The sequence below is a fragment of the Glossina fuscipes genome, unplaced genomic scaffold (genome assembly GCF_014805625.2).
Source record: "Glossina fuscipes isolate IAEA_lab_2018 unplaced genomic scaffold, Yale_Gfus_2 60, whole genome shotgun sequence".
NCBI classification, from domain to species: Eukaryota; Metazoa; Arthropoda; class Insecta; order Diptera; family Glossinidae; genus Glossina; species Glossina fuscipes.
In genome coordinates this window covers 5,031,254-5,319,611 of record NW_023998432.1, presented here as the reverse complement: position 1 = coordinate 5,319,611, position 288,358 = coordinate 5,031,254, and the positions used below count along the sequence as shown (strand labels likewise).

Sequence of the window (288,358 nt, the reverse complement as noted above, 5' to 3'; positions counted from 1 at the left end):
CTTTGAAGATTTTCTGGATAAGATATCGACAAATATATCCGCCCACTTCCAATTTCGTCCAAATCCACAGACTGTATCACACACTGCATCTGAAATTTGGAACGATCTCGTAATACTTGTCTAATTTTCAGATTCATAAGATAGGATACGCATCATTTTTCTGCGAAGACTCAATATCTGTTGATTTTCTTTTTCACTGTCTTCATGTTTTGCAAAATTTTATTTCCTCTTCTAGACATATTTAGACGATAAAGAGAGGCTTTTTGTCAAAACAGTGTAAAATTAAGGTTCACAATAATATTACTGATTCAAAGTATATTCTAGTATTTTATTTTTCAATACTTGAGCCAACCAAATAAAACCTTCAAAATCCCTTCGCACTTTGGCTTCAATTGACATTCTGCGTTTCGATCTTTTTATCGTTCGCTTATTGCTTGTCTCATTCGACATAACGATTTCTGATAACGGAGATCACGCATCGAAGTATTGTCGGTACATTCTTATTTATTATTGTTGTAATGTTTGCGTGGATAGAACTAATTTAGTACAAATTTTGGCTACATTGCGTTCGCGTCAAATTGACGCATATCCGTAGAGATAGGTATACCATATAGAGAATTTCAATATTTCAACATTTTTGAAGAAACAGACTTCCATCGTTCAATGGATAAATTCAGTGCAAGAGATAAAATAAAAATGCAAACGGTTTTTGTAATTTTCCTTATAAAATTCGAAATGCGTCAAAATGACGCGTCTCGTAAACCTATTGTTAATAAAATGCTTGACGGTTTTTTGAGAAATGGTTCACGAAATTCGTCTTAAGGCATCCTATAGTTTTCTCTCTTTTTTTTCTTTTAATATTATTTGTATGTTTATATACGAAATTCTTTTGAAATATCTTTTCATGAATTTAAACGTCACATTTTATTCGAGCTCGTAATAATTGTACGTAATCAACCTGATGAGACAGTTTAGTTTACTTATGATTTATAAAATGGTGAAAAGTGTAAGAAACGCAAGGCTTACAACTTTGCAAATAAGGCTTTAAAAATATTTCACCTATTTAATTTACAAATCATAATAAATATTTTAAGTGTATATACGTGCATATGAAAATATACAAGAATACATGCTGAAATAGTCCAAAATGCATTTTTAGTAACGTGATATTTGAGTAATGAACTGCAAGTCTCATTGGGTTTTGATTATATAAATCAATACCATTTTCCTAAAATTTAATAAGTGGAATTAAGCACAATCAACAATTCATCGATGATATTCAATGAAACGTGAACAATTTCCGCGTTGGTTTTTATATTAAATTATCTCATAATATAGCGACGCATCCAGAAATTTAACTTGTAACATTTCCAGTGCCCCAGAGAATTCATATTAACAATAAATAATCTTCAGCTGTGTTAAAACGTAACGAAGGTGATCGCTTCATCGCCGTTTTTTCATTTAAACTTTCTTAGCCCTTGTTACGTTATTGTCACTATAAACGCTTGCGATTTGTTTAGATTAAAACCCTGAAAAGAAGACTTTGTGCTCTTCTCCGTCCACTGATTTATATCACTCAAACTGCTCACAAACAATTTTGTTTATAATCGCTTGATTTGACTTTGAAAATTCATAATCGATTAAACCCGTTTTTACTGATCATCGAAAGATTAGCGGTATATTCATTTTGTCGAAATGAAAAGAAGCATAAGAGGCCCTACAAACTGCATATATTCTTGATCATCAGCAAACTCTAAACTGATCTAAGCATATCCGTCTGCCTGCCTGCCGGTGTAAAGTCTGTTGTAAAGATTCTGCTGGCCTTGAGTTCGTATCGAGTCGAAACATTGAAAGTTCTTGTAGTTCTTCACGTGCACTGAGAACTTTATTTTGAAATTTAAAAAAATCAGTCTCCATGTTACAGAACATGAAAATCTTCTTGTTTTACTTTTCTTATAATTTGTAGGATAACGTTAATGGGTATAAAAGATTCGCAATAGATAAAAAAACGAAAAGAGAAAGAAAGAAAGTCATCACCGGAGGATTGTAAAGAAAATGCTATCGTTTTTCAACAAAAATTAAAGAAAAGATTTACCATTACGTGACTCCGTAAAACAGATATTAAACTCACGATCAAACAGATATTAAATAACGTACTGGATACACTTAAATGTCCTGAACTGACTAAATCTAACATAGTGAGATAATTGTAAAGTGTTAACGATACGAACACGAAACGAACTCACGACTTCAACGAGGTGACGCAGCAAGTCGAATTAAGCTTTAAAGAAATCAAACGGTGATCGCTTGAAAAATTTAATTGTCGTTTTTTCAGATAATCCGAGTTGTTCAGCCTTTCCCTTAAAGATAGAATGTAAGTCACTTATCACACTATTATACATAATAAGATATTCAAACAGCTCTCATGAATTTCATCATCATTTATATTCGTCGCTCAGTATTTGGCAAAGCAGTTTTATTTTCAAATTAATGTCGGAATTCTTATATGCGATTACTTTTACTTAAAATGCCGCTATTTGCAATTTGTTTTATGTTAATTTTTTTATTTTTAATGCTGTTTTCTCTCCGAAAAAACGCAGAAACTACCCAATAAGGTACCGACTTTAATCCGAAGACAACCTATCTATACGTATACGATAACAAGCAGAGCATCTCGTTTCCTTGTAAATTTGTAAAGATAGAAAGAAAAATAAATGATATACTTTTGAGTGGAAGCACTGCAATGATGAACAATCTGTTACGTATAAAAGCGACCCACTATCTAGTAGAAAACTTAAAGATCTTTATTATGCCATCATCAACGTTTAAAGACAAAGATGTAAAGAACATAAAGCAAAAAAACCGTTGCATCGAAGAGGCAATAAAAGCTGTAAAAAAAGCAAATATTTTTCTTCTGCTTCTACTTTACTTATATTTTTATTGGACAGAGTATGTTCACATGACAAAACAATTAATATTCCAAACGGATCATGATGGAACACATGTCCAAGGCCTTTTCATTACGTGAAATACAAATAAAGACCAAAAAAAAAAAAACTGCTGCTATTGATTAAGGAGAAAACCATTCAAAGACTCGCCTAAAAAGTATGAGAAAAAGAGAGATGAGAAGAGAGAGTAAAGGGTTATGATCACATCACAGGGTACCAGAGAACAAATGGGGTACCACTTGATAAACAAAAAAAAAATAAAAAAATAAAAAAAAAGTAACAGTCGTATGAATACTTGAAGAAACAAGATCTAACAAATTCTTTAGTAGAGAGAGTGTTGAAAGCTACATGATGTTTTAAGTTTATTTTTTATTTTTTTTTTTTTTGTCTTTTTGATCTGAAAAGAGCGGCCGCTCCGTTGCCGCTTTGAGCAGAAATACAAAAAAATTAGTTATAAGTATGTAAGTTGAAGCGCTAAAGATACTTGACGGATTTGAGCGCATTGCAAACGTGATTACTTGTGGCAGCCATCGCAATAACTAAGCAACAGGCATTGGAAATGACGGTCTTATACCGAGTGATCACATCATATTACCCGGGTACCTTTAACAGAAGTTTTAAATAACTATACCCGCACACACAAACACGTATCAATATAAGTATTCGGCTCGTTTTAAGAATTCTACGCACATAAGACTGAGAAAAAAGACGGAGACAAATAAGACAACAAAAATAAAATTCATGCAGACAGACATTCAATAAGACTGACAGTTTAGTTAGCAGGACTTTAATACATTATTATAATCAATATTATATCGATCAATAATTTCCAGGACTAGATAAGAAAAACCACCTTTCTTTGCAAATTTGGCTTTAATTCATTAACACGGTGTAATCCAAGAGCGGCGCAATCAATTCAACGTTTCCCTAACACGTTGGCGACTTTTTTGTAAAAGAACCCTAAAATATATTTCAGTTTTCGTGACGACCTCGACATTTGTTTCAAGCCTGGGGCATTGTTTTGAGATTTTCTAATTGGTAATGGTCGGTGTGGTCCATATGTAGAGAATACGTGGATGGAGCAGCAATTCGAACTTGACTTCCTGCAATATCGTCATTGCAGTCATCGAGTGGTGGCACTGGCAACTTGTTCCACAGTGAGTGCATGCAGTATACATTAGGAAAATAGAAAAAAAGCCCTAATTTCCATACAAAGTAGTAAATACATTGCATATTAATATTTTAATCATATAAATAAACATCATTTTTAGGATGTGAAAATGCTTTCTGAAGCTAACGGGGAGTGGAAACTTTCGTGGAGTCGGCTGTGGTGACCATCACGAGTTCGTTAGAAATCAATAAATGACATGAACCTTAGACTGTCGGCATTTGAGATTTGGCACTTTCTAAAAATAATGTGGAGTTTTTATTGGAGACGACATCGATTTGTTCGTCCTGAGAGTTCTTGACTGATCTGGTATAGAACGTGTACGTGCGCATATGTTGACTGGTATTTATATACGTGGAAACAGATAGGTGCCTAAATGGTCAATAGAGTTGCAGCAAGAATGATTCCAAATACCAAACGCATAGAATATAAAATGAAATGTCCATGATTGGTAATGACGATGATTCTTGATCACAGCAATGTTGACAATAAGGTCTACGATTTCTCTGCTGTCATAATTCAATAAAGTTTTCAACATTATAAACAACATACATGCATACATGTATATGCCTGTCCAAATGTAGCGTATATTAGATAAATTTGCAGAAATATTTTTAAATATTTAGCTTTCTCTTTTCTTTTTACAATGTCAAACATTCAGAACATTAATGAACAAGAAATCCATAAGTACTTTTAGTTTCATAAAACGGCTATAAGTAAAATTGGATAGGAAGTTGTATTCATTTTGAATATCCATCATCTCACTAATGACAAAGATCTTGACCTTGCATGAAGGAGATAATTGACTCAGATTGCTTTCAACCCAGACGGTTATGTGAAATATTTCTTTACGTTTTCTATCGACTCCTATAGAGCTTTCCCTTTAGTCTAGAGGCTTTTGTTCACACATCACTCCCGTTTAAAATAATGTAAGAATATTGCGTCAAAAAAGAATCCTGTAATGTTTTTAATCATTTTGCGTATATTTTAAAGATGCGCTTTAATAGCATTACTTGTTCAAAGTGAAAAAGTGGAGTCAACCCTTTGGCCAAGTCGGAGCAGCTAATGATGCAGATTTCGCTTACAACCACATAGCAACACAAAGCATTTACTTTGTATCACCCTGTCCAGGCTTTGCAGGATTCATCTATCTTGATCCTTGATCTTCTTCGCAGTTCGTTGTTGTCGTACATCGCCCATTATCAACATACTCAAAAATTATTCAATTTTGTTTCGTTTCAGCATGTCACCGCAGGTGGAAATTCTGTCCGTTAAGTGCTTTGCTTGAGCATACTTTTCCGCCTTTGTTGTACACGCTGTAATCACTATAAAAAATACTAAATATCTAAGGAAAAGAGAACAGAAAACAGTACAAAGGTTGTAATGAGTGCTTGTAACAAGCGTGACGTGATATAGTAGTTGGTTGGATTGTCTTCCTGTTTTTCCTTTGCTTTAAGAGAGAATATATAATGTTAAATAGCAGACACGTAATAGAGAATGCAAGAGTTAAAGGGAGGATTTGGAAATATTTTCAAAAGCTTGAAACAAATTTCTTAAATCCGCGCATTTTTTAGTCGTCCTTAAATGAAAGTAAAGGTAGTTTTTCATTTCGTTGATCCCATGCAGAAGTAACTATTGAGAAAACTTTGAAGAAGATTAATTCTAAACCTTTAAATAATCGTTCTAAGAAAAAGAAATTTCCATGTATTGTCTGTCGGTATTGTGTTTTGGCATACTATACGGTATTTGTATTTCTTGCGGAAAGCTCGTAATAAATATATTTAAACCGTTAACATTCTCATACATTTAGAAGTTAAACAAATGTTAACTCCCTCAACTCTATCCGCTATCCGCACCACTAGCTGAGTGGCTAAAGATCGCCACTACCAAATCAGAGTTCGCAAATTCAAACATCAAGTGCGGTAAATATCACTTAGGTCGTAGTTGTAGTGAGCACTAAATCGGTAAAGGCATAACATTCACTAATTGGGCGCTCGCCCAGCGGGCTGCGGCCATCTTCCTATCTATTTCGCTTTCGTCACTTCTTTGTCACCATCAACGCGTTACGCATATAGGGGGTATCGACTGAGTGATCAATGACATTAAAAGAAAAAAATGTTAATTTACTTTTTATTCATTTTGAACAACATTTTTGACGGACATTTTCGTTTAGTATATTTAATGTTTGTCAATTTTGAATTTTGTGTAAATTATTTTAATTAAGCAAGAAGAGCATTATTTTAATGATAAACTAATTTTACAAGCTTGCACTTTTATTCACCTGCAGGTCTAATTGGTCAAAAGCATTAAATTTTGCAAGTCTTGCATTTATTTCGTCTTTTGTCTTTCTAATTATTATTGTTATAGTATATAAGAGGTATTTTTTGTTTGTCATTGGCAAGAATAAGGACAAATTAAAACTCTTATTCATAAGAAAATTTCGGTTACGTATGCCCTATAGTTTAAATAATAAAAATAATAATAATGTTACGAATAGCATATGAAGTTTTTTTCGGACCTATGTGACACATAAAAGAAGCGCAAATAGATCCTACTCTTATTATGCCAATCAATTTAAAACCATTTTCTGAATCGAGTTACGTTTGTCGGTCTGTTTGTCTGGTGTTTGTCCATACCTTATTGTGTTCAATTGACAAATCTCAATATTCTTTTGACAGTATTTCATGCAATGGCATTGTTTGCCCTAAAGGCAAACGCTATTAACAATGGATTGGAATGGACTCATATAATACCGTATTGTGAAAAAGTCAAAAAATAATTGCAATTTCTAAAATTCCTCAATAAAGATCGCTGTTTAATGGACAGACGAGGTTGAATTGATTCAGGAAATGATTGTGAATTTTCCAGACCAAAAAAAGACGGGGATATTTCAAGCGAGTGTTGGATGTGTATGCATGAACTTAATAAATTTTATGCCACAAGTCGTGTAGAGTATTTCTTTCTTTCTTTGGTATATCTATTAAGCTTCATTTTTTTTTGAATTTTTACATTTTTGATATTTGTCGCCGGAGTCATTGTGTAAGTTGATGTAAAAAATTTGTGAACTTTTGAACCCCTGCTATATAATCATTCCAATGGAAGGTAAGCCTTTATATGCCAAAATGCTATAAGCTTTCAATTTTTATATATGAAAATTGGCCGTGACTTAACATAAATTTAGTCTATATAGCTTTACTTTTCTTTTTAACCCTCATAAAAGGACTCATGGAAAGAGTAGACTTTATATGGCAACAAAGCTTAACTGTTATTATGACGAACATAAGTCCAGAATAAGACAACTTTCGGAAAAAAAATATAATATTGTGTGTTTGCCTTTATATGGAAACACGGTGTAGTTTATAAGATTTTATAAAGTTAAGCAGCGTCAGATATTTAATTAGCGGCGCTGTCCATCTGTAACGTTTTAATTTGTTAATCATCAGTAAAAGCGGATTAAAAATAAATGTGCACAATGAGAACGCAGAAGTTGGCAAAGAAGATCCCACATTAACTAAAAATAAACAAACAGTAAACTGTATCGGTTATCCTCCGGAAGAGCACAACAACTTTCAATATTCCACGCTCAAATATGTGGAACTAAACGCAAAAAAACTACAAACGCAAGAAAACTAATAAGATTAAAAACGTTACCCGGATATGCTAAATTAGCCAACTAAAGGAATTACGTCCAGTAAAAAGAAAAAAAACAAAATAAAATAAAATTGGTGGTAACATGTGGAAAGATAGGCATGGAAACGGTGGCAGCATAGGAATGTTCACGCCTACGTTGTGCTTATATAATATATACCACTTTGCATTTACGAAATGTACTTATCGAAGCTTAACAACGGATTGTCGGCTTAAACCGCACAATATATATCATGCATTTAAATATTTATGCACTTTTGACATACTTAGAAATTCGGGCTGACGTATTTATTATTAATAACAAAAATTTCGTATAAAATAACTTTTACGGTTTGTTTTTGTTAATTTCTTTATAACTCCCTTACGTTCATCATTTAAAATTTTTGTAGTTTTCTGTATATGTTTTATCTGTTCCATTATCGAAAAAAAATTCTCATAATATATTTTTTCTTCTTTTAAGAATTGAGATCTTTTTAAACAGTTTTTGTGTTGTCGAATTGTGTTAGTCTCAGTTTTATTGTTTATGAATTTTATATTTCATATACATTCATACATATTTTTGTGCATTTTAATATTAATACTTTTTTTATATAAACCACAAAAAAATTTCCTTACTGCAGACATATTTTAAGGTCGCGGTGTTTGCTTTTCGTAAAAACGTTTTATTCACCTTTTAACTATTGAATACCCATTATCTGAAACAGTTCTTTCTCTTCTTATCTGAAGGCTTCCAATGTCAGTGGACACAGTAGCCGTGCAGCTTGAGCTTACATTAGTCAACCTTTTAGTGACTGATACTTTTTCAGAATAATTTTTAATGGAAGAACTGCTGCATTTCTGAGCTTAACTATGTAGGCCCTGAAAGTTTTGCGCAACAGGTAAAAATAACTGCGCATAGGCGGACAAACATCGGGTATATATTGCATGCTGCGAATATAAGATTACTCCTACCATTGGAGACATATTCTATAGCCACTTCTTGTCATTGATATGATCGTTACGATTTTATAAGTAAGTCCGAAAATAATCGTTAAAAACAGAAATTGAATAAATCAATCAATGATTTCGCCCTCAATTATCGGTAAATATAAGCGATGAGCGCTTTCGCAGCAATCGGAATGAGTTGAGCTTTCAGTTTTCATTAATTATCAATGCTATAAGTAATAAAATATGCATTGTACAAAAGACTTAAAAATAGAAAGGTTTATTATTATTATCATAATATATTTAGACCAAAGAAAGAAATAAGTAGCATGACCACGACAACTTAAACTATTGTCTCTTCTTGTTTTTTTAAAGATAGATTAGTTAGTTAGTTTGTTAGCTTTTATAAAGCCAAAAGGTTTGATATATTGATATTAAGTTCTGTAGGGATTTTTAAGATGTCCACACAGATTGGTGCTTCGAAAACTAATTTTCAAATATTAGAAAGGTATGAGTAATTTTCGAATATTGGAAATGTTTTGGTAATCTTCGAATATTAGAAAAGTCAAGTATATGCTTGTTCCGTAAAATTTTGTCAATAATTACATGTCGGGTGACTAGATTTATTAAGGATCCATCGATTTGTTGCCATGGTACGCCCAAATCAGATTTTTGGAAATATTTCGATCCGGATTTTTCCGACGTTGATTACATATAGAGGTGGAACGAGGTTACGATTAACATGATAGTAGTCTAGTAGATGGCAGTGCTGTTTCAAAAGTAATAATGAGAAATTGTATACGTATTAAGCTGAATTTTGAAAGTGAAAAAATAAGGAGGACGATGATTTAAGAATGTATTATTGTGCTTTCGCATATGTTAGCTATGTATAGTGCCTAGCCGAACTCACGGTCTTAGGAACTGCGACGTAACAATCTCAGCGAAATATTCCAAAGTGTTAAAAAATTAAAAAGCCATTTTGCTCTGTCGTGAGATAATTTGTATACAAAGTTATAGTTGATAGCAAAATTAAAAATAAAATAAAAATATATCATTGGATATATGCCGATATAGCATATTCTACTGCATAGCAGATCAGTAGCCAATCAGCACAGTTTGAGTCATGCACAATGAGTTATTGTTTTGATAACCCAATTACACATTTGTAAAATAATGCTGATGAATTAATTTATGCAACTAAAATTAATAATATTATTAATACGTGTACGCTCTACGGTACACTATAAGAGTTAATTATATTATATATGCCTTCATTTTATATCATGATATATAACTTTTTTGCGATTTCAAGTTGTAAAAACAACAAAGTAAATGATTGCAATCGATTACTGTTGATCAAGCTAAGACGGGCAATATGAATCCGTTTGATTTGATATAAATAGATTTTAACATTCAGGCACAGGTGTAAAAGTCTACACTAATATTAACTAATAAGCCATTCGACAAAAAGAATCGATACCCGTAACTTTTATATGCTAAATACCAGCAATTCGCATCAGATGTACTCTACATTATATCATAATGGGAGATTTGATCGATTGAACTATGTCCGCTATTGCAGTAATATTGTGATCAGGATTTCAAAATTGTTACGGTTGACCATTAAAAATTTATATACAGTTAAATCAATTGCAAATAGTTTTGATTCATCTATCTCGAAGAATAACAAAAATTTTCTAGTACGGACCTCAAATTTTAAATTTAATCTGAGAAATTAAACCAGAATAGTGAATACAGCGTCCAACGTTATTAATGGACAAAATGACACGATCAATTTAGCTTTACATTTTTTTATTAAAATTAAATATACGTAAATCGATATTAGATACGTATAGTTCAATATTACAAATCAATTCACAATCTCAGGCTGATTAAAATTATACAAATTATGCATAATAAGAAAAATTTGTGGGCCACAGTTAATTTGTTTGATGAAGCCTTTCATTACCATTTATTTCAACCATTGTATATTATTATTAATATTCATCGCGTAATTACCGATGTATGAACTTAACATAGCAGCTTTTCTAACAATCCAATCTTGTTATGTATCACTCCAACAAGCATGCAACTGTTCATAATCCGACGCAGCAATAGTCGAGTTACGTGATGACTTGTCCATTATCTACATTGCTTAAAAAATATTAAACATTACATTAAGTAAACAAATCGCAAGTGGCTTCAATGAATTTTTGTGAATATTGTCTTTCTCCCTACAAGTCGTCCAATGACGGTTTATGTGATGAAGAGTATAGGAGACTTACAACCTACTAAGTCTTGGTTTTTCCTGTGTTTTCAGTCTTCTCCTTTTGCGATCATAAAAATTAGATTACGTATAAAAAATTTACATGTAAACCAAGATAGGGATGTGATGTACGTACTTTATTTTTCTACAAACAAATCTATGTACCTAAATAAATATATATATAAATAAATAAATTTATATATATATATATATATATATATATATATATATATATATAATGTATAAGTATATGCATATATGTATATGTGTTTATATATGTATATATATGCTTATATATATGTATATATTCAATTTATTACATTAGTAAAGTAGCTGTAGACGTATAATTTACAACAAAAAATAAATATTAGCCGAGAATGGAGAACTGTCAAAAATTAACAACGCTAGTATTAATCGCAAGGAGAGAGTCAGAATTAACAAACCCTCATATATATCCCATACACATAGAGGTATAAGGCGCAAAAGAACGACAAAAGAGGGAAATGTAGTTGCTTTGATGAGATCAAATTGAAAACTCTACAAGATAACTAGAAAAGATAAAATACAACACAATGAATAAAGAAAATGGTGAGCTAAGTTCTATGGACAAACAACAAAGGCAGACAGACAGACGTATATAACCGTACAAGCTTATTTAGAAATGCATATGCGAATATATATTCGAGAAGAGAGTTGGGAAGCGAGAGACAGAGAGTGTGTGTGTGAGAGAGAGAGAGAGAGAGAGCGAGAGAGAGAGAGAGAGAGAGAGAGAGAGAGAGAGAGAGAGAAAGAGTGAGTGAGAGAGAGAGTGAGAGTGAGAGAGAGAAGGGGAGAGAAAGAGAAAATAGATGAAAGGCTACAACATAACATAAATGATGGCACACAAATTATGGATAAATGCATTTAACAAATTCGATTTAACGCAACAACTCAACTAAAAGAACTAAATGTGTGTATATATAGAATAATAAGCAAGAGAGAGAATAACGTAATAACAATACAAAGAAAAAGTAAAAACAAAAATGTATCTATGAGATACACATATAAAGCGTAAAAGCAAGGGTAGTTTAGATTAAAGCGAACGAAAGAATACGCGCGACTGACTGTAGTGTAGATTATCGCGTAGGGAGGAGCTTAATGTGCCTATGTATAGGCAAGTAAACGAAGAGAGATTTATATCTGAAAGATGGTGTACAGGAGATTCTTTTCGGTTAAATATTTACTACTTCAAAAGGATTCGCTTGAACAGAAAACCAAAAGTTTCCTGTGTGCTCGAATGTGCGTATGAAAGTGTGTGCGTAAAAGTATAAAAGAAGAAGAAAAATCAATATCTAGTAAGAGGCGTGAGTGTTTGTCTTCTATACAAACAAACATAATACAAACATAAGCGTACATAGACGCAGCCATATATATAAATATATAAACATAGATATATATTTGGTTTTGTTTATTTATGCAACCATATAAACACGCACACACGCACACATTCATAACAAGTCTTATTACACATTCATTCATAAATTCAATTAAAAGCAGCCAACAAGGAAAAATCATAACATAAAAACAAAAGAAACGAAATGCATGCAGCCAATGCAACCCAGGTACATCTGTTAGATGCAGATGCAAACCTTTGTATGCTCACACTTGCAAAATTCCCCTTTACGTCCTCGATGAAACACAGATTACTTTGGAACTTTAACACATTAAAACACACTCACACGCCTACAATAACGATTGCAAGCGAAGCGATGGTGGTTTCGAATGGTCTCTTGAAACGTATTAAATGTGTTTTATCTGCCGATAAAGCTGTAAATATCCGCAAGATTTACTACGCTTAGCTTGTATGTTTATTTGAAAATTTTTAACGCGAGTGTAGTATCCCATCCAGCTAGGCAGGCGGAATACTTTAATTTTGCATTTGTGGTGTAAATCAGTTTCTTCGCTGTATTGGTTTGAAACGATTGTCTTGGGTGTGCGTGTGTGTAGTGTTTTTTTTTTTTTTTTTTTTTTTTGTTTTTTATCTTTTTATTATGGTTTTTATTATTATATTGCGTATGATACTTGTGGCTTAATACTCATCACACATCGTCGTCGTCATCATCAAAAAAATCGTTGCAAATGCAGCTTAACTTACGTAGCAGCAGTCGCTATAGCTGTAATCGCAGTAGCACTAGTAGTAGTAATGTAGTAATAACAGTGTTTCTGTATTAGTTATTATCAGCATCGGTTAGCATATGTAGTTGTGTGAAAGAGTGCGGTTATTGCGTGCATTAAAATAAATAAGTTTATATCAGTGATTTTGTATCGTTTTCGCCGTACGCATTGGTATTTTGAAATTAAGTACAGGCAGCCATAACAGTCAGTCAATCAGTCAGTCGTGTATTGCAAATCCTCAAACGCTTTTAGGAAAGGCAAATAAAAAGGAAAACAGAGACGAAAAAAGAAAGAAAATCACAATCTCATATAAACTGGTTGGCGGCATTTTTTTTTTAACTGCCTTACACTAAAGGACAAAAGACGAAAAACTTACAATAATATTAATCGGGCGCAAATTTAACAATTGTTGTATTGTTTTAAGATATTAAAGAATCAAAAAAATCAAACAAAAGAAAAAAACCAGTTGCAACTGAACTCTAGCGCAACTTTTTACAATTGTTTGGCACGTTTTTATCCTCGGTTGTCAAACAATTGAACCGCATTGTTTTTCATATTTCGCTTCCCGTTTTTCTTATGCTTTTTGTTTTTTTTTTTTTTTTTTTTGGGTTACCATTGGCGTGGGCTTAAGAATATCAAAACATTTGTTTTCTTTTTGAAAATTTTTATTGTGTTGCTTATTTAAATATTTGATAGGGTTTAGGCGAAACTGCCGCCCGCAACATGTTAGTCCCTCCGGATATGATGGCTGCTCAAACACGTATGATCTATCAGATGAATCGTTATTGCGCTGACCGCGTTCAAACTCGCATGTTTAAAACTGCAACCGCCATACGAGAAATTTGCAAAATCGTTCAAGATATTTTAAAAGAAGTTGAATTGCAAGAACCACGGTTCATATCGAGTTTAGTGGAATGCAATGGCAGGTAAGTGATACAAAAAAAGTATTGAGTTCCATTAGTGTCAGGAGTTATATGAATATATTAGTTTTGTCCTTCTTAAGGGTTATTGCCCTTAAGCGAACTTAATGTAAACCAAATTTCTTACTAGCCGACGGTTAAATGAAAAGTTAAGGTCGCGCATACTATTTATGGCCATATAAATATATATTTGGTTGAGAAAGGTTGAAAAAGAGCAGAAACTTTTAGCCAGCATATGTTAAAAATTGGTAACTTTTGTTAAACCATTAAGAATTAAATTATAAAAAGCATATATTACCGAAAGAATAAAAGTGGTACTCCCTGTTCTTATTAAGACTACATCCTTTTATTATTACTGCGAAGAATTTGCGGTAAAGGCAACAACAGATCAGTGCAAAGAATAGTCAACAATCGTAATGATATGTTTGTTTAGAAGAGATTATTAATATTAAGGATTTTCAAAGCACAAACTTTGTAAAAGATTCCGCAGATCAATAGAGTATGACTTATTCTTCAGCGGCCATTACAAGCAATCTTGATCATTTTACAACCAAAATTCCGAACTCGACCGCGTACGTATGAAATTGTACTTTTTATAGCGTCATTCAGGCCGTTATAATTGCTTAGCGTGCACCTGGTTTCCCGAACGTTACTTCCGATTCCAAAATACTTTGGTTATGCAGACGTGTTAACAGATCGAACAAAGCTGCCTATGCATCAAAACTTAAGACGATTTAAAGCTTACGAAAGCCCCTGAGGCTGTCGAAGTTTATGTCGATGTTATTAAAGGCATAAGATGATCTTTGTTTTATAAATAAAATATTTTGAAATATATATTTGCTAAGTTTCAAATTTTCGTTACAAGTAGATAGAGTCTCATACTTGCGAATGGAATTTGTTGCAGACTTCAATAATCGATTAGAATATTTTTAAATGTTTTATTAAGCCTTTCTGTTTTTCGGCAATTAAAAATGTGTTTCTAAGCGAATTACATTCATTCTAAAACTCAAGAGGACGATCTAAGCGAAAAAGTAACGCAGAGTTTCTACATTTTCTATCCCTTACTTTGATAGAACTTTCAAAAACATTAAAGCAAGACTACATATGGACGCATATGGCTAAATCTATTTCGAATCTTAATTTATTCAAAGTTTTGATACATACATTAAGAGGTATAGCGGCTCATTTCTGTGCTACCTGCTATTGACTTGTATTGAAAATCTTACGGTAAATAAAAATGTGTGTAAACTAAGTTTGATCTTTAAAGGTATTTTATAATACTTTGGTATGCCTCTCCGTTGTTAATCGACATAATAGAGAACATTAAAAGTACTCGATTGGAAACGAAACTTGAATTGTTGGTATTTTTAATAAATATTTTAAAGGAACTTGTTACCTGTGAGTATGCCAAGCGCGTTCGTATATCAGTGCCCACAATAACTGGTAATAGAAAGAAAATTTTCCGAAATTTTGTGTTTTTAGGTGACCTGCTCTCAATAAATCTTATTTGTTTAGCTTGCTTTCGATTTCAATATTCAAAATGTAATAAAAAAAAGCATCTTTGACGAATCAAGATTATGTCATCATATAGCCTCGTTCTACTACCAAGTCCCGCATAGCTTACGCTGCTCGACAATTTCTTAGGGATATCATGTTCATCTATTTGCATACTCAGTGTCAATAAAAATAACGCCTATGAATTGCCAGCACTTCCATAAGTATTTATAAGTTGTTACTGTAATGTTTTACAGATTCCGCAGTATTCGATTTGATCAACAAATTTTATTATGAAGAACACTTACCTAGCAATTCACATTCCTTTTTGGTTTCCATATACCCATCGATTTCCTAAATAATGCTAATGATTATAATAGCAGCAGAACCACTTCTCAACAAAACAAATTCGACGCGTTCTTTTAAAAAGAGTTAGAGTGAGTGCTCATAGATATATAAATTGTCGAATTGTTTTGTGAAAAAGAAATAAAGCGAGATATGGTAAATGTAATAATATTTAAACTTTATTTGACCCATATGACATTGGAAAAGACACAAAACTTCTCATGAACCGAAAATGAGGTAAGCACACAAAGTCAACTACATAATCGTTAACTGCGGGTGTATTAGTAAATCGATCGGAACCACTTTTTGAAGCAAACTTGAAAAAAGTCCGGATCCGGAATAGAAAAATTGTCGGTGTTATTCCGGAGCTACCTCAGGTTTTTCTGCATTGTGAGCGTGCATATTGCCAGCTCACAACCATTTTTCTACCCTTAGGTTCTTATTCATTCAAGCACTGCCAAGCCTCAAGTTTCAGCTTCCTATCGTAGGTTTTGTCACTGCGGCAATTCCAAAAAATGTTTCCTTTTGGTAGAAATAGATTTACCTCATCGACATCTTGAAAACTGGAACAGATAACATAGATAAAAATTGGTCGTAGATATTTAAAGACCTTTGAAAGGCCGACATTAGAAAAAAAAAATGATAATAATCATAATAATAAAAAATAAATAAATGAGTTTCATACATCTTTCATATCATATATATTTGGCAGAAGGTATATACAAAAAACGTTCACTACACTGCTTGGGAATTATTTTCATACTCTTGTATTCCGAAAATTTGTGTAAATGTGACGAGTCTGTTAAGAAGATATTTTCCTTTAACTGATATATGTTAAATAACTAAATATTTTTTATGAAAAGGTCTAAAGCTATTACGACTTATTGATTATATCATCGAGCCACATACTTTTAAAACAGAAAGACTTTGCGGTACCTACACTTTTTTATTGTTTTAACAGATACTTTGGATCTTCTCGAATATGTGGGAGAAATATTATTACAATTTCATCATCATGCAAAATTTAACCACTTTTTCTTTGAGAATTTCGAGCTCCTTTTCACGCGCTACGGCAAGAATATCTGTGGCAAATGAACGTCTGCTAGGAGGTTGTAACCAAATTTCATACATATTGATTTGTGGCTTCACTAAAACACGAGCGAATGTCTTTGGAAAGTGTTTGTGTTCATTTAAAAGCATATCCAAAAAAACAAAGAATAGCTTCATCACTGTAACCGTTGAGTGGATATAGTATATAGTGCCGAAAGATGTTTCTAAGAAGAAATTAATAGTTTAGGACAAAGTTTTTGGGACACGTTATGAATTCGGTTATAGAATTAATCTATTTCTTGCTTTTTTTTCCATCCTTTCGTAACATGTAAAGTGTAGCGATTACGCCTTTGACAGATGCTGCAAAAGAGGCCCTTTCGAGCAAGAAATCGTCGCATGTGACCGTATTTTTATAGTGTTGTGACTGCAGATTAGTGAAATATATTTAAAAAAAAAATATCTATAGCGAACTCGAGTCCAGTATCCTCAAATATTTAAGAGAAATATTTTGGAACGGTTATAGAAGTTTTTTTTTTTTTTAATTTTTGCAACGTTCAACGTGTTTGCAGACGGATCAACTCAAGTATCAAATTCGAGCTGGGAATTTAGATTAAATACGCATTTGGTGCATTTCAATATCTCATTTTAGCAGCCAAGGATGTAAAAAACTGTCTGTAAAGATTGCCAGAGAAATTCTCGTACGTTTTTAACTGCATTAAAATCTGTCGAAAAACAATTAAGACCGATTCAAACCCAAACTGAAAAATAATAACATAAAAACAAGATTAAAAATCAAATAAAGTGCAGTATATTAAAGCGCAAAAGAGGTTAATATACAGAAACTTATCCGCGAAGACTAAGCATGTTATGACATTTAAAATAGTTAAGGTAAATAATAAGCTTTCGATAGATCTGCAATAATGAAGCGGAAGCAAAAAAAGAACATAAATTGCCGAAATCCCAGATTATATCATACTTTCAACAAAGCGAGCGTGTCAGGCCATACAAAATGTTGCTATACATTTTGTTTCCTTCATTTTCTGAAATTCTCTTAAATTAAACAAACTTAGCACACAAAACTGAAATGTAGATGCGCTTATTGAATGCAGGATTTGCTGCAGCCAACATCTCAATAGCTTCACTATGACGAGAAAGACGAAGATTAAGAGTTGCGAAAAGACGCTCGAGTAACTTATTACAAGTAAAAAAGACTCTAATGTGTGGTTTTTTAGTTTCTTTTTGCCTTTTTCTTTTCTGATCCATTTGTTCTAGTAAATACGCAGATATATGTACGGACTTGCCAACATATGCATATATGTTTGTTAGTTATATCATAAGATCTGGAAGATTGTAATGTTACATCTGCTACTTACTTGTCTGGAAAAAGGATCAATTTGTTGTGTCAAACTGCCTTTATACGGTAATGATGGTGATGACAATGTTTATATTGCAGAATGGACAAGATAAAAGTACACATATCACGCTTGCACTGATGTGCATTGCATTTTATTAATGATTGAATGTTTGTTTAGTTGTTTGCGTTACAAGCTGTCAGCTACTAGTATTGCTGGTGTTCACAGTGTGTGGTTTAAGTGAGCTATCGAAGAGGTTTTTTGCTTTTATGTCTTTGTAGGTCTGGCAGCAAAGAAGAAAGATAAAACAACTTCATTGTTTTGCTTGATATATCCCGACATGCATATTATAGCGCCTAACAAGTCTGCAAACGCTTGACGAGCGCAAAGGTATAACTTCTAACTTTTGATCATATCTATTTTTAATCGTACATACGTCTCCAAATGATGGCCACTTCTAAACGCACAATCATCATCTATTGCCAAAACGCATTGACATTTCCACGCACCTTAGTTTTATTTTAATTATTTACAATGCTTAGTTATAATAACTGTAAATTATTATTATTATTATTATTATTAATTTCGCCACAGAAATAAATTCTAAGACTAAACTCTTAAAAGCACTAGCATCTAAGGCTATCGGCTTTTATTAAAAACTCTACCGCACTTGAGATTCGAACCCACGACCATTGACTGTAAATTAAGTTTGTACGAATGTATGCAACAGACAAACTGATTTGAAACCAATTGACCTCTTATTATGCCAATGGGTTTAAAATTATTTTCCAAATCGATCTAAATTTGTCTGACTCTCTGTCTGTATATACAATGTTTATTCATTTATTTTTTTGTGCTGAAGTCACCAATCGTAATTTTCAACTGTGCGGCTAAAGACGAGCTTAAATGAAATTGGATTAAATCGAGCAACTTCTACCACATCCCTTCTTTGAAAAAGTGTCTATACGAAAACAATTTGCAATTTCGAACATTTCTCGAAAAAATGCAGTAAAAAACAAAGTTTATTCGATATAATCACTCTTCCAGAAAGTAATCCTCCATAAGCAAATGAGTTTAGCGTGGTAAGTTTGGACGAAACAAATAAAAATTATACTAAATGCTAACAAGGTCGATTCACATAATATACCCTCTTTCCTGCTAAACTTTACGGGTGAACTACTACTATTACTATCGATATGCGGAAGTGATAATAGCTCATTAGATTGAGTCCACATATGCGGGATTCATACATATGGAGAGTTGAACGTTAAGTGCAAGCCAAAATAATATAAAAGTCATCTAAATAGAGTTAAAAAATTTATTTACAAATTTTTTGCACTCATTTTTGCATTTCTCATTTTCGAAGAAGCGAAAACGCAATGTAAACTGATATAGAGATCTTTAGAGGCAAAAATATACGCCAAAAACGATTTACAGAATTTCGCTGCTGAGTTCACTCACAAATAATATTAATCAGTTCCCTATCAAGGTAAGAGGTATAACATCAACACAGAACAACTAACTCTTTCTACTCAAGATATTTACAATTGTCTCGAAATATAAATAAATTGTGCGCATGTTTCGCTGCACGCACAAACACACTTATCCATACATCGAATTTGGTTTACAACTATTATTATTACTATTATTAATTTAGCCAGAGAATAAAGTCTAGGACTAAATAAACTCTTAAAGCACTAGTATCTAAGGCTTTCGGCTCTCTTAAAAATTCTACCTCCTTGAGATTTAAACCCATGGCCACTGAGTTGCTAGTGGAGACTCTTGCCTATTCGGCCATTCAGGCGGATGATTTACAATTAAACCTCAAAGATTTCATGAAGTTTATACATTCTCTATCAAGTCAAGATTTTAATAGTCATGTCCATCCAGCTAATAGAGAATTGCTTGCATAATGAGAGTTGCATGCCGGGCGAAAAATAAAGAAGCTTCTTAATCTTATGGCGCTCTCCAAACATGATTCCATTAAATGAAGAAGTGAAAGAGTAGAAATTTCGACCGATTTTCATCAATTGCCATATTTTAATATTGATTTTTCATAAGTATTCATTTCATAAGTATTTCATATATCAAGGTATATCGTATAATTGTAAAAAATTACACTTTGAATATAACAATCAACCAGTTAAAAGTGTAGGACAAAAGAGCGTTTTATCTTAAATGTTTTCTTAGTCTGGGTGAGAGCATTAACGGTGGTTCCGCTCTATGTTAAGCGGTGTGATATACTTTTTAGAAAAAGGCTTAATAGATGCTTTGAACTTTCTAAAATATGGAAAAAAAAGTTAAATACCTGAAACGAATTTTTTCCTTGTAACTTTTGGCTTTTTTCGGAAAGGATCACCTGTCTACTACGAGCAGTGTTTAGAAAGCGTTTATGTCCGTTTAAAAGTTTCTCCAAGAAAAATATCTTGGTGTACCTTCATTAAGATCACATAGATTAAATGATTTAACTCGTTTCCTTTATTTCAAAATTGGATCGATTATACGAGATACCACTCACATAAAGGTATCTCGCGGCACCCGCATCGATGTTACGGGGTTTTAATATTTTTCATGAATTTTTTTTTTGATACGCAAGTATATGTGCCTGCTTAAATATTATTAATCTATTATTTTTCCCTCCAATTTAAAAATATGTTCAAAAAATATTTTGTTTTACAAAGGTATGATCGGTTAGAAGTCTGATTAGTATGAAATGTGGTCCGCCCTATTACTGCTGATAAGATATTGTATGGTCTCTGTTTGAAAGATCTAATGTTCAAGAAGGCACTGAAACCCTACGTGCGTTGTCAGAAAAATCTGATTAATGTGAAAAACCTCTCAAAATAAACGTTTTTTTAAAAATCTTATTTAAATTTCAAAGATCACAAAAGTTAGATGTTGGTAACCGGTTATGAAAGCCCATCGCTGATAATAGAATTGGAGGTATATATTTATAATTATAATGTAGTGCCTAAAACATAAAAATAAAATTGTATTGCAATCAACACATATACGAATATTCACATGATTAATTAAGGGAAGATATTATAGTTGATATTATAATGAGTGAATCATTAATATTTGATTCCGATAAATGGATCAGTGAAAGATAATAATAACGTAGTAATCGTTAGAATTTTTGCAAGCCGCATAAAAGAAGAAAATTGTACAATTTTAAGTCCTTTTTTCTTTTATATACAGATTTGAAGGTGTTGAAGTGATTTCACCAAATGAATTTGAAATTGTTTTATATCTCAATCAAATGGGTGTCTTCAACTTCGTAGACGATGGTACAATGCCGGGTTGTGCAGTGCTAAAGTTAAGTGATGGCCGTAAGCGTTCTATGTCGTTATGGGTCGAATTTATTACGGCTTCTGGATATCTATCTTCCCGTAAAATACGTGCACGCTTTCAAACGCTTGTTGCTCAAGCATGCGATAAAAGCATTTACAGAGATATGGTGAAAATGATTGGCGACACAACCGAAGTAAAGTTACGTATACGTGAAAGATTTGTAGTGCAAATAACACCGGCGTTTAAATGTTCGGGTATATGGCCGAGATCTGCTGCACACTGGCCGCTGCCTCACATACCGTGGCCGCATCCGAATATAGTGGCCGAGGTTAAAACTGAAGGCTTTGATTTATTGTCCAAGGAAAGCGTTATATTTCAAAATAAAAATAACAACAATGCGGCTAGTATGGAAGGGGATGCATGGGTGCTAAGTTTTTTTGAGGCAGAAAACCGTTTATTGCAAGGTGAGTAAGCTGAAGAAATATAAGAAAAGACAACATTTAAAAATTCCGCTTAATTTTTAAAGGAGGCTGCCGGAGACGTTGTTTAAGCATTTTGAAAACTTTACGTGATCGCCATTTAGAATTGCCGGGAAATCCTATAACAGCATACCATTTGAAAACGTTGCTCCTTTATGAATGTGAGAAACATCCCAGAGACTTTGAATGGGATGAGGGTTGCATAGCCGATCGTATAAATGGTATCTTTTTACAATTGATTTCCTGTCTCCAGTATCGAAGATGTCCACATTACTTCTTACCCACATTGGACCTTTTTAAAGGTAAATCTCCCAGCGCCTTGGAACAAGCGGCAAAACAGGTGTGGCGTTTAACCAGAGAAATGCTAACAAATGCTAACGCGTTTGAAAAATTGTAAAGAAAATATTACAGAAACTGAATAAATAGAGTTAGCAAGACAAAGTAAGAGCTCAACGTAGAAATTTATATTAAACTGTATAGCTAAACTACGATAAATTAATGAATAATTAACAAAAAGAGAAAGAAATGAAAGAGAATAATAAAGCTACACATGAGTAATCTCTTGATTATTCCAACATTAGAGATAAAGGTAATGGAAGAGAAACTGAATTCAGGTTAAACAGAAACTTAGATACCCATTTGCCCAAGGAATTGTGAAGTATAAATCTGCTCTACATTTTAGTCAGTTTGGGCGCTATTTCCCTAGTTAAAAATATGACTACACTTGAATTCATACGGGTTTTCTAAGGAAAGCGTTCGTCATCGAGTTTTTTCTCAAAAACTGGATTCTTTCAATTGTCTGTTGCATGTTGCGTTAGTTTCTGCAAAAGACTTCTAATGGGTAAATTCGGGCTATTACAAACATTTTAACGTACCTCCTCCATCAATATTCTTTTACTACTACTTTCTTAATCGTACATATCGTGACTTGCATAAGGTTTAATTATTTACCCACTACATCTATCATAAGAACTCGAAAATGGGGACTGCTGCATATCAAGACTTCATTAAAGGATTTAAATAATTTACAATACATTCCTTAGTATATAAAAAACTATAATCTATTCAAGCTTTTGAAGTAACCGATGTAAATACCTTGCAGGTGCCTATTATAAATTTTTTTTTTTTTTTTTTTTTTTTTTTTTTGTATAGACAATAGTAGATTAACGAAAACCTAGTGCTTTTATTCCAATCTACGCTCACATTAAATTTTTGGAATATCATTACATAGTTAACGCTTCACTTGAAGGTTGTTTTCGTTGCGTATGAATTGTGATTCGCTTATTCGTTGATTCAAACCAGATTTGTTAAAATTTAGTCCGTGTGACACGTTTTACGTTTCAAACTTAAATCATCTACGCATCTCGGTTATAGCAAATGTGATAGAAGTAAGGCATTTTCAAGCCGACGAGATGGGTGTAGAAGCAAAAACATACCAGTTTATGTGTATGTGGGTGTGCTAGTAATACTCATACAAGAATTACCCTTATACCGATGCAAATATATGAGTCGGCACACATGTACGAGTATTGTCTTGTGAACAAAAATCATTATGACGATAATATCTATAGTAAGCACTTTGTGTTGAAAAGATTTTTTATGTGAATTTGAAAACAATTCGCCAAAAAGAAAACAAGTGTTGATTGTACTTTGCATGCTCGACGGTCATTTTTAAGAAATTAAAACAAAAACTATTATACTATTCCCCTCATAGATCTTGATATAGCATTGAACCTCACTCACAAGTTCCGAAATTCAAAACATAAAACCGAACGTTTATTGTAAGCGACTGTCTTGCCTCTAGCACACCTGCATCGCCTTCATAATCATTACAATATGAAATATGATTTTTTTCTACCTTTTATTTGATATAAAAAAATTAGGACCCATTCTAAATAGATGAAACTGTTACACATTTTTGGGATCTCAAATTAACGATTCTTCGATATTTTTTACTAATTTTCCTACTTATTGTTTAACGCTTTAAGCCTTTAGTAAGAAACAAAAAACAATTTATTTTGTACACCTCCGAAGAGAAGCAAAGATAAATAATTGAAAAAGTTACGCTTCGTGATTCAAATAGCAACATGTGATGCGATTCGCAAATGTCAATATAAGTGACTTGATGAACAAATATGATAAAGTTGCATAAGTGATATAAAGAAGGATATTATAAATACATTTCCTTCTTTGCGTAATGGAAAAACATTTTAGTGATGTGGACCAATTACTCACTTTTCTAAACAGTACCATTAAAATACATGGTTGAGCTTCGTTTTCATCAAAAGCTACTTATACATTGACTTCTATACAGCGTTTTGTGTCGTCCTGTTAGAATCATATATGTGGGAACGTTGAATTCGTTCAAAAATAAGCCGCGCTCTTATTGTAGGAATATCCTCTTGCGAAGGCGGTACGTAAGTGATCAATTCGCGTCATTATCATAAACTAGAACGCATATGCAGCTGCAAAATTTTTTTCACTCTTCACATTCCTGCTGTTAGTTAATCGAACGAGTATAACCCCATATGAGATGCTGACGTTTATAGTACTTTCCTGACAAGCCGTGAATGAAAACAAAAAGAAGTAAGAAAATTAAATTCAGCCGGGACCAAATCTTTTATACCCATCGCCGGTATCCTAAAAAAAAGTAAAGTAAAAGAACAAAATTTTCACGCCCTATAATACAGAGTGGGCGCAGCTGAGTTTTTCTGTTTTCAAAATAAACGTTTTTGCCGTATAGGCGTGTAGGTGTTGTAAGCATGTTCTTTGAAAAATTTATTCCAAATGCTTTTCCAAATTTGTGGCCGATAACTTTATTTTCGCTAACAGAAGAATGTTTATCAAACACTACAAAGTTACACAAATAGACAGGTGGACAAACGAACAGGCAGACGTGTTTGTGTAGATTCCAAATTCGAAACTGGCCAAGACTTAATGGGGATTTTGAAGCTTGTTCCTGTGCGTCATAAAAGTATTGAAAAACTAATTAAATTTTAATACACTATAATATGGGGTAGGCCTGGTCAATTTTTTCCATGTCGTACATAAATGCTAGATCATCGCCCGTAGAATACGTGTTCAAACTTTTGTACATTTATTTGCTGTAGTTTATGAGTAATGAGCAAAAAAACTAGTTTCTCATTACCTTTGAAAAACAGAGGTATTCTCAGTTTGCGTGGTGCTGTGAGCGTATCCTTCGAACAATTTTGAGCATTTTCAATACCAACCTGCGTCCGAGAACTTCGAATATTTCTGCCAAATTTGAAGGCGATAGCTTCAATTTTGTAGCCACGATAATGTTTACAACAGACATTATACAGGCGAACAGATAGACATACTTAAATTGATTTACAATTCGAGGCTAATCAAGAATATATATACTTTGTGGGGCCTTTGATGCTTCCTCGTGGGCGCTGCAAACGTTTTGACAAAATGAATACACCCCTCATCCTTCGATAATGGGTATACAAATATTTTGACAATTTGTAAAAATTATTAAAGCAAGAAGTGTTGTAGGTTTTAATATGGACCCTTGAAAACTTAAATCGTTGATTATAAAAAATCGAATGAAGTAAACGAAAATCATCTTATGTAGCCATTACATATAAAAATTGGGTAAACCTTTTTAATTTTGGTTACTTGAGTTCCCAACTCATATAAGCTCGGTATTTATCAAATTCACGGATTTAAGTCAATTAATTCAGAATATACTCACGATCAAAATCATTATCCGATCTCCGATGCATATACATACCCGGATGTTAGAAACGAAATTACGACATTTGTACATCCTCATCGTGCAGTTTGATAGACTCAAAACTACAGAAGATAACTCTGAAGGTAATAGATATCTAAATATTCATTTTAAGCATGATATATTTTAACATAGAATTCTACGAATGGCAATCGTAATCTAATATTGTCATCATGATCCATATAAAAGTTATGTTTATTCAAACTATCGCATCGTGTACGTTCTAAACGCACAACTTCATATAAGTATAGAAACATATCTTTTCGACAAAAAAATGTTGCTGTCAAGATAACATCAATTGTGTGTCTTTGTTTATGTATATATATACACATATATATCCCCTCTCTACTGATTGCGTTTAATTTGAAGGAAGAATTTATAGATAGTTAAAGTCAACGTTGATATCTTTCAGTTTCAAAGAAACACAAATTCCCAATAACTTAAAAACTTTTTTTCTTTTTCCATAAATTTATTGTTTCCCTTATTCTATTTTAAGTTTTTGTTCATGTTTTTTTTTTTTTCTTTTTAAATTCTTTTTAATATCTAAGCGTCCATAGCTGTGTTCGTTCAGGGACTACGACGAATATATCTATGTGGTAGTTTCGTAAAGAAAAAGTTAAAACAATAAAGACAGGTATAGTATTTTTCTTCAAGGATTTGTATTTTGCGTGGCTGCCGGTCGCTTCGAAAATAAACCACCGATCGATCATAGAAATGTTCAGGTCTACAGTATTCTGTTTATTCCTTATACTTTCAAACCATCTTACAATAGTAACGTTATTTATTCTATACGCTGGCGCAAATTTTGTATAACTCCAACCGATTGTTCGTCAGTCGTCTGTCGTCTGTCGCATATGGCCCCAGTAAACTCGAACTCAGATTAGGATTCTGAAAACGAGTTCTTGTAAAAAAAGGAAATTGTATCATATGCGCCAGGAATAAACAAATAAAACATAAGATCATGAGAAGGTCTCAGAAATAAAGCTGAGATAATTGAGCACCGCTCTGAAAAGGTCCTTTTCATTCACCTGGTTACAGATATTGCAAATTCATCAGTACAAAAACGGTTTTTGTTCAACTTTGGCAATTCACTAATAGGGAGCATTTTCACTGCAAACTTACAAACGGTGCTTATATTCGGGGTCCATTGATGTTTGGTACATTTTGATATTTTCACTTTATTTTGATGATAGTTGCTCAAACTGTTTGGCCCATTGTAGGTATGTTTATTAAAAAACGTTTTCGACAAGAACAGAAAGCCATGAAACAAATTTTCAAGAAATACTATCGAGATGAAATATTACAAAAAAAAGAAAAGAAAAAAGAACACAAGAAAATCCTCAAATAAACATAACGTCGCGTATACAATGTTTATTACGATATAAGTTGTTTTAACGCATTTCTAAGCCTTGAATGCTCAAAAAATCGACGGTGCATTGGCTTTCACAACTGTTGAGTGTTTCACATTTACAGTCTGTTTGTCATTCTATCAAGTTTGTCCTACCGTTCTTTATCTCCAATCTGCATCTCAAATCATTTACTTTATGTGCATTTATCCGACATTTTTTTACCGAATCAAGAATTATGTTTATTAGCATTGTTTGTAGCATGAATTCGTTGAGTTATCGTCAATATTCGCAATATTTATTAGTGCCAACAACAGAAAAATGTTATACAACGGTAACTCAGCAATCTTGTGGTGTAAAATGAAGTGAAGTACTTCTAGCGTTAAGAAAATTTTTTATCCGCCTGAGTGGCCTAAGCTAAGAACCTCGACTAACATGTGAATGATCGTGGGTTTAAATGTTAAATGCGGTACGGTTTTCAACAGAAGCGATATCTGCAGATGCTAGTGTTTTAAGAACTTAATCTTTGAATTTATTTTTCTGGTTAAATTATTTGTAATAATAATACTAATATTCCCACCACCTAATGATGAGGGTGTATTCATTTTGCCCAAATATTTGCAACACCTGAAAGCACACTTCAGAAACATCGTAAGGTGAGTACAATCACGATGAACATCAAATTCTTAGTCGATTTAAAGATTTCGACGGACAACCTATCCTTTTGTCTGTCCCCTAATGTAATGTATGTAGTAAAGATTCTCCTGGTGGCAAAAATAAAAATGTGGCCTGCAAAGTTGCCAACAACATTGAAAATGGTTTTACGCAAGTTGAGATTGAAAATTCGCCAAAGCGCCCAAAGAACAATATAAATTAAGAACATTTGTTTTTCTTTGGTGTGTGGCTCGTTAGACATAAACTTTGACAGACACACGATTAAAATTTGCCTGCATATTCTATAAAGTGGCAAAGATATTATAGAGTACGGATATATAGCTTTTTCAGTTTTTCCTTTACTCTTTCTGAAGACGGACCTTGTGGGTATAAAAGATTCGGTCGCAGTCGAATATACTTTTCGTACTTGTTACAATTTTTATTGTTTATTATCTATACATTCCTTGTAAAAGATATCCAGGACTGTTAAAAAAAAATAAATAATATGTTCGAAAGTTACAAATTGAATAAAAAAATCTACGCAGGGATCAAAATATATTATTTTCTCGAAACTTCTTAATTCAAAACAAACAGGCTGTAACCGAATCTCTTATACCCGCCACTTCCATTATATAAAAAATTTAGAGAACAAACAAATTAAATCTCGGTCTCTATAGTGGGCATGGCCGGTTTTTTCCATTATACAACTATAATATTACGCGTATCATATATCCGGTTTTTATGTAAAGTCAATAAACCAAAAAAATTATTATGGGGCAATAAGTCCAGCCAAAACAAACATGGGCAAAACTACAACCCTTTCTATGGATTACCACTGGCAGCGGCACTGAACTAGATCTTAGTTCCCTCTTCACTGCGATGTTGACCTAATGATATGAAGCAGCGTTTCTATTTTTATGATGATACCCAAAGACATTCAGTTTATAAATGGTCCCGAAAGATCAGACATCCTTCCGCCACGGTGTTCATATATTATGTTAAATGGAAAAAAAACTGATAACGAATTATTTTTACACCTAATGTCTATCAAAAACATTTGAAATCTAAAATGAATGCAAATAAAAATTAATACGTCTTCTCCCATTACGAAGAAAATACTTTATTGCGATATATATGTTTCCTAAAAATGAATTGAAAATTTATCCTACAGAAAACGCAATCTTTTCAAATGATTGTGCTCACATTTGTGAATAAACAGATTTATTTTCAAACCAGATTTGATCTATTGGTGATGTATTTGCCGTTCATTATTAGCAGACGGAAGAAAACCGTGGAATACCCCTTCGCTATCATCCTTTTTATTCACCACGTGTATTCGGCTAAAAAAAGACTCAAAAAGCAAAAATTTAATCTCGGTACTTTATCTGTCTGAGGTCTGCGACTGGTTTCTGGAGTAACGAGAGAAAAAAAATTTTTTTACCTTTTAATCACAGAGATAATTACTTTTAACGCTAATCTGCGTACAAAAGCTTTCGAAGTTGTTTCCAAATTTTAAATCGATATCGCAATTTCTTACGATCGGAAAATTATTTCCGATAGACACTTACCGAAACGGATAGATGGACGTACCTAGAACGATTCAGAATTTGACACTGATGAAAAATATATGTATGGTTGCGATTTACTGAATGGAAAATTGAAGAAATAAAACTACCTACGTGTATGTCGTATGTAATTCCATCAATCTATCTATACGCGCGTATTATCAAATACAAAGAATAGTGATGCAATTCATGGGCATTTCCTGATACAAATATCTTAATAAAATATGTAATCGTTACCAGATATACATATCAGAATATGTTATTCATTAAATTCCTGAAGATTCCTTGAAAATGTTGCAAACGTTTCGACGAAATGAATATACTTCTATGGAGGCATAATTAATGTTCGCTTCCTTTTTTCAATTTTGCATATTTTCAAGATGTGCATATTTTCGACTTCATTTTTATTCCAGTCGGCATAATTTTTTGAATGTCACTTGGTACGATGGAGCCCCGCCGGCGGTTAAGCAAGAAGTAGTCATTCGAAAGTTGAATTTCGGTTATCATCAACAACAAATGATCTCGTGCTAATCTATACCAAAATCGACTAAACATCATCACTTCGTTGCTTCTTTTATCCACAAGACAAAAAATTGTGCATCTTTTATGCCAGCCTTCAGGTTTGGTGGAGGCATTTAGTTGTAAATAGCTGCATAAGAATACAAATGTATAAACAGGAAAGCTAGGCTTAATTCAAATTTCTACTAGGGGGCGCTGTATGCGCATTTATCATTTAACTTATATAACTGTGGAAATCGTAGAAATAAATGATTAACAATTTTAGAAGAAAAGACATACTCTCGGCTTTTTATACGTCTCAAATGGAATTTTAAACAATTGAAGCAACAGACTTTTATGCGCACTAAATTTCTTCGCACCAAATATGTGGATTAGAAAATTTTTTAGAAGCCTCAAGATACCTGAACCGAAAACGAAGGCTACTTTTATTAACACTCAAAAACAATATTCAAAAGATCGCATTAAGCTTAAAAAGCATTAATGTTTTTTTGAAGGTTTCATAAAAACTTCTCGGTATCATGATTACACTATACAATACCTAGGTAATAAAAAAATATATTAAAAATGATAGCCAAAGCAGTACGGATGTCGATCACAAAAAAACCTAGAGGATATTATTCGTCGCAGTAGTTGGAATTTCACACATCCTATACCGCTTACCAATTTCGAGAAAAGCTGTTACTTTATCTTCCGATAAAAGCGGGCGTTTCTTTAACGTTTAGCATCACTTAATGCTACATACTTTTTGATTATTGGCAACAACACGCAAAATATCAATTCACTATAAAAAAATAGAAAAAAGGGCTCCCCACTATGGACGTGAACGTCAACAACCAAAATAGTTAAGCAGTTCGCTTTAAAATTTTAAATGATCAAAAAAATCAGTATTTCGAATAATGTCGTGTAGTTCTATTAAAAGAACCTAAACTTAAAATCTCGTTTTTCTCACTACTAAGTTTTTCGACCTTGCCATATTTATGGCAGTTTAAAACTTTAACTGCAATTCTAAAATAAATTTCTCTAGTAACCAACTATAGTTTAATATTTTCCCATCTTTGTTGTTGTATACATCAAAAAAGAAAAAAAAATATTGACATTTTGCTAGAAGAAAAGATAGATATACATATAGATAAATAGATATATGCATACATTTACTTATTCAGGAAGCATTTCAAAGAGCGGATGAAATTGCTCAAGGGACACGCCCGCAGTGTGACGTAAATTAAAAATACCTTTGTTTTCAAATGCTGAAAATTTGAGTTTTTCCTTCATTGCTCACATTCTACAACAGATATGACGACAACAATTTTCAGGTGAACTCTTTGGGTGATACAATAACCGCACAAAAATTGAAAAATTCACCTGTCTTACCCAACATTACACAGAAATATTTTTTTTTTAATTTAATATCTTTACTTGTTTTTGTACCCATCACTAAAAGATGAGGGGGATATTCATTTTTTCAAAACGTTTACAACACCCAGGAAGAAACATTAGAGACCCACATAGTATATATATTCTTCATCAGCCTCACCCTGTAAATCGATTTAAGTATGTCTTTCTTTCCGCCTGTACAAAGTCAGTTCTAAACATTTTCCTACCTACAAAAATGAAGCTATCGCCTTCAAATTTGGCAGAAATATTCGAAGTTCTCGCTCACAGCACCACGTAAACTGAGAATACCTCTGTTTTTCAAAGGTAATGACAAACTAGTTTTTTGCTCAGTACTCATAAGTTATAACAAATAAATGTACAAAAATTTGAACGCATATTCTACGGGCGATGATCTAGCATTTGTGTACAAAATGGAAAAAATTATGCATCCAATTTTCAAAGCGCATATATACTAAATTTCGACTTGCAAGATTTCAAAAACGGTAATGACATGAAAGGCCGAGGGACCAACACACCGAAATATACTATAACGCAAAATGCCTTTTTGCGATTTTACGTTTTTATTTAACTCCTTTTGAAATTAAGTTCTAACCACTAAATTATGATGTCTATTCACAATTATTTACAGATATATATTTACAGATTTTTTTTACAGACTTGCCTTTCGGAAAATATACTCTTTTGCAATCAGCTTGCCAGTACCTAACTTCACGGTGACATTTTTGTGCTAATCTCTTTTTCCCGTTTCGACCTTTTCGACAATCGCCAGCTATATGGGGCAGGTAAACCGTCATGAATGTATTTGGCTTTAACCTTTTTGGAATTCGGTTTCTTAGAAGATCGGCTAATTTTCATGCAAACTCAAATCACCAAATATGAGATTTTCGTAACCATAATTATTTCAGTCTGATGTAGAAAAATGCGCAGTCTATGTTGAGATAGTTTTAGCAAAGCTGATAGATGCGATTTGAACTTTCCATCATAAAATATTGGAGGCAATGAGCCTATCGCAAAGAGGAGGTACAAAGAGCGATAAAAAACGTTTGCTTAAAAAGTGATCGAGTTTTCGGCAGCCATTTATTATCCATCGTCTCATATGCTTCATGCTGTCATTGCAGATAAGTATACGTTAGCAAACAAATAGTCATGAAGATGTGGATACCGCAACAAAATTTAGAAATTGTGGAGTTAAATTTCCAAGATCATCTGCAAATGGATCCATTTTTGAATGAAAAGAGTGTGTTTGGTGGCAGAGCTCATGGTTGACTAATTTTTTCTTCATCAAACATAAATGCCGTGTATGGGTTAAGAGCAATCCCAACAAGATTGATCGTGCTCCTTTAAAAGTACATAAATAAAACAATCGTTAAAATTCAATGACCATATATTTCCAAACTTGAATAACGACGGCCCGTCAGACCTTTAGTTAACACGCTAATGCCATTCTCCGTACGGCTACCGATATCAATATAAACTGTATTGTAAACGAAATGCATTCCCAATTGTTTGAAAAGTTAATTTAAAATTGGGCTGGTGAGATACTATTTATTAAGCACGCGTAAAATCCCAATTGCGTAGACGATCTGAAGCAAACGCGATTGAAGCTTTCAAAATCTAATCTTCGTTAAGTGAACAAAAGCTTATTAATTACCATAGAAAATATTTCGGAAGAAAAAAATGCAAAAGATATTTTTTGAAGATAAACATTTACACCTTCAAACGCTTACATCTACATCGTTTGTGGTAAAAACATATAAAATTTATGCGAATGCACATTTAGCAGAGTTTGAGATAGGTCTATCCCACATTAAACCATCCCATTCAGCAACATTTCTTGAACGAGTTTAAGCATGTCTGTCTATCTGATTATGTGACTGTATTTGTTAGGTATTCAGTTTACGGAACGGAATTTCCTACATAGTTTGGTACATTGACATGTTTTGTCCTAAGGAAGAACGTAATTAATTCAATTTTTTTTTATACCTCCCGCCATATAACGGTTCATTTTGATAAAAACATTATATCGAAATTATATACAACGTCTAGTGTTTCTCGATAAAAATCGGAGCCATATTGACATATTAAATGAAAAGTGAAATGTATTAAATGGAAAATTTATATTTTACGCAATAATTTTAACACGCTTCTCACTTATGGCATGGTTATCATTTTATAACGAAAATTCGCACAATATTTGGGTTTACTTTTTGGGATACTTCCATATATAAGGGTAGTATTGAAAAGTCAGCCTTTATATAGCAAAAAAACATCATTTTTGATATTTAATGACAAAGATGGATGAAACATTATATAAAGCAAAGCGTGCTATCTGGTAGTTGTCATTGCTGGTTGACTATGAGATTTTAACTCACTTGAATAATGGTTTGTTGTCAATTATTTAACTCCACAGTTTCTCTAGCACGTATACCTCAGTGTTAGAAATGAAACGATAGAACTACCAGTTGCAACGAAAAACTTTTCAATTTAAAACAAACTTTTGATTACAACCATGGTTATTGAAATTTTTTGGAAAAACCATATTTTTTTATTCTGATTCTATTAAAGTTCCAAAGCATACAATAAATAAACAAGCGCAAGTTTTGCAAACTCTTTGAGATTGATGAATTTTGCCAGCTTGTATAAGGAGTCACGCCGATAAGACCTTTGTATGAGTTTTTATAAACTAACATTCAATGGAAATGCTAACTCTTAGTTCTGTCTTTTTATCCAATATGCTTCAAAAAACCCTCATTACCGCAGAAAAAAGAAATTTTACTATATTTCTAATAAAACACATTAGAAAAGCCTTGGCAATTCTTGTAAATCGTGTTGTTCCTTAATACAGACGAAAAGATGTCAAGAAATGTGATATAAAATTAAAATATATATATTTTCATTCAAATTGTATAAAACGTACACTAAAAATATGTTTCTGCTGTTAATATGTGGTGGCCCAAAAATTTAAGTATCCTTATATTACAAAAAGACTCTACATTAGTTACAGGAATAATTCAGCATGCCTCTGTTACGTGATCTTCCCCGGAAAGGTTTATGTATGTTGAATCCATTCAAAAGCAATTCTTGCTGTTTGCCCTTAGGAATTTGGGTTAGAACTCGCTTGTCGCTCTATGTCCTTATGAAAATAGGTTGCTTTTGTTGTCCTTACCATCAGTTGAGAAAGTAGGTATATTCTTGGTGTTTCCTTCTTAACTAAGTTAATTGTTGATTCGCCCACATTACTTGGTGAGATACACTTTAATGTGTGCCCAACCACTTGTCTAGACAATTTATATTCATTAAGCTGGGTGAATGTAAACATTGTCAATTAGAGTTGCTTGCAGAAACCTAAATGATGTCTAGCACTCAATCTCAATATCGCATTCTTTTACGTCTATCAAAAGAACTTTGCTAATACGCGCGATTTGCCTATGCCGTATTTAAACTAACTTGCAATCTTATTATTATTATTATTATAAATTTAGCCAGAGAATAAATTCTAAGGCAGAAACTCTACCGCATTTGAGATTTGAACCCACGATCATTGTGTTGTTAATCGAGGCTCTTGGCTACTCGGCCACTCAGACGGATGCTTGCAATTCGAAAATTAACTGGTGTTGTTTGCTGCATCGGTTGCCAAGCTTTTGCATATTTGCGATGGCTTACAGGTTCACTTGCAATGTGGTTCTGCACTGGTTATGGGTGTGCCTCTATGCTAGTTATATACAAGCTTTTTTTTCATTCTTATTTATTTATACATGATTTACTATTTAATTTTTTTTTTTTTCTTTACTTCTCCTTATATACTTTATACTAGCTTTCAAGAATCAATTGAATATCATATGTAATCTCCTTATACAATCTGTTTTCATATTGCCAAAATCTTTTGATCTAATCTATATAAGAAGTACTTCATTGAGCGTGATACTCGTTAAGAGCTACACTTTTTCAAAATTTGACAGGAGAAACAATCTCAATGTGACCCATGTTAAAGTTTGGCCACTCTGGTTATGGTCTAAACAAAATATCATTGCTTGCCACGATGGCTTCAATTGTTCACCAGTCTCCAAATTCTCGAAAGCTTTTATGTAGCTTCTCACCATAAACCTGGGCTCTCAAGTAGACCCAAAGAAAAATATCCTTTAAATAGCACATCGCAACCTGAATAAAGAAAAGCTGATGGCGATTCAATCCTCTAGCAATGCAACGATGAGCACCCACAACTAAACTGCCACTTTGACGATGTTTTTTTAATCACAAAATGATGAAACTACAACTTTAATTGGATACTTTCACTCCCACAAAAAAATATATTTGAAACCAGAAGTTTAAAAAATACCACTCTTCATAAAGAAAGATAAAGGCGGCTTTTGTCAAATTCTTATTTTGTCGAACGCAAATTGAAGTTTGCCCACGAAATCGATACATTGCTTACTTCACCTGTAGAAAGAGGGAATAATCCCAAAAGCAGTTTAGTTTCAATAATCTATAGGATACCACTTTAAAGCATTATTTTAGCAAGTCGCTTACAGCGTATTTATTGCTAAACAACGACTGATTAAAAAGAAAGAACCTTTGATATCAGCCGCCTAATACGAACAATACTAACTTTTTAATTATAAGTGAACGTTTATTCAAACTTCAACTATTTAAGTATGATATTAAGCTTTCCATCATAACCAAAATTGGAATTCAATTACAGCAACAAAGGCGGTTTACAGTTGACGGTTATATATAATTTTTATAAAAAAATTGATTTAGAATGAGAAATAGAATAGAATATAAAAACAATAGCTGCCAAATATTTTATAAACCATAAAACAAAACAGAATAATTAATTATGCTCTAACACGGAAGGCAAACAATGATATCTGTGAAGAAACAGAATTCAGCGTAAATCGTCCTACGCATTACAGAAGAAAAAAAAAACACAAAACCAAAAACACAAAGGAATGCCAAAAAACAACACAAACTCGAACGTAGCCAAGCACAACAAATGGTGCTACAGTGGGCATACATTGAAAAACAAAACATATCACATTACTTAGACAACAAATAACAAAAACATGCAATGAATAAATGATTATAAACGTATATAAGGTATGTATGAAAAAAATTAACTGGAGTAAAAGAAGCGAAAATAATGAGTGTGAGAATTCTACAAGCTTAGAGTTAGTCTTGAGTACCCTATCAACTGCCAAATAATAAATAAAACAATTATATAAAAATTTATTATAACTATTTAAAGAAATTCGTTTAGAAGAAATTTATCCCTTCATCGAAAGGAACTATTTGTTTTTAAGCAATAAAATGCTTTTGTTTTTTTTCAAATATGTCATTTTAAGACAAAAGATAACCTAAAACTGTAAGGCGGACAAACAAGTTCGCTGGTTATAAATAAACTTAGGCTAGAGAGAGCATTGTTGGAAATATTTAGAAAAACATTTTATATTGCCCGAGAAAAGTTCTTTTAGTTTAATGATATGAGTAAATTTTCTAGAAATCAACTAATTAACTATATACTATTAAGTAAAAAAATACAAATTTTAACCCTTTCATGTACAGAAAGATTTTCAAAAATCGTACTATTTAAAGCGTAAGCTTTTAACTTTGATAAACTATTTTACACGCAGCGCTTCCAACAACACTGATAACTTGAGTGTTTTATACATGCTTGTAATTAATTTTATTGTACATTTTCGAAATAGTTTACATTTAAGTTAAGCTCTTGAATCTTGAAACATAGCTAAGTAGGTAAGTAGAATTTCCAGCAGGTTTTACGAAGCATTATTGCAAGTGGAAGAAGCAAGGGCAATTTAAAACTCATGTCTACAGAGAAATTTGCTCCAAAAATCAGTTAACTGATCTTCATATTTGATTATTTATTGATTAAATATACGTACATAGCCCAATTCACGTTTTTTTAAAATATCTTTCACTTATTGATACCGTCGGAATTACTAGAAGGAATAAGAAAAATTATCGTAATCATAAGATTTCAAATCCAGTTTTGGATGTTTGATCATCCATTTATTCTTTAATGCCATTGAAAGGTCTCACGGACGGTACATTTAACGGTCAAATTCGATGATTTTCACCTTTCTCTGCATAAAATAGCAGCTTTCCATTTAGTATTGTTGAGTTATTCAGTATGTACAGACGCTAATTATCGATCACTCAAAACTGCACTTTGGACATTCATTACTTTTGGTATTTGATTTGAAGAAATCTCATGCCGAAGCCCACAAAAAAATTTCAGAAGCTTGTCGTGATCGTGATGCTTCTCTATAATATCTCAATTACCGGTTTTGGTTCCAACGGTTTAAAAGTGACCATTTTGATGTTAATGACAAAGAACCGTCCAGAGAGCCGAAAAAATTCGAAGACAACGATTAGGAAAACCAAAATCCAGCTCAAACCTTCAAAAAACTTTCGAACAGGTTAACATTTGATGAATCACCTTTTCTAAACGTTTACATGCAATGGGGAACATCCAAAATTAGGGAAAATAAGTACCATATGAATTGACTGGAAAAGCCATTTCGAAATGTTTCAACGTCGTGGTTTCGTTGCTTGTGAGGCAAAACAAGGAGACATTTGTGTGGGGTGTTATAACTGGCGATGAAAAGTGAGTCCGCCACGACAATCCCAAGCGCAAAAACTATTGTACCTAATTTCATTATGGACCTCATAATAAATTGTTCAGTTGTATAAATCTCCGTTATAGCAACTGGAGTTTTATCAAAGACGTAAACAGATGGAACGCATAAAGGCTTAACCAGGAACTCGAACCCTTAAGATGGCTTAGAGAATTGTTATGCTTGCTGAAAGCGAATGGCGTTCATTCAATTTAGAGATAATGAAAACGTGCAGGAATGAATAGTAAATCTACCAGAAGAACAACAGTAGAATTTGTATAAAGCGGCTTGCGAATTACGATAAAAATAAAGTTAAAATAAGCCTTAAGTAAAACAAAGTGAATTCTAGGACGTTTGATCACAATGGTAATGCTTGTTCAAAGAAGATCATCACGATAGGAGTGATAAGTTTAGTAATCGGCCTAAATATATAAACGTACAAATTTTAAGGTTTTGCTTAATTAGATGTCCGCTGAGAATGAGCGCTCAATAAGCGGATGACATGCTCTTCTCGGCATCCTTAGGATTTAAATAACTCATATTAATAAAAAATCTTTTAATTTCTTGTATACAACAAAATGTTACAAACGATTTTGCGAATTTAATGTATTGCCTACATTTCTGATGGTGCTATAAAAATTACGATGGTATTTGAACTGATTGTGAGGGCGTACGATAACCACCCAAATGTGGTTGTTGTTCTGATGATGTAAAACAGCACTTAAAGCAACATCATCAACATCATCTTTATGCTTTTAAGGCAAGTGTGTCATTTCTCAGCCGCTTTTTATATAAAAACAAGTAAAGACATGGTAGTCGTGCAAGACCGTTTAGATACTCTACATCACTTCGCCTAATACAGTTATTTACTCATTTTGGTAAAAATACACCAAAACTTACGCATTATTTTCATACAAAGAGATACAAATTCCGAAAGGTTGATGTCTATGTCAATTTACTATTATAAGCAATTTACTAATTTTCTCTATGAAATATTAAATATTATGCCTTTTCACTATATAAAAATTCAGTTGTTTAGGAACATATGAGAGAGGGTTCAAACTATTGCCCCACTCAATCCAGTGTTTTGTCGAGAAATTTCGAAAATTGCAATTTTTTTCCATGTAACGACTTTTCAGAATAGGGCGTTATATGGTGAATGGTCTAAAAAGTGGACCGATCCAAACCATTTTCAACACCGTTCGTGTTTCGGTCAGAACATGTCAATCAAAACCAAAATATCTCAAAAATTGGGACCTGCAGCTTGAACCCAACTTTATATAGACAGATATCAGACGACAGGCAGGCATGACAATGATCCTGAATCGATCGATGTAAACAAAGGTAGGTGTATCTTAAGCCCTTCTGCGTTTCATACGTCCGCACAAACTTAATATAGTCTGCACCACAAGTGGTGTAGGGTAAAAAAAGGAATGAAAAATATAACAAAAAACAGCAACAATGTCTGTAATAATGCTTGGGAAATATCAGGTGATGTGCTTTAATGCAATATCAGAAGCACCAGTAAGTCGTGCGCTGCTGTTTGCCGTGAACTTACAACGTTATTGCTGCACGTGACCATGTGGCCATGTGACTGGTGCTACTTAAGTCTTGATATGGCACGTTTTTCAGCAAGGAAAAGTAGGAGGCACACATACTTATATATCCATATATAATATATGTTAAGCTGGGTGATTAAAGTGAAAAGCATTTGACAAATTATATAAACCCACTCCACAGCTTCCCCTGCTACCGCCTCACTTCAATTAATTTTTATTCTCTCTGTTTTAGCCTTTTTCGTCATTGTGTTCAAATTAGAGCTTTAAAATAAGAGAAAACTTGTCACCACATGTTTTACTTGTATTTTTTCTTGTTTTAAAACATCATAGTCGAAGAAATTTTGAAAAGTTGTTAATGCCATTGGCAAAATAAAAACCTCACTCCAAAATTTTTGTTGAGGTTTAATTCTTACCAAGAGAAAAATTTGGGATTTTTCTGACATTTATGCGCGCGTAATACCATTGAATGGGTTATGGATTCTTGAATGTTTATGTAAAATCTCAGCCTCGTTGTGATGTAAATGTCTTAAAAATTTCTATTGTTTCCACAGCTTTTATCGCTTTAATTAGCTGCATATAATTTCTGCAAATTCAGCAATTGTAGAACATTTTTTTAAACTCAATTTCATATGTCGTGAACAAAGAATTTACAAGAACATTAAAACGGATAGCCATGTAAGGTACAGGAAGGTATTACTTAATGTTTTTGTCTGTTTATTCTATTATATAGGAATATATAACACAAAGCTTATTAGTAGTTCAGACGAATCTTCAGAAAGCGAAAGAATGACAAAACGAATTGATCCCAAAAATGTTTAAACCAGAAAGCCTTTTAAGCAATTTAATTCATTCTCTTCGAAGTCGTGCTCTATATCCCTAATGTAAACTTTATTATGTATAATAATTCTTCATTATCGTGAAAAATGTCCTGACGATTTTGTCGCTTCAAACCTTCCTCGGTTTAGCTCTCTAAAATATAGTTGTGCGACTAGACTGATGGAATTCCATCATGTGTACTTAAATCCTGTGCTATCGAGCTATGCGGTGTTATCTCAAAAATTTTTAACAAGTCCTTGAATTTCGGTGCTTTCCCTTTGTGTTGGAAGACTAGTTTCCTTATTCCTATTCGCAAAAGTGGAAGTAGACAACTTGTAGAGACTTACAGAGGCATTGCCAAGTTAAGTGTCTTACCTAAACTGTTCGAGCGAATTATGACTTAGCGTTTGGCCTTGGCCATCAAATCGAATATTTTTCCTCTCCAACATGGCTTTCGAAAAGGTTACCAATCTGTTGGAGTTTACTTGTCATGTTTTCAAGGCTTTTTCTAGTGGCTCTCGCACTGATGTCATATGCACTGATTTTAGCAAAGAATTTAATTTGGTTAACCATAACTTATTTATTTTTAAACTCTAAACCTCTGGCTTCCCTTTCTGTTTAGTGAAATGGTTAAGCTCTTATCTACACAATAGATCCTTCAGGGTTTTGTTTAACTTCATTATCTCAGATGAATTCCCCGTGACGTCTAGCGTCAACGCATTCACTTAGGACCCACCTTTTTTAATTTATACATTAATGATTTGCCCTCGGTGATTAAATCCAGCGAGATCTTAATGTATGCTGATGATGTGAAACCGTTTTCTTCCTTTTCCGTAATATCGCAATCACATCATTTTCGAAGTGACTTGAATAATTTGGTTGCATGGTGCTCTTTGGATCTTTTGAAACTAAATCTAAATAAATGTAGGAAGCTTTCTTTCTCAAGAAGGAAGTCATTCGTTACTCAGTATTTCATTGATTCGCGCAAGCTGGACGACGTCGATTCGTTCACAGATTTACGTGTTCTATATGACCATAGGTTACGTTTTAACTTGCATATTGAGCTCTCGTTAAGCAAAGCTAGGTCCGCGCTTGATTTTGTAAAGAGGTAGTGCATAGAGTTTGATCTTCTTTATATTACGAAAAGGCTGTACATGTGTTTGGTTAAACTTATACTTGAGTATGCCTCTGTTGTGTGGTCTCCTTCGTATCAGTGCAACGTAAATTCAAAAGCAATTCTTCTTTGCCCTTAGGAATTTGGGTTGGGACCCGATGAAAATAGGTTCCTTCTATTATCCTTACCGTCACTTGAGAAACGTAGATTTGTTCTTAGGGTTTCTCTCTTAATCGAAGTAATAAATGGTACTATTGACTCGCCCGTATTACTTGCTTGAGATAAGCTTTAATGTCCCTAGCCGCTCCTCTTATCTTGATTAAGCTTAGTCAATGTAAACACAATCATAAGCTGTTTAACCCGCTCAAAGTTGTTTGCAGAAACCTAAATGATATCTATCACTTATTCTCATTATCAGACTCTTTGAAGTCTATTAAAGCAACCTTGTTTAATATGCACGATTTATACGCAGTTTTAAACTAAAATTTCATTCTTAATATCGAATTTTTTTATTTAAAATGATATTGTGTTGTTAACGTGTCGGTTGCCAAGCTTATGCATGTTTGCAATGATTCAGGGGTTCACTTGCAACCTGGGTCTGTTCTTGTTGCGGGTGTCTTTTCTCAGCTAGCTGTGTACATGCTTTTTTTTCTTTCATTTTACTTATTTATACATGAATTATGAATCTTAGCTTTTTAATTTATTTTTAAACTTACTTTGTTATTCTTCTTCTTCTTTTTATCTCCCTTTTTATTGTATACTAGTTTTTGAAACAATGAGTATAAGATTTCTCCTTAAGATACAATTCGACTGTAATTTTCTTTAGTTGAATTTCATGTATAAATGGGTAAAATAAAAATGAAATAAAATAAAAAATAAGTACTTATTTTTGTCGGCTTTTTAAAGTCTTATCTGTTAACGGACAAAACCCACACTTAAAGCTAACAAAGCAGCAACTTATAAAAGCTTATGCTCTATATCTGCACATTGTGGAAAATCATGAGAACTTATTTTGAATATACGGAAGATGAAGAGGAAAAGTTAAGAATCATATTCGGCTTGGGCTGAATCTATTGACACTTAGCTTCCCAATGTACTGCATTGCGCACATCGCATATTAAATAAAAATTTTACCAATAAAGAATGAAGACCAACTTCAAGCATTAAACTAAAAATACTAAAGTTGAAAATAAAAACAAAAACAAGGATGTGGTGGAGAAAATTTGGTAATTTGTTTGGAAACTTGCTGGGAATCTATAGCAAAAAAACTGCGAAAGTCTCCTATAAAAAGCTCACCAACGCTAGTGACTCTAGCGGAATACATTTGGCCCGCTTGATAAATAACCTACGCTCTGCATTAAATAATAGATTGAAGTTCTAAAAATTTGAGGTAATAACCAGCTCAATTTTATAAGAAATAATTTGTTTTGCTTTATTAAAATTCCTTCAGGTTCTTCTAATTTTTCATTAACTCACATCAAAACACTATTTAGGAACTTTTAAAATAACAACAACTAATCCTCCTATATAGAAAGGTTGACACTATATAGAAGGTTGACATATGTAAGAAGAAGGAAATAAACACTTATTTAACTTTGGAAATCAGAAGACTAATAATAACTTAAAACCGAACCGTTCTTCTCAATTAGTCAAAAATGAAACAATTAAATTTTGCATGACAAGTATGGAGCGTAAAAGTATAGAAAACATTTAGGATGGTAAAACACCTTAAATGGTTTTCCCTTTTTTCTATATATGTGTCTTTCTTTCTGTATATGTATATATATATATATATAACATTGCCACATGAAAGTGTCATAATTTTTAAATGCAACATTGCGCTGACATTAGTGACAATATGTCAATTTAACAGTCAGTCAAGTCATTGAAGTAAAACCGCGCACTGTTTGCGCGCAGAGCACGATCCGTTTGTCTTTAGCTTCTCTTGTTTTCGCTTTTAATTTAATGCATAACATGGTGCATTTAATTAGTTTAAATACCGCAGCAATAATAGCAAAAATATTTTTATATTTTTTTCCACTATAATTGAGTGTAGAACGAACACACACCCTTTCCTTCAATCGTCCTAATTATACTATATAGATATCTTTTATCTAAACATATATGCCTTCGAATGTATGCGCCTACAGATTTATACATACAGTAAGTCCCATTAATATTGGGTTTTTCGCTCAAAAAAAGGTAAACACTTATAAAACATTAAAATATAAAAAAAAAAAAGCAAGCAAAACATTACTCCAATAAACAAAAAAATTAAATAACCGCAACAACTCAAAAAACAAAGCGTCATCAATATGTATTTTCATATAATGAAGGAGACGAAGAAAAATTATTAAAAATTAATATTTGGTAACTTCCCATTACGTTCTTGGACCAGCTGCTTACAGCGAGCATGGCAATGGTTATATTATAGTTTGATATATATTGGGTCAATGGAGTTCTAAAATTGGTGTTTATGGACGGCATTGTCAACAATGACGGTTATTTAAGAATTTTAGAAGGAAAATTTTGAAGAAACTATAGATAAACTTGGACTTTTAAAAACATTCAAATTCAACAAAGGCAATGACCTCGAGCCTAAGTTTCGCTTAATTCAAGAATAGCTCTAATATATAACTGCTCCAAAGTGCTTCACCCTCTTCCTCAAACACCAGCCATGAACCCCATTAAAAACAGGGTGGATGAATGAGGCCGGCGTGTGCGAAAGCACTCAATCTCTTCCTTCCAAGATGTGAAAAATGTAGTACAAGACGAAGGAAGTAAGATCCCTGTTTCCTACACAAAAAAAAATTACATTAAATATTTTAAAACTTTTTAATGATGTTATTAAGCAAAAAGGATACCCCACCGAATATTAATTTTTAACAATACCCTTTTTTTTATTTTCGAATTATTCCTTATATGAAAAGAACCCGATATGACGCTATGTTTTTGTTGTTGAAGTTGTTTAATTTTCTTTTCTACTGGAATAATATTTTGTTCGTTTTTTTATATTTTAATATGTATTCCCTAGTAATACAAAATAGTAAAAAAATTTTATGTTTGAACAATGAATTGGGCTTAACAAGCGTTTATCTTTTTGTCGAGCGAGAAAATCCAATATTAATAAGACTCACTGTATGTTCGTCGTGCGGTAAAAATATAAAATTATGACATCTTCCTTTAAGACTGTTGATGCATAAATATAAATCATCGCAACAGTCAGTCGGAGTTTGGGAACACTTAAGACATTGCAGTCATTGCATGAAGAATAATTAAAGACAAATGTGAGTATTTTAGGGACGAATAGAATTAAAAAATACAAAAGCGAAACACTATTTTCCACTCAAATTATTCTAAATTGTCACACGTGTAAATCTTATTATGCCTTGTACCTCGTGTTGTCTTACCCCCTTACTTTATGGTTATGGTAGCATTGGGCTTATTCATATGGCGTTATGCTTAATCATCTTCGCCTTTGAGAAGTGGAAGAGTAGTTTTCAGATATTTTTCTTTCTTAATTTAGTGAAGCATATGGTTTTGATAATATTTAAATTATAAAAATGTTTATATAAAAATGTGCATATATATATATATATATATATATATATATTTATATTGCAAGCCCACAAAAATCCCAAAGAAGCTATTTTGTTACAAAATGGAGAAAGTTTATTTGCGATTTTCATTTAGAGCTCCAACTTTATTTATAAATAACAAGTAAACAGTTAAACACACTAACTCTACAAGAGCTGTACATACTTAGTTGAAATCATATTTATCCTGTTCATGTTTTGCCTTGCTTTGTTTGTTTATGTTTCTAGCAAACTATCTGCAACAGCTTTGAAGCCTTTTCCGTCATGAATGGTAAAAATGTCAAAAAACTTATCCATCAATTAAGATTCGAGATTTGCATCTAAAGAAATTCTAAACTCTCCTAATAATTACTTAGTGGGTGAATATTGTTGTACCACGCAAAACTAACTTTACTAATGTAATGTTGGACTCATTATCATCCTTTACTTGCAAAAAAATGAGTATACTGCTCATTGCTATACATATTTAAAACATTTTTTGTCACCTACCCTACCATTTCCCATTTGGCGCGCAAAAAGGGCGGAATTGCGGAAACAACAAAAAAAATCAGCCTTCCGAATTATACAAAAATTGAAGAGTCTGCAATCAAAATAAATGATATACGTAGGAAAATAGATGTGCTGGGGTCTGCCATTCAAGAAGTTGCAACATTTTCTTGAACGGTCTGGTCATAATTGTTGCCATACTTGAAAATGACTTAATAATAATCAATTTTACATATTTTTTTTTTAAACACTCAATCTAATGGCATTAGTAGTTCTTTAAATCACTTATCCCAGTTGGCAGCCGGCAAATCTATTTCAATCTGGAAGAATAATTCATATTCTGAGGCTGTTCAAAAATCGATTAATTTCTTCGACTTTGCAAAAGAATTGAAACGTAATCAAAGGATTGATCCTACATCGAAATAAGTGCTAGCCAATATGAACAAAGCCTGACGCACTAATTGTATAGAACGGGTCCTTGGCAGATTTGGTGACATTGTTTCGCTAAAAAGATAACAAGATTTATTTATTATCTTTTGCTTTGGTTCTTATTATAACAAACAGTGTTTACATTGTTCATTATTTCAAAACGTTTCAATTTTAGTGCGTAAGCATACAGGTTCTCAATGAGATGAAGATTTGATATCTGGTTGTAAATAAGGGGGCTAACACAATTAGGCAACACTTTCGTTTTCGGGTTAAAAACTCCCAAGTGATAAACACAACGGGCAGCAACGCTACCATATTGTTTTTCAGGATAATGTAAACGAAAACATATGGTTTTAGAACCAAAAACAAGGAAATCTACGCAAACGCAAAATTTATAAAAAATAACAATAAAAAAATTAATATAAAAGTAAACTAAATGTATATAGATTTATAGATTGGTGATAAAAAAGATTGATTATATCTAGATATGTGCTTAGTCCATTTCCATTCAACATACCAAAAAAAAAAAAAAAAGTCTAGATATGTAGATATATATTAGATACACTTTTGTGTATCAATTAATCCATAGTTTGGAAACTACCATTTATTACTTTCTAAAAAACCATTTGATGAATATATTTCAACTTAAAACTAAATTATCCCTATCGCTTGTTTTTCATTTCTTAAAAAACAATGCATGGTTTAATCGCAAATTGCAAATCACATAATATAAAAAAACGACGATTTTATAGCATCGAAACAAGTTTGGTCGGTGAGCCGTTGGTGGAATTGGTTGAACGTTCATTACCCTCTACTGACCAGTTTCCGGAAAGTAGCGTGGCTAGTTCTTGAAGGAGATCTGCAATTTTCCAAGCGAAGAGCTGAAGACATGTTCTTGAAAGTAATGTTGAAGTTTACCGATGTAGTCAAACAAACTTAGAAGGAAAGAAAAACGGAATTGCGACCAATTTAAAAATATGTGCATGTGCATGCAATACGAACTCCTACGCATAGAGTTTGTTTTGGTTTAATGAATACCTTGTTTTTATGTTTTTCTACACATAATTATCCATATCGTATTTCGCCTCCATGACACTAGTTTGTTTTCTCTAGCCCTCTCCTCATTTATTTTTACCAGAACTTCTCATTTTGCTTCTTACTTACAACTCTTCTTTTATTTCGTTACATAATGAATGGTACAAGCAATAATAGAACAAAAAGGAGCGAATGCTACGATAAACGGAAACAGTATTGACAATGGGAAACCACAGACAACTAAATGGCAAGACGCTCCAAAATATTTACAAAATGCAAACTAAGACATATTCACATAAACTCTTTGGGTTTCGCTATCAATAACAGTAGTAACGCTGTTACTTAGCATCAATTTCACTGCTTGCTCTTTCATTTTCATTATTTGCACAGACAAAGATGATGACAATACTTTCTCGAAGAAAAAGCGTATACAATTGAATATGAGCTTTGGTATACATATCCTTGTATACCTACGGAAAAAACTGAACACAAGGTACGTAGAAAGTATGATATATTTTCTTTTCATCGTTTATTCCAAATTTTCGGCAAATGTATTAAGTTTAGAATCCTTGTGCACCTAATTAAGAGCGTTCTTACTGTTATTGATAAAAGAATACATAAAATCTGAATAAATCTCCTAGTTTGGATTTTGAAAATATGTTGGAACATCTTGTAATTTAGTTTTCTCTGGGGAAACTTACTGCGAGAAAAATTCGGATAATCGAACGTGAACTTGAAATGCAAAAAAAAAAGAAGTGGATATAATTAAGAAAGAGAAAATTTTATTAAAAAACGACTTACTCTCTGATTTTTGTGAAAATAGGTGAAGTTTAAATATTTACACTTGATGAGGATTAAAGCAAGTTATAGGTATGACGGCAACACTGTGCGTGCATCTGTTTCAAATAAACTAAAAGACGGAGCATTAAAATGGTTGCATGCTCATCCAGATATAATAGTGATGCCGGTTGAAAAAATTTTAAATGGCCTGAAGCCACTTTTTGAAAATAGCTCAAGTGGCTGTAAACTGATTGGTGGTTGGATATATATTTGTCTGAAAAATTACGTTAACTAAAAAGGTTGGAACTGTCACGGAAATGGTGGAATATCTCAATGACTCTATTCCTGACTACACGTTGAGATCAGGTTCACACATGAAACGTTTTATAAACGTTTTAAAAGCAAAAATGTGACGTTTGTGATGTGTGAGGCATTACATGCTATTACCCCACCGAAAAACAAACAAGTTTAATACGTATCGATAGAAACGTCCAGGAGTTCGATGTAAAAGTGCAGGTCATACTGCTAACGGATGTCGTAAGTCGAAGCGGAAAGTACACAAAATGGCTATGTAGCGACTATGTACTGAAAAGATGTGTACGCGCAATCCCTCAGTAAGATAAAGATAAATGTGATATATTTATGTCGTGTATTTTATAAAGCAAGGTTATGAAATTCGCTCACAAATATTAATTAACACCGGCATTCCAATATGCTTTAAATTTGTTCCTTTTTTTTTGTTTTGCCGGGAATGCTATTCTAAGTTTTGGGTATTATGGAATAAGTGAAAGTCAATTGAATAATTTAGGTGAAGTAAAATCTAAGACGTTATATGAGAATTTGAAGGATATTATTTGAGAATTGTTTGGTTGAGAGTTATGTATGCCTTTTGCCACTCGGAATTTATTTCGGAAAAATAATAGAAGAATCAGGGGCAAATTCAAGGTTTGTTTTTTTACAATGATACAATGAATAACAAAATCATGCAAACATAAACAAAAACCAGAGTATGCAAAAATTTTCATAAAATGAAATAACTCCATATAAACAATATAATTTTATATATTCCTTTCTTAGAAACACATTGAATTGTGAACTTGGACTTTGAATTTTAATATGCTTTTTATTTTCATATAAATACAATAAAGGATGTATAATGTCTGAAAATTATGTTTTTAAAAAAATAAAAGCCAGCTTCTTAATTTTCAAAAAACATCTTAAATCGGATTTATTCTTGATGTCTTTCATCTCAACACAATTCAATTTGAAAGTGCAGAAGATATGCCGGTTCCTATTTCATCACTTATTCGCGTCAACTGGGAGGCCCCTAGCGGAACGTCGACACCGTCGTTAAGATGAGTTTGATGTAATCTAAGATTTTAAAGGGTTATTACTATAATTTTCACGTTGTCACCTTATGAATAAAATAGATATATATATGCATATAGGCAAAAACATGTGTGCTTGCCTTTTCGGTTTATGGAACGTTCTTCAGTCTGTGCGGGCGAAGTTGGGTTGCGTCTACGTATCCAATCACCTCAATATATACCAGTACTTCAATGATCTTTGATTGTACAACACACATGCACAAAAAAAAGACAGCAAGAAGTTGCTTACTATCGGGAATACCAAAATTTTTCTATAGAAATAATCTTTTTTATTGCGATTAAAATCCTCTGATTCCATTGCGTGCAGAGCTTGTTTTTCCATGGTGATCTATAGATCGTTTACCTAAAAATCGCCAGCCGCCAGCCATGGAAAATCCTCTTGTAGTTAAAATTTGGCTTCTTGGCATTTTGAATGGCTTTTTGGTGAAGATTATAATTAAGCCGGACAGTTCGCAATACACCTCTCCAAACGTATCAGCGCAGAAATATATAGGCGATCTCCATTTATATCCTAGTTACAAAAATTTGAATATATTTAAGTTGAAAGATAATTACCCGTTGTCTCTCATAGACAATCTTCTTGACAGATTGGCCAACGAATCTATATTCTCCTGGGTGGATTTGAAGAGTTCTTTTCATAATAAAGATTCTGTTAGATATACCTCATATCAGCCGTCAATTGAACAAGACCAGTATAGTATTTTTTCTGCTTTTCAACATTTTGTGAATCAGGCTTTCAGTGATCTGATCCGAGTTGAAAGAATAACACTATCTATACAAATAGTGAACTGTAAAAACTGCGTGGTCAGGGAAGTCGTCGCACGGGTAGCGGTTCGATACTAAAATAGATTTCCTCATAGCGCCATATAATCGTAATTGCAGTTATCAGTGCAGCGACAGTTTGGCGATTGTCCTGGAATCCAGCCACATGTATTAGATTTCGTGACACCAGTGCGTGTGTTGAAAGTAATCAATACGTGGGTAAGTATATCACATACACCACATTAATTCTGGGATTGAATGCTAAACCCATCTTCTCCTTATGGGTTTGTAAGATGCCAAAGTGTGTCTATGATTTTCGTAACCAATTAATATGGGAAGTGTTATCCGAGTGATGAAAATGAAGAAATCTTACAGTGAGTAGTTCACTTTCGATGGTCTTGTTGGAGTTTCTGACATTGATATCATTAATGCTAAAATGGCAGCGATGAGATTGTTTGAATTTATCTCGGAATTTGAATGTTCGCCCAAGTCGAAGTCCCAAGTTGAGATATTTCAACGATCATATTGAGAACATGGATGCAACGAGAGCTTTAAGAGAAAACCTTGTGTACATTCTTGACCGGAAAGGATGGAGTGAACCAACTTCTCATTAGAGTTATGCCCTGCCAACCTGCCGTGGAGGAAGATAAGTTGGGGAATGCGATTTTAAAAACCAGGTCGAAAAGATTACTCTGTTTCGGCGATATAAGCGGGAGGGAAAGATAACGAGTCCCACCTGGATGATTATATAAACTATTGTATATAAACTATTGTAAGAAAGCGTTTTGCTTCCTTACTATTAACAGATCCGTCCGTTTAAATGTCTACCCGAAGACCCTAGTAACCTTGAGTCCAGTTCCTCCGTCCGCACGAAAAAACCTCTGAGTAGGGCTCACGATCATCCGCCTCTGGCCCTAACGTAACGTGAGAAGCCGCATTAACTTCACACAAATGTAGGACAAACATATGTAACCCAAGCATTACACAAATATTGTGCAAACACATGTAGCATAAGTGACCTTCTAGATATATTGGGGAAAAAACACCACATACATAATTGTACAAAAATCGTATAAACGTACACGAGCATAGAAAAATGTATGAAAACGTATAAACGCCGTTAGGCCATGCAAACATATATAAACACTTATGCTTTAAAATATATAAGCTCATACGATCATGTAACAACGCATAAACTGTATAAACACAGGTAAAATTGTATTAAAATATATAAAAAGGCAAAGGCCATGCAAAATGTATAGAGATGTGGGATCGCACATGCAAAATATATAAACACACGTATAAATATGTATAAACACACATAATCAGAAAAATACACTAACTCTACATGAAATGTACAAAACTGCAGAAACGCATGCAAAGTATTCATAGGTAGGGAAACGCGTAATGTACACATAGGATAGAAACATAAAGGGAAAAAAACCGTGTCGAAGGGAAATATTGTAAGCATAGCGAGTCTAACACTCACATACCTAACAGTTAACAAATCAGGCGATTTGGTACTTAGAGCAGCAATGACAGTGAAACGAACAGAAGAATAGGAATACAAATAAGCACAGCGAGTCTAGCACTCACATACCTAACGGGCAACATATCACGCGATGTGGTACCTGGGTCAATACTACACAAATGCATGTTGAGCAGGGCAACAGAACAAGGAGAAAGTTAGGCATATAAACAAGTATAGCAATAAGATAGACATAAGTTGGCACGTAAGAGAGTATTAGTACTAAGTCATGTATAAGTAATTGCATGCAAGTCGTAACTAAGGTTGCGACCGAAGGTCGGACAAACACGTCGAAGCCAACCTAGATTAAGCATACGTATAAGTATAGTAACTCAATGCACATGTAAACGCATACAGTCTAGAACATGTTTGTAATGGAACAGCGAGCGAGACTTCCACTATAAAAGAGCGTCTAATCACACGGAATCTTTCAATTATGTCATAGCCGCCTAAGGTAAGTGTGCACAGAGAATTTGATCTTTTTTTATGACTCTACGGATAGGGGATGTACTGGCTAGCTGTTAGTCGTCATCCCTGAAGGACTTTTTAGGACTGCTGACTCTACGGATAGCGGATGTACTGGCTAGCTGTTAGTCGTCATCCCTGAAGGACTTTTTAGGACTACTGACCCTACGGACAGGGGATGCACTCGCTAGCTGTTCGTCGTCATCCCTGAAGGACTTTTTAGGACTACTGACTCTACGGATAGGGGACGCGCTGGCTAGCTGTTAGTCGCCATCGCTGAAGGACTGAGGAACATCTTTTTTTTGATTATTATTCTTACATACGAATAACCAACCAGAGACAAGCCGTTGGCCCAGAGAGCCAAAGCAGCTATGACACAGGCAACGTATCCGTTTTTTGTAGTACTCCGCGATAGTACAAGGGAAATCTCTAACCACGTGTGCGTCAAATCGGTCATAAAAGTTACACCAGAAAGTCGGGTCACCTCTCTGGTTTCCTCCTATCCCTCTACAAATCGCTTGTAATCTGTTATACAAATAAAAGCGACGTAAGGTAATACCCGAAGGTCCAAAACATTTTTTTTTCTTACAAATTGTCTTGGAAGGAGTCCTGGAGTGGCTGTAGTTACCCTGCCCAAGACGACTCGTTACACTATTATCAGTGTCTGTCGTAAAATTACTTTCTAACCCAATTCAAGGCGGCTGCTTTGTAGTTTTTTTGAAGCTGCCTCATGGGAAGAGAACGGTATTAAAGAAGCAACCAGTCGTCCGCGTCGTCGATCTCTTTTCAATGGTTGAAAAAGTGCGAGAAAGAGTGAGCACAAGAAGAGATTATCGTAACTTGAGCTTCTGTGAGGCATCCGTAAGAGACTTTGCACAGATGGTACTCGTGCACGCATGTGTCAAAGAAGGTAAGTATAAATAATTGATGGGCATGAGAAATCACAAAGCCGAAGTAGTGGGGAGTATCAATCGCTCTTCAAGGAACGTGTCCGTGCCTCGTGGAATCCCGCTTAAAAAAATAGTCAGAACAGTAGAGTGACATTTGAATTGATTGCGGTATTTTGTCTGCAAGCGATGGATCGGGTGTTCGGATCGAGGCTATGTAGGTTTTTCTAGGTCAGATAACATGGTTCCTGGATAGGAAAATAGGGCTTGTAAGTATGTTTCGTGGATATATCTTTTTTATTCTTAATTCGGAAATTTTTAGGGCAATGGAGATATGAAAAATCGAAAAAGATATTCATTGTAGTGTAGTTTTTGGCGACGGTAGTTAAGTGTGGTGCGTTTGTATCTCACATATTCGTCAGGCGACATACTAAGGGACGAAGTCTGAATATTTCTGTCTGATTCTCATGCGTGCTTGTCCATTTGCTCGTTCATAGTACTTGGTTGTCCGAAAGTGACTGAGTAGAACGGTAAGCTTGATGAATCCTTTTGAGTCTTGCAGGAGGCTTCGATTTTCTCCGGTACTCTTCGCGGCACGAAGCGAAACAAACCTTCTAAAGTTTGGCAACTCTTTGCGCGCGCTGTGGTCGTATTTTTTACTTTGTATATAAAATTTTGTAATTCCTTTTTTACTTTACTGCTTTATTGCGGTCTTAAAGCCTAATGCCTAAAAGTTTTTGAATTTATTGAAATATATGGAAAATTTTGTGGTGATATCATTTCGGTGTATTTTTTACTTTGTATATAAAATTTTGTAATTTCTTCTTTACTTTACTGCTTTATTGCGGTCTTAAAGCCTAATGCCTAAAAGTTTTTGAATTTATTGAAATATATGGAAAATTTTGTGGTGATATCATTTCGGCGTTTGCGATCAGCGCTTGGCGCTTTCGTCTAAAAGTGTTCTTCTTTTTTTTGGGTGTTGTTGCTTTCAAACATCTGCCTTGGTTTGCGGCATTTACAGTGTTTCTATGCGTTTTTAATAGTGACAAGTATGCGTGGTAATTTAAAATCTCGTTTTGTAATACGTGACAAACTTTTTGCTTTTTTTTTGTTTACAACACCTATTTTGCCTGTTTCTTTCTGATATGGAGTGTTTATTTACATCATATTGAACTAAAACCGGCCGTGATTCTGAGATATTTATTACTTCATGGCCGTCTTCGTCTAAATCCCATATGTCGATCCATGTTGGTTGCCACCGTTCCTCTAGATCTTCATCATCAACGATATAACTTGTGAGTCTGCCATTAGTGAATCCGGATAACATCATGTGTTGCCATGTAAGTGAGTCTGCCTTTATCTCTGAAGAATATTAACAAAAATAATAAATCGGCCTCTCCCTCTAGCTCCGTCGTACTTAAACTACCATTTCATTCTTAATATCTAATTTTTTATTTAAAATAATATTGGGTTGTTAACGTGTTAGTCGCTTCTGCCTGTTTGCATTCGTTTAGGGGTTCACTTGCAACCTGGATTTGTTCTTGTTGCGCCTGTGCTTCTGTGCTAGCTGCTTACACGCTTTTTTTTTTCTCTCATTTTATTTATTTATACATGAATTATTAATTTTAGCTTTTTAATTTATTTTTAAACTTACTTTGTTATTCTTCTTCTTCTTAGTATAGGATTTTCTATTAAGACGCACTGAATTCGATTGTACTTTTCTCAGTTGAATTTTATGTATAAATGGGTAAAATAAATAAATAAGCTGTCCGGACGTATCCGCTAGTTACCATGCTGACAATTCCCACAAGCTGCAAAAGTACGCGTAGTCAGTCCCCGAATTTTCTCTCCAACTCAAAAACCTTTGAATCTGTGAATCCTAGCGTTTCTAATACGGATGACGTCTGCTTGACGGCAGTACACCCCAGAAAGGCAATATTTGTGCCAAAAATGTTGCCTAACACCTCTGAAGATAGCATAAAAAATTATCTAGCTGCAAAAGTCACGCTCGTCAATTTGAAGTGTGTTAGCATTTTTCAATTGGCTCCGTCTCAGAGCTATCTCGTGTTTTAAGGTATTAGTTCCTACTGAAAACATGGAAATTTGGATAAACAAATCATCGTGGCTAATTGCTTCCTTAATTAAGGAATTCTTTCTTCGAGATCGTTCCCGTAATGCAAATTTGTTACTTCTTCCACTCTCAAGAAACTAAATGCTTCTTCAGGCCCAATAACTTTCATTTACCAAAATGTTAGGGGCCTAAACTCAAAAATTCGCGCCATTTCTCTAAATTCAGTGAGAATGCAGTTTTCCTGTTTGGCTTCCACTGAAATCTGGTTAATGCCTGATTTAAACTCATCTTAACTTTTTCACAATTGTTTCCAGGTTTCAGAAAAGATCGCATGATCGCACTGTTGGTGGTGTTTTAAATTCCATATTTACTGAAGTCCCATCCTATTCGTTTGAATTTTCTACTCTTCCTGAAGTCGAATTTATTCCGGTGAAAATTTCCTTTGAATAGTTGTATGTAACCTGCTCCTATATTCCCCCAAAATGCGGATATCGCTATTTAAAAGAAGCAAGAACAAATGCTGTCCTCATTTGTGACTTGGCCATAAACTCGAAACCTGATAATATAGTCATACCGTTGGGAGACTTAGATTTGCCACAAGTCACTTGCATTGATGGTGATAATTCTGGCTGTATGGTTTCCACTTCAATGTCTTCAATAAATTTTCTTACGGTAATTAACTTTAATGCAACCGTACTCCTAACTATAATGGCAGAATGCTAGATCTTTGCTTTGCCAATTTCTCGGATATAACAATAAATCGCTGAGGATCCGTACCATTAAATGATTTTCATTTCCTTTCATTAAAGACATAAGGGTCTGTTAAACCATATTAATGTGCCAAATCCAAATTAACACAAATAAACATGATTAAAACCATTATCTTACTGCTTAAATCTCATATATTACACATTATGCTCGATTTTTCTGCTGGAAGTATTCCGCTTCAAACATGCTTGAATAATTTGGTTACATGTGGCTCGTTAAATTTTATGAAATTAAATTTAAAAAAATGCAAGAAACTGTTTTACTCAAAAAGGAGTTCATTCAATATTGAGTATTACATCGCTGCACACAAATTATAAAACAAATTCGTTTATCGATTATACATTATAAAAAGGCTATACATGAGCTTAGCTAGACCAATATTAAGTATACTTCTCTTGTTTGGTCCTTTCTGTAGGTGTTATGTAGATTCAATTGAAACCTTTCAAAAGCAATTTTTGTTGTCTGCCCTTACGAATTTTTGTTAGGACCTTTTTGTCTCTGTATCCTTATGACAATAGGTTGCTTCTGTTGCCCTTACCATCTTTTGAGAAACGTAAGTTTATTCCTTGTGTTTTCTTTTTAACTAAGTTAATGAATGGTGCTATCGATTCGCCCACATTGCGTGGTGAGATATACTTTAATGTCCGTAACTGCGTCTCTAGACAGTTTACTTTCATTAAGCTGGGTGAATATAAATATAATTATGAGCTGTTTAACTCGTTCAGAGTTGTTTGCAGAAACCTAAATGATGCCTATCACTGAATCTCAATATCGGATTCTTTTAAGCCCATCAAGCCCATCGTGTTTAATACGCGCGGTTTGCCTATGTCATATTTAAGCTAATTTGCAATCTTAACAGCTCACTACGGCGTAGGGATGTACGAAAAGCAGTTACGTTCTCATCAAGGTTTTTGCTCCTACGAAGGCTCCCTGAAATTGTCTTCTCAAAACATTACGAAATTTTCGGCATTGGTAACTTGTCTATGACACTGAACAGTTCCCAAAATATCACGTAATTTGCTGCTACTGATAACAAAGAAAACCATTACAATTGGAGATTTTAGAAATATAGATCCTAGCCCAGACAAATTTTCTACGGAGCTAAGAAGCCCGACCACTTTAAAAATTTTGTAAGAAATATTGAAAATACAGTTTTCTTTTATTATCGTTAAAATTATTGGTCTTCAATCTTTAAACTGCATTAAAACAAAAAATTTTCACTAAAAAACGTTTGCAACAAGTGAAAACTAATATTATAATTCAAAGAACATTATTAGCAACTGTCAGGAAAAGGTGAGTAAGGATTCGCAATAAAAGGTCCCATCCTAATATATCTCATGAAAGGTTACGGTGGTGGGCCGAACCGTGTAGAACACAAAAAAAAAAAAGAAAAAAACAATTTGCAATACAGTAATTATCAAGTGAATAGTTTTTGAAATTGAGCGAAATATTGGAACACGAAAAGTTGAACGTCAATTTTGGTTTAATAATGGTCAGATCAGCGTGAACATTTTGATGATAAGCCGCACAAACTCGGTACGTTTAACGATACTCAGTCATATAAGAGCCGTCTGAGTTGGTCCAATAAACTTCGATTGAGTTGTTTATTAAAAAATATCTCCTGTATCATCATAACTGAAATAGTCTGCCATGTAGAATCAATCATTACTAAATCTGCAGTGGGTATTCATATACCCATAGAAACAGTTTATATTTAAATATATCCTTATATTATACTATATCGCTCCTCGCGGGATAACTGCCTGGCAAGCGATTTCGGTTATGATGATATAAATCCGCCGCAAAACACATAATTCTTTTAAGGGTCGAAAGCATCACCTGCGGTAAAGTTATATATGAGCCAAAAACTTAACCCGATGTCGTTTATCGACAGTAAGATCATTTGCGGCACGGAATTATTTAGAAAATTTGTCTTGCGTGCGTTTCCCTCTGGCAATTTTGACGGGATAACCTGTTCAAACGTTACATATATATAAATAATAATAAAAAGAAAATGAATAAAAATGTTATAATATAATATGATATAATATAATAGTATAAATATAATAATATAAAATGATATAATTATAAAAAATAGTAATAATAAAGAGGTAATTATATTTAATTAAGAATTAACACTAACAATAATATATACTGTAATGAACTAATGTTACAGTAATAATACAATATTATAAAAAAATGAAATGAAATACTAATGGTAAGAAAGATAAGCAAATGACATAGGTAATTGTGTTTAGTTAGTAAAGGGTAAATATAATAATATATTAATATATTCCCTCATATGTACATATCAACTAGTAGTAAGGTTTTCCAAAAGAATAATATCAAGCGGATTGCATTAAAAGAATAATATTAAGTGGGTTAAGTCAATGCAACGCGAGTAAAAAAACAACGAATAAATATCACGATAATTTATGCCATTCCATAACCATTTATAAGTGTGAAATATCGTTTGCTTTCGCATACCCATGAGGAACATTTCCACCTCTGTATTAAATGCGAATGTAAATAAGTGAATGAAATAAATGAAACATGGTGGTCCTTTGCATTACACAGGAGTGTTTTTAATATGAACGGGTAACATGGAGTATACATAGGCATTGAACTTGTAGGCTTTTTACAATTGTAGTTGTGTCTAGAAATATTATGTATAGTTGTATCAATACGGTTTATACGATATTGTTTGCCTGCACGTACATAGATTTGCAAAGTAACGAGAAGAAAAGTGAACTAGTAGTAATGGAAAATCATGGGTAATATAGATATGTTTGTTATAGAATAGATATAATACTGTGTCTGAAAAATAAGGTGAACTTGTTTATAACACCCAAAATGTTTGCTTATTTTTAAATCAAGTTTGTTTTATATGACTGTGACATCTGAGACATCTAGATCAAATTTCACATCATAAACGTTATTAGTGTTTTAACTTCCGCTGGATTTTCACAAATTCGCATTACATTTGGGTTGCGATTATTACGGGAGATGAGACTGGAATCTACGTATGCGATCTGTAGACAATAGATTAATCGAGCTAATATCATCGAAAATCGAGCGAATATCAAGCCAGGACAAAAAATACAGCGCCAAAGTCGCAAAAAAGGAAGTAATGTTAACAGTTTCTTTCAATTATCGTGGTGTTGTGCACTATGAATTCTTTCCGCCATGCCAAATTGTTAATAAGGTATATTTATTGCGATGAAACTGATTTGAAAATATAAATTAAGATTTTCGGGTTTATAAACAAATTTGACTTATTTTTCGGACGCAGTAATGTGCGAATGTTAGTTGATATGTGTAAATATTAGTACAACACGAAATATATGAAATAGCTATTGTCGTACGAAATATAATTAGGTACTAGATATTATAAAAAAAGTTTTGCATAAATAAGCGAGCAAGGGTAAAAATTCCGACTTAGGTGTGGATCAGACATACTTATTTCCGATCCATAGGAAGATTTAAAGATTCATCGTGGATTTAGGTACAACGTTACTAAACCACACATTTTAAAGAGGATTGATATAGTAGTATTGAAAGAATCTGACATTGAGACTGAATTATAAATATCGTTTTTTTTTTTTGCAAAGAGCACTGTGTAGATTTAGAAGTTCGTAATCATATTTACTTTGGTGGCGTTTTATGAAGACAAAGTTTCGGGACTCATAGGAACATAGAAGTTTATCTCTGCTAAGAAAACCCGCGAGTTAACTGTACTATTGGCTAGCTTAGTTAAGAAGGAAACACAGAAATCTTGGCTTCGCCGTTATCCTAAGAAAGGTAAAATAAGGTGAGAGAAATAGTTTTTCATGCTCCATAATATAGAGCGGGCGCGGCTGATTTCTTCTATTTACAAACTGAAAGTTTTTGTCACATGCGGGTGTTGTAGGCGAGTGCTTGGAAAAGTTTAAGTCACATTCAAATTCTTTTGCAAATATGTAGACGATATATTGATTTTCACTAATCGCGGAATGTTTATCATAGACACTGCACAGTCCCGGGGAGGGACGGTTGGGCAGATGAACAGATGGACATGCTTATGTTAATTCCAAGTGTGAAACTGGCCAAGAAGTTATATGCTTTGGGGGGTTGTCAAACTTCTTGCTGCGCCTTCTAAATATATTTAAAAAATAATTAAATTTTGATATACTAAAATATTGGGTGGGCGGAGTCAAGTTTTCCCATTTTTCTACATGTGCTACAGCATCCCCCATAGAATATGTTTTTAAATATTTGTATATTTATCTGCTGTAGTTTATGAGTAATGGGCAATTTTTAATACCTTTTTGAAAAACAGAGGTGTGCTTAGTTAACGTGGTGCTGTGACCTTCGATCAATTTGGTCCATTTTTAACATCAATCTTCGTCCAAGAACTTCTTTCGTTTCTGCCAAATTTTAAGTCTATAGATTCATTTTTGCGGCCACAAGCGGACAGATATACAGACGGACAAATGGACAGATGGACATACTTAAATTGATGTAGAATTTGATACTGATCAAGAATACATATATACTCAGTGAGGCCCCTGATACATTCTTCTAAAAAAAGTAAAGTAACGAAGAGATTAACAGGTCTCGTTCTAAGTAAGCAAGGACGAAAAGCAAGAATTACATCTAAAATGATTTTGTTAAATCAACATAACAGCTGTAGGAAATGTTCCATACGGCACAGCCGCAATCCAGTATTAGGATCGCCATTGTCATCTATATGTTGCTTGTAAGTTATGTATCGTCGAGCTTTTTGAATCACCGTCTAATAAAACCTAGCTATATTTAATCAGCTTTCGATATGCGGATTAAACATAGGTTTCCGTCGAATGAACCCTCTTAATCCATGAACGAATCTACAGTTTCCAATTTTTGTGAAACGATGAAATACTCCGTGCAAAACGAACTCCCCCTTGAGGATGCCAACTTTTTTTATTTTTTAAATTTAATTTTACAATATGTAATAAGCGCTATACCAAACAAAAAATCAGCATGAACTGATTGATTGAGCTAAGAGTGTGATTTAAAAGTAAAGGAAAAAAGCATTTTAATATCGTCAACATACGTGCACTTTAAGAACTTAGAATGATCTGTTATGAACATAAAAGTTTATCGATTTCAATAAGTATGAAGAAAAGCCAAAGGTTTGTACCTTTAAGAACATTAATTTTTGACTGACAAAGTCAAAGCCCTCAATTAAATCTGTGTATATGACATCCTTGCAATAGCCAGCCAGAGACAGCTTTGAAAACATGACAAGTAAACTCTAAAAAATTGGTAATAGTTGATATCGCTTGTAGTTGATGTAGCTTGACAGCGAAACCTACTTAAAGAGTATCGATTCGAACAAGTTGGTTAAAACACTTAATTTGGCAGAGCCTCTACAGTTCTTAGCGAGATGTCTGCCTTCACATTTTTGAAGTAGAACAACGAAACGCTTTTTTCAACACAAGGGGAAAACACCTGCTCTGCAAGAAAGATTTTAAACCTTTGAGATACCACCACATAGTTCGTCAGAGCATGAATTGAGTATTCGACTAGGCTTTGGCGCAGAACGTTATTTTAGTGGATTTAACTCTTATAAAATGTCTTTTCCGAAATGACCAAATCCGGAATCGAAAAAGAGTTTATGATTTGATATGAGCAATTGTCAGTTAAATCGGAGTCAGATGGAAGAAGGATATGCGGACTTTCTTCTCTTGGAGTTAGCTAGTGCGACCCACCTACACCACTTCGCTAATACTATTATTCATATAATGACTTTTCAAAATAAGGCTTCATTGGGAAGTGGCCGAAGAAGTAGCCAAATTCGAGCCATTTGTATTTGGGAATATCGAATACAAGAAAATAAGACATATGGGCAAGCTTAGATGATGCAGACAGTGATTCTGAATTGATCGATGTAACAAAATGTGGGTATCTCTCTCAAGTCTTTCTGGGTATTGCATACTGTAACATAAGGTTTCTACGATCGGACATCGTCGCTTGCTGTGTAATAAAAAGCTATATATGTTAAAAAGGCTGGAGCCTGTAAATGGATGGACGCATGTATCATTGGTGAACTAGCTAGTTCGGAAGTAATAGAACGGTTTTATCTCACAGACATTTCACAGACGGTTACACTGAAGGCATACACGTGTTAAATCCGTTGGGATCACAAACGGACCGGTGAAACTTACTTACCGGACGGGGTGGTCTTATGCCAGGGGACACTCAAGGCCACGCTCTGCCCATGGTCTCAATTGAGAAGACGGAAATAATGAAGACGGTGATGGTATAGTTACATTTAAAAACAAATAAAATAAATAATTATTATTGAAATAAATACGTATAATTAGAGTTGTTACAGATTTTCTTATTGTTTCACCCTCTGCTGTCATTGTTTTCTCATTTACGCTTATGGGTTTGCATTACAGAGGTTTATTCTGTTCTTTTATTGGTTTACACATCAATACACACACTTCAGGGGAACATATAAGGTTTGCGATGGAGTACGAATATAAAAATATTTAGGATTGAAAGAAGTGAGTTTTTCATTTAACGTTATCTGTGATAACTCTCTTGGCGGAGGTACTCGAATTTATGCATTGCAACAGAGTAGATGCAACACTCATAAGCAGAGCCACTTTTCATATGCTTTATACTAAATTCATTTTTCTTATTTCGTTTTTTTTAGCATTCAACTGCTTTGGTCAACCATATACATGATCGGAAAGAATATAGGAAAAGTTAGACTTAATACGTTATAAAACGAGGATATCCGGATTTTTATATTAAAAAAAAAAACAAAAAAATCAAACATTTTGTTTAAAAATTTAAGCAATTAAGTGTTTTAAAATCATGTTGTATATTCGAACTAGTGAGTTTTAATATGTTAGAGTGATTGAGTCGTCCTACCTGAAATGAAAGCATAAAGAAATTGATGGGTCATACGAACCCTCCGGTAAAGCAAAAGGTAGACAGTGACTTAGGAGTATTTCAGGGAATTTGACAATCCATGCCATTACAATCAAATATTCCATTGAGCAACACAATTGCACCACGCTGAGGTGCGGATCATATAGTGTGAATTAGTACTGTAGTACCAAGTGACTTGTGGTACATTGAAGTTCCCCTAAACTATAACCGTGACAGTACTTTTTGATGTTTCAGCCTCGTCCCAAATAAGAGCGGCATGTTTCTTACAATCAGATATATGTCCGTTTGGAAGGATGTAAGAAGAAGTTGTATAAACTTGTTTATTACCCACTTTCGCAGGTATAGCTACAAATTCGACATCGGGGGGACTTGGAAATTTAAATAAGTAGGGCGGAAAGGCAGCTGATTTAAAACACGGCATTACAACCTCCTTTCCATCCTTCATACCTATCATCTCTTCAGACCACAATCGTGCCTACCTATATGGTATATACACTGGATGGTTGGGCACAGAAAAAACCTGTTGGGTTTCTTTAAAACCCAAACAGAAAAATTCCGTGCTCACTGAATTTAGGTAAGTAAAGTGAATTATGGAGTTGCCTCACATTTTGGTTTTTTTTTTTTGTGAGTTGGAAAACCATGAACAGACGCCCATCAGAGCAGTGCGAGACTTTAACCCACCAAAAACCACCCCTCCTATTCTCTACCTTGTGGTACGGCCGTTTCGGTATACCTTCACAGGGAGGGTAGGAACGACTTAAAAGCCTACGTTGACGCTCTTCGTGTCTTTGTTTTCTCATAATCTTTGCGGCAAAGACTCCTATCGCCTTCTACATTTTCAGGTCGTGCAACATATTTGTCACAAGATTGTCGGGGAGAGGTAACACTCTAACTTCCGTCTGTAGTCTCTGTCTTTCGTTATGATATTTCGGACACACAAAGAAAACATGTTCAGCGTCTTCGATGTACTCACAAAAACTACAGAATGGGTCCTGCTCTATTTTAAACCTGTTCAAATATAATCTAAAACAACCATGGCCGCTAATTAGTTGTGTCAAATAAAAGTCAACCTCAACATTTTGCCTATTCACCCAGGGCCGCAAATCTGGTATGAGGCGGTGAGTCCATCTACCCTTACCCGCTCTGCTCCAACGCTCCTGCCAATCTTCCACCAGTCGCTGTTTTGCTCGCTGCTAGGCCGCTTCAGTCGACAATCTGTGAAATTCAGTCAAATTTCTTTAGTTTGCAAGTTCATTTGTGTCATGCTACCGATAACCAAAGCTGCATCCTCCGACACCGTCTGATATGCGGCGCACACCCTTAGAACCCTTGTGTATGCTGATTGGATGTCTCTCGTGTATGACGGTATAGCGAGGCCTTTTTCCACACCGAAGAACTATACTCTTATTTTCGCAGTTACCACTTCTGCGATCAGCTTTCTACGCTCTTGACAAGGGCCCCACAAGTTTAGCAGTAAGCGCGACAGCGACTTTGCTACCTTCGCTGCCTTTTCGCCATACAGTGGGCTTTTCTTTTTCTTGAAGCCAAATTTGAAGTCCGACAGACCTCTCCAGTGACTCTTCTAAACGATTTCGAATGATCTTTTCATACACTTTGCCTATCGTACCCAATAGACAACTAGGACGGTAGGCATTTCCCTCATGCAACGGCTTATTTTGCTTTGGCAGCACCACCAGCGTTTGTTATTTCTAATTATTTGAAAAAACTTGTTCTTTCAAACAAGCTTTGAGTGTGCTCACAAACATACCAGGCCTTGCCAACATGGCTTGTTTTATAGCGCAGCTTGGGATGCCATCAGGACCCGGTGCTTTGTTGCCTTTTATTTCCAATTCAATGGCAACAATCTCTTCAGGCCCGGTGAAATTAATATTATCTCTCACCTCAATCGATAGCACATATACAAACATGGCTTTCTGAGGAAACAAGGTGCCGATTATTTCTTCCACAAATTCAGCGCAGGTTGGTTGGTCTGAATATTTTAGCTTCTTCGTTACCAACTTATACGCCATACCCCATGGGTGCTCATTTATCTCCTTAATCAGGTTTTGGAAGAGGTTTTTCTTACTGACCATTATCGCTTTTTTAAAAAGCCTTTACCTGCGTGTGAACTCTTCCTGGTGGCTGGAATAAGCACAAGTCCCCCCTGGATCTTTGGTAGACACGCCTCGCTCTGTTACACTGAGCCCTTAGTTCGGCTATTTCGCCTGCCTACCAGTATGCTGCCTCATTGCGTTTATAGAAGCAACGTCTTGTCAGTGAGCCCTCACAGGCTTTTATAATCGGTGCTATAATCTCCGCAACCGAAACTTGTGCCGAGTTTCTGGGTTCTGCTTCTTCCAAAATATGCTCGAAGAGTTCTTTGCCTAAAGATTCCGGTTTCCATTTGGGACCCCTGAGGAGAACTCTTACCCTGTTCACCTGCTGGCTATGCAGCAATTCCCAGATTATTGCTACGTGTGTGTATAGATGTTGCTAATACCCCATTCTATACGCAAGGCCAATGCACTGCTGGCCATGGTAATATCGATCGCGGAGCCACGGCCGTCTCCGTTGAATGTGTATTCATCATCTGCGTTTAGATTTGTCAAATCTAGTGAAGCTAGGGATTCAAGCACTATTCTGCCCTTAGCGTTCGTCCACTTGCTACGACAATCAGTCGCCCAGACATTAAAATCACCTGCGAAAATTACCGGTGTTTTCTCGCTTGCGTCGGTACATAGCTCATCTATTCGCTTTTCAAAATCCCCATGTACTCGGTGGGAAATAGCAGCTGTAAGGATAGACCTCTGTATATTTGACACAAACGTAGCCCTTCCCTGCTGAGATAAATCTCATGGTTGGCGGATGCTAGCTGTATTGCCGAAAGGCTGCAGTGTGAATCTTGTTCTTTGCCCACCTGTTTCCGGAGACTACCTTATATGGCTTATTCAGGACTATTATGTCCATCGAAAGTTCTCTGACGTTCTGTTTGAGCACTTCTTATGCAGCCCGGCAGTGATTTATGCTTATTTGCATGCATTTCATAGCTGTTCATTATTGTTAGCGCCGCGTGTGTTCATTGGGCAATTTCTGCCGGCTAGTGGATTATCATGAGACTTGCCTTGTTCTTTGAAAATCCCACAACAAGGACTATGAGTGCAGTTTCTTGCTCGGCAAATTTCTTCGGTGCATTTTAGTCAGCACTTGCTTCTATTTTTCTTCCTTTTGCAATTTCAGCGACATGGCCTTCCTCGAAGGATCTGTAGTATTTCAGTACTGCGGGTTTTTCTCTGATCCTGCTTACTACCCAATTAACTTAGATTTTCCCTGCATCAAGTAACTCTTTAGCACTTTTTGTTGGAAGCGGTAAAGATGCTGTTTGTGTGCCGGCATATGCATTCCTGCTTGACATGACTGCTTCTTTCTTGATATTCAAGCTGCTGAACCTCGTATTTATGGTCGCTATTAAGTCATCCGCCAAGGTCAACTCAATCTTTGCTTACTTTGTCATTAGTTAGACACTAGCCTCCTAGCCGAGCGCTTTTTCCACCACTTGTTTGTAGCCAGTGCTTTCTTCTTTCGTACTTTGCTCAAATTTTTCCTTTCAATGTTTTCCGTATTCTGTTCACCTTTTCGTCGACTTTTTGCAACTCAGCGTCATTTTTTACACTTTTCAGCAAATTGCTGTAAGTCATAGTGCCCGTTTTTTAATTACAATCACATATGGCTTATTCACCAATTGCTTGACCTTTCTATTTTTCGCTTGGACCACGGTCCACTCTTCTTTGACGTGTTTTGGTTGCTTTAGCGCTTCCTTATTGGAGTTTATCCTCTACTCTGAGCTTTTACGTAGCGCTGACTCCGCTTCCCTTTTCCGTCTGGGTAGTGCCATCTTTGAACTCTTTTTTGGCATTTGTTTTCCTAGCTTCTTTCGCGGCTTTTTTATGGAGCACAACCAGCATATTCATCAAATCCCTCATCGGTTGATGAATGGCACGTCTCGCAGGCGCGGAAGGAGTTGGGGCCATCATTTTGATGAATTCTTCAATTTTCTCTCCTAGCTCGACAAATGAATTTTCACCTTTCCTTATTGTCAGTAACTTCTCCTGAAGAATCGGCGGTGAGGAATGACTTCTCTCCTGCGTATGATTCCCGCCCAGTTGCTCAGGTGAGCGTTGAATTCGAGTACTCCTTTTGAACGGATCGGGTATCACTAACGGACTTTCTCACATGGCCGCTTGTGTAGCTTGAGGTGTTCCTTTATTTTCGGCTTTGGCCGGCATGATTTCCGTCTTAATTTTTGACTGTGTAAATCTTGTCCGCAGCTATGTTTTCGGGTTATCGGGTTATTTGTATATATATACATGTGTATGCATGTATGCATATGAATATAAATTTCTCCTATGTTGTGTATATGTGTGTGGATGTATATTTGTATGTATATGCCTGTATGCGTGCGTTCGTGTGTGTATATTTGTTTGTATTTGTATATATCTACTTGTGTATGCGTGTGTTTATAAAGGCCTTGTATGTAAGTCTGTTTCTTGTGTGTGCAGAATATGTTTTTGTATGTATGTTGCTGTTGTTGGCGTTATTTTCTACAATTTTGTACTTACTTTATTGTTAGCCTTTGTGCCCCCGCTGCAGTGGGTCGTTGGTGGGTTGACCAACAATGTTTAATAATTTAATGTCGCCCTCAGCTATGCTATTGTAAGCTAGTCCTTGAAAAGCAAGGAGAAAGTCTGTGCTATTGCTTGATATTTTAAAATATTCTCACAAATGCACAGGTTTGTTTTAAAACAGCAATAGTTGACAATGTCTTTCTGTGGTTTGCTCACTTTCTTTTCTTTATTTACTTGGGTGCCACTGAACGACCCCCAATTAAACACAAAAGCGGGTAAACCAACAGAGAAAAAACGAAAAAAAAAACGAAATCTGCCCTTTCACACTATAGTTTATTGCCTTTATATCTAATTAAAAACGATCAGATGCACTGTCGCACTTTTTAATATCGTTTAGTTTGCTTTCCACTGAAAGAATTTCAACTGGCGTAAATTTCTAATAACAACCGCCTACGGTAGAAAACGGACCACTCAAGAAAACATCCGCGCGCTGCGAAATCACAACGAACAAGCTTCACATTATGTAAATGTTAGTGACTATATTTGAGCAAAAATTCAGTTTTTTGTAGGTTGAGGAGTTTTACAATGAGAATTTTGAGATCTCTCTCGCAGAGTGACCACAATGATTTATTTAACATATCTTCGATGTCTTGAGTCAGAAATAAAATATTTAAAGACAAAAACGCTGTAGGTTAAGATGGAGATCATTTGACTTAGATTAACAAGATGGGACCTTTGTACAAGGCCAATCGGGGCGAGCAACAGTGGCAAGTGAGCTCTATGGGAAGAGGGAAGGGAAGAAGCAAAAGTTACAGTACGTAAATTGGTCCCAAAAGCCAACAAAAAAAGCGAAGATTAGAATACACAGAAGACCGCCAAGTGCTAGTAGCGGTAAGTTAAATGATATTACAATACGATAGCGATTCCAAATAATAATAATTCCTTAAACTTAGTAATTAACTAAAACAAATAAATTAGGAATAATATGAAAATAATGCAAAAACATATACGCACAAGAACATAAAACGTCCAGAACGCGAACGCGGAGTTGTCAAACCTTTTGATACTTATTCACAATTGTACAACGCGTAATCTACACAACATTAACAAGGATTTTGGAAATTTTGCTTTGTTGGTACAGTCAACGAAAAAATTATTGATCAGTTCCGCTTATATATCTACTAACCGCAACACCCTCTGCAATGTGTTTGGTAATTTGCTTGATTAGAGTAGACTTCGATAGCTGGCATTATGTTTAGTCCTGTAAATAAAGCAAGCGAAAATATCTTTGTCAAGTTTCTATATCAATCTGACTATAGCGATGTTAATGATGGATCCCTCACTTAAACATTCATAATACTGTTATGGAATTCGCTTTTTACAAGATACAGTCCGTATCACTAGATCGTGGATATTTTGATCAAGAGAAATGCACTTCAAAGTTTTTTTATTTTACTACTTTGTCTTTCACAACAGTAGAAATATTTATTTACAATTTATTTTGGCCGCACTCTCAACTTCTATTCTATTTATATACAATTTTACAAGCATCTTACTATACCTAAATTTATGGTTATGGTCTAATCCCAGCCTGGTTTTTCCTCCAATCGTTTTCATCGGTCTGCACCTGCATGACGAGCCTGCGAATATGCACTTAGCTTTTACCTAATCGCTTTTCCGCTAATCGTTTTCATCGGCCTGCAGCTTCATGAGGCGCCTGCGAATGCTCATTTGGTTTTTCCTTATTTAGGGAATTTATTATTACGAAAATTACTTAGCTGATGTTAACTGAATTTGGGATTTTCGTAACAATACTTTTACATAGACATTATTTTTGTTCATTTATCTTACTTCCCAACAATCATAGAGTACTATGAAATAATAACTTCCGTATATGCAATTTATTGAAACCTCTTAACAATAATCTATATACTTGTAAACTTATGTGCTTACATGTATTTTGGCCAGCGACATCTATTGGTGAAAATGATAAAATAATGTAAAGTATCTCTATCATCTAATGGTTCGATATTTTGACTGTTCTCTACATAAAATAACAGTTTTCCAGTTATTATTATTATTATTATTATTATTAATTTCGCCAGAGAAATAAATTCTAAGACTAAACTCTTAAAAGCACTAGCATCTAAGGCTATCGGCTTTTATTAAAAACTCTACCGCACTTGAGATTCGAACCCACGACCATTGACTTGCTAGTCGAGATTCCTCGCCTTTGGCTGCTCAGGCGGATATTCCATTTAGTATTATTGTGTTGTTCGGTATGTACAGCCAGTAATCATCGCCCGCTCAAAATCGCATATTGGACATTTATTGCTTTTGTCGTTTGATTTGAAACAACCTGCAGACGAAGCTCAACGAACACTTTTAGAAACTTATGGTGATGCTGCTCCATCATATCCTAATTGTCGGTTTTGGTTTCAATGGTTTAAAAGCGATGATTTTAACGTCAACGATAGAGAATACCAGTAATGCTAAACCGAGTGGAACTGCTGCAACCAACATACTCAACACACATAGCGCTTACTGATTACCACTTGTTCAGATCGATGCGGCATGGTTTGGCTGACACGCGGTTTCGAATTGCTGAAGAAGTGCAAAGTCGATGATTGGATCGCTGCCAAACCAATATCATTCTTTCGACAAGATATCGCCATGTTGCCAGGCAGATGAGTAAAAGTTCTAATAAAAGATGCAAAACACTTTGATTAATATATATTGTACTAATTTTTCTCAGTAAATGTGTTTTTTAAGTGAAAAAATGATCAGAATACATGCAAGCAGCTATTATAACATAACTTAAAGCATTGCGATTTCTCTTTTTAACGAAGTTCTTAACTTCAACACTACTCGACCCAATAGCACTAACATAAATAAAGAAAGAGCAGATATTTTAAAAATAATCCATCAAAGTGCGAATAAAGCAATCCCTTTTTACTCTCTCTCTCTCTCTATTTAGTCCTAAGTGATATTACGTTCCTTGCTGGAATAGGAATTAGAGCTCTTTAAAATAAGTCGAAAGGGAAACCTATTTACTTTTTCATCTAATACGACAAATGTGGATATAATCGCCTTCTATTTTGTGGCGTTCTTTAAAAAAAAGTTAAGGTTACTAAATTAAGAAGTGTTGAAAAAATCACTCCAAGCAGCAACCCGTAGCTCGTATTTCAACTATATGCTGTAACACTGGGGTGATAAACTATGCTCTTGAGGGGAGCATAGATGTTGTGTAGCTCTCACCTCCTCGTGGTAATCCCTGGAAAGGGTCCTGACCGGCGAAGAAGAGTTTAAGGCTATCTATAACTTCGCGACAAGTTTTCTGAAATATAACTTAGGGGTACAATGGAAGAAGCACTCTTTTCTCATAGATTATTGGTAAGAACGAAATACTAGCCAAAGCAGCTGGAAACTGGTTGATAAAGTAATAGTCGAAAGCATAATACCGCCCGCCATGTCCGATATAAAACCCGATGATACCATATCTTGAAGAAAGGTAGTCCGGTGTTGGCTAGTCGGGATTGTATGGTTACTCCGAAGGGAAGGGCGACTATGTCTCGTATAGTAAGGCGGAAGGCTTCATAGCCAAACTTTAAGCTCCACGGGGATGAGCAGCCCACTCACGAGTACCTACATGTAGGGGTGACACCATTAGTTTACTGCAGATTGATGCTTGCCAAGATCTTTCGAGGGGAAGCTTGCATGTGTGAGTCCGGACTGCAGCACTTGACATAGAGCAAAGTCTGTCTATAATTGATCTAAACTCTGGCTTAATTCGGCTTGAAGGCAAAATCCCTAGTGAAGACGGTATCACTTATCATATTGTTGCGGAAATCCCAAATCCAGTTCATTCCAGCTAAGTAATAAAATCCCTAAAGAGGGAAAAACCAAATGCACATTCGCAGCGCGTCATGCAGCTGCCGGCCGGCCATAAAGATCGTTAAAAAGTACGACGAAAAGTAAGAAACCTAAATTATTGCCTCATGGAACACCACAACAAACAAAATAAAATATTATTTCGAAATAGACAAATACGTCACTTTTTTCGTGCCATTACTTAAATAAGATGATAAGCCATTTAACTAAGCAATCAGGAAGCTCGCTGTTTGATATCTTAACGATAAGAATTTCATGATTAGCTGTGCCAAATACCTTCCTTAAGTCAGAAGTAAGTGAATATAACGTCAGCTTTATTACGCTTACGAAAGCCTTCGGAAATATGCCAAGAGGATTTTAAGGAAATTTTAACAGCAGTAAACCCAATTTTGAGGTGAGAAAACCGCTGTGACAACAGGACGGGTCAAACTCTGCGTAACAGGAGATTCAAATAATTTTGGTATTACACTGTTGTGAAGCGGTGGTGTATAAATCATTTCTCACAAATGGAGACGTATCGATAGTGATACATTGAAGACATTTACTAAAGAGCTACAAAGAATTATATTATAAGAATTACATAAATAAAGGCGTAAAATTCATCAGCACAAAGTGTAGTATAATGCTTTGAGTTACGCACGCCAATGATTTAATTTAGAATGGACAAACAAGTTCGTTACAATGCGTTCGGACAATTCCTTATTGACGTAAAACTGAGGTGCGTTGAAAGGACTTGTATTTTGAATCATTCAAAAATTTTGGGATTTCTTTACAAAATTACCGCGCATTCTATGTATGTAATAGTTATATAAAAACGACGCAATTATTTTTTATACAAGAGTATTGGAAAAACCTATTAACGACCCGCTTTTTTTAAATCCTTCAAAAAAGCTATTTTCCTGAACGCAAATTCTTTTTAAACTAATTTGAAAACTAAATGGGGCTAGTGTTACTAAATTTTGGATAAGTAAACAGAACGAAATTTAATTAAGGAAAAATGGGCTTTATTAAGGGAGCATTATTTAACTTTGACATCACCATATATTTAAACTTGTCGTGCTAACACTTAGTGAAAGAGCAATTGTAGAATGACAAACTTCTTCTAGGAAAACAAATAGATCAGTTTGGGAACTCATACGCAGTCACAGCAAATACATGATATATCACTACCGATACAATTTCTGCGAAACCTACGAACTTCAGTGTTTGATCTTCTAACATTTTAAAAAACGACTATGTAAGCAAGCGTTTCATCATTTCATTTTTTTGTGTCAGGAGACCCGGTAGAGAGATAACCTCTATACACGTATTGCACGATCTATTACGTGGAGTTAATTGTCTTATTAATGTTCCTTAGGGCTAGAAACTTGTAGATAGTAATTTTTCTAAATGTGATTGCAGCACCGACATTGCGAACGGAGAAACTTCGCCAAACATTAAATTTTGATACGCTGATAACCTGTTAGGCGATATCAGAAATTTTGGCTAGTATAATCTTTAGTACCACGCTCCACAATTGGACTGAGTCACCATTAGCAATGCTAGCAAAGGATTAGAATGAAAGCTTTTCTCTACATTGTATTGCGTGAACAGAGCGGGCAAGCGGAACGTTGAACCATGTATGATTTGAGGCTTGTACATTTGTAAAATCAACTGATGATGAGCCAACCACCTTTCTGTTGATTAAGGTTGTTTCATCAAAAAAATAAAGCTGGAACGGTTTCGGTTACGATTTCATCAGATAGTGAGTGAACTATAACCGGTGTAACATTATCTTCAAAATGAACAGATTAGGAAGTGGTAGTGGATCTATTCTAAGATAGGACTCACAAAATCGGTGGTGATCGAAATCTGAGTGATATGCCGAGACTTCAAGTGAAAAGCGTCAAGCACGTAGCAACTGCTTTTCAATTGTGACTTTTGCCTGCGTGTTTGCATGTCTAATCCTTTTTGTACAACAAGACATATATGTGCACGTCAAAATAGTTAAAACTTAGGAGGCTGCAAACGGATACACGCACAAGTCTTTGTAAAGCTGACTACTTCGGCAATAATCGGCGGTTTCTATCTTTATCACATAGACAGTCCACAGACGACTACACTAAAGAAATACACCTGCTAAAATCCTTATAAAGTGATACGGACAAACGAAAGTTACTTACAAACGAAAGAAAGGGCTGACCTTTTACCTTAGATCACTCTATACTCTGCCCTATCTATGGTCTCTATTGGCTCATTTTTTTATCAGAAACCCCGAAGTTTGATTCTCAGACTCCTACAGACTACTATTTTCTGTCAATAAAAAAAACTAGCGCATTTTTAATGTATAATATATAAACACATAATAGAAATAAATGGATTTTTATTTATAGAAGATCAAAAATAATACAAAAAAGGTCTTATTTAAATATCTTTGACGTAAAGCTCTAAGAATGACATAATTTCTTCTTGAAATAATAAGAAAACGACAAAAAAAATTCGAATATATGTATATATATGTACCTACTGTTTACAAATTATCAGATTTTTAAAAATATGATGTACAAAAAATGTGTGATTAGCACTGGAATGCTGCCTGTATGGTGCTGGTATATATTTTGATGATGCCGAGGATCAAGAGAGTTATAGAGCCTACCGATGCTGATGCATAACTATCTCTATGCTGACGATACGCATCTTCGTTTTTATTTTATATTACATTAAGTTATCTCAATTGATGATATTGTTCTTGAATGGTATTAATCACAGCAGATTTTCGATTAAAATGTTCATGGAAATACAATAATTTGTTTAATTAATAGAGAAAATCTCAAGTATTTCTATGGATACATTTCCTTGACGTTAAGTAAATTAACAAACTATTTTATATCAATTATTGTGGTATTTGAGCTGTTATTGACATGTTAAAAAAAATGGGTTCGTATATAAATTTAACTGAAATATTTTGAAGAATTTAATTATTATTATTTCTAAAACCTTTTTTGTATGCCTTCAAAAATTAAAATGTCTTTAACGCAAGAAATTTACAAACTTGAGAATGACAGTTTTTATTAAACATTTTGAAAGAGTCGAAATCGCAATTTTAGACCTATGAGAGGAATAATAATAAATGATACAAAGGTGTACTTTACTGCCTTGGGGGAATTACAATTGACGGCGGTTAAGCTGAGCTCGTTGAATTTGATTTTAAGTGCATTGGTGTTTAAAAAAAATAATAAAAAGTACATTAAATGCGAGCATACTACATTTATTGCGTATATTGCAAACGGTACAGTCCACTGAAACACCCTACGCCAGACTTCCATGCTATTGTTCGCTAAGACTACATGCGAAAGCAGAAAGAAAAGCCAGTACAGTATCAAAGTTGTCAAATGTTCAGACAAGTCGAACGCTTTTGTCACATAAGGCCGAAACGTTCTGTTTGGGCGGACGCATAAGACTCCTGACTGCCTTGATAATTCTAAATTGCTCCCAAAACCACTCTTCCACTATTATCTTGTGTCTAAATCGTGCTCTTTATCTACAAAAAGGAAATAAATTAAACAACAAAATCTATCTGAAAAGCAAGGTTGCAAAATATTTCTTCGCTTAATCAAATTTCCGTGGATCAAAATAGTTTGATGTTTCGAGTGACGTATTATAAATCTGTACGAAACAAATCTCCAGTTCAGTTCGTTTTAACACTGTGTTCAATGATGAAGAAACCTTTGTTCCTGTAGCTATGAGCATGGATCACTTTTTCACAGAAAAAACGAAATCACAGTACCTGAAGTCAGTAATAACGTATTTGAAAGCCTGGACTCTAATTATGCATGTTTTAGTTAAGTAATTCTTATTTGGAAGGCGTCCCATGAAAACCGTTTGGTTGAGAATTATGTGTGGCTTTTGTCATTCGAAATTTATTTCAAAAAAATAATCGGAAAATAAGGGGCAACTTTGACGTTTGTTCGTTCACAGTGATACAATCAATAACAAAATTATACAAACGTAAATAAAAACAAGTAAGAACATTATAGTCGGCCAAAGCCTTCACCACATTGTTTAACAAAATTCTAATTTTTATTATAGAACACATAAAATTATATCTCGTTTCTATATAAAGGCACATTTTTCATGTTCGTATTTATGGGAAAGCGAGCCAAAAACGCAACCTATAGTAGTACAAGTTTAATCCTTACATAGGGTAGGATCCAAATTGTTTATTCAAAGAGTTCATTATTGCATGGAATTACTATTATAGGTCAATTTTCATCATATTAAAACTTAGAGTCTTCTGGTGTACAAAGCAGCAATTTTCGTGAAAATACTTATTAGGGTAGGATCCAAAAAATAGGTCGAGATGGTCCAAATTTAGTACAGTTAATTTTTTATGTTAAATTACTACTATGTTATAATTTTCATACTGAAGAATTGAAAATTATTTCTTTTCGTATGAACTTAGGTTTTCATTATATAAGAAGGGGTCCATAAATTGCCCACTACCAATTTCATACCAATTTAGAATGCCGAAGCCATCAGCCACTTGTGCCATAAATAGGGCGTTATATGCGGAATTTTCAATAGCATTCGGCCTTGGATTAAAACACGTCACTGTACCAAATTTTATGAAAATATCTCGAGAATTGCGGCCTGTGCTTTGAGCACAAATTTAGATGAACAGTCACCAGACGGACGGACAGGCTTTTATCAATTCAGATTATGCTTCTGTATCAATCATTATAATAAAAGGTGAGTTCATCTGAAGCCTCTTTGCTTATTACGGGCGTTCGCACTAACTTAATACACTCTGTATCATAAGTGGTGTTGGGTATAACAGAATTATGTAAAATTTTAAATAAAATAAAATGAAGTGAACGAAATACTTTGACATTTTTATTAGTTAGGAAAATCTTGAATTTCGGACTTGAACTTTGAATACATATCGCTTTATTTTTATTTTGTACAGTATGTACAATATAAATTTATTTACAAAGAACGTACAATATTTTAAAATGGATTTTATATTATATAAATAAAAGCCAACTTTTGGTTGTCAAAAAACATCCTAAAACGGATTTATTCTTTATATCTTTTATTTCAATACAATTTAATTTGAAAAAGCCGAAGATATGCCAGTTCTCATTTTTTTACTTGCTTGCCTACGCTGGAAAGCGTCTACCGAACCGTCGGCACCATCGTCAACATAACTCACCACCATTCCATTAGCTTATGCTTACCTTTTCGGTTTATGAAACGTTCTTCATTTAGTACGGGCTTACAAAAATAGATGCGGACTCTCTCTGTGCACATAATCACTTCAATAAATGTTCGGAATATTTCATTCATTGTTTATTGTACAATAACGCGTTATAAGGACATGGAAAGCAAAACAGGAAGTTACTCACCTCCGAGAATAGCGAATTTCCTATAGAACCGCTCTTTCGTGTTGACATTAATAACCAACCGAATTCATTCCGCGCCAATCTTTTTTCCATTTCTTATACTGTTTCTGATGCAAAAACAAAAATAGTGGTCTGTGTAACGCTTGAGTAGAAATCGCTACTCACCAGCCTTTGACAAAATCGAGATCCCAATAACTCCCAAAGTAAGAGCTACACGGATAACTGAAGACGTATATGCCATTACTCACCTCAGTTTTTCATAAAATGTATTCAAAACCCTCTTTCGACACAGGAAGTTTTTACAGAAATCTACATGTAATAATATAAGAACGCATATTTGAATTTATGTTGATTGCATATGCATAAATTCATTTACTTACACATCTTCGGGTAACGTCAGAGGATTTGAATCATCGCATACGTCTTAAAGATTCCTTCTCCGCCAATTTCGATATTCCTTTACTGTCAAATGACAATATAAGGAAAGGAAACATTCCGCCTGATTTGTGTATATTTTTTGACATTACTTAACGATTTAATTTTACTTAACTTTTTTTGTTTTATTTAGTAAAATGGATTACACAAGTTAGCAATAAGACCAACATATCCAGTGAGTTTTTAATATTTGTTGTTTTGTTGCATTTTATGAACGATAGCGACAGTATATATGTATAGCAAGGTTAATGATACACACCTCATTACAAGACTTAGCGAATTAAGAATATCTATTAGGCAATTGGAGTAAAAAGTAAGAAAAAAAATTAGTTTGCATACCTTCCATTAATTTAAAATTTTTATTTTGGGTCTGCTGTTCGTACATAAACACTTTTGTTGAAACGTTACTTTATTTTCAATTTACAACTGTTTTCTCTTATAAATGCATCACTAAACAATTAATACTAACTCAAAACAATCAATTAGAAAAAATTCTGCTAACGCTGATTTAGACAATTTTAAGAGAGCGTTTCCGGCACCTTTTGTGAATACAAACAGATAAAAAGGCCGAAAATGAAACCTATTATTATTATTATAATTTTAGACTAATGAAATAAATTCTTAGACTAAAAAAAAAGACATTGAGCACTAGCAGCACAGGCTATCGGCTCTAATATAAATAAATATACATTAGATAATGAACTTAGTAGTATTAATAAAGTAATATATTGAATTTATATTCGGTTCTGAAGCTGATTATAGAGTGTCCAAAGGGTTAGTCGCTCCAAATGCAATACTTCTAGCCAAAGAAAACTTAAGGTAGTCGCGGAGAATGTGCTTTATAGTGAGAGTTTGTCTACAAGTGCAGATTGGGGAGGAAGACTTCTCCAAGATCCATTGGATCTTGGTTTTCTCAACAATTGTTGGATATAAAGGTGGAGTTAATTGAGGGTTAATGGAAGAGTAGTATTGATGATGGTATTGTGAATTTCCTTCTGCAATTTTCACTTTACCTTTTCTCCCAATGGATCTTTGAAGATCCAACTTTTCCATGACAACATCCATAAGTAGAGGAGCAGAAGCAGCATACTTTGCCGCTTGATCAGCCTGCTCATTTCCCAATAAACCGATGTGGCTTGGTACCCATAACATTTTAAATTTTCCGTCGGGTGTAGTAATTATATTCCTTAATTTGTTGATGGTGCTCCATCTCGAAGTCGAAGTGTTCCGAATAGCTTGTAATACAGACAAAGTGTCGGTAACAATGACGGTTTTGAGTTTGCTTTTATGGGCAAGGTTCGCAGCGTGAAGGATAGCCCTGGCTTCGGTTGTGAACGTTGAAGTACTTTCGTGAAATATGTGATTGAGAAGAACGTGTACTGTAGCATCTACCACGGAACAAGAGAACAAAAGATTTTGAGCCTGTGTAGAAAAGATTCCAACCAGTACTCTCCAATGCTTGGGTTTTTTAAGCTATTAAATTCCTGAAGACGTAATTTGGAGTATCTTCTTTTTTGTGCATAGACAACGAGATGTCAAAAGAGCAGTCTTTCAAAATGGAGGTTTAACAACAAAAGAGCGAAAAATTTTTAAGGGAATATTCAATTCCTTTGCAACGTACAAACAATAGGGACTATTTTAGCTTTTAACTCATACAGTCTATTTGCTTAAGTTGCGAGACCGGTTTCAATTATAATATTATTTATGGGCGTCGTCCGAAAAGCATAACAACTTGCTCTGACGGCTTGATGATACACCGGTTTAAGGATGTTGATATTAGATTTGCAACTATTGCCATAAATTATCAAAGCACAGTCAATCTTGCTTAACACACGCATTTTGGTAAGATAAGCAATAGTGTTAATATGCGCATGGCTTCTCCAAGCAACGTACTGTATGAAATTCACCCTTGTTAAAATGGAATTTTTTAACCGAAGACAGTCAGCTTTCCAACGATGTTTGTTGGAAAAATTGAGCCCGAGAATATGCTGCGTCTGCACCTTTAGTTCTGGTAAGTAATGAATATGCATCAGTAGATTTCCTGCGCCGCATATCTGCTTTCGACAAATGTGCATTTTTTTACATTTTTGTATGGATATTTTAGCCCCTGACGAGTTTGCCCATGCGGAGATCTATCGTCCAATAAATACGAGGATGTTGATTGCTTTCGTGTCATCTTTTTCTTTTGTAAAAATGTATACATCGTCCGCATAGAAACAACGTTCCACTCTTTGTACACGGCAAAGAATTTTGCTAATTTCGTTGAAGGCGATCTGGAAAAGCATGACAGAAAGGAATTAGATAGATGATTATTGATTCTAACTTTAAACCAGCGATGCGACATGAATGATTTGATGTAGTTGAAGAATTTGGGTCCAACATTCCATGATTTGAAGAGTCTTAAAATAACATGAAGACCAATTCTGTCAAATGCTATTTCGAAATCAATTGAGAGAATTGTTACGTGATTTCGTTCGGAAATTGCTTTGCTTGTGAAATAATTAATGTGTAACAGAGCGTCGATGCACCCTCTACCCCTCTTGAAACCAACTTGTTGCTTTGTTATCAGGTTCTTGGACTCAAGAACCCAAAATAGTCTAGATGCCATAATATTTTCCAATTTTGAGAGGCAAGATAAAAGAGAGATTGGGCGATCATGCGATGCGATGGAGACATTTTTAGACTTTGGAATTGGAACAACTGCTGCCAGTTTGCACATGTAGGGTATATGGCCAGTCAAAAATACCGTATTATATAGGTCCAGCAATTTCTTTTTACTTGAATTAGACAGCGCACTGATCATTTGGTAGGAGATGCGGTCTAGACCAGGTGTCCTCCCCTTCGATTTGGAGAGACAACTTTCAAGTTCTAATGTAGATATGTAATTTTTCAGGAAGGGGGCACATCTGTCAGTACAGTTTAAAAAAGGAATTGGAGTCCTTTTATTTTCGGTGAAAGCACTGGAAAAGTTGCTGTCAGAGGAGTATTCGCACCACATTTGTCGAAAGTAATTAGAAATATCATGTGCGACAGTTAAAGTTCCATCGGGAGTGCAGATGGAAGAAATTTCGTTCAGGTTTAAAATCCCATTGAGTCTGTTGATTTTGTTCCAGACAACTTTCATTGATGTATTTCTGTGAATTCTTTTCGAAAAAAGTTTGAAACTAAGTGCCTTTCATTTTCGTAATTCCTTCCGGAATAAAGCATTGACCTTTTTGTATAATAACAAGTGACCATGATCAGGACATCTCTTAAAGCGGTGCCACAGATCCATTTTATTTTTCCTCAAAAACAAAAGCGTGTTGTTCCACCAAGGAACCATAACTCGTTTAAAAGAGCTGTTGGATTGAGGAATAGAAAGATGAGCAGCCGTGCGAATCGCTTCAGTCATAATAGCAGCATCATGGTTGCAGTTCCCATTAAAAAACTTTGAATTCAAAAATGACTCGGCCTGTTTGGAGTAATTGATCCAATTCGCTTTATCTAGGAGGAATTTGGCCTGTTTTGCTGGATTAATAGGGGACATTGAAAGTTTAAGATCGATTACGATTGGAAAGTGATCACTATTATGTAGATCATCAAAAATAGACCAGGAAACCAAAGGAAGAAGTGAGGGAGAGCAACATGTTAAATCAATATGTGAAAAAGTGTGATGAGTTAAAAAGTGCGTTGGTTTTCCATCATTTAAAATGCAGAGATTGCTTTGAATGAAGGCCTTTTCTAAAATAGTACCACGAGTGTTGTTCATTGTTGAGCCCCAGATGGTATTCCAGCTGTTGAAGTTGCCGCATATAAATGGGGGAGAAAGTACGGAAAATAAATTATAGAGTTCTTGCTGAGAAAACGATTGCGAAGGTGGAATATAGAGCGAAAGCACTGTAAATTTTATGTTTAACATTATTTATATGGCTACGGCTTGTATATTTGAGCTTAAGTTTATGCATTTGTGAGCTATACTTGATTTTATAAAAACACCAACTCCTTGCTTGGAATATAAATTTTGATCGGCACTCGTGAAGTATCCAGTATATGATTTGGGTGGAATAGGATTAAAGGAGGTTCTACAATGGGTCTCTTGAAGCGATATAAAGGTTGAACTGAGATCACTTACGAGTGTACGGAGTTAGTCAAAATTATTAAGAAGTCCCTTAATGTTCCATCGTAGAATTTTAAAAACTTCATTTAATTGTAGTGACATGAAATGGAAAGTAGGTTAAGTCGACATGTTAGCATCTCCGTCGAAAATGTCACTAGAAGAATTTTACGTGAATAATTTGTTCTTACCAGCAGAATAATCTGTACTTAAGTGTCTGCGTATATTTGAACCGCCACGAGTAGTCGCACGTGAATAATTTGAAATTGAAGGTTGATTGAGAGATGAAAGATTGGATTCATTACAGCTTGTAATTTGTTGAGTAGAATTGAGAACTGGTAATTCTGGGGGATTTAGATTATTAGATTTTGACATATGTGTTGTTGTTTTAATTTTTTCAATATTTGTTGTTTTTTTGATTTTTTTCAATATTATCTTTGGCGGGCAATGGAACTGGTTTGGCAATGTAATTTTTGGTTGAGGATAGAACAGATTTTTCGTTGGAAGGAGTTTGAGTTAAAGGCTTATTAGGCACTATTTACGAGGCGACCACAGCGTAGGTATTGTTTTTGCTAATTCTTTGGCTTCCAAATGAATTAATTTCCCGGTATTTTCGTCGCGCTTCACTCATGCTACAGTAATTTTCTGTTTTGATTTTTAGAATTTCACGCATTTGTATAAAACGTGGGCATTGTTTGTCTAACGCAGAGTGTTGATCGTTCCAATTTAAGCAGAAGCTACGCGTGCAGTTTTCAAGATGTGGAGGAAGACCACAGTTAGCACAGGATGGAGGACCGGTGCATCTTTTTGCCGTATGGTCCAGGCGTTGGCAGTTTTTACACCTCATGGGATTTGGAATGTAGAGTTCTACTTTACATTTGTACCAAGCTACATCAACCGTGGCCGATAGCCGATAGCGATCAAAAGTTAAAATAATCCTTCCTGTAGGAGAGCGGAATTTTCCATCGTCATTTAATTTGGTGAATTTGTAGACTTCAATCACTCCTTGACTGCCCATTTCGCGAACAATTTCATTTTCCGGCACATGCTTTAAGCATGGGGCATAAACTACGCCTTAAACCGAGTTCAATTTGTCATGCATTTTAGCGGATACAGCGCACAAATTGGCAAATGATTTAGACTTTATGAGATTTTCGGTTGCGCTCGGTTTCCCAGCCAGGACAAGTAAATTTCCGTCGCGTAAAATCGATATAGAGTCTATGTGCGTTGTAATGCAATCTAGTGCTTTTTTAATAGCGAAAGGGCTGAATTGCGAAATTGTTATGGAGGGATCAGTTGGAGAAATCACAACATATTTTTTGTCGATAGGAACGATGCTACTGGTTGGTAACACCGGAAATTCGAAATTTTGAATTTTTTATCTTTGAGCGGATACGCCTGCTAATAGATGCAATCTATTTGAGTTTATATCAGGCGGCCCCGGGGCCATTATGCCTTATGGTTGTCTCTTATTTAATAAATTGGGCAATAACCACTCACTTGAAAAGGTTTGAGAACTGCTGAGAATAATGACAATTGTTTTCAATATTTTATTTTTCTTTTATATTTTTCGTTTTTTGATTTTTTTATTATATTTGCAGAAAAAGAAAGCAAATATCGTATCTGCGGCAATCAGTTTTTGCAAGAACACAGAGCACACACGGGTTAAACACACAAAAATACCGAAAAACACCGAAAACAATTAAAAAAACGCAGACGAAAAACAAAACACGCACTACTCAGAATACAAGTCGATAACGTGAAAATGAAACCTAGTTAACACCATATATGTGAGCAAACGAAACTAACATCATGCGAATCCTCGATCAATGACCATTCCAACTGTATGTTATAGTTTTTTTTTATTACTAAAAAACAAAAGCCCTTTCATTCTACATTTACTTATTTGTTTACTGTAATTATATTATAATTATTTTGGGTACAATATCGTGGTTAAAGCTGAAATTTTATTTATCATTATTTGTATGATTAATATATCTGTTAGCTGTTGCTTGACTTGACATTGTATCAAACGTTTGCAAAGTAACGGGATTAAGAATCCGTTCATATGCGCTAGATGCACGTATAAATGTATATGACGCCAAAACGCACGACGGATATGTATATAAAATCAATCGTTTATACATGATTTGTTTTTGTTACATCATTTACTTGATATTAAAAAATCCAGGCTTATCCTATCAGACTTTTACATTTTTAATTTATACATGGCATTTTACCCAAACCGATTACAATTGCCATAGATAAATAAATTTGTATACGCTTAGAAAAATTTTTCCAAATTTCTTAACTACTAATTGAAAACTTTATATACATCCTCTATTATTTTCAAAGATCACTTCTTTAGAAAAAATACCAAATACATGAATTATTAAGTAAATTAAATTCAGTAATGTCATCTACGAAAGAATTTCGTTTTTTTTTTTTAACAGATTGGAATTCGTTTATTCTTATTAGTTACGTACGAACAATACTCCTGTAGAAAAGAACAAAGGCTTTAGCGGTTATTTCGTGCACATGTATGTGTATATGAATATATATATATATATATATATTTCTATGCACGGCAATGCATGGTAAGTAAGATACATTTTGATTGTTTGCTGATATGAAGAAAAAAGTGAGCGAGATATACATATATACAGCAGATACCACGTTGCTCTTAAAAGAAAAAACCAGACCAAATTTGGAGTTTCTTAACGCTTCATAGTCAAAAAAATTTAGATTTTCTAATATTTTGTGAAATACATTTGACCAATTATATATTAAATTTTTCTCAATAGATAGAAGATAATAAAATAAAAATCACTTACCATTCTTTCCATGACGCGATGTAAACATTTCCTGCTCTTTGGTCCATCTTTTAATAAGAGCGCCTTGGAAAGACCGAATTTATTAATTGTATTTTTGCATTCACATAGTACTTTTTACATTCATCATTGCATTCAACAACCTTATTTGTTTAAATTTTCCATGAATTGCAGTGTGTTTTAAACACACCCTACACAAGATGTCTGTGCACAAATAAGTGTTCTTCTTCGTCACAAAAAAAGGTTAAAAAGTTTCTTTAAATATGTCCTTTGCTGTAATATTCTCGATCCAAAAGTCTAAAATATAAACAAATCCCTACTTAACAAGTGAAAACATTATAGTAGGGCTAGGCCGACTATTAAATTCCCCGTACTACATTGTCTAACACAATCCTTCCAAATTTATATGGGCAGACATTCAACGGGAAGACGAGTCGATTTAAAAAAGGGTTTTGAATCGATCGGTGCAATAAAAGTTGGGTCTATCTTAAGCTCTTCTCCATGTTATATACGTCTGCACAAACTTAATAATCTTTATAAATTGGTGCATCTCAATTTCGCTACTACTTTTTAGGGTTCTTTAAATGTATCCTTTGCTGTAATATTTCGAGGGCGAAAATGTTGTTGCCTTCGGTATTTTTTTTGTTACTATTACGTTAATATATTATTTGTCACGTAATGTACTTTGTTACATTTTCTTATATTATGTGTTTTATTATTTTTATTATATTTCTATATTTATTATATTATTATGTATTTTAATATATTGATTTATAATTTTGGGCAAGCAGACCATTTATAATAACTGCTAACGCGCTTAGTGCAATACCTCACGGGTGGTGTGGAAAATTGCACGCAATTGCCTAATAAATACGAAAAGTATCTACAGTTTTTTTTTATAGCCCACAACGTAGATAATACACATATATCATTTTTTTATGATGATATTCAACTACGCTTGCTTGAAACAGAAAATCTAGGGAAATTAGAAGATTCATATATTATGCATATGTGTATATATAAATAGAAAATGAAAGTAAAATATTTCTATATTATCCAAAATATACTTTTCTTAGTAAATTTTATCATATTTCTTTGCTTTCAGAAGCACACGGCATCTGCTGCCATTAGTCGCTTTTCCACAAATTTTCTTCTTTTCCACAAAGTTTCTATCTACCTATTTGATTATCATTGTTATACGAAGGAGTACGTTTGCAATGAGAATGAAACATGTTCCAAATACTTTATATTGTTGCGAAGCATTGTTTCGGAGCATGAGGCTAAATATGAAAATTTTCAAAGTTTACAAACAAGAGCAGCTATGTTAGAGCCTGAAGTTATATTTAAATTTAACTAGCAGACACAAATCAACAATTTTTCCTCTGTTCGTACTGTTTATAACTATAATACACAGTTGGAATGGTCATTGATCAAGGATTCACGTGATATTAGTTTCGTTTTCCCGCGTCACTTGGTTTGGTCACAGTGGTTAAGTAAACATTCACTTTTTCAGCCTTGTACTTGACACAGTACAAAGACTTTTTTATACTAAGTTTTAATTAATTAAGATAACGTCGTATTTTTTTTATAACACTTAAAACAAAAATCCGGACAAAGTCCTACTTTAATTAAATTTTGCTTTAAATCTCTCCGAGAGTCCGTTTAACAAGGCTCTGTTAACGGATTAGCAGAGCTCTGTTAACATCTTTTGGTTTCTGTCTTTGCTATCTAAATTTAAATATAACTTCACCCCCTTAAGTTTCGGACCTAATAACCAATAAAGACGTTTAGTGTGTTTCACTGTTGTCTTTTAGTTTTCATATGTGTTTCTCTTTGGGGAATTTTTATAATGTTTGCCAATGCATTTTCTCAGAATCTTACCCGCAAAAATTTCGAGGTCTTTAGCTTATCTCCGAGAAATAGAAAAACCAGATTGGAAATCCGAAGTTCTGGATTAGAAAAAGGGTGATCTTATGGAAGAGTAATACTGTGTTTGTGGAAAGTGGTTATTGCACAAAAGTGGGCTTAAGGTGGGTGATATGTGTTTTCCTTTTGTAGTGCCGCCCCTCATAATTATGGAATATCATTAACTTGCCAAAGTTTTTTCCCAAGTATTTTATTGTGTTTTTAAAGGAGTTCTCTGCTCTTTTTACGAATAATTGGCTTTGTGATACTACATGACTAGCACATTTGCCGAACAATTTCTTATACTTAGTCCTTACTCCTAGTTCGTAGCAAACACTTGTGAGATCAAGGTGAAAACTGCTTCTATTCAAAGCTGCAATTGGTAGCAAATTGTATGCATACATCAAGCAATCGCCAGCCGAAAGAAGATCCTTGGAGTCCTGGGCTAAGTGTGGAAAGTGTCGGAGGAAAAGGTTGAATAACTAACTTCATCAAGTTAGGATTAACATCATGATCTACCAACTTATAAAAATTACCCTTGTGGCTGGCAGAGTCGAATGCTCTCTGTATGAACTTATACCGAAGATTGTTTGATACATCGTCTTGGAACTTTAAAAGTTGACTGCTATTTAAATCCCATTGAGGATATGGGTATAAATCTGAATTCTCTTTCGAGTTTTTCTTTTAGCACATGTTCAAACGTTGTAGTGTCTGCGAAAAAATTTAGGGTAGGGTGTCAATCGGTCTGTTTTTGTCGTATATGTAGTAATAACGGCATCCCGTTATGCAAAATCGCGTGATCACAAGAATAGCGGCTTGCCGCTATGCAAGAAGAACAAAAAAGGAAAAAGGTTTGAAAGGAGAGTTTTGGATGATCAGTTAGCGTTTGGTCTTGTCTGGTGAAAGTCAATAAAAATATGCTGTGTGTGGTACAGAATTAATTCTTTATTTTCTGATATCGCTTGTTTTACTCGTTTGTTTTTTTTTTGTTATATTGTTGCGGCAATAAAATCTTTTGATTCTTTGACTGTTGTTTGGTCATCTGCTTAAAGAAAACGGAAATTTTTTACATGAAACTAATGGCAAAAATTTATTTTGATAAAGTCTACAATAATTTATAAACAGTTTACGGAAAAAGATTGATACTTATTTTAAATAAATTATTGAACAAGTGCTACTTAATAAAATAATGTCTTTTAACACGCGGAACGCTAATAATATACGCGATGATTTTGCTACTAATAATATAACGGGAGGAAATGGTAGCGGTAGGGTTACTGGTATTTTACGTTAAGTGTCTGACCCTACCGCCGGTAATACCTACTCCGTTTCCTCAGCAACAACAGCAACAATCATTAATATTAATGTAAATCCAAAATGCATCGCGCCAAGTCGATTTATTAGTTTTTGATTATGCCTGTAAAGTATTTTGTGACGATGTGAAAGCATTGGATATCGATCAGGAAAAACATTTAATACCATGGATGAGCGATCATAATCTTAAAATGGACAGCATTGTTGATGTGGTTTTAAAGGGAAACATTTAACGTCATAAATCACCTAGAGTTATTTAAAAGTTAAAGAGTAAAAATTTATAAATTTTCTTTTTTTAGAAAATATAAATCATTAGCCAATAAAATTGAAAAAGGTGCGGATTAATCGAAGAATACCTTAAAATGCCGAAAAAAAAGGCAAAAACAAATGATGAGAAAGCCCATCATCGATCTGGCTTCTTGAGTTCCTGCGAAGTCCAGATATTTGGTTGTAAGTAACGAAAGCTGCGATAATATATAAAATTCTTTCTTTTGGGTTTTTGAGGGATAAACTTGGTACTGATCGCCACAACAATTTCCAGCATTGATTCTACAAAACGGTTGCGAAGTCTCAAATTCTCCAGAGATATTGACGATAAAATGATGTTGGGGGAAGTGGGCCCGTACATTTACCAGATATTGTTGGAAAGTCATAACGCAACCTTTCATGGCAACAACATGGTGACGTTGTTGCACAATCAAGCTTGTTAGAGAGTGATCCGGTGACCTTAAGGTAGATAAAATCATTGCTCCGAATATACCTTACTTGGGTGCCACGTTAGTGGCTTCTTCCTGCTCAATGATAACTGACATGACTTTAAAGGTTTTGGCAAGCAAACTACAGTTGAAACCAATGTTGGGTATAACAATGGACGACGAATTGTGGGTGTACGATGACCGTCTAATGCATTTGGCTTCGGAGCTTATACCGCAAATTACTAATTTTGAAAATTTCGGGTTATTGGGACACATGTTTTATGGAGCCCGTAACGTGGTTAACATGCACTTACCTGGCAGTAAAATATCGAATGACCGACAGCCCAACTATTATACAGAAAACGAAACTTAACCAACTGCAATGGGTTACACGACACTTTCGATCGTTCCTTATTTCCTCATGATGCAGAGAAGGGGAAAGTTTTGGTATCTACCGCAAAGCATTCTGCGGTACACTACTTATCGTTTTTACCCATTCTAGCTCCATTAATGGAATTGAAGATTGTAAATTTAGATTGCACGGAAATCGTTTGACAGTGATTTTAGGGACGAGAGAAAAAAAAAGGAGATCAGGCCAATATAACGCCTGCGGCTACAACACACCTTTGGCCGTCCCATTTTCTTTAATGCTGATCTATCACTATTGAAGCCATTCGAAGGTTTGGATCCAAACGAAAGTAAACGTGGAACCGTAATTACTCTTTATCCGCAACTGGGCATTCCCATGGATGTTAAACTGCGTTTGCCATTCCGTCTAACGGGCGGTAGCACTTCAGCTAGGACAACATCGATCGCCGGCAGTATGGATGACAATATAGCAGGTATAGTGCCCACATCTGCTTTTGTGAAACCCCGGCGACTGGAGCAAGAAGGCATTACATCTTTAGCTGGCGCTTCATCACTCAACAACCAGGTATTCGTAGACGTTAAGTATGGTGTAGCGAGGGTATGGGAGGGTGCGCGCATGAGCGGTAGTAGGGCGACCCTGAACAGATACCGACAGGCGAAGGAGTCACCAACGGACGACGTACAGGACAGACGACATGATTGCATAGTGTAAATGAAAGACCTTTTTTCTAGTTATTTTGTTTTTATTATTAGTTAATGTTTTCTTGTGATGCGGAATCACGGGCCGAGGACAACCGCTCAACCGATCAAGAGCTAGGCCGCGTTAACAAAGAAACGTTACACACTTTCTGAAACTCTGACAACAACGAAATTGACCTTGGAACTATTCTGAAATCATGCTATTTAACTTCTTTTTAATTGGGGCAACCTTTACAGTTTTTCATATATTTGGGAAATACCCATTTTTAATATAGTTGTTGAATATTATGGGTAAGAATTTTACAATTGCTTCCGTTAATACGACTTGACTTTATTTAAGAGCCGGCAAAATTCTTCCTTGGCTTCCTGTTTTAGCATATTGTGGGATTCGGCAAGCAATATACTTAACTCTCACTTGACCAACAGCAGGAGAATGAGTAGGGGATGGTTTTTTTTTTTTGTTTAAAAGAAGAAGAAGGAAGATTTTTTTTTTGGAATCGAGTCAGTTCTGATTTGAGTTGGTAGTGATTAATCAACAAAATATAAAAGAAAAAAAAGAAAAATGTTGGCATTTACAATTCTTGAATAAAAATCTTTTAAATTGCCATTAGAAAATTTTTGCTTAAAGACTTTCATATCAATTAATAATAAAAGCAAAAAAAAAATTGTAAAATTTGTTAAAAACGTTACGGATACATTTTAAACTGTTGAGAGAGGGCCTGCGGATATCACAAATTCCTGTATGACTGCGTGGATCTGCGCACCAGAACTTAAGAATTGCAAAGATTTAGTGATTTTTTTCCAGAACGAGTCAAACCCCTAAAGAACAACAAAAAACCCAAAGGTCGCATTTGAAACACGTTACGGATACATTTTAAAATGTTGAGAGAGGGCCTGCGGATACCACAAATTCCTAATGAGTCAAAACTTTAAAGAACCACGAAAAATCCCAAAGTCTTCTGCATCTCGTAACGCATTTGAAAAACGTTACAGATACATTTTCAACTATTGAGAGAGCGTCTGCGGATACCACAAATTCCTAACAAGTCAAAGCCCTAAAGAACAACGAAAAATCCCAAAGTCTTCCGTATCTTCTATCGCATTTGAAAAAAAAGATTCTCAATAGCATGCAACGCATGTTCAAGTCCTTCGAAATAAGTAGTCACATCACACACAATGATTGGTAGTTTAAAAGTTATTTAATTGTTTAGTTTTTTTTACGAATGTACAATCGGCGAGTTGTTAGATGGGTGAGCTAAATGTTACTATTAATTAAATAATTTGGCAATAACTTAATTACTATTAATTTATAGCTCACATTATTTAACATAATCATTAATTATATGTATTGTCTTGTAATTTATTATTCATATTGTTTATTTTAATTATAAATGTTTTATAACTAATTTGTTTTGAATGATACTGGCTGGCGAAGTAAGTTTAAACATTACACTACACTTTCACTTACAACACATAAAAATTATAAAAATTCTGTAGGGAAAACTTCACTTATGGACCCCCCAATTTCGGCGAACTAGACCCAATTTGGTTAAAAGTTCTTTAAGTATGTTACACAGCGATTCTTCTGATTCCAAGAACAAGTTGGCTAGTTTCACGAAACCATTAATTATGGAACGCTTAGACATTTGTGCGTTATATAAATTGAGAGATTTGCAAAGAATTTGCCGGGTGATATAAATGGTAATGCTATGGTTCGTGTGATATTGTGCTTCTTCTGCCTCAAGTGCTTTCTGCATCGACTCTGCATTTTTCTACATATTTTTTGTATGTTGAGCGCTATCTCCAATTGCAATATCATATGTTTCATAGCAGTTTACGTAATATGGATTTGCAGAGTTATTCCTTTTTCTTTGGCATTCGCTTGGAAGATATTTTTGATCACGTTTCATACATCATTTTTGGAAAAGTTATCTTAGCGTTAGCACCTGCAACAGTGAATTTCTCTGGGTTTTTTACAAGGCTTTCTCAAGCTAATTGTTTAACTCAATAAGTGTTTTACCTGGGTGACGTCGCTGAGTGATTTCTCTTACTGAACCGTCACTGGCAAAGGCCCAGTGTCTTTGGTATGGGCAAAAGCGTAGCAATTTTATTGCTTTCGCTGGGACACTTTCGTCCAAAGAATTTTTAACTTGATCTGTTTCTATACCGTTGTATAGACAGCATAGTATAAAAGAAGATTGTCTTAGTTTTTTTGGAGTAAATAATGTACACTTTGCTCATGCAATGTTTGTAACTGTACGGAATGAACCAAAGGGTCTGTAAAATAAAGTTTATTTTTGCTTTTATTTTATTTTTTAACTTTAAATGTTACGTTTCGTATTGATATAAAAGAAGATTGTTTGTGTAATTTAGCAGTCTCTTGTGGCTCCTTAGTTTTAGTATTGCAATCGGATGTTTGATTTGGTGGACTGTTGCTGAGTGAAACGTTCTCAATTTGCAGTTGTGCAAACATAGCGAATCGATTTGAGTTGTTGGGATCATAATTTAATCAGGATAAGTCAACATCTATTGGAGGGATACTGTTGTCGTGACGTAATCGTTTTGATGTTATATTGCTTATGCTATTGGTTTTATTTGGTATTTGTTCTCGGGTGGACATAAACGTCATGTCTAACTCTATTATATATTTACCGCGAAAAGGAAGTAATTGCTAATGAGATACCCGTAGAAATCAAAAATAAACTTTTTAAACAATTTAATTTCACGAATTAAAAAAATCGCGAGTAAAAATTGCATCCAAACAAACACTTGGTAGCAGTTGCGAAATGAAAGTTATACTTTTTACCTGGTCTTTATCTCCTTTTTTGTACGTATATACTTATATATATATTATAAGGTATCAAGAGAGAAAATACTATATTATCTTAAACATAAGTGTTTCTTAATTAATTCAGCAATCTTCATTTTGTTAATTCCCTTAAATGTGTGAGAATTCTCATATGCAAAGCTTAGTAATTTAATATGAACGCATTGCGAGACACACATATCTGACACGTTCCTCCTTAGCCTGATAATTGACATTATATTTCAAATAAAGGAAAATTCAATCCAATTTAAAATTTGATTACTTTAATAAGTGTTCTGGATCTTAAAATTCCTTCGGTGTTCGTTTCCATATCGGAGTGAATTGTCGCCGTAGTTGCAGAAGTGGTCGTTGTAGCCCATGCGTGGTCTGACAGCCATGCTAGCCATCCCTGATGAGTCCCTTCGCACAGTTTCCAGGCTACTGCTAACTTGTTGATTCCCGCTGCTCAATATTGGATTTAAACGACTTTTTTTTTGTTATTGCGACTTAATATGCAGCAATATAATCTAGGTTCAAGCTGTTGCTTGATAGTTGCTTTCATCCAGCTAGATTTGTTGATTTTCTTACCGCCTCAGACAAGTCCCAGCTGACCATCTGCAACTTGATGTTTCGTTTACCGTTATTATTCTTAATGTATTTAAATTGTAAATTGTCTTTTATCATTGTGTTAAATTGCTGAAGCAAGCTTTCAATGACCTTCCAAAAAAGACTTTGGATGGAAATTCCTCTGTTGTCCAATTTATAGTATTTTGGTAGTCAGGAATTGTCGAATCGTTACTTCTATATGATGGGGATTTACGTTAAATTTCTGCAAGAATAGATTTCTTAAAAGTTTTCATAACGTTTTCGGGTTGTCTATTGGTTGCTGGATGCTCAGGAACGGTAAATATGTATTTATTTAAATTCATCGATAAATATTCTTGAAATTCATAAATTTTTGTCCATTATCATTAACAGAAAAAAATTTACGGAATACAATAATTGCGAAGCTTAAAGTAATATTTTTTGTTTGGAATTCTTCAACGTATTTTAAAAAGGAGTCAACGATTAATAAAAAGTAATTATCATTAACTGTACACGCATAATCAATGTGTATTCTGCTCCAATTTTATTACAAGACATCCAAGGGAACAGTTAACACTACTCCGGAGTGCTTCGTAACCGCTGGCAAGATTTACTAGATTCTATTTCTTTGTCCATTCTTGGCCATTATATATACGGTCTTTCTAAAGCGTTCGTCTTTACAGTACCGAGATGTGACATGCGCAATTGATTCAGTAGCTGATTTCGAAATTTCTGTGGTATGACAGTTCTATATCCCCTTATAAAGCAATCATATTCTGCTGACCACTTGTTTAATTCGAAAAGATTTAAAATCATTATCTTCCAATTCAGTGACTATTCCTTGAAGAATTGCGCTGATCAAATTAAAGAAAATTGGATCTCTACGAGTTTCACGTGTGTTATCCTTAAAATTTACATATAATTAATTTAAGGTTTGAATTAGATTAATACATGTTTTCTCTTGTTAGTCATCACTAAAATTTGTTTGTGGCATACGAGATAACCTATCTAAACTTGAATTACTGGTGCCAAAATGTGCTTCACAGCATAGCTAAAACCGCATAATATTAATGCCCATTTCTGTAAGCGTTCTGAAATCAGTACCGGTAATCCTTTCATTTTATCTGGAGTGAGATACATATTAATGGTTTACAGCCAGCTTAGCATAAACTAATCACTTACTATATATTGTTTTAATATTGTAACAGGAAACCCTTTTTTTTGAGAATGCTTTAATTTCTTTCACTTTTGGTTAAAATTTCAAATATGAAGCATATGGGTTTAAGACCATTATCAATTTTCTGAGATAAAACTCCTGCTGCAGCATCGCTTGATGCATCAGTTGTTAATATTATTAGCAATTTTTTATATGTATATAAGGTGGAACATTTCGCTAGCAATATTTACGCAGCAAAATTATTATATACAAAAACTTTATAAACATATTATTATTATTATTATTTTAATTTTAGACTAATGAAATGAATTCTTAGACTAAAAAAAGACATTGAGCACTAGCAACACAGGCTATCGGCTCTTTATAAACATAAAATAGAAACATTTGCTCAGCAAAATTATTACTTTTAGCCTTACGCATCCGATTAAACCAAACGATCTTAAAGACCGTAAGAAAGAGAAAAACGGAAATGAGAACATTTACTGAAATTTGTAACACGTATGCATAAGCCGAAATTGGTATTCTGCGCTATAACGTTTTAAGTAAACTTGTCATGAGCGTATTCGCGCTTTAGCGCGTGTGCCGTTGTGCGCACGTTTGCTTAAGCAATACGGAATTTTAACTTTTGGTTGTTCTGTGCTTGGCCGTTTTTATATTAGTGCGCCTTTTTTCTGGATAATTAGCATTACTTTTCTATATGTCTATCTATTTGTAGCCGCAAAATTTTTATTATAATTATTCTGTCTGATTTCTAGTATTTCTATCTATACACTAACAAAAAAGTAATATTATAATTATTTTTCTTAGTTTCTACTGTAAATATTCGTTCCACTTATTTTATTTTTTTAAATTTGTCATTTTTTCTATTTTTCTATTACATTCTAAAAATATTTTGTTGTAAAGAAAACAATATTACGCGTATTACATTTTATTTTTATTTCAAATCTTTCCCTCTATGCGAGGCGACGCCTATTGAGCAGGTCTCATTATTTAGTGTTCCCGCATTTGGGGAAAACCATAGCCACTGCGAGTATTTCCTGAAGCGCCGCACCCAGCACTCAGGCCTCGTACATTGACTAACCAGCTGCGTTCAAAATTTGATTGGACATACTAGCTTTCACGGAAGGAATATGGCAAGCACCAATCTGCAGTACAACCACTGCTGTCACCTCTACCAGCTTAAGCATGGTACCCTGTGGATTTTATGATTCTTATAACATGCTTCAGAATTATCGACATACGCGTGCCATTATATTCACACCTGCATTTCGGATCTTCCATACTTCCGGGAAAGCCACCCCTACTGCTCGCCCCCTTAGATTTATTGTACTAGAAGAAGTAATCAACCCAGCATATAAAAAGCACCCATCATACTACATTATCTCTAGGTTTTCGACAACTTCCTAGTTGTATACTAGATCTTCTGAGTAGCTGACTAGCTGCTAAGGAAGTCTGCACGCAGATGACCCGAGATACCTCCGAAGACTCTCCAAGAAAAGGGCGTGGCCAGGTGGAAAATTTACAGAAAAATAATGATAATTATTTGTTACATAATCCGCCTGAGTAGCCGAAGGCGAGGAATCTCGACTAGCAAGTCAATGGTCGTGGATTCGAATCTCAAGTGCTGTAGAGTTTTTAATAAAAGCCGATAGCCTTAGATGCTAGTGCTTTTAAGAGTTTAGTCTTAGAATTTATTTCTCTGGCGAAATTAATAATAATAATAATAATATTTGTTACATAAAAACGGTTCATATGAACATACCAAAAATTAAAACAGCCGAGCACAGAAACATCTAAATTGAAAATTCTATTACGTGCGTGCATGCTTACTTACAATTGCTTAAGCAAACGTACGCACAACCGCACACATGTGTATCTACTTTAGCGCGAATATATTCATGCGCAGCTCTATTTAAAACGTCATAGCATAGAATATACATGTTCACAGTGTAGGCTTTATGCGTACTTGTCAAGTTTGCTCAAAATGTTAGAACTTCTATATATTTCGTTGTCTTTGGAAGTACTTAATAATTTTATTACGCCAATATTGCTAGCGAACTGCTCCATCTTACATATATGATGTTTTTTTGTCTTACTATATACATTGTTTTTGATCATACTGATTTGGCTTGTGTCTATCAGATAAAGATATACCTGTCAATTTTCAGTTTTCTATTGCTAATTTGAGGCCGAGTTTCCAATAAGCAAACGTACGGACAGCCAGAAAGTTGGATAAACTTAAATCGGCAGCTTACCTCAATTACTGTGTGTCTTATAAGAGTTCTAAGAAAATTTTCTATTGTAGATGTAATTAAAGGACCATAGGGATAGAGAGAGAGAGAGAGAGAGAGAGAGAGAGTCATAGGTGGAAGTAGAACAAGGAGTACTCTCATTAAATTTAATTGAATTATGGAAAACATATTGCAAATACATTTTAGACCCTTGTTTACTTACTTACGATTTCCTTTTAAAAATTTTTGATGTTACGGTTCTGGCTTTCTTGCTCTCAGGCGTAAGATGGTTTACGTCAGAGACGTTTCGTTCCTTTATTTGTTATTAATTTTTTTTTAGTAATAATCAATTTTTTCTATTTTATTATTAAACTTTTCATTAAACTATAATTTGTAAATTAATTGTTTGGTATTGAATTCTTTGTTTTTTCTCTTGTTCATTGTTGATGTATTCATTTTCAGTAATAGGGAGAGAAGAGAGCTTTGTTTTGAGTTTTTTGTTTTTTTAGCATGATTATAATTTTTTTAAATTTTTCCTTTTGCTGTTCTTTTTCGGTAAGTGTTTAGACAAGAATTAATTTTTGTTTTGTAGATAATTCTTATTGACAAAAACTTGCAGCTAATTAAAGAGAAAAAACATTTTTGCTTTAAATTTTTAATTTTATTTTTAAATTTTGTTCTATAAACCTTCAGAGCGATAAGTAAGGTTTCGCTTTTCATTATTTGTATATGTATTCTTTTTAGGTTTTAAACAAGCAACAGTGTTCGAAGAATGTAAAAAAACTTTTATTATAAGGATTGTGTTAGAGTATATAGGGTGTGTATCTTTAAATGTATGTTTAAAGATTACAAATCTTTTATATTAAGAGATTAATTTGTGATTGTTAGAAATTCTTAAGAAGAAAAACTTTATAAGAGCAAAAAAGAGATGAAGATAGCAGGACAAGATAGGAGAAAGGAAAAGCATTTTGAGAGCCAGAGAGAGAGAGAGCGAGAGAGAGAGAAAGAGGGAAGGGAAGGGAACAATCATTACGTTTGTTTTAATTGTAGCCATAAAAAAAAATTTTTATGAAAATATCTTTTTTTAAAACATTATTATTATTTTTGCATACGCTATTTGCTACAATTTTTTCCTTATTTATTTTTTTTCAAACCAAATATTCCTAACTCTTAAGAATCATTGCTTACAAAGAATTCTATATGATATATTGATATTCATGTATTGCTTGTTTGCGTCATCCTTCTTCCTTTCTTTTTAATAATTTTGATATAACTATGTTTATACCCATCACCCGGGAGTATGATGACTTCCTGTATGATGACAGTAGACAAAATCCAGAAGCTAGTTCTAGTTCCCTTTTTGTTGACTGTTTATCTGTTCGTTCATCTATTATATTATTAAAAACTTCCCCAAGTAGGCATAGTGTCACGCAAATGCCTGGATCTACTTAAATAGGCTTTCGATATCAAATAGAATAGATAACCTTTTCAGAAAACGAGCGATTAATTGGCAAATACCAAATCTATTCTCGATCCCATGCAAATATCATTTCATTATTTTGGAATATTTCACAGTATTCAATACCATGTAATTGCAATATAGTAAGATGAAAAGTCACAGATAGTTACATATTAAGTCGATTTAAACAATCTCGCTCCTGGTTATGGAAATTCTTATAAACAGATGCACTTAGTTAAAACGGCTGGATATCGAAACTATATACACATATTGTGTATCTGACTTAATTTGACTGCAGACATCTCACAATTACAACTACGGAAGATAAATGGTGAATGGTCATCTATCAATTAGTTATGATATTAAATCGCTATTGCAACCGACTAAAATTACATACATTTTCTGTTCGTTGACGCTGTAACAATATAAATTAATAAATTAAATAAAAAAACCTCACTTGAAATCTTTCTAGTGTTTGTAAGGATCGATTTAAATCGCCAAGTCAACCCGACATATTCGTATGTACTATCAAAATCGCCCAGGCCAATTTAACAACATTGCGCTATTACGAAAAAGTCACAACCACAAGCTTTTCTTTTGAAGTCTACGTGACAGCTTGTTTTACAATAAAATTGATAATGGAAAGCTTAATTGTGACTATTAATCCGAAATACAAAATTTATTAGAAAGTCATCAAAAATATGACAAGAAAAAGTAGTTACAAACTTTTATGTCGGTCACAATGCCTGAATATGCTTAAATACGTTCGATTAACGACGAATCTCGAAACTGTGTAATTAAAAATTTTGAAGTGATTTTTTGTTTCTTTCGTTGTCTTTCTATTACAAACTTACACTTAATTGTTTGACGCTAGATTGCCGGGGTGACTCAATTTGACTCATCTCCGATTTTATTGCTATATATTTAGAAAAATGAAAAAATTTTTTAGGAACATGTATATATTTTTATAAAATTATGAAAGGTATATAAATACTACGCTTTCCTCCTCCCCGCACCTTAGTTCCCAATATCCATATGTGTTATACCTACTTCGAATGATAAAACCAAAAACAGGTTTATGATATATTCTCAATTTTGAAACCAAAAGGCATGTAGACGTTGCAGATGGGTCCGGTAATGAAGAAATGTCAACACAAAAAGATGCTGATGGGACGTTATGGTAACGTTGATAGATGCTAGAAGTACTGGTAGATTTACCGAATTCAAAGATGTCTTAGGGCCAACCTCCTACGTCCAAAGAAATATTAAACTTGGCACTGTAGTGTTATGCAATGAACTCGAAGCTCGTAAGGTTTTGAAAACGTGCTGGACACCAACAAAATCAGAATTAGGTGCCTTTGCATCAATTTTGCATGCGAGAGGGGCTTATGAGGCAAAAAATTTAAAGCGGTAGTATTTTAAGAAGTGCTGACATTTGTTTTCCTTCCGATCAATGTGTACATTTAAGTTGAGAGAAATACTTCGATTTTGACGCTTCATTAAGAAAAATGTACGAAGTCAATTATTGAAAACTGATAAATTTGATGTGGTTTCAAAAGTATGGGAAAAATTTATTGACAACAGAGACACTCATTGTAAAGCTGGCGCAGACAAACCAATCGATGAGATATTGTTCTCAAATAAATGAGGAGGTTAGAAGAATGTATTGTCTAAATGGTTGTCCCTATTTTGGCAAGAATGAAACCAGTCCATCGAATATTTCTTTGAGCGAATTCATAGCGTATAAAATCATTATTAGTTTAAAATCATATTTAGTTTGTGAACGAAATGCCACTACAGGCAGTTTTTTACAAGCCGTCCACTTGCAAATAGGTTACTCGGAAAAAAAACTTCTCTGGTTGCAACAATCCGGTCAAATAGAAGTGAGTTATTTAATATTGCAAGAAGTACGAAGGACACCCTGCCATGGCTTTCCATGCAATTTTATAAAACAAGAGTCGCTCTCTTGCTGTTTATAAAAGTAAGTCCAATAAAAATGTTCTATTATTGAATTCAAAACTTCAAAGTGCAAAATGTGAAACAAATCAAAAATGTGTCGTGGAAATTGTAACATTTTGTAAGGATATGGTATGGTGTATGTAGGTATAGTGTCAACAAACTTGATGAAATGGCGCGAAAGTATAATACAAAAGCAGGCTCGCTCAGATATCCTCCTTACGTATTCTATAATGTCTTAGATTTAGCATCAATCTCCATCAATGCTTGGGTTTTTGTGTAATAGCGATCAAGTAAAAGTGTCAACAAAAAAATTTTAATCGTACAATTAGATTCGTTGAAGAACTAAGCGGTAGTTTTAACCGTAAAGCCGAAAACGCTATAACGGCTATATCTAATATACAGAATACTGAAAAAACGTTCAATTGCCAAGTTCAAGTATCATACAATAGAAATATAGAAGCGACGTTGCCTATGCTATATGTAATAAAAAAATTTGCGTAAAACATATTCAAAAGCGGAAAATGCAATTATTATTTTTAACTTAGCCAGAGAAATAAAATTTAAACCTTAAGCACTGAATCTAAGGCCAACGGTTTTATTGAAATCTCTACCGTGCTCAAATTTGCAACCACGACCGTTGAATTGTTAGTCGAGATTCTTTGTCTACTTTGGTACTCAGGCGTAAAGTAAAAATTGTTTTGAATAAATTTTCTTTAAAATAAAATTAAGACCTGCAATTTTGATGTTTGAGTTAATTTGACTCATTTCAGGCAAAGTAGATATAAACTAATATAATATTGATTTAGCGCTAATGTAGATATCAAGTTTAATTAAGCTCCGAGCACGTAATCCTAAGTAAGTTTTTAAGAATACAGTTTTCTTGTAATGTAATCTGGAGGTAATTTGAAAATACTGTATGTAGCCCATATGAAGTACATTTATCATATTATATTAAAGTAAAAATTTCCATAACTTAGTGCAAAAGCGAGTTCTTCAAAGATTAAAAATATGAATTTTTCTTGCCAGATAAGCCCGTATTACAAAGTCCGTAAGAGAGTTGCAATGAAAGTTTAACTACTAAATGACATACTGTATTGCGTGGAAAAAACTGTTGTTCTTTCCTCCAGTTAAAAAAAAAAAATTTACCAATTTTTTTGGCTTCCTTAAAAAGGGTTTTTCCTTTTTTTAACCTAAAGTGATGGGTATACTGAAAACGCTCTAAAACGGATATAGATTTGTTGCCCGTTTTAATATTATTGTAATTTTTTTTTTTCTTTTTTTTTGCATTAAATATATTTTATGCAAGTCACTAACTCTAAAATCTCTTTTTACTAATTATTAGAATTTATTTAATAACTTTTATTTATTTTCTTTGTTTGTTCATGTGAAATGAATTTTGTTCTTCTCAATCATTTTATTTCAATTTTTGCGTTTTTTTTTTCATTTTACGTTTAGAATATTTTAGAATGGATAAAATGCAGCTATGCTGGAAGTACTAGTAAAATTTAGTATCACAGTATTTTATATAAGATCAAAATATTAATTTTTTACTTGTTTTCTTGCTTTTCATAATCATCATATTTTCTCTCATATTCATTAATTTTAATATTGAGCTATTGTAAGAAATGTGATTGGTTATTTAGTTAGTCAATGAATGATGCTAATAATGATTGTGTATGTAAGTAGATGTACCTTTATGAGCCTTTATGTGCTTAACAATTTAAATTTCGTTTCATTGTTTATAGCGGCATTAGATATATTAAACATATTATTTCTGTAAAGAAATTGTTTGTTTATTTGTAATTTATTTCGATTTTATTTTAAAGCCTCTAGATTTGATTTTGTAAAAAGGCCTGTTTGCTATTTCGAGAAAATACAAACGATTATTAAACTTTTTATTTGACTAATGCGACTCATATAAGAGAATATTATAGAGTGGAAACACAACTCAGTTATTTCCGCCTACACCAATTTGCTTGTATTCTTTATTTAATGCCTCTCATTTATGGTTAAAGTTAGTTAGTTAACCATAGCTTTTTCCAAATATTCAATTTTGTATTAGAAAAAATTTAGGGGTAAACATATGAGAAATATCATAACAATGTGTAAAAAACAAATCAAAATATAATTGAAATTTTTTTTCTTCAGTGCACAGAAAAGTAACAATCAATCTTAAGGTGTGAGTTATGAAATAGTAAATAAAAACACAACAAGAATTTCAACTTACGAAGCAAAAAAACTCTCAAAGGGAAATATTCACGATACTACTGAGACAGTTAAACCATTCGCCATTCACTGATCTATGCAACAATATTTTCACAATTTCAATAAAAATTAACAAGACCTTTATAATACGTTTACAGCCCCAGGGGTTATTTGTACGGTAACCAGAAACTTAGACAACGGGTTAGATACCGCCAATGCATTTTCTTAAAGATTCTAATTGAAATGATTTCCACTTTTGCATTTGCCTTCCTATTGTAAAAATTTTCGAAGTTACAAATATTGATATAGAAAACGTAAACTTGGCATCGAAAATGCCGTAAAAGCAATATGTTAATGAATGCTGTGCCAGATAATATATATGTATAGCTCGTCACAAAACTAATGCAAGAATTACATACAAAATACATCTATTTTTTTCAATTGTAATTTTTTTATTGAGCCACAATGTTTATACGATGAGGTTTTATATGAAATAAGACATCGGGCAAATGACCTCCACAGCCATCTTTTCTCGAAACTCTGCTCATCGAAACAAGATAGTACACGACAAGGAAATGTTTCATACAGTAATTGAATTGTTTCACGGAATATATGGCGTATTGTAGAAACCACATTAGTATCATCCAATTTAGGCAGAAAGAACTGTGTTATCATAGCGCGTTATCGAGCATCAGTATCCATTATTTTTCAAATACCCTTCAACAATAAAAACGCGTTTTTCTCTCGTGTAATGCTAAGCTCCCAGCTAAAAAAATGTTTTTTTTCTTTTTCTAGGTGCCAATACTTTACCGCACAAATGGCAACAAATTCAATTTTTGCGTAAATTTTGGCACATCCTCCATAAGTTCAATTTACATTAAATTTTTTGATATCAACACCACTTGCTTGCCTTCCTTGTCTTCCCATTGCTTCTCTGGATTAAAAATGAAAGTACTACTCTATGTACTTAAGGGTGAAGCCCCTGTAAAATTTTCGAAAAATAAATTTGTCTTTTTATTCTTTTTCTTTTATGGCTGCTTTGAATGATTTATGAATAATTCTTTTCTCCTTGGAATTTCGGGATTTTCTTTAAGCGCTCCGGAAGGATTAATGTTGGAAAGCCGTAGCCTAATACTTTACCTTACTTATTGATTTCGAATGTGGCTAATATATTAGGGGATATCTTTAGAAAGCGTTAATGTTCCTTTAAAAGCATTTCAAAACAAAAATAATTAACAAAGCGCTTCTTCGAAGTAACTGTTGAGGTAATATAAGAATGGAAGCGGTCAGAACGATGCCAATCCTTCTCCCAACAAGTGAAGTTTTTGATCTTAATTATGAATACATTTACTTGCCATCTTCTTTGTCATTTCGCACTATTCATAAAGGGTAAAACGTGCGATTTTATCTTTGACAAACATGATACAGGCTTATAATAGATTTCCAAATTGTAAAAGCGTCCCCCTCGAAACAATTTTCATTCTTTTCGTGCAGTTTTTTTACAATATCTTTAAAATTAGATTTTCAAGAGAAAATTGTACAATATATTTGATAAGGTTATTTAGACAAATTTTATTAACAAACGAACTTCTTTAGCTCAAGAAAATGGTTTTGATAGTCATTTTTCAACATTTTTGCAAAAAATACTTTCTTAATACTTAACAACCTTTCGAATATTATTATTCCATTATTATAATTCTATTATCTTCTTTATTCCATTTCCTTAAATAATTAAATTTTAATAAGCTACATTGTTAAATAGATAAACGTTTAATTTCAAACGCACAACTTCTGACTGATTGGTATAACTTAAAGTTATCATAAGTAAGATTGAATGCGCAAACATTTTCACGATATACAAGTGGACACGTGACGGGGAGTCACGTGTAATTTCAATATGCCAGCCCCGGCAGTACTAACATAGCAAAGTCAATTTCGCTAATCTTTCAATCTAAGCCGGCAATGACGGTCAATATCTTCATCAGTTCCAAACTTTTTCTAGCTTCTTATATTCCATACGAATTTTAAAAGCGAAAAAAGAGTTGAGAGAGGATATTATCCAAATATTTTTGTCATTAATTTCAAAATTACTGAGACCTTGGTTGCGAGCCACGTATTTCAAGTAAAAGCACTCAAGATTTGATCATTTCATTTATAACATTTAGAATTAATAACAAAATTCCGAAAAAATGTAAATATTTTTAATCCGCGTTAACAAACCCAGCTCATTTAACAAATATTTAAATTTAACCTAATTTGAGCAAAAAGAAAGGATGAATTAAAAAAAATATATATTTATGAAAATTATATATGTTCGTGACGGAATCTTTTACGTCCATCTCTGTTATCCTAAAAAAAACAGAAAAAGTAAAAGAACTAAATTTTCATGCTCTATAACATGGAGTGGGCGCGACTTCTTTTTTCTACTTACAAAATCAAAGTTGTTGTCGCATAGGTGTGCGGACGTTGTAGGCGTGCCCTTTGAAAAGATTAGGTCAATTCGAAATTCTTTCGCAAATTTGTTAGCGATATTTTCATTTTCGCTAACGGCGGAATGTTCGGATACTACACAGTTGCGCAGAGGCACAAATGGGCAGACGAACAGGCGGACATATTTAGGTTAATTCCAAATTTGAAACTGGCCAAGAATTTATGTCCTTTGTGGGGCTTGTGAAGCTGGTTTCTGTACATTATTGAAAAAAACTAAACTTTTATACATTATAACATTGGCGAGGCGGGGATCAAGTTTTCCCATTTTTTGTATAAGTGCACCGTCGCTCATAGAGTATGATTTCAAATGTTTATACATTTATCTGCTATAGTTTATGAGTAATAAATAATAAACGAATTTTTAATTGCTTTTCAAAAGCAGAGGTATTCTCAATTTATGTGGTGCTGTGAGCGTAACCTTCGAATGATTTGGCCGAATTGCAATACGAACCTGCGTCCAAGAACTTCCAATATTTCTGCCAAATTTGAAGTCGATAGCTCCATTGTTGCAAGCAGGAGAATGGGCACAACAGATATTATACAAACGGGCAGATGGACATACTTAAATCGATTCACAGTTTGATGCTGATGGTGAAGAATGTATATACTCTGTGCGGTCTCTGATGTTCCCTTCTGTGCGTTGCAAATGTTTTGACAAAATGAATACACCCCTCATCCTTCGTTAATGGGTACAACATTTTCTTTACAATTAGAGAATCTTGAAAACGTAATGACGATTCTGCAACATAGACACCCAGATGGGGCTGAACGGATTCTACTATTTGCACCATATATATGGATATGTTCAGGATACCAAAAAGGATTTGATGAACCCTATATGTCTGCTGGCCTATACAGAATTCTTCCTTCAAAATACCTCTTTTAATAATTTATATTTCACTTTTTTGGGTTCTGGAAGACTGACTCTTGCTGACGTTCCGTTTGTTTCATTAATTACTCTTTTTTCTAAGAAGAGGGCAAATCATAAGGCCCATAGCAACGGTCAATAGGGATATGGTGCATTTGGATCACTTTTTTCAGTTCTTGGTTTTTTAAATTCAAGAACACCAACCGTTAGGTTAAGTGCCATCAATTATGTATTAAAGCGTATAACACAATGTTGAATACATCGATTATAATAACTTGGAAAAATTTTTAAGATCGTGGTACTTTTATCTGAAAATTTACTTTCTGTGATAAAAAATATGTACGACGCAGTTTTCTTAGTTCCCTGAAACGGAATAATTAAATTGAAACGCCCGTAGATAACGCTCATGATCAAGACGAATATATTAAGACGTGAGCACCTGGGTCGGTCAGAAACTTTAAACAAGTCTAATAAGTATTGGAGCAACTTGTATTTACTTCCTAGGCTTATTCCTACAAAAGCTAATATATCTCTAACTATTAGTTATCAATATAATTGAATAAAAGAAGAGATACGATGTAATGTACACTTTTACATAATAAGAAAATATAATTTAAGTAAAGTACATATTTTTTAAGTGTAAGACTAAATTAATATAACTAATAATGTAGGACCGTGACGGATTATTTAAACTACATTCAAGCTTAGTGGCCTTTACATTTTTGAACAGTCAATTCCAACACGAAATTTAAAATTAAATGAAGCCAATTAAGTTTTAATAGAAAGTAATAATAATTAATATGTTTTTCAGACAAATAATATACATAAAAAGATTACAGATATAAAGAAAACACAAGGGTTTTAAAAATATTTAAGGATTTCAAATTTATTTTAGGCATATATAAAATATATGTATATATACAAATATATATATATCTACATATAGATATATAGTATATGTGTATAGATACAAACAAATAATGAATTTTTAAATTTAATTAAATTAATTTTTAAAATTATTAAAAAACATTAACGATAAAAAGAAAACATCGGTGGTAAACATATATTAAAATCATAAATAGCGAGGAATCATACTAATGGGAGGATTTGAAAAAATGCAAAAAATTTAAAGTAATTTAGTGACTGCAAATGAATTTTCAATGCGAAAATGTTCTTTTTCCTGTTTAATTTTTGTTCGTTTTGTTTTTATGTAATAATGGAATACTTTTAAGATTGATTAAGAGTTTTTTCTTTAAGGGGAAATTACTACATAAATAAGAAGCAAACGAAATATTAAATTTGCTCATTCTACACCTAATCATTAAAAGCTATTTATTAATTATGGATTAATTAATTATCTAACAATAGTATGAGTAAAGGTTTTGGTTTTTGTTATTTTGCTTAATCTTTCAATGTTCTGGTGACGAGAGTGAAAAAGTGTATATGCAGCAAAAACAAAAATTCGATGATTGTGTATGAAGTGCTGCGCTGTATCAGGTGTATGTAGCTGTATGTTAGATTTTTGGTATGTTTTAGGCTCCTGTGATTAGGTTTGAAATTGAAATTATTGTTAAATCTTTATTTAAATTGTTTGTTAGATTTTTTCGTTTAGACTAAAACGCCATAATACTTGCTTTACTTAGTTCCAGCATCTTAGCTACATTCTATTCTAGAAATATTCTAGATGTGATGTTACATATTAATAAACTATATAAAGGTTGATAACCTTTAAAATTCAATTTAAAGAAATTTTTTAATTTATTTAAAACCTCTTTTTTAGTGCATCCGTTAAGAGCAACAACAAAATACCAACGTCTACATTGATAAAACCGTCGACTATAGGTATGCTTCGTATTGCTGGTGTTATTATTAATTTTGTTATTGTTGTTGTTGTTTTTATCATTAGCAACAATTTGTAAAAGATTTCGTTGAGCTGTGTTTTTTCTGGTTGAATTAACTGCTTTCTTGAAACGGTTAAGAACTACTAAAGCCGATAGTAGTATAAGTAATAATAGTAATAGTATTAAAATTACTAATCTGTATAATAATGATAATAATAATTGTGGTTGTAGTTGTAAGAATAATTGTAGTATTGTTTGCGATTTTATAAAAATGGTTGTTTTTGTTCTTATTGTTTCCGTTGTTCTTGTCTGAATTCTAATTATAAATTTCGTTAATAATGTTGATAAGAATACAAATTGTATTGTATATAATAATAATGATAATAATTGTAGCAATAATAGTGTTATATATAATTGAAGTTGTTGCTCTTCTGTATTCTTGCTGTTTTTCTTCTTGTTGTTGTTTTGATTATTAAGATAGTGAACTGGCTGGAAAACTAATATTTTGTAAACGAAATCATTTGTTGTCACGTCAAAGTGATGCAGTCATTCTGGAAGCGCAAATTCGTCTTGTTCTTGCGGTTTCTTTAACCAATTGCCCAGATCTTCACGTCTGAACGCCGCAAACAGTTCGCGTTTAGCAATCTATAGAATTTAAAGATAAACCAAAGAGACAAAAAAAAAAAAAAATGGAAAGAAGTGGAAATGTGATATAAATTTCCGTTATCGTATGACTTGATTATTACACAACTATTATTTTTATCCTTTTTTGCTATAACCACCTGATAGTCCTTAATTTTGGCTTTGGTTTGTCCGTAATCAGTTGTTAGTTTCCGTTCGTTAATGCCTGGCAGATTTTTCATTAAATTTCCATATTTACGGTAAAACATTTGTTTGGTAATACGTGAGATTTGATTATTAACCGTTTTTCCGGTTAATGAGTTAACCACTTCCACTTCGGTGTCGCCCAACGTCCAATTAATACCGAAATTCGGAGCTTTCGCCTGATTACGGGGCTCTGATGAGGTTACTTGTGCCAAACGAGGCTTATTTAAATGATAGGGCGGAGGAAGACCTTGTATCGACTTTTCAATGCGTCCACAAACAGCACGATACATGTGCTCCGGATGTAGAAGACTGCCAAGCACAATGGAATGCAAGTAAATTGGCTCAACAATTGAAGCCAATAAAGATCCTTGTATGCCAACAATATTCCAGCGTGCGATCTTATCCGAGCAAGACATGGTAAGTAAACGTTGACCCTTAAAAAAATATACAGTAAAAAATATCATGTTAATGGAAAAATTACTTTTAAATTTCGGTTAAATATTTGATAATAATACGAAAACTTCTAAAAATGTCTGATTTGTGAATTTTATTAATTTAACTCCATCACAGAACCGCCGCTACTTCAGGAGTATTATTGGAGGGCTCACTTAAGCCAGGACGTTTAACGTTTATAGAATTACATAAAAGCTGTCAACCACTTTCGCTCGCCTTCTCATCACGTAATAAATAAAAAGCAAAAACGAAAAAAAAAAAACATCCGCAAGAAACAAGTGCAATTTTGGGCTCGTAATTGAATCTAACTCCTGATCACGACGCAGACTTATAATTGGCAAATTTATCAAGTAAACGTTCTTTTCATATTAAAGTTAACAAACCAAATATAATTAAATTGTTAGCGCACTGGTCTTCTAAACTGCCTTCGTTTTATTATTATTATTATTATTAGCATTTTTGTATACATAATTATTAATACTATGATTGTTAACGGCCATACATTTTAATCAGCAAAGAAAGCTTTAACAGTAGTTTAATAACAAGCGCACACTTCTTCAGTTCTACAAATTTTTTCAAGGGTCCCTGATAATCACACATTATCTCTGTATGCCTAATTATTCATATATTAATTTTGTATTATTTATTATTAATATATAAGAAAAATTGGTTTTGACTAATCAATAAAGCAAATAATCATTAATCGATTTACAGCATAGTTTTGTGCAGTACAGTGGACCGTTCTATAAAGCAATAGGTTCGTTCTGTATTGTATACATCCATGTTGTACGAGTTACTTTAATTATACAAACACAATTTTTATGGACATTGCATAATGAACGTATTTTTACGTAAGAAATGTAGAAAAGTTCATCAATACATATTTTCTACTATTTCATTTTTCTTTCATGAACTTAATCGCTATATTAATTATTAGAGCCAAAATGAAATAAAATTGAAACATCTAACTCATTGTTTTGCCAAGCTATAGAGCTTGGTTTAGCACACGGCCATAGTTTCTTCTCCATATAAGTCCATCCTATGCGAACCCGTAGATTATCCTATAGGATGATCTACTGCACATCACTTTTATTCGGTGTGCAAGCATATTTGTTATCCGATATAACTTATGTGGTACATCTATTAAACTTTTTTCGAAATATGTATGTCTATCGGAGTATTATGATTAACTTAAGCTATTAGCATTTAATATCCGCTGGGTTAAAAAGCGGAAAAATATTATTTAAAATCATCGTATTCGTCCACCACTGAACACATTGTTACGAAATCTATCTTTCTGGATACGGCTCGTATCACAAAGTCGAGCTTTTTTTTAAGAGAAATATACTTGCACGTTTTCACTTCAAGATTTTTTTATTTACAATGCAAGGTCATTTCTAAAAGCTATCAGTCTGCTTACGTGTGCTAGCTTACTTGTAGCTTCGCCTTTCTGATGTTTTTGTATGCAGTAGACTTTATCAGGTACCCTCGCGATGACTTTGTACGGTTCTTCCTCGTTAGATTGTAAATTTGTTGACAGTCTGTCACTATACAATGGCTTATACAGTTGTACTAAGTCTATATGAATAAAGCTCGCTTTCCAACCAGTTCTTCTTCCAAATTCGGCGCTGCAGCTTGTCTTTTTTTCCGCTTACTACATTTTTACAAGCATATTACTATTATCTAAGTTCATGGTTCCATTTGTAATCTCTTAATGCGCTCTCCCGCTAATCTTCTTCTTCGGCGAGCAGTTGCATGATGCGACGCGAATTTGCACTTGGTTTTTCCCTCTCTGGGGAATTTATTTTCTGGGAAAGTTAATTAGATGGAATACATTGGAGTTGGGATTTCCGTAATAATATGATCGGCATAGTCGCTATGTCTCTTTTATAGTATATTTTATTTCTTGCATTATTATCATTCTTTTTCTTTATATAGACCAATGGCGAGTTTCTTGACGGCGTCCCTAAAATATGGGTCTCGAATCGCGTAATCTTCGTAACATAAATCTTATCAAGCCGTACTACAGCGCACATTTCAAGGTAGCAGTTCACAGGTAATAAACAAAGAAATGTGGAATTTATTATTTTAATCGAAAATATTTGCGATTTAAAAAATAATGAAAGTTCTGAAAAAATTGCTGTGATTTACAATACCAGTTCGATTAAAGCGAGAGGCTTTGCAGGTTTGAGCAAAAATTCATCTTGTTTGTGATGACAATGCCGAAGACAATAGATATTTTTAATGACTTAACAGAAGTCTGCAGAGCCTGGCTGTGAGATTTTGATGCATCCACATGCATGGCCTGGATATTGCTTCCATCCAAGAGCCATTTGTTTCGTTCTCGGCTGAGGTCAGTTAATGGTGTAAAGCTAACTTCAACATAGGCGTGTGAAATTCATTTCAATTAATATTTTTGCCCACAGAAATTCTACAAAGTTGGCATAATAGTTTTGACAGAGAATAGGTGAAAACTGATCAATCAAAATGGGGTATATTTGATTTAACAAATTTAATTCGAACTTTAAGAAAATTGTATTTGAATTTCCGTGAAAAACAGTACGAAATTTTGCTTTATCTTAATAATATACAATTTATTTGATCCGTTCAAAAACATAATTTGCTGTTTACAAAATGACTACGCCTGTCATAATTATTCTAACAACTTTCACTTATTATCGTCTACGCTATCCTTACATTATGTACGACACACTGTTTCTTGCCAATACATAGTTTAAACATCATCTAAATGTAGATACTGTTCGTTTTTTGTTTGTTATTGCTTCCATTTTTTTTGTTGTTTTTGTTTCTATATCTAAATACAGTAAACTGAAAATAAATGATATCTTTGAAATAAATCGATTTGTATTAATTTATAAGCTATCTATACTCAGTGAAATGTATATCTATTCATTTTTTTTCTTATTAGTTATTTCTCACTTACATAACATAGAATATACCTTCTCCACCTGAACATATATATTAAACATAAAAAAGTTTGGCTGCCACTATGCAGAGATCTTCTGGTTTTGTTGTACCCGTCACCGAAGTATTGGCGACATATTAAATTTAACCATCTTCATCCAAAATATGCCACAAACAAGCCGCAAGACTTCTTCTATTGTGGTGAAATGGTCACGCGTTTGCATTAAAATTGTTTGTAATTTTAATATAAAGTATTAGTTTAAATCACATGGTAAAAAAATTTTAGTCCATCGGTGGGTTTATATTTTATCGTTATATCTGAGTAAGTGGTCAATAACAGGGAAACTGAGTTGTCTTAGATGAATTATTTCTCGTAAATTATTTGCTCGTATGTTCACCTGCAATTCACATCTGTAAAAACTCTTTCATTGATCTGTTGATACTGTAATCAATTTCGGCAATCAATTTCTCAATAGAGAGAATAATTTGCGCTTCGTTTATTCAAATGAATAAGATTTCGTAACTTTTCCAATTGTTTCCCTTTTATCGTAGAAGCTTATTCCTTGGCCCGAATGTGTAGCACTAGTAACAACTTTAAATAATTTCTTACACAAATCAGACATTAGTTTTTTTTTAATTAGTTTTCATAATAGTTAGGGTAATTGAGGTAGAAATGTTTGACTTACCTCTAGCACGCCATCCCATGTCTGTATACCATCACTACTCTTTACTGGTATAGTACCTTCGCCGGATTCAATCTTTGTACGCAATTGACCCCGTGCTTTTCTACATGTTTGATTAACATTTGAATGAGTAGCAACAAAATAATATTAAAAATAAAATTTGATTTAAATTAAGAATAAAAAACAAATTTTTACAGCAACACGTTACAGTATCAAATTAAGTTTTTTTTTTTTTGCGTTTTGTTGTATTTAACATTTTTTTGTAATGTTTAAAATTCAAACGTAGACACACAAGTAGAGATCATACGATCGACACGCACACACCAGTTTGGTTATTGTTTGCAGTGTATTGTTACGCGTGATTCGAAGTGAATAGAAAGCATTTTTGAAAACAAATTAGAAAAATGTATATATATATATATATATATATATATATATATATATATATATATATGTATGTATACATATATTTGTTTGTATGTATACATATATTTTTTGTATATATATATTTTGTATATATATATGTATATATGTATGTATGTATACATATATTTTTTATTTTTTTTAAATAAACAAAATTAGAAAAAAGAGAGAAAAACACAAAAAAAAGAAAGAAATTTCTTTAAAAAAATATTTTGCAAAAAAGTTTCAAATTTTAAAAAAAGTTGGCAAAATATTTGAAAATAAAAGCCAGTTCTTTACAATAGATTCTTGAAAAGGCTGGGATTCTCTAAGTCAAATGTACGGAAAGAAAAGTATTACAAAATTTTAAGAACACCACTGCTGGATTTTGGTGTCCATGCCGTAGCTAAGAAGATGTCTCACTTTCATTTCACTTTCAAATTGTTTTCTTCATTCATTTTTAAATACTTTTCTTTTTATTATCGAAAATTTCTAAAAAAAAAAAATGAAATGAGTATATTTAAACAAAAGTATAAATAAATATGTTTTCTACAAGAAAACTCTACTCGGTCTACAAAAGAATATTAGTAATAATAATAATTTGTATAATTATTATTGGAATAAATTTGTTAATGTTTACGAACCTATTTGGATGCTTATCAATACCAGAGTCATTTTCGTGGGGACTAAAAATGCGAGCATCCCCACAAGGCGCTGTATTAATATACAGATGAAAATGTACACCGGTTTTCAGTTTGTACGGGTATTGCGCATTTTCTTGGTTCCTCACGAAAATCGACTGATTTGCTGTTGCTATAAAAATAAATTGAAAATTTAACATCATCATTATTGTAATTGTTGTTTTTGTTGTTTGAACCGTTATCTGTTTAATTAAGTGACATAAGTGTACGTTTTTAAAGAAATAATGTTAGTGGTTAATCGGCATTTTTTTCTGTAAATGTAAAAACAAAATTAAAAAGGCAATCAACTCTAAATAAAAAGTGTCTCAAAATGAAGTGTCATGAAAATGAAATGAATATTCGCACTTACACATTGTGAAATTTTAAGCCATTTATGGTTGAAAATATATGAACTTAATATAGTAAGCATTTTCAAGGGGAGATATAATGGCTGATAATTTGCTGCAAAATTAAATGAATCGATTGTCAAATTTGTGAGGATTAACTGTTGATTTTTTTATTCATCTTTACTCATTAATTAACTAAAGGTAATTGAAAAAATTACAAACGACGTTCAGCCCAACATGGTCTAGATTTCAAAATTTTTTTCTAAATATTACGGAGTTTGGATTAAAGCTTGGATGTGTTCAGTGATGCTAAAACCACCGCGATCCAAGATGAAAGGAGCTGGACAAACGATGATTAATCCAGAATTGACAACACATAAGACAATGCTTGGCAATAAGCTAAATTTGGAGAGAAATCGTGCATCTGATTCGAGTGATTCAACTCTCTGCTATCCACTACAAATGCGTTTAAGGGGCACAAGTGAGAAAGAGCATCCAAAGCGTAGGAGATATGCCTTCTTTGGGTATTTTAGTTAAAAAATTTTCAGGCATCGACCGTAAAATTCAGATCTTGCCCCTTCTAACTACCCTTTGCGTTGCTCTCTGCAGAGCTCTTAAAAATCTGCTTTTAAAAGAGGTTTGTGCAAACCATTTAGTTCAGTGTGTCACTCAGTTATATATATTTTGAAACATAGGCATTTATTTTTATTTATGAGAAAAATTTGCGATGTGAAAAAGCCCCGAACTTTTCTCTTGATCTCATACTTTCATATGTATATGTATATATTGAATAGGGGAAACAATTTTTTCACCCCTGTTTGCTTTGTCCCTTTATTAAAAACTAGAAATTATTTTCAAATTGTTATTATCAGGTAGTTAATTCTTATTCGAATTTTTGAAATTAGTTTCAACAATTTGAAAAAAAATAAGTGATTACTTCGCTTCTTAGTATGATGTCAAGGGCTTTTTGGAGTTTTTAGTTTCAAATTTGCGAATGAAATATATCCTAAGCCTCGTGTCGCAAAAATTGAATCAACGGTATCTTTAATAAAATGTATGAGATATACAGAATATATGAATGCCCGTTCTATCATGCGATCAAGCATTATACAAGAACTAGTGCGAATAAAAAGCTTCGGATCAACCCGACGTTATTTCCTTTGCTTTTGCAAAAATAGCACTGGTGATTATGCTCAGTTAAGTTTTTATATCGTACATGTTGTCGACCTTTCTGTAAACTTTTTTTATAAAACGGAAATCTTATTAACTCTCGAAATAAAATGTATGGTCATCTTGATTGTGATCTCATATTGAGGCAGTTCTCTTTGTAAAACGATAATAATATTATTTGTTTATAGAAAATATGAATAAAAAGTGTTTGTTTCAGAAAAAGGTCCGTATTGCTAGCGTGAAGAAGAATAATGAGAGGCTGGTTTATTTGCACGAAACGTAAAATGACCCTATCTATATTTTACAAAAATAAGTTAGTCTTCTTGTTAAAGAATTCACTGTTATTCGTCATAAGGAGCTAAAAATTAGACTTTGTGGCAATATAAAGACTAGGATTTCATAAGTACCATTGTCAGGGGAGGGTTATAAAAATGTACCTACATGATCCAAATTTGGTACAGTTGATTTTTATATTAAGTTACTGTTATCAATGCGAAATATTAAAAATTACGCAGTTTTGACAAGTAAAAGCTTAAGTTTTATAGAAAATGTAATATAAAAGGGAACTCAACACAGCAGCCCTTCCCGTCTACATTTTCGGCATCAGCATAGTATCTCAAAATACTACTGCTCAGCGTTTTTTGTGAAAAACTGGAATTGAACAGGGTGTGTTTCTGAGCCAAATTACGTCAGTGTACTAAATTTTAGCCCAATATCTTAAAAAATGCAACTTATAGTTCGAACATTAACGTACATGAATAGACAAGTAAGCGGATAGACGATTTAGAAAATGATTCTGACTGTTTCTGTTTTGGGCACGATGTATATACATTAGCATGAAGTGAGCATACTCTCTACCGCAAGGGGAATCATACGGTATGATATGTTCACTTTCATTTTTCTGAATGTACGCGAGTTGCTTTATTCAGAATGTGTAGGTTTAATTTCGCATGTGGAATATAACCCCTTCTTTTAATTCTTATAAAAATAAAAGAGTAATTCAAAACTATTAAAAAGAAATGAAATTCGAAAACAAAAAATTATCGAAAATTAGAGCATATATATATGTATATTCCAGTAAAAATTAACGGATGAAAACCATGTTTGAATGTTATTAGGTGAAGGAGTGACAAAACAAAATCCAAACATGTGAAATAAAATTAACATAACTCAAAACCTGTAAAAAATGTCCTGAAAAATGAAGACGTTTCGGTACACATAAATATATATATATGAAAATATAAATGTATATAAATATTTACAAACATATATATAAATTAATTTATAAAAATATATATATGTATATATACATTTATATAAGTATACATATATATAAATATACATATATATATATATATATATATATATATACATATATGCACACACATATATATATATATACATACATATGTATACACTATATAGATATAGATCATAATATTATAGATGAAAAGTAGCATGCACACGAAAGTTTTTTTTAAAAAGTAGATACTTCTATGATGCGTAGTACTCACTCTGATTGCATTGAAGGTCTAATTGAGCATATAAATATTTCATAAGACAGCGACGTGACACAATTTCGGCATGAGAATCGTTCAAAACGGTGCCGTTGATGCTCATATGTTCTCCACTAACACATTTTGTACCGGTGGATACTGATATAACCTAAAAAAAGAGTAAAGGCACCTAAGTTTACTAATTAATTGGTTTGACTTTAGACATACTTTTGCTTCACTAAAATTCATGTTTTCGGTCATTACAATGCCGGCTAGCACTTTGCGTCTCGAATATGATTCTTGACCTTTAATGACCTCCATAAACTTTTCCAATACTAAACGGCCAATAATGTCAGCATGAATTTGTGGTAGTTCCATAGAAGTAGTTTTATCATCTAAGGGCAAAGGCAAAGCTTTTTGTGGGTGCATCATGGGACTGTATGAGATATTGCAAAGCGAAGCTAAAGCTGCTTTAGCTGCTGCATTTTTGGCTAACTTCTTTGAAGGACCTGTAAATAAAAAACTACATGTCTAAGATTTCAGCAAACTGCAAGCAAAACCATAGTTTTACATATCCACCTGCAGAAAATAATTGTAAACTAAATTCATACTTTAATGTAACATACAACGATCTGTTTTCAGTCCCAACCTTCCGGAATTCCAAAGTTTTTACAAAATTTGAAGTTGATACCTAAATTTTTGCAAGCGGCGTAATGTCTACCACACATATCCACACAAGCCAACAGACAGGGGAACAGACATGTCTAGATCGATTCAGAATGGCACTCTGATCGAGAATATATGTGCTTCGTAAGTCGTCTGACGTTCCGTATGATATTGTGGATGGGGTGATGAATTAAAAAAGAAATGAAGAGATTTCTTAATTCCGTCGAAAGTAATTGCATTTTGAAAATAGCTTGTAATTCCGAAAAAAAACACTATACTTGATAACACTTCGACCAAGACGGCAACGCTTGTGTGCAGTTTTTTGCAATCTCGGATAAAAATGGGTATTTATAAAGCGGACGAGGAATACATGTCCCTTACCATAAATACATATTGGCAACTGATAAATATGTTTAATTTGTTTGCCAATTTAATAGCAATAGTGAACGTTTTAACTGGAACGCATCAGGTAAAAATGCCTAATTGGCATTGAAATTCACAAAATTCTGGTGATTATCTTAATATAGTAACACCGCCTTGTTCACTTTTACTCAATTATTACCCTTTTTACCCAAAATACCATAATTTGACATTAGGCGATGTTTTTTCTTTGCTCTCTTCATCAAGTGATTATGTTAAAAATTGTAAATTTGTTACAAACCAATTTAACTGTTAGGTTTAAAGCAACCACGAATTTAAACTTAATGTAGTAAAGAGCTCCTTTATGGAACACTGTATTAAAATGAAAAAAAAAAAGGTATTGTTGACTGCTGCACGTTACAGTTTTAGCTTAATGGTGAATTTTTCATTAAAAAACGTTAAAATAAAAGAAGTAAGAAAATTAAATTCGGTCGGGACCAATTCTTTTATACGTATCACCGTTATCTTAAAAATGACAAAAGAAATATAAGAACAAGATTTTTTTATGCTCTATAATATGAAATGGGCGTAGCTGATTTTTTGTATTTTATAATTAAAAGTTTTTGTCGCGTAAGCATGTGGGTGTTCTACGCGTGTTCTTTGAAAAGATGAGGTCAATTTCAAATTCTTCTGCAAATTTTTTGGCGATATCTTCATTTTTGCTAACGGGAGAATATTTACCGCCATTATAACAAAGTTGTGCAAACGGACAGACAGACAGACAAATAGGCGGATATGGCCAAGAATTTATATATTTTATAGAGTTTTGAAGCTTCTTTCTGAGCGTTATAAAGGTAATACACTATAATATTGGGGAGGCGTTGTCAATTTTTTCCATTTTTCTACACAAATTCTACAGCATTCCCCATAAAATATTCGTTCAAATTTTTGTACATTTACTTGCTATAGTTTATGAGTAATTAGTCTCCTTTGAACGATTTGACCCATTTTCACTACCAACCTGCGTACAAGAACTTCCAATGTTTCTGCCACATTTGAAGTAGATAGTTTCATTTTTGCGGCAATAAGCGGATAGACACGTGTGGGTAGACGTTCAGGCGGAGATGTTTTAATCGATGTAGGATTTGATGCTGATCAAGAATATATATATTTTGTGGAGTCTCGGGTTCTTCTCTCTGCGAGCTGCAAACGTTTTGACAAAATAAATACACCTCTCATCTTTCGGTGATGGGTATAAATATTTCGTGATAAAAATGTTTCATCGAAAGTGGTAGCACGCAAGTGTTTGGCTAATTTTTTTACAGGAATTTCGATATTGCGATGAAAGTGCAGGGCTTTTGTCGGCCAATATATAATAAGATTCATGAGATTCTACAAAAAGCTGAGAAAGACTGTAATGGACATAATTTCTATCCGCGAATGGCTATTGGCATGAAAACAACTCGAGCAATTTTGAAAAAGCTTGGTAAGGGGCAATGAACGATGAATTACGTACGATAAAATGCGTCCAATAGGTCCTAATCCAAGATAGGTGAACTTGCACCAACGCTAACCAAGTCCGAATAGACGACACGTAAGGCAAACCTTTACCTAAGACAGGGATCCTGCGCCGTCCAATTACCTGTTGTTCCTCTCTCTGCAGAAAATTGTACGACAATCTGATCTCAATAAATGTCTGTAAAAATCCTTTTGCTCGATGTTTTACCGAGATATTTAAAAATTTCCACTGCAACGGCATGATAATTCTATCAGGAAAATGGTAACGCACTGAACTGGCGTAGATTTGGTTCAACAAACTTAATTAAAGATGTGCCAAAAATGTGGTTGAATTTTAATGACGCCAGGACGTTTTTCGCTTACCTAATAAGCCCATGTATTTTTATTTGAAATTACTCACCTGTGCCATCAAATTTATTGTTGTTTACAGTCACAGTCATTTTAAAACGACAATTATTTTGAGCACCATCTACAGTCGAACAATCGAAATGAACATCATTGAATAATTCATACAGCAGCATAACAGGACCCTTGTCTGGCACCTTCTTCTGTCCGTCGCCGCTAATGGCACTCTTATTGGAATCTAAAGCGCAATAAAATAACACGAAATAAATTTTAAAATTTGCAAAGTTTTTTATTTATTTTGTTGTTGTTGAAAATTCGTATGACATTTTTAGTGTTTTACGATTATGGTTGGGAACCGAGGTATGTATGTGGATATATTATAGTTAATAGAAAATTTTCAGAAAAATATATAAGCTCAAGGAAAAAACTGTAGCAAAAATAAATAAAATAAAAATTTTAATATAATGAATTCGTTCGGAAATTTTTGCAATTATCTTAAATTGTCCTGCTTTGTTTATGTTCGCCATTGAAAAATGGACGTATATTATTCTGCAATTTTTTTTGTAAAGGAGAGGGTCTGTAATATCCATATACTCTAGGCTAACTTTCATCCTTTCATCATCGGGATTTTTAGGTATAACACAGTTTAATATTAGATATCAATTTAAATATCGATACGATCTGATCACCACTGTTAAAATTATTTTCTTGACATTATCTTAAAATTGTCTTATGTATTTTAAAATGATTTAAACATCTATAGCAAATGTCGTCAATGTCATAAGCGAACTTCTTTTGTTTTGGTGAAACTATTTATATGGTACTCGTTTTTATTATATTTAGTCATATATTGGTTTTCCAGATAAACTTCAAAAACTCATAATGTACTACACTTTTTGTTTGATTCAAGCTCGAAGCATGAATTCCCTTTCAAACCATTTGCAATCAATTTTTAAAGTTTGAGTTTAGGATTATCCACAGTATTTCAATTTATATTTTCAGTTTCTATTTGAATTTAATATTTAAAACTATCTTTGATAACAGACCAGGAATTTACATTTTTAGTGATTAGTCAATTGTGAATTACTTTCAATTATTACGATTTTTAAATGCACTCAAATATATCAATTTTCTTTAAATGCTAAGCATAACAATTTTTATAATCAGAATTTGTTGAGAGAAAGTAATTAATGAATGATAATGTATACGATCTATTTTTCACACATTTATCCCTAAAACATGATACTATTGTACGTAATATATCGAACTAGAAATGGACAAAATCTGTTTTCCCATGTGGCTTACTTCCCAAAATATATGGCTTTCATTGAGAAATCTCAAGCTCGATTTGCATAGGAAACGTTTTTTCAAATTTCTCGTGGTCCAATTGGATATCGTGTTTATTAATAAATTAAAAAATTAAGTTAAGTTAAGAAATACGTGCATCACAGGAAAGTAGGAAATAAAAAAAATAAAAAATACTTGCTTGGAGAGATAATATTCGCAAATGGGGAAGCGTTTGGGGTTAAGGATGAAAGTTTAGCATGCTTCACAATTTTCTCAATAATCTCAACCAATTGAGAATGGTTTAATGCGTCAACACTATTAACACCTTTACCGTTATCCAGATGCTCATCACTTGTGAAGTCTAAATTGCAAGCCGGTTTCAACGGAGTCAATACAGCACCATCTTTAAATTGTATAAAACTGCGTAATGCAGTAGCGGCCGCCTCGATCCGAGCGATCTTTTTACTACGTCCCTGTCCAATGTATTTCTGGCCGTCAACCTATAATGCCGAAGAAAGAAAAAGAACAGGTACACGTTAACTCATTAAGAGAATAAATAGTAAGAACAAAAAACAAAATATACAAAAGAAAAAAATATATACATATATATACAAAAAATACGTTAAATTTATTATGCTACTAGTTTATAATGAAGAATATGTAAAAGGGCTTTCAAAGAGAACGATTTGTCGATATAAGATATTATGTTTGTTTGGTTTTTTTCTTTTTATATTTCCGGTTTACATAAAAAAATTAAATAAACCGGATAAATATCCACGACAAATTTTCGAAAGATCTTTGCAAAAAAAAATTGTTTTCATACTTGTAATCTTTTTCTTCTTTTCAACTACCTTAATTAATACTAGCTGTTGCGGACGTAGGCGAACACGAGTAAATAAATAACCTATCAATAATATATGCAATATTCAATGCATATGTTCTGAATGTTCCATGCGATTTAAAAGACTTATTGCAATGGCGCTATTGTTTTTATACTCTATGGAAATGGGAAAGAAAAAACACGCGGTTACCTTGGCGGATTTGATTCTTTCCTAGAAGTAACCGATGATATATACAGCATTTTAAAAGTAAACTTAAGCAAATGTGAGATACTTAGCATAATATATATTCGCATGAGTAGCTAAGCAGATAAGAATCAACACTACCAAGTCAGTGGTAACGAGTTCAAATTTCAAATGGGATAAAGTTTATTTCGTTCGTAACTTAATGAGCGCTCAATCGGTAAAGGCATAAGACTTAATCACTAGGCATACATCCACTAAGCTACCTCCATCACGTCCCAAAAACAAAAAAAAGTCTGTATATATATCTGTATATACAAAGTACGTAGGTAATAACGTAATGGAAGAAATCGTTCTTTCAGATATTTGCTAAAACCAAGCCTAAGACCAGGCCTAAGACCAATGCAATTAGTTAGTATCAAGACTAAAAAACTGTTATTAAACGGGTGGTCAAAATTATCGTCTATGTTCTTCACATAACTTCAAAATATATAACACCATCGATCAACAATTTCCGGGAGTAAGCAAAGTAGCAAGTCTGAGTGGAATTACTAACGACTAAGTTAGTTTGACAATATTTAGTTTTTTATATTTTTTTATTTTTTAAATGTACAAAATTGGCAAAGTTTTTAAATCTTTCAATGCAATAACATACGTAATTTTCTTCTTTTTTGTTGTTCTTTTTCTGAAAAGTGAGTTTAATTTTATCAGAAAAGCTTAACACCGATATTTATGAAGAGAGTTTCTTTTGTGAAAACTGATAATGGGCTCCGAGTGAACATGAATTGATGAACTGAGACTGTTTTAAAAAGAGTAAAATCAAATGGTTTTGAGAGAAATCGCTGAAGAAAAAAATTAGATCATTTGTTTCTGACTCAAGGTTAGACCTACAGACGGAACTATTAAGTCATTACGCATTAAACGCAACGGATTCATCATCGGAATACAATAAAGTCGAAGTCAATATTAATAAAGAATTTATTTTAGTTTGAAAGATGTCGAAGATTGATCAACCACAAAGAGATAAGTCAGGGGCAGCAGGTTTCGAATATAATGCAAAAGTGGAAAATTGAATTGACCTTCTAAAATTTATATACGTCAAACCGCAAGCACATTGTACAAAACTCGTTTAAGGATGCCCTTATGAGGGAATTTGAAGCAAAACTACTCTTTGCAAAAATTCACCGACAAATTCCCACTTTTATTACATGGCGGACAGATGCCACAATACATTCCAAGCCAATACTCTGTTTGAATGGTATTTTTCCCCATCAAAAACCAACCACAAATTTCGAATTTTTTACTTATTGAAAATAACAAAACACAGAAACCATTATACCTCGCAAACAAACGATCGAATCGATATCGTCGTCGCCGTTTAGTTCGAAGAGATAATATGAATGTTTGTTAGAGACGACATCTATGTGTCAGCCAAATTAACGATCGGTGTGTTATAGCTTATTTGATTTCCAGTGCATGTTCTTATACATGAACAAAGATTACTACATACATAAAACGCGCTTTACGCGGACATAGAAATAAATTTCAATAAAAAAGTAAATAAACTGAAAGAGGCACCAATCATCATTAAACGTACGGCTTGAAATTACTTATATTTTACACAAAATTTAAGCGATAGTACTCTTTTTAATTATTATACACTTGAGTTAACATAGCATACTATTAGGATGTGGTGTTGTTTCTTTCCTCTGTAATAAAGAACATGCTTAAGAGTGCTTGAAATTTATTGTTGTTTTAACATTATTCTTGTATTGTAGCATACTTTCAGACTTAAACAACTTTTTAAAAGCATAGCCTACTTTTAGGTAGTATGAAACAATAAAAAGCTGCATTGAAAAAGCCTATAGTTATAACACATGTACATTTTTGTTTCCACTTAGTCCAGTTTAAAGGTAGTACTTTGGTTTGATTTTCAACCACATGTCATATAGAAATGAAATTTAATTGCGTTCGTATTATAACTTTTATATTTTAAAACTAGATGTGATGTGGAACTTAAGTAAAAGAGTTATATGCACTCTTAATAAAATAGATATTTTTCCAACTGTATTTGTTAGAGGACCGGTAATGCAAAAATTGAGCAAAAGTTAAAGGACAAAAAGCCAAAAAACTAACAAAATACCATGAATTATAAAAACATATAATAAAAACCAGATACCATGCCGAAGGATTATGTCGGCAAACAACGCTGAAAGTATGACAACTAGTAAATATTCATGTGTACGTGTAGAGACAACGAAATCAATAATAAGGAATGGAAAAAATGGGGCTGTGAAACAACAAAGGTTTTGAATCAAAATTAGTCGATTTACGGTTCAGTATAATTTACACAGTAGAACTTTAAAACTATTAAAACAAAGAAGCTTTCCTTGTTCAAACATTTTATTCTCCAAAACCGTATTAAAAATATTATTTACTTTCTTCCCGGTTAAATATTTCCCAGAGTATGCAAGAATTTGCGTTTTAAACGTAGTAACTGGCGTCATTAAGTCCGGCAACTCTATGTTAATTCGGTGGTGTGTAATCTCGTGCTCTCAATTGTTTACAAAAATCTGTACTTTTATGCGATAATTTATTGTGCAACTTTTAACAATACCGATCTTAAACTATTTGTTAGTGCTCTGCGCCATAAGCACATCTTTTCCAGCATTATAACGTTAGCCTTTTTTCATTTCTTTACTTACGTTTATCTTTTGTCTTTTTTTTTAAATTTACTTTTTGTAAGTAAACTTGCTCTTTTATGGTTGTATGCTACATTTTTATTTTTACTCTCATTGCCTTTAATGTTGTTGACTTGCATCGCTCTGTCTAGTGATCTGGTAAATAACATGGTTTGTTTATACTAGCCTTACAAAATTCCAGCAGAAATATTCGACGGTTTCATTGTACGCCAACTGTGGTAACGCCTAGCACATGGCAAGTCTGCATGTTGCAGAATTAGCGTGTTAAGTACCACTTACGATTTTGCTAAGGGCTTGCGTGCGTCTTTCTCCGATTGTGAAAACCTGGACATTGACTTTTCTAAGTTTCTTACCCGAACCGAAAATTGTTCCTACGAACTGGCGAACGAACTAAGAGTTTGGTCGAACAAATTCAGAGACTACCAAGCTGTTTTGTATAGATTTTCTTTGGGTACATCACCTGAGGATAAATAAATAACATAAATAACAAAAAACTTTCAGTTAAACGCAACAGAATAACGGTCTGCAAATTCAATTTTACTCAATATAGACTTATATCGGCCTAATCTAAAAAGGTTCTAGATGCAAAGAGCACTTGTCAAGCCAAACGTAATTCCTCGACTCCCTCCTCCACTAGTTTAAGAATCGAATATCTTTTCCGAGCCCTTTTTCCTCTTACTCTTAAAGGTGTTAGGGGATCTGAACTCTAAGATGCGCCAATTCTATCTTAGCAACACAAACTGCTAATTTACAAGAATACCTTTTACCAAACTTTGGCTAAAGCCTGAACTTCACAGACCTAAGCTCTTCCTTAGTTACTTCCAATCACGGGCAAAATAGTATCGACGCGGGCATTACTATAGCAACATCCGATGCTTTCCCGTCCACTCATTTTCAATTTATAGACTTTTTGATACTGAACTTGTTGCTATTAGGCTAGTCGGACAAAGAAACATTATTTTTATAATATATTCCTATATTCCTCTAAATTCAGAAATTATTACATATAAAAGACATGACTTTCTTATTTGTAAAATTGGTGCAAAGCATGAATCCATCCCACATTATAATTGTGCTTAGTAACTTTAACTTACCAAACCTTTCTTGGCATATTAATGAGTTTTTGTTCCTATCGGATCATAACAGAGACCGAGTCACTTTCTTGAAAACATATTTCATCTTAAATAACGATATAGAAAATTTCAATACTTCAAAGATCAGATGGGCTTCTCTTCGATTTCACTTGTCTTTCGCTTTATTTTTAAATTTCGTGCATTGTTATTTTTCATATCTCTTTTTTCGGTTTAAAACCGTGCTCTATATTTTATTTTCGTATTTGGAGAGAGAACTAAATGACAAAAGCGGCTAAGAAATTTATCTGATCAAATCTCTGCTGAGGGTGCTATCACTATTCTCAATGACAATAGTAGCGCGCTGATATGTACGAAAACACCGAACAAGTAGCTAAGCAACAATTATAACTTCACGTTGAATGTTTCAAAACTTTAAGTTTGCCAATTGCAAACACAATCCTTCGGTGATGGGTATAATAAAATTTTTATTCTCTGTACTGTTGAGGGGCCACTTTTATACGTATGCTGCAGGATCATCCGTGGAATAAACGTGGAAATTTTTACAGATTTGTTTATTTTAAGATATGGATAATGAGCAAAGATCTATTTTTTTGTTCTCAGTTTCTCTTTTGCTGCGTCCGTTGACTGATTTCACCGATTTTTGGCACAAATCTACCTGTAACCCGTTCTATCGTTTCCACCAAATATGGAGGCGACAGTTCCGTTTTTGCAGACATGGGATTGTGTACCATAGACAGACAGAAAGACAGACTGACAAAGGGATATGCTTAAATCGATTCAGAATTTGATGCTGATCAACAATATATACATTTTATGGGATTTTTGAGGCTTCCTTCTGCAAATATGTATGCAACGTGTTTTACAAATATAGGCAAGGTTTACACAATATACGTAAAAAAACTTGACTCAAATCTCATTCAGATGTAAATTTTATTTTACGGTTACTTTCGCAACTACAAAGTGGATGATCTTATATGTGACAGACATTCTTGAACAATTTAGGTTTCTGAATGCATTTTGCCATGTGATTCGCACAAGCTAAGTTATCAAATTGTTGCGGTTTGTGCATACTTCTCTTAACCACAAAAACAATACAATGCATATATAAAGTAAAAAAAAAGTAAAAACGCATACAAATTGTTAAAACTTATTACGAATACAATCAATCCAGGGTTACACTTGATGTATGTAGGATGAAGCTCAAATTTGGTGGTTATGATTTCGTAAATAAGGATTATTGCTCCTTTGGTGTAAGGAAAATACATCTGATATTTAACCGTTCTGCTGGCTGCAAAAATGAAACTCGGTTTGAAATTTGGTGTTGAAAATAAGCCAAGTCGTCTGAAGAGTACGCGTACAGTACCATAACGACGCCTCTATTTTCTAAAGGCTACGGTGTCTATGCAAAAAATGAAAAAATCGGGCACTTTTTCTGAACTGAACACTTTTTCTTTCTGCGTTCTTCGCCAATTGCTCATAGACACACACACATGATATAAATTTCGCCTTTTTTCCACAAAAATGGATTAAATCAGCCACGCCCATTCACTATTGTAAAGTAAGAAATTTTCCTTTTTTTTAATCTTCAGTAAGATAACGACGGTAGGTATCAAATATTTACTCGCAGCCGAATATAGTTTTCTTACGTGGTTTAATATGAACGATTGATTTACCACAAAGTTACAAACTGTACCACTAATTAAAACTTTTATCTATTTGCTTTATAAGTAATAACCGTTGAGCTTTTGACAACAATCAGTCTGATAAGACGGAGGGCATTAGAATGATATTTTTGAAGTATTCGCCAACAGATCCTTCTGGTTTTTAAGTTGAGGTGCTGGTGATTTTAAATGCTAAACATTCTACACCAACGAAATTTCAATTAGCATAAACATTCTGAATTAAAATTGTACTAAAACGTTTTTATATTCAGAAACTTCGTTCGTAAATTTTTTAAAAAATCGAAAACATCTTTACATGCTTTTTGTGGAAATTTGCCAACCCAGTTGAAATATTTTTTTCAATATATTTTACAAAAATTTCTTTAAAATAAGATTAATATTTATTAGCTAAAATAATAACTAATTAGAAAAGTTTTATAGATTTTTTATTAACACTTCTAGGATAATTTTTTAATTGTTTATTGGTTTACTAAACAATTATAACTCAAAATGATGGTTTAATTTTCGGCTAGTAAACTTTAGTTAAATACAACGAAAACAAGTGAGAAAATTAAATTTTATATCTATATCTTCTTTTTCTTGAAACAAAAAAGCATAAAAAATGAACTCCCGATACTGTTGAGGAGCTGAGGCCAATTTTTCCATTTGCATATAGTACTGTAGGATCATTCCTCCAATAGACATGGCAGTCTGAATCGCTATATCTATTTTAGTGTAAGAGCAATGAGCGAACATTTTCTGGCTTTCGAAAATAGAGGAATTCTTAGTTTATAGCGCGCGGTAGCCCTGTCCTATAACCTGGGTTTGGTCTATTTTCACTACCAACTTGCACAAAAGAACTTTTAATCGTTTTGTCAAACTTAAAGTCGCAAAAGCGAGCAGGGAAATATTTCCCACAGACGTTTTTGTTAGGGAGACGCACTTCTAGACAGTTAGGCATGCTTACATCGATCCTAAATTTGATTCTGATTTAGAATATATGCACTTTATGATGCTTCTGAAGCTATTTTCTGGATTCTGCAAACATTTTGACAAGATGAATATGTTCTTACTTTTCGGTGATGGCTATAAAAAAGAAAGCTACCTTAATTAATTTTTCTAAGCTAACGAAACACGAAATAATGTGAATTCCTCTGACACAAACTGATTCGATAGTATTTGTATATGTAGTATATTAAATTGTTTTCGTTTATAATTTAACAAAACAAAAAAAAAAGAAATTTTTCTTAATAAGCGTCTTATCTTTTCTACAGCTGTTAACAAGTTTTGGCGCAAAAGCTTATACGCATTTGGAATAAAAAGATATTACAAGTCGTCATATCATACAACGTTTGTGGTACAAAGTATTGCTACGAAAATGTCATGTTTGATGTTTTGTGTTTTAATGAAAATTAGTTGATTTTGTAAGAGACCAAAGTCTAAAGAAATATAAAAATCAAATAAACATCCATGGCGCATTACCTGCGTGATACAGCTGTCTGTTGACCAAAAGGTTAACAACACTTCGGAGAAAATTTAGTGAGAAAACGGATTAAAAATGAGGCCATGATTTTCGGTAATGGTAACTATTTTCGGAAGGCAAAGTGTGTCGAGTCAAGAGAGTTGAATAGCGATATTCGAACGGACAAGACCAGAACGAGGATTAAAGCATTGTAGATATAAGTTCCTGTGAATAATTTGTAAATATATCTCATAAGAATTCCAAATAAAAGCTATCCTATCCTAAAAATCACCATTCAGTAGTATGAACTTAATCTGAAAGCAAGTTGAATAAAAACGTAAAATCACAAAAAGACGGTTTACGTTACCGAATATTAGGCTTATGCGCATGTATAAATGCCCAGAAGGACTTAACATAGATCCACCCTTTATTATACCAATCGAATCAGAGAGTGAACGCGAACTAAAATTGTTTGTTCGTCTGCTCGTCTGATGTGTGTCTACTTATTCTTGTGTTCAATCTAAAGGCTGTAGCTTTTGATATATCTGGATGGAATTGGGTTTACTAACCTGCTTCGGCTCAAGAACGAGCTGCGCTGGAGACGGATTGGATCGGACAAATTTTTCTAAAAAATCGTTGTATAAAAAAAAAATTGTAACTTTCAAATTTACAAGCGGGAATGACGATCAAAGCACAAAAGAACACACTCCACATCACCTGCATGGACTAATAGTGAAGGTGCCAGCGAAATATCCAACGACCAGGCATTAAACTAAAAAGAGTCAGCACAGCTGAACAACGGATGACTCAGAAATTTATTAGCCCTAGGGTCGTTATTGTTCAAACAAAGAGAAGCAACAGCAGTCTAACGATCGCCGGGAAGGTCCAAGGCTGTAACTACGTCATCACGCTGGGCACTGATGCTCAAAGAAAAATTCGAGCCGGTAGTTGAAGCATGGTTTCGAACGGCAACGGGCGAGGAAGTTGCTATTAAAATTATGAGAGATTATGAGAAACATTTCGATTAGCGATGTTTCGATGAAGTATAAATTTCTAGTAGCAGATATAATGGACGAGGTAATATTGGGGATGGATTTTATGGCAAAAAATGTCTTCGTACTGGATATGAAAAGGCATGTGTTGCAATACGCTAATGCGACTTTGCCATTGACTGTGGGATACAGATAAGCCGAAGTGTTACAAGGTATACGACAAAAGAAACCACAAATGAAAATCCCTCCGAACTCCGAAGTGTGGGCCACTGCTACCCAAGAACTAGGGCTAAACCAGATATGAATTGTCGAGCGGAATAAAGAATGTACGAAAGACAACATCATCATTGGAAAAGCGTTTGTTTCACCGGTCAACAATTTAATACCGGTACGGCTATTAAACCCAACCAGCGCTACAACAAAACTTCACAAAGGGGACATTATAACGCAATGCCAAAAAGCCGAATATGTGGTAAATCGTCCAGCCGAAATTCCAAAAACATCCTCAAAAGTATCGCCAGAGATTGAAATTCTCATAAAAAGATGGACTAGCAATCTGGATGAGCAGCAGAAGAAATATGCCATTTGCTCGAAAGTTGGTCCATCTTTGTCGGCGTCACAAACTCGGGTGGCCCCACTAATGTTGGGAAACATATAATCGATACTTCAGCAACTGATCCGACTCGGCAACGGTCTAGAAGAAGGACTTGATCAAAGATATGCAAGAGCGAAAGGTTATCGAACCATAAAATTGCCCTTGGTGTTTGCCAGTAGTTCTTGTTAAAAAAAAAATTGGTCTACCAGATTTTGTGTGGATCATACGAAGTTGAACGTAGAATAGCTACCCCTTGCCTAGGATCGATCACACCTTAAACACATTGTCAGGTTGGCAATGGTTCTCAACCTTAGAGTTGGTGTGTGGGTACTGGCAGGTGGAGGTCGCTGAATATGACAAGAAAAAGACCGCGTTTTCCGCTGGCAACGGCTTATATTAGTTTACGTTATGCCCTTTGCATTATGCAGTCCGCCACATTTGAGCGCCTAATGGACTGCGTGCTAAAAGGGCTGCACTAGAAGACATGCCTGGTGTATTTGACATTATTGTCATGGGTAGAAATTTCAAGGAACACCTAAAGAATCTGGCAAATGTTTTTTCACCGATTACAGGCAGCAAGTTTAAAATTGAGTAGACAAAAATGAATGTTCTTTGGGAAGGAAGTGACATATCTTGGGCACAAGGTCTCTACGACTGGAATTCACACGGATGAAGAAAAAATCAGACCAGTAAAAGAATGACCACGACCTAACAATTTGCATGAAATTCGAAGTTTCGTAGGACTTTGTTTGAAGAAAAATCGGCCCTTCATATGGGAGGAGTCTCTACAGCACGCGTTCACGCAGTTGAAAGAGCTGTTACGCGCAGCACCCATTTTAGCTTATTCAGTACTGGGAGAAAAATTTACACTGGATGCAAACGATGCAAGCACAGAAGGCTTGGGCAGTGTGCTCTCCCAGCAAATTGAGGGTAACGGAAAGGTCATAGCATATTACAGCAAGTGCCTATCCAAATCAGAGAGGAATTATTGTGTTACGCGACGGGAATTGCTGGCAATAACGCAATCTGTCTAGCATTTCCACAAATATCCGTATGGGCAACTATTCCACCTAAGGACAGATCATGCTGCTCTGCGGTGGTTACTCAACTTTAAAAACCCAGAAGGACAATTGGCCAGGTGGACCGAAAAACTACAAACTTAACAATTCTCAATTTTCCATCGGAGCGGCAAGTCGCATGGCAATCCGTATACTATGTCTAGACGTCTATGCGACTCGCACTGCAAACACTGCGTAAGAAACGAGAATAAAGGAGGTGTCGCCATCTGCCGGACTACCGTGGAAACCAACGGAACCTTTCGAAGGAAGACATGCACAGTGGCCAAATGGTCGACGAAGATTTAAACGCACTATCAAAGCCCTTAGAAAAGGAGGAGCGTCCCACCAGGGAAGAGATTTCAAGAGAAAGTCCGATCACAAAGGAGTATTGAGCTTAGTGGAAAGGCCTCACAGTGAGGATACTTCAGGGGCTAAGAAATTACTGGTGATCCCACAAGCGAGAACTCAGGATATTATAAGGGAATACCCCAAAGGACCAAGCGTAGGGCACCTTGGTATCACAAAAACCGTGGAAAAGATCAAGGAAAATTTCTATTGGGTAGGCATCAAGGATTCCGTAGCTGCATGGATTGGCAACTGCGATCAATGCAGCAAATCGAAAGGCCCGAAAAAGAAGCCCCGAGGGCACTTGCAGTAGTATAACGTGGGTGCACCTTTCGAAAGGATCGCAATGGATATTGCTGGACCATTTCCAGCCAGTAATGCAGGAAATAAATATGTACTGGTAGTCATTGATTATTTCAGTAAATGGTCGGAAGTATACGCCTTAGCTAAGCAAAAAGCAAGGACAATAGCCTAAGTATTCGTGAATAATTGGGTTACGTGGCTTGGAACCCCCATCGAGCTGCATTCAGACCAAGGTAGAAATTTTGAATCTCCGATCTTTAAAGAGGTTTCCCAAATGTTTGGCATTAATAAAACTAGAACGACTCCGTTGCATCCTCCGTCTGACGGAATGGTCGAAGGGTTTAATCGAACGCTCTAAGAACATCTGCGGAAAGTGATCGACGGCAATCAGCAGGATCGGGATGAACACATACCAATCTTTTTAAAGGCGTACAGGTCAGCAGTGCGCAACACCACTGCTCTACCCCCGGCGCAGATTTTGTCGGGTCTAATCTGAGGCTACCAACAGACTTGAAATGCGGAACACCCCCTAATCTCCAAAGGACCGAGACCGAATATGTTGTTAGTTTAACGGTAATATTGGACAACCGACAAGTTCGAAATAAAACGCAAAGTGATAGGATGAAAGCAAGTTACAATCTGAGGGCTAACGCTGATGAGGAAGGGAATTTAGTGTTATTGTGCAATCTTTACGTAAAAAGGTATGTCATCAAAACTGTAGGGTCCCTACAAAATCACCACAAGGATAAATGACGTGGTCTTTCGAATACGGAGACATATCGGAGGCAGAACTAGATTCAAAGTGGTACACCTGGACCGACTGACCGCCTATTAAAAAGACCCGTTTCGGGACGAACAAGATTAAGTGGAGAGTGTGTTACGGAAATCTCAAATCTAGTTCATTCCAGTTAAGTCATTTTCCCAAATAATAAACTCCTTAAGGAGAAAAGAAACCAAATGCACATTCGCAGCGAATCATGCAGCTGCAGGCCGATGAAAACGATTAGCGGAAAAACAAGCTGGGATTAAAGATAAAACCATAAATTTAGGTATATTAATATGCTTGTAAAAATGTATATAATTAGAACATTTGTGGAATGGAGGGTCAGTAGAAAAAGAATATTTAAGTTGAGCAGTTGAAAGTATTGCCAAAAATAATTTGTGAATAGTCCTACATTTAAGGAATATAATTGTAAATAAAAGAACTTTGAAGTGTATTTCTCTTAAACAAAATATCCACGGTCCAGTGATACGGACTGTATCCTAGAAAAACGAATTTTATAACAATATTTTATGATGAACATCGTTTCATAAAAGTAATTCGTTGTAAAACTTAACTATACAAAAGTTTTGATTTAATTTTTTATGACGAGAACAGAAAAAAATAATAATAAAGCCAATGAAGAGTAAATAGACTTCGTTAAACTTCGATAACCTCGGTTGATGTTTTTTGCATCCTTCAACATGATGGCTTTCATGAAAATTATGCCTTTGCGTGAAGGCAATGTACAATTTTTGATGTGTTATCACGAAAATGAATGAATATATGTGTTAAGCGAAGTGGGATAGGATAGATATCTAATGTACAACGTTGCCCGAGTATAATATTCTTAAAAGCCAAAAAAACGTAACAGCTATTTTGATATACTGTATGCATGTATATGCTCATATTTTGACTTATGTAGTGAGATTGAAATTTATAGTATTTTCTTGTTCACATTTTCTTTCTTGTGTAGCAGCGGAATCAAATAGGATTTTAGCTGTTGGCGTGAATATAGAATTTTCCATTCTTTTTTTTTTTATTATTTTTATACTGACACGTAGAATACAGATATTTGTTAGATGCTTGCATGTATTTTGATTTGATTTTGATTCGATTTTTTCACTTGAAATATGCACTTATTGAGAAAAATTGATACAATACATATTAGTCAAATTATTCTCCATCATTTTCTAACACTTTCCAACATTTTTGTGACAACATGGGGATGCGGTGTCTAAAGAACGATGTTGGTTTGATAGCGTGTCAACCATTGACCCATTTTTGCTCTTTAGCATTTCTAAACCGCGTGTTAGCCAAGCTATGCATCGATTCGAGAAAGTGGTTATCAGAAAACGCTATATCTAGTGATAACGCTGGATGCTGCAGAAGTTGCCATTCGAGCAACAACAATGTATCCTTGACAACACTTGTAACGTGTGGCCGAGCGTTATAATACAAGAGGGTGACTTTGCGTTTGTCAACCACTATTGCTTTTTGCAACGATATATCGTTTAATTTGTTCAACTCACGTCAGTAGACATCTGAATTAACATTCGATTTTAGCAGCTTGTAATATAAAACACCGTGCTAATTCCACCATATATACAGCAAAACTTTATGGCCAGGAATATTCCCCTTCAGCATTTAAGTGGATGGCTGTGTTGACCTAACCTGCAAATTTTGCGGTTAGGATTCCCTCAGTAGATCCACCTCATATCGTCAATCTCGATACGCAACCGAAAACTTTTCTTTTGTGCCTGGCAAGCAATAAAACCTCAATTTTTAAACGTTTCGAAATGGCATTTTTAGTCAATTCGTGTGATAGCCGTTTCCCCTCCTTTTGGATGTTTCCCAGCGCATGTAAACGTCTAGAAAGAGTGCATGAACTGCTAAGCTTTTCACTAGTTCTTTGAAAGTTTGAACTAGGCTTTCATATAATAACTCTTACAATTCATAATTTTCGAACTTTTTTGGTTCTTTGTAGTTGACATCGAGATTGCCACTTTTAAATCATTGAAATCGAAGCTGTTTTAAATCATTGAATTAGCATGACCATATGTTTCTAACAGTGTTTGATTCAGTGTCATCTGCACGTTTCTTTAAATTCCACCACGAAAGTAATGAATATTGAAAATGCAATTTTAAGCGTTCGATGATTATTGTCTGTATAGATTATTGTCTGCATAAACATTGTAAACGAAAAACAAATCAAAATTGGGTGTCGTAACGAATTTGTTAATTTAAATGTTGATTCAATGTTTGTTAACTTTAATTACTTTATACAATTAGTATAGGGAAAAAGACAACGATTATTTAATTATTAAATTAAATTGGAAATAAAATTTCCTGCGTGTTTGCATTGATACCAAGAAATATTATTAAATAAAAATATGAAGAGTAATTAGGCAAAAAGAAAAAGAAAAACAATAGCATTTTACAAATCTTTTTTTTTCAAAGCTTTTGCTTTTTTTATAAATATTATTATTATTATTATTATAATTTTAGACTAATGAAATAAATTCTTAGTCTAAAAAAAAAGACACTGAGCACTAGCAACACAGGCTATCGGCTCTAATTTAAATAAATGTACATTAGATAATGAGCTTAGTAGTATTAATAAAGTAATGTATAGAATTAAAATTCGATTCTGAAGCTGATTTTAAGATGTCCAAAGGGTTAATCCGTCCAAATGCAGTACTTCTAGCCAAGGAAAAGTTAAGGCAGTCGGAGAGAATATGCATTATAGCGTGAGAGTTTGTCCACAACTGCAGATTGGGGAGGAAGACCAAGATCCATTGGTGAGTTGCAATTGTATGATCAAGACGAATTCTCGAAAATGTTTGGATTTTGGTTTTCTCAACGTATGTTGGATATAAAGGCGGAATTAATTGAGGGTTAATGGAAGAGTGGTGTTGGTGATGGTATTGTAAATTTCCTTCTGTAATTTTCACTTTAACTTTTCTCCCAATGTATCTTTGAAGATCCAACTTTTCCATGACATCATCCATAAATAGAGGACCAGAAGCAACAGTAGATTTCCTGCATCGCAAATCTGCTTTCGACAAATGTGCATTTTTTTAGATTTTTGTATGGATATTTCAGACCCTGACGAGTTTGCCCATGCGGAGATCTCTCGTCCAATAGATTCGAGGATGTTGATTGCCTTCGTTCTATCTTTTTCTTTTGTTAAAATGTATACATCATCCGCGTAGAGACAGTGTTCAGTTCTCTGTACAAGGCAAAGAATTTTAATAATTGGATTGAAAGCGATCTGAAAAAGCGCGACAGAAAGAGCAGATCCTTGTGGAATGCCATTCATTAATGGAAAGGAATCAGTGAGATGATTGTTGATTCTAACTTTAAACCGCCGATGCGACATGAATGATTTGATGTAGTTGAAGAATTTGGGTCCAACGATCCATAATTTCAAGAGTCTTAAAATAACATGAAGACCAACTCTTTCAAATGCTTTTTCGAAATCAATTGAGAAAATTGTTACGTGATTTCGTTCGGAAATTGCTTTGCTTGTAAAATAATCAATATGTAACAGAGCGTCGATGCACCCTCTACCCCGCTTGAAACCAACTTGTTGCTTTGTTATCAGGTTCTTGGACTCAAGAAACCAAGATAATCTAGATGCCATAATTTTTTCCAATACCTTTGAGAGGCAAGAGAGAATAAATTGTAGAGTTCTAGTTGGGAAAACGATTGGGAAGATGGGATATAGAGCGAAAGTACTGTAAATTATTTGTTTAAAGTTATTTGTATCGCTATGGCTTGCATGTTTGAGCTTAAATTTATGCGTGTGTGAGGTATATTTGATTTTATAAAAACACCAACTCCTTGTTTGGAGTATAAATTTTGATCAGCATTCACGAAGTATCCAATATATGATTTGGGTGGAATAGGATCAAAAGAGCTTCTACAGTGTATAAAGGTTGGACTAAAATCACTTCTGAGTGTATGCAGTTCATCATAATTATTAATAAGTCCATTAATGTTCCATTGTAGAATTTTAAAAATTGACATGTCAGAGTCTCCGTCGAAAATGTCGCTATAGGAATTTTGCGTGAATAATTTGTTCTTACCAGTAGAATAATCTGTACTTAGGTGTTTGCGTAAATTTGAAGTGCAACGAGTGGGCAGACGTGAATAATTTGAAATTAATGGTTGATTGAGGGATGAAAGATAGGATTCATTGCAACTTGTAATTTGTTGAGTAGACTTGAGAACTGGTGATTCTGGCCAATTTAGTTTATTAGATTTTGGCATACGTGTTGTTGTTTTAATTTTTTCAATATTTGCTGTTGTTTGGATTTTTTCAATATTATCTTTGGCGGGCAATGGAACTGATTTGGCAATGTAATTGTTGGTTGATGGTAGAACAGGTTTTTCGTTGGAAGGAGTTGGAATTAAATACTTATTAGACTCGATTTGCGAGGCGACAACAGCATAGCTATTACTTTTGTTAATTCTTTGGGTTCCAGATGGATTAATTTCCCGGTACTTGCGTCGCGCTTCGCCCATGGTACAGTAATTTCCTGTTTGGATTTTTAGACGCATTTCACGCATTTGTAGAAAACGTACGCATTGTTTGTCTAACGCTATTGCAATTTGCGCAGAAGCTACGCGTACAGCTTTCAGCATGTGGAGGCAGGCCACAATTAGTGCAAGATGGAGCACTGGTGCATCTTTTTGCCGTATGACCCAGGCGTTGGCAGTTTTTACACCTCATAGGATATGGAATGTAGAGTTCTACTTTACATTTATATCAAGCTACATCAACAGCCGATAGCGGTCACAAGTCAAAATAATAAGGTCTTGAATTTTTCAATAAAAAAATTATTTTTAACCACAAAATTTTTTCCATCTAACAAAACTATAGCTGATATGAGCCACCTATGGTACTCGCCGCCAGATGAACCATTCGCGTGTGAACCACCGGTGGTACACGTCGTCCTTAACGTGTGAAGCATGGGGCATAAACTATGCCTTTAACCGAGTTCAGTAACAACCAAAGTAAAGAAAAATTTGTTGCTGAAAGTACATTATTGTCAAATGTGAGGTGACAACAACTACTACTTTAGAGGTGCACCGCACCGAGCTATGTTTTAAATGGTTCCCATATTTCTCAGAGAAATCCAATTTTTTTCATTTTTTGCAAAGATACGAGACAAATTGCCGTCATACAGGTCAGCATCAACAATTTCGCGTGGAGTTCTTGTATTCTCTACACTCTTTGAAATTTCCCATCTTATTGGAAAGAGAATTTATAAAGTATTTAGGCTAATCCGATTTCCTTACTTTTTAACTTTCTATTTTCGCTCGCCAGACTGATCACCTAAGGCTGAGGTTATATCATAACGTTTATGCCAGTTTCTTTTGCTTGCCGGAATGCAGTAATTATTTATTAAAGATAATTTACTTCATAAACAGTTCCAAATCAAAATTCGTATACATAAGACCTTTATGTGTACCAGTAGCAAATGCAAGTGTTATTACCGTCGGGATAGTGGAACAATTGAATGTCTTGTGTAGAAATTTGAACTGACATTAAAACTTCTTGGGCCAACATAAGACAAAAATAAATGGATTGAAAAGGATTTTTTCGAAAAGATCATGTCGTATAAAACAGTGCATTATCCTTGCCATCTTTTTTTTATACTTTGACACAAACTTCTTTTCTTTTTTTGATTTTCAGATATGTATGTTGCAAATTTAATATACCGGTAGATATTGAATACATCCGTTCCGGCAAATTATATTGAACGTGTAATATTTAATGTAGAACCATTTTCTGGTGTTTTTCAACTAATTGGATGTGCAAAAATTTTTATTTTAAGCGTTCTCTTGGCTTGGTTAATATTGGAAATTATTAAAATTGCAATAATAAAATAACTGTTTTTCATATCGCAGCCTTTTAAACATATATTTCTTATTTGCAAACGAATCCTATTTTATTTTATAAGGCTACAAACCGATAGATCGATTTTTCTTTATGGAGTTTTATTGCGAATTACGCACTGTACAGATAAGTTGAATACATCCTTAAATGTTACATATCACATTAGATGGTTCGAATTTGGGGATGGATTTATTACTTAACTGCACTCTTTTATTTATTTCTCAAATAAAAGATCTGAATATATTTTATAAAAATTTGCAGCAATTTAAAACCGATTTATGTTGTTGAATACGTACATAGATACATTTTTTGAGAAAATAGGAAGACGAAAATTCTATGTCTTTTGATAAATGTAAATCAGGGACAGAGTAAATCGCGAAGGAGAGCTCCGAGTAGAGAGGTTCGCTTAACTACCTTTAAAAGTAAAAAGCTTGTCTTCAACTGGAAAAGTAGGCCTTTATACAATAAAAGCGTATTACGAAACACATCAACGATACGATCGCTTTTTTGGTTAATGATACTCGAACGCTTTCCGGTCGACTTAGCTTTCGCGTTTCTTGCCTGTATAACAGAATATTTATGATATCATTGATGGGTGAATAAGAAAGTAATGTAAAAAGGACGAAGAAAAGCAAGTATGTATGCAAACTAAACATAGAATTTTGGGAAAAAAATTAGTAATATCTATTGAAGAACGATACCAATGTTCAATAACTTAAAATAAATGTATCATTGTTTAATTTTAAATCGTCTAATTTTTTCCCTTAATGGTTTTGCTTGATATTTATAATTTCCCGTTGCAGAATACTTCCTATATAGTGTTTGTTTATTGTTTCAAACTTTTCTTATTTTTTTTTATAATTTTTTCATTAATTCTACATTCTCTTCATATTTTATTTCAATTTACACGAAAAGCATGGAAAATAATTGTTTGTTTCTGCTGTTTTTGCCAACATTTTGGAGCTTATAAGATTAGGTAGTCTTTTTAGGTTCATATTTTTTTAAGTTTACTTTTCGTGACAGTCTTCTCTGCAAAGTTCAAGGTGAAGCTTTAAAGAGGATATTTAAAATAAAGAAACTTAGCCCTCAGTGCAAGTACGTCTGCGTTGCTTTGTATCGCAAATTATTAAGACTTACTTTAGCTCATCTTTGTGTCACTCACTAACATTGCCGCTTGTTTTATCCTGGCTTTTATAAATCATTCACTGCTGAAATCAATAATTTCTACAAAGCAATTTGTGAAAAAATTTCTCGAGGAAACGGAAATTAAGTTTGTAAAGGGGACTCCTCAACTCTCTCTAATCATTGATTTTATGGAATTTTTGTTATTTTCTTTTCATATGTGTTATCTACACAAAGCCGATATATATATATATATAAATAGAAATATATATAAACACTTAAAAAAGCTTGTCATTAATTTTTCAAGTTTTTCGAGTTTAATGGGTATATGAAAGCGCAAACACGGGTTGACTCCGTATATCGTATTGACAAATACGTAAATACGTATAATGAACGATTTTGTTTGCAAAATAGTTACAGCGAAGGCATATTGAGTGTTTTCAGCTTTAATTCGAAGCCAAAATTGCATTACGAAATTCCTCATGTTAAAATTCCCCTCGTTATTATTTTACCAAAAAACCACGTTGAAAATCATTTGGATATAAATTTCAGAAAATCTATTTTGCTTTTATTGGCTTAAATGATCCATTAAATATTTACGAATGATTTACGGCGGTTATCATAATCATTGCAACATTTTTAAATTTACAAAATTAATTTAAATACTAACATTCGAACACCAATGTTTTAGAACGACACCAACTCCACGTATGTTCATTCCCTTTATTCGAATTTTTTACAATATCCCTGCATTATCCAGTGAAACGCCCGACAATTTTCAAGAACATTAACAAAAGATAACTTTTGCATTCATATATTCATTCATATATTAACCACTTAAATAGAAATTAATATGCTTTAAATCCTTTCTATTTCACTCGCCTGTACGCATGTAAGGATGCGCAATGAATTCCCTATTATATAAAAATATGTGGTGAAAATGGTCCAAGGCTATTACTATTTCATATATTTTCAAAGCACGACTTTTTTCCAATATTTCAATATACACTTGATAACTGTCTCAAATATTATTATCCCATTATTTCCTTTTGCACCCGAAAATATTATAAAAGAAAAATGGTTATTTAAGATTGGCATGCAGCAATATTCACTAAAAGAGCAAGATTTCATGCAATAACGGAGTTACGTTAGCATTCCTTCCCTGTAAATCCCCAAATATATTAATTTAAGTTTAACAGAGGAATTATAAAATAAGGAAAGAAAAGTACAAAGTCCGTCCGTAGTTTGTGTAAGCAATTGGTATGCTTATTCTCCGTTACATATACTGATTAAGGCATCCACAAATATGAAGCCATTCAAAGGCAAACCAAGACAAAATTACAGATGGATAAAGAAACCTTCAGTCAGTGTAGATAAACTACTTGATCAGAGCGGAGCGTAGTTACAACACTCAACAGGAGTGTGTGGATGAGACCGACTACATTATTAATTTGTTTCTGCGCATGCATATGCTATACGCGAACCTATGCTATGCTAAAAACAAAGAAAAGCAAAAAGAACAAATGATCTAAACTTTGACCTTTTTTGATTACAAATTAATGTACAAATCTGGAAATAATATTAAAAAAATGTGTATGTAAGGAAAATACGCAAGACATTTAAATATATACGAATTTAAATCTGTATAAAAGTAAAAACGAAATTTAATAAATATAATTTTTAAAATCTCTCAACCTTTTACATCGAACATTGCTGATCAAAGGCCCATATGTACATTGCAAACGAATATAAAATCTACTCAAAAAAATTCCTTTTTCAAAATAAAGACAAAAAAAAATATTTAAGTAAAGAAGAGAAGAAAAATATCACAACAAAAAGAAACTAGAAATGAACAGAAGTGGTGTGTTTTCTTTCTTTGACCTCGGCTTGTGCCAAGAGGTGAATAAGAATGATTCCTATAGTCAAATAGTGAGAGATAGTGCTATCGAACAGGGGACTAAATGAACTTATCGTAAGGTGGAATAGTGTATAAGTCGCCAGAGCGTTCTTATAAAAAAAGGGACACAAAAAAAGTGATGTACTAAACAGGCAAGTGTGGAAGTATAGCGTGTGCGTGTTTGTGGTGATGTGCGTGTTAGACCACTAATAGATGAGTTAGCGGAAAAACTAATGAGTATATATATGGATTAACGGACATCCGACAAATCAAGGAAAGAAACCGGACGATGAGAAGAACCAGACAAATGGTCAGCACACAATTAACGGAAAAAGGATTGATAACTATATAGATATAAATGCTTGTTTATTCAATACTTTCGTTTTATTTTCTTATTTTTTTACACAATAAATAGCTCTGAATGTCGTTACACCTTCTTTTGATATCCAATTTAAGCACTGCTATACTACACCAAAGAGTGCAATATAATCTGTATTATTGTGGCGAAGTCTGGGGAAGTTTCTGCCCCTCTTCAAGTGGAGTTCTGACCACGGGGTGGCAGGGGGAATGTACCTGTAGGATTCGTTCAATGAACCCGAATACATATGCCTTAATGTTTTGCAAGAAAGAGACTACTTTTAAAGACCTATTTGATATTTCCTGGAGTAACCACGTCTTTTGAGTGTCGGTTGCGTTCACCATCATTGGTGTCCGTACGACCTACTCTAAAATAAGTAAACCACTAACATGTCGTTGCCTATCGATATTAAAGAGTTGCCCCAAAACTTTGCAAGCTAACGCTGAGTTAGAGCGGCATGCTTCCCATCAAAACACACACGAAATTCTGCTTTTTCCTTATTTTGAAAATAACAAAAGACATATTTTGTTAACAGCGACAGCCAGCGGCAGTCCCATGAATTATTGACTGATGTGTTATATTTTTTATTTAGTGTTTGAGACCAGTTTTGCCAGTAGCCACGGTCCTTCTACATTAGCTAGAAAAAAAGGTGTTTGCATGTATTTTGGTCAGCGACATTTATTGATGAAAATGATATAATAATGCAAAGTATCAATATACACAGCTATTGAATTCAATGATTTTAATCATTCTCTATGTAAAATAAATTTTTAATATTTAGTATTCTTGAGTTATTCAGTATATACAGACGCTAATTATGGAACTCTCAAAATTGTATTTTCGACATTCATTACTTTTGTTGCTTGGTTTGAGGAAATCTGCTGCCAAAGCCTATCAAACAAGTGCAGTGATTTCGAGGTCAGTTACAAAGAACGGCCTGGAGGACCAAAAAAGTTTGCAAACAATGAATTGTAAGACTTATTGCATCAAAAGCCAGCTCACACTATCAAATAATGACTAAACAACTTATCAATTGATCAATTAACTGTTTCTAGCCGTTTACATGCGATGGGAAACATCCCAAAGCAGGGAAAATAGCTACCATACGAACCAACCCAAAATGTCAACCCCGAGCCACTTCAACATCGCGGTGTAGAAAGATGTAGTGCATAACGAGTTGTTATCGACGACTGTTGAACAAATTGAACGATATATAATTGCAACAAAGAGCGGCAGTAGCGGTTAACAAACGCAAAGTTATCATTTTGCACAAGAACGCTTGGTCACACGTTGCAAGTCTTATCAAGGATACACGGTTGCAGCTCGAATGGAAAGTTCTGTCAAACCCAATGTACTAGGCAGCGCCTTCTAATTATCTTGCGACACGGCACTATATCGCTATGCTACCAGAAAGATGGGAAAAAATTGTAGTGAATGATGGAAAATAATAAATAATGTATATTATAGAAATTTTTCTCAATAAATGCCTTTTTCAAGTGAAAAAATGTTTAAAATATATGCGAGCACTCAATGTCTTAGTTGACCACGGCCCAACATCACCATCACTAGTTCGCTTTACACGGTTATTTTTAACGCCATATATTCTTTCATATTCTGGTACTTTTCAAAATCTGGCGCTATATGAGAAGTGATCGATAAAATACGAACTATTTACTAAAGAGTTCATCGTTGCGCTAAAACACGTCGGTGTACCAAGTTTCATCAAAATATTTCAAAACTTGTGAACTGAAAGTTGAACCCGAGAATGTGTAGACACAAATTTGACAGACAGATAGACAGAGAAGCTTAACTGAGAATCACTATCTAAGCTGCTCACTGTTATAGACGGCGAATATATGCATCCTAACAAATTGAATACCGTCTGTACTTCAAGTGTTGTAGGGCGTAAGTAGACTTTAAAAAGCTGAAGTTTTAGTAGTGCTCTTACCTAAGTAAAATTTAACACTAATATTTATGAAAAGACGGAGCGAAAATGATGATGGGGAATTTGGAAGCAACAGCCCCTGGCTTTAGGATGCTTGGTATCCAATATTTGCCGAAAATGTCATATCGTTACTAGTAAGTTTTATTAGGACTTAAATTTGAATAATTATACCTTTTTTTACTCCGTATATCAATACTGACGTACAGTACTTGTGAAAGGTTATATGGCGAATAAGCCGCGCACTAGTGCCACAATGTTAAACAAGTAAAATGAAAACTTTCAGACACAATTAGAATTTATTCATTAACATAGACTCCTTCAAGAGTAACAAATTCATTCCAATGCTCTTCTAATATTTCTTATTTGTCGAATTATGTTTAAAATACAGTTCAGTTTCGACGATTAAATAATCTTCATTGAGGCTATGCGTCTTTCAAACGAGGATTCTTTGAGATTTGTGAACAGATAATAGCCGCTAGGGGCTAAATTTGAAGAATGTGATGTATGTGAAAGCAATTCGAAGGTTAATTCAGCAATTCTGCCATTGTTGTGGCAGATTTGTGACACGATGCATTGAATTAATGAAAGAACGTTTTATTTTACTTCATTTTGGCAATTTCATTCAAATGCAGTGATTATGCAACGCCCCTTCTCAAAATATTCGATATATATTATATACTGCGCGTTCGAAAATACGGTCTACACACGTTCTATGCCACGCGAATTAAAATTCTTAATGATTGATCCGCTTTACTAATATCCATATCGACAAAGAAAGATATTATTAGGCAGAAAATAATTCCTTATATCTATTACAATTTTTACGAAATTGAGTAAAAAAGTTGGTCTTCCATAATATTGAAAAAACCAATTTTCACGAGAAAGTAAATATACAAAGTTCATTCGCATTATTAGTTCATCTTCTACTAATTCCTGTTTGAAAATACGGAAACGAATCTAGCCGGAATTCGACGAGAAGCTGCGATTTATACTTTTAACTCTTGAAATATGTTCCGCTCTGAAAGGACTAAATTTGGAATCGAAATAATATGATTAGTTTTGTATGGATAATTTTGATTGAAGTCATTACGATCGGAACTAAAGTTTCTTTAAAAGAACTTTCCAGACCGGTTTAAAATATAATGACCGTAGGAAGGATCCGAGCCATTAAAGGAAATGAGAGAATGTTTTTTTTGAATTTACAAATAGCGAATATTTTCATCTTACGAAGATATCTAGAATAAATTAATCGAGTAAGATAATTAAACCTATTTTTAACAATGAAATAACTGGATTAATTGTGCCCAGAGCTCCTTTTCTTGCTAAAAAAAAAATTTAGTTCTTTATTTACGCGTAGTGTTCGTTACTTTACCGAGTGAGGGTTGTCGAACCTCGCTTGACAGTCGAGGTTAAGAGAATATTAATATTATCAACACTGAAAAAACACAAGCGCGTATTCGATAATAAATTTTTAAGCGCTATTATTATAATATGGGTAAGATGAACAAAAGTGGAGTTTAGCAAGGTAAGGAAACTTAACGGGCTGCAATGCAGCTTAGTTCTGACTTTGGCCACATTTTTGTTAACACGTTCGTGGACAGCAAATATTACAATGAGTCGCAAAAAACTACGCTTAATTTATTTTAAAACTAATTGCGATAATCGAAATTTAATTTTCTAAGGGTAGTTAGAGGATCATATTTTAATCGATTTACGTAACAAACGCTATAGCATTCATATATGGGAAAATATGAGAAAAAGGGACAATGAAAAAGTTTCTCTCTTTCTAGCGTACCAAAATTGACGAATCTAAAGGTACTTTTAGTAAATTTGTAAATACATAGAGAAAATATGTAATAATATGGAAAAACCAAAAGAAACAGCTAATCAATACTTCGGCAAGTAAAATAATTAAGATTAAATAAAAAATAATTGGCCTTAAAATTTGAATGTTACAGCGTTCACATCCGTGAATGTGTTAACGAAATATTTAAAATACACGTCACATCTCTATACTTTTACAGCAAACGGGAGATCATAAGTCTTTCTGTAATTGCAGGTGGTTTAAATGAATTTATTTATTTATTTTAATTCTACTTATACATGAAACTCGACTAAACACATAACAGTCGAGTTCAATTGGCACTTAAAGCAAAACTTATATTAAATTAATAATAAAACTTAGTATAAGTACAATAAAACAAATAAGACGGAAAAAAAAGAAAAAAAAGCATGTACACAACCAGCATAGAGCCACACTTACAACCGGTACAGGACCAAATTGCAAATGAACCACCAAGCCATCGCAAACATGCATAAGCCTGGCAACCGATAATACTTAACAACAATTCATTTTCCAATCGTAACAACTTTTAAGGATAAAAACTAGTTTAAGTAAGACATAGGTAAATCGCACGTATTAAGCAATGTTGCTTTAATGGACTTTAAAGAGTCCGATAACAAGAATAAGTGATAGACGTCATTTAGGTTCTTGCAAACTGCGCTGATAGGATTAAACAGCTCATAATTATATTTACACTGACTAAGCTTAACCAAGATGTGCCTAGAGAAGCGGTTAGGGACATTAAAGCTTATTTCACCAAGTAATGAGGGCGAGTCAATAGTACCATTTATTACTTTGATTACAAAGGAAACGCCAAGAACAAACCTACGTTTCTCAATAGACGGTACGGACAACAGAAGCAACCTATTTTCATACGGAGGAAGAGAGGCAATCGGATTCCAACCCAAATTTCTAAGGGCAAACAGCAAGAATTGCTTTTGAACAGATTCAATTGAATCTACATAGCACCTATATGAAGGGCACCACACAACAGAGGCGTACTCGAGTATGGGTCTAACCAAACACATATACAGCCTTTTCGTAATGTAGGGATCATCAAGCTCTTTGGACCACCTTTTTATAAAACCAAGCGCGGATCTAGCTTTGCTTATCGAGAGCTCAATATGCAAGTTGAAACGTAACCTATGGTCAAATAGAACGCCTAAATCTGTGATCGAATTGACGTCCTCCAACTTATGCGAACCTATGAAATACTGAGTAATGAATGACTTTCTTCTTGAGAAAGAAAGCTTCTTACATTTACTCAGATTTAGTTTCAGAAGATTCAAAGAGCACCATGCAACAACATTATCCAAGTCACCTTGCAGCTGATGTGATTGCGATTCAACAGCGAAGGAGGAAACCAGTTTTACATCATCCGCATTCATTAAGATCTGGCTGGAATTAACCACCGATGGAAGATCGTTAATGTATAAATTAAATAAAATGGGACCTAAGTGACTTCCTTAAGGTACGCCAGATATAAGGGGAATTCATCCGAGGTGATAAAGTTGAACAAAACCCTGAAGAATCTGTTGTGCAGATAAGAGCTTATCCATTTCACTAAATGGAAAGGGAAGCCAGAGGCTTGAAGTTAAAAGATAAGTAAGTTATGGTTAACCATATCAAATGCTTTGCTTAAATCAGTGTAAATAACATCTGTGCGAGAGCCACTAGAAAAAGCCTTAAAACATGACAGGTAAACTCTAACATGTCGATGACTGTAGATCGCCCTTTCCGAAAGCCGTGCTGGTGCGGAGAAATATACGAATTAATGGCAAAGGCCAAATGCTGAGTCACAATACGCTCGAACAACTTGGGCAAGACACTCAACTTGGTTATACCTCTGTGGTTCTCAACAAATTGTCTACTTCCACTCTTGTGGATAGGAATAAGGAAACTACTCTTCCAACACGAAGGGAAAACACCTAAATTCAAGGACAAGTTAAAAATCTTTGAGATCACACCACATAACTTGACAGCGCAAGGTTTAAGTACACATGATGCAATTCCATCAACGTCCTGGCGCACAACAGTATTTTAGAAAACTCAACCCATTAAAAACGTCATATTTCGAAATAACCAAGTTAGACATTGAAAACGAGTTAGTTATAGGATATGGGTAGTTTGCTGATAAATAGAAATTAGCAATCGAAAAATTTCGTCGGAAATACTCAGCAACCAGATTTGAGATTTCAAAATCATCCGAGGAATCAGAGCCATTAAAAGAAACATGAGAGGGATATATGGAAATTTTTCTTTTAGAGTTAACAAATTTAAAAACGTATTTAGGATTAGCAAACAGAGAGGATTTAATGAACTGAAGGTATCTGCAGTAATAATGGTGGTTGAGGGAGTTAAATCTATGCCTCGCCACCGAGTAAGCGAAAAAGTCAAGCGCAGAGCCGCTTTTCGAATATATTTTGATAAGAGTGTTTTTTCTATTCTTGTAATATTTAATTGTCTTATTAAACCAGGGGGGACACCTGCATCGAGGTCGGCACTACTTAATCGGAACAGATGCAGCAATAGCTAGATTTAATGTATTGTAGAACGATGACAATAAGCTTTCAATACTTTCGGTTGAGAAATTAAGCGTCATATGTGAAAGACGATGTTTTAGCAATACAATATTGATTTTATGAAAATCATAATATTTATTTAAAAAAGTTTGATTTGGCACATTAAGGCAGTTCAACGAACCATCATTCATATGTTGAAAGGAAATGCACATTGATGGATGATAAGGATCCTCAGGTAAACTAAAGATGGACAACGATTTACGTTAATCTCGGCAAAATTGGCAAAGCAGGGATCAAGCGGTCTACCATTACAATTAGGGGTACGATTATATTGAACCAAATTATGATCAAACAATTCATTAAAGAACACAACAGCCCTATCAGACGTTGAAGTAGGAATCAAACAGCTAAAATTATCACTGTTACACCAAGTGACTTGAGGCAAGTTGAAGTCACCCAATGCAACGACCAAATCGTTAAGTCTGGACCGCTTGGCCACTTCACAAATGAGGGCAGCGTGTTTCATGTAAATGGAGATATCAGAATTTGGGTGAATATAGGAGCAGGTTACAAATAGCTGCTTTTTAGGCATTATCGCACGAATGGCGATAAATTCAACGTCAGCAGAAGTGGGAAATTCTATTGAATTGGACGGGACTGACGCAGATATGGCAATTAATACACCACCACCAATGCGACTCACTCGATCCTTTCTGAAGACTTGGAAAGAATTGTGAAAAAGTTCCGAGGAATGAAGATCGGGTTTTAGCCAAGTTTCGGTGAAGGCCAAACAGAAAAACTCCGTGCTCACTGAATTTAGAAAAGTAGAACGAATTTTTGAATTAAGGCGCCTTACATTTTGATAAATGAGAGATAGTAGGCCTGAAGAAACATTTAGTTTTTTGAAGGCGACAAGACTATTGCTTTGGTATTACGGGGACAATTTCAAGGGATAACTTCGTTAATCAAGGATCCTACTGGCCACAGTGGTTTGTTTAACAACATATCACTGTTTTCAGTCGGAACTAGTATTTTAAAAGAGGAGAATGAGCCATTTTGAAAATGCTAACGCGCTTTAAGTTGACTGATGGGACTTTCGCCGCCAGATAACTTTTTATGTTATCCACCGATGTTTCAGGTGGCAGCCTTGACACAAAAATTGCTTTTCTGGGAGGAACTGGCGTCAAGCAAATGTCATTAGTTGAAACACTAACGTTCATTTTAGAGTTAGAGGGAGTCGTAACTTGTGCAAACGAATCAGATTTAGAGGAACTCAGAGGTGACGTCCCACACGTTACGCTACGAGTTGTTATTTTTCTGACTTGGATAGAAGATGAGTGCTCAATAAAACGGCACTCGTCAAACCTAGATTTAATTAGCTCAAACTTCTCCTACAGAGAGTCGAGATTTCTACTCAATTTCGAGAAACCATTTCGCGTCTCCGTGAAAAGTTTGTAAAAATCAATGTCCCGCTGCCTACAGTCAGGACATGACCATTTCAAGCCTTTGGAAGGGTCAGCGGCTGCATCAGCAGCACGGCCAAGAATACCGGCACACTTTGCATGACCAAAGCGCTCGCAGAACCAACAAGAAACGAATCTATCCGATTCCGGTCCTGTTTTTGCGCGATATGGTGTATATAAGCACTCCATGTCAAGCCAACGAAAAGAAAGAAGTGATTTATTAGGACCAAAAAGAAAAAAATTCAAAAGAATCCACTACTCTAAGTTTATCTACAACTTTAAGAAATTTAATAAAACTTACGTTGTCACTGTAACAAGAGAGCAAAAGAACAAAAGAAAGCAAAACCAAACTGGAAGCCCGAAAAAAAGAGAGAATACGTATCAGAAAAATTTTCTCTTAAATTACACATAAGATCTGCATTACTAACGCAACGGTAAACAAGCCAAGAGAAAAGCTATTCACACCAAAGGAAGAAAATAAAAGAAAAGAAAAAAAAAAAACTCAAAAGAAAAAACTAGATAAGACTCAAAAGAGATATATAACATATATATGAAACTCAGACATGTTTTGTATGAGCCGAGCAACTGTTTGCCCCGTGCAGTAATTTGTACACGCCTACATCAAACTTAAAAAAGAGTGATATTGACGCCCAAGATTGCTAACAAGTAAAACTAGAAAATAATTTATGACGCTCAATCGATTTTTGACAAGTGTTTCGCCGAATAGAATGATTTATTTGACAATCTGCTAAGTTGATGGGAATGGAACCCATTACAAGAAACAATAAAACGTGAAATTTAGGATCCCAATGGCGACTTCTTGGCCGACTACCAATGGAATCAAAGTCAAGCGATAAAGCGATAAGACAATAAAAACGCTTGGTTACTGCACACGCACTTCTTATTCAACCTGCACTAATCCTCAGTTATTTCCATCCATTACCTTTAGTCGAAATGGCAAATATAATAATGAGGTCTAATAGCGCAGTTAATCGTTTATGTAATTTTTTTTGGTTGAGTTTAAAGAAAGTCGCACATTATATGAAAATTGTTATGCATAGGTATGTTGTCTTGGAAACTATACGTACAACTGTAATAATTTGCACATAATTACGTTTACTCTGCAGTGAGAGCAAGAGGAATCCCAAATGAAAACTCACAAATAAGAAAACTATGTTCGACAATGTTGAGAGAACACTCTCCGTCTTTTTTGTAACAAAAACAGACAAAAAATGTAATTTTAATACTCTGAAAGATTGGGTGCTCGTGACTGATTGTTCCTGTAGAATTATTAATAGACTACATAATGGAAACATTTATTGTTATATCTGCGGTAAAATACGAATAATAAACAACCACTCAATTTTTCGGTTTCCAAAAAACGTTGCGATATTCAGCTTAAATTGTACTGTACCGACGACTTTATTTTTTCAGGTAGTAGAATGTTTACGCAATGTGTGTAACATTGCGCAGACGGACAGACTTAATTCGCAGTTTGTTGCTCATTAAAAAACGTCGCTATAATTAACAAAATTCACCCAATTATTTTGCAAATGCGCCGTTTGATTCGAGGGGATGCAGAAAAGAGTTTTCCTATTAAAGAAGAATCTAAGACAATAAAAACTTATCCCTCACAAAGTCTTTAACTCTTTTATATGTCTACTAGCTTTAAGGACGATTAAGGAGAATTCGATTCGCCAAAACATTTGCTACCCACAAAAGAAAGCTCCAGAAACACTACATACATATATATATCCAATTACCATAAAATTCTGAATAGATCTAGGTACGTCACTCTGTCCATCTGACCATCTGTTTAATGTTGATATTGGAAATGGGACAAATTCACTAAAAGGAAGCATCTACAATACAAAATAGTTTTATTTATTATTCTACATTAACTATAACACATAGATCTACAAAAATCTCCACATTTTTTCTGTACAGTTACTGTACAGAATGGAATGTTCGCTTTTATTTTTTAGTTTTTATGTTTTTTTCGAGAGAAAACTAGTCCGGATAAAAACTTCTGTTACAGACGAACAGAATTTTCTTTTCGCTGACATGGACCGGCTAGCAAAATTAAGCTGTTCGTCTGGCCCGGCAAGTTTACATAAACTATGAACTGGTTTAAAAGGAGTTTTTAACGGTTAGAGCAAAAATTTTTTTATCTAAGCTTTGGCGATACATTGTAATTACTTCGAGTGGTCGCTTTTTTATAATTTTTTTTCTTAGCTTTAAGACGCGCTTCGGTATGATATTTCGCTAGAATGTGGTTTTTTGTGGTACGATGGTTGACGGGCAAACAATCGATTTTCTACAAAATTAATTCTTATACTCACCATTGAGGGATGATAGTGTAGTCATTTTGTCGTAATGTTTGCAACACCAAAATGTAAGCCTCGGGCACCCTATACATTCTCCACCAGCGCGACCTCTTTAATTGGTCTAGTCAAGTCAGTCCGTCTATGTGGCACTCATTTTTCGGTGATGGGTATGAAAACGAAAATTTGATCACTTATGTGTGGGCACGCGTGAACAGTTTAGAACATAAATAGCCGGCTCCGTAATAAAACAACTTCAGACAATTTCAGCATTCTGTTTTTCGTAACTTTTTTTAATAAAAACTTTTTTCAATTTGTTCCGAAATAAATGGTACAACAAAATGGAAAAGCTTTTGGATATTATATTTACCGTTATTTCCAATGCAGTATCGGGGTTAATATGTGTTGGAATAATGAGCACAACATTTCGTACCATTTAAATCTGTCCATAGTATTCGCTTTCAATTTTATATGTCGTCCAGTTTCAAATATAATATGTTAGATCTAAATACACTTTGGTCTCTTGTGTTTAATTTTGATTTTACTGAGTATTAAGGGGCATAAATTCATTTTCGTTATGATTAATTTGGGCGAGAATTTTCAAAACACATTCTTCGATAACCTTCAGCGGAAAGTGTATTACTAACGTCGGTTTGTCTGTAATAACCACATACATGTTTGTGAGACGTGTAATTCTTTAAACGGCCGTGTAACTGTAATATCCGTATAGTTATATCATATTGCTCACCTTTCGTACTAGAAATAAAATCAAACATAGGCAGAGGTAAAGCGACATCACACACACAGAAGACACAGAAGACACAGAAGAAATTGCCACTGCTACAAGAAATGCAGAGTCCCTCGCACAACAAATACGTCCAGACCACCACAAAAGGGACTATTGAACATGCATAGAAGGCAACCATATGTTTCCTTTTCCTAACTAAAAAACGGACATACTGCCGCTAACCACACTAGTTCTTTTGTCTCTTAATTGACCTGAATGAGTTAAATATGTGAAAAAATACGAAAACAATTATGAACAATTTTTTGCTTTTTTCGGACTTTTATCAAACGAATGATCTGAATTGAATGGAGCGATGAGTGCAAACGACTATGTGGTCGGAAAATTTCGCACGGACCAGTTATTATAGCCGAACCGTTACAAAGCTGACAGAATAAGTAACTAAATAAATAATGAAAAAAAAACAAAAAAATTGAACGCATACCAAGTAAACTTAATTTGTATAACAAAATAAAATTTTTTCTTCTTAATTTTTCTAATCTCTACAATCATATCTGGCAACTATAAAAACAAATTCCGCTGCTTTACGAATAGTGCAAGAATACATTAGGAACCGGTGATAACTACAATGGAAGCAAAAACAAAAGAACATATAAAAAGAGTTGAAATGTTCCCATTAAGCCGACAGAACCTTATTCGCCCATTATTCACTTAAGTATAAAAAAAAATATATATATTAGTTTGGGGAAAAAGAAATCCATTATTTTTATATGAAATTCAGGACTTTATTTAACATGCTTCGGATTGTCCGATTTGGGTCAAATATGCACCGTTTCGTTGTACGATTTGTTGCCATTTTAAAGGTAACTTCAAGATGCCTCTCTCATAGAAGTCCTGGTCTCTATTTGCAAAAAACTCTAGTAGCCGATTTTCACAATCCTAGATTCCAATTTTTTATCATTAAAGAAATTTTGCAATGCAAGAAAAAGATGATAATCGCTTGGTGCCAAGTCCGGACTGTATGGCGGATGCATTAAAACTTCCCAACCAAGCTACCGAAGTTTCTGGCGAGTCACTGTAGATGTGTGTGACCTAGCGTTGTCCTGGTGGAACACGACACCTCTCCTGTTGGCCAATTCTGGCCGTTTCTGGTCAATCGCTATCTTCAAACGGTCCAGTTGTTGACAGTAGAGATCAGAATTTAGCGTTTGGCCATATGGAAGCACCTCATAATAAAAAATCCCCTTTCAGTCCCAAATGCATAGCAAAACCTTCGTAAGTGATCCATTTCTCATCTCCAGTCACCATCCGTTTAAGAAATGGGTATATCTCATTCCGTTTGGCCAAGGCCTCGCAGATGGAAATTCGATCCATCATGTTTTTTTCTGTTAATTGGTGTGGCACCCAAACATCGAGCTTCTTTATGAATCCAGCTTTGTGTAAATGGTTTAAAACTGTTTTATGGTCAATTTTTAGCTCCTGGGCGATATTACGACTGCTAACATGCCGGTCAACTTCGATCATTTCTCCAATTTTATCGACATTTTCGACGACCGGCCTACCTGTGCGAGGTGCATCTTTAACATCAAAAATTCCTGAACGGAATCTACGAAACCAAAATTGCACCTAATTGGCTGTTACAGTATCGGAACCATAAACACAATTCATAATTTTAGCCGCCTGGCTTGCATTTTCGCCTTTGTCAAAGAAAAACTGTAAAATGTACCGAATTTTCTCTTTGTTCACTTCCATTTTTAACACGCTGTAACTCACAACTGAATGCACCAAACAGAAAACAGCAAAAGAATTTTTTTTACTGCGAAATGTACAGTATGTAAATGTACAGTATCGGAAATTGTTTGATCGATACTTCACGAGAAATCTATCAGTGCAGCCACCTACCGAAAAAATAATGGATTTCTTTTTCCCCAAACTAATATATATATTGGAAACAACAATTTTTCTTATTCTTCTATTTTTTGAGTTTATTTAGTTTAGCCTGACTGGTTGTATTTCCGAAATTGAAAGGAAGCGATGCGTACATAAATATAGTTGTGTTTATAGGGATATTCTAAAAATTCAGCCATATGTTGACAAAAATTATAAAACTAACACCACACATCTTTACCCATTAGTCGATGCGTGTTCACGTATGCACGCACTTCACTCAAGAGAGATTTTCTAAGAATTTCCATGCATTTGTATATACAAAAAATATCGAAATGTAATATAAATTTGCATATTCAGTTGCTTGCATGTATGTTGATCATTTTATTCCGTTGAAAAAGACGTTTATTGAGAAAAATTCAATTCATTTCCCACAATTTTTTACAACTTTCCAAGATGGCAACATGGCGATACGGTATTGTACGGATGTTGCTGTAGCGGCGATCCAATCATCGACCCATTTTCGGAATTTTTTGGAAGCCCCATGCCAGCTAGACTATGCTGCATCGATCGGAACAATGGGTAATCAGAAGGTGCTATGTCTGGTGAGTACGTTGGACGTGGTAGAACTTTTCATTCGAGCTGCAAGACCGTATCCTTGATCACTCATGGAACGTGTGGCCGAGCGTTGCCAAGCAAGAGGCTGACTTTGCGTCTGTCAATCGCTCAATTTGTTCAACTGACATCAGTAGACATCTGTAGCAAGAGGTTCCTTTGGTTTTAGCAGCCCGTTATACACTATACCTTGCTGATTGCACGGTATGCACAGCAAAACTTTACGACCGTTAATATTCCGTTTTTTTGTGAAGCGGCTTTTCTGAGCTAATCCATGACTTTTTGTGCTTGCGATTGTCGTTGTAGACTCACATTTCATCGCTAGTCACAATACGCCTCAGAAAACGCTTCTTTTTTTGACTGACAAGCAGTTAAACGGCGATGTTGAAACGGTTCGAAATGGTATTTTCAGCTAATTCGTATGGTAGTCATTTTGTCGTCTTTTGGATCCTTCCCATCGCATATAAACATCTAGAAAAAGTTGCTTCACCAACTGCTAGGGTGTTCGAAAATTCCCTGACAGTTTGGTGTGGATTTTCGTTCAATAAGTGCTGCAATTCAGTTTCTTCGAACTGCTTTGGTCCTTCAGGCCGTTTTTTGTCATTGCCATTACAATCACCGCTTTTACCGCCTTGAAACCAATTGGAATATGATCAATCAAATCAATCAAACAACAAGTATAGTGAATGCCGAAAATACAATTTTGAGGGTTCGATGATTGTCGTGTATATACACTGAATAACTCAATAATAATAAATTCGAAACAGTTATTCTATGTAGAAAAAGGTCAAAATCATCAAATTTAAATGCACTTATGCTTCGATTACTTTATCATTTTTACCAATACATATTGCTGTTTAAAATACATGCAAGCGCCTATTATGTATATATATTTACATAAAAAACATAAAATAACACGCCTCATTTGAATTATTATCATCTGAAAGATGGTGACGACCGGAGCGATGGATACCTAAATGTACAATGGATTTTAGGCAGTTTGATTTTAATACGTACATAACAGTTTTTACGAACATATCAAGTCGCCAGATGTATTAGAAAATCATACTCAAAGGTCAACTTTTTATGCAGGTTTATGCGAAATGGTTGTAGTTCTTACACGAACTTTTAATTTCCAGCAAATGAATAAATAGATAAATTGACATTTATTCGACGTTTTAGAGAAAAATAAAGTATTTTATTAATAATTATGCAAGTCTTTTCCTGTGAAATCAACCTTTTTTTTAATGAAAAGTCGATAAATATTTGACGAATATTCAATATTGATTTCTAAAGAAAAATTGTTAGATTTTGTAAAAATTTGCAACGTTCTTTAAAGCAGCAAATGTAATGTAAGGAGATGTACAATGAATTTCTTTTCAATAATCGACTACATGCTGAAATTTATTGCACTAAAAAAAACACAGTTTCATTAAAATGAAAATAAGTTAAAGAAAATTTTAATAAACTGGCTAACGCTATCGATATTAAAAAAGCTTACAAATTTTTCTTCTAGAACCGAAAAGTATGCTACGTTTTGTGTTTTGTTGTAAGTATCTGAAAGTATATATTGATTAGCCATTTTTAAGTTTTCTATTTTTATGCATTTTCCTTGCTTTCTCTCTTTCCGAATTAACATCATGATGCAGAAACCTAAAAGATAAAAAATATTTTTATCATATGCTTCGTTGCCCGAGACAAAGTGGCAGAAAGTATGACTGTGCGCGCGCACACTTGTTATGCCATTTAATTTGTGAAAGCGTTGAGCTATATACGGTCGGAATTTTTGTCATCGTACTGCTTCGCGTTTCATTCTACAAAAAGGAGGTATTGGAAAATGGAATAGATTTAGAAAGAAGAAAAGACCGAAAAAACTTTCTTTGTCCTTACATCCCACAGAATGTATTGACATACACATCCTAATCACACAATTATTTTCACTTATAAACCTTCACTCTGCATTAATGAGTTGAAACATATCCGCAGTGCAGTGCTACGTTTTTTTGTATAAAAAGTATCATGTCACTTTTAAAACATGTTTAAAAACAATTTGTCGTGTGCGCTTTATTCGAAGAATTTCTTCTCCATTTTTAAAAAAAATTAAATTTGTTTTAGAATTTTTTTTTAAATTTAAGCATGAAAAATTTAAAGTCACAAAACTAATAATAACATATCCATATAATCATTTAGTGATATAAAAAGGGTTGTGTTCGTGGCGTTCATGGAGAGCCCAAAAGAAAAAAAACAATTCTAAACGAAATTTTGTTGTATACTCCGTTTAGATGTTCCGGCCAGCTTAATTTCTCAGACATTCCTCAGCACGTGTAACTAAGAGGCAAATAACAACAAAGAAAGTACACGACCAGGCAAATGTATCCAAATTGAATTTGTTTGCGCTGATAAAGAATATAAACTTTATTGCGAAATAAAAGCTATAACTAACTTAATTAACACTATAATTAACTATAATTAACTATACTTAACTTAATGAACTAAGAATTATTGTGTAAATATCATTCAAATAAATTTTGGTTAATATTGCATTGTTCAACACAAATACTTTGGCCAGATGTGCCAATTAAATTGTGTCACAAAACATGCAATATGAGCAGAAGATGTAATTGAAGAAATAAGAAAAGCAACGACATACTTCAAATTTCTTGAATTACATTTTGCAAGTACAGGAATTTATCGAGTAACTGTAGTACATTGCATATTGTAAAACAAGAAAAGTATATTAATTTGAATAAAATACAAATAGAAATGTAAAATATATTAAAATTGAACACATTGTTGAACAAATATAAAACATAAATGAATGGGTAAAATTAAATTAATATATAAAATATATTGATTTGAATACATATAATTAAACAATTAAAAATGTAAACAATAATAGCAGTGTAAATAGATCGAAAAGTAATTTTAAATTTTCTGCATTCTAAAATTGGTTAAAAAAAAATTCCTCCGACGAAACTATTTACTTAAGATGTGATGTGGCTTTCTTCCCCCTGAAAATGTTCAGTTTTTTCAATTTTTGTGTGAAAAAATTAAAAAGAATGTTTATTACAGTATATATAGCGTAAAATTTAGTAAAAGCATCAAAAAATCTTTTTCCACACTTTACTAAAACGAAGTAAAGGCGTGGCAGCTTTCGTAAAACAATCCTTTTTTTATAGTCTCTTTTACTTGAAACGATTAGTTGTCATCTTTTCCTGCAATCAAGTATATTATATAATTAACGATTTGGACTAAGAGATTCATCACGTGCCAATAATAACCCATTCTTGTTTTCATTAAAGTTTTTCTTTAGTTAATTTGCGCACAAATATATCCAAGATTCAAATTGAACGCTTTCTGTAATCATTATTGTGAACAATAAAAAGAGTTACACTAATTGAAAAAATTTTCGCATAAAAGTTAACACAGCATTTTCTGAAGGCAATAACTTTGTTTTTATCTCAATGTCGTTCTCTACAACATATTCGTATATACAGTACAAGGTGTAAACGTTTCCGTTTAGCACAATAAAGTTTCAAATGCAAAAGTGCATACATGTACGCATGTGTTTATTATTTTATGACCTACAGTTCGATCATAAATATAAAGTCGAAAATCATTAAATTCAATATGTTAAGAACTACATAGGCAAAGAAGCATCGCAGCAGAGCCTAAACTGTAATATCAATCACTGACAACAATGTGTTGTTAGTAAAATCAAGTGAAAATGGGTTTTTTTTAGAACTCATTACACAATCGATATAGTCGATATAATCCATGAATCGGAAAAAAAATGGAGAGAGAAAAATTGTTGATTTACAAGTCGCAATAATATATAAATAACCATTTCTCAATATATAGACAACCATTTCTTATTTCACTTTGCTACTAGCAACGAAAAAGTTCCGCTATGTACGTTGCGCGTCTGTCTTTAAAAAAAAAAAAAAATAAAAAAATATTAATAATATTTTTATAATATTATTATTATTCTAATTTTTTAGGCTAATGAAATAAATTCTTACACACAAAAAAAAACATAGACAAAAACAAACATTTTGTACTGGTAAGTCATTAATATTCACCAGTCGATTTTCTACATCATGTATGTGCTTTATACAAATATGCTATCTTTTTTGATTTTTGTATTAAAATTTTAGCGAATTTGTCAATTTTAAGATCTCTTGCGCAACAGATTCGACGATGTTGATTGTCTTCGTGTTAACTTTCTCCTTTGTTCAAATGTATCAAATGTATTCGTCCGTGTAGAAACAAAGTTGAATTCTCAGTATAAGGCAAAGAATTTGGCTTATTTCATTGAAAGCGATCTGAAGCGTTAAACCGCCGATGCGAAATGGATGATTTGACGTAATTAAAGAATTTTGGGGCTACATTTCATGAGGCTTGAAATAATATGAAGACCAATTCTGTCAAATGCTTTTTCGAAATCATTTGGAAGAATTGTTTCATAATTCCGTTCAGAAATTGCTGTGGTTTCAAAATAATCGATATGTAAAACAACGTCGATGCAACCTCCACCCCGCTGGAAATCTATTTGTTGTTTTGTAATCACGTTCTTGGATTCAATAAACAAATATAGTCTAGATGGCATAATCTTTTCCAATAATTTGGAGAGATAAGATAGAAGAGAGATTGGACCGATGCAATGGAGACATTTTTAGATGTTGGAATTGGAACAACTGACGATGATTTTCCACATGATGAGAATGTGGCAAATCATAAACGCAATATTATGTGGATACAGTAATTTCTTTTTCTTTGAACTAGACAGAGCACTGATCATTTGGTATGGAATACGATCTAGATCGGATGTCCTCCACTTTGATTTGGAGGGACAACTTTCAAGTTCTAAGGTACATACACAATTTTCCAGGAACGTGGCATATCTCTCAATAGCATTCGAAAGAGAAATTGGAGTTCTTTTATTTTCGATGAAGAAACTGGAGAAGTTGCTGTCAGAGGAGTATTCGTACCACATTTTCCCAAAATACTTAAAGGTCTTATCGGTCTCAGTTAAAGTTCAATTGAGAGTACAAATGGCAGAAATTCCATTCGAATTTGAAATCCCACTGAGTTTCTTGATTTTGTTTCAGACAACTTTCATTGATGTGTTTCTATGAATTCTTTTCGAAAAAACTTCAGAACTGGATGCCTTTGATTTTCATAATTTCTTCCTGGATTGAGTATTCGTCTTTTTATATAATAACAAATAATCATGACCAGGACATCTTTTGAAACGGTAGCAGAAATCCATTTTGATTTTCGTTAATCACGAGCGCTTGTTGTTTCACCAATGAACCCTAACTCATTTAAAAAAGGTATTGGATTGAGGCATGAAGAGGTGAGCATCTGTGCGAGTGGCCTGAGACATAATAACTGTATCATGGATACAGTTAAATGGCTCGGCTTATTTGGAGTAACTAATCCAATCCGCTTCATCTAAGGAGGATTTAACTTGTTTCGCCACAATAGCAGAGGAATTTATAAGGTTTAGATCGATTATGATTGGAAAGTGATCACTATTATGTAGATCATCAGAAATAGGCCAGTGAACCAAAGGAAGAAGTGGCGGACAGCAACATATTAAATCAATACCCGAAAAGGTGTGATGAGTTGCAAAATGTATTGGTCTTCCATCATTTAAAATGCAGCGATTACTTTGAATGAAGACCTCTTGTGAAATAGTACCACGACTGTTGTTCCCTGCCGAGCCCCAGATAGTGTTCCAGCTGTTAAAGTCGTCACATATAATTAAAGGGGGAGAAAGTACGAGTGGTATTGGTCAGGTTGGTCATTAGCAGAAATTGGTGTTGATGGCATATTAAGCTAGATTTACGAGGCGTAGGTATTGCCTTTGTTAGTTCCTTGTACAGCTGGATTTATTTCCCGGCCCTTCCGTCGCGCTTCGCTTGTTGCTACAGTATTTTTCAATTTTGATTTTTAGCATTTCACGCGTTTGTACAAAACGTGGATTTTTGTTTGTCTAACGCCGAATGCTGATCATTGAAATTTATGTAGAAACTACGGATACAGCTTTTAGCATCAGTTAGCACAACACGATGCATAATTCCATTTATTTGGAGTATGACCCAGGTGTTGCCAGTTTTTGCACTTCATGAGATTTGGACGATGTATCAACCGACATCAACACAAGATGGTGCATTATTGCATCTGTTTGCAGTATGACGCAGACGTTGCCAGTTTTTGCATCTCATGGGATTTGGATTTACCGAGCAACATCAATGGTAAATGATAGTGGTCAAAAGTGAAAACAATCCTTTCTATACGGGAGCGAGTTTTCCCGCCAACGTTCAGTTTAGTGAATTAATAAAATTTACACCTTTATTACTTATTTCACGAACTATTTCCCCTTCTTGTACATGTTTTAAACACAGGGCATAAATTACACCTTTAACTGAATTGAGTTTATCATATAATTTAGCGGAAATGGGGCATAAATTAGCAAGTGATTTAAAATTCAAGGTTTTTTCCTTCGCGCGCGAACTACCAGCGAGAAGAAGGATTGAGATAGAGTCAATATATGATGTTCCGCTATCTAGGGTTTTTTATAGCGAAGGGACTAATTTGTGATATTGTTATGTTAGCATCAGTGGAATAAACTACAACATATTTTTTTATCAATCGGAGTGACGCTACCGATTGGCAGTATCGGACAGTCCGAATTCTTCTTTTTGTGGTGATTTATCCACCAATAATTGAAATTTATTGGAATTTTTATCTGACGGCCCCGGGAACTATAATCCCTTTTTGTTGTTATTTTATTATATAGTTAACTACAGTTAATGAAAACGAAAGCACTCTTATCTAAGAAAAAAGATTGGGAACTATTAAATAATATAAAAGGTTAATTCTGAATTTTTATACCCTACAACACTTGTGCTACACTCAGTAGACCTACCTTCTATTATATTGATCGATTCAGAATCATATTCCAAACTGATCTAAGGTTATCTGTCCTTCTGTCTGTCTGATGACTGTCCATATGTTTTCGTATTCGGGCTACACGTAGCAATTTTTGAGATATTTTGATGAAATTTGATGCACAGACGTACTTTGGCCTAAGAACGAATGCTATTGAAAATGATTCGGATCGATCCATTTTTCTTACGACTCCCAATATAACGCCTTCTTGTAAAAAGTCGTTATATGGGAAAAATTTCAATTTTCAAAATTTCTAATAGTATTAATATTTCGGCATTCTAAATTGATGTGAAAACTTTGGACTGATCCCTGTCATATAACTGTTCTTACGGGAATTGAAGCCATATTTGGTAAAAAGGTCTAATTTCCAATATTTCTCGGTGAAAGTTGGCTCATAATAGTAAATTAACATAGAAATCAAGCTTGCCGAATTTGGATCACGCAGCTTTATTTTCTGGATATCAACGCATAAAAGGATTCTCGGGACATGTAGACCCTTATAAGTCTAAAAGGCATAATTGTTAATGTGTTATGATGAAAATTTGTTCATGATAGTAAAATCGAGTGTACCAAATTTGTACATTAGTGTATTTTTTGAATGCCATGTGCCACGAACAATAAGCGCTTTAGAAAAAGTCTTAATTTTTAGTATTTTATGATGAAAATCAGTCCTTAGTAGCAAAATAATTGAAAAAATTAACATTAAGGAGTCTAGATCTATTTTGCAGACCTAAGCAACTTCTTATATGGAGAGAAAGTATAATTTCTAGTTTTCTAAGGCAGAAAATTTTGGGAAAACATTTTTTTCTTGAAGTTTGTTAAGTTTGGACCACATCATATGATGTTTTGGCCATCCTCCCATATGCGGGCTTTGATGAAAAGTATGCCGTTCGATGAAAGTAATGTGTATATTTTGATGTATTATTACAAACACGAGCGAATAAATATGCTAGGGGAATTGGTGTAATGTATTTAATGGCCAGCCTTGCCCGACTATAATGTTCTTACTTGTTTTACGTTATAGTAGAAATTTTACTTGTGCGTGAGAATTATAGATTTAAGCAGAAGGCAACCGGCTCGATTAATCTATAATATGTTTTTTGCTTAAATGAATTGAATATTGTGATGAAAATTTAGAAATTGGAAGCAATTTTGAATTATGAATTCAAGCCCAATACGATATATGAAATACTGCTTTTTTACAACATAATATTTTTAAGATAAGAGGAATACAGACGACATAATAAATTTACGCAAACTTACATTTTTAGACCGAAGAATACATGCATTTTGTGCTGAAAATTATGCTGAATCATCAAGTAAGCGTAAAAGTTATAAATCTTGAATGTGAATTGATATGGCTAGTAAACCTATTTGCTTTGTGATTGATTTTCGTCTTCCTTTCTAACACAAACACACAATTAAGCAAGTATTTCCACAAATACAAAAATATACATGCGCACATTCATTCAATAAATTCCATCATGGGCGCGTCGTCTGACAAATACAGGACGCACAAAAATCAGTAATTGCGTTTATTTCAGTTTTTTTCGCTCTCTTCTCTCACATAGCATTTATTAATATCGAATACCGATCTGCTGTACAATAATTTTGCTGCTAACGAAATGTACAATGTTTTTGTAAACACACTTAGTATTCGTCGGCTCAAAACTTCCGTAGCATGCCCAATACCTTTATTTTAAAAAAAAAATTTCCAATTTTGCGCAGGTAGTGTAGGAATATTCATAGAACAAAAATGGTAAAAACTTTCAGTGCTATCTCTTGTAGTTTATGAGTAATAAATAAAAGGGTTTTCCTTTTGAGGACAAACGCATTTTTAGTTTAGTGCTGCAGGCGTGTCGTTTGACCGATTTTCTGCATTTTCAATACAAACGTATATGCAAGCGCTTTCAATGCTTTTATCATAAACGGAGCCAACACCTCTTTCTTTCGACCAAAGTTTTTATTACGATGACCTCGAATCCAGAATTTGACCTTTAAATCTTCTCCTCCCTTCTAGATATAGCACACATTTTGACAAAATGTATGTACCCCTAATCTGCAGCGCCGATTGCCAAAACAGCTGCATGTTACAATTACTACGGTATACAAAAGATAAACAGAACAGAAAGCGGTTGTATACATATACATATATAAGCAAATAAAAGAAACACACCATAGCGATGTTTACATTTGCAAATTGTTTATAAAAACGCAAAGCATTTTCTACAACTAATACACATGCACTGACGCACATGCACATGCGCAATGCAGTGCATGGATTGCAAACTCCTCCATATTTGATACGAATCGTTAGCAGTTATCTACCAAATAGGACGCTACATTGTATTACAGTTGGGAATGTACCAAGCCATACATAATTTCAGGAACCGTTGAACAAGATTATGGATTGCTATGCTTACCACTTTCCAGAGCCCCACAAATTGTCGGACGTGCCAGTAATGTAGCAATGACGATGGTAATAATTGTTATTAAAGAGTAAGAGAAAAATAAATTGCAATTGGCTGCCGAAACGATACAAACATAAAAAGTTGTGAACAGATTGTTATACAAATAGATGGAAATGAGACACTTTAGCTATCAGTCAAATACCACTTCGACGTAATAGTCGATGCCAAAATGCCGCTTGCTACGCACATTAATATAGTGTGAGAAGGGAAGAAGGATCTATCTCAAATTAAGTAAAATGGTAACAAACATTGATAACCTACGCTAAAACTAATGTTTATTACTATCGAAGGCGGGACAAGTGGTGTGATTATGTATTAAGTAGTATGTTATATAGAAAACCGCGTTCCGCAGAATTACGTATGTGGAAAGTTTGACTTCTGGCTTCTGCACTGAAAATCTCCGTCCATTTCAATGAGTGCCGTATTTGTAGTTGCGTAATGCCACGTAAACTTTTAGTTAGGCAAGTTTCAAACACAAACGATATGCGCAGGCAATATGTGAAACAACTATTACGAAAAGCAAATGCGCAATAAAAATCACCGCCGTAACGAAGATATATCACTACGGGCAATTTTAGCTGAGGATTAGAAGATTTATCGGGTGTAAAGCCGCAATGGATACAATCCGCTGTCTAAGAAGGCTTTTAGTCTAATTCAAGACCCACACTGCCTGCTAGCATACACATATAACGTGCGTATGTACAATGCGTAAACACTTAACGTTCAAAACTTACTATATATAACAGCGTGAAATAATTCCAGATCAAGTAGAGGAATGGACGGTAAAACACGGAAATTTTTGCTTTTATGTGACACAAATTTTGTGTGGCCGTAGTGGCTTTCGACAGCAGAGGTGATAAATCAAGCTGTAGAAGAAAGATTGACGCATAATAATTTAGTAACGTTTATACGGCGCCAACCCGAAATTTAAAGTCAAGTACCACGCGTAAACAGAAACATAATAGTAAAACTTTGATCAGAAGATCGATTATGAAGACTTACATAACAGCATGACAGAATATTTGAGATGGAGCGCTTATACGGCTCTCCCGAGGTAAAACCTACTGGAGGTTTCGAGAGGATTACGCACGGACGTGGAGAGGGTCTTAGTGCGGTAAAGATCCTAACTGACTTAAGCTGTTAACGTTTCCCTCCGCTTTAAGAAAAAAGGAAGCCATGAACATTCACACACGCATTAGCAGATGTTCATGTTCACATCTATGTATAGATTTGTAGAATATGTTCGGATGCCATTTTGCCAAAATTGTAATTATATTCTCTTTAATGTGCATTTGCATATATGTATGTATTTGAATGTACACTTTTAAATGCTATAGGAACCTCATTTACTAAAGCTCATCAGGGTTGTTATGAACTGTTTACTTAAAGAACAGCAGAACAACTGAAAATTTGGCAAATCAACCGCAATCAAATTAAGCATTAGCCAGCAACATAAAATACACAAATAGATGATTATCCATGTATGTGTCTATATAACCTAAGTTTCTATGTGTCTGTGTATGCGAACATTATTGTTGCAGCTTGTTATAGCTTAAATGTTTTTCTCATTCGACACAGTGGTCAGGGATGTTTTAGGCGCCATCCAAGCGTTAGATATACCTAATCGTATCGTATGATAATCTATAGCAACAAACACAGCAAAATATTGAAATACTGAAAGCAACATCCTAATAGCAGCATAATACATACGCCACTCCTAGATTTTCTGAAAGCTTTAGTAGGTTAATTTTTTATATATATAGCTTTATGGACAGTCAAAATAAATGAATTATATTATTACGAAAATGCCTTGTTTAATAATTTGAGTTTTTATGAAAATTAGTCGATTTTCTAAGAAATGAAATTCTAAAGAAAGGAGGAAACCAAGCATAGTGGCGCGTTACCTACGTCATGCAGTTGGGTGAAAAGATTAACAAGAAATTTTACGGAAAAACGAAATCCAATTGTCATCATGAATGTAGGTAACGGTAAAAAATGGTTGTACAACGGTGTATGAGCAGAGCAGTTGCGGAAGGCAAATACAACGCAAAAGTAAATCGTGAATGGCGAGTTAAAAGAGTTGAATTGCAATATGGAACGGACAAGACCGAGTATTAAAGCGTTGCAAATAATATGTAAATACATTTTCTAATTCTGTAAATAAAGCCGATACTATCCTAAAAATCACAAATCATTGGTACTGAGATTATTTCAAAACGAGTTGAATAAATAAAGTAAGAGTGACGAAAGGACGAGCTTACGTTACAATATGTTAATAAATGATGGCGATTGGATGAAACAATATCAGCTAAATATTTGGAATCCTTTGTTTCATGCGGGCGAGTCTTCAACCAAGAATTTTAATTACGTCTTTATTCATTTTAACTGCTATTTTCTTAATTAATTAATTCTATAAATAATTCTGGCGTTAAATTGTTAATTATAAACTTCGCCTAATCGGAAATGTCGGCAATTGGTTGGAACGACATGTTAGCGTAGCCCAAAGTATGCAATTGTGTTGTGAACAAGCTATCAATTATGTATAAATAACATTTTTATGCAGCGCTTACCGTTAAGCTACGTCCACTTCCAACCGCCAGAAAGCACTAACAGCTAATCTAAACTATGTAATGGGACATAGTGTCACTTTTTTAAAGGATGCTTTTCTTTCTTTATCTTTCCGTCTGTTGATTTCGATTGTGACTTCAAAACTTTATCTCCAAAAACAAATTTGATATCAAAAGACTTATTTCAACTTTTTCCAAATTGAGTTGGATGATTTGGGCAAACAGAAGTTCTTGGTGGGGTACAGATGCGCAAACTTATACACACACAGTGTCTAAACATAGTTTTTAGTTTACTTGCAATGTGTTCCCAAGTCAAAAAAATCATAGTTGGAAATATATACAACGCATACGATACAAATACAACTCCCTTCTGGTTTAATTTAAAACAGTTATCTTGTTTTGTTAATTAAATAATTAACCAAAAAAAGTTCTAACATCTACGATTTCCTAAATTGTGTTTGGTCGATTGAATTTCAAATAGATGCTCATGCTATAATTATTCACAAGGTTGTTTTCAGAGCTTGAGTGTAAGAGCAGCAGAATTTTCAATAGATTTTTTAACGATATGCAAGTAATACTTTAATACCATTTGACAACAGTAAACAATATTCTTCGCAAAATCTAAATATGAAATCTGTATATAAAAAGATATCATGGGCCTATTCGGAAATAAAGAAATATTTATAACCATTAACCCGAACACAGTTAATTCGTACAGAGTTAGTTTACAAAAATTGTAATCTAAGGGTGCATATCCCTCCGGACGCTTGCAATTGCTTCGTATGGAGAAATTTTTGGCGCAATAACTGATAAATAGTCTAACTTATTGCACTTGTATGATTTACGTAACGCAATTTGTTTAAGGTTTGTTTTCAGCTGTTATGCACATATGGAACCGATATTTTAGCATAGAAAATACATGTCTATTGTATGTATGAAAATGATCAAATATATTCAAAGCATTTTTCATTGCTAGCATCACATTTGCTTATTTTCAAAATCAATGAATTATTGTAATCGTTTTTTAAAGGAATAAAATTTTAGCTGTAACTGCCTTTTCCAACAATAGAAACAATATAAAACAAGAAAAAATTATATTCGGCGAGGACCGAATCTCGCATCCCCACCCCTGTGCTTTTCGCATACTCACCAAGTTTTTTTATTTGATACCCGTACCGCTGATATTGTTAAGAAAAAATTTATCGCGGTATCTACCATATTCATTTTGCAGTTAACCCATTTTTAGGCAGATAATATGTTTTCATTTGACTAATCTGCGAAATAGTTTTAAACATTCTGCCTTGTTTATAATAAAAATAATAAATTTGTGTGGACACGGCCGATTGATTCCATTTTTGGACCTAGAGAGTACAGTGTCTCGTAAAGCAAAAAAATTGGAAATGGAAAATTTCAGCTCCTAAATTTTATGATTTCTGAATAACGAGCAAAAACCCGAAATTTTTGTTAAGAAAAACGGAGTTTTTCAATTTATGCTCCACCGCGGGCTTCTGCTCTAGGTAATTTGGCCCATTTTTAATACGTGCAAAATGTTTCTATCAAATTTGAAATTCGATATTTTTTTTTTTTTGCGACCAGGAATAACAAACATCACACAAACACACAGCCGCACAGACGGACAGACATGACAATTCAAAATTTTAAGGTGATCAAGAATATATATATTTTATAGGGTCTCTGAAGCCTCCTTCTGGTTTTTACATATATTTTGGAAAAAAAAACAAAATGAGTATACCCACATCTTACAGTGGTGGATATAAAAATTATGTAAATATTTATTCATTTGTAAAAAATGTCAGTATTCCTGGAGGATATACAAGAAATTGGTTCTACCGCTCCAAAATTGCGATCGTTTGGTAAGAATTGATGTCCTGACAATAAAAATTTGTGATCAATGCTATTTTTTTCATCACACTGAGCAATTTTCATTAAAATGCGGCAGTTATAGCAATACTCAAGAACCCGGGAATCTTAAATAACGATGTTTATTATATTTTTTTTTCTATTATAATTTTTATCTGACCTACGGTCGATTTTGTAAGGCTTTCTTTAAGCGGCAGCAGCTTTTAAGTAATAATTCGTGGTGGCACGTAATTACCAAAAGTAAATAATTTAAAAAATCGTAAAAAACCAACTCTTCTTTGATTAAGAGAAAACTTGATATGAAAATGCTTCTGAGTACATAGAAGAAAACGAGGTGTCAAATTTTACTACTTTCTTGCTACCTCGTGGCATGCTCTGTCACTATAAAATCCTCTTCATACAATTTTGGGCTACAAATGATATGACAAAACCGGGACATCACCTCTTTCTGCATTGCTAGATGGAAAAACCAAAATTGGCATATGATTTTCCATGAAATGCTTAATTTAAGAAGATTTATAAGAACAAATTCTGGTTTTGGCTAAGCTGCCTACGCTATACTCTCTACACAACGGTATGTCAAACTAACACCCAAGCAATTGAATGCATGCTTACAAATTCAAATAGAACAGACAAAGGTAATATAACAACAAAGCCATAACAGCAACAAGAACAACTACAATAAGATTAAAGACAGCACTAATAACAACAATGACACTTCATCAGTGTCACTCTCAATCTTTTTTATGCTAAATGTAAAGAACTTGTATAAAAAGAAAAGTTACGAACAATAAAAATAAAAAAAACACCATACCGAAGTAGAAAATAATAATAACAATAACAGAGCGTACACGATGAATACATCGTCCGGTACTGCATATACCCTTTACATAACAGCATTAGGGTGTGTAGAGACTATACAGAGTATAACATATATTTCTATGCAAACGTATATATATATATTTATACGTCTAACGTATAACAGATTAAAGAGGCACCTAAAACTAGGTACCTAAACACTTAAAATAAAAACACAATACAAATGTTGATGATGATCGCGATGACGATGATGGCGATAATAATGATGATAATGAATGCTATGGTGTGACGGTTACGTGTCTCTTTTCACTAAGAAAAAGGGAAAATTCGAAAATATACCAACAACAACAATATAAAAACCGCTGCAGATGCAAATAGAGAAAAAATGTGACGACTTGGAAAGCCAACCTTGATTTCAAATGATTTTTTAAGCCAACGGAACTACACATTTGCATATGCTAGCAAATTTCTGTATTATAGTAGCAGTCGGTCTTGCTTTTGTTGTTGCTAACACTGTTATTTCATATGTAAAAACAGAATTTAGAGGACGAACAAATTACATATAAGTCATAAGTGAACGAGAAGTACCTTTATACAGTTTAACAGAAAAAATAAAAAATGTCTTAATATATCAGAGTTAGTTCATGTTAGCTAAAGAATATTTGTCTTTTATAACAAGGTTTATTCAGGGAAATAAATACATGCATAGACATGTGTAGTAAGTAGGAGAAAAGAAATAAATTAAAATTTTAAGTACATATTATAAATAACTACACATTCAATGACAAATTTATTTAAAATTAAATTCTTATCCATTTTATTAAAAATTTGTACAAGCATACATTGAACATTAAGGGTAAAAAAAGACAAGCGAGTTGCTGCCAAAAATGAAACTTTACTATTGCCAAAAAAGAGTAATTATGCAAATTGCTTACGTATTCAGCCAAAAGAACAGTAATGCCAACCAATAGAAGCAAGACAACAAGCAACAAGACACTCTTCGTGTGATGCATATGCGGTTAGGCAGCTTTGTAAAACGAAACTACTGAATGGAAAGTATATATCTGGTGATCAGAGTAATGATGTATGAGCATAACTTACATCTTACTTCATTTGCACATGTCGCATGGCGCCTATAGTGTACGCAGAAACATTAAATGCAAAGCCGTCTACATAAATCTTATTTCATTTCTTTTCAAAGCTTTGATTAAAATTTTTCCCAGCCATGAAATCATTAAGAAATTAAAAAAAAAGAAAACGTGTAGACGCAATTTCTTCACCAATTAACTATTAGACATTTATGGATCATTCAATTTTTTCCCCTTTTCTAACTTAATTCGTGTTATTATATCCCCTTATCAGATAATGGGGCATAGCGTTTCAAAATAGACGCCGAAAAACTTTTAAAATATAACTATTTTTAATCAATATTCATCACTTTCTTCATCGACCGTTTTGTACGCCCTATAATGATATTTTGGAATTGTTTTGAAAAACCAAATCTCAATCGTTCATTTCATTCATTTTGAAAAATTAAAAAAAAATACAACCCGAAGTCCTCTGAGAGCATCAACACAGTTCAGACACAAGTGACAGCTGATTTCTCAACTTGTACGTATATGTGCGATATTTTAAGCACTTTTTCACAAAACTTTATAAAATTCCGCAAGTGACAAAATATTCAAAGTTAAAAGTCATATTAAATATTCAAACTTTCTATAACGAGCTTTTGTCACACTCGTGCACACGTGGTCTCAAAACTAGGAATACAATTTTCATAGGTAAACCGAGATATGTCAGCCTTTTTATGCTACGCTTAAACAATTAAAAATAAACAACAGGAGCAGCTTTGTAATCACATCGACAATAATGATGTGAGCGTCGTCCTAGTAGCAGAATCATATACATAAAAATCGGGATAGAATTGCCCCTATTATGGTGGACAGCTCACATCCATTAACTGATGTACTCGGAGCTATTGATAAGGAATACAAATTTCAACGTGTCTCCATTGATATGAAAATTTTTTCTGACTAGATGAATAAGCGCGTGGAAGTTGTTCAAAAACTAATGAACATAATGAGTTTCATATGCATGACATTGTGAGTTATTAGTTCATCTAACAATTGTTGACTTTTTTGATTGCTTTAGCTCGCCATTGGGGAATAATTGCAGAATGAAAAGATAAATTTATTAATGAAATTAAAAATATTAAAGATATTACCACTAAACGGTTAGGGATTCTAATGACGTTTTATAAGCAGTTAAATTTCATGGAAATCAAATCCAGAAAATTAAAATTGACCAAATCCGTTCTCTTTGTGGCACTAAATTTTATTGACGAAAACCTTCTAGAAAAAAATACAATCCTATCTTGTGTAGGAAGTGCTTAATGTTTGGACAACGATCTTCGACCCCCGATCCCAAAGTAAGCACTGCTTGCGGCTAAAATCACGACATCAATTCTTTCAAATTCAAATAGTCGTCCGTTTTCGAAGCTATCGTATTTAAATGTACAAATTGGTTTAGGATAACTGCTAGGCCTTAAAATTATAGTGAAGGTGATCCAAGGTATCCTTGTGGTGTGGACTATTTGTAAGTAAGACAGCGCTTAACTAATATATCATCTCATAACGGTACTTTCACAATACAGCGTCGAAATGCGAACAGAAAAAAGTTCGATTGTTCGATAGCTAATTTTGCAGTTCAGATTATGCACCTTTGCATGCCTCTGCATTCAACACAAGTATCTAACACGCCATAAAGAACATAAACGACTTCCTGCTGCTAATGAAACCAATAATCTTATCTTTATCTCTTTCCAATAATCTATGCTCTCTCTATTCTGAACTTTCTCAAATTTTCCCTCTGCTTGAACAGGTCCGATAAAGTTGTTCTAATAACGTCATCACTTAACTATGCAGTTTAATCAATCCGAAAAGAGTTGTCTTCAAGTTATTCATTCGTTGTGAACACCTCTATAATAATTCATCAGAAATATCCTCATTGGGTTAAAAGCTATACAAAAATTTGAAAAGCTTCTCGGTGTTTTCGGAGGTTGTCTCAGTTTCTTCTACATTATAAGCATGAATGTGTTTTTTTTAACTTCGATTTTTAATAAATCAAGAATGTTTGTGCCAAGTTTTAGATTCTTGTATTTATTATTGTGACCATAACGATGCGCCAAATTGTCCGCCGAACTGACGCATTTTCGTAGAAATTGACAGCAACAGATAGATAGCAACAAGTCCTTAACGCTAGAACGTTAAGACCAAAGGCGGGTGTGAATTAAATAAGTCAAATATATATATAATTTTTTCGGGTATTATCTTCAAAAACTTTTTCTAACATTTTCGATGGAAATCTAAATTGGGTTACTCTAATGAAATTTTTTATATTTGTCTTAAGTTATGAGTGTTCAAAAATCGTTTTCAAACGAGTAAGATTTTTCACCTTAATTTTTATCAAAATTTCTGTTTTTGTAGATTAAGAAGGAAGAAACAACACCACCGTAAATCGTGGAGAACTTCAATTCCTTTTTAATCGTCTTAAATCCCCAAATAATTATTTAAATATAACATAAATGGTCAAGTATGACGTAAAAAACAATTGTGGAAGTGGTAAAATTTTAAACGGTCGGAAGTGTTGATTTTTGGAACATTTTTTTTTCTTAAAGTGCGAATTTTGAAAACGGTACGCGGCATAACTTTACAATATCTTTAAAATAATACTCTCTTTAGAAAAAACAAGATTTTTTCGAAAAGTTAATCTAAACATTTTTATTAATAAAACATGTAATGTTCTTTGACAAAAATTGACCTTTGATCCCAAAGCATACCAATCACACAAACAAAAATTTTTTTAATCCAAATTTGGACATGTTACACTGGCTATCGCAGACGTTGTTAAATTGATCGATCGGAACGATGACTCCGGTGTTGGCAATTACTTTTACTTTCATACTTTTCTTTAATATTTAAGAGTACGCCTAATAACTTCACCAAATATTACTATTCTGCTACGTTTCCTGCTATCCAAAACAGAAAATCTCAAAAAAAAACTTTTTTACGGTTATTCGCGACGTTCCTTCTAATTCATATTTATACAGTATTCGACATTTATTATTTACACCTGGTCATCCAATTTCACCATCTCGCATTTTTTATACTCCTCTAGATAACCTCTAGATTCGTGGAACTGGAGGTGCAACGTAATCGTACTGAACTCAGCGAATTTCGTGCATTAATTCGAAATCTTGATTATTCATTCATCCAATTAAAAACAACTTTCATCACTTCATTTAGCAGCCATTGAAAAATTCAAAAGTGACGAAAGTTCTCACTTAACGCAATATGATATCAGATCATGTGAATCGGCCCTATATTTCCCTTGCTTTACTAACTTTCCTCGAATTTGCTGCACTAAACGCGTTTGTTCAGGACCGCAGTTAAAGTTATGCTCTGTATATATATTTAATTTCCCTTTTTCAATAATTCACTTGAAAATGAATCCATGGAAGCGATTTAGGAAAAAAAAGTTAAGAAAATTACATTCCGGTTTAGTCGAATTTTCTACGTATATCTTAAAAAAAAATTCAGAAAAAATTAAGTTTCGATACTTTGTAGTAATGCATATGCAATGAGTGGGTATAGACAATTGGATAAAAAATCGCGATTAACAATTTAATGATGGTGGGTGCAAATCTCAAGTGGAATAGGGCTTTTAATACAGACATATATGAACTAAGTTATCCGGTTATCTTAAACTCTGTTAATTTGTATAAAAAATATGGTGACAATAAATAAAGCAAAAAATATATGTTTTTGATCAGTATTTCAAATTCTGTATAGATTTAAGCCTGTCCGTTTGTCCTTGTGCATGAATATCCGTGGTAAATATTGTCTTGGTCGCAAAACTGAAAATAGCGCCTTAAAATTTGGCATAAACATTGGAAGTTCTTGTTCGCAAGAAATAGTATATAGGCCAAATTAGCGAACCAATCTGGGAACAATTTTAAGCAACAAAAAATTTAAAGATCTTGCTCATTACTGATAAATTACGACAGATAAAGCAATAAAAATTTTCACGTACAAAGTATGCACTTTGTACAGAGTATCGAAATATTTTTTTTTTTTTGTTTCTTTTCAGAATATGCCGCTGGATATAAAAGAATCGGCCAGAGGCGACTAAAATTTTGTTATTTGTAAAACTTCATCGACAAAATGAATATGTTGAATTTGAGATATGGATCTCAATTTTTGCGATATAAAGAATTTTAGCAATATAAATTGTGGCAAAATAAATACAGATGAAATTGTTTCGAAATAGCGCACTAACCAAAGAGCATATAACTTATCGATTCTTTGCGACAACTTTCAAACTATTACAAATAGAATAACAAACACAACTCTTGTTCACTATTGGTGACCGAGTGATAGACATAAAATTGCATTTTTGAAAACCTCCAAAAAATCCATAGGTATTAAAAATGAGTTATTTATAGAATAATGCTGTTCTTATTAGCTTTTCTTGTACTGATACGTCAATATCAGATATTCGAAATAAACTTTTGTAACGACATTTTAACGAAATGATGCATAAAATGAGGTCGCTGCACCAAACGACGTTTTCAGTATATTAAAATTTTATAAGTCTCGTAATTTATTTGGCTTCATTTACTTAAAGAAGAGAACGCATGTTTCATAATCCGCGGCTCCTTTTCTCGTTTTTCTTAAATTAAACATATGTTTAAATTTATTTATCTTAGCTTAATACCAAATTTATCGAAAAAGACTTCGAAAACTGTTGCATGGCCTGGCTCGATATAAATAAGAGTAAATGATAATATTTTTCTTGTAATTGAGTCTTTCGCTAACTAAGAATTTCTCTCTGGTTTCCTCTTCCGGTTATTATTATATCTTTTTCTTCTCTGGCCGGGTTTGCTACTTTCATTTTAAAAGTTGTCCATAATTTCGGTTTAAGACACTTTCATTATTGATAATTAAGCCAGAAACAACAATCGAGGAAAAGAGAGATGTAGATGGATAGATTGCTTGAGAGTGATTTAGAGAGAGAAAGAAAGAAAGAAAGAGAGAGAGAGAGAGAGAGACTACATAACACTTAAATGCTATCTCTAGGAAAAAAATTGTAATTATATTTAAGACACGCTCATTCGTATACGACACTTATCAAAACGTCATCTCAATGTTCCATGAAACTGCTTGTGTTATTTTCAGAACAACAATCCGAATTTCAAACTCAGCACTGGCTTGAAAAATGTTATGCCTTCTGCTCCGAAAATAGCCACTTATCAGCGATTTAGTGATTATACCGAAAGTAGTGTGCGGTCCGAAAGTGGTTTCTACACCAAAAAAGATAAAAAAGCCGCCAAAAATTATTCTTGATAGTCGAAAACCGCAACAGCAAAAGGCAGCAGATTTTTGATTCTTCCATAAAAATTTGGACATAAGAACGCTATTTTAACCAGGTCATCCAATTTTTTCCTAAGCTCGCATATACGTAATTACATTAGATTAAAACAATTCTTTATATTGTTTTTGTGAGCGGACAATCTAGCGAACATGATTGAATTCTATAGCATTAAAAATGTTTAAATATTTCCATTTCAGACCACTAGGCATGTTTCTGAATATTGCAAATAATTGTTGATATAAAAATATTCTTGTAAAATTTTTGGATTTTCCTGTTACTTCGTAAGAGCCTGTTTTCTACTTGTCCTTAGTAGCCGTTCCAGAGAAAATCTTTCTTAACATTTAAAAAGTACATCGGAACTTCTTAATTTGATTATTGAATTTGTTTCCCATCACCCATGACCAGGCGTCTACCAAAGCTTTAATATTGTCACCATTAAAGTGTCTTCTTACTGTACAGTTTACTCAATTTCGTGTAAATTTTCCGTACATTAGTTGCTCTGGAAAATTAAAATTGTCAAGCTAATCGTATAGCTACTATTCAGAGTTTTACATTCTCGTCTTTTCATAATAGTTAGCATACTTTCGCTGCAACTTTGCATATACGTTTAGAAATAAAATTTGGTTTTAAATTACAATTTAACAGCAGCAGCAAAAATTATCATTAAAATCAAAATAAAAAAAAGGTCAAGAGGATATTCACTGAATGGCGAGAATTAAGACAAAGGGTAAATTATGTCGAGTGAAATCTAATTATTTCGCTATTTATTCTGTAGACGGTATACCGATCGCCGATACATGGGCGCATATCGGCTTCGGTATTTCGTTTCCAAAACCAGCCAATTAGAGGTTTGGTAAAGACCATAGAAGCTCTTAATTAATGTGAGCTTTTGAAACTTAATTTCTTGTGTCCGTGTGTTCCGATACTTTGGTATACGACTCGCAGATACAGCAACTCTGAAACTGCCCCTTGGACTTTCTACTTGAAAATGGCGTTATGTAGGTCAAATAGGCGTACATACACACATACAACCACTTCAAAATGTATTTTAAAATATTTTCATCAATCTTGTTCCTTGTACAAACTGTCTAAAAGATAAAAATTTGTATACAAAAAGTCGTCTTAATCCAACTATCACAAAAAGCGCTTAAACTTAATGGATTTACAAGATTCGTCTAGGGCTATAATTTTCGCTACCTTACCTAAGAGTTAATTATGTTTGCTATTATGTTAGGTGTGAATGCGAAAATGGAAAACTTTCGCATGGTTCCTATTAATGTGAATTTCATCGTCGCATATTTCTGGACCATGGAGACACTAAAACGTATCACAAAGATTCCATAAAAGATGAAAACTAAAAAAATCGGAAATTTGAATATTCTTTTATAAATTTTTTATTTAATTAATTTAATAAGCCCATAACAAGCTTCTATGTAAAATTCATATCGAATATTTACTGGAGCTAAGGGAAACAACTGATGAACTCAGTACTGTGTAGTCTCCATTCGCGATGAACTTATGCCTTTTTAATTTAAAGAAGTCGAAGTTGATTATTTTTTCAGTTAAACTAAAGAAAACACAAATGCTTTCCAGAGTATTTTAACAATACATTGAAGTGTTCTCTTGTTTCTTCCTACTCTTTCACATTTTCGTCAAAAGGTTTCTTTTTCAAGCCCAGTACCTTCGCATTTATTGGGCAAAAAAAAAATGGTTTCCTTTGTTTTTCAAATTTGCATTTTCAAAAAGGACATCGCAATCCGGAAATTATAAGCATATACGATTTCTTTCTACTACTGCTTATTTCTTTTTACTATTATTGCAAAATTCGAAATATTGGCAATGATTTTATTCCTATCTTAGTTTGCCATATCCTCCGACACACACACACCCACATCGCATACTTCTCGTTTTCTCAATTTTTATACCCTGCACTGAAAGATAGGATTATACTCATTCTGTTAGAAAGTTCAGAAAGAGGATCTACAAAGTATGTATATCGTTGATCAGTATATCCAATTCCGAACACGTTTAAGCATGCCCGTCTACTTTTCTATAAGCATATATGTGATAAATTTTTTCCTGGTTGCAAAAATTAAGTTATAGCCTTAAAATTTGACAGAAGCATGGGGCAAATCGGACCAACGACACCTCCGCAGGGAAGTCAAAGTTAGAAAACGTCTATTTTCAAAAGAACAAAAATTTCTACAACAGATAAAATTCTCTACAACAGACAAAATTATGAGAATTTGCAGTTATACTATATGGAGGATCCTGCAGTACGTGTACCAAAATAATCGGCCACGACAACCGGTTACTATAGTATGCCAAAGTTTCATTTTTTTTTTTCGTCAAGACTTTTATAGCGCCCCAAAGCAAGCTTTCAAGGGCCCCTTAAATATATACATTCTTGTGTGTGCTAAATTCGGAATGTACCTAGAATGACTGTCTTTTCATCTCTCAACTTTTCCGTCTGTAATAGCTGCCCGTGTAATAGCTGTGGTAAGCATTTTTCCGTTCGCAAAAATACGGATGTCGCCTTCAAATTCAGCAAAAAAAAAAATTTGAAAATGGGCCGAATCGATGAAAGAACATGCCTAGAGCCCAGCAGAAACTGAGAAAAGCTCTGCTCTCTGGGTGTTTTGATCATTATTCAAAAACTAGACAAGACACACAATAAAAATTCCACCGCATATCCTGCAATGGCGTAAACCATTAGCCCACCCAATATTACAAAGTAGTTTTCTCGTTTTTGTTAAATCTTTTGTAGGATAAAAACGATGGGTATAAAAGATTCGGTAATTGCCCACAGACGACAAAGTGCTCATACAGCCAGTGCTAAATTAGTTAGCGCACGATGTCAAATTGTAGATTTTGCAGATAGATACGAATCGAATACATCTTTTTCACAACTACGAAGGATATGGTCATAATGGTCCTGTAGAAAAAGTGATATTGCAACAACAAGGAATACCGAAGAAAAAATGTCGAAAATAAGTATGAAAATTATATTCGGCTGTAGAGTTATCTTTCATACCCACAAGTTGTTTCTTAATAAAAAAAAGCATAAAAATAAGAAAAAAATATGACAATTTTGTAACTTTTCAATATAGGGTCGTCAAGTAAGTCTTTTTTTTTAATTCGTAATAAAAAATAAACTGCAAGTACATCAACACGAATTTTCCTTTATTTTAGATAGTGGTTTATGCCATGTTCGCTTAAAAACGATTTAATGTAAATGAACGCATCTGGATTTCGGTAAAATTCAATCTTGAAACATGAACTTTTGTCACTTTGCCACATAAATCTGTTTTTATTTTACCAATAGTACGAATAATCTTCATGAATAGGATTATTGACAGTTCGTGGTTTTTTGGAGCAAGCCAATGCTCTAACATAACGCCTTACCAGGAAATCTAAAAAAGCTACATCATACAATCTTTGTAGTTGGACCATTTCGTTCAAGCCACATATTGTCCAAGTGGAAATCATCTCATTTATTCCGTAAAAAAACAATTAATATGTTTCTGGACCGTTCTTCATTGATTGTAACTGCAATACCATGTTCATGTTAATAAATGACAATTCCAGCACACAAGCCGCAATTTTTCGCACGTAAAAGTCGCTTTTTATTACATAAATCCTTATTTACGAAGTGATCTAATTAAATATAAGCTTCATCCCACCTGCATTAAACGTGGACTCGTCGTTTTGGTAATAAGTTTGAACAATTTCTATACACTCTACAAATATGTGTGTATTGTATTCCACAATTAATAGCAAAGTTCAAACAATATGTCTCGTCTATCCAAGAAAAAGGGAAGAAAATCTGGTTATGGACGTCTCACATTAAATTTGAAGAATAACTTTGCTTTCAGGTTGCTTACAACAGACAAAACGACTGAAATCATTTCGAAAATAACCTAAGGCGCATGACCAACGTTATATACGTAGGAAGCTATATAAGCGCAGAGATTGTACTAAATAATTTTATTCCACTCCAAATATGTCGCTAATTATTTCTACAGCCTAATCGCAACAATAGTGCAGCATAAACATGATCCCTTAACATAAAATACCTGCAGAAGAACATAGTTGCCATGATCGAAGAGTTAATGTAATGAGAAAATGAAAGGAAAAAATTTAAAAGAGGAATTCTTCATTCCCAAGTCTCAGCTGCTAATGAAAAGATTTATAAACCGATTCAACTAATTTCTTAATTCGACTTCATAGGAGCACAAAGCGATAATTTGAGGGTAAAGTTCTATAACGCAAGCAATGTTTCTAATTGAACATCCGAAAATCCAAACACCGATGAAGCGGACAGGACGAAGTCGATTCGACTACAATGAATTAAAGAAGCAGCATTTTCATTACTTAAGCATTTTTCTTGCCAAAATCGATATTTGTGTTCAGTATTATTTGCCAAATTCCCCGAAAAAATGGATATAGAAATTTTTGAAATATATTAGAAAAATAATGAGCTGATCAGAGCAACATTGGGTGCGAGATCAAGGTCATTTCTGGTGAAATGGCTTCGTAAATAAAGAAAATTATGCCTTTGGAGTAAAGAGAATCCATATAGTGTTCCTAAAAGATCTTTGTGTGAACAAAAATTAACTTTCATGTGCGATTTGTTGGTTGAAAATTTAATTTTGGAATATGAAAATAACACCGCAGTTATTCGCAATGGCAAACGCTACGGAAACATGAATACTGATTTTCTGCTACATGAATTATATAATTTAAACTTGGCTTTAACAAGATGCCAACGTGCCATATACACCTCGTGATACAATGAAGTAATTGACGGAAATGTTCATTAACTGCGTTATCGTCGATGTGAACTATCTGTCAAAATCACGTAATACGACCCTTTGCATATTTTTTGTTTGGGGTTACCTTAAGGTATTGGTTTACTACCAAGGGCCACAACCTTTCAATAGCCTTATTTTGGAAAATTTTTGTGTCTCGTTCTGTGTCCCTGCCTAGTATGTTATTAACACTCTCCTGATCGTAAAAGTGTAGATATTTATGTATGCTTATTTAAAATTTGGTGAAAACATTGAAAGCTTTTGCTGCAGATTGGTATCTTCAGATGGGCCAGAGTGGTCAAAGCACAGGCCTGCACTGAAGCATAAACTAAACGCAACTCCATTTTTTGAAAAAAAAGTTTGCGGGTTTTTGCTCATTACTCACAAATTATAAAAGATAGAAGGGTAAAGCTTTCCACATTTACTTTACTCTAATATTTATGTGCAAAAATGGGAAAAACTGGCCCTGCCCAAACAAAGTTACAAGTGATTAAATTTTCTTTTTTATTTTTTTATTATTATTCACTTTCTTAAGTTTTATGTTTATTAATCCCAAAGTAAACATTCCTCAAATCAAGATATATTATTTGCCTAGCAATGCATTAATTCTAAAATAAATATGGTAGACCTGGTGGATTATTTATTTCTTAATAATATCAGCGATATGGGTATCAAATTAAAAGATTTGGAGAGTAGAATGCAACAGGCTAAGTGCGTTATTTGTGGTGGACGTCACGACGTAGTCAGTTAGTTTTTTCTTAACAATTTCTTTTAGTGAACTAAAAGGTGGAAAGTAAAACTTTTTATCAGTCACTTTATTATAACAATAACTAAATCGTGGGGCGGCGAAGATTTCAACGGGAGTGGGTTATCGAGACGCGGCTCTATCCGAATATAAATCTCTTACTAGTTTTTATTTTAAATTAAAAACAAGAACACGTATGTTATCAGGCCGTATGTAAAATTAGATTGTCATCTATTTTATTTATTTATTTATTTTATTCCACTTATACTAGAAACTCAACTAAACAAATAACAGTCGAGTTCAATAGGTTCTTAATGCAAAACTAATATTAATTAACAATAAAGCTGAGTATAAGCATAATAAAACAAATAAGACGGAAAAAAAAGAAAAAAAAGCATGTACACAACCAGCATAGGAGCACACTTACAACCGGTACAGGACCAAATTGCAAATGAACCCCTAAGCCATCGCAAACATGCATAAGCCTGGCAACTGATAATAAATTGACAATAATTCACTTTCGAAACGTAACGACTTTTTAAGGATAAAAGCTAGTTTAAATACGACATAGGTAATTCGCGCGTATTAAGCAATGTTGCTTTAATGGACTTTAAAGAGTCCGATAACGAGAATAAGTGGTAGACGTCATTTAGGTTCTTGCAAACGACTCTGAGCGGATTGAACAGCTCATAATTAGATTTACACTGATTAAGCTTAACCAAGACAAAATGCCTAGAGAAGCGGTTAGGGACATTAAAGCTTATTTCACCAAGTAATGAAGGCGAGTCAATAGTACCATATATTACTTTAATTAGAAAGGAAACGCCAAGAACAAATCTACGTTTCTCCAGAGACGGTAGGGACAGCAGAAGCAGCCTATTTTCATACGGAGGAAGAGCGGCAATCGGATCCCAACCCAAATTTCTAAGGGCAAACAACAAGAATCGCTTTTGAACTGATTCAATTGAATCTACGTAGCACCTATATGAAGGAGACCACACAACTGAGGCATACTCGAGTATGGGTCTAACCAAACACATGTACAGCCTTTTCGTAATGTAGGGATCATCAAGCTCTTTGGACCACCTTTTTATAAAACCAAGCGCGGACCTAGCTTTGCTAATCGAGAGCTCAATATGCAAGTTAAAACGTAACCTATGGTCAAATAGAACGCCTAAATCTGTAATCGAATCGACGTCCTCCAACTTATGCGCATCAATAAAATACTGAGTAATGAATGACTTTCTTCTTGAGAATGAAAGCTTCTTACATATAGTAAGGCATTTCAACAGTAAATTAAAGGCGATTAGTTCACTCCACCGATTTTTCAATAGAGAATAACGTTACCACTTTAAGAAAGTTGTGGATACCAAGTAAATCGCTTTGCGACTCTCTAATATACGCTGAAATAAAAAAAATTTCCTGCATGATAAATGCCTTTATTGAAATCAATTGTTAGAAATAGTAACAAACCATGAAGTTTTTTTTAAAGATATGTAATACAAAGAAGCATCATTTTTCTATCGCACACATATCCGGAAGAACGACTGCTTAAAATTTAATGCAATTTTAAGTGGTTTCTCAGCTATTGTAGGCATTGAAGTATTTGCCATAAAGCACACCCTTTAAAGAACCTTTATACGCCATGCGTACTTAGACCCACAAACACATACTTAGGGAAAGCAATATATAACGACTTCAAAGCCAATGTATGTGTGCCTTAGTGTGAGGCTTGGATATTAATCTAGCGATTGTGATAAATATGTTGACGGAAATTGTTTACATTTCTGTTTATAGAAAACATGTTGTTAAATTATAGGAAGCTACTTTCATTTAGAATGTTATTGAATATCCTTTGCAAATGACATGTCAGAATTCAGATACCCGACCACTATAGTTGTTGTTTCAGGTATTTTAAAATTTTGGAATTTTATACTGTAACGAGTTTCCTTAGGGTATGACTCAGTCAATCCAGGATTCGTTGCAAGAAAATTTAGAAATAAAATAATCCGGACCTCCGGGGGGAATGGTGTATAGTTTGTCACGATTCTAGCTACTTTGTTGCCGGTAGAGCATATATATTTTCCTGACAAAGAATAAAAAACGAAAAGGTCCCGTCGGTTGTCTACCGTCCGTCTGTCCACCGTAAGTCAGTCTGTAGTCGTCTGGCGTCTGCCCCACATATGCACCCCCCCCCCCTTTTCCTTTCAGCTACAGCAGTGGCAGCTGTAACGCTTAGCCACTCATCGGGGACACAAAAAGGAAGTAAACAGACTAAGATAACTTACAATATAATCCAGTTGGCGCCGGTGTAGTGTCTGCCTCTTTACCTGGTTAAGTCGTTGAGTGCTGGACCCCGGGTTGTGGCCATACCTTTATGTGTTTCTCGCCTTTTTCCTTTTCTCCCCTCCTTCTATTAAACTCCTTCACTTAGATAAAAACTGTAACTTCCAGTATTGTGTGTGTGCACGGGTGTACACGCAGTTGACAAGTAACAAACTGGAATCTTTTTCTGTTTTTTGTCTTTTATTTTTATTGTTATTTTTTTTTTCTTAACAAGCAAGTTTACAATAATAATGTTGAAGAACCTTTTGCAGTAATTTGGCAATAATAAAGTTTGGGAAATTTATGCACGACTTTTGCTTTTAGCAGCCTTTTTATCTGGAAAGGTTTTTTTTTTCTACATTATCCACTTGATAATACTTTTTGCTTCTTGTTTGACTAAAAATTCCGTATTGAAAGAAAGGTGCAGCCATTATTCTTGACTTGCTTCTCCTTCCTCTTCTTATGCTTCTTTTAATTGTTCCACCTTTTTTTTTCATTGTTTTTTTTTTTGTTACTTCTTTTAATAAAAACGGTTTAGATTTCATTTTTGTAGTTTAATTTTAGTTAATTCCAACTAAAGTCACATTGATGTCATTCACTACAAAAAAAACTTCACATTGGTTACTGTTAGTCCTTTTTATCACACTTGAAGGATAATTTCAAAAAAAATTATTTTTATTTATCCATTTTATGAAAAGCTCGAAAATACGTCCGAACTTCACCAGATTCCAAATAGTTCTCCCCTCTAACCTGAAATTAAAACGCAGACAGACCTCTCGTGCTTACTCAATTTCCCTCTTCTTCTTCCTGTTGCTCTCTCTATAGCGGCTTGCCGCTACTCTCACACAAGCAAGCAAAGATACCGCAAAATCATACGATCTCTTGCCTATGCTTGGAAGAGCAAAAGGAAAAAAAGGGAGTACCGCAAAATCATACGATTCTGCCTGTACTTGCAAAAGCAAGCAAAGATACCGCAAAATCATACGATTTTTGCCTGTACTTGTAAGCAAGGAAAACAGAAAAGAATAAAACAAACATATACCGCAAGATCACGTGATTTATAAGCAGTAGCACAAAATCGCATGATTTTGTCTAACGGCATGCCGTTATTCCGCTGCTTGCGGTTGATACAGACCGACAGACACCCTACCCGAGGTTTGTTCGCGGCCGTTACAAGTTTCCTAGATTTATTGTTTCCTCTTTACTGGAAAGAAGTACAGCAATGTGTGTAGAAATGGGCTATGGCAAAGAACCAGCGAGGTGACCCGACTTCTGGTGTGGCTTGCACGTGATGAGGGGTTAACTTCTTGTACTATTAAAATTTTCCTTTTGGATTATCGCGACGCGCTACAGAGAACGGAAACGGTGCTAGTGTCATTGCTGCTTAGGCCGCCAGTTCGTTTCTGGATGGTCCTTCGAGTGTAAAAAGAAAAGACGTTCCCCCCAGTCCTTCAGGGATGGCGATTAAGCTGAACCAGCACATCCCCTATCCGTAAGTCAGTTGTCCTAAAACGTCCTTCAGGGATGGCGATTAAGCTGAACCAGCACATCCCCTATCCGTAATGTCAAAAAAAAAGGGAGGTTTGTCATATTGTCTGTAACCAAAAAAAAAATAAAATAAAAAGCGTCTCTCAGTTCTTCAGGGATGGCGATTAAGCTAAACCAGCACATCCCCTATCCGTAAGTCAGTTGTCCTAAAACGTCCTTCAGGGATGGCGATTAAGCTGAACCAGCACATCCCCTATCCGTAAGTCAAAAAAACTCTCAATAAAGGTCAACTTGTTGATTTGTCCGTGGGCACTTACCTCCTTAGACGGCTATGACACCAAAATGAACGAGTCTGTGCGATGCGCTCTTCTTTTATAGCCTGAGTCTCACTCGCTTGTCCTATTGCCAACATGTTCTATGTGTTTACATGAGCTTTGAGGTACTATGCTTATGTGTATGCTTAGCTTAGGTTGGCTGTAGTCGCAACCTTAGTTACGACTTGCATGATCCTACTTGTACACAACTTAAAACCAACTTACAACTAGCTTATTACTATGTTTGTTCAAATGTCTACTCGCTAGGCACTCAGGTACCAAAACGCGTGATTCAATCACCGTTAGGTATGTGAGTGCTTTTTTTTTGTGTGTTTCTACATGTGTGATCGTGTCTTTGTACATTTTGTGTAATATTGTGTGTGTGATTGTGCTCTTTGCGCGTACGGGTATTGGTGTGCATTGCTATGTGTGACTCTAACGTTTATTTGTTTTGTCTGATCGTATATTCATTGTAGAGCATAAGGGTTTCTACCTGATTATATACCCTAACGGGGTTTATGCAGTAATGCGTAATATGTAAGCGTTTCTATCGTTCGCTTATACAGTTTTAAGGCATACAGATTTCTGTATGTTACTATGACCTAACAGTACTATAAAATCCTATGTGTGATTCTTTGGTATGTGCGTTTGCATGAGCGAGTGTGCTTATGCATTGCGAAGCATAAGGGTTTCTACATGCTTAAATGACTTAGCGGGATTTATACAGTAATGCGTATTACGTAAGCGTTTCTATCGTTCGCTTATACAATTTTAAGGCATATAGATTTCTGTATGTTACTATGACCTAACAGTACTATAGAATGGTATGTGTGATTCTTCGGTATGTGCGTTTGCATGAGCGAGTGTGCTTGTGTATTGCGAAGCACAAGGGTTTCTATATGCTTAGACAACCTAACGGTATTTATACCGTAATGCGTAATATTTACGCGTTTAAGGCATACAGACTTCTTGTATATGTTGTACTTATTTCGTATGGTTTTATACCTATGTTTGACTTGGGTTTGAGTTATATGACTCACAAGTTCTATGGCTTTGGGTTGTGTCGGACAGCTCATATTCATACCTATTCTGCGCTTTGGCGGTTGTGTAAATATTACCTATGGTTTTGTGCCTAAGTTCGTTTGTGTTGTATGATTTTACATGTTCTATGCCTACGAGCCATTTCATACAAGTTTTCTTCATTCTCTTTACCCTTCGTTTGGTGCTGGAGTGTGTGTTCCTATGGATTAAGTAGCGTAGGCCTGTGCAATATGTGTCTATACATTTTCTCTTTATACAAGTATGGGCATAGTTAGTGTGTGTTTTTATGATTTTAACTTTACAAGTATAATTAGTGGGTGTTTTTATGATTTTGCATTTGAAGTTGGACGGGGCTGCTCGTGTATTGTTCACAGAACGATGTGTGTGGACAGATCGGACTTGCTGACTGCGGAGTGCGGGTGGACTTTTAAACGGACGGACTTGTATTTCGTAAGGAAGCAAAAACGCTTCCTTATAATACTTATCGCAAGAAGATGCATTGGTTTTTGCACATTAGTAGTAATATCCAGTAATACGCGTTTGAATCTTACATACATACATCATTCCAACTCAATTTGCCTATGTCTGTCTAACGGTCTGTGCGCGAAAATCTTCAAAACTTTGCGTTTCAACTCTACATTTCTTACAGTTATGCGTATTTATGATTGACTCCAAGGTAAAAATATCTTCTTTCAGAAGGATTATTGTAGTGCTAACGCCATTGTGAAAGTATTTTGGGAAATCTATAAAATCGAACTAAAATCAAATGTATGTAAGGGCGTGTTTCCTGTTTTAATTTTTGCCAAAAAAAAGGCAAAAGATGAGCAATCTACGGACTATATTTCTTTCAAACATTACGTTTTGATAAAGAACACGTACAAGCTAAATAGGTTTATTTTTAAACTTCGCAAAGTAAACGACAAATTTCGCTTACCACAATTATGCTTATAAAAATGTGTTTTAGTCTGAAATCAATTAATAAGCCGTTAAAAAATTTTTATTTGCTTTAATCTTCAAATCATCACATAATCAGAGAGTGATAAAAATGAAGATACATGAAGAAAGCAAATTGTAGAACTGTGTGTTGCAACAAACACACACATTTATACTTAAATATATTTAGTGTATAAATCTGAATTATATAATAAGAAGTAAAAGCTTCATACGCATGCATATAGGTGAATAATAATAAAAACAAGCATCCACACGTATGCGGAGGCACATTTACCTACACAAACACAGCACTTGACATGACATTCTCAACGATTTTAACTTATAATCATTTTTTAAAAGCTAAAGAAAACAAGACCGAAAGCCATCATCATCCACAACAAAGAAAAAAGAGTACACAGCGCTAGCCTATGCTCTAACCATTTGCAAAAAATCTTCCAACTTCGGTAAAGTGTACATACGGTATATGTAGTAAGTACTTACGCATACATGCAAACATATACACATATTATCATGGTGAACATTAAAAGAGAAATGAAAACGAATAAGAGGAGTTATTTTCAAGCACAACAATTGCAGCAGTAACTATTGCAAGTAATCGTGATGGTAATGGTAGCACTAACATGAGTAGTAAAAGTTCGAAAACGATTAAGTGTAAAAGCAGACTTAATAGTTTGGATATGGAGCGGGGGTGGTGATTGGATAGAATGTAGGTGTGCTTGTCGGCTTTAATTCAATACATTCAAATTTATCTGTAAATATGCATATTTTACTGGCGTGAAGTTGGCCCACTGTAGGTAGCCCCTTGTTAAGAGATGTGCTACCTTTACGCTTGGTTCGCGCCTTGATAATTGAATAATATTGAACGAATAACGAAATAATTAGAAAACTAAAATAAAAACTAAAATAAAAACTAAAGCAAAAAAGTACCATTATAAGTAAGAAAAGAGATCTTTCTTCATGTTATAAAAAATTTAAAAAGAATTCATTGTATAAAATTTCCGAAAATTTACGATATATAAAGTATGTTATAAAAAAGTTTAACGAAGTTGTGCAAATTGCTTTCCTTGATATGTTTTAAACGACGCGTAAACCTATCGGAAAAACCTAATTTCATTATAATACGTAGACCCTATCACCGCTAAAATCGGCCTAAATTTGCCTTCACCATATACGTAAGACACCAAAATAATTGTAAAATATTTGGACGAAGTTGTGCAAATTCAGTTCTTTAATATGTTTCAAACGACGCTTATACCTATCAGAGAAGCCTAATTTCACTTTCGGTTTTATGATCGTAATTCAAGGCTTAGTTTGTTTTATGTGAGCTTGCTCCATAATATTTTGTAATTTTAATACCTATTTGCTGCTTGCTTTTTACTTTGCGATAACCTATTACTTAGCAAAGACATATATAACGAAGACGCGACCCTTTAAAAATGTGGATTACTGGGCAATTTTTACTTCGGTCATGTTTTTACATTCTATATAAATATATTTTAAGAATGTGAATAAATCTTGAATTCGAGAGGTAGTTATGCAAATATGATTTTTATTGTTTCTCTTTACAATTCGCTGTTTTCTGCCGTTGTTATACTCGTATACTTTAAAAATTTTTTAAAAATATTAACAGCAATGACAGCAACAATAAAAATTATATTCATTACACCGACATGTTCATAGATATATGCATACGAATGCATATAAAAATTTTGCACACACACCCTCATGCGGAATTTAAAAGTTATGATAACGCGCAGCATAAACTTACCTCAACAGATATTGTAAAAAGTGGTGCATGCACCGGACCCGTTTGCGATTCCAATTTATAAACAAGACCGTGCCGCAATTCATTCAACATTGCGACCGTATTCTTGGGTTGCGGTATGCGTTCTTTGCTAGCTCGAGCCTTTTTTTTGGGGGTAGCTATGAATTAAGAGAAAATTTTATAAAAATTACATAGTATTTGATTTTGATCGAAAGAAAAAAAAATTTAATTTATCTTATGTACAAAATTCTCACCAAAAGATTTTTATATGCAAGTCAAGTAAAAAAGAAAAACTATGTTTAGCAAACACACTTAGAAAATCACTATCATTAAGCTAAATTATATGATTAAATGGTTTTATCCAAGTCTTAATTGATATCTGGAAATTTTTGATTATTTTCTTGCCTTCTGTCAAAGGATGATGATATACTAAGGTAGGACTTAAAGCACTAACACAAACATCACGTACATGAGCATATGGTGAGAAGAACTGCTTCGTCAAAACCATGTGCGCAAATTGTTGTGGAAAGCATCAAAATAATAAATGAACAGTCTCAAATAAGCTTTGATGCCCCAATTGTCAAGGCAATCACCAAGATCACCTAATTTTTGACGTTATTGTTAAATTAAGAGAATGTAATTTGAAGAACTGCAATTTAAAGTCATAAATATGAAATATCTACAAATTGGGAATTATTCAATAGGAATAGGAATTGTCTGCAGTTCACCCTAAGAAATAACAACACGAATTTGTATTTCCCTAGAGGTTAGTGATCTGCATTGCACAACACATTCACACAAGCAAGCTCAGGTTAAGCTTTAATTTAAAATCATCATTTAGCTGGTCATGTGGGCATTGCCAACTTTGAAAGTCACTTTCCCTAAGCTTGATAGAAGAAAGATTTATGCGCCGCAACAAAAATACGGCCCACTAGATACTATCATAAACACTGTAAAAAATCTTAAGTCGAAATAGTTATACCGCCAAAATTCTATCAAAAAAGTTACAACATTATCACAAGAATTGGCAGAAAGCTATTTGCCTTCTTAGTTTTCTCCGCAAATTACTTGGTAAATGACTCACAAAGAAACTTGTTAACCTCTTTGAATGCTCGTCGATTGTACCTGAGGCGTAATTTTGTTTTGCGTATAGTCTAAGCACAACATAACACGTTAAATGGCCGTCAAACTTCACCACACGCGAATCCAAAATAACATTCAATTTTTATAGCTCTATTGGCACTGTCTGGCACAGCAGATTTATTACTAAGTTGCTCGTATTTAACTTTACAGATAATTAGAAATTTTGTAGCAGCAAATGGACAATTTTTTTAGTTATAACCTGTTTATGTTTTTTTGTCACATTTCTTGTGACGTTTCCAATTCTCGGCGTTGGGGCCTTATATTACTATATTTGATGCATCGCTCAGCTGTGCCACAATTTCATTCTGTCCATTACACCTCGCCGATAACATTGCATTCTCTTCTTCTGGTATTTGTACTAAAGAAATGCTCTCAACGATGTTTCTAAATATTGTCTAAGATGGAAGATTAATTTTAATGGCACTGAGTGTCAAACCATCTTTTTCACCAGAAAAAGAAGTCCACGTGTTTTGCTATATGGTATTCTAGAAATGGAGAATGATCAAAGTCGATTGTCACAAGCTATTAGGTGTTTGATCGCTATTTTAGAGAAAAAAAAAATTATTTTCAAGAAATACCTAGCGAATGTTGTTTAAAAGATAACTCTGTATATCGAAATTCCTTATTCGACAATGCATAGAATATTGAAATTAAATTTTGAGAATAAAATTTTAATAGCTAAGAGCGTTTTTCAAGCTGTTTTAATGTGTTCACAATATATAGCACAAATCAAGATATTATAGCTAACTACTGCGCTGACATTTACCAATTTTGAGACTTGGCATACTTGGCGTTCAAATCATATATGAACGTTTTAATTTTTTGAATGAAAAATTTCGCAACTTGTAGTTGTAGATTCCTTTTTATCCTTTTGATATCTTCAAATTATTCACTTCGTTATCATTTAATATACGTATTGTAAACGTTTTGTTCCCTTTTTACCCCGTTGTCCTAAAACCGGCGACTGAAAATCTACAAAATTTCAATATCTTTAAATTGAATGTTGCTTCCGGCAAACTAAAACAGTTAAATGGAAATCGCTTTAATCTGTTCTTAATGTAGCGGCAAATGTACGGTTTTATTATTATAAATATAAATGCTTTTTCATTTATTTTTAAAATAATTTTTACTCACATGAATATTTTGAACCTTCATAACGTCTCTTAGAAGGACTTTTGCGATTGTAACCATTCATATCGATAGACGGTGTTTGCACGCTCTGTTTATAAAAAAGTTACGATATAATGCATTTTTAAAGCTTTTGTGAATTAATAAAATAATTAAAATTGAACAATAATTAATAAAAATTACACCACAGATAATTATACATATTTTACATATAGAAACTTGAAAAAATCAAAAAATTACAGAGAAAAGGGATAGAATAGCGGTTAAACATCAAAAGTACCGTTGTATTATAATTTATTAACTTCTCATACAATTAGGTTATATTTTTATTTTTAGTTTAATCAATAATTGCTAATTAATAATATTTTAGGTGATTTATATTACGTTTAACCAATATATTGTTAATTTATCTGTGACAAACTTTTACTCGTTTTTACTTTTCAACATTTAAATACATAAGCACATAGATAGACACTTAGACACACAACATTGTTAATGTAAACAATTTTATTTAATTAAAAATTAGAACTGGATGCAGATATTGTCGCAAATATGTTCAGTGAAAAAAGCAGTAAATAAAAATAAAATAAAAACTAGAATCATACATACATAGACAATATTTTCCATTCACATGTATGTAAATGAGGATGATAAAAATTAGATATTCATGTGTGTACATATAAATAGTTTTGCAAAATTCCAAATTGTGAGATGACTTTAAGCTTTTTAAGACATAAAACTTTGCGAAAGGGTTTTACAATGTCAATAGATCCAGATCCCGATAAAATTATTGTTATTATTATTAATTTAGCCAGAGAGGTAAATTCAAGACTAAGATCTTAAAGTATTAACATCTAAGCTACAGGCTTTATTAAAAACTCTGCCACACTTGAGAGAGATTCAGTTGCTAATCGGAATCTTTGCTTTCGGCCACTCAGTCGAATTTTTCTACATTATAACTATCATCTGAAAAATGTATACTAATGACACGAATTGGTGCGATTAAATTACCTTAGCACAATTAGAAACAACGATGTGTTATTCTTGTGCCAATTGTGAGAATAGATTAGAGAATAGATAGATCAAACAAAAGATTTTATGTGTAGTAAAGGTTAAGTGGAATTGATCGCAATTACAGCAACTCCTGGCGAAAGTTATAGGGTAATTTCGTAGCTCGCGTGTCCCCCACATTCAATCGATGAATTATTGTACAACATTTCTATTCTTAAGCCCGAAACATTGTATTCTCTCAAAAAAATGGAAAAATTGTGCACCAATGAATAATATTTCAAATTAATGCTCTTTACCATTCCCTTGAAATAAGCGCTTATTTCCTTAAGTACATAGATCGGCAATGACTCATCTGTACGCATGGTGATTATTATATAGCTGTATTTGGTAAATTCGAAAACCACCGTTAAATAAGAGTACCAAGAGTTTTCATTAACGGTTTGCTCTCTTAATAATATTAGCTTGCGTTGCTAATGCTCACATCATCAATTAAAATTGTTTATTATTCGCCCAAATCTTAATTCCATAATGCAATTAACCCCCCTCCGAAGCATATTTGATTAGCCGACATAAGTTTCTGCATTGATATCAATCATTTTTTTGATATGAATATTTTATTTAAAAATGCAGAAGTATCAGTAGAAACGTTATTTTAGGCAATCACACCATAGCTAAATAAATATTTCAGATGAAATATGAAAGGAGCTAGTTTACAAACATTGTCTTAATAGCTAAATGCTTAATCCGTTTATACTTTCATTGATACTCTTAGGACGTCTAATAAATATAAAAAATGGTGGATGTGTATATAAGATATGCCGCAAATCAACTATAGGTTTTTTGCATGTTATAATTTAGTTTTTAGTAAAAAAGCGAAATAACTGAGAGGGTAAAATGTATATTAGAAGATATATTTTTCATTTTCCCCTATTTTTTGTACAAAGGACCCGCATAAGTAATAAACCAGAAGAAAAAATGCGAACAAACTAAATATTTTCAACACTTACAACAACAAATTATTATTCATATACAGCACATATCCAAATGCTTATTTAATGCTTATATATGTATATATATAAAAGATATATGTAACCTGCTGTTTATTTACTTACGTTTCCAAAAATAATCATTTTAGTTTTTAAATTAAAAGCAATTTTACCATAGCACATAACTATTTTTATTGTTTTTGTTTAAAAGCTAAACTGTTTGTTTTTGGGTATAATACAGAAGAAAATAAAATAAAACAAAGGGTAAATGCACGCTTGTCGTTCTAACGTCGCATGGCTTGAGACATGATTTGCAAAAATTGATGTAAAAAAGAAGTTGTTTAAACCTTTAACACAACTCTTTCTATAAATGATGATTAAATACTCAGAAAAACGCGAACTATTCGTTCGGACTGCACGGCAAAACTCATCGGACATCCCCGTTCAAGCTTGAGGCAGACAGATTATTTACTTATTCTCGTAAGGGAATGCATTCTAAATGGTTTACTCAAAATACGCAAACAGTTAGATAGACAAGCACAAAGCAAATTAGATAATTTCCTTATGAAATGCTGCTCAGCCACAATGAAGGGCAGCTTTCATAGCAGCACATCATAGCTGATAGCTTCAAAATATTGAAGCTATTCTAAGATCTTGTGCAAAAAAATTAACTGCGGAAACTAATTATGTTAAAAGTTAATGTGTCGTGAAGCAAACAAGACAAAAGTTTTGGAATTCTCAAGTTTGATAAGAAAATGCTTCGTAAAATTCGCAGTTTGTAGTAAACAGAGACAAAAGCCTTAGGTACACTGAATGACAGCTTACGCTCATTTATAATACAGAGCTAAGAAGTGATAGAATAAAAATTCGAACGATACCTTTACCCGCGCCGTTAAAATAACAACTTCCGCTATCCTCTACTATACCACAAACCTTGAATACATATTGTAACGATATCAACTTCCACACAATGATGAGTGTCCAAGATTGACCCGGGCTAAAACAATGAAAGCTTTGCTTCACCGCTGCTTCTAATGCATATTTTATTGTTAAGATGAATTTTTTGTTGTTGTTGGCTTTTTAATTTGTAGTATTTTATAATAAATTTATGAAACAATAAGTGAAGCGAAAACGATTTTTACATAAATTATTTGCATTATCATTATTATTATTAAGTATTATTATTATAGTAACCTGAACTGAATCTTACCTTTTTACGTCTATGTAAACACTGACATATGGTATGCAGCGCTTATCTGCTTCTTTTTTATTTATTTATATACATATCATTCTTAACAGCGATATGATTTTAAATTGACGCAAAGTACCTCCACTGCTATGTAATAAGAAACATCGGTAAATGTAGCTCAGAGGTATATGATATACGAAATCAAATAAAATTCTGTAATAACTATTTCCGCCATTATACCTCACAAACAAATGGCAAGTAATTTCATACTACTCGCCTATCCTTCCAAATAGTTTTAATTAAATGGATTCGGAAGAGAAACATTGAATAAGAACTTTTAATTTTGCATTTTTTTGCATTTTTGAGAGTTATTTCCCCCTATTATAGGAGACGCAATGAAGTTAGTATATCATCTGACGATTGTAGGTATTAAAATAAAGAAGAAAAAAAGTATCGAGTTTGCATGTATAAAGATAATTTATAAGAAAGTAATAGAAGAAAAGATATAACGTGATATTTTGACCAAAGAAACCGTAACAATTTTTGCACATAAAGATTCTTGTCCAATTATTTGTATGTAAATATTATAATATTAACATACTTGCTATATTAAATAAAATCATTTATGTAAAAGAAACTAATTAAAAATATAATTCAACGAAGCGTTATTATCGTCGAGTTAATAACGCCCCGCAGTCCATAGGGCTCTAATATTTATAACATGGCGAGCATTAACTGAAATTATTAAAAGGGAGGACCAGTGAATACTTGATGAAGTAATTTTACAGAAAACTTGCAGTTGCTCAAATAGAAGAACCACTACGAATTCATTACGTACGATGGTACGAATTCATTTTTAAAATATCAGAGTCGTTGATAGACGAGCACACTATAGTGTGCTGGGTAATATTGTATCAATTGTAAGGGAAAACCTTCTATATTTAAGCCGCATGGCATAGTATAGATTAACTCATCCAATTGTGCACATTTCTTGAAGCATGCACTACATTGAACTATGTACCAAAAACTCCATTTACTTTTATTATTTTTCGTATTTAGTTTGAAGAAAAGTGATACGGTTACTCTCCACCGACCAAGGCACGAGCGTGCAACTCTTCAAACATTTAAGTCAAGGTGACGCCTTCAAAACAGAAGACAAGAAACCTGCAGGTGCTCCACTGAAAATATTATTCGGTGAAAATCCATGTCGACCGGAATAAAGATTTTCAAAATCACCGAGAATGTAATAATAAACGTTATGAATTGGATCGACTTTACTGGATAACCGAGCTCGCCTATATGTTTCAAAACTTGTTCAGGAAAAATTAGAAGCACTCACCTAAGAGATGCAACTCTACCCGCCGTGTACCAGCATTGATTCTTGGCTTGTTTAAGTCACGTTTCGGATCTTAGAAGCATTTCGTCCATAACGAATAGCTCCAGGAACACCCAACCTAGCGTATACGTCCTAATTGTTGTTAGAAAAAGGTTACTATAGATGAAAGTACCAAGCACACAAAGCTGAAGGTTGAAGTTTGAAAATATTAAAGCGATTATTGTTTATTTGACATTTGTTTATTAAATCGTTAAGTATTAACAAATATGAAAATTAACATGAAATTGGTTTCGATTCCATAATTCTTTTAAATTTTTTGAAATTTTCGCGACATTTTGAAGTTTTCTTACAACAGTGCGCGTATGCGCGGGCGGAATGCATACCATTCATGGAGGCCCGTGGTAATTAAAAATATATATATCCCCGTCGCCGGCGTCAGAATGGCGAAAATTAGATTCAAGCGTCCGATTATATTACGCAGTAAAAATCGGGCAGAGAAAGTATCGGTAATACTTTTACTCTAATATTAAAAAATTTTTAATCCAAATAAATTACTAGTCGATAATCGCAGCTCGTTATTTATTAGCAAAAGTGTTTCTAAACTGTGCTTTTGTACGTTAATTTTCTATATTGTTTCTATTTTTTGGTTCCTTACACCTTTAGGTTCCATTCGTGCAATTGAATCCTGTTGATTACAATCTAATTATTTATTTAATTTTCATTTAATTTGGGAGCTTCAACAACGTAGAATAAGAAAGACGACCCGGGAAAATGGATCTCAAGCTAACTAAAACGGCACAATATATATTTTGTGAAATCTTTGACACGAATATCTGGTGCAAAGAGCGGAAACACTTACTTCTCACAGAAGACATGGAAACTTGTTTTAACTCAAAAGAGTTTTAAATAAGGAAGCAATAGAAAACTACGTTTCGAATTGTCGCCAGTTTCGAGTTAGTGAATAATATAAAGGTGCTGTGCCTTTATATTAAAGAAAAGAGACTTATGATAAAAATCCTTTCTATTTACTTGCTCGGACCAAGACCGTATACGGCTTTTGCATTTAATTCGTCTCTTTTTACCTCTTATTAACAAAAGATCTTTATGACCGCTACCAATAGCGCTTAGTTCTTTACGATCGCTAGTCAAATGAGTTTACCATACAAAAAGAACTAAGGCAAGCATTCCACTTCCGAGAGTACCAATGATTGTTATAATAGGAGAGTGCAGCATTTAGCCAACATATCAGAAATATTATGTCATCCACATTGTAATGTAGGTAGAACTTACCATGAGCCGAAAGATACTCGGCCTGTCAGCGGTCAGCCTTGAAGGCACCTCACAACGGCTTGCCTTAAATGTAACTAACAGATTGTACCACTTACAACTATAAAGAAAAAGAAAATCTAAACGAAGCTATATATGAAAGGTGGAATTTGGCGTATTCAATGTCAAATGAATGAACATAAAGATCAACGAACTACATAAGTTGACTGATAGGAAACGTACTAAACGAAACAAACCATTGCAACCAATGCATTCTCCTTTTGTTTTTTTGCTTTTTGTTTTGATTTATATTGGGCCGAGAAATAGTTTCATCAACTTACTTTGCCATATCTAGAAAATTTTATACTCCGCCGATTGTACGGATGACGCTGGTTCTTGAAACGTAACCACTGTTCAATAAAAAATTTTTTATGAATATAAAAATCCGGGAACATCATTTTATTAAAAAAGAAGAGCCGTATATTTCATAAATTTTAATTTTAAATAAAAATTTTTTGCTTTTGCAATTTCTTCGTGAACATGTGTATAAACAGAAGACACAACAATTAGCAGCAAAGTACAAATTCGAACTGAACGCCAAATTAATAGATAACTAAAATATAAAAAAAAAAATTGCAATATTTTCTTTTTTGCGCAAAGTTGACAATTTTTAATAAATGTGCAAATTTTTAAATAAAACTGCATAAGAAAACTACGAATAGATGAAAAGCCATAAATTCACATAAATCAGAAAACACTTTACGTGAGGTGTAATTAACAAATTTATGCCATGTTGCTGCTGCCGCATTGGATCGTTGATTAATTTATAAGAGCGAGACGAAAAGTAGGAGGTAGCGACTGTAGTGGAGATCGCAAAAGAAATGAAATATACAAAAAGCCAACAGGAGAGACACAATTTTAAATGTTTCTATTTTAAAATAGACGTGAAAATAAACAAACAAAAGTTATTAAATCATTGATAAGATACATTATTAGCAATTTGTTATATTTTCGGTTGCACTTTAAAAATGTAACATTAGTCAATGTTTGCTTTCGCACTAATTATATACACATACATATAATATAATTAAAGTTACATAAAAAAAAAATGTACGTTGACTACACAAAACATGATAACAACTCAGTTCATATTTATGATTGAAATAAAACGACAAATGTTTTCTAGTGTGCATCACAGCCTATAGGATATCGCCACTCTACGACAGTTCAATACAGCTGTCGCAGACACATCAAAATATCAAAAATCAGCATCATCATCATCATCACCGTCCTTATTAAAAATAAGATCGTTGACCAAACAGTAATCGCGATAAGCCGTGACTGTTTTCATATGCAAGAGAAAGCATAAGTGTTATTAGGCTCTGCAAAATTTTTTGAATTTCGGTCCAATTAGAAAATCTTGCAAATTGATTTTTTATGTCTTTTTAAATCTTTTTTTTCAAATTATGCCTGAAGATGGGCAACTAAATTTTAAGCAAACCAGAGAAGACAGAGAAAGAAAAGGAAGAACGACAGAAAAAAACAAAAAAGCGAGAAATTATATCTTTAATAATTTTGATGTAAAAAGTGGTTGAAAAAGTCAGAATTTAATTTACCAGCAACAAGATCGACAGTATATATTAATGAATTCAGAGACACCGAAAGAAAAAGAATCGAAAGCAAAACTCCATGTCTCTATAAGAGCAAGTTGAATATTGGAGTGAATATTGGAGCTTTGATGTTCAGAGACAATGCAAGAATCAGACGGTCCCTTTCATTCCTAATAAGAAGAGAAGTTATGCAAGTGATGAATTTTTAATGGGAACAAGTTGTGAATTTAGTAACTATATTTTCTGTGTGCCACTGCAGCCTATCTCTCTACACGGTCTATACACAGCTTTGGTAAGGCCTTTAGTTGAATACACGTCTGTCATTTGGCCTTCCAGTTACAATTATTACATGGATATGGTGAAAGGAATCCTGAAACAATTTACGGTGAGACAATAATAGAATACTACCTCCCTATGAACTGCATTTATTTTTATTCCATTTACCAAGTTTTAAATGTTGGTTGGCTAGCACGGCAATGGTTATGCATTGCATGTTTGGTATGCATTAGGCCAACGGGGTAGGAAAATCGGTGTTTATGGATGGCATTGAAAACAAGGAGCGATTTTTAACGATATGGAAGGAAAATTCAAAAGAAAGAGGGGACAAACTTGGTGTTTTGGAAACATTTCAATTCTACCAAGCTTAAATCCCGCCTAATTCAAGAATGGCCTTTATATAAGTGGCCCAAAGTGGTTCATTTTCTTCTAAATATGACCAAGTATGAATCCGATCAAAATTATGTGGGGTGAATTCGACCGCCATGTGCGAAAACTCTCAATCTCTGCCATCCAAGTCCTGAAAAATAGACGATAAGAGGAATGGAGTAAGATCCCTGTTTCCTACACAAAGAAAATTATAAAAAATATTTCAAAACGTGTAAATGACATTATTAAACAAAAAGGATACCACTCTAAATATTAATTTTTAATAGTATGCTGTTGTTTTTCTTCATATCCTTACTTACATCAAAAAAACACAATATTAACGATGCTATGCTATAATTATGCTGTTCCTGAGGTTGTTAAAATTGTTTAAATTTCATGTATACTGGAATATGGTTTTGTTTGGGAAATGTATTCCCTAAAAGAAAAAATAGTAAAAAAAAAGTTTTAGTTTGGACAATGGACTAGGTTTAACAAGCGTTTACTTTTTGTCGAGCGGATAAACCCAATATTAATGAAACTGACTGTATATAAATTGTTGAGGATATCCTACAGTCAACTGTTTAAGGAAATCAACAAACAGTATGCCGCAGTATACCGAGCGAGAAGCTAAATTAGGCTTGGATTGTGCTTTTTAATGCACGCAATCACCTTATTTAAAAAAAACAAGCTACGAACAAATATACGATATGTGATGTACAAGCGTTCATTATTCCTTTGCATCATATTTCTTTATAATTTAGAAAGATTTCGCTGTACAACTTTTTTGTTATACAAAGGAAAATATACTACATACTATCCCCTATTAAAATACTACTAATATATATAAGTGTGAATCCTAAGTGTTGTTGTTGTTGTTGTTGTGATCTTTTATATCGACGCATGAAGTAATGGAACAAATTCCATATTATAAAGGCATACGGGAAAAGGAAGTCGTTATGGACAATTTCCTGTGAAAAGCTAAATAGTAAAGTCTTAAGTTTAAACAGCTCAATACAGTAATCAAATAAGTTTATTGAAGTGTTTTCTGCTCTTTCTAGAGCAGCATCTAGTAGAGAGTGTCAGAGATGCACTTTTTTATATTACGAAGACAGCAATATTATTAGTTTAATTTCGTCACCTGATTGTGGGCATAAAAGTAATATGTAGATCCCTTGACACGCGGTACAGCACGGTTTTCTATAAAATACATAAACATTTAATCCAATTTAAAAAAAACTCTGTAAATAACCGGATATCATACGCTTAATAATTTCTTACAAATTTACTGGGTTTTAAACTTCCTCCACCCAAAGTAAACATAACAAACGATAAACATGTGTAAATTCGAGCCTAAGCATTTGAAAAGATCTATTATGCGTGCGAACGGAAGGAGAGAGGTAACAAACATAAGGATTTTTTAGCGTCACAGAAACAAAGTGAGAGTAACTTTCTCATACTTACTGAGAAAAAAAATAGTGTAAGAAACGCTGGTTGGTTAAGTTACGCGACCAAAGTACAATGCTACACAATGCTTTGCTTATCGTAACTGATTACAGCACATAATAAGGACACACTGTTCGCAGCAATTGTCTGTGCAAAGTAGCAGAAACGTCATAAAAATGAAATAAAGTAAAAATGTGTAAAAAAATGCATCGCCACCATTATTATCTAATACTAAATAATACTTAATACCACTTCGTCCAATACAGTTCTACACATATATCGGTAACAAAGTACCAAAAACTATGCCTTGTTTTCATGTAAAGACATACTTTTCATGGAAGCTCTGATATAGGAGGGCGCTCGAAACGGGGACTAATGTTCTAAGTTTCATAAAAAATTAATCTTCTTGTCAAAAATGTTATTATTCTTCATCTATCAAAACCTCTGAATAATAATACTTCGGTGTACCAATCTGATGTAAAAGATTTGAATCAAATAAACCAAGCTTTTGAACCTCTTCCATACAACCATTTCTGTGCGTTCACCCTTGGGTGAAGCAAAAAAAATCGAATTTGTAATACCTTAAAGAAGTTATTCCAAAATGGTAGAATAAATGTGAGCCACGTAGATATATTTTTTGGAACACACTTCGTGTTCTCATAAAAATTAAACATTCATATGAAAATAAAACTCAATTTTTAGTACTTTACAACAAAAATAGATAAAAATTAATAAGATCTTTGGCACGAAAATTATTTTTCTTAACTAAATAATATATATAATAATATAATAGCTAGAATGAAAAATGTATCTTGATATGTAAGCCAGATATAATTTCTGGGAGTTTATTGTGAAAATTAATCAAGAATTCGATTACACGCAGCAATGTAAGATATTTAGTAAAAGGCAACGACCGAGTATAACTCTTTTGATTTGTCCAAAGAAAATTTTATTTACGCAAACACTCATCAAAGCTGAAAACTCAAAGTACTTGTATAAATAAAAGGTCGTGTCTTAAGTAAAATGTCTAAAGTTATTTGTTAGGTTTGACACATCTCTGCTGTTGAGTTTGCCATACAATTTTTAAGGATTGAAAAGTTTTGAAAAATGCTAAAGTATCTTAGAAACATCGGGAAACTAAACATTTGAACGTGCAAATAAGTTGGGAAAGGCGTTCCAATACCGTGACTGTCGAGTTCATTACTACTCAAAATTAATATATAAAGAAGCCACAACTTACCTAACTTCATCGCTACAAAACTAAACATTGATTATATTTTTCAAGTCTTCAAATATTTGCACTGCAATATGCGCGCAGCTGTTAATGGTAATTTTCCAATAAGCCGGCAATTGATTCTTCTTCCATTTCGTTCAATAATTTGATTCAGCATAGTGCATTAGCGGTGGGTAGCCAAAAAATGAAAAAACCTTGCACTATTCATATGTAAATTCAAAAAAACAATAACGGAATGAAAATTTCTTTGATTTCGTGATTACGTTCTTCATTATTTTTCAACAGCATTTTAAACTTGTCGAGCTTGTCTTATAATTTCATTTATTCTATTAGATGTTAGTTTTTAAGAAGATGAGTGGTTATCCGAATGTTTGGTAGGCGGTGCTAAGACGTCGATAACAAAGCGCTATACTACAGGGCTAAGATAAATACAAAAAGTAAACTCTGTAGATAGATAGCTTAGAATAAATTTTCAACTTAAAATAATTAGAAAGCTTCGTTTGCTCTGAAATGATATTTGCGTATTTATGACCTTACACAATTTATTGCTAACGATGAGCGCGATGAAACCCAAATCCCAACAATTACACCACTGAATGTGTAAAAGCGTATCTAAACCTCGTACAGCTTACATTTTACCATGATGTTCGTGGTTATACAAGGTGTATAATATTCTGACTATGTTACTTTTCACAGCCGCTTCAAAACACTTTCGTATACTGAATGCCGACAAACTTGATTTGCGCAGGGAAGATATCGTTATTGAAAGCATACGCTACGTTTAAATAATTCTGCTATTGTTTTAACTTTTGCCACAATTTTGTTAGGCCTTACCCATGACAATGTTATTGACTTGGTACAACTCATAATACAGTACACATAGTTGATTCTACAAGGTAAAAGCTTAAAGCCGAGAATATTTATTGCCTTAACGCTAATCGTTCACATATGTAAAATCGTCTTTATCATCTTCCATCACAAAAAAGACTATTGTTTGGAGTTTATGGAAATCGAATTTACTTTGCTGTAAATCGTAAGATCATAGAGTTTATGCAGTATTATTCGGCGCCTTTCAACATCAGTAACCGCTTCCCTGAAAAATACACTCTCTAAATACTGTTCCATCCGTAGTTCTGTTGTTCCAATATGCCTTTCACTGCTTCACCGACGAACCCCCACGGGAACCAACTGATGGAAATTATAAGGCTATGAAATATAAAATTTACAATATTGGAAACGCAATTCTTGTTATGGAAATTTAATCCATATGCTCAACGTATCAGTTTACTTTACGCTAATATTTTAATTTATATATAATTTAGCTCTATATATTCACTAAGGTTTGTCATTGAAATGTAAATGCGTCTCATTTGTTTTCAAACGGCAACACGAATAAAAAAAAGAAAAAATACAATTGAATTATTATTTGTACCACGAAAGAATCTATTTGCATTCACGTCTGCTGTTAACATGATTCGCTCCGGAAATAAGAGTACAAACGAATACTGGATTCTACTATAAACTACGCAAACGTTTCTAATGCCTGACCTTATGCATGTATCATTCTAAGTATGCATAATAGACCGGTTAATAATTTCCAGGACTAATAAAGATCGAAACACTTTTCTTCTTTTTTTTTGGGAAATTTTGACTTCATTCACGAATAACACAAAACGCTTGTCCAATGTTTCCACGCTTTTTTAACCGAACGATTTGCCAAGATCCTTAAGATATGTTTTAATTTCTGCATTGACTTTATCATTTAAGCTCAATTTTATTTCCTTTTAAGATTTGCAAATAAATAACAATCACAAGGAACTACACCTGCAGAACAAGATGGGTGCGCCAGAAATTCGACCCCCAATTCATGCAATTTTGGAGACCATTAACACATTGATCTCTTTGTTCTACTTTGATTTAACACAGCAGCTTTTTCATGCCCAAATTCGTTACTTCAGTATGTCAACTAACTTGCGCAAGTTTACTTTTCGATAACCCACTATGGTTTTTTAAATTTTATTGATTTTTTCTGGTGTCACCACCTCTCTTTTTCAGCATCATCCGTATTCGTACGACCTAGTTTATAATAAGCCAACCATCGACAAATTGTCTTCGATGGAAAAAAGCTGATGTACGGGATTCTAAGCCAATGCTGGACGGTATTTTTTTCTATCAAATAGCAATATTTATTTGATTAACTAATGAAATTTTACAGTGTCTCGACAATAACGAGTGTAGCCTTATTAAAAGCAAAATAACACTGAAACAAATGATCGAAATGTTATGAAATTTTGATGAGGATAGCTTAGGTTTTTTTTTTTAAATTGCATGAATTTTTTGTTAAAGACGACGTTAGCTCCGTTGCATATAATGTGTAACATATGACATAAATGTATCTAAAATGTAATAGTTCATAAAAGGCCTAAAATTTATGTCTTACAAAACAAAACAAAAAATTGCCTTAAAATGTAATAGAATTTGTTTTGCTGGTTTTAAATTGAATTTGTGTAAAATATTTCGCACCAAAATAGAATGAAATGTGAACGCGTTCCAGCTTGGTTACCACGTGTGTAACAACTTGCAAATATCTACCCAGGATCTTTAGCAATTATATACTACTGCTTTGCGTATAACTGTAAATCGATTTAGACAAGGCCGTCCATTGGAAAATCTAATCTTACAAATTTTATTCAAATACCCACGCAAAAATTAATACTTTTAAAATTCGCTGAAAGTTTTGTTATTTAGAAACATAATCCATTAAATATTTTTCTTTGGTTCAGATTGCCATAAACTATAGAATGCCACAGAGGCCCTCAGATTTAATACGCCCACAGCAGTATTTTTTAGAAGTGGTTGTTTTTTAACACTTAACTATATAAATGAGAATTATCTTGAATCGTCTTGTCTTATTATATCATGTAAGCTTCAATGTCAAAAAATTATCAAAAATCGTTACAGCGATGTTCCCCCTTAAGAAAATTAATACTTGACAAACTGCTGACGTTGCCATATGTTCAGATTCGCTTGGAGTTGTAGAATTTTAGAATAAATACACATAACCTGTTTTAGATTTACAACTATGTGATGTTCCTTAAAATTTTTATCCATGACAATAACATTATCCAAATACACCAGGCATGTCTTTCAGTGCAGTCCTCTTAGCACGTACTCTATTAGGCTCTTAAATGTGGCAGGTACATTGCATAATCCAAACGGCAATATCTTAAACCGAAATAAACCATCGCCAGCGGAAAACGTGGTCTTTTCGTTGTCATGCTCAGCGACGTCTACCTGTCAGTATCCGCACTTCAAATTTAAGGTTGAAAACCATTGCGAACCTGACAGTGTCCAAACTGTCACCGATGCTAGGTGTAGAGTAACTATCATTCTTGTTCACTTCATTCAGTTTTGTATAATCCACACAAAATCTAATAGTCGCATTTTTTTTTTAACAATGACTACTGGGGCTATTTGTTGGTTCCTTAACTTTCCGCTCGTGCGTATCTTTGATCATATTGATTGAATTTGTAACGCCTTCAAAGATGGAGCAATTTTCCAGCAAAAACATGTTGGCGTATTTCTTCTGTTGCTCATCTAGATTGCTAGTCTATCTTTTTAGGAGATTTTCTTGTGAATTCTTTGAGCTTACTCTTGGTGCTTGGGCTTGGTGATATATCACATATTCGGATTTTTTGCAATGCGCTATAATGTCTCCTCTGTGAGGTTTTGTTGTAACGCTGGTTGAGGTCAATACCTGTACTGGTATTAAGTTGCTGACCGGCGGGACAACCGCTTTTCAAATAATGATGTTGTTTTTTGCATATTCCGTATTCGGCTCGACAGCCAATCTTTTGCTTAGCTTGAAGTCTCGGTTACCCACTATATTGCTTCAGACTTTGGCGATATGTTTTGATGTCGTTGTACTACAATTGGCAATATTTCGGTTTGTCTATCATAGCCCACAGTCAATGACAAGGTCATATTAGGGTATTGTAACACTTGCCCTTCCATATCCAGTATGAAATCATGTTTTGACATAATCCATTTCCAATATTACCCCATCCATTATATCTGCTACCCGAAATTCATTTTTCATCCAAACATCGCTAATCGAAATGTTTATGATAGCTTTATCCTTAATAGCAGCTTCCTCACTTGTTGTCGTCCGAAACCATATTCCGACTATCGGCTCGGAGTTTTCTTTGACTATGGCACTATTAATAATTGAACGAGAAACCTATGTATCCAGCGTGATAATATAGTTACAATCCTGAATCTTGCCATCGATCGTTAGGCTGTTGTTACTTCTCTTTAATTGAGTAATACCGATCCTAGGGCTACTAGAATTCCAATTCAGCCCTTGTGCAACTGTGCTGACTATTTTTAGTTTTCTAGGAAAATCAATTAGATGACATGAAACTAGACCATAACAATATATTAAGTCTCATTATAAATATTAACTGTCGATTACTTTTATCCTATTTTACTATACACATATAGCTTTATGAAGAACAAGAATAAGTAAAGAAATTAATTTGGCTGAAATTGCATAGTAATTTATAAAACCTTGACATTTTAGCAGATTATCTAATGCTTTGCGGCTACGTTTGCGACAATTTTTCCAAAAGAAATTTCCAAAAAAAATGTTTCGTTTATTATTAGGTCTTCGATTTTTAATTCAATAAGCATTTGCCGAGAGTGTTATCTTATTATCGACTTATTGTGGTTTATGTTTGTTTTATTGATGAAAAATCAGTAATCAACAAATGAAAAGAAAATTGTCGGCAATGTCTCATTTCAATAAACAAACTTAAATTATAGTAATTAATAAAAAGTTAACACGAAATAAAAATACGGATTTTAAGTATTTCCAGTACCACTTAATTCAAACAAATTTGGAATAAGTTCATAGTAACCGATAAATCGTTGCGTTCAGTTCAGGAAAGTTATAGCACTTTTTCATCCGATGCTGAATTTGAACAGGATTTTTTTTGCAAAAATATTTTCGGATTTTCACATTATTTTGAAAATAGCAACAGCAGCGTTACTAAAAGTACTGCAGCTCATCAGCAAACGAACGAAATGACACAGAATTTTGAGAAGGATTATTGGTGAGCGAGAATTTAAGACTGATCTTATGAGTAAAAACCCCAAAAGATACAGTTAGTAGTTTCTTTCTCAAGCGCACTAAGCATAAAGAATTTTCTACTTAAAGCAAAAAATGAACACTGTGCCAACAATGTATGTAAACATTCACCGAAATCTATAAAATTCAATTTTAAACATGGAAATATATTATATTCTCGGTGTGTTGTGTTGCGTATTTCTGAATAGGCGAACGTGTATCAGGAGTTGCTTTCGAAATCTAAAAAATACTCCCTCATGCACTGGGCAGTCAATTCTAAAGTAAGTCAAATAAATGTTTAAAAAAAAAAAAAAAAAAATCCGTCTTTAGCGTAGTTGCAAGGAAGTATCCGGCTATGAACGACGTCTATTACCATTTTCTCGAAAGATTTGCAGTCAATAAACCTGACATGTAAAAAACACTTAGTTAACAAAAAGAAAACTAAATGTATGTGCTCAACAGATACATTTTTGCCAATTGTGGATGAACGTATGAAGGAATTCGGTCCCCTATAGCAAAGCTCGCTCAGGACATATTTGCCTCTCCAATCTGCAATGTCTTATTTCCCCGATGTTATTGGCATACATTATTCCTGCCAACTCAATAGATGAGTTATTATTTGTTCCATTCTTTTGACGACATCCAATCATGGGTTACTTTGTGGGCACCCTTAAAACACCAGTTATTCTTTATTCGCAAAATTTATGTTATTTTTAAAGTATGGCAAAAGTAATGCCTAGCGATGGACATTATTTTGAAGAGTAAATACATAGCCATCTTTTTACAATCTAGCATCGAATGTCGGAAAAACAAAGAAGAAAAATTATAGACGTATTATATATATTGGTTGTGGATTGTGGGTCACAAATTCACCATTCAGAATATTTAGTAACCAGAAGGCAGTAATAAAAACAATGTAAATAGATAGAAAGAGATTATTAGTAGCACGTTTTGATGAATACAACACTTAAGGTAACACATACTGCCGCTTCAGTGCTTTTACTTTTTTCTTGACGGAATTTTGCTTACCATACAACTATCATATAGCAATCGTCCATTTTTAAGCTCATCACCAAATATGAGCGGTTTATTCATTTTATCAAAACGTTTGCAACGCCCAGAAGCGACCACCAGAGACACAAAGTGTCATATATTCCGTCTGTATAATGTCTGTTATAAGGATTCTCCTCCCCGACTTTAAATTTAGCAGAAACATTGGAAATTATTTCAGGCCAGGTAGTATTGAAAATGGGTCCCATCGGTCAAAGTACACGACCACAGCATGACGTAAACTGAGAACCCCTCTGTTGCTTAAAAGTAACAAAAAAATGTTTTTTTGCTTATTACTCATAAACTATAGCAAATCAAGGTACAACGTTTTAAATGCATATTCTATGGGCAATGCTGTATTACCTGTACAAAAATGAAAACATTGACCACTCCTCCCCAATATTATAGTGTGCAAAAATTTAACCTTTTTTCTTTATATGGCACAGGAGCGAGCTTCAAAAACTTCCAAAAGTATATAAATTCTTAGCCAGTTTCAAATTTGGAACGCACCTAAACATGTCCGTCTGCTCGTCAATTTACCTGTTTGTCTGCTCAACTGTGTAGCATTTGTAAACATTCCCCCTTTCGCAAAAATAAAGATATCGCCTATAAATTTGGAACTCCTCTAAACTTTTCAAAGGACATGTCTACAACACTCCCTATTCTATGCGGCAAAAACTTTTCTTTTGAAAATAACAACAAATCAGTCTCGTCCACTCCATATTTAGAGTATGAAGTTCTTTTACTTTTTTTCTCTTTTTAGAATAACAGTGATGATAATAATAAATTCGGTCATGACCGCAAACAATTTTCTTACTTTTTATTTTGCTATTTAACTATTCTTTCAATTTTTGTTTAATAAACTAAGCCTTATTTAGTTTTCTTACTGTATTTATATTTTCCCATCTCTTTATTTCTCTAAAGAAAAAGAATAAAAAAAAATTGTTAGGTTTTCCGTTTCCTTAATTTCTCTTTTCGCTTTGTTTGCTTATTTTCAAATGGAAAAATAAAAAACAATAACAAAGTTGGGTTTACATTCTAAATGAATTTTATAAGATATCAACATGCTATAGTATATACACGGAAGTCATTTGGTTCTCTAAATACAATTTTATAGCATGTGTTATGTGTATACGTATTATATATAATTCGTATTCATTCTCCCTTAATCTCCGTCGTGCTAGTGACCTGGATTATATAATAATCTAAAGGTTTTGCTTTGAAAGCATCTTTCACAATGTTTTTTAAGTCTTGTTTTTCTCAGGAGTGCTACCTCCTTGTATTTACTCTAACAGTACTCTAATCGCAAGAGACTATGTTGGGAAAATTAGCATTTACCTTAGAAAAAGGTTTCCAAGCACCTACCGACGCAATCTGTTAGTCACAATGAATAATCCAGAAATTTAGAAAAAAAATGTTACACATAATTTAAAATGCATCTTTTAATACTCGCCGCAGCCTTCTTCTTCATTTTTATTGAATACAAAGAATAGCAAAGAGTTAGCCTTATATTTCTATTTTCTTGAAGATGTTATTTCGCATTAAATATCCACGTTTTTTTACTGACGATATTCGAAAGTTCTCTTTGAGTGACGAACAGCGTAACCACCAGATTGTCTTGACATTATTATATCCATTAAATTATTGGCATTGACGTAAGCTGCTGCGTACCTACAACATAGAACATCAGAAACCTAATATAGATACGGGATAGATTCGAGTTTCACTACTAGTTAGTTAGTGCAAACTAATTGATTTTCCCCGAAACAAAATTAAAGCAAAGAAAAAACGACGTATACATTCATGGAAATTAACCACTATTGCCAGAAATTTATCGAAAAATACGAATTAACGGATTAAAAATTTCGTGATGCTTTTAAGAGGATATATAAGTAGCATAGTCAAGCCAGCCGAAGGTCAGTCGAAAACAAAGTTTAACTTAAAACTGTTGTAAGAAAAAGTAAGTTGTGCATACATTGTGATACTGCTTCCAAAAATTATAAATAAATTCTATGCTGTTGACGATCTACAGATATGAACCTTGTTAAAAAACACAAAAAGAGCATTTTGTAACAGCGTTGTAAACTTAACATGCGCAAGCAGTACGTGGTTAAAGAGTGATATTTTTATTTTTGTACGTATCACCAAAGAGTGAGCGGTATATTCATGTTGTAAAAACGTTTGCAACTTCCAGAAGGAACCATCAGAAACCATACAAGATATATATATATTTTTGATCTGCATCAAATTATAAATCGATTTAAGCATACCCGTTATATCTGTCTTTGTAACGTCTGCTGTAAAGATTCTCTTCCCCGACTTCAAATTTCGCCGATGTAAACTCAGAACCCCTCTGTTGCTCAAAAGTAAGAAAAAATTGTTTTTTTGCTCATTACTCATAAACTCTAGCAAATCAATGTACAACTATTTAAAAGCATTGTTCTCAAAATTTAATTTTTTTTTCAATATCTTTATAAGGCGCACAAACAAGCTTCAAACACTCTAAATTGTTGGTCAGTTTCAAATTTGGAATACCCCTAAAGATGTCTGTCTGTCCATCTGTCCCACTGCGAAACTGTATAGTATCTGTGGTAACGATTCCGCCGTTATCGAAAATGAATATACCGCCTATAACTTTACAAAAGAATTTGCGGCTCGCTTAAACTTTTTAAAGGGCATGCCTACAACGTCCACACGCCTACACGACAAAAACTTTTATTTCAAAATAGAAAAAATCAGCCGCGCCAACTCCATATTGTAGAACGTGAAACTTTACTTATTTCACTTTATTTGTGTGGTTTATGGATAACGGTGGTGGGTATAAAAGATTCTAAAAGAAAGAAGAAGAATATAATTTTTTTAGTCGTTTTACATAAAAAGAATTTAAATTTATGATGAACGCTACTTTAAAATGATAACGAGATCTTAAAAACACTAATACTCCACAATACCTTTCTATTTTCTCTTTCCTTACCATTGCAACGTTATTAACAATGAACACTTTTTGTATATAGAAAACTACTGCGCAATGTTTTATGTTTATCTTTTTCTGCAACTGTTTCCAACAAAGCAACTAATAAAAAAATTTCGAAGCGAATAATACTCCAATCAAAAACGCAGAGCGAACGAGGTTTCCTTACGAATAATGTTCGCAGATAAGAATTGATGACCTTTTTTAAAATTGAGGAACTTTTAGAATACTTTTAAAACATGGAAAGTTTGAATAATAAAAAAAGAGATTATTTGAACGCAAATAAACTTATCATCGAGTTTTTTTCAGTTAAAGTTTCAAAATGTTGCTAACATTTGTTGGGTGTTAAATAAAGCTTAAAAGAAAGAAGTTCTATCCGGGCAATTTTCAGGAAGCGGTGCCGAAGACAGCTGCAAGATTTTTAATTTAAAACTAGTATCTTGAAAATCAAAAATTCGTGCGTAGTGCTCACCTTTTTCAAGTTGGCTATTAGTGTTTTCTTTTTGTTGTTGTCGTTGTTTAAAATATGCTTTAAACACGTTTGTACCCCAGATCTCTGCTGTACTAGTAACGTAAAATATACTAAGTTTGTCAAACATTTAAAATATTATTACGAAAATCCCAAATCCAGTTAATTTCAGCTAAGTAATTTTCCCAAATAATAAATTCCCTAAAGAAGGAAAAACCAAATGAGCACTCGCAGGCGCCTCATACAGCTGCAGGCCGATGAAAATGATTAGCGGAAAAGCAGACAGGTAAAAGCTAAGTGCACATTCGCAGGCGCGTCATGCAGCTGCAGGACCATAAAAACGATTAAAGGAAAAGCAGGCTGGGATTAGAAATAAAACCATAAATTTAGGTATAGTAACATGCTTGTAAAAATGTATATAAATAGAATATTTGTGGAAGGCAGAATTAGTCCGGCAAAAACATAGAAGTTGAGAGTACGGCGAAAATGAATTGTGAATAATCCTACATTTAAGAAACATAATTGTAAATAAGTGATCCTACATTTAAGGAATATAATTGCAAATCAAAGAAATTTGAAGTGTATTTCTCTTGATCAAAATACCCACGATCCAGTGATACGGACTGTATCTTATAAAAGCGAATTTTATAACAATATGTAGAATGATTCCTCACATGCTACATACAGAATTTAGAGGAATAACCCAAAGGCTTTTGTTCGAACATGGAATTCAATTTAAAGTATATCTATTCACCTCGGTTAGCATTGTGTACAAAATGAGCTAAATCGCTACGAAAGTTGGTTCACACTTGAGATCAAAAGAATAGATTCATGTTATTCAATTTTTATATCAAATTACTGTCGTGGCCCGATTTCCATCATAATATATTAAAAATTAGGCTTTTCACCATATGAAAACTTAGTTTTCGGAAGGAACTTTTATATGGAACGGAGTTCAAAAAAATTGCCTCTATACGATCCAAATTTTTTAACATGATTTAAGAACGAAGAAATACTATTACTCAATCTGTCGCAACATATATTACAGACGACATATGTTGCAGAGGAGCGAAATGAAAATTAATGAAGCAGATGTTTTTAGGTTTTTAACGTAGGTATCTGCCGTGAAGGCTTTGTCCCATTATGCACGATGACATGCAAAATTGAAAACACTACTTTTTTTCTCGGTGCTAATTAGTCCCCGAGTGCTAGATTGTGAGACGCTAAATAATAGTTTGGGGAAAAAGAAATCCATTATTTTTTCGGTAAATGGCTGCACTGATAGATTTCTCGTAAAGTATCGATCAAACAATTTCAGATTTATGCTCGTTGGAAAGTTGACATTTCGCAGTAAAAAAAATTCTTTTGCTGTTTTTTGTTTGATGCATTCAGTTGTGAGTTACAGCGTCTTAAAAATGGAAGTGAACAAAGAGAAAATTCGGTACATTTTACAGTTTTTCTTTGACAAAGGCGAAAATGCAAGCCAGGCAGCTAAAATTGTGAATGGTGTTTATGGTTCCGATACTGTAGCAGCCAATTATGTGCAATTTTGGTTTCGTAGATTCCGTTCAGGAATTTTTGATGTTAAAGATGCACCTCGCACAGGTAGGCCGGTCGTCGAAAATGTCGATAAAATTGGAGAAATGATCGAAGTTGACCGGCATGTTAGCAGTCGTAACATCGCCCAGAAGCTAAAAATCGACCATAAAACAGTTTTAAACCATTTACACAAAGCTGGATTCAAAAAGAAGCTCGATGTTTGGGTGCCACACCAATTAACAGAAAAAAACATGATGGATCGATTTTCCATCTGCGAGGCCTTGGCCAAACGGAATGAGATATACCCATTTCTTAAACGGATGGTGACTGGAGATGAGAAATGGATCACATACGAAGGTTTTGCTATGCATTTGGGACTGAAAGGGGATTTTTTATTATGAGTTGCTTCCATATGGCCAAACGCTAAATTCTGATCTCTACTGTCAACAACTGGACCGTTTGAAGATAGCGATTGACCAGAAACGGCCAGAATTGGCCAACAGGAGAGGTGTCGTGTTCCACCAGGACAACGCTAGGCCACACACATCTACAGTGACTCGCCAGAAACTTCGGGAGCTTGGTTGGGAAGTTTTAATGCATCCGCCATACAGTCCGGACTTGGCACCAAGCGATTATCATCTTTTTCTTGCATTGCAAAATTTCTTTAATGATAAAAAATTGGAATCTAGGGAGGATTGTGAAAATCGACTACTAGAGTTTTTTGCAAATAGAGACCAGGACTTCTATTAGAGAGGCATTTTGAAGTTACCTTTAAAATGGCAACAAATCGTACAACAAAACGGTGCATATTTGACCCAAATCGGACAATCCGAAGCATGTTAAATAAAGTCCTGAAGTTCATATAAAAATAATGGATTTCTTTTTCCCCAAACTAATATACATGCCCTCCTTTCGTAAGAACAAGGCCCACCTAAAGTCTCGAATTGCTGTGTGTCAGTTCCCATGATTGGGGGCAATCACAGTCACCGGGTAACTCCTGAAGGGGCCATTTTCGTTATCATGCAGAGTTACTTTGAGGATTCCTGACACCTTAATACCAGAGCAAAATATATCGTAAATGCACAAAACAACTAAATATCGTGCCAGTGGTAAATAGCGTTCTAAAATGCTGTCTGCTGCCAAAGACTAAGACACAAATTTAGGCATTTTTAAAAATATTGTACTTTATAGTAATTATATGCGAATAAAGTGGATGTTTATACACTACACTGACGCAAAATTTTCGATAAAGATTACAAATACACGATTTTTACAACAAAATTTTAAAATAAAGTTAAGTAGGCAAAGTAAAGTTAAGTAGGGGAGTGTTGTAGTGATTCTACGTCCAAAAACCTTCCAATGTACCTTCGAAACTGTGTTTAAGTGAATGGGCGGATTTGTTTAAGTGAAATATTGTGTAATTTTTTCTATGTAGTTTAAATTCCACCTTCAAAACAAGGGTATATCATGGCTAATGAAATTCGACGCTTTTTCCTAATTCATATAAAATCTTCGTTTTTATTCTTGTTACAAGCTGTATCTTATACATGTGGACATAGCAGTGCACAACCCCAGGAAAATGCAGTGTCCTATTTGTATTGGATACGCCTGAATTTGGTTTGAAAAGGTTAGTGCCAAATATTCGTAACAAGCGTATTTCAACTTTCAGCCTCTTATTGTCTATTATTATAATAAATTACAAGATGTTTTCATTTAACCCGTTTTTTGCTCCGTTTGCTAAATTGTATCATTTTTGGTTTATTGTACTTCATTTAATTTTCATTGTTTTTTTCTTCTCGTTTTGTTAACACGGCTACTGGTAAAACCAAATGGCGGATATGCATGAAACAGCTTGACAGTTGTTCTAATGAATTCAGTTTAGGTTAACTATTCTTTGTTTAAATTAAATCACGATGACAATGCTCTTCAGGTTTTTTTCTATTTGTTGAAACATATAATCGAATTGAATTTTTTATTGACTTGTTATTTTTTTTTTTTTCATGGATATATTGCATACGGCGATCGAGCAAGTATTTATCCATTTAAACTATGTTAATTTTAAACAATTTAAATATTTTTACTACGAAAAATTTCTGCGTAAAAGTTGTTCCCAACACTTTTTTCATTTTTTCTTTTGTAAAAAAAATACTTTTGAAATTATGGAAAAAAAAGAAGGATACATCCCACTAATATGTATACAAGTGCTATGATGCTTTTGTCTACTTTTGTTTACTTTAGTTTGATATGTTATCCATATGTTTAGAAACATTACTGCTCTATGAAGGGAAAAACAGCTAACCCTCGCAAATTTTCTGACCCAACTGGGTTTTTTAAGTCAATACGTCGGTTTTCTAGTGACCGTCATAACAGCTTTTAATTTAGAAAGAAAAACACATGATACAACCATGCTCTGACGTCTACAGCTTTGGGAGAAGCAGTTAACTGTACTCTACAATGTACCAAAGATGGAGAGAACTTTTCGCTCTTGTATACAAATTTTGGAAAATTCACCGCTGAAATATAATTAAGAGCCGTCCCAAATCAGAGCTAGGAGTACACATGCCTTTTAATTATTGCTTTTTTTAAGTCTTTTTTTTTATATTTTTTCAATGCGAATGCAATAGAGAGAAAATTAAAAATTTATCAGCAACACTTTTCACTTTTTTGATAAAGTTTTCTCTTGCTAATGTTGTCGTGGCCAAAGGGATTGATTATCATTTTGGCAAAACGAATTTCTGCAAGAAATAATAATAATAATAAAAACTTTGCAAATATATAAAGATATGCATACTCGAGTTTTAAATGTCCAAGAATTTTGGCCTTTTTTGCATCGATTTAGGCAAGATGCCAAAAGTACATAACATATAGAGAAAAAAACTAAACGACAATTACAAAACAAAGTAAAAACACGCTACAAAGACTGATGGAGAAGTGATGAGGAATAAGAGAGTGTAAAACGTATATTTGATTTGCTTGAAAGAGTATTTGCGTTGCATATGGGGATAATATAAGTAAAAACGTGTAACGATTTTCATTATCTTCAGCCGCACTGTGATACCAAATTATTAGGAAAAGACCGATTGTCTAACTAACAGGCAGGCAAACTTGCAGGTGCTTGCGAAAAATTTTGGCCAGCGACTTCTACGGCTAAAAGTGATGAGGAACTGGAAAATACCAGTGTACATAACGATTCAATTTGACGATTTTAATCTTTCTCTACATAAAATAACTGTTTTCCATTTAATATTTTTGATTTATTCAGTCTACGCCGATACAAATCATGGAGCGCTTAACATGTCATATTCCACCTTCAACACTTTTTCTGTTTAATTTGAAGAAATCTGCTTCCGAAGCCCACGAAACACGTTCAGAACCATATTGTGCAGCTACTCTCTGTTGGCTATTGTAACGGCTTAAAATTAGCGATTTTGATGTCAATGACAAAGAACGGCCTGGAGAATGAAAAAAGTTCGAGGACAATGATTTGCTAGGCTTATTGGACAAAAACCCAGCTTAAACTCTAAAAGAATATGCAGACAGTTTAGCAGTTGATAAATTAACTGTTTCTAGACGTTTACATGTAGTGGGAGAGATTCAAAAGGAGGGGGAATGCCTACCATGCGAATTGACTGAAAATGCCAGTTCGAACCATGTCAACACCGTGGTCTCATTGCTAGTCAGGCAAAAAACGAACGATTTTCTATGACGTATTGTGGCTGGCGATGCAAAGTGCATTTGTTATGGCAATTTCAATCACAAAAAGTCGTAGAGTTGTTCAGAAGAGCCATCCACATTGACAACGAAACCACAACATTTTGCTGCGTATATGGTGGGATCAGTAAGGTGCAGTGTATTACGAGCTTCTAGAATCAATTAAAAACGTTACTGCAGATGTCTGCCGACGACAACTGAACAAATTGAATGTATCATGTATTGTTGCAAAAAAGAGCAGCAATAGCAGCTAAAATTGCTACCATACGAAATGACGGAAAACGCTATTTTAGCCACTTGTTGCAATTGATGTCAACGATACATTATTGTAGCCCGAATGGAAAGTTTTGACACACCCAGCGTACCCACCAGAAGTTGCCCATTCTGATTATCACTTGTTTAGATCGACGCAGCGTGGCTTGGTTGGCATGGGGCTCCGCAAATTTGAAGAATTGCGAAAATGCGTCGATGATTGGACCGCTGCTAAACCAATGTCGCTCTTCGGCACGGTATTGCCATATTCTCAGAAAGATGGTGAAATGTTATAGAAAATGATGGAAAATATCAATATTTAATATTTGATAATTTGATCAATATACATTGTACGAATTTCTTTCCGTAAATATCTTTTTCAAGTGAAAAATTAGCCAACATTTCTACAAGCACCTAATATATGTATAGAATTTTATTAGCAATATGATCTTTAAGATGCGATCACAAATAAAAGAGCAAAGAGCGTGTTAATTGCCACTCACAGCATTTTATGAACTTACCTGTGGCATAAATTATTATAGAACACATGCGTACATAAAGATAAACCAGCGCTACAAGTCATCAGTAATTACGTTGAAAAACTGTTGCCTATTAAAAGGATCATATTCATATTATAAACCTTTTTACAACATCAATTTCGAGCTAAGCTTGAAAATTTGTTTTTCATTAATAAGACAAAGATAATACTTTTATTTCAAAGACCTACCATTGTAGTGACGCATAGATATTTTATGAGGAATAGAATCTTCTTTCAAACGTATACATGAAAAGAAAAAATGATCTCATTTCACAATCCAATATACCTACATAAAATTATAATTATATTTTAAAATTACATTTAATTTGTCCTATAGACCTATATTTAACATGGATTGAAAATTTCTATTCTTCATTCTTCATGAATGTCTACAAAGCCAAATTGTTCAAGGCATTTATGTATCACACAATTCTTTAGTCTACCTCTCCATTTCTTTTTTTTTTTTTTCTATAAATTATCTTATGACAATGTTAGCAAAAATGACATTCCTAAAACCCTGATAGCCATCATATTGATCAAGTACTTACCACTTTTGTTTTCTGTGTATCCAAAACATTTTTCGCTCATTGTTTAATACGTACAACATTCTCAAATCAAATTAATTATATAAAACATTTTATCAAGTTACAAAAAAACAAAACTAACAGATTTGCAACAACAGCAACGAAAATAACAACAACGATAAGAACAGCGACATCAAGTACAAAAACTAAGCAACAGTTGCAACAATAGCAATAATTATAACTAACATTAACAGACAATTAAAGATAAACAAACATTAGCAAATGCCAACAACGTATCTCAACAGATTAAAATAAAATTTATTTTGAATGATGTGCAAATGTGTTCATAAAAATAGCACAGAAACGCCACTAAGAAAGAGAATGCGTTTTATAGCTACAAAAAAGTTTATTTGCTTGTTCTAGGTTTCACAAGTCTGCGAGTGATTAAATGGTGGTATTAAATAAAAATTTTGATGTTAAATAAAACCAAAACAAGGAAGCCTTGGAGAGAATCTTTAATACTTATAATCCAAATTTAACTAAACCCAAAGTGTTGCAACATTCTTGAAAGGCACGGGAGGAAAATGATTCACGTAGCCTTTGCTCTTCTTTCCAATTGACAAAAGACGTTGCAGACGTTATGCTTCCGCCCTCCTACCGTCAGTGCTCAAGTAGCCAAAGTTCAACGTTACCAATCACTCAACAAATCACCCAGCAAACTGCCAAGTTCTACTTTGTCTTGTCCCTTCGACATTTTGAACAAGTGAACTGCGCATGAGGCATTTACGCATCAATCCAAATGTTTATCTTAATACGTTTGACATGTATATGCGTCATCACTTGACTATAATTACTTTCTGTGTAAGCAAGTTTTAAAAATATATCACAAGGAACCGGCTAATAGGTCTGGGGATTTCTCTTATATAAACAATTTCATGTTTCCGATTCTTATCTTTGTCTTCAACATGTTCCAAATATTCGCATACCTGCATGTGATACAAACTGCGTTTATAAGCTAATCTCACCTACACTTTGTTGCCCACATCATACTGTTCACTTTACGAAGCGTAAGGTCTATTTTTTCACAGGCGAATAAACGTGCTTCTAATTGTTTAGGTGGCTCATTACTTCTATAAGAACCCCTTAATGCAGGGATGAACTTCGCTCTATTTCTTAAGCTCAAGAAACTTTGAAAGGTTAACATATAGTGAGTGTATTCCCACGTTTACAATAATCCTAAGCGGATATAAAAACTCGGAATTCTTCAGCTAAGCTTGTGGGCAGCCATCCGCATGTGAAAAATCCCTTAAAAACGCCAAATTGTGTCAATTTATGTTTATAATTTGTACTAAGTCGCCTTATTTTTTACGCTTTTCGTCTAAAAACATAGTTGACATGAAAACTGATATTAGTAAATATGGGTACACCGTAAATTCGCTTTGATTTTACATAAAAAATATGATGTTCCAGGCTACTAATAATATACCTGAAGGAAATACTATGGCACGGATCTTAAAGCTACATTAAGCAAAAATGGTGGTTATTTAATTCAAGCCTTGTAAAATTATTGTAAAAAGGGTGTGGCTCTATCTTTAAGCTTCTATCAATATCGAAGCTTCATATGAAACGTATTTTACGCGTAAAAACTGAGTGTTACGCACATCATTCTGGGAACGTCGTTAGTGTGCTACTCGGAGGAAAAATATTTTACCAATATAATTACTACCCCGCCATTGCAGCAGATTATTTTCGAAGCAATCTGGAAGAATTGTACGTCCCTTACTCTGACAAACCCATAAATTATTAGGAACGAATCACGGTGTTTTCATTCAGAAAAAACATTGCTTTAAAAAATGTATCTTTCAAAAACAATTCGTTGATATAGCGAGTAAGTGATTGTTCGATTTTTGGTGGAAGAAAGAAGAAAATAATCATCTTTTATATTCAAAATTTCTAAATTAATATTAAGAAAGAAAATCCATAAGCGCACATTTACAACTTTCCATCAAAAGTTTTTGTAAATGCAAGGTTATCGAAAAAAACCTTCATTATAAATAAACTGAAAACAACATACGAATTTTAAAAAACGATCTTTTAATTTTGTTCTATTTATTGATAAAAAGTTTGTGCTACTTTTCTAATTAATTTTCTAAAAACAATTTGACAACTGTAGCAACAACCCAAACATTTCAATCAATCACATATATAAACAGAGAGACAGCTACACTATTCTATGTTGTTCCTATTGTTGACGATGATAATGATGTTGATGACTCTATAAAAATAAACTGAATAGTAATCTTTCCAATTAAATGAAGCACAATAAAAAAAGGAACACGTGGTCATTTTATACCTGCGGAAAAACATATCAAAGGAGAAAAAATAGAATGCACGCTAATTTAAATATTTCTTATTTACTTGATATTCTGTTGGTGATTACCTCAAAGTCTCTTAATCATTAACATTTACGAGTGCATAAAATTGAATGTTATTTGTTACGGCTACAATACAGTACAATTGCTTTTGCTGTTGATAGTGTGCTGTTTAAGCATTGAAGAAGATATGTCAAAAGTTTTTTTTTCTGTTTCCTACTTTTGCAAAACTATTTCTAATTCGGATCTATCCTAAGCGATGTGGTGCTCTGTTTATATTCTATTATTGTGTACCTGCCATCGCAAAGGGTATTAATATTTTTATCCGAGGTAACAGGTACGCTCTATATATTCTCATATAACGTGCGATTACAAATTTATCTGTGACTTTCTGTCCATAACGTCGTCAGTCTTTTGAAATTGAGTCTTTGAATCTTGAGCCTTTGCCACTTCTAAACCAATTTATGTATAACGATAATAAATTAGTCATAAACATTTAAGATCAATATTTCTTTATCCTATAGAATGCACATTATTAGCAACAATATTTCTAATTTTTCTTTTTCAGTGGTTTTTAGGTTTTCAAGTTTTATCTGTTCATATAAGAGCCATTTTTCAACTTTCTTATTTTATCTATTTTAGCTCCAGTCAGAATTCCGGCAATAAACGACAAAAAAGCGAGAATGCCTAAATACTTTCATTTATTCGAAATCTTGCGCAGATCGGGAATATTCGCAGACTTTTATAAGCTCTTGGCTAAATTTTCCAATGTTGCAAACCAGGCTACAAAACTGCATACTATCCATCTTTGCTGCCGAATATGGTGAGTCAAATAAGCCAACTTCACTTCAGATAAATATTTAGATTAATACTTAACCAAATTTCTTTACTAGCCAACGTTCCTATTAATTTCATGACGATTCAAATAAAATAAACAATAATACAGTGGTACCCTCTTTTTTTTGCTCCTTGACTGTTCCATGACTTTCTTTCATTCTTCTTAACAGTATTTGTCTATAATAGATATAACTTACCATATCATAGTAAGCAGAGCAAGAATGTAAAAAGTATTTTCGTCATTTACCTTCCTGCGATCTAAGTATAACAGCCTTTAACATAATTAACAACTAAGCTAGTCTTAGATATAGTAAACTCTTAAGAATGACCTTAGAAGTTGCATGGGTTGGCTTAGAAAATTCAACTTAAATCGTAGATTTCCAGCTTTTATGGTATTACGTCTCAATAAAATAAAATATTTTGTTTGGTTAAGACGAATAGAATTTTGTTTTAAATAAGTACTTTCCATTCAAAAGTTGTAACTGCAAGCACATTAACGGATTAAATTTTTATTTTTTAAGCATCTTCTCAAATTCCATCATTTAAATAATAATTCAAAGTTTGGACACATCTTCTGGAGGTAGTCCGTGTTCAAGAATCTGAAATTAAGAAAACTTCTTTAGAGACTGCCACTTAAGCTCCGAGCTTAGTTAATATGTAGAAAGTGAGTCCCATTTTATTTCTTTTCGTAAAATAAATACTTGAAATTGCATCAAGTCTTACTAATTGTAAGCCTATCAGTAAACCGGAAATCCCCGGTAGGGATTTTGTTCAAGTTCTTAAGCTTTTTACCTCAGTTTTTTAGATTTATTGAGATGCGAACATAACCATCAATACCTTTGTGAAATATATTTATATACAATTTTACTACTTCAGATTATTACATCTAAAAGAGAACCTTTTTACAATGATCACGAACATTCCTTCGCTTCTGTGGTGTTACGTTCTAATATTTCTACTTCTCGCTCTTAATGTACAAATAAAAAATGAAAAAATATTCCAAAAATCGATAATTTGATGAACAATTCACATTTAAGATGTGATTGCGCCATTACCATCTAGCTTGGTGGTTATGACACGCGCTCTGAGCAAAACGGCACTACATGTCAAACTGACGGCGGAATACTCGAATCATTGCAATACGATCTATGTTTTTGCTTACAACTTGTATGAGTCTATCGTAAGTGCACTCTGGATGGTTTGAATGTCTCTTTTATTCTTTTTACGCACTAACTGAGGCTTTACGACAAATGCTTTCTATTGTTCTACACACACTACCAAAAGATGAAGCTTAAGTGTTTACAAAATTCAGAAGATAGATTCAGACACCTATTAAAGTATGCATATTCTTGACCAGCAGCAAATTTCGAAGCTTCAGGAAACCCGTAAAATATACAGTATATATTCTTGATTAGGATCAAATTTTGAATTGATTTCACCCTGTTTGTCTGTCGGCTTGCGTAATGTTAATGGCAAACATTGTACTGGCTAGGTAAATAAAGTTATTGGCTTCAAATTTTGTAAGAGCATTTAAAATCCTTGCACGCAAAATGGCATTGAAAACAGACCAATTCGGTTTAAGGGCACGCTCACAAAAAAACCAATTTAAAAACTCTGTTGTCTAGACGGAAAAAATTCCGTTTTTTACTCATTACACAAACTGCAACAGATAAATAAAATAAAAATTGGAATGTATTATATATTCTATGTGTAATGCCTATCTGCCTGCATAAAACTAACACAAAAAAATCAGCCACGCTTAATTAATATAATGTCGAAATATCATTTTTTTTGTCAACACTTTTATCACACCCAGAAGCGAACTTCAAAAACCCCATTAAGCATTGTAATGTAAAACACCGATTTGTGATTTTGGGTTTCTATTCCAGTCCTTTTGAAATTAAGTTCGAACTGATTGTAACTTTTAGGTTAGTGTAGGTTTCGTTCACAGTTCCTAGGAGATCTATTTACAAATTACTTACAGAAATTTATATAAGAATTCTTCTCGTCTTGTCCGTTTGAATATAAAGTTTCAACTCCCCTAACTGCACTGATTTTGCCTTCCGCAAATATTCTACTTACATGCCCTTTTACAAGCAAGTTATCAATACCAAACTTCACTGGGGCATTTTTATGTTGATCCCTTTTTCTGCAGAATGTCCTGCGAATTGTTGTTAAGCTTTTCGACAATCACCAGCTGCATGAGACATGGGGAGCGTTATGAACGTGTATTTGATTTCACCATTTTTGTAATTTGGTTTCTTTAATAATTAACTCAAGTCATAAAATATGAGATTTTCACACTAGTATATGTATTCTCAACCGATCTCAAATTCTGAATGTACTTGAACATGTTCGCTTGTGCATCCCTGCAACTTTGCGCACCCCGTTTGCAAAAATGACCGAAAGTGCACATCTACATGGATGGAGGATAAACTGAAAATGCTTTTGCTTTCCGCATTTCTTGCTCGCTACTCATTAATTAGAGCTGACACGTGATAAACATTTCCAATTTTATACTACAAAATTAGAAAAATTAGCTAAGCCTCTCACTTGCTTAGCATGGCTATATCCATTGATCTGGGATGCGCAATTCTACCGCTTATGTTCACGGCATATTAATTTACCACTTGCTTCTATCAATGAGTTTGTTTGAGCAGCATTTTTGCTCTTATGAGAATATTACAAGAATGGATAAATTAGTTAAAAACAGCTTTTATTTTGAAGCAGAATTCGTATGCTGTCACGAATGTAAAACAAAGTAGTGACTAACGATGCGCAAAACTCGAAATGATCAACCCCGAATAAGAATTTTTTTTATTTGCCATATATTTGTAGGTTTGTTAAAAATTAATGTAGGTTTGATGTCAATTAACCACCAGTACGTTCTAATCTACATATAATCTACATGTTTTGTGGCTTAGAAACTTTTCATTTACTAGTTTAGCAATAGACTCTCTAAGGAAAGAGAAAGAAAGAATTGGGAAAGTGTCGTTGTGTTTTCTAAAAATATAAAATCCAATTTTTTTTTTAATACATTGCATTGAGTGGTTTTCAAGTAAAATCATTCTCTCAGGCTAAGCATACAAATTAAAAATCTGAATACTGAAGAGCAGGCGAAGTGGAAATTTTTCCTTGCGATGTTTATCAACAAATTAAAAAGTAATTAATTTAGCTGACAATTAAGTGAAGATGTGATTTTCGTAGAAAGTTAAGACGAAAATTTACCTTACACAAAAATAAAAAATAAGTTGACATATATGAATCGCGATAAACACACTTAACGGTTCTCTAGTTTCATTAATTAAAAAGGTTGGTTTAAAGACAATAAAAGGCACCTCAGTTCAAAAGAGCAATTTTTTTCATGCAAAAGCATGTGGCAAAAGAATTGCTTTAAAGATAAACACATACTTTCTCGACTTACAAACCTTTCATATCACCACCCATATCATATTAAATACCAATCATTGACTCCGTTTGGATTGTTATATTCTAGACCATTTGTTTTACAAGAAGATATTACATTTTGGTGTTTGTATTCAAATCCCTGAAAAACTTGAGATAAATAAACCTCTTGCTATACAAATCTATTCACACACAGCTTATCGTTACACACATATGCTTTGCAAGTTTGGAAAAGAAATATTTTTATCACATATAACAATTTATAATGAAAAAAACTACATTTTTTTTTTTAAAAACTTAATATAACGATTAATTTTTAGACACACTACATAAGAAATAATAACAGTAACTAAGTTTTACCATTTAACACGATATTCTTAAAGGCAATGTATGGTAACAAGGTGCTAGTAAATAGTTCCTGCGAAGCCGATGCAGTCCGATGTAAAAAAAACTTTACATCTACAGAGATGACTCTAAAATCGACTAGAACATACTAGCTGGGCTCTAGACATTCGCAAATCGATCGATCCTATAAAACAGTGGCGAACCACAGCATTGTTTCCCAAACACGCATGTGATTAGTATGGCTATCTAATGAAACCGCAAACCGCTTGTAGGAACATACGCTTCTACTAGAATACTCAAGTTATCATAAGGGCTTTAGATGGCTGCTATAAATAACTTAGCGCCTCGATCTAATTTGTATCTTAACTCGAATCCGGGACATTTGTTCCCGTAGCATTTTTAGCAATGGGACCCGATTTGGGCTTAATGACTTTAAATTTGCATTGGCCCGTACTGTTTAGCTAAAATCAAGGTCAAGGTGGTTTTAACAGGATAACTCAATATCCCACCATAATGAACGTAAAGTTAAAATTATTTAAAAATGAAGTTGGTTTTTGAACACGCTTTATAAATACCTTTTGTTTTCAGTATATATTTTTGCTCAGTTATTCTTAATTATCAAGATTTGGAAAAACTATATTGACTGACACAGATGTGATCTCTTAAGGAAGAAAATTCATGTTATATAAACAAAACCAACCAATGACTGTCGAAATTTCACATTATTTCAATCATATATTTATAAGTTAGTATAACAGTTTTAGTGACGTACTATTGTTATTTTGAAAATACTTGGAGAAATTTAAAATTCTTGTCTAGGTTAAACATATTTGATAGAAAATACATCGCGAAATATGAAAAAATTCAGAAGATTTTTCGTGGTCATCGAAATGTCAAATTTGCCAAGCATAACTGATGTTTTAACGATATTAACAAACACTCATTATTTTGCATAAAAATTTGAATAAGGGAGAATTATTTTCCGTATGCATATAAACTCTGCTGACAGTGGAACAAAAACTTTCGAAAACCGAATGAGTGACTACAGTCTACTTATACATTTTCATTGCGGAAACTGAAGTTCATATAAAAAACGCACCAATATGTTAGAGAGGCGCTTCGTATCATTTTTGATGAATAATTTTGCAAGAAACAAAAAATGTTTTTATCTTACGGAGTTTCAGTACTGACCGCTGTACGATGTTCTACTACAAGTAAAGAGAAAATATAAATGAATTTCCTACTCCAGAAATTGTTGTCAAACAATTTTGTTAGTAACATATTTTGTTAACCAGTATATAATAATTTCCTAGACAACTGATTTCTTGTAAATGTCGATTACTTTTAAAATAAAAAGATTATGTTAAATATTTTTCTTAGCATTTTTTGTTTTCTTTTTGTACAAATGAAAAACAAGAAGTCTAAACTAAAAATTAATATAATAAGATATCTTACAATTATTAAAAATATTGATTAGAAAAAATTAAAACTATGTAAATATTTCCAATGTTGTGTGTTTCGTGTTTGTTTTCATAAAAGTAAAATGTTAAGAATAATTTTTAATTAAATTTTAATTTTTAAATGCTATTTATACACAAAAAGCAAAAACTTGTTTACATTTCTTTTAAATTATTTATTCAGTGCCAGTAGTAATGTATTTTTTGGATAACTTTGATTTTTTAAAATAAAAAACATTAATTGTATGGCAGTAAGAGAAGAATGACTTTAAAAACAGTATTTTGCTTGATTTTCATAACTTGTTCTTATATTATTCAGTCGCTAAAAATAAAAGCTTTAAGTTAGTTTTAAAAGTTAGTCATCCTTCCACGTGCTACAACATAAATCACATTCGCATTCCTGTAATGATGATGTGTAGAGAAAACATTTTACAGCTTGTAACACTCTCCTCTTCAGATATATCGCAAAAAAATCTTAAGCTATCCGACTTTCCATCAAAAGTTTGATATTTATGACTATGTATGCACTAATAAAAAATTCAAGTTATTTCAATTGCGAGTGAAGGCAATCAATTTCAGAAAAGTTAGACGCTAGAACGAAGCGATCTACACAACTGACATGCTGAATACACAAAAGGAAATCTTCCCATGTAATGTTTTTTAGCATTCCCGTCCCTTATTACATTTGGGCACACGAACGATATGTAAGAAATGGTTGCGAAAATCGCTAAAGGCGGCTAAACAATAGATGAGCAAAAAGCAAATAGCTAAAATCAATAAGTCTGTAAATTATTTATTCAGACAGAAATTGATGGGAATTTAATTAAACCGCATAAAATTTGTTTCACAGATAAGAGTAAACCTATGGAGATAAGAGTAAACATCTGAAGTATCTGTGAGCCGTGCATTGTGCTTTACTAAAGCTGGCTTAGAAAAGTTGTAAACGCTTCTATAAAGAGATATCTCTTATTTATTTAAAGAATCATTACATACACTTTTTGTACCCACTTTCAAACCATCCCTTATCCTTCCGCGTATAACATCCGTAAATAGGCTCCCAACGAACCTTCATATTTTTAGTATGTACTTAATTGGCATAGGACTCCGTATTGACTTAGCAATGTTCCTATAGATTACATAAATATAAATTTGAAACTTGATAAAAACTGCGCATAAACACTAAAAAATTATTTCTAGGTTCACAATAGAAGTCAAGTAGAAAATGAATTAAAAAAATGAATCGCCCCGCCTAGTAAAAGGCAAAGTGTACGAACTTCAAAGTCAATTGCGAGTATCCCAACAAGTTTTTGGTTGAAACAGTATGATAAGAGTTTTCTATCACTAAAATGAAAGCTTATGTATAAGCTCTTAAAGCTAGAAGAATAACAATTAAAAAGAAACAAAAACCATTGAAAAAATATCAATGCTGCCGATTTTAGTACGTAAGTAAGTTAAGGAGAAACAAGAAATATGTGGAAGACGTTTATCAGCAAATCTAGGGAAGCACAAGTTGCAACTGCAAAATTTCGTTTTTTACCGTGACTTAAGCAATATCAATTGCGAACTTGTGCTGACGAAAATAAGTAAACATAACTGGGACTTTATATTATGGAAAAAGGTGTTCTTATGTTACACACTATCTGTCGTAGTTAAACTAAAAACTAATTTTACGAGGCCTGTTCAGAGAAAAGGCGACTCTTTATTTTTCTTGACAAATAAATTTCAAAATTATCCCCCTTAGATGTAATGAATTCATGCCACCACTTTACCCAAACAGCGAAGCACTTCCGATATGCACGTTCTCGTATAACCTTGAGGTCTTTCAAGGATGCAATCTTTATCTCCTTAATAGTTGCAAAAATTCGTTGTTTCACAAGTCCTTGTAGTTTCAGGAACAGGAAAAAATCGCAGGGAGCCAAATCCGGTGAATTTGCTGACTGCGGGATGATTACAGCATTGTCTCGTACTGTTGTGTCACACTCTTTGTGTTCAAAATGTCCAAAGAAATTGCATGGCATGAGCCAACCGATGAGCCGGCATCCCCAGCAACTTCTCTCTAATAGTATTGGACGAGGCTCTATAGCAATTTTCTTCAATGCTTCAACGTTTTTGTCGGTTGTTGAGGGGTGTGAACAGATTGTACCGCTTATAAACATTTTTTTTTTTTATTCAAAGTAGACTCGCTAATTACCGCAGTCAACATTTTAAGTGAGTGAGACCACCTAATTTTGTTTTTCACAAAAAATTTACACATTCTTTGATTTACTTTTTTCGATGACAAAATATCACCAATCACCCCAAACACGTTTAACCTTAAAACAAATTAAAAATGCAAAATAGCTGGTAGTGTCAACTTTTGTTGGGGACATGTGTACCAACGTGATAATAAAAAAAAAATGGAATGTACGTAAACTCACGAAATTTGAAAAGTCAAAGATTTTCTTGAACACATCTTGTTATTGAAGGCAAAACTAAGGCAAATTTCACGGCTAATACATTTTCCATTTATCAAAATGTAAGATAAGCGCAACACCGTTTTATTGGAATGCTTGGAAAGTGATTTCATTTTATTTCACCAAAGCGACGGACAAATTTCTTATAAAGTATGAATATTTTAATTTTATTTTAAACGGACAAACTCGATAAATTTAGTCCCCCAACAATCAGCAATTTGCGTCAATTAATACCTTGCATCTTCAATATGAAAATTGTCGGAATAAAGTTCTGCAAACACATTTTCGCTCTGACATTCCATTAATACATCCCCTCCATAAACATGCAATCAATTTTTTCCTTGCTTGAACAGCATTTTACGTTTTCGATGTTGAAAAAGTAAAGTTTATGTGTCGAAAATGCTTAGAATACCCATCTTTGCCAAAGAAATTGGTTTTTTGCGCATTGCTCATATACTACAGCCGATAAATGTGTCATAATTTGAGCATATATTCTATGGCAATGCTATAGTGCCTGCATAAAAATGGAAAAAGTCGACCACGCCTACTTAATATCATGCATCGAAATTTCAATTTTTGCCAAAATTTTTATATAGGACGAAAGCAAACTTAAAAAGTGTTTTAAAACGTATATATTTTTGATTAGTATCGGAATGCACCTAAGCATATTCAGTTATTCGTCCGCAAATCAATGTGAGATCAGTGGTAAACATTCCGCCGTTTGCAAAAATGAAGATATCGCCAATAAACTTACAAAAGAATTTGAAAATGAGAAAAACCGGTCAAAGGACACACCTATGCGACGAAAACTGAACACTTTGCTTTCCTTGTTTTTTGTTCGTTACTCATAAACTGCAACAAATACACGATAAGAATTTCAACTCTTATTGTAAAAAATAAAGGGAATTAGGCACGTCTTTCGAATATTGTACAGCAAAAAAAATTCGTTCTTTTTTACGAGTTTTGAGAATAACGATGGTGGGTATAAAAGATACGGTCACAAACGAATATAATTTTCTTGTTTAAATGTGCTGAGAGCACGAAGAAAAAGAACAATTGATTTCTTAAAACAAGCCAATAAATTCTAGGAGCAGAAAATGGAACAAGCACTGATGCCTTTTTTTTTTAAATTGCTAGTCTAGATATCCACGGAGATAAGATGCACCGAAAACAAGTCCTCGAACATTAGAAAAGTTGTTTAACACAATTGTTTTGTTCACAATTGGCACTAGGAGAAATAGATTCCTCAAGGATCAGCTGGTTTGTTGCGATGATAAGAGCACCGCAAATTTTTGGAAATCTTTTGATATTGATTTTCTCGGCATTGATTGGATATACGAATGGAACGACATTAGGATCAATATGCAAGTAGAGAAGACAGTGTAGTAATACACTCTTGAAAGTCCGACTTTTCCATTGTGCTGTCTTTAATTAAGGTGCCAAAGCTTGCGAATTTGGCTGCAAAGACTGACTGCTCAGTTTCTATTTCATATTTCGGTACCCAAAAATTTTTATTTTAGTTCCGTAAGTGAAAATGGTGTTCTTCACTTTGTTAATGCAACGACTTTAAATCATTGTGTTAGAAAAGGGATAGATAAGGCATAGGTTGAATATTGAATAGTCCACAAGTCGAAGACAGGATTTTAGAAACCACAATACGCCCATATGACTATTGAAATAAAATTATTCGTAGATTTCGCGAATAGTTTTTCCATTTTAATCCGCCAGGGCAATTTTTGTACTTAACATACGTGATCTCTATCGAACACCTGCAGCAAGCGATCACAGGCCGCATATTATTCTTAATTGCCTATTGGCACCTGCCCCCAAATTGATTTTTTTTACTGTTATCTAGTACCTACTACAAATTTCGACGCTATTTTATATGCGACCCCATTGTGCATAAAAAATTGCAAGTCAAAGGACACCCAAAGTACAAAATAAACTGGAAACACCTGATAAAGATATTTTATTTCAATGATTATTCATTGACTGAAGAAGATCCACATCTGCACAAATACGAAAAAGTATCGTACCCGCAGGTATTACCGCATGATTATTTGATTTTCTGAGATTAGAAAGTAATTAATAGCATCGACGAATAAATTTTTGCAATATCAGTCTATCTTTGAAAAGGTTGAATCCTCCAAGTAGTCTTGATCGCCTTGAAAAATAAAAAAGTCTAGTGGAAAATGGAATGTCTCCCAGTGATCCAATTTTGATTCTTGTTTATCACCATTGTCTGCATTCACTGGTGATTTGATAGAATTATCTTCACCTAATTCATCATTGTCAGCCAACGCTGGTCCTGAAAAAGCAATTTTGCTAGGCAATCAAAGCTCCGTTATACCAAAAGTTACGCTAGCCGATAAAAAGGGTCGTTTCCCCCAACACGACCATATTCTTAAAGGTGGCTTCTGATCAACTAAACCACTATGCCTCTGCTTTTAGTTTGATTGAGATATCTAGTGTAAATTCTTCCAAAGTTACCTATGACCGAGTTATGAACTACTTAAACCGCCGCTTAAATGGCTGCCGGGACAAATCCGAAACGAGTGGCTAACCCTTCAGTTCAGATGCGGCATTCTGCCCTCCGACTGTCGAATGTGAAAGTCTACTTTCATAATGCCACTTCAGAAAAAACGGCCAACAGATGATACTAGTAATTAAAAATGAATTGCGAAACTAAGGGGCGAACTAAGGGGGGGACAATAAGACGTCTTTTTCGGTTTCAGATTAAAAACTTTCAAGCGGTAAACACAATGATCAGCCGCGCTGTAGCATGCAAAGCAGCTCAAAGGGCTCTTAACGCTATCTGACTAGCTCGCCGAAAATTGGGGGGTTCCTGAAAGTGATTTTGCCCTATAGAATCTTTATAAATTTAGATGTAAGTGGATGTGTAGTGAATGTGAGTGTGTTAGGTGATCACCTACTTCGCCAGCCAAAATCAAAACAACATAATTAGATTACAAACATTTTATTAAAGTGTTGTTGTTACAAATGTCTTAATCTAAAAGTGTCAAATGTGTATTCTGATTCAAAAATTATGATTATAATAAAAATAAGAATTATAATCTACATTAACAAAAAAAAATAACAACTCACCGAATGTACATTCGAGATCTTGGAAACAATTAACAACTTGATAAATCTAATTTTGAAACTACTGCCACTCGTATCTTCACATATGCAACGTAGTCCAATATTTCTTCAATGTTTTCGGCAATTTACGTCATTAATTTTTCTCCCAAAATTTACCACCGATTTGATTTCCGCATTGACCGGCTTGCATGTGCACAATTACACGCATTTTGTGTTTTTGGTTCTTTTGAAACTAGCGATAGAGTCTCTTTATTCTCGCTTTCTTAGCTCTTTCTTAGTGCCGTAAGAAATGTTTTTTTTTTTTTTTCTTTCTTTTTTTTTTAACTTAAAAAAAAGTCTTCTCTTTTCTGACGACAAACTTCAACTGAATATTTTTTTGTTTTTGTACTGGGAATATCTTTTTTTTCAAGGGTCAAAATGACTCAGGAGTCCGGTCACGTCATTAATATAATTAGTGAATTGAATTATTTAATGCACTCGCGTTGGATTGTCAATTTTCTTCTTTTTTTTAGATTACTTAAAAAAGGTCTTTACTTTATATTGTTATACACATTTTTTTTTTTTAAATTTTTACATTTATTTTTTTTTTATTTTATTTATTTTTACTGAACTGAACAAAATCCAAAAATTGAAAAATTAAAAAAACGTTCCCAACAAAAAAAAAACTTGACATCCCAAAAAAAAATAAAACCAACGCCTACTTGTTTTCCTACAGCGTTACTATATTGTTTTCCGGGAAAATAAACAAAACAGACGATAACACTATCGCCGGGGAAGGCCGCCATTAAATACCCTACAACACATTGTCCAACACTATTCCTATTCTTATTATAGAACACAAAAATTATATCTTGTTTTTAGATAAAGATACCTTTCGTGTATGTATTTATGGGAAAATGCCCCAAAAAACGCAACTTAATGTAGCAAAAATTTAATCCTTACATAAGACAAGATCCAAAAATGGGCGTAGATGGTCCAAATTATGTAGAGTTCCCTTTTGTATGAAATTACCACTATAGGTCAATTAAACAGTTCATTTTTTTATTTTGAAATACTATTATGATATAATTTTTATCATGAAGAATTGAAAATTATACCTTTTTGAGGTATAAATCAGAATTTTCATTATATGGGAGAATGTTCGAAAACTGCCCCACCTGGTCCAAAGTTTCTGTATAATAAAAGGTGGATTTATCTTAAGTCTATCTGCGCATTACATACGTGCGCGCCAAAATAATATACCCTATACTACAAGTGGTGTAGGGTATACACATACGGTTTTAGGATCAAAAAAGAGAAATCAACATAAACATAAACAACAAATTTATAAACAATAACAATAACAAAGTTAATATAAAAGTAGACAAGCTTGTATATTGATTAGTGATAAAGAAGATTGATTAGATGTACGTACAATATACGTCTTAGATATATTTTTGCGTATTAATTGATCCATAATTTAAAAATTACCATTTATCACTCTCTAAAAAAACCATTTGATGAATATATTTCAACTTTAAAATAAATGGTCTTTATTGCTTGTTTTTCAATTTCTTACAAAATATTAGCTTAAAAACATGGTACAAACGGAAACTGCAAATTGCATAATATAAAAGATATATGTACATTAGTGTAAGATTAACATAAATTAGACAAATAACCTTAGAATTTAAAAGAAACGATCATCATGTTTTTTTTTATTTGTATGTATACATGCAAATCTGCCTAAACTTTTTGAGAGGTTAGTTACTAAAAGACTTACCAAATCACTGACGTCGAGTTTGTCTGTAACTCAGCATAGTTTTTCCAAGCGAAGATCAAGCTCTATAAATCTATTAGAGTTGACTTGAAATATTTTTGAGGCCTTCGCCTATTTTTATTTTATTTGTACATGGAATTCATCTAATAAATTAACAGTCGAATTTAATCGGCTCTTAGAAATAATTCTTATGCTAAATGTTATTAATAACGATTAAAAAGTATTTAAAGAAAAATAAAGAAAAAATAAGAAAATAAAAGGCACAAAAATCATATATAAATAAACACAGAAAAAGAAAAGAAAAAAAAGCATGTACGATGAGTACATGACACAGAGGCACACACATAAACGATGTATATCCTTGCAGGAGGTGAACCCCCAAGTTATTGCAAACATGCAAAAGCTAGGCAAGTGACCATAGCGAAAATATGTAGTCCAATGTTCGAATCCTATGAAGATTAGAAGCTAATCTGCATACGACAGTGCCAAGGGCACGTATTTAGAATTGATTTGATAGTTTTAGCGAATCCGATAATGAGATTATAAACAAACGGATGTTACCTGTACTGATTTCTCGAAGGCTTTGAAAGTTCATCGTAATCTTTTAATGCTTAAATTGAGACAACTTGGCTTGTCTGCTACCATGCTACTATTTTTTCGGAACTATCTGCTGGAACGTACGATAAGAATACTGTTGGTGGATATGTTTAAATGATTCACCTATGTGTATCACGGCATCGAAGTGCTTGATCTTTGCTAATGATATAAATCTTCCACTCATTTAACTCCGTTAATATTATGACAATATAATATATGTAAAGAAACAGGGAAGTTAGATGAGTTTAATCTTCCCTAAGATCGTACTTTTGATCAACGGAAAAGTTCAAAATGTTATAGCTATCGAGCATATATCGAGGTAAGGATGTATATTGACATACCAACATATGTAAACAGATATTAAAACCGAGCACTCCCCTTCTATTAGTAGTTTTAAGAAAATTACAAACTTTCTCCTTCACCAAATTTAAATTTTCGGTTGTTTTAGGTACAACCTCTATCAACTACTTTTGAAGCCCTGACGATTGTATCAATATTGTGGGCTGCAAATTAGCATATAGTGTTATGTACTTATTTGGTGGTCACATAGAGCAAGTTTGAGAATACAAAAGGTCCAACTGCTGTAGCCATAAAACGGTAGAAAAGCTGATATCCACCTAGAGTTTGATGCAACTATTTAAAGAAGATATCTAAAAGCTTAGTAAAGAAATGAAGTAAGTGATATTCATTTTCAGTCAACAAAAACAGAGAAGTTAATTTCCGCCAAAAATTTTTAAAGTCAAGCAGTTCTTTTTAACTTAGAAAGTCTTCAGTCTTGATGAATAATTTATGGATGGATATCACATACATACAATATTTTGGTTACAAAATAAGGCGAACATTATATATATTTCTAAAACAATTGACATGTGACTTATTTTGGTCGTTGTGAACATCCTCAAGGGCGGATTGAAAACTTCGATATATCAAGTTTTGGATTTATATATCCTCTATATTGCAAGGTACGGATTCTGCTGTCCAGCTGAATCCTTCCGAAGACAAATGTACGAATTACAAACAACTGAGTGACTGGAACGTACAGACTAGAGAAGGTGACTAAATCGATTTGAAATATGACGCTAATTACGGATATTTATGCACGTCGTGGCATCTCTGACGACTATTGCGTATTGCAAATGTAAAAACAAACCAAGTATAACACCATCCTTCCAGGTTAGGTAAAAAAAGCCTTCAAATTGTATCTTGCAGTTTATTCCCTATGTATTGATAGGATCAATGCTTTTTTTAATATCTAATATAAATATCTCGTTATGACGAGTTGCTGCTTGCTTCATAGATAAATCACCAACGGTTTTTATAAATAACTATTACTAGTAAATCGCAACCCTTAAAATAATTTCCTTAAATTTATGGAAGGCAATAAACTGAGACAATTCACTTGAAGAGATATATAATCGTTTATATTCTCTTTTGAAGAACAAAAATGGCAATTTACTAGCATTGATAATTCAATTCGAGTTTCAAACGCGTATTTCTAACAACAAAAACATAAATAGAACGGGATAAATAAAAATCAATAATTTTGCATTAGAAAATGTAAACCAGAAAGGAAAGAGCAAAAGAAAAAACTGCATACAAAAATCGCTGCAATAGAGAGGCAGGAAAGTGCCTATATATATAAGATTTGGAAATTATGGACAGTAAAATAAAATAGTGAAAATATAACTAAGAAAAATTGAAAGAAACCGAAATTTTGGAGGTGAAGAAATAAGGCAATATATTGAATTTGCTTGAAACATTTTTGCTTTTTGTGTATAAAATGTAGATAATTTTATCATTTGTTATTGATGAAACATGTATAAACTCGCCTACCTTTTTCAGTTCAATACATATAAAATTTGAAGACGTTTTTTCTTCGCTCAAAATTCGATATTATTTATAGCGTGTTAAACAATTATCGGAGGATTCGCTTCTTTTACAAAACAAATATATTAATTAACTAATTTATTTTGCAAATAATGTTTCTTACGCATTCTCTAAAGTTAAATTCTTTTTATATGGCACTAAATTAATAACAATAAAACACACTAACATCGAAGAGTATCACACTCCATTTGGAAAAAAAAACGCTGAGAAGCACAGTGTTAAAACAACAACAACTATGCAGGAAAACATAAAAACGAGACCGACAACTGCAAACCCAATCAAGTTCACACTTTACTATTAGCACAAAATAATTTTCTCTCAGTCTACGTTCAAGGCTTTTTTTTGTTTTACATTAAAAAAAAGGAAATATAACACAATTTTACCAATCTGAATAGGAAAAGTACCAAAAGTTGGTTGATTTTATTTAAGCAATAAATTTGCTTTACTATTCACTAGTTTTTCTGAGTAAAATATTGCGATTAATACATATAACCGTACCAACCCGTACCAAATCCGAAAGGAAAATGAATTTATAATTGATAAAGAAAATGAAAGCTCTTTTTTACCCCTCATCCCTTTAGAGTAGTATAAATAAGAAAAGAGAGAAATAATGTTTTGTTGCCATTCGTTTTAGAGCTTCTTCTTAGTACGCACTGAATGTATATTAAAACTTGGCAATCATAGTGTTTTGCTTTTGTTAAATTTTCGATGCTTAATTTTAGCGAACCTTATCTTCTCCATGTCGTTTTTATACACATCACTGAAGGATAGGATTTATTGGGTTTCTTACTGGCAATAATACGTATCAAATTCTGTATAATGCATTAAGTATTTCTAGACTTCTTATCCATTTTTGTCCACTTCTTGCCTCAGGTTATATTTTCGCACTTACTTTGCCGTTAAGATTTATTACTTTCATAATGCGTTTCAGCACGTTAACAATCACTTAGAAGCAATAATACACAGAAAGCAACCAATTTATGATGAATATGGTAGGAATTGAAACAGGTGTGTTACAACCGAAAAAAACGATTTTTTTCGAAAAATTATAAATTCTTTTTGGACGACGGTCCATTTTTATCATTATGTCTCTCAGAGCCACAAAAAATTAAAATAGGATTGAAACACAATTTACACACACCCAAATGATTGCCAAAAATCAGGGCACCGGTTATATATGAGAAATGTAACTATCGTTTCTCGAGTGATTATTGCTGACGTCGCTATCCACCACTGTTCGATAACTTTAATTTTATGTGTGCACAACAGCACTGAAATATCCTCTCTTATATCCGTCAAACGAGTTGCAAGCACAATAGCTATCTGTTTGAACAAATTTGTCTTAGAATTAGATGTTTAGAGTTGCATTTATAAGAAAAAAACAGCTGTAAAAGAAAAACACAACAAAATATAAAGAAAATTGTTTTACATACAAACAAAAAGTCTAGACAAACAATTCATGTATACATCTGGCACTTTGTTTCTACAAAGACTAAATCATTTGTTGTTCAATTGCTCAATTGCAAGAAGAAGAGAAACAAAGCAAAAAAGTTTATATTTGTGAGAGGTAAGAAAAATATTCTTGAATCATATAAATAAAAACTTAAGTAATGGTTTCCTGTGCTCCATTTATCGTGTTTGGCAGAAAAATAGATTTGAGATTTATTTTTCAAATCACAACACTGTGTAATTAAAATGAAAAATTTTGCAAGGAATTAGTTTCACATCCACACGTTTACAGTCAAACTGAATGGGCTATTTTGAACACTAGTTTAGTTTGTATTGATAAATTTCTCTTTATCTTGGTCTTTGGCCTATACTATGTTCGCATTTTAGAAAGTGGTTCACTTTATTTCATTTTATTACGTACAAAGTCAACAACATTTAATAATATTTCGTATATACATATTTTTGCATGACTTTGTTGTTGTCCAAAAATTGTTAATTGTGTATAAAAAACAAATGGCAAGCTTGTGCCCTGTTTACTATTTATTTTTCTCCAAGCAATAGAAAGCAAAGAAAGTTATGACGAGTCTTACAAAACCTAAAAACAGAGCTAATCTTTCTTTCGTGCTTGAAGCGGTAATAAATTAATAAAATATACATAATCAATGCTCGTGTGTCACAAGCTTGATTACGCTTTTAGGTAGGCAAGTCCCAAGCAGTAAGAACAAGAAGAAGCCCCATTATCGTATTATTCAATAAGAAAATATAAATATATCGACGTAAATGTTAAAAACCGTGCACTGGTCATGTATGGCGTCAATTAGGTTTCATTTTCCAGTTTTTTAGTTGTGAGGTTGCAGAGGAGGTGTGAGGAACGTTCCCTCGAAATTGTTGAAAATTACTCACGCTTTGCTTTAGCATTGATTATTTAGAGCTGCATTTATAAAAGAAAACAGCAGCAAATTGAAAATAAAGGATTTTACGCAAAAAATTGTTTACGTACACACAGCTGTGAAATTTGCGAAAGGTAAGTAAACTAATTCTTTTTTTTTGTTTTTCACTTCAATTGTCTAGTTAATACCCTTAATTGGCAGGAGAGGAACGTCGGGATTGACGGGAAAAGTATCCCGTAAGATGTAGATGGACTTCTTATGTTATCCGAAAATGTGTAAGTAAATGTTTTGTCAACAAAATAAATTAAAATGTACATATTGTTACATGTAGATTTCTGCTAAATTTTTGCATGACAAAAGGGGCTTTTGTATACGTTTTCAAAAAAATTGGTGCGAGTGATAGCATAAGAAGAACCGGAATGCCTCCGCTGATCTGTTTAGCCCTTACTTTGGAGCTGTTGGGGTCTGGACGGTTTGAGCACACATTTCTGTTCTTGTATCAGAAATGATATAAGAAACCAAAAAAAAAAAAAAAAAAATACGTAGAATTGATTCGATGGGGTATTAAAGCCAACACAAAAGAGTGGTTGCATAGGAAATTTAATATTTTTGATGATAGGTAAAATCTCTTCCAAGCTTTTCTTGTTCTTTTAACATGTTCTTATACAAGAAACTAAGGTTGGAATATTCACGATATTTATTGAAGTGGTTGGATGTGTAGACCGAAACCACATTTGTATTCCTAAATCCGCACAAAATTAAGAACGTTTCATAAACGGAAAAGGCAAGCAAAGGCTGAATGGATGGGTGATGAATGAATCGACATAGGCATGTTTTACTCTATATACATGTAAATATTTTGTTCGTAAGGTTTGTGACTACGTCGTAAAAATTATAGCAGTGAACTTTTAATTTCCTAGATCAAGGAAATCGTATTCGACGTCTTCCTAGAGCCTTGCCAATTGAGGCGGAAGAGTGAGGAAATCCTCCGCGTTTTCAAACTGGATTTTGTTGAAATAAAAACTGTAAGCAATAAGTTAGCTTTTATGAAAATTAAAAAGTTGGGTTTTATTTTTAGAAGCTGATTAACAAGAAAAAATCTAATTTTAAAACATAGTCTCGTTATGGGAAAATTCATACGTTAGTTTATAAATATATAAAATTAAAAGACAAAATGCAAAGTTCAGGCCCGCAATGAAAACCAAAACGAAAATTGCGTTAATCGGAATTTTGATTTTCGGATTTAGGTACTCGAATTAAATGCTTCTTTTCTTGGGAGATAGCTGTAAGTTGCTGTAATAGAACTTTATAGTCAGTTTTAATTTCCGTTAACAAATGCACCATTTGTTCTTGACTTTCAAATTGTTTCTATTTGTGTCGTTAACCACTTTCAGCATTCTTCCCAAGCAAATCCAAGATATCAAAGCTCAGAGCCTTTCCAAATTTTATTTTTACTAATAATTATATAGTTATTGATACTGTAAATGAAAATTAATACAAGCACTTACTTCCATTTCTTATTTGAAATGTTGTTCCCGGCCTCGTAACCTGTTACGTAAAGGATTTTAAACATATATAAAAAACAATTACAAAATAAACTAATAATTGTACACTACTGTTATACTTATGGCTAAGCTCAACTTGTGGAAAATTTTTCTTGCAGGATTAATTGACAAAAAACCCGAAAATATTATCTACTCACTACTAATCAAAGTTGCCTGCACTTTGTTACTCACAACACATTAGAATTTCAGATAACTCCATGCCGCATTTTATATGTAAGTATTTGCGCCGGTTGGTAAAGCAATGGAACTCATTAGTTACAATTTTTACTGTTTTTTGCTTTTATTATTAAAAGTGCTTAGGATTTCATTTTATTATATTTCGCCAAAAATTTTACAAAATTTTATTTTTACTTACCGTTTTATGATTTCGTTATTCATTGTATCATAGTAAACAAACAAGCCCCAAGTTTGCCCCTTATTTGCCCACTATTTTTCTGAAATAATTTTTGAGGTACGCCATCCAAATCAGAGCTAGTTTACTAAAAGTCAGTGTGTAAGTAAAGCACTGAAAAATTGTTTGGCTTGAAAAACATGAAAAGAAAACAAAATCATATGGTTTCAGGCTTGAAAATAAATATTTGCATATTTACTATTATTGTGGAAAACAAACAGGGAGAGAAAAAATCCAAGTAATATTAAAATAGTTGTTTCAATTTTTAATATATACCATATACAGAACCAACAGTAAATGAAACTAAATCAAAAAAATTGAAAAAAAAAATTAATATATAAAGAATGCAATAATAAAATTTAGTTAATCGAAAAAAAAGGGCGGAAGGGCAGTTGTTAAATGAAGCATATCAAAGCAAAAAGTGTACGATAAATGCTTTCTTTCAAAAACCAAAAGGTAGAAAGATATGTCCACAGATTAATATAAAAGTGCCTAGAAAGTATAACTAAAAAAAATTGCAAACAGTTGAGTTAATCTTCTTTATATTGTAGTAGAAAATTGTAAAGCAAGGTGGAGGTCCTTGAAAGAGCTCTTTACTGCAGATTTGAATAGATAAGCACATTCGGACAGCGCTGTCTCTCTTGAAATCATCATATGATAATTGTAAGGCGCTATGCTCATCTTAAGGAGTTTTATAGCGTGGAATAATTAAATATAATAGGTTTGCGCTATATATAAACATCTTGTTTTTTATCACTGAAAGAAGTTTAGGTGTTGAACCTTTGGTGGAATTGTTTGTGCTGACGAGTTTTCGAGAAGGGACCTAGCTAGTTCTGGAAGGAGATCTGACTCGTCAAGGACGACAGCTATTTAGAATGGTTGGGATCAGTTCACTTCTCTGACCACTCCCAATATAACGCCATATTCTGAAAGTGGTTATATAGAGAAAAATTGCAATTTTCAAAAATTCTCGGCAAAAGTAGCTAAACAGTAGTATTTCAACACTTTAAATTGATATGAAAACTTTAGGCCAGTTCGAGCAATTTTTGAACACCCTCGCATATAATGAAAAATGGAGTTCATACGACGAAAAGGTATAATTTTCAATGCATCATAATCAAAATTATCTCATGATAGTAATTTTACATAAAACAAGCGAGAGCATTATAGTCGGGCAAGGCCACCGTTAAGTATCCCGCACCACATTGTCTAATATAATTCTTAGTTTTATTACAGAACACAAAAGTTATACCTTGTTTTTATATAAACGCGTATTTTTCACGTGCGTGTTTATGAAGAAACAGACCTAAAACACAACTTTATGTAGTACAAATTTAATTCTTACATAAGGCAGAATCCAAAAATAGAATAGATTTTTGTATGAAATTATTATGGATCAATTTTCATCACCTTATATTAAAATTGCTGTTGCACATAGGGTGGTATCCAAAAAATAGACTGAGATGCTCCGGACTTGGTATAGCTAATTTTTTTATGTAAAATTACTATTATGATATAATTTTTATCATGAAGCATTGAAATTTATACCTTTTCGTCGCATTCAAATTTATTTTTGTGTTTGTACCGCCTTTATAGTATATTTGAATTGACGTGTCTTATGAGCTCGAGGGATCTTAGAATTTATATTTGAATGCTTTAAATAAATATTATTACTTAAAGTACTTTATATAAAAGATTGTTACTCTTGAAAATGTGCTAAATTCTTTTTTTACAATGCGAGGAAAGTAGTTTGAAAAGCGGCCTTCTGACCCAACTTAGGAGTCTTCCACAAATCAGGGGCCGAGGAGAGACCAACAGGCAGGGTTGGTAATGAAAGGCTCTCGGCACACATAGGATCTCCGTTCGATAGGGTACAGCTTCGTCAGTTCGCATTTTTGGTAAGGGGCAAGTAAGCCTCTTGGTTGTAACCGCCATATGAGTGTTCGTGTGCAACAATATAGAACCCCTCCCAAATCTCGCAAACTAGCTAGCTTAGCCATGACTCAAAGGCCTCCATTCCTCTTATAATCTATTGCAAGGTTGCCCTAGAATTTATTTAGATAACAAGGGATATATAAGAGGATGCAGACAAACTTACTAGTGGATTTGTTTAATTAAAGTTGGTGTAATGGTATGATTACATAGGACTAAGTTTGATGTACACACGCCTGGTTACACTTAAAAGTGGCGCCCAACGTAGGTCCACAGCACCAACGTAGGGGCAAATATAAATGATACATAGCACATATACGTGAGCGTTTGCAATGCGAACTTCTGCAAAAATCGGGCAAATTTGTTCAGCTTTCACAATTTAAATGAATACTTTACTTCTATGTGTTGCTTTATAAATTAAAATTTATTGTTTTTTAATTTGTTTATTAAAGTCTTTGTCATACATCATATTATAACGGTTTGTATAATTTTTTATAATAATATTTCAAGATATCATGCAGTGGAAGGCAGTTTTACTAGTTGTGTTGTTTTTCAAAGTGGTTTGGACTTGTCCCTCTATAATCTACATTTTAGCTCGTCTTCCTATTATCATAATCCAAAAAATTAAATGGTGGCTATCCATCTTATCTCTTTCAAATGGCGATATTAAAGATTGCTAATTAATTACAAATGTTGTACTATTAAGTGTTGTGTGAACTAATTTTAGTTGTCTTGGACTTTCAAAAAATTGGTAATTTTTTGTTTCTTTCATCTTTTACCTTAAAAAATCACTTCTTTAAACAAGTTCTTCCTTTTGCATTTCTATATTAATGTTTATGTAAACAAACGAGAGGTAATATTGTGTAATTGCACAAGTCGATCTCATTAGGTTTATTTTTCATATTTCCACTATTCACGGCATCGAACTATTTAAGAAGTTTCTTTTACAATTACGATTGTTCCCGCAGCAAGAATTTAAAAAAACATTTAAACGCATTTTTTTCTGTTTTTCTCATCTATTTATGTTTTTTTTTTTAATTATTGGAGTCTTTGCAAGCGTTAGTATTTCACAAAAGGTTAAATTGAAGACTTGCAGGTGGCTGCTAATTACGATCAATATATTAATATCCTTTTTTTTTGCCATTTTAATATTAACAATAACAAGTGTATTTTAATTAATCAATTATATATGTAAACGTTCATTGCGTGTTTATAGTTTTTTCTCAGTGTTACACACATTTACGTATATTATTTTGCAGAGGCTGTTGCGATAAAAAACTCTAATCTAACTAATACTTTTGTTAAGACTATTGAGCTAAAACAAAATTAAACTTTTTAGCTTGAACGGTAATTAATTTTTTTCTTTTCAAGTTTTTAATACATTTACTTTTTTTTTCTCCCAATTTGATCTAGTTTACTTTGCTATTTTGGCTCCTTTTTTTTCTTTTCAAAACAAGAATTTATAAAACATTTAAGAGCTTTTCTTCGACAGCTCAAAATCAATTCCAGACAGCACAATACTGACTCTTTCGACGGCAGCACACTAACTCACTCTACAACACCAAACTCTTTCTTTAATAGCACTAAAACTGATCGACCTTTCCAGTCCAAAAACCACCTGACTTTTTCTAGTACAAAAACTAACTGACTTTTGTTCAAAGCATCAGGGAAAAATGTTCTTAAGCCACACAGACGGACTTTGGAATTGTCCTCTTTTTATAGTTGTCTCTCGCATAATAGCGTTCCCTAGAGAGAGAGAGAGTGGGACAATTATGAATAAAGGCTTTTGCATAATGGTTATTCTCGTAAATGAGGTTTTTGCATAACGGCAGGCCGATATTACCGTCTTACTTACTCTATTGTGATAGAGTAGTGTTCAAACCAGACCGACGAAACCCCTACTTTTCAAACGTAAGCGGACGTTACAATATATAAGGGAGCTAGTAAATATTTGTAATGCCAATAATAAATAACAAAAACATGCGAAAACAACTTTAAAAATAACGATAACGAAATTCTATACTGACAGCAATTCAATTATATTTGTGTACGACCTGTTTTTTAACCTTACAGTAAATACGGTAATCATTCATATAAAGGCCATTGTTAATTTACCTATTTGCAAGTAAATATGTAATATGAGTTATCACATTTCCCATAAGCATTTAAACGGAAACTTTTCTATGAATAGTACCATCCCTGAACAATATCATCTATCGAGACTATTTAATGTACAAAAAATAAAACAAACAAATGTGCTGTCATCATGGAGATCGCTATGCATCAGCCTCTCACCAACTTTTTTGATCGTCATCATCATCAGAATAGTTATCATCAGCATCATGCAGCCACAGTTCTGGTGATATTCCCGTATCATGTTTTCATTTTTTTTTTGTGTATTTCACATTTCGCATGTTGTAATTTATAAACAATAGGTACATATATATATATGGATTTTTCTTTATTTTTTTCTGATTATTTCATAAAATCAGCCTGTCCGGTAGGTAAGTTTTGTTCGTTCGTTTGTCTTCATAAGATACGTTTATTTGTTTAGTGTAATAGTCTGTGGATTGCTTGTGGGATAAGGAATGAAACCCTTTCATTACTGTCGAACTAGGTTGCTTTTCAAGAATATGTGCGTCTATCCGTTTGCAGCCTCCAAGTTTTTGACCTTGTTTCACGTATTCAATTTTGACTTGTAGTCCATAAAGGCCTAGACAATCAGGCATTCATCTTATACAAAAGTGACGTCCGTTTGCGCGGCAAAAGGTACGATGTTCGATCACAAACAATTTGTGTTACAAGACTCTAATATGAAAACTGTCGCTGTGCCTGTACAGCAAGTGATTATCAAGTTACCTGTTAAATTGCTAGAAATAACAAAGTATACATACCTGCTCTCTTTGCCGTACGCTTAGCTACTGTAAATTCCATAGCACTTGGGACAGTAATCGTGTATTCAATCTAATTCAATCTAATGCAATTCAAAGTAAACTCGGCACCACCTACTAATTTTCAGACAAATCCTCCACAGGGAATCGTAATATAGAGCTAGCGATACACAAAGGATATCCAGCAGCGATATTTTGACAAGAATCTTGTTGGCGAAACGTTGCCCAAAATTAGTACAGAAGAAGCAAACAAACCTTTGGCACACGATCATTCATCAGTCTGCCAACATTGCAGTCGCCACACAATATTGTATATATATAAGAAATATATAGTTCATATAACACACGACAAAAGTCACGACAAAAGTCTTCCATGCCATTTATTTTGCTTAGATTCCAGACACATACCACCAAACACTTCTCATTGCCACCGGAAATCTCGACTTTGGCATACTACCACATACTGCCGTGATCTGATGTTAACACTACTCTGCTCTTTAGACCTTGTCATATATACATGGTAATCCCATCAGCTCTTCTGCGCTCTCTTGAGCTTTGTTGTGACGTATTATTTTATATGTTATCCCAAATTTCACTTGCTGTCAATTTACAGAGTAAATCGTGTTTCTGCTCTTGTAATATTATTGCTACTTAGTGTATTATTTTACTTACTTCATATTCAATATAACTTATGCGAGCTTTGCACTTCGATCGCAATTCGAAACTTAGCATACTTAAAGCCAAGGTCAATATGACTTATTTCCATGTAATTTCAGTTATAACTTAGTTTAATGTATTTTTAATAAGGTAACTTTTTATAATAATAAAATAGCTAACTAAATAAGTAAGATAAACCAAATATAATACCCTTGGCACATATAATAATATACTTACAAATATCATAACATGGATAGATATTGAAATACCATAGCGTAAGCACATTTAGGCAATAGCTATATAATAAAAATTTCTAGCAATAAGCGGAAAAATTCGTTAATAATCACTGACCACCCGTTCACAGATATATTGAAAAGTGCTTTTTTAAAAGCACAAACAAATAAATGTTATTGAACTTTAAACCAACTTTTAAATGTCACTACATAGCATTCGTCACAGGACTTACGTTAAGGCCTTGTGAGTCCCAAGTATATTAGAATAAAGATGGCAGAACCAAGTTACTACATTTTTTTTAAGAAAAAAGAAAAAAAGCTTCTCAGGTACTATATATTTTTTTTTTTTTTGAAAAACAATGACATGCAAAAATCAAAAAATTACAATTTAAAGTTTATCAAAAGAAAAAAAGAGAAAAGCAATTTGAAAAAAAAGCAAAATCAAACTGCGTGGAAATGCCGAGAATTTGAAAAACAAAGCGATATGAAAGGGAACTGCGAATGCTATCAAACTTATTGCTAGTACCTCAACAATCCAAAAAAGGAAATAATCGGAAACTGAAAATATCAATTAATAATAATTTCTGTAAATTATGAAGACATTCAAGAAAAGTATATGAAATTTTTCAGAGTTTTTCCATCAAAATTATATGGAAACTTAATTTAGTTCTTTATTAGTTTTTTCAGCGATTTCTAGTGCTCTATGATTATAATATCACGCGTAACTTATATTTAAGGATTTGAAATCGGTGAAAGTGCAACAAAAACTTTTTGTTGAAAACAAAATTTGTCTTGAACATAAAAAAACGTCAGAGGAGGGGAGATTTTAATTGTACGGGACATAGTGGATTTTCAAATAAATATAAATAAATCAAACATAAAATTTTTTTTTGTATATGTATTTACCTTGAATTGTTGTTAAAGCTCGTGTTGGTTCACCAACAATGCGCATCATCGAGGAAACATCATTAGTTTTATGTTTTTCGTTTTGTTACCAATCAATTAAGATATTGGAAAAATTATTTTAATATAACACAAACAAAAAAAGTAATTCCCACTCTTCAATAAATTTAAATTTTCAATTATTATTGTGTTCAACTTATATTAAAGTATAAGAACCAATTTGAAGTTAAGTTTGGTAAATGAATTTAAACTTTGACATAAAAAAATATATGTATATATATATATACGTTTTTGGTATTTAATTCGTTGTTAACCGTTAAATTTCATTAAATAAAAATTAAGTAGAGACCGGGTAGAATAATATCTTCAAATATGGAATTATTGTAACAATGTTTTTGTATAACTATTTATTAAGTTTAAACTATTTATTAAGTTTCAATAAGTAAAAATTTGTGTACGGAAAATTTTTCAATTTTTTCATAATACGAGAAGTAAACAAGCCAAATTCGATAACCACAACCCGGGGTTCATCAACAATGTCGAAACCCTAGTTCAGACACCGGCAGGAAATTCCGCACCCAGTGGGCTGTCAAAGCCATGACACGAAACTGTACGAAACATGACAGAAAAATTTACCAACATGAGTGTACAATATTGAAGTTTGTAAATTGTTGCACAGAAGCAACTAGCAATAGCGATACAATACTATACTATAAAAATAAGCCAAATATTCCTAATAATTACCGAAAAGGCAATACAGGGCGTTCCAGTGATTACAACAACAACATTCGCAGACAAAATACCGACAATAATAAAAACAACAACAGAAGTCGAAATAGTCGCAATTGCACACGGGATGAAAGTTACCGAAACGTGAGAATAACACATTCGGAAAGCGAACAATTCTCTCTAAGTGACCAGGAATAACTAAAATATATCACTTCAACCTCAGCTTCAACTAATTTATAGCAGCCAAAAACGCGGAAATAAATTGCTCACTAAATTTATTAGTAGACATTCGTGCCGTGACATATCACTTCTCAAAGACACACAAAACCAATTCTATATCACAAATATAAAATGCCCAACTAACTTATCTGCCATTCGAAAAGGAATAATAAAATCACACTGTTTATTTAGATCTCAAAATGGTAAACCTACTTTTTTCATACAAATTTCATATTGTGTATGAAAGTTTTCCCAAATAATGCGATGGAATCCTCGAAATGGAGTTAATTAGGGAACACAACATTTCCAAAACACAAATGATACCCTAACAGTGCGGCCTAGAAGCTTCCACACGAATGTATAAATCCCATTAACACGCATGATCAAATAGGGCCTATTACAAATGATTAAACAAATACAGCTACCGATCATTGAAAGGTGAGCGTTGGTAGTGAACGAAGACCTCCAACCAGGCATAACAGCTGCCAATACCATTGTAGACAATGAAAATGCAGTGATCAGAGCCATTACCACTTCCATTAGCCATAACAGTAGCGACTTTAAATTGAAGTCCCTAAATAATTCCGAAATCTTGGCGACATGCTTTTGAACAGAAGATGAAAGAACAACAACATTAAAAAAAATTAAAATTTTCCATAATGTTTAACTGGCAGAAATTTGTACAAAATCTACGATGTTTTCAGCATTGAAACCGGACCAATAAATGCAAACAACTCTTACATGCAAACGTTAATGAATATGAATGATATAAAATATATATTAAAAACTACAGAATTGTTGAGTCCCAAAAGTCAGATAAATAGGTCTCCAAATTTAGTAAGGACGACATACTTCAACCGTCCATATCCGAATACTAGTACCAAACCCTAATAAGAAAAGATGACGTTTAGTAGTGGATTACCGCCAAGTCAACAACATACAACTAGCAGATGAATTTCCACTCCCAAGAATAGAAGAGATTCTTGACTAATTAGAAAGGGCGAAATACTTCTTATGCCCTTATCTAATGTGTGGACTTCTTCAAATCGAAATCGAAGAAACATTGCGAAACGGAACATACTTTTCAAGGAGCAATGGCTCAGATCGCTACATGCGTCTTCTCTACGGATTTGAAAAAGCTCTAAACTCATTTCAGCGCATGATGATGCTCGCCTTATCCGGCCTAAAACCCTTTCAAGCATTTCTCTATATAGATCATTTAGTGGTAATAGGCTGTTCCGGGCAACATATGCTCAAATATTTAAGAGAAGTCTTCCAACTATGCAGACAAGGCAATCTGAAAATCCAAAGAAATGTTCTTTTTTTATGCGTGAGGTAACATGCCTAGATCATAAATGCACCGATAAGAGAATATTTCTCCTTCACACTATATATGATGTTATCGAAAAACGTCCAATTACAATAAATGCAAACGGTGTAATACGCATCGTTGGATTTTGCAACTATTGCAGACACAGTGTAAATAATTTTTCTGAACATTCACGTCGCTTAACGAATTTTTGGAAAGCCAAAGTTGCATTCAAAGGGAGTACAAAATGTAAGCATTGGAGTATTTAAAGATAGGATTAGTTAAACCAACTTTGCCGTAATAGCCTGACTTAAGAACAAGTCTATTACAGAACAGGAAGTAATCGCAATACATTAGGTAATTAAACATTTTACACCTTGCGTTTACGGACGGTATTTTCCTGTAAAAACTGATCACTGACTACTAGCGTTTCTATTTGCTGTGGGAAATACAAACTCAAAACTCACGCGTTTGAGAGTGGACTTCGAAAAATATGATTTTACAGGGAAGTGCCTCAATGAGAGAGATAGCTACATAGCTAAAGCCATATCCCATATAACAATTAAACGCCTCAAAGATATTGCGAACAAAATAAGCACTATAATGACACGATTGATTGATAATGACATTGATTGATGAGTAATATTAAAATTAGCAATAAGAATAAATCACAAATTGTACATAAAAAAAGATTAAAATTACACACAACACTAAATGTAACGGCCATAAAGAGATAATACTAATAACATACTAATAACACAATATGTTTATATTATTATTATTATTATTACAATTTTAGACTAATAAAATAAATCCTTAGAATAAAAGAAAAAAAGACATTGAGCACTGGCAGCACAGGCTATCGGCTCTAATATAAATAAATGTACATTAGATAATGAGCTTAGTAGTATTAATAAAGTAATATATAGAATTTATATTCGGTTCTGAAGCTGATTTTAGAATGTCCAAAGGGTTAGTCACTCCAAATGCAATACTTCTAGCCAAGGACAAGTTAAGGCAGTCGCAGAGAATGTGCATTATAGTGTGAGAGTTTGTCCACAAATGCAGATTGGGGAGGAAGACTTCTTCAAGATCCATTGGTGAGTTGCGATAATATGACCAAGGCGAATTCTCGGAATGTTTAGATCTTTTGAGTTTGCTTTTATGGGCAAGCTTCGCAGCGTGAAGAATAGTTCTTGTTTCGGTTGAGAAAGTTGAAGTAGTTTCGTGAAAAATGTGATTGAGAAGAACCTGTCCTGTAGCATCTACCACGGCACAAGCAGGAGGCAGGCCAAAAGATTTTGAGCCGTCTGTGCATAAAAGATTCCAACCAGTACTCTTACCAATACTTGGGTTTTTTCAGCTATTAGATTCCTGAAGACGTAATTTGGAGTATCTTCTTTTTTGTGCATAGACAACGACATGTCAAAAGAGCAGTCCTTCAAAAACCATGGGGCCTTAACAGCATAAGATCGGAAAATTTTTAAGGGAATATTTAATTCCTTTGCGACGTACAAACAATGGTCAATTGCAGATGGTGAGTTTGGAATTTTCTTCGCAATAATAATCTTTCTCACGTCATCACCGAGAATAGATTTGTTTGAATTAAGAAGTTTAGGGACTATTTTAGCTTTTAACTCATACAGTCTATTTTTTAAAGTTGCGAGACTGGTTTCAATTATAATATTATTTATGGGCGTCGTCCGAAAAGCGTAACAACTTGCTCTGATGGCTTGGTGATAGACCGGTTTAAGGATGTTGATATTATATTTGCAACTATTGCCATAAATTATCAAAGCACAGTCAATCTTGCTTAACACAAGCTTTTTGGTAAGATAAGCAATAGTGTTAAGATGCGCATGGCTTCTCCAAGCAACGTACTATATGAAATTCACCCTTGTTAAAATAGAATTTTTTAACCGAAGACAGTCAGCTTTCCAACGATGTTTGTTCGAAAAAGTGAGCCCGAGAATATGCAGCGTGTGCAAGTTTATTACTGGTAAGCCATTAATATGCAACAGTAGATTTCCTGCATCGCAAATCTGCTTTCGACAAATGTGCACTTTTTTAGATTTGTATGGAAATTTTAGCCTCTGACGAGTTTGCCCATGCGGAGATCTCTCGTCCAATAGATACGAGGATGTTGATTGCTTTCGTGTTGTCTTTTTCTTTTGTAAAAATGTATACATCGTCCGCGTAGAGACAATGTTCCACTCTTGGTACACGGCAAAGAATTTTGCTAATTTCGTTGAAGGCGATCTGAAAAAGCATGCCAGAGAAAGGAGAGCCTTGTGCAATGCCGTTCATTAGTGGAAAGGAATCAGAGAGATGATTGTTGATTCTAACTTTAAACCGCCGATGCTACATGAATGATTTGATGTAGTTGAAAAATTTGGTTCCAACATTCCACGATTTCAAGAGTCTTAACATAACATGAAGACCAACTCTCTCAAATAATTTTTCGAAATCAATTGGGAGAATTGTTACGTGATTTCGTTCGGTCAGGTTCTTGGACTCAAGAAACCAAGATAATCTAGATGCCATAATCTTTTCCAATACCTTTGAGAGGCAAGATAGAAGAGAGATTGGGCGATAATCCGACGCGATGGAGACATTTTTAGACTTTGGAATTGGAACAACTGCTGCCAGTGTCCACATGTATGGTATATGGCCAGTCAAAAATACCGTATTATATACGTCCAGCAATTTCTTTTTACTTGAATTAGACAGCGCACTGATCATTTGGTAGGAGATGCGGTCTAGACCAGGTGTCCTCCCCTTCAATTTGGAGAGACAACTTTCAAGTTCTAAGGTAGATATGCAATCTTCCAGGACGCTGGCACATCTGTCAATAAAATTTAAAAGAGTGATTGGAGTTCTTTTATTTTCGATGAAAGCACTGAAAAAGTTGCTGTCAGAGGAGTATTCGCACCACAGAACGAAGAATAAATTGTAGAGCTCTTGCTGAGAAAACGATTGCGAAATTTTATGTTTAACATTATTTGTATCGCCACAGCTTGTATATTTGAGTTTAATTTATGCGTTTGTGAGGTATACTTGATTTTATAAAAACACCAACTCCTTGTTTGAAATATAAATAGTTAGCAGCATTCGTGAAGTATCCAGTATATGATTTAGGTGGAATAGGCTTAAAAGAGGTTCTACAATGGGTCTCTTGAAGCGATATAAAGGTTGGACTGATATCACTTACGAGTGTAGGGAGTTTATCAAAATTATTAAGAAGTCCCTCAATGTTCCATTGTAGAATTTTAAAAACTTTATTTAATTGTAGTGACATGGAAACGGAGTGGAGAGTAGGCTAAGTTGACATGTCAGCGTCTCCGTCGAAAATGTCACTATAAGAATTTTGTGTGAATAATTTGTTCTTACCAGCAGAATAGACTGTACTTAGGTGTTTGCGTAAATTTGAAGTGCAACGGGTGGGCACACGTAAATAATTTGAAATTGAAGGTTGAATGAGGGATGGAAGATTGGATTCATTACAGCTTGTAATAATGTTTATAATGAAACATTTTTTAATGAAATAATAATAACTAATATGTCTATAAGGGATCTAAATTGTAAATCGAACTTCGCAATAATAATTACGCACAAAACTGATAATATAAACGCAATCATGAACTTGTATGATTATTCTTCCCAAGAAGGAAGGTATAGTCTTGTTGCTACATACTTTATTATTTTACTTACTTTATTTTTAAATTAGTTTATGCAAGTTTTGCATTTGAATCGCAATGCAAAGTTGGTCACAGCTTAAGCCAAGATCCAAATCCAAATAAGTAAGATGACCCCAACATAATAACATTGGTACATATTCAAATATTATAGCGTAAGCACATTTAGGCAATTATAGTTAAGCTATATAGCAAGAACTTTTCGCAGTAAGGGAAAAAGAGTCATTAATAATTACTGACCAACCACTGACAGATATATTCAAATGTACCTTTTCAATAACAGAAACAATCAAAAGCTTTACAACTTTGAAACAACATTTGATTATTACTGAATTACACAAACAATGTCCATCAAAGCATCAAAGAAGAGGTAATCCATTAAACCTATTTTTGCTCCATTAAGACTTCTGTTGCTTAGATAGCATGGCCTTAAACTCTTGAAAAGTTCACCTACGATATTCAACACTGGCTACCTATTAACGTTGTTTATAAAGTAGTAGCCATTATCACAACCAATGCTTTTCGTAGTCAAGCTCAATTTATACAGATACCTTGCGCAAGTCTTACTAAGCGCTGAATGATCAGTATTAAATCTTAGGTTAAAGATTTTATTTTTATTTTATTCATTTTAGTACAATTCACACAGTTAACAATATAAATTCCCTGTGACACTCAACCGACTTATGAGTACCCACTTGATCAATCTTAGGATGCATAGCCGTATGGTAACCAAACGATTCTGTAATAGGTCTTTTCACCTTCCCACTACAACTCTTAATACACCGCCATTAAAATGGTATTTTGATTCAGAAACTTACTGAAAATCTTATCGTTTAAACACTTGTAACTAATGTTAGGGATCTTTATCCAATGCCACATCTTTTTAGACACTTGCATCTCTGGGCATGGAGTTCTTGATTGTCTATTTAGCTCTCACTCGTTCATCTTCTCCACCATAGACAATCACTACTATACCATTGCTCCCTGACAGCACCTCCGATATTTCCAAAGTACTGGAATGAGCATCCTTCGTTATATCCAACTTGATTTTCTCTCTCCTTTGGCTGACTTTCGGCTTGAGAATAGAAGGTAAAGCCGCTTTAGTTACACAGAGTTTGGCCTTCACCACGTTAGCTAACGATAATTGTTTAGCCTGTCCTCTTCCATCAGTTTTACCTGCTACCTCTGACAACTTTACAATTTTCTTCTCATTTCTTTCCTTATATTTTTCGACGGCCATTCTAATACGCTTTTATTTTGAGATTTACACGACTTTGAAATCCCTCCACCGTGGTTCTAGCTTTGACTTCATTTTTCATGTCGTGTCATGAATATCTTTCAATGCTAAGTCCACATTGTATATATACGCCCAACACTCTTTACACATGTGCTCAACAACATCGTTATATTCAAATACCTTTATGGAATACGAGTAAAAGCTGCAGCAACTGTTTGTGGATTGATACATTCTTCCGCATACTTTGGCACTCTAAGACATGTAGCACGGCTACATTTCATACATTTTATACCTTCTACCATCATACGTTCGAGGTATAGTGGAACAAACCTAACGCTAGCCGCAGTGCACATCTGCCGACAACGCACACACTAATCATCATTGCCATCCAATGCCACAACCGTCAAACAAATAAACCAGGCCAAAACCGCTGGATCAGTAAAATCACTGAGTTCATAAAATTTAGTCAGCACTTAGTTCATAAAATGTATGGAATTAACAAAATGTATTGCCAGGAGTTTCGACAAACACAAAGACCACTAAGCCACACACGAGACCTCGGTTGCTGTAGTATCATATCAGTAGTTTTTTCAGAAATTGTAATTTCAATCTTATTTAAATCTTTATAAGATTTGCAAAGCACTACTTTTTACGCTAAAAGTTCAATATGTTTACGCTTTTTCAACTTTTTTTTGGTTTGGTTTCATTGAAGAGAAGAAGCAGCTGTCATTTTTTGGATTTTAATCTCCACAAAAAAATGTAAATAAAAATAATAAAAGTTGGTCTTAACGAGTCTTAAACGATTATTGCTGCGTGTTTACCACTGAAACGGTAAGAGTTTATCATGCAGTAAATTTCGCTTCGTAGCGTAGAGGCAAAATCAATATTTCTAAAAAATTTTTCAACATTCTCTATATATAAAAATTTAGAACAAATGATTCTTGCGTTTGTTTTTTTTTTAACTTAAATATAGGCCAGCTACCCTGCGTGCTGCTCTCAGCTGAACACATCTTCCGAGAATGATTGTGGCTTGCCTTTTTTTAATATTTTGCCTACAAACAAATCATTTAAATCTATTCTGCTACTCTCCTATCTCTAAAAATCCGATATATGAGAGCTTCTTGGTGACTCTTAGATCATGTGTTTTACAGTAGTACGAATATTACCATTCTTCTTGCGAATCCCTTTGTATTGCCCGAAGATCCATTTCATCCAACTGTCATCGACGAAGGGATTCCTTTATAAGGGTGTGAAGGTTAGCAGTGATTCTGGTAACCGCCTGGGTTTTAATAAGGCGAACTATAATAATATGCTTAATGGCATACTTGGTGATTTTAATCGCCTTTGCCACGAATGACAATTTGCTGTGTGCCATGAATAGGTCTGTACCGTTTAAATTAATACATGGTGATAAGCTCACATGTCCCCGATGGCCCAGTAAGCATTTGAAAACGATTCGTAATAAAAAACAAGGTTGTTTAAAAAATTCAAGCGGTTGTATACATGGTTGTATAAAGTACTCAAATGTAAGACGTGAATTCAATTCTGCTATTCAATATATTTACGAGATATTAAGGGTATATTGTTTACCGATCCTAAAAGCACACAAGTTCGTAAATGCTGAATGGCAAATGACGAGATTCCCCTTTCTTATGGGTTAGGAGAATTGTAAATCATCTGATAGGTACGCTATTGCCAATTCTTTGTAAAGTTTTTTGAAAAGTCGTGTAGGAATGGTAATGTATTTATGGGTAACTGTCCGAAATGAAATTAAACAATGGGATGTTTTTGGTTCAGTTGTTAGAAGCGAAGGCGAGGTCATCAATGAAATGATAAATTTAAAGATCTCTTATTCTCCGGGCTGTAATCCTGAAGTCATACGTACACATTACTCCCTCAAACTATACAACCCACTTACTTTGTAATAAAAGCCTCAAAGAAGACCAAATTCTAGCTACTTGGGAGGATAATTATATCGTACCTCTTTATAAAACAAGGTTCAGACCAAAATTAGTGCAATACCAAAGCATTTGAAATGTTGAGGAGTGAAAAACTCAATTAATTTGATTATAACTGTTGTGCAACTTGAATTTGTTAGCGATACTTCAACTTCTACTAACCTCCTTGTAATATTTATCAAGATTTTGCTAACCTTAAACAAATTGAGGTTATTCACATGGCTCTATGAAAAAATTTTGACAGGACTGATCAGTCTGTCCTTCTTTATAAATTATGTAAAATCCGGTTTCCTAGCAGCCTAGTGGACTGGCTTCATTCGTATCTAAAGCAATTTCTACGGGATAATGCAACAATTTCGTGGAGAATTCATGTATCTTCAGGGACTCCTCAGGAAATTTATCTGAGTCCCTTTCAAATTACTTATGAATGATTAACCGACGACTATTAAACAATCTCACATTCTAATGACGAAAAAAGAAATTGTCCGCTCCGTTGACTTAACTGAAAATGTTGAACTGTACAAGTTGGGCTTAAGCTCATTGTACCGTTGTTATGCCACTATTGGCCTGTCACTGAATCTAAATAAATATAGCAAACTTCCATTTGCTTGGTGTAACCAACTCCCTTCGCGTTATGTTATTGATAACTACGAGTTGGTTAACGTGCAATTCTTTAGTAATCTTGGTGCTTTACTGAACCCTAAGTTGGTTTTTTACCTTCATATTATGCCCTTCGTTAGTAAGGAGAAGTCGTTATTGGGTTTTAAGCAACGTTGGGCTAAGAAATGTAACGGTCCGTATGCTAATAAACGTCTATATGCAACGCATGGCAAACCTGTGGTAGACTACTCGTGCATGACGTGGTCACCTTAATCGTTCTGTCGTGAAGTTCCATCCTATTCCCACAAATGATATATGTCGAGGTATTTTGGTTAGAATTTATGTATTGGTTAATATTACACACAATTATTAACATTTAACAATACATTATTTTTCACAAATTCAAACTATTTTGCTTAAGAACTTTCCGTTTCGATTTTGTTTTTTAATTAAAGTTTTGGTTTTGGATATATAGTAACTACGGGCTAAGTCAATGAGATATACCTTATATGTTCAAATTAACAAAAATGTATACAACTTCAGTGTTTATATCAGATCAGATTTAAAGGCATGACCTTGCATTTTGAACTAACTAAAGTTTAAAGTTTGTTAATAAAATAATATATCTATTTGCTCATCGCGATAGTTGAGTACCAACTAAACGAACTATATCTTTTTGTTTTTACATTTTTACTAACGCTGCTTTTTCACCTTTTAAATTGAATTCTTTCAAATGCTCTTATACTAACGTAAAACGTGAGCTATACAGCTTCTGCCTAATTTGACAGTTATAAGAACTGTTATTCATAAGTGTAAGAAGAAGCGGAAATCGTCAACTAGTACTGAATGCTACCGTAAATGTGAAGTAGAATCAGTGGAAAAACGAAAGTGTAAACTAATTTTTGGATACGCGATTACCCACAAAGTGGATTGGTTGACTTTATGGAATCGAATACTTATTCCCACAATGCATTTGGCTGTGCAATGAATATTATTGGATTTCTTTTTTGGCCAAACAGTGTAAAATACTCAGCCATTCTACCTACAATGTATTTATTGATAACATAATTTGACTATTTATTAATATTTACTAATAATACCGAAAACGAAGGCTAAGTTTTTCATACATAATCTTTTAAACAAGTGTCGTCTTGAATGAAAGCGAAGACTTTGGTTTACTTTGTTTTTTGTACAATTTCACTACATTTTTGGCTGCTATCATCAGTTCAACGAATAAAGCAGAAAAAGGAATCAAACTTAGGTTTGGATTTCTTTGTGGCTGTCAAAACAATTGCCAGAAAGTAAAATAACAATAGTAATATGTCGCAAACATGCATCAACCAAATAGCGTAAGTGCAAATAGATTGCCACATGAGAAAAATTGTATAAGAAACGGGCAATTTGTTTTTAGTTTCGCAGACTCCTTTCGCTTTACAACACACTGAAGATTTGTGCAAGATAATATAAAAATTTTTATTGAGAATTGTTATGGAATTCTTAGGTTCCATTATCTTAATACGAATCATATAAAATATATAAAAAACTACGTCAAATTTCTTCGTAGACCATTATTACTGAAATTTATTGAATAATTTGGCGAATATAAAATGTAGAAATTTTCCACATGAAAAAAACGATGAAACAGCGACAAATGATATTCGCTTTTTACGCACTCTGTGGTAATTTTGCGTACATACACATGGGGCATTCTCAATGGAAAATGCCGAATCGTATATGCGTTGTAAACATTTGGGAAAATGCGGCGTCTTATCAAGATACTATAAACAGTCTTTCCCCACACTGATAATGAGAATGAAAGAGCAAACAGTTGAATGACTGTTAATTAACAACATCGTTGTCGCAAATCTAGAAAGAAATGCCTGTATTTATGCAAATAAGAGGAAGTTTGTCATACGCAAATATTCAGATTACTTACTACAATTCCCATTAATGAAAATTGTTTCATTTTTCGTTGGCTTTGAAAACCATACACACGTTCTATCAACACGTCCAATCACTGTAATATATAGTAAATATATAGTAATGGACGTTTATTGTCAAGACACAAGTTCAATTGTTTATCGTATCGACTACCAAATTTCTGATAGAACTTTACCTTCGTGTTCAACCATTGGTAACTTGAAGCCAACTTTAAAATCATGGTTAAGCGGAACAGCGCCGTATATACTTATTCCTTATACTGCTCATTAGGGGTCGGAAGCATCCCGCAAAGCCTTCCTCGCCTAACTCGTGGTGATCCTTTTTTGTGCATAGCGGTTGTCCTTGTTCTCTGTTTAATCAAGTCAGTTACAATGCACTGTGCTGAAAATGTACCTATTGGTTAACATTTCTTAATTCGACTTGACGTTTACTTTCGCCACATTTTTTTTCTTTTTCTTCACAATCCATTTAATTTCTCACACACATCCGCCTGAGTAGCCGAAGGGGAGGAATCTCGACTAGCAAGTCAATGGTCGTGGGTTCGAATCTCAAGTGCGGTAGAGTTTTTAATAAAAAGCCGATAGCCTTAGATGCTAGTGCTTTTAAGAGTTTAGTCTTAGAATTTATTTCTCTGGCGAAATTAATAATAATAATAATAATTTCGCACACAATGCAATTTTCAAAAACGAAAAATAATTCAATTTTTAGCAGCTGTTTACACTTTTCTTCTAGGACTGTTTTTCTACAAACACAACACTAAAAGAGAGGGTTATGCTCACTTTTCTTGGTTTATATTCAATACTACCGTAAATTTGTTACCAACCACAGAAAATTTTACTGTCGCTAGATTTTACGTACCTCGGAAAGCGCATTTGGCGACAATCATCAGCATATATGATTACATGATAAGTTTTTATTGATGATTGTCGCCTGCTTACATGTTTACCTAGCAGTTATTATTTATTAGAAGACGGAGGTATCAGCTGTGCATGTTACTACCTCTCATAATCTCAAACTATTCTATTTTGCATCGCAATCCGCCTGAGTAGCCGAAGGCGAGGAATCTCGACTAGCAAGTCAATGGTCGTGGGTTTGAATTTCAACTGCGGTAAAGTTTTTAATAAAAGCCGATAGCCTTAGATGGTAGTACTTTTAAGAGTTTAGTCTTAGAATTCATTTCCCTGGCGAAATTAATAATAATAATAATATTTTGCATCGGAGGTTGTTTTACAGTCTGGTGTATACATAATCAAAAAAAAGGACTTAATAATTCATAAATAATGCAAAATCAACCGAAAACCAAAAGCGATAGTTAAATTTTTCATACCTAATTACCTTTCAAAACTAAATCGATTTCAAGGTTCGAAGCTAAAGTGAGATCCAGTTAATTATAAGATATGTAATAATTACTGTGTTATTGACTCGTTGGATAATTAATAAGAAGAAGAAGGAAACGAAGTATATGTTTTCGTTGGAGAAAAAAGAACAGGCAAGATATCTGCTTGCATTTAAATTCGTAATAACAAGTAGAAGTTATCTACGTGTACAAGTTATTAGCAAGAAAACCGTATTCCTTCAAAAATTTCTTAGTAACAATGAATGAACAAACTTTCGAGGAGAAAAAGATTCTGCAATTAATTCATGATGTTAAAGTTAAGTAAGTGTAAAGCTATAGATATCAAATGTGCGTATTTATTTATTTTTCTAGTATCTTAGACAAGTCTGTGGCTCATTTGACATAACTACTAAAACATTGCAATTATTGAAAGATATCATAAGCAATGGCAAATGGGAACATGCTGAGTAAGTATAAGTTTACATAGTTAATATACTTAACCAGTTATTTATTACTAATTACAGAGAACTGATGAAAATCCTACGTATTTATGGTCATATAATGAAAGATGCTTTGCCTCAAGAGACAGTAGTCGCAAACTTAGTGCGACGTATTCTAAAAATCATTAGAGAAGAGTTTGATCTATTGGAAGTTAAAGTAAATGCAGCTTTACCTGCTTACTATCGACAAATGCTTTAGTTTTTTTATTGCTACTTAAAGGTGCACCATTTGATCGATGACTCCCAGGCTACATTATCTTTACACAAATTAGTTACTCAGACAAGCGAGTGTGATGTGTTGATTGATTACACCAAACCGCGATCCGGCTTAAAAGAGGCCATCCTCGATCATTTGCAAGAGATCGAAAATGAATTGGAAATCAGTTGGGAAAGCATATGTGCTCAGGCAGAACAGCACGTACACTCGACTGAAGTTATATTAACTCTAGGTCATTCCAAAAATGCGGAACATTTTTTAAAAAAAGCCATCGAAAAACGTCAGTCACTAACCATTATTATAGCAGAATGTGCACCGACTTGCAGAGTATGTATTGAAAAACGAAATTTAATTTTTTATTTTGATCCTTATTTCCTTTCTAGGGCCATAATTTAGCCGCTAGTTTAGCTAGTAAAAATGCAGAGATTATTGTTATACCCGATTCCGCCATATTTGCTATGATGTCTCGTGTCAACAAAGTAATCATAGGTACCCATAGTGTTTTAGCTAACGGCGGTTTGAGAGCTGCCTGTGGTGCGTACACTGTGGGTTTGGCAGCTAAACATTATTCGGTACCAGTAATTGTGTTGGCCCCTATGTATAAACTGGCCCCCATACATCTTTGTTCTTACGAGCAAGATGCCTTTAATTCCTTGGGTAATGCTGAAGGAATTTTACCGTATGATTGTTTAGCAGCCAGAAGTGCCAAAATTTATAGTCCTATGTTTGATTATGTACCGCCCGAATTGGTGACTTTATTTATATCGAATACGTAAGCCTTTACGAGTAGATTCGATGGAAAGCAATATTTACTAATTGATTTTTGTTTATAGCGGCGGCCACGCTCCTTCCTATGTGTATCGTTTATTAACTGAATTGTATCATCCAGACGATTATGAAATATGATTTTTATATAGCATTTCAATTTAATAAAACTCTTGTTCTCATTTCTATTATGTATTTAATATCCACAAATATGTGGTAGGTAGTTTTTCGCTTATTATTTTGCTTTTTTTTAAATCTAATTAGAGTCTTTAATAAGCTGTTTTCACTATCACGTTTTTGTGGTATTCTAGTGTTTTTCTTTTTATTATTTGTTTTCCTCCCAATACAGAATGTGTTGACGTGTCTCTTCTTATTTCACTTGGCAATGGATTAGTTTAATTTATCCAACGATCAAAATTTAAATATAACCATCTTTACAACGCATACAGTTTATAAACGTTTTGTATCTAAACGGATTTATTAAATTGGCGCCTTGAAATTTGCTTCAATTGTGGAAAAATATGAAAGCCGAAAGCATATTCTATAAATTTTCTTTAACACGGAGAAGGATCACCGGTAAGCCTAATTTCATTTGACAGTAATATTGTGTCAAACTTATTAAAAAACTAGTTCCCTGAAGAGAGTTTATGCTTTTATCACCATACAAGGATTGTCGGCATATTATATAGCAGGTGTTTAACAATTCAATGGACAAAAAACCCTATGTCCGATATTTGTTCATGATTACATTCCTTCAAACTATATAGATTGATTGAAATCGGTTTAAAAATCTATTAAGCAAAGTTTTATGAACAATTGAGTGTTTGTTTGTCAGCAAACCCTTTATATTGACTTTTCCATACAGTACACACTTGCAGATCGTTTGATACAAAGTATAGGTTTAATTGTTGAAAATTGTGCTTTCGTTTACAAGACGACGGGAATTTGTAAGTAATAAAAAAATTACCTTCAAATTCAATAATAGGAATGTTTCGAGCGTTGCTATAGATGCAAAAACGAGGTTTGGATTTAAAGTTTTAGTGTACAACTTTTTTTCAAGATTACACACACTTAGGAAAGCAACCTTTCTATGTCTGTGGTATGCGTCTGCCTAAGCCGCAGCTAAATTAAATTAAAATGTGGAAATATTTTCTTACTTTATGGTCACAGAGCAAGTGTAAAAATAGATATGATCCATTCACAATTGGTCCCCTAGCAGAAAAAAACGGTTACTATTAAATTACAGGAGCTAAGAATGTGGAACTTGCACAGTGGTTAATGACTGGCTAAATAAGCTTATTTCATTAACAATTGTACCCATAATCTACAAAAACCTGCAAAGTGCCGCCCCTTGGAAAATATTAATTTAAAACTCTGTGCAAGCATTTTCGTGAAGTGCATATTTATTTATTTAACAATTTACCTATCTGTACTTATATAAGGGTTGCCCTAGTGGTTCCTTACCACTTATTCCCTATTGTGTTAATTAGATCTCTGATTAGAGGTGAGATTGGCATAGCAAATTATCTGAACAGACTTTTTTTTTAAGCTCCCTACATTTTTTTATTGCAATAAAGTTTCGAAAAAATACAGTAGTATATAGTAGTAAAAATATTTTGGTACTTAATACTAAGGTTAAAAATAAAAATGTTTAATATGAAGATTTAGAAATTTGCAAAACGAAAAATGTTGGTTCCAAAGTTAAAATTGAAGTATATTCCGTCACCTAAGCATGCGTTAGACGAAAGCGAATTAAAAATTAAATCAATTGTCCATTTATTATTTTTACTTGAAGAGAGATATGTTGTTCAGTGCATTTTGGTATACACGATCCAGTTATTGATCCACATATGTGAGTGTGCATGGAATAAATATGCAGTCACTTCCGCCTTCTTAAAAAGCAGTAGAAGTCGTCGCTGAATACGTTTATACTCAAACAATGGAAATAACAATTATTGTAAAGTAAGATAAACGACCATAAGCGCCAGTAGGTCTAAAATGTTTTCACACATGTCTAGAAATCCATTCAATTAAGTATATTGAAAGTAAAACCTTTGTTTTCGAGGGGGTGTGCGGTTTTGGTTGCGTGCATATGAAGGATTTTCACTTAGTATATTTGTGTTGTTGTTTTACTTAGGCAATTTTTCAATTAGTAAGCAAATGTCACTGCGCTGAAGTTAAGTTAAATAATTTTGTGTGATAAAAGGTTAAATAATTGGGAAAAATTGTAATAAGACATTGATTTCTTTTTTTTCACGCCCGTTAATTTAAATCAGCTTAAACTGGGCAACCAAGCGTATTTAAAAAATTATTTTATTTACTAAATTAATTGTACCTATGTAGAGAAATGTTACTTCCGGTAAGTGTTTAAGTAGGATAAGGTGGTATAATAAGGCAGAAAATAGCCAAATAAAGGCGCAAGTGATTTGTAATTTGTTCATTTACTTTTTCAACTTCTTTTTGACAAGTTCAATAATCAATCTATTGTCGGATGATTATGGTTTAATTAGTTTAAAATAATGTGACGGTTCCCATCACCGTAGGGCTCGCTTTGGCCATATCATTCCCATTGTGAATTCCATTTGAAGATGAGAAACGGAAGAGAATGGAAATGTTAGTGTTCCACAATGTTCATCTCGGCTAATTTTATATTTTTTATCTCTTTACGAGGAAAGTCACGTCTTTTTTATTTTCTATACTTGACTTGTCATACAGTTCCAAGGGGTGGACAGAAGAAAATTAGATTATTAGATAAGAGTTTCCGTATGATCGGTGTTTTAACAACTTCTGCAAAAGTCAAGTATAAAGATCGTAGTATTGGCTACTGTATCTTTTGGAAATGGCTGTCATTCCACATGAGCACATGGAATTTTGAAATCATATATCATAATGGTACAAGAGAATAGTATTGGAACGGCCGGAAAAGTCTTCGCATCGAGCCGATTATGCGATGGTTATAACTATATTATATCAGTAGTATTCCATATTGACTCGGGCAACAAACTTGCCTTTTTTACATGCCAACGTTAAGTTTAGTCCTTCCTTCTTCCACCAAGTTTTCCTTTTTCCCCAATTTCACTTAAAAGTTTTACACATTGACATCACATTTGTAATGATTTCTCATTACATTTAGGACAAGACGGATATAATGATGTGTGAAATGAAATAATACCCATCAATTTTGTTGTCGGATTTTTGGTAGTTGTAGGCACTTATATAAAAGTATTACAGCTTCTAGAAGAATATTTTTATAAATATTTACTAGTCTTACTTTGAGGAATCGTGAGTTTTTAAATATAATATAAATATCCCCTTTTAGCAGCGGTTCCGTTGCTTGAGTGTGTCGTGCTGCTGTTTTTATGGTTTCTGTTGCTCACGTTGCCATAATGCTGTAATTGTTATTATTTTTGCTCTTTCCGAAACCCACAATTTGTAGTTTGTAGAAATGAAGGCTACTCTTGGCAATATTACAGCCCATGATCGCAGGGATTGCCTTCCTTATTTTGCTAATAGCATATAAAAGCTTTCTTTCATATAGAAGTTTTCTCATACCCAAGCTTTCTTTTATATAAAAGACCTCAACTTATCCTTACAAATTTAACCCTTTTTTATATGTTTTGTTGGAAGTGTCAATTAATTTTACCAAGTTGAAAAGTGTAGGATAATGTGAACAATCAAATGAACAACTGCGAAGCCATACGTAAACTTGTTCTAAACTTTTGAAATTCTTCATGAAATATTTGGCGTTTGTTTGTTATTTTGCTAGTTTCTCTTCTGGTGATTACCACTTTCTTATCAGAAAAGCGATCCTTTATCAAAAAGATCAAAGCTAGCGTTCTTAGCTTTTTCCTTTTCTTCTAACATGTGTCTTAATAAGTTGGCTTATTAACGTATAAGTTTTTGTTGTCTTCAAGTTTTTATAAATGTTGCTAACTCAGAGATTTTTTTTTTTTTTTTTGGTATGTTGAACAGAGATGGACTAAGCTAATATATTTGTGGCTTATATGTCCAGATAATAAACTGTTGTAATTTTTAGTCACGATTATGTATAAAACGTAACAAGAAAATAAGAGCGGCCGTAATAACTGGAGTAGGCATGTAAAATGTAATTGTGTGTGTGTGTGTGTAATTGTGCTTGTTGAGTTCTTGAAAGTTAAACAGTGTTGCAAACTTTGGCTGAAAACGAAAAGCAATGCTATGGTAATAGAAGATTATTAAACGCAAAAACGAAAGAAAAAAAAGGAAAGAGGAAAAAAAAAAAAAAAATTCTAAAAGGATAAATTAGCTTTTCTAATAAAGCAAGTTAGTTCCCCGAGATGACGTACATTTTTTGCTGCAAAGAGATCGAGGAGACAGCCATATAACTTGAAGAAGCTAAAGGAATCTCTAATGCTATCAAGCCTGTGACATCTGAAGATTAGATGCTCAGCAGACAACTCAGAGATTGATCTATGTTAATACTGTGTTCGATTTTATAGATTTCATATATATGTAGATGAGGCGCTTAATGCCTTCACGTACGGTCTTGTCTTTGTTGGCATTCAATGTTTCCTTGAGAGTTGGTCGAACTCTTGCTTTTCGTGGAACATAAGGATTTTCAAAATTACTAGTTCCTTCACCGCTCTGCAGTTCTCAACAACCATTTTATTAAAGTTTTCGCACTTATTTCTGCGTTCTCTTAATGTGCAATATTCCACATTGTTAGAGCATAAAGTATTGCACGGAGTGAGTAGTTTAAGGATTTGACATCAGTTGTAGTTATGAAGTAACTTAACAATGCATCGAGAAGATCGCGGATCCAACAATAAAAGCAAGTGCTTGTGAAAGATTTTTTTTTGGCGGTCTTATTGTAACAATTACGGAAACACAAACAAAATGGATGATACTGGGGAAGTATCTTGAAAAATCTTTTCGGATGACCGAATAGAGTAGAGGGTTGATCAAAATAAAATTAGAAATTCGCAATAATATAAGGATAATTGAAATGGAAATTTCGGTCATCCTTAACTAAGCAGATTGGTCCCACAGTTCATCAGTAGTGTGTATCCTAAAGAGATTCGAAAGAATCGATTGCAGGGGCAATACATCCTATTTTCTCGAATGTATTTTTACACTAGCCATCGATTATCCAAAGAAAAGAAGAACTCTCGTAGAGTGTCAGCTCGTAGAACTGGGAAATAAAAAAAAGGCTACCGTCAACAACAGTTCTTCAAGACAAAGTGTCTAACTGCCCATTCATAAAACGACGACTGAATGTAATAAATCGAGGCACAGACAATTTAATTATCGTCGTCACCAATATAGCCGACTATAGTAGGCATCCAAAACTATGCCCTTAGAATCTCTATACGCAATATTTTTCAAAAGTTGATCAGTCAATTTAATCACATTTTACTCCCCAGGTGGACTTCGCTGGAGATAGTCCTCCACATAGACTATAGGAATATCTGCTTGTTTGCTTGCTGATTTCTTTTCTATGCAGTCAGTTGCTACAAAGGCCCGAAGTCCACTTCTCAACCGATTTGCAAGTTCTCTTATATCGGAGAATTAAAAGTACAGCCATGAGCAGCCCATTATTACGGCAATATATCTTCTTTTACCTCGAAAATGTAGAGAGAAAGTTTGTATGCCAACACAGGAGGTCTGTAGTGCAATAAAAGTTTTCGCTGCATATTGCCAACTACACAAAAGGATTATAGCGCGAACTGTGCAAGCCCCCCATAGTCGGATCTGTGTTTCTATTTAGGACAGAGATACAATACGTATTTTTTTCCTTTTGTTCATATATTATTATAATTGATTCGCTTACTTGTAGAAGCGTTTTTGAATTTTTCGCTTTTTTTATTTTTTAAAAGTTGCTTAATTAATTGACTATTTTGTTACATAAATTAGCTCAATAAAGTCTGCATACAGTAGGAAAAATTAAGGTTTTTCTTACTAAAAATTAAATGGATTGAGGGTCAAAAACTACATTTCTTAAAAAATTAAAACTTATCTTAAATAACAATCCGATTTTTTTTTGACTTGATATAAAGATATAAATAAAAAATATACTTCAATCTCAAAAAATATCACAAAACAGTATACATACAGCGAAAACACATCACTAGAAGAATAACTTAATTTTTGCATTTGGATTCGTACACTTGAACACTATTTTATAAGTATTTAGCAAATGATTTTCTCAAGAGATTAGACAAGTGATTGTAAAGTTAAGATGTGGGGAAAAATCGTACGGCTAAATAGTAAAAATAATTGGAATTGGTCGTGCCCCCGTTCGAGACAATGAAAAAAATTACAATAACGCAAATACTAAAGAAAACAAGCACCGGTCAGGAAGAAAAGTTGAAGAAAAAAGAAGTTAGAAAAGAAAAGAATATTTTAAAACTAAACTAAAATAGAAAACATTAATTCATATAAATCTTTAGTGAATTCATTTTCGAGTGAAAAATTATTCTTTCGTTCGCAGTTTTGTAAACTCTTTTTTAAAAATGTATGTATATATTAAATATTTTTTGTCCGCATTGGTAAGTGTTCCCCGGGATAACAGCTAAAACAAGCTGTCTCTCAATGGAGACAGTGTCTGAGCCGACTATTGCGGGTAGAGATGATTTTGAAGATTTTTATCTGAATGCCATTGAGAATAATAAGAAATCGAAAATGGTTCGGGATGAAGCTGATTTATCTCCCAAAGGAGGACCGAAAGCTGATGGTTCAAAAGTATTCAATAACCAGGTAATTAACAAGTCTTTTGGGTGCCAAAGCCATTCCAAATCATGAAATTAATTTGTATGACTGTATTTCGCAATGCAATTTCTTCGTTTTTGTTGAAACTTCTGAAAACTCCGAAGGCATGCGTATGAACATCAATTTGGATTTTTTCTTTTATGATTATCCAAATATTTCGATATTAATGGTTTAAAAGAACTAAAGATGGTTAACAAGAATAGAGCCAAATTACTGTTGAGCTTTGCTCTTAATGCTAACAACTTTATTAAAAATAACGATTTTTAAAAGAAAAACTTAAAGCGTATATTCACGGAAAGATTCAGAATTGTTCGCAATGTCCCTATAGAATATGATGTAAATCAGATTATTGAAAAAGCGGGGTTCGATATTCCCACTAAATCTGCTTCGGCTGCGAAGAACAAATCCTAACAACAACGACGATTCTATTCCCACAACGACTATTAAAATTGGTTCCAAAACTGATCTGAAAAAGCTTTTTTTATTTTGAAAATAGAAAAAATCAGCTGCGCCCACTGCATATTATTAACCATGAAAATTTTAACAACGAATGCTATTGGAAATGGGTCAGATCGGAACATTCGTTCGATCACTTCTCATATAACATCTTATTTTAAAAAGTCGTTACATGAATAACTGCATTAAATAAAGTGGCGTATTGTATTTAATTGTAAAATTCTATGTATAGTGTTTTCACCTGTTCTTACTATCGAGTGAAAAGTTTACGAATCATAAAATTACTGTGGAGCAAAGCGAAAATAAAGTAAAACATTGTTATGAAATGCGCATAGTCCAATTAACCTCAATGACAGAAACTCTAAAGCGTTGAGAAACAGGGCCATAAAATGAACAGATAAAAATGTTTAAGAAATATTAAAAGAAAACGTGAAGGGTTATAAAAATATAATTTAAAAACCCTTATAAATTAAAATTAGCTCATTTGGATTATTATTTTTTTTTTTGTTTTTTTACTTATTTCTTCTTCCTTGGATTTGTTTGCATATATATTGTTAATTACACATTAATGATATGATACCTATTCCGTTGTTTCGGTTATGCTTGCTTGTCGAATCAAGTACGCACTAGAAGATACCAAGAATTTTGCTCGTTGGAGAATGCATGGGGCTTAAGTTGCGCATTGCATAATCAGATTTTACGAATATAGTTGTATTTGGTGCGAAGACGCGCCTTACTAGTGCACACAATGCAACTGTAAAAAGATTTTCATCAAATTCCAACAATGTTTTCTTTTTGTGCTTTTTTTGTATCGTCAGAACGAAAGCATTCCGCGAATCATGAAAAATTATGAGAGAAAATGTAGATAACTAAAGACGCACGCTGTTTCCTGATTAACATCAAAACATTTAGAAGGTAAACCAAACATTACGATATTTCTCAAAAATAAGAAATGGGTATTGTCTCTTAGCTGGAACTGAACTGTGCTATCAGTGTATTATACCGCAAAATGCCTACTCCGCTTGAATAATTACAAAAATGACACCAACTAACGGTCCTTTTCGCATCTTAATATAGGGAAGACAAGATAGTTATGTTTTCCTACAATTCAATACCCAGCTAGAAGGAATTCCATTTGAAGTTTTGCAATTTATAAAAGCTGGCAATAATACCAAGAACCTCTTTTCGAATGCAGTATAGCGTTCCTAAAATTTATACCTATTTTATAGAAATGTTCGAAGATTGAGATACGGATTAATTTTGATTCAGCCAGTTACTTACTATTAGATGTAGCTTCTGACGTTATCGTTGTTATTAAGTGATAAGCACATTTGTTAAGAAGTACCGATAAGATTGAATTTTTGTTAAATGAACAAAGACATATCGAGCAATGTTATTATATATATAATTAAAAATGTTTTTTGTGGGCAAGACCGACCATTGAATACCCTGCAGTTCTGCGCTTAATATAATACTTTCCATTATAATATACAAATATTCATTTATTTTTCATATAAATTCTTACATGGGATTAACCCTAAAATCTGAATTGGCGGTGTCAGAATTTGGACAAATTTTTTTTTGTCATAAAACTATCTATTCTTCACCCATTTCCGTCATAATAAATAGCTAGACATCAGATGGACAACCTTAAATCGATTTAAAAATTGATTTCAAAACGATCAATTTAATAATGTGTGGACTTATCGCACATGTTTCTGCATATGTGCACAAGCTGAATACAATCTACCCCAAATGGCGTAGGGATAAAAATATCAAAATGTCTATTTGTAAAACTTTATTATATGTAAAATTCATTGATCGTTCAACTATATAGCGGTTGGGAGGGTTTTTAAGACAAATTTGAAAGAATAAAATAAATACGCAATACTATTTTTAAAGTTTTTTTCTTTGGAAAACAAGCCGTAAAATATTATTATCTCCTGTGCTAGGATGCATACAATTATAGAAGGCATAATCTTATATAGTTCCGGAGGCCAGCTGCACAAAGATTTTGATTGTGATTACGCCAAGATTGCAAAACATAACAGAGGAACCGCCGCTGTTACCACTTCCTGTACCGACACGCGTTCTAGTTCAACAACTACTTCCCCGTCAACTTCTACCTACACTTCTAATTGTATGCGGGCAGAAAAAACTAACGGTCAAAATATTTCCTCGGCTGGTAATTGTGAAGGTAGTTCAAAATTTAATGCTTTGAATAGTAAGAAAATTACTGACCGACGTCGTCAAGTCTTCCTTGATAGTAACTACAACACTTGGAAAAGTAGATATACGAGTAAGGAAAGAATCAGTCAACCACAAAAAAAGGAAGGTAACACCAGTGCTGAGAATTCAGAAATCGCTTATGGTGAAAGGTATCGTAAAATAAGCAATACGATTGATGTTGGGATACGGACTGTAGCAAAACGCGATATTTATAGCAATAGTTGGAAATACGCAACATTCCCCGTAAACAAAACGGCAGCAACAAAATCAATTTTAAGCCCGCCCCCACTAAAGCCACCGCTTAGTCGTACTCATAGTATTATTATTGGTGACGAGGAAAGTTGTTTAATCAGAAATTCAGTGACTGGTTCCTCAACAAACACGGACATTGGCGATACAAAAAATCAATCATACCAAAAGGCGCTAACAGATATCTCTAGAACTTTGAGTATTCCTTCTAAAACGAATGCAGAAGGAACTCACAAGATGCCTCAAGAATCGAAGAGTGTTTTGTTAAGACCCAGCGACAACCTGCAAAATGGGTCCCTGGATACGAATTCATGTTCTAAAGTAGTTTCCGTTAAGCATTACGAACGTTTGATAGAAGAGTTAAAATGTCCCGGTTGTGCGTATCCGATGAAACCGCCCATTTATATATGTAAAACAGGGCACAGTGCTTGTGAACAATGTACTCGAGTTCTATTATTGTGTCCTCTTTGCAGAGTAAGTGAAGCCTTAGTATACAAAAATAAGCTAAATTTTTACGAATACTTTCGTTTTACAGGAAACTTTCACTAATATCAGGTCTCTTACCGTTGAAGCGTTATGTTCGAAAGCTCATTTCAAATGTTCCAACGCAGCAGGAGGTTGCACCGTCCGCTTACAAATTGATTTGATTTCTTGGCATGAGAAGCAATGCATCTACAAGCCGATGAAATGTTTTATGGGCCGTGTCTGGGGTGATTGTCAGTGGACGGGTCGCGAAGCTTTCTGGAAAACTCACTTAGACACGGAGCACTTCAATAAGGTTTTTAAATCCGACAACGCAGATTTGATCTGGAATATGGGCGTTAAGCAGAAACCTCTAGCTGGTTATTATGTATTTGAGGCTTACAATGAAATGTTTAATTTCTATGAAATTTACGATAAAGAACGGGTGTTGTTCACAATGACTTGTACATCCACACAAAAAGAGAAGAAACATCAATTCGCTTACGAGGTTAGCATAATACATCAGGAGAATGAAGCGTTAGGTATAATACAAAAATTTCCTGTACATAGTGAATACGATGCGGATATTTTAGCCGAAGGTACATGCGTTAGCATTTGGTTAAATGATTTGGCGAGATTTATAAATGATGAAAAGGTAAGTTAAAGAGAGTTTTCGAATTAAACGTATTTCCAATTGAGGAAAGATTTGAGAATTAAAGATACTTTGTGATTTGTTAAATCTTTACAGCTATTGCATTACCGTGTTAAGGTTCTTGAAGTAAAGACTTGGCGTCGATCTCAAGCTCTTCCTAATACCAGTCTCAACAATTTACCTATAAATTATCAGCAAACCCAGATTCGAGGTGTTAATCTGAAAAATGTTCCCTCCGACGTTATAGTCACTCGAAATTTAAATAATTTAAGGACTGCTGACAGCGTTGCCGACTGTATGGCTTCAGAAAATGATGCAAATAAAATGCCACATAATTACGATGAAAAATTGGCTGCCAAAAAAAATCGTGACAGTGGTTCCGATACCGATCCAGAATTTGAGACTCTGATAGCCAAAAAGTGGGGAACACCACAGCTAAATTTTAATCGTAAATATCTAAAAGTTAATAGTTCGAGTGATAGTTCGTCCAACGAGGGTTCAAATGATCTAAAGAAGACTTCGAAAACAATTGCGAGCGATAGAATGTCGTTACCCAGCACCAACACAAGTTATAAAAAAAAAATGACCAACACATTACGTAAGAGCTTTCGCAGTTTAAAAACCGACATTAGTGAAATGAAACCGTTTGGCAAAAAAAGTACTTCGCCTGAAAAACAAAAACTGGAAAAATAAGAGAAGGTCATTATGTAATATATTGGTTTTTTCACTGCTCTTAAATATATTTGTATGTATTTTCTGTACTTTTTTTTTTAATAAACGTAAGACCCATATATGAAGATCATAAAACAAACGTGAAAACTAACTGAAAGAATTTTGAATCTTGAAGAGTTTCAGTTCTTATTTTTGGTGATTATTTCACTTTGCGGAGATTTTCTTTAAGAAATTATAATTTTAGAGGAACATACGACTCACGTATTCTCATTGCAGCCTTTACTGTGGATATTCTTGTGCTTTTCTACACCTTTCATAGACGATTTCATTATCAGCAGTAATTTTTACTCAAATCTTAGATATAACAATTAAGTCAGCTATATTCGGCTGGGACCGAATCTTGTATACCCAGCACCAAACATTTTGTAGTAGCCGTACCAAGTTTATCCAACTTTATCGCGCTGTGGTTGTTATTACTATATGAATATTAAGGAACTTTGGAAGTTTTAGGTGAATCCCTAACAGCATAAAAATATGAAAATTTCATCGCTTATCGATGTGTGTGGGCGTGGCCGTTTTGTTCATTTTTAAACAAACAATACATCTTTAAATGTTAAGAATGTAAAGATTAATTTTCAACATTCTGCTTTGTTTACCTTATAAATAATGTGTAAAAAATTTCCAATCAGTGAAAAAATTGATTTTTGTTTGATCACTTATAAGTTTGTGAGGGCGTGACTATTTTTTTGCAGTTTTCAATATGAAAAGTAAGGCCCTTCCCGCAAAAAACAGAAAATTTCATCCCTCTTCCTCTCATAATTTCTACGTACTGAGCAAACAATCACACTTTTTTGCTTAGAAAAATAAAGACGTTTTCACTTTGCGCTTCTTTAGGGTTTTGACCTTCGACCGGTTTGAACCATCTTCAATAACAACGGCGCGACCTTCCAATTTTTTTGCAAATATGAAATCGATATCTTAACTTTCGCAACCAGGTATCCACACAGATGAACAGTCATTGCTATAACGATTTAGAATTTGTCGCTGATCCAGGATATATATATTCTGAAGTGGCTCTTAAATCTACTGTTAGGCTGATAAACGTACGACGTTCTGAAGTGAGTATATTCCTATCTTTTGATGGTAGGTATAAATATAATGACAACTAGGCCCATTACGAACTAGAAGAATTATCATGTTTGCTTTGTTAAACACTTAGTTGCTTTTTCCTTACGTATTTGGTTGAAATTATTCAACCATCATGTACGTAGTGATGGCGTGCCGCCAATATTTTCAAATTTTCAGACTGTCTTGGTATTTGCCTAATTGGTTTGATGTGGCAAAGTGAAAAATTTATTACAACGGAAAGACTGATCTAATATAGACATTACCTTTTCTTTAAAGTTTACTAACGTAATCTGCTGTGGCTTTTCCCAATTTCCTAAAGCGCTAAACAATTCTTCTCTCTACTCAGGTAGCGCAATACAAGCTGTATGTTCAACGACGCCTGAACACAGTGCCGATATACGAAGCAAATGCTTTCATTGTGTGCTGCGCTTAACACTGAGTGTCTTTTTAAATCTTATATAATTTCGTGATAGAGCTTTTTCCAGTCTACATCGTTTGCGATACATAGTATTGTTACGAAAATCCCAAATCTAGTTAATTCCAGCTCAGTAATTTTCCCTAAAAATAAAGTCCCTAAAGCAGGAAAAACCAAATGCACATTCGCAGACGCGTCATGCTGCTGCAGGCCGATGAAAATGATTTGCGGGAAAACGACAGGTATTAAATATGAAAACTATGAATTTGGGTATAGTAACACGCTTGTAAAAATGTATATAAATAAATTATTTGTGGAAGGGAGAGTTAGTCGGGCAAGAAGATAGAAGTTGAGAGTACGGCCAAAATAAATGATCAATAATCCTACATTTAAGGAACATGATTGGAAGCGATTGATCCTACTGTTAATTGTAAATAAAAGAACTTTGAAGTGTATTTCTCTTGAACAAAATATCCACGGTCCAGTCATACGGACTGTATCTTAGAAAAGCGAATTTCGTAACAGTATAATAAATTGAGGGGTTTGATGTGGACTCACCCCTTATTATGCTAGTGGATTCTGAATCATTTTCCGCATTAATTTAAGTTTGTTTGGCTGACTTATGTCCACAAATTTCTGGATTCAATCTAAAGATTTTCTATATATTTTGACGAAATTAGCCACGTTAAAGAGTTTTGGACGAACGCTATTGAAAATGGATTGGAAATAAGTCAAGCGTGATGGGATCTCTATAAATTAATTAGTGTTGCCAAGTTTGAACCAGGTCAGTTCAAAATTTGGGTCCTCAGCTTACGACTATAAATTTCGGATTTTTAACACGGAAATGAATGCAAAATTATATTAAACGAATTGGTGGACGATATTTGACTGTCGGCGTTGCAATAGTTTCCGCCTTTGGTCCGTTTGTGGTATATCACGTATTGCGGCCTAACTTCACTCCTTAACAGAAAGCGATTCGTCACCCTTGGTAACGGAACCGGCCTACCAAAGCGTTGCTCGTTGTGGGTGTAAACACATTTCACGTGAACTTTTAGATTCATTGCTATAAGAACATAAATGTGATGGTGTTAACATTTTTATAAGAGTGGGAATGGTGTGGAATGGCCACAGTCTAAGTTTAAATGACAGACCTTAAGAAGTGGAGTTGTCATTAGTAAACGATACATAATTTAAACAACTAAGCACAACGATTGCATTTACGTTGTGCATTGCTGCAGCCATGTCATACACTAAACAAGTTTGAAGTGCTGAATAATATAATATTTATAATTAATTAGCAATCTTTAATATCAATTTTAATAAAAACGTTAATGAGTACTGTAAAATCATCTGAAATTAGTTTGATTTCATAAATACATCACATGTATGCAGCAAAATTAAAAATTTGGCAAATACATGCACCCCTGCTACAATGAAGTGTAAGCTATAAGGGTCCATCACATAAGAAGGTTAGTGCCTACCATACTGTATAGAAATATATCATACGAAATTTTTTTATTTGTTTATTTAAACCAAGATATAATATAATGTGACTTTAAATATAACATAAATAATAATAAATCAAGCCAATGTGCACCCTGTTACGTCAAAGCTAATTCTTAAGGTGTAAAAAAATGAAACACAGCATTATGATAAAATACAAAAGTTAAAATAAAATAATAATTACGATCGCAATATTAATTATAAAACATAAGGGAAAAAATCTAGCGGCGCACATTTTAGACTTTGTTAAAATGTCGCTATGTATCAAAATTGTGTTACAATGGGTATAAAATTTTGAAACCACGTTTGGCAAGTACAATGTTATATGAGAGACGCCCCTATATACTCCACTATGCAAAAACACTTGCAATCTAGTTGCATATTACCAGCTAGTATACGCTGCGCGACACAAATTGAGCATACCCTAAAGTGTTAACCCAATAATTGAGTTATGAGTTACGCCAAGCGAACGCACTACTAGCAGAAAATTGTTTGTTGTGTTTTTAAGTGCAGATGAACGTACAACTTCCGTTATGTTGCGCGTGAACAAAAAATTTTGGCAGCCTTTTAAAATTTGTTTGTTCGTCGTTTTCGACAAGCAAAGCAGTAATATATTTTTGTGAAAGCAGAACATAATCGTACGATTAATGTTTTAGTTTTTGCAGTGGTTATTTGTATTTCATATGCAAAAAAACTAATAACAATGAAGGAGAAATTTAATTAAATTAAATTGAGAACATTAAATTATTTAAAATAAAATAATTATAAGCGGATTTAAAACAACTAATCAACGCGTTATATAACAGGCAAGAACTATACAACAAACGCTTGCCTGGCTTTCGGAATAAAGTCCTAAAAAAAAAGGCTTGGGGAGCTACATCAAAGGTAACGAGCATACCCAATAAGTACAATACAGTAAATTTGCAAACTGTTGAACACATCTTCTATATTTTTTAATTGAAAAGTGCCAAGTGAAATTGAGGTCGCTAGATGATCGCTATGACGCTATGCTCTTTTTAAGGGATTTCGTAGCACTGAATGAGTAAATATGATATGTGTACGAGCATTATATGTATAAAGAGCCTCTTTTTTATAGGTATGAAACGAGTTTGGACATTGAGTCGGTGGTAGAAGTGGTTGAAAGTCCAGCACTTTTTAGCGACGAGACGCACAGTAAGTTCTGGAAAGGTGTTTGACTCATCCAAATGCAAGACTGAGGACGACAAATATTTGGAACGAATGTACAAATTTACGCATAAACCGTAAAGAAAAATTGAAATGATAGACCAAGAGAAGAAAAAGAGGATAGCCATAAAATTTTTGGGATTACTGTTCAACAAAGCGGATCAACGGCAACAGGATTTAAAAATGAAATTGCTTAACTGTGCAAGAGATGCAATTAAGGATATGTTAAATACAAAAGATACGATTTAATATAAAACATAAAATAGGCTAGAAACATGTATTGAATTAGCGGCATGTAGTGACTTTCTTTTCATTGTGAATGAATGTTATGTATAATTTTTTGCATTATAAGGAATATTTTTTGTTACTGCTTTAACACCTTCTATTGTTTTTTCATTATAAATGAATATATTTTCTCTTTTTCACTTCAATTGAAAAAATTTTTTTTTGTTTTACATTATTTTTTTATTTAAATAAACTTGTATGGATTAAAAACTTAAGTTACATTTGTATTATTAAATTGAATTTTGGTCAAAATAATTTTGTTAAACACTGCGAAAATAAAAAGCGCCTTTGTAGGCGTTAGGTAGTGGTCTTGTATTCTTCCTCCACTTTTTACATATCATTTAGTCATGGAACAACATATTCTGTTGCATAAAAAGATCTGCGTACATTTTAAAAAAAATTTGCAAAACTGTGGCAACTGTACATTTTGGAATATTCACTTTATATTGCTCAACGTCATTATAATATACATAGTCGAAGACGGTCACAGCTAATCCAGCGACATATCAGTTTCTATATAAAAATCTTATCCAGCATACTCTTTTTGCATTTATGTCGAAAATGATAACACTCCTACATATCGTAACCAAATTAATTAAATCGTCGCTATCCGCCTCCTTTTGTGGTTTAAATGCTTCCTTATAAACCCATCAAATATTGCTACTTAGTTGCAAATATTATATTATTAACTGTAGTGTAAGCTTACTAGGAATAATTGAAATCGTCTTTTGTTTGCAAACAAATGTTTTTTTTACTTTTCGTCGTATTTTGTTTCAAGAAACTTTTCACTCTATCAACTTTCTACCTCTTCATTAGTGTATATGTAAACAAACGCTAACCGTTCGATTTTGCTTTAGCAACATACACAAGCTGTATGTTTACTGATTTTGCTGTATGTTTGATTTGCGGCTAACAACGCCTCAACAATGCGTTGTGTGCAGCACTTTACTTGGCGATGAATTTAAGATTTCCCCAGCTTGGCAATGACAGCGCTGCCATTTGCATTATAAAGATTATCTTATTAAGAAGCACTAGGCACAACACTGAAATCTACCAACAGCTGTTTTGCTGCACGTCTTTTGTGTTATTTACTGCTCTGATAGTCAGCAAAGTTTGTTTTATACCAACGCAAATTCATCAAAGTAATTTATGGGTGTTACTATTTTATATTCTTACATAACACCCGAAGGTAAAACGGGTGCGCAGGCTATTGATAATCTAAGTAAGCGGCTGTTGGCTTTGGGCGCTGTACATACCGGACAATTTCTTGTAGATTGTGAATCTTATATGACCGCCCCGCAACATGGACCTTCGAAGGTGGTTCATGTTATACATAATTCCGAATACCCGGTTACTACGTTTTCTATACTTGACACTGGTACCGGTAAACAAATTCCTCTAATCGCGGATAATATATTTGACCTGGTTATTATTAAGATGACCGCCATTAATACAAATAAAAAGCAGACGCGCATAGAATCGAAAGGCGCTCGTTTCGAATACGGCGATTTCATTGTAAAGTTGGGTTCAGTAACTATGACTGAGAACTTCAAAGGTATACTGATTGAAATTGAATACCGTGCTTGCTTAGTTGTAAGTTTTTGTTGGGAATTAATACGTGAAATGATGGAGAGTTTTCTGGGTACTACGATGCCGAAAGAATATCCTGCTTACTTTACGTCGCAGACACACACACACACAATTGTAAATGCTATGGGTCAACAACAAATGCATGCGAAACAAAATGATACATACGACATAATGGATACTGTTAATCAATATCTGGAACATTTTACAAATTATCGCAAACAAAGTAATATACCTCAATCACAAGTGGCAACAGGACCAGCTAATGTTACTATGAGTTCTGGCTTGAGAGTTGGATAATTTATAAAATAAGAGATCTAGTTATATAAAATTAATTTAGGTTTGCTATTTAATAAGTGTAAAGAGCTGTAATAAATTTAGCTGAAATTTAGTGCTTCACTTTACAACAATTTGAAATCTTCAGATATAAATATATGTAAAGGGTTGAAGAGCTCTTAAAATTCTTGCGCTTATGCGATGTATAGAAAACAGAGTGGCTGTAGGTCATTCGAACTTATGTGCACCGTTGAGAAAAATCTCCGAAGTTGTTAATTTTAGATAAAAATCATAGTTTATTTTAATCCCAGGGTTGTATTAAGTAATTTTTCAGAAACACAGGGGCGATAAACTACAGGTTGATCTCATTTTTAATTAAACTATGATTTCATTCGCAGCAGCTTTATTTAGGCTAATCCCAACTGAAATTTGTTATAATAGCCCTGATAAAATGTTATCATTTCAATAAAACGCAAGTAAAAGCAGTGAAGAGAACGTTCGCATTTCATTCATACTTCATACAACACGTGTTAGTGAAAAAAAAGAAAAAAAAAAGAGAATTTAAATATTTGAAAAAAGGAAAAGAGGTTTAATAAAGTAATAAAATAACCAAAGAAAACAATTTTAAAGGAAGAAAAGGAGGGAAGGAAGAGGAATCTCTCATGAGAGAAAAATTAAGGAACAATACATATATTCAATTTTTTGTTTTTTCGTTGTGATTTTTTCTTTTTTTTTTCGTGTTCCCCGTGATAACAACCAAAACAACATCAGCCCGTCTCCCTATGGACACTGGGTCTGATCTTATAACTACTGATAGAAACTGTTTTGAAGATTTTTACATGAACGCCACTGGGCACACCAAGAGATCGAGAATGGGTGAGAATAATATTCTTTTATCTGTTAACGGAGAAGCTAACGCAAACGTTTTAATTGCGCCTAGTAAACAGGCTATCGACAAGCCATCTGATTTGGGTGCCACAGCCGCCCCAAATCTCGAGATCAATTTGTACGATTGCCTTTCGAACTGCAATTTCGTCGTTTTGTCGAAACGTGCGCAGATGCAGAAGGAAATCGTATCAATATTAACTCCAATCTCTATTTCTTTGATTACTTGAAGGATTTCGGCATGTACGGCTTAAAAGAATTAAAAGTTGTCAGCAGGGGTAGAGCCAAACTGCTTTTCAAACCGCTGCCACTGCCAACAATTTTGATATGAATAATAAATTTAATAAAAAGAATTTAAAAGTGTACATACCGAGGTTGTTCACTGAGAGATTTGGAGTTATTCGAAACATCCCATGCACAATGTAGTGTCGATGATATAATTAAAAACGCCATATACGATATTCCGATTAAGTCCGCTGTCCTTTTCCAAAGAAGAAAGCCCAACAACAAAGACGAGTGGATTCCCACAACCAGCATCAAAATTGGCTTCAAAGGGAGAGCCCTCCCTAAGTCAATAAAATTTAACTATTGTAATCTGCCTGTCGAATACTTTGTACCCACTTTAAAGCAGTGCTTTAAGTGTGGCAGATACGGTCACGTATCTAAATTCTGTAAAGCTAAAGAGAGCAGGTGCCTTAACTGTGGTAAGTCTCCGAAGTGTGTAAATTGTGAGGCGATGAAGTGATTGTATTGTGGCTCAGGTGAGCACAACGCTCTCAATAAGTGTTGCCCTAATAGGGAAATTGAATTAAATATGAACAGGATAATGGCGATTAAAAATCTTTCGTATAAAGAGGTCAAAGAGAATTTTTCCGAAAATTATTTCGAATGTCTCGATGACATCACTTATGACGGCAATTTCCCTCCACTGGGCAATTTCAACCAAGGATGATAATCAAAATGCTAACAAAATCTTAACCTAAAATAAATACAATGCTGTCGTCAAAAGGAAATTGGTTCCTTCCAAATCTCTTATCAATTCACCCACCAAGCCTTCCCCCAATACACCCCCCAAGTCGTCTGGAACAAGCCTTCTTGGACCGAAAATTTCAAACAACTATTTGCGGTCTTCAGAACTTGAAAGATTAATTCTCGCGATTCAAGAAAGTATCCGTCCGATGATCCCTCACAATCTTATTAAAGAATTTGAAGAAAAAATGTCTGTCTGTGCTATTTCTTGCCCCGTTCGAGCATCCAGTACTGCGAGGAAATCCGCTGGGGTTCTTTCTCAAGTTTCAACATGATATCCTTTTTACAATATAATATTCAAAGTGTCCGACGTAACCTATCTTTTCTAGATTTTTACTTAAACTCAAACAAGATTGATTTTTGTATCTTAAGTGAAGTTTTTCTGAAAGATGAAAATTGTTTCGAAGTTAAAGTTTCGAATTATGGCTCAGCCACCAAATGCCGAAATGATGGCTATGGTGGTGTTAGTATATTAGTTAAGAAAGGTGTCAATTTCAGACGTATTCCCTATAACTCTGCCGTTGACATCATCATCATCAAAACCATCAACCTGAAACCGAATCTTTTCATAGCCTCATGCTACTTTCCACCCAGTCTCGATGTGCAAACCTTTCTTGATGAGATTCAGAGATTATGCGACTTTCTTGACGGTGAACAAAATGTGATTCTAGCTTGAGATTTCAATGCAAGACATCGCCTGTATGGCGATCAAGTCTCGACCAACAAAGGCAAAATCCTTGTAAATGTCATCAATTCTAGCAGTTTCAGTGTCTTAAATAATGGCAATACTACCTTTCACTGTAACCGGAGCGGTCGCACGGCGAGCAGTGTCTTGGATCTAACTTTCTCGAATTCACCTATTTTATCTTTCAACTGGAACACGTCCAATGTTTCCATTGGCAAAAGTCAGCACTCCCCCATTTTATTCCACAGTTTTAACAACTCCGTTAAGAAAATAGAAAATTTCATTTCACGGAACTACCTTATGGACCGTCTGTCTAAAGTTGATCTTCCTTCTGATTTATCATCAATTCAAAGTGCCTTTCAATCTGCGATCAGGTCTGATAAAACCAACTTTCCTGACATTGAGTCCTTCTCACCTAAACCTTGGTGGAATCCTTCCCTGTCAACACTTTTCCGCAAATACCAAGCGGCAAGAAAAAAAATGAGTAAATATGCCAATCCAGCCAACTACATTGAATATATGAAAACCCTGAAAGAATGGAGGTCTGCAGATAGGAAGACGAAAAGGACACATAGAGCTATCGCGATTAAAGAGTTGTGTGGTAACGGCAACCCACGTTCCTTCTGGAATTATATCAATGGTCATCGACATTCTAGTCAAAAATTAAGCGGTTGTGCTGTATGGAATGACAGTGATAATAAAAAATACTTAGATATGCTCAAGAGCTACATTCCAATTGTTAATCCTATTACAATGCCTTCAAATCCTTTTAGTAATATCAGCAACACACCCTTTTCATTGCATGAGCTAATGTATGTTATACATTCCAGAAAGAGAGCTACTGCTGCAGGTTGTGATGGAGTCAAGTATGACATGCTCAGAGCACTATCTGGAGGAAGCTTTAGCATGCTTTTGCATGCAATTAACAACTGCTGGTCCACCAACTTTATACCCTCTGATTTGCGTTGCATCAAAATAGTTCCCATTCCCAAGCCAGGTAAAGACTTAAATGGTTTAAGTAGCTTCAGACGAATTTCACTAATATCTGTATTCTTAAAGACCATCAACCTCATGGTTAAGGAGAGACTAACTGCTTTCCTGAAAACTAAGAACATTACTCCAGCTCGGTCTTACGCCTATCAAAAACGCAAATCTACGAATATGTGCGTTAATGAACTGTGTTTTCTCATAGCCAGCTTAAAAAAATCAGGGAAAATGGTTGTCATGCTCTCCCTGGACATCAGCAAAGCCTATGACTGTGTCAACTTGATTAAGCTCGGTAGAATTCTCCTAAACTTTTCGATTCCTCTCAAATGCGGCTGTGGATACTTAATTTTTTATCCAAGCGTGTGTTGATGATGGGTACCGAAAAAGTTGAAATATGCGGTGGTATCCCACAAGGCAGTTGTTTAAGCCCCATACTATTCAATTTATACGCAGCTTCTTTGCATGATCTTCAAGATGACAAAACTCACATTTTTCAATATGCAGACGATTTTCTAATCGTATCTGCGGACTCATCTTTCCCAGCAGCTGTCAATAACCTCTCGATGAAAGCGAACTTGTTTTTCGATGCATGCGCTGATCTTAATTTATATTTTAACCCCAGCAAGACAAACACTATTTATTTTGCCAAAGGTTCTAAACGTGAAGTCAGATTTCTTATCAAAGGTATCCAAGTTAATTAGGTAAAATCTCTTCGATTTCTTGGGAGAATTTTAAATGACAGCTTAACCCTTCGTGGGCATTATGAAAAGGCGATCAAAGATTGTCAGTCTGGATGCAACATCATCAAACTCATGACAAACAATCAGGTAGGCTTGCCTCCCAAAAATGCTCTGACCGTTTACAAATCTCTAGTCAGGTCCAAAATTGAATTTGGACATTCCATATGTTGCAATTTCCCAAAATATATTGAAAAACGTATACAAGCATTTGAAAACTGAATGTTGAAGCATTGTACTGGACTGACCCCCTCAACTCCTCAACATATTCTCAATGTTATATCTGGTGAATGGCCAGTTTCCGAAAGAGCCCTTTTTGCATTGCCAAGGAGTTAATTAAAGTCAAGATGATAAATCCTTCCTTTTTTCAGGAAATTATATCTCTCAGTGATACTGTCACTTGCAGCTATACTTTTTGCTATCAAAAACTTCGTCATATTTTTGATAAGTTAGATTCAATTCCCCCCTTGAATTTCATTACCAGCAAATGCAAAGTCTTCATGAACATTCTCGAACCGATCTCTACTTGAAAACAAAATGTCAACTTCTCTTGTATAAGGTTGTTATGCCAAGAAAAGCTCCTTTTTTATTACAACAACGGATATGATATATATGCCACTGACGGTTCCGTCGGACATGATGTATCTGGCTTCTCGGTCGTGAAACATCTACCTGAAAATACTTCGAGTCAAAGTGGAAGAGGAACTTTCCTCGACTTTTATTGAGTTGCTCGCCATTCGACATGCTATTAAGGTTGGTATCTCCGATGGTATCAGAAGGTTTGTTATTTTTTCTGACAGCAGGTCAGCTCTACTTCTAATAAATAAAAGAGATGCAGAAGATCAATAAGTGTTTAATATTCACAAGATGTTGCATGAATCACAAGTGGATGACTGTTACCTCGTTTGGGTACCTGGCCACTGCGGCTTTTTTTTAAATGTAAAAGCCGACTTTCATGCAGGTAGAGCTCGTGTTGATGGGACAATTTTGTCCATTAAATACACTTCTAATGAAGCAATTTGGGCAGTTCGCAACCACATGCTTCAACAGCTAAACGACGAATTTAAAGAGTTCGCGAGCGTTAAATCCAATCGCCTTTTCTATAAATTAAATCCCACATTTCAATTCAATCTTCTTTTAATTCCTGGGAAATCAAAATTCTGTATAGACACATGAGTGGTTGTACTTATGACAAAGTTTATTTAAAAATGATTCGCGCTATACCATGTGATGTTTATGAAGTTTGCAAAGTTGTTGAGTGTACTGAGCATCTAATCTGCAGATGTCACAGGCTTGATGACATCAGAAATTCCTTTAGCTTCTTTAAGTTATATGGCTGTCTCCTCGATCTCTTTGCAGCAAAAAATGTACGTCATCTTGGGGAACTAACTTGCTTTATTAGAAAAGCTAATTTATCTTTTTAGAATTTTTTTTCTCCTTTTCTTTCCTTTTTTTCTTTCGTTTTTGCGTTTAATCATCTTCTATTACCATAAGATTCCTTTTCGTTTACAGCCAAAGCTTGCAACACTGTTTGACTTTCAAGAACTCAACAAGCACAATTACACATACATACACAATCACACTAAACATGCTGGCTACACTTATTTCGGCCGCTCTTCTTTTTGTTACGTTTTGTACATAATTGTGACAGTTATTACGATAGTTTATTATCTGGACATATAAGCCACAAATCTATTGGCTTAGTCCATCTCCATTCAACATACAAAAAAAAAAGAGAATGTTATTGGTAACGCAGAGGATGCGATGTCGCATTGACGTAATAATTGAAACCAAACAATCATTATAAGCTACACCAACGTACATCATATCAAGGAAGATGACAGTTTTTCACCGTAAAGTTATCTTTAACAGTGGCGTTAAATTTTTGTTTTTTCTTATGAACAAAATTCCCGCATTGGACTGAGCCACAAATCGAATGTAAATGGACAACATTCCATGCTTCGATGAACCATGTTCGTCGAAACGTTATATTATAATTATATAACGTATTATTATATCCACCACCAAAGTGTGAAGTGTTGTTTGCGAAAACGTTTGCAATCTCAAGGAGAAAGCTTCAGAAACCCCATAAAGTTTATATATTCTGGATCGAATTAAGTCTGTCCATCCGTTTATACATGTCCCTGTCTGCAAATATGAAGCTTGTAATTGGCAGAAACCTTGGATGTCTTGAAAACAATCCGAATTAATTGAAGGAAATGCTTACAGAGTCACGTAAGCTAAAAGAACGTCCGTTTGCAAAGGCAAAAAAAAAGTGGTTGTGTGCTCATAACTCATAAATTGCCTATAGAACATCATCTCAGGTATGTTTGATGAACATTATTTACGAAGAGCGATCTAATATCTTAAACTGACCAACAAGGCGAATTATTTCTTTCAGAAACAGTTCCGGAAATTGAAATAACTATTAACTGGATTAACTATTAAATCTCTGCCACCTAAGTTTCTTACCTTATTAACATCGATTTTTAACAATATGTTAATAAGATTAAACCATTTTCCAAATCAATGAAAATCCGCAGAAATAAATATGCTGGCTAAACCAAATGAATCAGAAAATGTTGTAGGCTCGTAGAGGCTAATTAGTTTTCTGATAGCATCTTCTAAAATATATAGAAAAAATACATCGACGAAGACTATTTCCAGTTCTAGAGGAACAACATTCTAGTCCTGACCATTTCATAAACAGGATACTATTAAGGAATGTAGTCGTATTTTTTTACATCAAACACGCCATTCAAAATAAAAACTATTGTGGTGATATATTCTTAGAAACGAAAAAAGTCTTCGTTAAGGCCTGGAATGATGGGCTACTTTTCAAATTTAAAAAATTCGTTCAGTAATTTGCCAAGTCCTATTTGAAACACAGGTATGTCTATATTAAAGCTGAAAATGATAGATCCAATACATATAAATTTGAAGATGGAGTGCCACAGGCAAGTGTTATAAACTCAATACTCTATACAATTTTTATCAGATTTTCCGATCGCTGACAATATTTGAACTGGCACAACAATCCTAGTTTCATCTAGAGATCCCATGAATTTTTCCGACGAACTTCAAATTCATCTGAAAAGATTTTGTTCTGGTATATGTTACATTTACGCTAAAAAAGGTTTCTTGTCCTTCCCTATTTTGGAATACCAATAATATATGTACAAAAATTGTGCAAAATATTTTAGCTTACATATTGGCAAAAGATTAACAATGAAAAATCATATAAAAGCTAAATATCAGCAACATGACTTAATAACTAGAAGACTCTCTTGGCTAATTCGTCCGGAATCTGAACTTAATCCAAGAAGTAAATACATTTTATATATTATAAGAATATTTTTCAATTCATCCGTTTGCGCTTAAGGCATGGAGTTGCAGGCAGCAGCCAGTAATTCTGATATTGCAATTCCCAAAAATATCAGTCTAAAACTCTTTGTCTTATTGTTAACGCCCTGTGATTTGTTAATAAAATATTCAGGGCGACATGTATTTTCTTCTTAAAAATTGATTTCAACACCTTTCCAAAATTGGTGCTAGACTGTGTAATTACGTGTCTTGCCATTATCTCTTCTAAGTGAACATAGTGAGGTAAGACGATTACAAAGGTATACTTTGCTGGATTCACCATTCAGAAATTAATTTATTTTTAGCCCTTAAATGATTTTGACGAGTTTTCTAAACTGATATCATTTTCTCTTATGTATTTAAACATTATGTGTAACATAGTTTCGCAGCCCTGCGTGTCCGGTATTTTTTCGTGTGCGGCAAGCTTTTCCGCTATTTTTATGCCTAAGTCGGCATTTCTTTGATAAATTATGAAAATTACAAGTGGGTCTCAATTGATCGCCTAAATGTTTTATAAAAATTGTGATGTTTGTAAGATTAAAAGTGTTGATAATATTTTCGTTTCGTTGAACAGCACTTTTGTTTGTAACTGAGTGGGCCCCGTCCCTTTTTTCTATGTTGTTTTTGGTTAAAGTAGTTGAGTGGCTGCTTTAGTTTTATCAACATTGCCGTAAATGTTTAGATATATCCTAGTCATGTTATGACTATAAACAACGGGTCTGTCTTAGGTAGGCAAGGAAATGTCGTCTTTGTCAGTTAACTTTGATAAATTTAAAGCAATGTTCGAAGAATACAACTATTTGGAATGCGTAACTGCTTTTGAGAAGAGTAAGGCAGCAACATGTAGGGTTGTTTGTAGTCCACCCCTTGAACTTTACTTAGAACTTCATACAAATATTACATTCCTGGCCTAGCAGCTGTTTTCCTCAATTTACTCCCCATCGGAGCGCTTGTAGACCTTTAATAGAAGGTTTCTGATTAGCATTCTTATTTCGTTTCTTTGTTTGGAAAAACAAGTACAAACGTGCACTGCCAGGTTGTTAAGTTCTCCCAGGGGAAAGATTTTAATGGGAAAAGACGTCTTAACTTCATTTTTAGTGGTTTGTCGGCTTTAGCCTGATTTTCAGAAAGGGGGAGGGAGTAGGGCAATCAACGGATAAAGAAGTTTTGGTGTGAGAGCTGGTGTAGAAAAAAAGAAAGTGCACACATTTTGTAAAAAAGTTGAGAATTTGGACGGAATTTGTATCTTATTAAAATAATGAATTTCAAAATTTACCGTAAAACTA

General features: G+C 33.7%; 5 protein-coding genes across 25 annotated transcripts; 4 read left to right on the top strand and 1 right to left on the bottom strand.

Moving 5' to 3' along the window:
- Nucleotides 1-2,356: 2,356 nt before the first annotated feature.
- LOC119637593 (protein mab-21-like) lies at nucleotides 2,357-22,487 on the top strand. 5 transcript variants are annotated; one of them, XM_038033751.1, is made up of 4 exons: nucleotides 2,357-2,374; nucleotides 13,805-14,034; nucleotides 21,471-22,027; nucleotides 22,090-22,487. In XM_038033751.1, exons 2-4 carry the CDS (start codon nucleotides 13,832-13,834, stop codon nucleotides 22,437-22,439), a joined length of 1,110 nt encoding a protein of 369 aa, XP_037889679.1. In that variant the 5' UTR covers nucleotides 2,357-2,374; nucleotides 13,805-13,831; the 3' UTR covers nucleotides 22,440-22,487. The 5 variants fall into 5 exon arrangements, with proteins under 5 accessions (XP_037889679.1, XP_037889678.1, XP_037889676.1 ...); XM_038033750.1 differs by lacking the exon at nucleotides 2,357-2,374 and adding an exon at nucleotides 12,187-12,232; XM_038033748.1 differs by lacking the exon at nucleotides 2,357-2,374 and adding an exon at nucleotides 12,733-12,795.
- An 84,193-nt stretch (nucleotides 22,488-106,680) lies between these two features.
- On the bottom strand, nucleotides 106,681-236,491 carry LOC119637561 (double-stranded RNA-specific editase Adar). Of its 4 annotated transcripts, none has more exons than XM_038033653.1 (11): nucleotides 197,137-197,230; nucleotides 191,014-191,098; nucleotides 188,740-188,894; nucleotides 119,740-120,040; nucleotides 118,309-118,491; nucleotides 115,593-115,873; nucleotides 115,383-115,533; nucleotides 112,316-112,484; nucleotides 111,273-111,372; nucleotides 107,163-107,642; nucleotides 106,681-107,025 (listed from the first exon to the last, which is right to left on the bottom strand). In XM_038033653.1, exons 2-11 carry the CDS (start codon nucleotides 191,072-191,074, stop codon nucleotides 106,927-106,929), a joined length of 1,980 nt encoding a protein of 659 aa, XP_037889581.1. In that variant the 5' UTR covers nucleotides 191,075-191,098; nucleotides 197,137-197,230; the 3' UTR covers nucleotides 106,681-106,926. The 4 variants fall into 4 exon arrangements, with proteins under 4 accessions (XP_037889581.1, XP_037889584.1, XP_037889582.1 ...); XM_038033656.1 differs by lacking the exon at nucleotides 197,137-197,230 and adding an exon at nucleotides 236,070-236,491 and having other exon boundaries at nucleotides 106,927-107,025; XM_038033654.1 differs by having other exon boundaries at nucleotides 106,927-107,025; nucleotides 119,866-120,040.
- Nucleotides 236,492-237,413: 922 nt separating this feature from the next.
- LOC119637563 (translation initiation factor eIF-2B subunit beta) lies at nucleotides 237,414-261,724 on the top strand. 11 transcript variants are annotated; one of them, XM_038033660.1, is made up of 11 exons: nucleotides 237,414-237,690; nucleotides 238,408-238,596; nucleotides 238,664-238,737; nucleotides 238,794-239,312; nucleotides 239,383-239,487; nucleotides 240,126-240,240; nucleotides 260,431-260,525; nucleotides 260,583-260,715; nucleotides 260,779-261,102; nucleotides 261,159-261,547; nucleotides 261,609-261,724. In XM_038033660.1, the coding sequence occupies exons 8-11, from the start codon at nucleotides 260,590-260,592 to the stop codon at nucleotides 261,679-261,681; spliced, it is 912 nt and encodes a 303-aa protein (XP_037889588.1). In that variant the 5' UTR covers nucleotides 237,414-237,690; nucleotides 238,408-238,596; nucleotides 238,664-238,737; nucleotides 238,794-239,312; nucleotides 239,383-239,487; nucleotides 240,126-240,240; nucleotides 260,431-260,525; nucleotides 260,583-260,589; the 3' UTR covers nucleotides 261,682-261,724. The 11 variants fall into 11 exon arrangements, with proteins under 11 accessions (XP_037889588.1, XP_037889594.1, XP_037889590.1 ...); XM_038033662.1 differs by lacking the exon at nucleotides 237,414-237,690 and adding an exon at nucleotides 238,101-238,269; XM_038033667.1 differs by lacking the exon at nucleotides 237,414-237,690 and having other exon boundaries at nucleotides 238,101-238,596; nucleotides 238,794-239,081; nucleotides 239,169-239,312.
- Nucleotides 261,725-261,931: 207 nt separating this feature from the next.
- LOC119637560 lies at nucleotides 261,932-273,105 on the top strand. 4 transcript variants are annotated; one of them, XM_038033650.1, is made up of 5 exons: nucleotides 268,049-268,275; nucleotides 270,696-270,940; nucleotides 270,998-271,695; nucleotides 271,757-272,338; nucleotides 272,432-273,104. In XM_038033650.1, the coding sequence occupies exons 1-5, from the start codon at nucleotides 268,172-268,174 to the stop codon at nucleotides 273,026-273,028; spliced, it is 2,226 nt and encodes a 741-aa protein (XP_037889578.1). In that variant the 5' UTR covers nucleotides 268,049-268,171; the 3' UTR covers nucleotides 273,029-273,104. The 4 variants fall into 4 exon arrangements, with proteins under 4 accessions (XP_037889579.1, XP_037889580.1, XP_037889577.1 ...); XM_038033651.1 differs by lacking the exon at nucleotides 268,049-268,275 and adding an exon at nucleotides 261,932-262,116 and having other exon boundaries at nucleotides 270,696-271,695; XM_038033652.1 differs by lacking the exon at nucleotides 268,049-268,275 and adding an exon at nucleotides 263,586-263,899 and having other exon boundaries at nucleotides 270,696-271,695.
- A 5,296-nt stretch (nucleotides 273,106-278,401) lies between these two features.
- Nucleotides 278,402-279,520, top strand: LOC119637586 (mediator of RNA polymerase II transcription subunit 20). Its single transcript, XM_038033714.1, has one exon. It carries the CDS (start codon nucleotides 278,673-278,675, stop codon nucleotides 279,408-279,410), a length of 738 nt encoding a protein of 245 aa, XP_037889642.1. The 5' UTR covers nucleotides 278,402-278,672; the 3' UTR covers nucleotides 279,411-279,520.
- The last annotated feature ends 8,838 nt before the right edge of the window (nucleotides 279,521-288,358 follow it).

Bases quoted from the DNA above. Each gene is read 5' to 3' on its own strand.
- LOC119637561 (XM_038033656.1), bottom strand. From the start codon at position 191,074: ATGAATGGTTACAATCGCAAAAGTCCTTCTAAGAGACGTTATGAAGGT. The intron at 118,492-119,739 runs GCAAGTATTTTT...ATTGCGCTTTAG, and splicing joins TGCGAATATTATCTCTCCAA to ATTCCAATAAGAGTGCCATT. The intron at 107,026-107,162 runs GTGGTTATAGCA...TAAATTCTATAG, and splicing joins CCAAAATTAAGGACTATCAG to ATTGCTAAACGCGAACTGTT.
- LOC119637563 (XM_038033657.1), top strand. From the start codon at position 260,318: ATGAATGAACAAACTTTCGAGGAGAAAAAGATTCTGCAATTAATTCAT. The intron at 260,380-260,438 runs GTAAGTGTAAAG...CTAGTATCTTAG, and splicing joins ATTCATGATGTTAAAGTTAA to ACAAGTCTGTGGCTCATTTG. The intron at 261,548-261,608 runs GTAAGCCTTTAC...TTTTGTTTATAG, and splicing joins ACTTTATTTATATCGAATAC to CGGCGGCCACGCTCCTTCCT.
- LOC119637586 (XM_038033714.1), top strand. From the start codon at position 278,673: ATGGGTGTTACTATTTTATATTCTTACATAACACCCGAAGGTAAAACG.
- LOC119637593 (XM_038033751.1), top strand. From the start codon at position 13,832: ATGTTAGTCCCTCCGGATATGATGGCTGCTCAAACACGTATGATCTAT. The intron at 14,035-21,470 runs GTAAGTGATACA...TTTTATATACAG, and splicing joins TTAGTGGAATGCAATGGCAG to ATTTGAAGGTGTTGAAGTGA. The intron at 22,028-22,089 runs GTGAGTAAGCTG...TAATTTTTAAAG, and splicing joins AGAAAACCGTTTATTGCAAG to GAGGCTGCCGGAGACGTTGT.
- LOC119637560 (XM_038033649.1), top strand. From the start codon at position 268,172: ATGCCATTGAGAATAATAAGAAATCGAAAATGGTTCGGGATGAAGCTG. The intron at 268,276-270,695 runs GTAATTAACAAG...CTCCTGTGCTAG, and splicing joins CAAAAGTATTCAATAACCAG to GATGCATACAATTATAGAAG. The intron at 271,696-271,756 runs GTAAGTGAAGCC...TTCGTTTTACAG, and splicing joins TATTGTGTCCTCTTTGCAGA to GAAACTTTCACTAATATCAG.